The sequence below is a fragment of the Lemur catta genome, chromosome 3 (assembly GCF_020740605.2).
Source record: "Lemur catta isolate mLemCat1 chromosome 3, mLemCat1.pri, whole genome shotgun sequence".
NCBI classification, from domain to species: Eukaryota; Metazoa; Chordata; class Mammalia; order Primates; family Lemuridae; genus Lemur; species Lemur catta.
Genome location: NC_059130.1, coordinates 52084397 through 52372754, shown reverse-complemented (window position 1 = coordinate 52372754; position 288358 = coordinate 52084397). Strand labels below are relative to the sequence as shown.

The 288358-nt window shown below is 43.2% G+C and overlaps 3 protein-coding genes, 2 non-coding genes and 1 pseudogene across 5 annotated transcripts; 2 read left to right on the top strand and 4 right to left on the bottom strand.

Annotated features, from left to right (window-relative positions):
• The first annotated feature begins 39599 nt into the window (after positions 1-39599).
• On the top strand, positions 39600-39684 carry TRNAR-UCU. The gene is given in 2 exon segments: positions 39600-39636; positions 39649-39684. It is a non-coding gene; the product is annotated as a tRNA-Arg (tRNA).
• Positions 39685-46729: 7045 nt separating this feature from the next.
• DNTTIP2 (deoxynucleotidyltransferase terminal interacting protein 2) lies at positions 46730-58410 on the bottom strand. Its single transcript, XM_045547504.1, has 7 exons — positions 58282-58410; positions 55556-57189; positions 53327-53465; positions 51165-51260; positions 49982-50146; positions 48327-48436; positions 46730-47588 (listed from the first exon to the last, which is right to left on the bottom strand). Exons 1-7 carry the CDS (start codon positions 58351-58353, stop codon positions 47495-47497), a joined length of 2310 nt encoding a protein of 769 aa, XP_045403460.1. The 5' UTR covers positions 58354-58410; the 3' UTR covers positions 46730-47494.
• Positions 58411-65323: 6913 nt separating this feature from the next.
• Positions 65324-82177, bottom strand: GCLM (glutamate-cysteine ligase modifier subunit). Its single transcript, XM_045547503.1, has 7 exons — positions 81642-82177; positions 76886-76951; positions 75596-75680; positions 72494-72553; positions 71248-71450; positions 70091-70205; positions 65324-66077 (listed from the first exon to the last, which is right to left on the bottom strand). Exons 1-7 carry the CDS (start codon positions 81765-81767, stop codon positions 65908-65910), a joined length of 825 nt encoding a protein of 274 aa, XP_045403459.1. The 5' UTR covers positions 81768-82177; the 3' UTR covers positions 65324-65907.
• Positions 82178-90250: 8073 nt separating this feature from the next.
• Positions 90251-92543, bottom strand: LOC123634834 (annotated as a pseudogene).
• Positions 92544-122845: 30302 nt separating this feature from the next.
• ABCA4 (ATP binding cassette subfamily A member 4) lies at positions 122846-255439 on the bottom strand. Its single transcript, XM_045547502.1, has 50 exons — positions 255326-255439; positions 247568-247661; positions 246327-246468; positions 243742-243881; positions 238254-238381; positions 233771-233968; positions 216066-216155; positions 212553-212793; positions 211421-211560; positions 210684-210800; positions 209819-210016; positions 194517-194722; positions 193998-194174; positions 191837-192059; positions 188684-188905; positions 186653-186857; positions 183165-183230; positions 180508-180597; positions 178589-178763; positions 176612-176743; positions 175529-175668; positions 174950-175087; positions 173939-174132; positions 172768-172852; positions 169938-170143; positions 169528-169576; positions 167325-167584; positions 166111-166235; positions 165567-165665; positions 164750-164936; positions 160635-160729; positions 159150-159182; positions 157605-157710; positions 157405-157479; positions 157006-157175; positions 154990-155167; positions 151202-151317; positions 150037-150184; positions 146820-146943; positions 146381-146510; positions 144322-144442; positions 143821-143883; positions 143219-143325; positions 134508-134649; positions 130917-131051; positions 129676-129779; positions 129501-129593; positions 127808-128057; positions 126387-126473; positions 122846-123202 (listed from the first exon to the last, which is right to left on the bottom strand). The coding sequence occupies exons 1-50, from the start codon at positions 255389-255391 to the stop codon at positions 123197-123199; spliced, it is 6816 nt and encodes a 2271-aa protein (XP_045403458.1). The 5' UTR covers positions 255392-255439; the 3' UTR covers positions 122846-123196.
• An 806-nt stretch (positions 255440-256245) lies between these two features.
• Positions 256246-256344, top strand: LOC123636320. Its single transcript, XR_006734506.1, has one exon. It is a non-coding gene; the product is annotated as a small nucleolar RNA U13 (small nucleolar RNA).
• Positions 256345-288358: the final 32014 nt, after the last annotated feature.

Sequence of the window (288358 nt, the reverse complement as noted above, 5' to 3'; positions counted from 1 at the left end):
TCTTCTATCTTTCCTTTCGGACTGCAAAAGACTGTTATTTTTTGCTAATGTCTCCTTATCTCACAGGGAAATGAGATGATCATTGCAATCAGGATTATTCCCTTAGAAGCTACTGAGAGGCCTTGAGGAGTCAGGTGGAAGAATATCCAATTTGATGTCTCTCATAAGCCTTGGGACTTTAGGGCATAAAGAAAAGTTAACAGGAAGCCCTTCCTCAGTTGGTCAGGAGAGGAGAGGATGTGTTGAACAAAATGGGCACTAGAAGACTGCCTTTACCTATGTTCAATGGCTAGTAGTTCAAACTAATGAACTAACACAATTTTAGCTGGAGTTCTATTCTTTTGGTGACATTTGCAATTTCTGCAGCATTTATAACATTTGTAACATAGAAATATTAGAGAAATTATCAACAATACAGCAAATAACTGAGAGGTCCATTGAAGTAAAGATAATGAAGAAAGAACAACCCTGAACATAGATTTTGATAGTCTGCAACTAACTGAATAATTTTCCTTCTCCCTTCATTTGTTTGTATTCACACCTTATATCTTTGACTGGATTCATTCAGAACTGTAATTAGCTGATGATTTGTAATATCTAATTGTTCATCCAGCCATTCACATTCTGCTAGGGGTACAACTTAAGGAGAGTTGAGTTCCAATTCCCAAAATATTTGATTATCAATGTCCTCATTACCATAAATGTTATTTTGTCCTAAAGTAACTTTCCTATGAATCCACTATTGCATCACATGGCAGTGCAATTTAAATAAAATATTGTCTGGTTGCAAATAAGATGTAAGATGGTTACAGTCTCATTTTTCTTCCCTTCCCAACAAAAGCATCCCTTTTCCATATACTACATGTTATTTTGAATAGGGGTAGAAATTAAGGGCCATGTTTCTGTGATTTCAGGATTCCAGATGTTTTGGGGACCATTCTCCCTGAATTTGTTTACAATCTAGAATTGAAATTGAATTCCAAGTACTGTTATTTAGTATGGCCCATCAACTGCCCATGGGGAGAACATGGGTATTGTTAAAAATGATCCCTATTCCTACTAGGTGCACTGCATTGTATGCCTGGTTCCCTTATACATGGGACGCTAACACCATAAGAGTGCAACAAATTAGTCTATATATCCTGGTAGTAATTTTCCAGGAAGAAGAGGGCCCATATATTTTTCATAAATGTATACCTGCACTTTTGCATTCAAAATGGTTGGCCATGTTTTAGAGAACACTTCTGCTTCCATTTGGATTAGCATGGACAATAAATCTTGTTGAGTTTGGATGCATGCTCTTTCCCATCACTGGGTTTTGGCATAGCCCCTCATTAGTTGAGCAGTTGGATTTACCCATTTAGCAATAGCGTCATTATCTTTCCATACAGCTTCCCAAGCCTTAATTTCCTCCTGAAAGAGATTTCCTTCTAATTTAATTAGCTTGGTTGGTAAGTATCAATTTTTCTTGTGAATGTCTTTCTTCATTAAATACATTCTCATTTTATATCCCAAGCCCTGCCTCCATCTCATTAAGGTTCTTTTTACCTTAGTTGGCCAGTGCTGTTTTATCCACCAAACATGCTGTTGCCATTGAGCATTTATAGCAGAAGTGCAACTTGGGTACTGGTTATGAACCCAAATATGTTGGATGCTCCAAGTTAAAGTGAGATGGGTAGTATTTGCCCCTAAATATAGTTTAGTTTGAGTACACCATAAGGCTTCCCACATTCTTCCTGGTCGAATTCCCAAGTTATCTTCTGGCAGTGTCCTAGACTACCAAGTAATTTCCATTGTATGATTCCAGGTTTCATTGGAATGTTTCATAGACCTCCAGCCACAAAAACAAAGCCTTTGACCTGTAGGGCAAGAAAGAGATATTGTGATAAGGCATATAAGCTGCAGCTAACTATCTTCCATCTTATCCAGGGACTTTGGATAGTAATTGATCATCTATACTCACAGGAATACAGTGATCTATTTGTAAAGGATTAAAAACTGCCTGACTGGGCCTGGAGTTGGGAAGAACTTCCTGGATGTATTTCCCTAATTTAGGGCCCTGATAGTACAATATACCTGAAAATAAGGTGCCATGGGCTATAGGAACATTGGACTGATTCTAAAAAGTTGATGTCAGGGTTACAATATCCTCTTGATATTGAAAAATAAAGGTTTGTACTACTTTCATATCAATTAGATTAGTAATTTCCCAGTAAGAGGAATGGAGATCAAAGGAGGGGGTGTTACTACATATTCAGTAATCATAACCGCGAAATACAAAAACCAAAAATATATGCCAGAGAAATTCATTGTGAGTACGAGCCTGGTCTGGTATCTTGGGAAATGTTGTCTACTCAGATGTCATCTGCTTCTCATCCTCCAAGGAGTCAGGAATCTTAGAGATCTTTAATTGGACACAGAAGTCCATTCAGATGTTTGAGCTTTGTTTAAATGAGAAATGTGAATCCAGGAATCAACTCCTTCAAATTTAGCTGCACAATGATTAGGTAACAATACATGATAAAGTCCTTTCCCACAAGGTTCAAGCTAGTCCTTTTTTTTTTCCTTTTACCCATGCTGGAGTACAGGGGCACAATCATAGCTCACTGCAGCCTTGAACTCCTGGGCTTAAGTGATCCTCCTGCCTCAGCCTCCTGAGTAGCTAGGACTACAGGCATACACTACCATGCTTGGCTCATGCTAGTCTTCTAATCGATGTCTTTTCCAATAAACATAGTCCCCTGGCTGGAGATTATGATATTTAATATCTTTGTCTCCCAGGAGTATACTGTGAAAAGATTCCTTTTTTAATTTAGTTTTTTGGGAAAGAAATTTAGTTAAGCTTTGACAATAAAGGAGTGTATCTCCTTTCAATGAAGTTGGTTCATATAAATACCATCCAATTTCATAGGATGACCCGTAACTATCTCATAAGATAATTGATATTTTCCAAAAGGAATTGCTCTTAGGTTAAGCAAAACCAATGGAAAAGCATTGGGCCAAGTAATATACTAATAAAAAGCTTCCATTAATTTTGCCAGCTGGGTTTTTAGCATTCTGTTTTTTCATTCAAGCAACTCAGAAAAATGGGGATGGTATGCACAATAAAAATATTGGAAAATGGGCCAGATTTTACAAATTGAACAGGCTATTTCTTTAGTAAAATGAGCTCTCCTATCACTATGTAATTCAGAAGGAATTCTCCAAGGGGGAATTATCTGCTCCACCAAACATTTTCCTATTGCTTGCACCATGGCTCTTTGCAAAGAAATGCTTCAACCCAATGAGAGAACCTAAAAATCATAACCACTAAACATTTGTAACACTGGGCTGGAGGTAATTGGATAAAATCCATTTCCCAAATGTTGAAAGGCTGGGTGAGCAAAGGGAAATATCTTTGAGATCTGTGAAAAGGCTTTTCTGGACTGTGTTTAGAACAAATTGGACATTGAGCATAAACCTTATGAGCTATTGTGGTCAAGGGTTTCCAGTAATAATGTTTTCCCCTGGCAATTATTTTCTCAGGTCCCCAGTGAGTGAGCTCATGGATATGTTGTAACATAGGAATTAAAATCCCAAAGGCAAAATAGGTCTGCCATTGGGTCCATACTATAATTTGCAAGTGGAGAGAAAGTGTCCTCCCTCAGCCATATGTGCTTTTCCCTCTTTGAAGATTTTTTTGAGCCCCTTGGAGTTCCTTTTCAATGGAGCTCACTTTAGATATAGCCACCTCTATCGTTTCACCTTAGTGGTAAAAGTCTTCTTTGCTGCTACATCAGCAAAATAATTTCCTTTACTCTCTAGAGAGTCAAGTTTGGAATGTCCAGAAATCTTAATCATAGACAATTTTTGGTAACTGGATGGCTTCCAGAAGCTCAGGAACTTGAGAGCCCTGTTTAATAGGATGTCCAGAGGAGGTCAAATAGACTATTTCCATAACATTCCAAAGTCATGAGCTATACCAGTAATGGCTGTCAAAGTAAATATTAGCTCTTTGATTTTTGGCCAGTTGACAAGCTCTGGTGAGCATTATTAACTCAGACAACCATGCTGACTTTACTTTAGACAAGGGATTGATCTCTATGATGTCCATGAGAGACACAATGGCATAGTCTGCTTAGAATTTTCCAAATTCATCCTTTAGGTACGATCCATCTGTGAACCAAATAACATTAGTATTTTCCAATGGCGTCTTCTGTAAATCCTGTCTGGCATCAAAAGCTGTTCTGTTAGTAAAATACAATCATGAGGTATCTCATCATTTGCTTTAGGAAATAACATTGTGGGATTAATAATTAATAATTAATATTAATTATTAATAAATTACAGTGAGAAAGGGTAATATGTGGAGCAGAGAGTAAAAGTACTTCATAAGAAGCCAATCTGTTGACAGAAAGGTGTGTGTATCATGTGAATTCAAAAGAACGTCTACAGAATGAGGTACACTTATAGTCAAGGGAGCCTCCATTACAGTCTCCTGAGTGGCCTTAAGGAACACAGCAATGGCTGAAATGGCCCTCAGACAAAGGGATAGCCCAGGTGCTACAGAGGCTAATAATAGCCAATAGGTTTATATTGTCCTCTGTGTTTTTGAGTTAGAACACCCAGGACACTGCCATGGCTTTCATGAACAAAAAGGAAAAAATAGTAGCTGATGATTTGGATGGCCCAAAGCAGGGGCCCTTGCAAGATATTTCTTTATTTCTTGAATAGTCATTTGTCGTTCTGATGTCCAATGTATGGAGTCAGGTTGATCTTCCTTTCTTTTGGATATATATAAAATACTTAGCAGTGGGATTGCTGGGTCATATAGTAGTTCCATTTTTAGGTTTGTGAGGAACCTCCATACTGTTTTCCATAGTGGTTGCACTAATTTACATTCCCGCCAACAGTGTACAAGGGTCCCCTTTCTCCACATCCTCACCGGAATTTGTTTTGCCTTTTTGATAAAATCTATTTTAACTGGGGTGAGATGATATCTCATTGTAGTTTTGATTTGCATTTCTCTGATGACTAACGATGTGGAGCATTTTTTCATACACCTTTTGGTCATTTGTATGTCTTCTTTCAAGAAATGTCTATTCAGATCTTTTGCCCATTTTTAATTGAATTATTTGCTTTTTTCTTATTGAGTTGTTGGAGCTCTTTATATATTCTAGTTATTAATTCCTTGTCAGACGGGTTGTTTGCAAATATTTTCTTGCATTCTGTTGGTTGTCTTTTCATTTTTGTTGATTGTTTCCTTTGCTGTGCAAAAGCTTTTCAGCTTGAAGTGACCCTATCGGTCCAATTTTGCTTTGGTTGCCTGTGCTTTGGGGGTATTACCCAACAAGTCCTTGCCCAGACCAATGTCCTGAAGCATTTACCCAATGTTTTCTTTAAGTAGTTTCATAGTTTCAGGTCTAAGATTTAAGTCTTTAATCCATTTTGATTGGATTTTTGTATATGGTGAGAGATAAAGGTCTAGTTTCATTCTTCTGCATATGGATATCCAGTTTTCCCAGCACCATTTATTGAAGAGACTGTTCTTTCCTCAATGTATGTTCTTGGAATCTTTGTTGAAGATAAGTTCACTATAGATGTGTGGATTTATTTCTGGGTTCTCTATTCTGTTCCATTGTTCTATGTGTCTGTTTTTATGCCAGTACCATGCTGTTTTGGTTATATAACTCTATAGTATAATTTGAATCAGTTACTGTGATTCTTCTAGTTTTGTTCTTTTTGCTCAGGATGGCTTTGGCTATTCTGGATCTTTGTGGTTCCATATAAATTTTAGTACTATTTTTTTCTATCTCTGTGAAGAATATCATTGGTATTTTGATGAGGATTGCATGGAATCTGTAGATTGGTTTGGAAAGTATGGACATTTTCACAATATTGATTCTTCCAGAGTCAGTTTCAAACACAATGGGTTCATGCTGGTACCAAGTGCAGAGTTGAAAAGAATGAGTCCTGGGTGTCCATGGCTCCTTCTTGAATCCTGCCAACTATGCCATCTGTTGACCCAAAAGGTTAAAAAAACAGGTATCACAGGCAATAGCTGGGGAATACCAACCTCAGCACAAATTGAGAATGTGCCCCAAAGTGGGTTAAATGAGGCACAGTATTTATACATTTTGCTACATAGAAAATGAGAAAAGGGCAGTGAAGCAAAAGTGACATTCTTACAATTCTGATTCATGCTTAGTGACATTTTACATAGGATAAAGCAAACATGCAATTGATGTATGTAGGGTAAAATGTTAACGAGTACATAGGTGTCTTAGGGTGTGAAGAGTTATAATTGACTCTGTGCTTTGTGCTGCATCTGATAGCAAAGTTACAATCACTACCTGTCAGTGAAATATTTGACAAACTCCAGCCTCATAGGCAAGAGTTCAGCTACTAGGTCTAGTTTAAATCACCCATATGACCAACCTATAGCCATTTCGGTCCTCTTTAAAATTTTTTTCTTTCAAATTTTCATTTTCCTGGCATAAGTATCATACATACTTATGATAAAGTTCAATTTATAAATTAGGCACAGTAAGAGATTAAAAATAATAACTAATAATAGAACAATTATAACAATATGCCAGCATCACTACTCTTATACTTTGGGGGCATTATTAAGTAAAATAAGGGTTCCTTGAACACACACACTGCACTACTACAACGGCCAATCTGATAACCAAGACAGTTATTAAATGGCTAATGGGTGGATGCACTGGAGAAATAAATGATTTACATCCTGGGCAAGATGTAGTGGGACAGTGTGAAATTTTATCATCCTACTCAGAACAGCATACAATTTAAAGATTGGGAATTGCTTATTTCTGGAATTTTTCATTTAATATTTTCGGACTGTGGTTGACCCCAGGTAACTGAAACTGCAGAAAGTGAAACTGTGGATGGGGGGACTACTGTATCACATTTGTTTATCCATTCATCAGTTGATGGACATTTGAGTTGTTTCCAGTTTTGGGCCATCATGCATAGAATAAAGTTGTTATGAACATTTGTGTACAAGTCTTTGTGTAGAAATATGCTTTCATTTCTCTCGCGTAAATACCTCAGAGTGGAATTGCTGGACCTTAAGGTAAATGTACCTTTAATTTTATTTTAGAAAAATAAGTGCTTCCATTTTGATGCAGCAATTCTTCCCACAATTTATTCTAAATAAAAAATCATGAATGTGTGTAATGATTTAGCTACTAGGATCTTCATCATAGCAATATATATACATTTGCTACAATTTAACATACAACCATGTTATAGAGCATCATATGGCAATTTCTAAAAATTTTTAAGAATAAATTTAATGCCCATCCCATTCACTCCTCAAAACTGCCCATTCTGCTGATATAGTTGTTATAAAAGGTGAGATAATGTAGATGAATCTATGCAAATAAACCAGTGGTAGCAGTCACTTATGATGCCTTGTGCCACATCTCCTCTTTTGCCACGATTTCAGCGCAGCTGTGATGGTCTGTTCCATACACATTGCCACCCTCCCATCTTCAGCAAACCAAAGTGACAGAGTTCTCCAAAACAGTAGAAAGCCACTCAGTGTGAGCACAGGTAGCCAAGAATTTCAAGGGAGTTAATGCCTGTGGGGACAACACTCAAACAATGGGGGATAAAAACCAATAGTTTTATGCTCCAGCCTCTCATCTTCTAAGGCATCTGCAAAATGATTCTTCAAAGGGTCCTCAGTATAATTAAGCCCCCATTCTCCACATTGGAAACCAGCTCAAAAAAATACTTTCATTGACTTTTCTTCCTTCCTTGTCCCACTGTCCTTCCTCAGTCCTGTTTCCTGAAGTAACCTCCAAAATGTACCCAAATCCTTGTTTCAGTGTCTGCTTTGGGGTACCATCAATGCTAAATTTTTTAAGAGGATGTCTTATGAGTGCTGGAACAGAAATATCATCCTGAAAATGAAAAATCAGAAAGTGACACTGAGAATAGATCTCATTTTACAAATGCTCCTCAATTTACGATGTGGTTACATCCTGATAAACCCATTGTAGGCTGAAAATATCGTAAGTCAGAAGTGTTTTCCTTTTTTTTTCTCCTTGCATTTAAAAAAAATTCAATAGTATTTAGGGAGTACAAGTTGAGTTCCATTATGTATACATATTGTATAGTGGTGATGTCTGAGCTTTTGGCATACCTATCACCTGAACAGTGTACATTGTACCCAATAGGTAATTTTTCATCCCTCACTCCCTCCCAACATCCCCTCTTTTAAGTCTCCAGTGTCCATTATACTACTCTGTGTGTCCTTGTGTAGCCATAGCTTAGCTCCCACTTATACGTGAGAACATGCGGCATTTGTTTTTCAGTTCCTGAGTTATTATACTTCACTTAGGATAATGGCCTCCAGCGCCATCCTAGTTGCTGCAAAAGACATTATTTCATTCTTTCTTATGGCCAAGTAGTACTCCATCATATATTATACACCACATTTTCTTTATCCACTCATCAGTTCGTGGGCATTTAGGTTAATTCCATATCTTTGCAGTTGTGAATTGTGCTGTGATAAACATAAGATTGCAGGTGTCTTTTTGATATAATGATTTGTTTCTCTTTGGGTAGATAACCAATAATGGTATTGCTGGATTGAATGGTAGATCTACTTTTAGTTCTTTGAGAAATCTCCATACTGATTTCCATAGAGGTTGTGCTAATTTACATTCCCACATTGTATAAGCATTCCTTTGTCACCATATCCTAGCAACCATCGTTTTTTGAATTTTAATGGTCATTCTAATTGGAGTCAGATGATATCTCACTGGGGTTTTAATTTGCATTTCTCTGATGATTAGTGATGTTGGGCATTTTTTCATATGTTTGTTGGCCATTTATATATATTCTTTTGAAAAATGCCTGCTTATGTCATTTGCCCACTTTTCAATGGAGTTCTTTGGTTTTTTCTTGCTGAAGTATTTGAGTTCCATGTATATTTTAGATATTAGTCCTTTGTTGGATACATAGTTTGAAAATATTTTTCTCCCATTCTGTAGGCTATTTACTTTTTGAGGGGACTGGTGGGAGACAGGGTTGACAGGGAGACAGGGAGACTCTGTTGCCCCGGCTACAGTGCACTGGTGTCATGGTAGCTCACTGCAACCTCAAACTCCTGGGCTCAAGAGATCCCCCTACCTCAGCCTCCTGAATAGCTGGGACTATTGGCATGCATCACTATACCTGGCTAATTTTTCTATTTTTAGGAGAGATGGAATTGCTCTTGCTTAGGCTGGTCTTGAACTCCTGAGCCCAGGCAATCCTTCCACCTCGGCCTCCCAGCATGCTAGGATTACAGGTGTGAGCCACCATGCCCGGCCCCTATTTACTCTCTTGATTATTTCTTTTGCTGTGCAGAAGCTTTTTAGTTTAAGCCCCGTTTGTCTATTTTTCTTTTGTTGCATTTGCTTTTGGGGCCTTAGTCATAAATTCCTTGCCTAGGCCAATGTCCAAAAGAGTTTTTCCTAGGTTTTCTTCTAGAATTTTTATGGTTTTAGGTCCTATATTTAAGTCTTTAATCCATCTTGAGTTAATTTTTGTATAAAGGATGAGAGATGGGGATCCATTTTCATTCTTCTGCATATCACATGGCAATTAAAATGGATATTTCAAGCTTCTAGTTCAGGAATTAAAGTAGTATGAACACTTTAATTAAACAGGAAAGAAATTAAAGAAAACAGGAATCTGTTTTCAGCAGACAGAGATTTCAATAAATTTCTTAGAAACAGAAAGTGTTGGATAAATACTGACTAATACAACAGAGTAGAGTCAGCTGCAGCCAGTGAGGGCTCAAGGTCTCTCCATAGGTGAGGGATGCCTCACCCTGGAAATGACAAGGATCCCAGATAGTGGGAATGGAAAATGGGGCTCAAACCCATTAAGTTCTATCATATATACACAGTAGCTGACAGTCCTGCTCATACAAATTAGACAGGAGTTATCACCTTCTCTAGGTAAAACACTGGAGGGCTTGTCTCTGAAGAAATTGTATAGAATTGTTGGGGAGAATTACGGCAATGAATATGGGATTTCAAAGTCCAGAGTGGAGCCCTGTGCAGCCCTGCTTTTAAGGACCCTCAACAAAAACACTGAGTTCTGCCAACTTTCTCTGGAGAGAAGCCTGAGAGCATATAAGCTCTGCCTATGTTCTTAAAATTTCCTATCAGCCTCCTTATTGCCTCAATCTTAAATAGAAATGAAAAGCCAAGAGTAAACAGACATGAGAGTAAAGTCTGCAATAGCAAAAAGAATAGATAAATCAACCAGCAAATACAATTCTAGAGAAAATAGAAATAATTCATGGGAGAAAAGGATTAAATAAACAAAAACTTCTAAAAACCCCTGGGACTACTAGAGAAAATATGTCATAGTGGCAAAACAAGAAAAGGTTGTTATGGAAAAGAAATAATCAGAGAACAAGAAAGAGTTTTCTGAAATTAAAAATGTTTGCCAAAATAACAACAACAATAGTATGGTTAGAAGATTAAGTTGAAGAACATTCCCAAGTGTAGATTTGAAAAGAAATGCACAATATGATAGAAAAGACAAAACACATAAAGGGATGATACAGAGATTTGAGATCTAAATTACAGGAATTCCAAAAAGATTAAAAAGTTGAAACAAAAGGAGGAAGGCATAGGGTTGAAGCAGAAAAGCTTCCCCTCTGCCCTCTGAAGGTTTGCTGGAATGAACTACCATAGATTAACAGGAGAAAAAGGCATACAAATTCATTTAATGTGCATAAACATAGGAGCTATACACAAAGTATGAGACTCAAAGAGAGGCCAGATGGTTGAGACTGAAATACTCTCTTCATAGGGGAGTGATGTATCGACCCAGGAGGCAAACATTATTTTACAATTAATTCTCTTTGAAAGCTGGATGGGACTGACAAGTTACAAGAATATGAGGGGTGGAACTGCACAAGAACAAAGGTTGTCTTATTATGTATGCAGAGAAAATTTCTTAGGTAATCTCTTAGAGCTGCCCTCAGAAGAATAGATGAAAAGTCTGTCTGGGCAAGGTGACGACTTTTATTTAGTTTCTTCTCTTTTCCAGTGGTTAATCTTTCCTGGTTATTTGAAGAAATTCCTAGGAGGGGATTTTAAGCCAATTGCATTTATTTTAAAATAGAAAAATTAGCCAGCTGTGGTGGCACGTGCCTGTAGTCCCAGCTACTTGGGAGGCTGAGGCAAGAGAATTGCCTGAGCCCAGGAGTTTGAGGTTGCAGTGAGCTACCATGATGCCACTGCACACTACCTGGAGTAACAGAGTGAGACTCTGCCTCAAAAAAAAAAAAAAAAAAAAGGATCCAAAAGCACTGGAAGGGGGCTTTCCTTCTATCTGCCTAAACCAGACTGACTGATCAAAAGATCAAAGGGGCAATTGACTTCCCTTCCTCTCCCTGTTATCTCAATATATTGCAGGAAGAAGGATCAAGAATGCAAGCAGATCTAGCCTAAATCATTTAACTGTAATAACTTCTCTCAGGTTAATTTAATTTGCAAAGAGACTCATTTACAAGTCAATTGTTTTCCCCATCCATTTATCCTCCCTAGCACCATTTGTCACCCCTAAACAGAATTACCTGTACTCCTCATCTTCCCCTCCCTCCAAAAGGCAGGTATAAAAATATCTGAACTTCATTGGGATATTGAGTAATCACTGTGATTCTCCCCATGTTCATGGTAAATAAACCTTTCTCTTATTAATCTGCCTTAATTGTGAGTCAGATCTTTCAGTGAACTTTCGGGGGAAAAGAGGAAGTTTCCCCTCACCCCTACAGAGGCAAGAGCGGGATAGAAGTGACGTGACTTTTCTATTGCAGTAGGAAATCAATAGAAAGCACTAAAGTTGCTAAATTAATAAATAGCATCTTATGTAGACATATGAAGGTAACCACCAAACAAACTCAAAACAAAAATGCTTAGCCTCAGGTGGTCAGGACTGTACGTGGGAAGTGGAAGAGCAAGTGACTCAGGCTTTTCATTATAAGGTCTTTGGTATTATTTGATCTCAAACCTTTTGCATACATTACTAATTAAAGTCTTTAATGAGAAACTCACACAAATTTCTGAGATAAACAGTTTATAAGACCGTATAGAACTTAATGGCATGCAAAAAGTTAGATGGATGTAAATCAAAATGATGTTAGAAGTCATCTCTGGGTCTTTGGGTAACAGATTGTTTCACTTCTTTATATTCATAAATATATACATCTTCCACAATTCATTTTTTACTCTTATAATAAAAAAATAACTTTTGAAGATTACCCCTTTGCCCAAGAAAACTATTTCCTAAGGCGAATACTCAAGGTGGTTGTACCCGACTTGAAATGTCCACCTCTCCCCATTCACCTCTCAAAGACTCAGGCAACTAGCCCAGGTCAGCCCTATCTGATGTCATGTCAGGAACACTAAGGCTCCTTCATGGCTTCAAAAATATTTATGAAAATCTCACATCCCTGCAGCATCAGCTTCTTCCATGCTAAGGCCCACAGTCAGTAGCCTCCACAATCCTAACAAGTTCCAGGACCCTCTACAACGATCAGGCTGGCTGAGGTCTCACCTGTGCCCAGATAGGACTGGCTAGGGAGTTACTTAGCACAGTTCAAATATGAAGGTCTCTGGTCTTTCAAAACAATTCATTTATGACTAATGAAATAGAGTGGGTGTTTCACTATAATATACTCCAATTAGGATAAAGATACTTAGAGGAGCACCTCAGAGCTGGAATTCATTTACATTCATTTAGTTCATCTGTTTATTTTACAGGTGCAAAACTGAGACCCAGAGAGGCGAAGTCACTTGCCCAAGGTCAAAACTCAAATCTGATTCCCAGTTCAGTGTCTTCTGTTTATACCAGAATATCTAAAGAAAGATAATCAGGGTGTCTCAGGTTCTTTGGGTTACAGGTAACAGGATCCCAATTTTAAGCCAAAGGAAAAAATTATCAGAAAAAATACTGGAATCGGCCGGGCGCGGTGGCTCACGCCTGTAATCCTAGCCCTCTGGGAGGCCGAGGCGGGTGGATCGCTCGAGGTCAGAAGTTCGAGACCAGCCTGAGCAAGAGTGAGACCCTGTCTCTACTAAAAATAGAAAGAAATTATCTGGCCAACTAAAAATCTATATAGAAAAAATTAGCCGGGCATGGTGGCGCATGCCTGTAGTCCCAGCTACTTGGGAGGATGAGGCAGTAGGATCGCTTAAGCCCAGGAGTTTGAGGTTGCTGTGAGCTAGGCTGATGCCACGGCACTCACTCTAGCCGGGCAACAGAGTGAGACTCTGTCTCAAAAAAAAAAAAAAAATACTGGAATCCAGGGGCAGGAAATGCAGCTGAAGAGGGTGAGAAAGCCCTCAGGAAGACAGGCAACTTCCTTCCCTTTGCCTCTCTCTCTGCAGCAGACTGGCAGACGTGGCTCCCAGGATCCACCCCTGAAGACATGGGACATCCCTCAGACATACGAGGATGTGTCCCACTGGGCCTGGACCAGCATAAACCTAAGTGGGGAAGGGCAGTGCTGCAGCAGAAGTGAGAGAAAGGAAGGGATGTGGTGAAATTCCAACTTGTGTGAAATGCCTTTTGGGCTTGGAGTCATGCTGGATACACTATTGTATTGTCCTCATTTTTTTTTAAAGGCAAGGGACTGAGGCTCAGTGCAGTTAAGCACATAGCTGCTAAGTATCAGAGATAGAGATATGTGCAAACACCAGGTCTCTTTCCTCTTAGTTTATGATTCTTTCCTTTCCTCTATGCTTCTCCATTATGTGAAATGATTCTCTTGGTTTGGGGGCTCTTTTCTATTCTTTGGGAAGAGCTGCTGTTAAGTAATGCCTAATGCTTGCTGCTCAAAGCCGTCGGGCCTGTGAGCTTGTTCCACATGCAATCCTGGTTCTCTGGGTCCATGGACCAATGCTGAAGTCTACTTATCTTTACCCACTGCTTACCTCAGTGGCTCCAACCATTTCCTGTCATTTGGTCTTCAATCAGGAGTGAGCTAGAATCAGCTCCTACTGTCTCCTAAGAGCCAATTGTTATTTATATATTTCAGAATTTTGCAAGCTGTTTGACATGTGTTATTAGTTTGAGATTGGCCATTGTGGGAGAATTTTATAGCATGGATATATGCTATAAATGTAGCTCAGACAAATGCTACTAATCAGGGCTCTTCTCAATTCCCAGGCTGTTGTTAAACACTTACCAGCACATCATTATCTCCATCTGTCCATTTCCTGCCTAGGAGACTTTTGAAGATATTCATATGAAAGCTCACACTTAATTTTCAGTAATAAGTGTCCTTTAAATATATATAATGATTTTTTAAAAATATCTTTGCAAACTTCAATGCTTCATATCAATTTTGGTGGTAACTCAAGGCCAAAAGTCTAACAGAACAAATGGATTCTTTGTGTAACTTGACTCCCGACTTAGCTATAATGCTTAAACTCTCTTCTTTTCCATGCACACTGTCAACCCCTTTCCTCAGGTCTGTATCTCACACCTATAAGCCTATTGCTGGGACCTCCTCTCTGGTTTCCCCACCTCTTCTGGCCTCTCTCTCCCCCAGTGCACCCTCCATATCTCTACCAGGTCAACCTTTTGAAAGCCCTGCCTCTGGTCATGTCTCCATCAGAGGCTCTGTACTGGCTGCCAAATATGGTCCAAACTCCTGATGTGGTACTCAGGCCCCCAACTGCCTCTCTGTCCATATTTCCCCAGGGAACCCAAACGATAAACTTGGACCTGACTTTCTTCTGGGTCTTTGCTCATGTGCAGTTTCTTTTCCCTGGCAGGCTTTCTTCCATACCCCATCTCCTCTGAAACCCCATTTAAGTGGCATTTCATCCATGATGCTGTCTGTTCCTAATCCCTACTGCCCAGCTAGAGGTGACCCCAGTCACACTCGGACCTCTTAGAATACTTTGGTTGTGGCTGTCAAGTGTTCCTCACAGCCATGACCCCTCTTGGCTGGGCTGGACACAATCATCTGCAACACCACTGCAACTCAAAGTGTGGTCCAGACCAGCAGCACCAGGTAGTTTGTTAGAAATGTACATTCTCAATCCCTACCCCATTCCAGGCCTAAATGAATCAGAATTCTGGGGTGAGTAGGTGGGAGAGGTAGCCCTCCAGGTAATTCTAACAGATACTATTCCACTCTACACCATACCTATGGATTTTTTTCTACTCTATGTTCTTTTTTATGACTGCTCCTCATAGTAGTCTTTTTTTTTCTTTTTCTGAGACATAGTCTCACTCTGTCACCCAGGCTGGAGTGCAGTAGTATCATCATAGCTCACTGCAGCCTTCAACTTCTGGGCTCAAGTGATCCTCCCACTTCAGCCTCCCTAGTAGCAGGGACTACAGGCACTTGCCACCACACCCAGCCAACTTTTTCATTTTTTGTAGAGACAGGGTCTTACTATGTTGCCCAGGCTGGTCTTGAACTTCTGGCCTCAAGAAATCCTCGGTCTCCCAAAGTGATAGGATTATAGGCGTGAGCAACCATGCCAGGCCCCTACCAGTCTTCTTACTGTTAATATTTCCCCTGCTCATTCAGTTTCTAGCATTCTTACCTTCTGGAAGGATTGCCCCAGCAAAGCGGTAGATGGTGGTTCTACCAGCCCTAACTCACTCTCCTTTTCTGTATTTCACAGGCCCTGGGATGTTCCCTTTGTCCCCAGCCCCCATAGCTCCATTCTGCATTCAGCTAGGTCCACTGTTCCTCCTCCATGTATAGGTATGAATTACATTCAGTTCCTCAAAACATTTGCAGCAAAGGCCATCTCCCAGGTCAGGTAACTCTTATCAGGTAAACTTTGTGTGCTGCTCTCTGGCCAGTCCAGGGCAAAGGGCAGAGCTCCACAGTAGGCGAAGCCACAGTCACAAAGAGGCCCCTCCCTATCCCTTACTCCCACCGAGAAAGCTCTCTCTGCCTCTAATCAGGTGTGGCTACCAAAAGGCCCAAATCCTGGAGAACTAGGACAGTCAGTCTCTGCCTGTCTGTCTGTGTTATCGCTTTTAGTTTGGATATAATTCCAAAGTTACAGAAAAATTCCAAGTATAGTATCAGGGACTCCCATGTACCCTTTACCCAGGTTCACCTACTGCTTACATATTGCTCCATTTCTTTTACGGCCTTATCATTATGTGTCTTTTCTTAACCATTTAAAAGCAAGTTGGAGTGGTGGTTCACACCTGTGTTCCTAGCACTCCAGGAGGCTAAGGCAGGAGGATTGCTTGAGCTCAGGAGTTTGAGACCAGCCTGAGCAAGAATGAGACCTCATCTTTACTAAAAATAGAAAAATTAGCTCAGCACGGTGGTGCACACCTGTAGTCCTGGCTACCTGCGAGTCTGAGAAAGCGGGATCACTGGAGCCCAGGAGTTTGAGGTTGCAGTGGGCTACAATGACGCCACTGCTCTCTAGCCCAGGCAACACAGTGAGACCCTGTCTACATTAATAAATAAATAAATAAAGCAAATTGGAGACATTGTGCCCCTTTATCCCTAACTATTTCTGAGATCAAGGTCATTCTCTTATGTAAACATAGTATGATTACCAACTTTAGGAAACTTAGCATTGATACAATACTATTATCTAAACCATGGTCCAAATTCAAATTACATCCATTGTCCCAATAATGTCCTTTACAACTATTGCTTTTTTTTTCTCAGCCCAGGATCCAGTCAAAGATCAATTATTTATAGCATTTAGCTGTCATGTCTCTTTAGGTTCCTTTAACCTGGAACAGTTCCTCTGTCTTTCTTTGACTTTTTGAACCTTGACATTTTGAAGGGTACCAGCCAATTGTTTAGCAGACTATCCCCGATTTTAAGGCTATCTGGTGTTTCAGGAGATATTTAGGTAAGCTTTTTATGACAGGAAAATCATAGAGGTGATGCTGCGTCCTCCTTAGTGTATCTTACCAGGGAGTCCAGGGCCACCGTCTGCCCCAGTACTGGTAGTGTCGGCGTTTTTCTCCGGAGAGGCAGCTCCCAGCCTCTTTGTGAAGGCTGTCCTCTGCCGGCTGTTTCCAACATCGCAGCTGCTATGCCTCTGCTGACGTGATTGACAAGGGGCTAGGGTCCCTGGGGTGCAAACCCTGACAGTCTATTAGTGTGTCACCCTGGGAAAATTATTCAGCCTTATTGAACCTTGACTTCCTCATCTGTAGAATGGGGACGATATTCCCTGCGCTGCTCCCCTCACAGGATGGTTGAGAGCGAAAGGGTCCTACAAAGATGGTCACGTGGCGTTAATCTAAGCTCCTGTCTAAGCCACGACTTCTTTGCGGGCGCAGCCCTGGTGGTCCCTGGAGGGCCACAGCTGCTCTTCGGGACTCGCGTCCACTACCTGCAAAGCCTCCGGGGGGTTGGGCTCTGTGGCCGCCACGGCAGCGCCGCCTCCTTGCCTCAGGCTTCCCCGAACCGCGGGTTCCCGGAGTCGGTGTTGTGAAGAAACTCAGGGCAGCCCCCAGAGGGAAGGAGGCCTGGACTGGCCTTCAGTGTTTATGCCCTGTGGGTCCATCTGGGGGTCACCACTGGTCGGCGCACCCGCTGTTACCCCCACACCCACTGAGGTCACGGCCACCCCGCCACTCCCAGGCTGGCGTCTCCGCCGCGGGACTGAGCGCCGCCCTGCGCAGCAGCCACAGCCGCGCATGCGCACTTTGACGCCCGCGCCCCCGGCGACCGTCTTCTTTACAGGTTTTGCCTGCCCGGCTTTCTCACCTGCGCTGACCTGGGGGTTCTGTTTTCAAAAATGGAGTGCAAGCTCTGTTCTTATCCAGACCTTAGGTTTCTGTCCACATTTTCTTTACGGCCTCAGAAGTTTAGGTGTCCGCAGATACATTTCTTCCTCCCTGCCTGAGGTGCCTGCACGCACGTCTTCCTCCCCGCTTTCTTTCCTACTTTTAATAAATACTTATTGAGCATCAGCGCTACGCCAGGCACCGCGCTGGGGATATATGGAGGGCAGGATGCACAACTTGCCCCACAGAGCTGATAGTTTATTGGGTAGTGGAAACAAGCAGAGCAACAATTACACTACAGGTGAGACCCCTGTGCCTTCTGAGGCCGGCATCCAGGTCCCACTGCGCCTTTTAGCCACGCTCACCACATCCCAGGTGGCCCAGCGCCTCCTCATTATTGCTTTATATTTATTTAGTGCTCTCCCAGGACACCAGAGACATGCATTTTGTAGGCCCGAAGGAGAATTATGAAAAATAAGTAGAGTAAGAAAGAGAGAAGAGACACATCTCTCAAGATGAACATAATTTGTTTTCTTTTCTTACTCAAATTTACTCTTCAGAACAGAGGCATTTATATTAATAGTAGTGACCTTGAGCTATTCTCTGTGGGGACTTCATGTTTGGGGGATCTTGGGATTCTTGAGAATTGGTGACTCAACAAATGGAATCATACGCATGTTCGGAGGAAGAACTGTCACACAGCAGGCGATCAGTATTTGTTACATTACCAAGTGAACCTCACCTTGTAAAGCGGTCGCTGCGGATCAGGCTGTGAGAGGGTGGGGAAGCAGTCCTCATCAAGACAGCGGCTGAGGCCTGCCATCCATCTGTGAGATGCCACTGCCTGATTCCATCTGCTTCACAGGTTTCTTCTGAAAGGAAACTGAAATTGAACATGGGAAAGGGCCATGCACCATTTGTATGGAGATGCCCTATACACCAGCAGATGTATAGATAATATGATTGGGCCATAAATATGAATACAGAGTCATTTTCTAATGTATTTTACAGTGTTTTATTAGGTAGCAACTACGCTTGTCTCCAACTGATTAGGAGGTTAGAACAGAATTCTGATTAAGCAGCCATGATCAGGGCCTGTGTTGGGTATACATGGGTCTGATTCATACCGTCCCTGCTTCCTCACCTATGTACAAACGATGCTGGGGGAAGAACGTGAATGGACCATTCACAAATACATTATTACTTCTCAAAGAACAGGAGTGTGCATAATGAGGCCATTCTGCTATGCAAAGGGCTGACTGCTATTTGGGAAAGTATACTAGAAAATTCCATGAAAGTAAGGACTATGTTATCTTGTTCACCACTGTATACCCAGAATCTAGTGCTATCCCCAGCACATAGTAGGGACACAATATAAATTAGCTACAGTAGAAGCCTACCATGACCTTGTTTATTATATCACTGTAAGATAACTTTCGCTCAGGAATTGACAGGAGAACAGAGTTTTCTGTTTTCTGGTGAGCATATCCTCCAAGCAATACTTTGAAATTATGCTGCAATTTCTATCTTTGCTTTCATTTCTATCTTTGCTTTCAAAACCCTTTAGATATTAAAACGGTTTAAACAAGCAATAGATGGTAATATTGAGAGCATTAAGCTATTGACCACTGAGTTCTTGATTGACGATGTCAAAACAACCATTATAGCTAGGACCAAGATATTTAGGATGTAACAAAAATGAACACAGAATAAAACAAAATCCCCCAAACGAAAACTATCTTAGCTATAATTATAAAAACAGGTGCTAACTTGTATTTTGCTGAAGTCCTGAAACTGCCTTCAGGGGCAGGCGAGCAAACAGTACATTAAAAAAGCAAAAAAGAAAGAAAGAAAAAAAAAAAGCTATAATAATAGAACTAGCTTGTCTATCCTGAGCCTGGGAGAGTAATACCTTCCTGGATTGTTCCACAACATGTACTCCTTGGCCATCTGTTTCCCTGATCCCCCCACATCCTGTTAAACCAACACTGTCCTGGTAACAGGAGTCGCTGCTATTTTATCTTTTCAGCTTCCTGTCGTGTTTCTGCAGGAGTTTGATTTAGCCTTAAATGTGAGTGGGCTGTTAACCACGTGCTGCTTTATGATACTCTTAATACTGACTTTGCTTTTTAGTTTTTCATGTGCTAATACTTTCCACAATTAGATTATAAACTCCTTGAGTGCCAAGCATCTCTTTTTATACTTTGTGATATTTCTCTTAACGCCTAGCTCAGTGCTTTGCACACAAAAGGGGTTCAGAAATATCTGTTGGTTTCTGTGTGATTACATTCATGACAGGCTGATATCAGCACCCTTAGCCAGAATCTAACTAAAGCACAAGTGTCAAAGAGCTGATGTTAATCTTCAGCGCTGATCACCTCCCTCTCAGGCCTTTCTCTTCAAGCTACAAGCTGAATACCTTGATCTATGCCTACCACCCGAGACCCCCCAACTCAGACCTGCCCTAGACTCATAGTGCTGTGCACTCGAGCTGTCCACTGTCATGGTGGTGTGTGTCTCGAGAGCTGAATTGTCTGGGTTTGTATCCCAGTTCTGCCACTTCCTACCTGTGATCTGAGTAAGCTATGTAACCACTCAGGACCTCAGTTTCCTCACCTGTAAAATGGGGGTAAGAGTACTTTCAATCATTCATCAACTATTTATTGAGGGCCAAGCATTTGTTCTATTATATGTCAGGCATTATTCTAGATGCTGTGTATAAAACAAATTCTCACCATCAGGGAGCTTACATTCTAGTGGAGAGACACAGACAAGTAATGAAGTTAACATATAGTATGTCAGAGAGTGGTATGTGCTGTGGAGGAGAATAAGTGGCTGGGTGAGGAACTGGTTTTAAATAGCATGGTAAGGTGACATTGGGATGCAGACCCACAGGATTCCGTAATGATTAAATGAGCAAATGAGTGCAAGCACTTAAAACAGTGCTAGGTACATAGTAAGTGCTTAATAATTGTTAAATGTTAGGTATTATCAATGTGTGTGAGATTATTTTGTAAACAGAAAAGTGCCAATTAAATATTTGTTATAATTATTTTTAGGTAGAAAGGTACCAATCCACATATTGTTTTAATTTATTTTCTGTGGGTTGCCTACCTTAAAATGACTTTGCTAAACAATTTTTTTTATTCTTATTTCAGCATGTTGTGGGGGTACAAAAGTTTAGGTTACGTATATTGCCCTTGCCCCCCGCCAGTCAGAGCTTCAAACGTGTCCATCCCCTAGACAGTGCGCATCACACTCATTATGTATGTATGCACCCAGCCCCTCCCCCACCCACATCTGCCCAACACCCGATCAGTGTTATTCCTAAATGTGCTCTTAGGTGATGATCAGTGAAACCAATCTGATGGTGAGTACATGTGGTGCTTATTTTTCCATTCTTGGGATACTTCACTTAGTAGAATGGGTTCCAGCTCTTTCCAGGAAAATACAAGAGGTGCTATATCACCATTGTTTCTAAAAGCTGAGTAGTACTCCATGGTATACATATACCACATTTTATTAATCCACTCATGTATTGATGGACACCTGGGTTGTTTCCACATCTTCGCAATTGTGAATTGTGCTGCTATAAACATTCAGGTGCAGATTATCTTTGTTATAGAATGTCTTTTGTTATTTTGGATAGATGCCCAATAATGGGATTGCTGGGTCAAATGGTAGGTCTGCTTGTATCTGTTTAAGGTATCTCCGTATTGCTTTCCACAGAGGTTGCACTAAACAATTTGTATTTAAGGAGCACTTCCCTGGTCCCTCCTCCCACTCTGGTACTAAGGCCCACCTGCTTTTAATTATTAATGGGGCTCAGAAAACAGTACCCCAAAATGAAGGCCTCATAAGCAAAAGTTTTTCTCCAACCTTCTCCCGTCCTCCTATTTCTCAGGCCCATTTGTCCCCTGCGGCTAGCTATAGAAAACAGACTCCCTCTTCCCCAAGGGGGGGGGTCATAAAAGCCAGAACCCCTTTTCCCTGAAAGCCAGCCATAAAACCTGAAATTATTCTGTATAAAAACTGACCATGAAGAAATTATCTGACCTACCTTGTTTGACTGTAGGTCATAAGACCCCCATTCCAGAGAGGGCCCTGCCCTATACCCAAAGGGAAGAAATACATGCTCAGGGAGGCCAAGAAGAATCTAGACAGGCCTTTCTGGGTTTCCCCACTCAGTCTATTAACATTAAATCATACTCTTTTTGTCTAGTCATGTTTCTACAAAACTGTCTATATTTTATTGAGCATAAGAAGAAAAAATGGACAATTTCCCCTGTATCCTTTGGGTGTTCTTCTGAAGGCTCCTGCGTACACACATTAAAATAAATTTGTATGCTTTCTCTCCTATTAATCAACCTGCTTCATGTCAGTGAGTTTTCAGCAAACCTTAAGGGTCCAAGAGCCTTGGTCCCTACACTATCAAAATATGGGAGCCTTAGTGAAACAGACATACGTTGCTTGCTTCCTACTTTTAGCTCTTTTCTGGATTTTTTTTTTTTTTTTCAGGAATAAGCTGACTACTTGAGAGTGGATTAAAACCCTAATCCTAAAATATAATCTGTATAACCTGTATTAAATAACGGGCCTTTGCAACTTATAAAGGAAATTCAGGCAGATGCTGAGAAGTTAGTCTTTTGAAACTACTTCCTGCAGCTGGGTACATCTTTTCACCCACCACAAACATTGTGACTTTACCAGGTTTACAAAGAGTCAACTCCAAACCCAGAACACATTCACACAAATACAGTTGAGGATGCTACTGGAATACTCAGAAACAGCAGGACCTCAATTTCTGCAGAAATTGATAAGAATCCCAAAAGAAAAACTCTTTTCTATACTCTCAACACCTCTGACACCAAATGTGTGGGATTTCCACACCATGCAATTCTCCAGTTCTCTGCAGACACCAACTACGTGTACTATAATTTAATTCAATCCTGAAACTACCTGGAATTAATGCAAACCCTACAAGTTAAGGGCTCAGCCCAAGACTGCCCTCCATTTCAGATGCCAATCACAAGTCCCAGGTCTTCCATACTCCTGACTGAACAGCTATAAATTGAGCGTCCCCACAATCCCTTTCTCAGGTTTAATAATTTGCTATAACGCCCCTCATAACTCAGTGAAACACTTTGCTTACTATTACCAGTTTATTATGGAGAATACAATCCAGGAAAAGTCAAATGGAAGAGATGCACAGGGCAAGGCAAGTGGGAAGGAATGTGAAGCTTCCATATTCTCTCTGGGCACTCACCCTTCTGGGAAGTGGATGTGTTCACCAACCAGGAAGCTCTCTGAGTCACATTGTTTAGGGATTTTATGGAAGTTGCATTACATAGGCATGTTTGAATAAATCAGTGGCCATTGGTGACTGAACTCAATCTCCAACATCTCCCCTCTTCTCAGAGGTCAGGGGGTGGGGCTGAAAGTTCCAACTCTCTAATCATATAGTTGGTTCCTCTGGTAACTAGACCCCATCCTGAAGCTACCCACTCCCACCCAACCAAGAGTCACCTCATTAGCTTACAAAAGACACTCTTATCACTCTGGAGATTCCTAGGGTTTAGAAGCTCTTGTATCAGGAACAAAGGACAGAGATCAAATATTATAACAAAAAGTGCTCCTGTCACCCCTATCACTCCGGACATTACAACGGTTTAGGAGCTCTGTGTTAGGAACTGGGGCAGAGTCCAGGTATGTATTTCATATTATATCACAAGTACTTAAGAGCCTGACTGAACCTTCAAATCATCATTTGCTTCTTGGAGGTTTTTCTCCAACACTGAGGGGTCTGGGATGGGTAAATCTGCCATCCCCCCTTGAGACTCCTCAGAGATCTTCCTGACTCAGAATCCATTGCAATTTGGAGACGGGAAGGCATTAATCTCCTGCAGGGGCCAGAAGCAGAACTGTCTCTGCCTTCATCCAGGAGATGGTTGATAAGGGTAGGGCCAGGGAAGAGCTCCGTGAAATCCTGGGCAGGTACCTTTAATAGAGTTCAGAGGTGGTGGTAAAGGAGCCTTCAAAAATGTCTGCAGGACACACCAAGCTGTCTGCCTACACTGATGACCACAGCCCCAATGACCACAGGGGCCTGCCTTTCAATATGCAGTTACTGGGTGGTGAAATGTTAGGACCATTTGAGAAGCGATCAAATGTCTTGGAATCACGTCTGACACTAGGCTGCTCCACTTGTGTCTGTCAACAGATGCCCCTCCATGAGGATGCTAATAATAACCACCACCAAATAGGAAGGATTAGCGTTTACGCAGCATTACTGATGTGCTAGGTATGCGAGGTATTGTGCTAAGCACTTTACATATCTTATAATCCTCATGAAAACCTAATGAGCTAGGTATATTATTAGACCCAATTTTACCATTATTATGCCCATTTTCCAGAAGAAGAATCAATCAGAATGCTCAGAAAGTTAAATATCTTGCCTGAGGTCACCCAGCTAGCAAGCATCAGAACTGAGATTTGTGCTTTGTGAACCACTGTACCCATCTGCTATAAGTGAGTCTCTTGTAAAGCAACAGCTTCTATCCTGGAGGCAGAGGCCAAGGAAGGTTTGGGAAGCTGTGACGTACCTGAGGAGAGTGTTAGTATAGAAAGAGCTGTCTGAGAGGACAAGGCAGCCAGGTTCAGGGACAGTGCGGGCAAAGGCACCGAGGCATTAGGGAACAGAGAGGCTTCAGATAGATGGCAACGCTTTGATATGGTTGGAGAAAGGCAGTTGAGTGTTGTTGACAAAGACAAGGAGCAGGCAGGGACCTGATCATGAAGGGCCTTTGATGTCTTGCTACAGAGTTTGATTTTTTTCTTGAAAGACAAAGTTATCTGGAACAGACACTGGTGGTTGCCTACCCATCAACTAATCACCACTCACCCCCGAATTCTTGATTAACAGAGCCTTTTTTTTTTTTTATCAGGAAATCTACTCCACCCATGCCCCTGTGCTTCTCAGAGACAACCTTTGGAATCTGATTCCCTTCCCAGTGAATTGGGAAGAGGCATCAGCTCAAGTCTGGCCCATGAGTGCTGAAGGCAATCTGCTGTGGGCCCTGGAAAATGTCTCCTCCCTGCTACAGTACACAGGGAGAAAGGGTGTCTCTCCTTCTACTGAGTGCTGCAGTGTCTGGATGCAGTCACCATCATGCAACTCTGAAGGGATCCAGCCTGGGAATGACAGGGCCAAAACAAGGGGAAAACTTGGGCTCCTGGTCATGAAGTCACTGAATTAGCCTACTGGGAGCCACCTTCCCTGCGTTACTTGTTGGATGAGATGATAAGTGTCTTTATGGCTATCCCAGCTGAGTCAGAGCTTCCAAATTCCTGGGAGTCAAAAGCATCCCAACTAATTTATCATCCAAACTTTTAAAGCAGGGAGTCATGTGATGACGTTAGCATGTTATAATCTTCCTCCAGGAGTGTAGGAAGGTGAATTAGAACATGAAGCTGGTGGAAGGTCTACAATTAGGAGGCAGTTGTCTCTTCTTCTGGAGGATCCACCTTCTGAAACCTTCCTTTTCCGTCCCACCTCTGAAGGGATTGTTGATTATTTTGGAAATGGTGAGAGGAAAAAAGTGCATAAAAATGTTGTGCAAGTCAAGCTGGTATTAACAGGCAAAAGTGCTGATTATGTTGCTGTTTTGCACTGTTGCCACCAGAGAAGAGAGGTCCTGAGCAGCCTAGATCTGGTGGGGAAGTGAAGACAACAAACAAGGAGCTTTTTTAACACACTAAAAAAATGTCTTATTGTTTGTCTATTACCTACACTAGAATGCAACCTAGAATGGAAGCTAGTCTCCAAGAGATCAAGGAAATTTCTTGTTTGCTCTATTCCTAGCAGATGTTCCATAACTGCTAAATGAACGAATGAGCCCTGAGCCATCACCCCAGGCCGCCCACACGGCCTGGCCAACTCTACCCCTCCCTCCTACAACTTGTCCGAAGTGCCCCCTGCGCTAGCCACATGAACTGTTTCTGCCAATATGTTTAGGACTCCCCAAAAGAACAAAACAGCAAGGACAGACGCGGCTTCTCTCCACATTTTCCCTCAGAATCCCAGGGGAGCTGCCCTCTCTAACGTGCTGTTGGCAGTTGTACAGTGAGTCAGGGCTGGGAGCAGGAACTCATCCATGGCGGCCAGCAGGTGCAGGCAGACTCCTTCAGCTAAGGGGGCCCATTCTTTCTTCTCCACCTGGGAGGGCTGGGCTGGGCCCCTCCAACATGGAGGCTAGGGGTGATTATAATCAGATGACAAGTCTCAGTGTTGGGGACAAACACTGACGAGGGTCTGGCAGCTCTCCTTGCATCCTTGGCCACCCCGCACCCTGTTCCATGTGCTTAGATGCACCATCTCTCTCCCTTTGTTCTCCCACCTCCTCCTGGCAAAGCTCTCCTCTGTTCTTAGTGGCCCTCTTTCCCTTCTACTCCGTTTCTTGGCTTTATTCCTCCCAAGCTTCCAGTCACACTAACCTCTTTGTCTCCTCTCCCCATTCCTCAAATGACATTATTTTTTCCTGCCCTCTGTAAGTCCAAAGCTGCCTGTCAGGGCCGTTCTTCCTCATTTCTTCTGTCTCATCAAAAAATGCACTTAGTTTGATTTAAACAAGTTTCCCTCTAGGCAGTTGGTCTGTTAGTCTGTATGCCCAGGTAGTCTGGAGGGGCACTCCCTCTCGGGAGAACCGAGCCAGCCTGAGGAAGATTCTGTGGAAAAGGCAGCTTTGTTTGGCTTAGCTGTGAGCCACACACCCGGGTTTTGTTCCAAGCCATACCTTTCTGTGGCTCTCCAGTAATCCATCACAACTCACAAGTACTTATGGAGACCCCTCAGTGGGCTTAGTCAGCTCTAGAATGGATTCTCTGGGTGACTTATAAGCATATGACATTGTCTCCATATCCAAGGTCAAGTTAGGGAGGCAGTACACAGGAAATCCGACTCAATAATACAAGATACTATATCAGAGTGGTGCACCTGTGTCCTCCACTCAACCCTAGGGCTCCAGTCTCATTTCCAGGGCTGTCACCTGTGAGTGTCCACCTAAGCTGGCAGCTCCTCCCAGCACAGGTATCTGCCCTGCAGTGCACTCACCTTGGGCAACCTGGCCTTGAGACCCACCCTACCCACTCTGATTTTCCTTCAGAAGCTACATAGCAGCAGCCTCCCTTGGCATATTCTCCCTCCTACCTGCAGGGAGGTTTTGCAGGTTTGAGCTCCTCCCTGATAGAGAAAAGCAACTAAGGCAGTTAAAAGTTAAAATCTCTTGGCCAGATGTGGTGGCTCATGCCTATAATCCCAGCACTTTGGGAGGCCGAGGTAGGAGGATCACTGGAGTTCAAGAGTTCAAGACCAGCCTGGGCAACATAGTGAGACCCTGTCTCTACAAAAAAACCCAGCACAAACCAAAAAACCCAAAACCAATGAAACAAAAACATTGAGAATGCGTGTCTTCATCTGTGAACGAAGGCAGGAATTTGTCTTATGCATCTTAGTATTTTAAGATGCCTGGCACCTGGTAGATGCTCACTGCTTACTTGAATTGGTGGCTGTAACCTGGGAAGGAGAAACCTCCCAGCTCCTTACAGATGAGCTCTGGGGCCACTCCAAATGCAGAGGGGGTAGTTGGTTAGTCAGAGCCCATTTAGGACCATTACAGTCACATGAGAGGATGGGGACAGAGGCAGTCACAGAAGGTCTCCCTAAGGAAGGGATATTTAAGCTGAATCCTGAAGAATGAGGAAGCCATGGCCAGGGAGAGAGGTATGGGTGTGTGTCCGTGTCCGTGTGTGTACGTGTGGGTAGGGACAAAAGCAGGGGTCCCTGCTCAGGCTGAGCAAGTGCATGTGCAAAAGCTCCACAGGGACAGGGACATGATGACAGGCAGGCAGAACTAAGGCAGAACAATGTCATCAGTGGAGGGAAGCAAGGCTGGAGAGTTAGATAGGAAGAGATTGTGGAATACTAGGAAGGCCAAGGTCAGTGTCAGCTCCAGAAAGGAAGGGACTATGACTTACTCATTTTTGTATTATGGAGCCCCTCAGAGTGCCAGGCCCATCTAGGTACCCAAGAAGTGTTTATTGACCAAATAAAGAAATGAAACCACTTTAACTAAAGAAACAGATTTAGACAGAACATGATGTCTAACAAGAGAAACGAAACCACCTTTCCAGGCCAGCTGTGCAATCACGACGGCCATTTCAACCTTTAGCTGGAAGCCCAGGAAGCACCACATCCATCTGGCTGGCACAAGGATGGGTTTGTAATGAGGCACATATGGCATGATTTGAGTTGGTCATATTTATCAAGACAAGTGTGTCATTTATCCAAAGCAGGCCTATCTGGAGCCAGTGGGGGGAATCTAAGTGACATCTGCCAGGGTGGGACTTTACACAGCAGGGGAATCTAGCAGACAGAGACCCACACAGGGGCTGTCTTGATGCCACTCATCAGAGAGGGGCTTTCTCTGCTACTTTCTTCAGTCTTTGGACTATGCAGGATCAAAGAATTTTGGAACCAGGGAGGACACTAGGGATTACTTAGTCAGCCCCTAATTTTATCAATGAGGACACTGAGGTCCAGAGAGGTTGAGTGACTTACCTAAGTTAGTGACAAGACCAGGCCAGGTTTCTAAGTCTCCTGATTCTGTATCCAGTCCTCTTACAAACACATCTAAAGTGAAGGAGGAAGGGAGCAAGGGAGAAAGGGGAGGAGGGGGAGGAGAGAAGGAGGGAGGAAAGGAGGGAGGAGGGAAAGAAGTGGTGGGTGGTGTTGGGGCTCAGAAAACCATACCCAAAAGTATGATGCTTTGTCATGCTGAGTACTTGGACCTAAAGGAGATTGGAAGCGGTCAGAAGCAGCCTCAGAAGCAAGTTCTCTCTGACCTTCTCCTGCCCTCCCGTCTCTCACTCTTCATTCTCTCCAAAAACAAGTCACAGAAATCATAATTCCTCTTCCCTAAGGCAGGTCAGAGAAACTAGAACCCCTCTCCTCTGAAGCAGTCCATAAAACCTAGAAATATTACTCTAGCCTTCCCCTGCCTTTCTGTGTAGAAGCTGGCCATAAAGAAATTCTCTGACCTACCTTGTCTGATAGTAGGTCATAAGACTCGCTGCACAGGGGCTCTGCCCTGTGCCCAGGAGGAAGGAATGCTACACAGAGAGACAAGAAGAATTTGAATATAAGGGCCTAGCTGGGTTCCTCCTGCCATTAGATCATATCCTTTTTGTTCAATCACAGTTCTACCTGGCTGTACATTCTTCATCAAATCTAAGCATAAAAATGGGCAATTTTCCCTGGGTCTTTGTGTCCTCATTTCTGAAGGCTCCTGTGTCATGTAAAACTTTAATTAAATCAATTTGTTATGCTTTTCTCTTTTGTTTTAAGAGCGTCAGCTGTGACCCTTATGATGAGTGAGAAAAGGTATCACATGTTTCCACCCCTGCAACAGCTAGATGTCTTCTAGACTTTCTTACCTAACACAGAATAAAGTTCTAGCTCATTTACTCCTCTGTTGTTTTGTGTTTTCTGTCACTTACAGTCGAATGTAATTGATATACCTTTCTTCCTCTTGCTCCTCTTTCATTCTTCTCAACTTCAGTGAGCTTCTATACACCCAGCTCTTATTCCTTGTCTCTTCCTTTGTATTAATACTTCTCTGTTGCCCCCAGGTTTTGCCTCCAGATTTATTAGAGAGCTATATTCACCCATTCTCAGTTTGATCTACTTCGAATTCCTATTCCTGCTCCAAGATCCATCCTGCTGCAGCCCTGAGACTGCCAGGTCCCACCCCTTCCAGATTCCCAGCCAAGCAAGCTCTATTTCTTCTCCTTGTAACCAGCCCTAAGGGTGAGCCATATCAGGCTGAGTTCTAAACATTTCTTTGTAACCCAGTTTGCATCGTGGAGCCACGTTCTCACATCCTAGGTACTATCTGTAATGGCTAGGACAGTGTAGCCACCAGCCCAGCAGAGTGGAGGCCTGACCAATGGGAATGGAGCCTGGCTCTTAGTCCATATTGGCACCCATGAACTCAGTATCAGCCCAGTCATATTGTACCTGAAGAATTCACCCATCCATCCATCCATTCATTCAACACCTATATGACTCATGTTTAGGGCTCTAGCATGGAATCTATTAGGAGGAGAAGGTGTTTACATTTATCATTATTGTTTTCTACAGTCTTAAAGATGACAAACCTTTGGCTACCAAGTAGGATCATCCAGAGAAACAGAGGGGAAGGGGTGGTCCCTATGTTTCTCTATTAACACTTCCTGTCTTAGTCCATTTTGGGTTGCTACAAAAGAATACTTGAGACTGGGTAATTTATAAAGAAAAGAGGTTTATTTAGCTCATGGTTCTGCAGACTGAGAAGTTCAAGGGCAAGGCCCTGGCTTCTAGTAAGGGCTTTTGTGCTGTGTCACAACGTAGTAAAGAAGGTCAAAAAGGGAAGCAGGTACCTGTGAAGCAGGAAAAATCTGAGGGGCATCCTGGCTTTATAACAACCCACTCTCGTGGGAACTAATCTGTTCCCATGAGAAGTAATCCGGTCTTGTGACAGTGAGAGCTCACTTACTACCATGAGAACAGCACCAACCCATTCACGAGGGATCCACCCCTGTAACCCAAACAACTCCCTCTAAGTCCCCCCTCTCAACACTGCCACACTGGGGATCAAATGTCAACATGAGTTTTCGTGGGAACAAACAAACTGTATCCAAACCATAGCACCTCCCCATTGCTAGTGTTGAAGAACTCGATACTAACTAGACCTTTTCTTTCTGGGCACTTTACAGTCTGCTACTGGAGAGCTGAGAGAAAGTCTTGGTGACCCCACCACTCTACAGATAATTCACAGTTATACAATCCCATTGTCAGGAATCCAGAAGTGAATGGTTTGTATTCAGCGACAGACCTTCCAGAGCAAGTAGGGAAATTGCTACTAGCTGTGATTGTCTACCTAACATCTTGAAGATACAATAAAATGCATAGAATGGATTATTGCAAGGAAAAAGTGGATGTGGACCAAAGAATGGTGAAAAGAGGAGCAGCCCAGTGGGCCTCCATGTCCTTCAGATGAACTGGGATAAATTCTGAGTCTGGTTCCAAATTTCTTTGTTTCTATACACATATGTATTTCAAACCTTTGTGTTCAAGGGCTGACTTTCAATAGACTGCAGCAAGGGAGCTGCTCTGCTGTGTACAAAACCCCAAGAGTCCCAAGTTTCTGAATCCTGATTGTAAGCCTTATACATGGATAGAAGCTTCCAACTCAGCCAAAATATTAAGTGTGAGAAGAACAGAGCTGAACCACTTCAACTGTCTTACTTTTCAGAGTATTTGTTGGTTGGTGTGGAACAGGGAAGACTGACCGTGGATGCCATGTTAAGAGGGGGCAGGAACTAATGTTATGAGTGCTGTGGAAGCCAACCTCCAAGAGGGACCTTAATATTCCCACTTCCTGGTGTCTGCACCCTGTACAGTGCTCTCCCACACTGTGTCATGGTTGATTTGTGTAACCAAAGGAATATGGTTGAAGTGATGATATGTGACTCCTGAGGCTAGGTCATAAAAGATATCACAACTTCCACCTTACTGTATCTCCTTTAGGTCATTCCCTCCCTCTGGTGGAAGCAACCGTATGGAGAGGTCTATGTGGCAAGGAACTGAGGCCTCCTGCCAACAGCCATGTGAGTGAGTCATCCTGGAAGCAGATCCTCCAGCCCCAGTCAAGCCTTCAGATACTTATGACTCCAGACAGCCTCATGAGCGACCCTGAGCCAGAACTGCTCAGCTCAGATGCTCCCTGACTCACAGAAATTGTGAGAAAATACATTTTTATTATTTTTAGCTTTTGTTAACACAGCAATAGATCACTATTATAGATCCCTTACTGTCATGTCAGAGTATGTCAGCAGCTCAGTTAATCCTCATGACAACTCTGTGAAATAGAAATTATTGTCACTCTCTTGGAGGTATGAACATAGGCTCAGAGAGGTTAAGTAATTTCCCAGGATCACACAACTGTCTCCAAAGGCCACTAAACCATTCTGCACCACTCAGCCATGTTTCTTTGAGACTTTATCCTCCTCTTCCTCTCACTGACCTACAGAGACTAGCCAGGCTGTTCCACTGACAGTTGGTTTCAAGTTTAATGAAGAGATTATATGATCATAGGGTGAGGAGTGGATGAAGTTTTGAAAACTACCAATGCCTATAAAAATTTTACCTTACATACCCTGCAAAGCTATTTCAAGCACTTGGTGGAGATAAGGTGAAGCATGGGCAATGACATTCTAAAGCAAGAGAAAGCTGGATGCAGTGGCATGTACCTGTAGTACCAGCTACTCAGGAGGCTGAGGCAGGAAGATCTCTTGAGCTCAGTTGTTGGAGGCTGCAGTGCATTATGGTCGCGCCTGTGAATAGCCACTGCGCTTCAGCCTGGGTAACATCACAGACTATGTCTCTACAAAAATAAATAAATAAATAAAGCAAGGGCAAATACATGAAAAAACTAAAAAATGAACAATGTTTCTAATTAGATTCAGAAAGCTGACGACAAATAACAAGATCTCGATTGGGACAAGGGATTGTTAGCCTCATTTTTGAGTCTACAACGGAAACAGGAGGAAGGCAGCCTGGAGCTATTCATCTGTCTCTTCCAGGATGGACTAATCCTAGGTTCTGTTGCACATCAGTAGCAACATAACTTCTTCCCCAGTTCCCTCACACAGTGGGAAGTAAAAGGCCATAGTTTCCTCTGAGGTCATTTGTTTTGGCCAATAAATCAGCTTGATTCTGAGCTTTTTGAAGGGCTTTTGAGATCTGCTTATTAAGGACACAAATTAATGCTAATAGCAGAAGCCCAAGTAGAATGAGAGCTTGAATACCTCAGTCCTAAATCAGTGCCTCCCAAATTTAATGCAAATGAATCTCACCTGTGAGAGCTTGTTAAAATGCAGACTTGAATTCAGCAGGTCTGGGCAAAGCCTGAGACCCTGCATTTCTAATCAGCTTCCAGGTAATGCTGATGCTTCTGGTCCACGAGCAGCACTTCAGTAGGAAGGGCGGAATGTACTGGTTTTTAAATTTGGCTGTATATGAGAATCACCTGTGGAGTTTTTAAAAAATAATGATGACAGGGTCCCGCCTCCAGAAATTCTGATTTAATTGGCTTCAGGGTGCATCCTGGGCATCAAGATTCTGGAGTGTGGCAGAGTGTGAGGACCGCTGGTCTAACAAGTCTATTCCCAGTTGCTTGCTCGTTCTCCCCTGATCTCTTTCCTCGCAGAGACAGGTGCAGTGCAGAGTAACTGTGAACTTGGGGATGGGCGCCTGGATTCAATTCTGTCGCTTTCCTTGTGGCTTGCCTTCCCACCTGGGGATGGGGTGATGCCACTCACTATCTCAGAGGGTTGTTACAAGGATTAAGTGAGTTGCCATATACATAGAGAACTTAGAAAAGTGCCTGGCTTAATGTGCTATTACTTCATTATCATTCTCACCTGCTAAACAATTAAGATTAGCTAAGCTTTAATAGATGACTATTTTTTGTGGGGCCAGGAGTGGGGCTTAGAATGCCTTTCCTCCCACATACATTTACCAAAAGGAGTCATTTAGTTGAGAACTTGAAAGGAAGAGATGTGGGTCTAGGGGGAAGGAATCCAAGATCTAAATCCCCCAAACTGGGTCACTGAAAGCAGGAATTAGGGCATTGAAGATCAACTTCTACTTCCACAAAGTCACTCATGCCCACTGTGTACAGGGCATTGTGGTAAGCCTTGGGGAGAATTACAAAAGAACTAGAAAGCAAGGAAGTTTTGCTTTCAAGAGTTTCTGTTCTAAAGCAGAAGATTAAGCTGGGCATGTGCTCAAGTAGCTTCCTTCTTGCCTACAGGATTTGTTTATTTATTCAATGAGTATCCAAAGCAGCTTGCCGTGAGCTAGCCACAATGCTATTAATAGGTTACAAAGATGAAGAAGGAGAAGACATGGTCCCCCTCCCTACCCACCCACCTGAGATGCTTATTGTCTGAGAGAAGACAGAAAACTACACATTAGCCAGGCTCTCCACTAGCCTCTTGGGACGCCGTGGTGAAGAAGACAAACGCTGTCCTTGCTCCCATGTCCCTTGCAATCTTGAGCAAAGTTAAGAAAACAGAGCATGGATGAGTACAGGAAATGGGCTTGACTTGTCAGGAGACACAGCTGATAGAGTCAGGGGGGCAAGGGTCTCGAAGCACTTGGAATAAAAGGCTAAGGAGCCTGAGATCCGGGAGCCCATGTTACCTCCTCCAAGAACTTTCCCAGACATTCTTCTCCAGCCTAGTTTGGTGGTGGTGGGGAGGGACTCTTCTTCTGGGTTCCCAAAGCACTTTTAAAGCTCTATAATTTTCAACAAAGTGATTCATGCCTGATTTTGTCACCAGTGCTCTGAACCCCAGTGACCTACTCCACCAGCACCTGCTGCAACCAAGGCCTAGTGACACCCTTTCAGACACTGTACATTGAACTGCTCAGCCTCTGTCATTTTCCTAGCCTTGTCCTATCTTCTTCCTTACATCCCCTGAGTCTGTTTGCTGCCACCCACCCTGACAATCCTTGCATGTGAGTCTGCCGAAGGTTAGATAGCCCATTTCAAATGCAGCCTCCCTCCCTAATTCCCCCTCTCAGGATGTCATCTCTCTCTTTCCTAAAGTTCCATACCAGCACACCTATACTTCATTAAGAGACCCTTTTACTTTACATCACAGCTGTTTGTGTCCCTGTCATCCTTTCTGTTAGGTTGTAAGCCAAGCACATGTCTTTTTCATGTTTGTATGTCCCCAAGGCCACTACTGTGCCAACCAGACCCTCAATCACTGCTTGCTTGAAGAGATGAAGAAATCATATGAAAACACCAAGTACAAGTTAAATAGGACGTAACAGTCACCCTGATCCAGAGTGTCATTCCATCCAGCCTGCACATCACCCCCTGTATTAATCATTCTAAAGCACAGCCTCTCTCATTCCAAAAGAAACTAGTAACTCCCCATTGCCTATTGCATTAAATGAACATTCCTCATCCTGAATCAAGTCTGCCCTCACCCTTTTTGCCACATCTGGCCTCAACCCTGCCTGCCCAACCTTATCTCCTGACACTTCCTCGCCTCACCGCAAACTGTACTTCCATAAAGACTCATTCCACTGTCTTCTTTTTTTTGTCTTGATGTCCTTCTTCATCCTGAAAATTCTTCCTTCCTTTCCCCTATTCCCATCTTGCCACCTAGTGCAGTTTGATTACTGGCCTGGCTGAAACTCAGTGCTAAGATATTTTAGGATGAAAAAGGCCATTGTTTCAAGGTTGTGAGCAGATTTTATCTGGCAAGAAACAAGTCTTTGTAAGTTCTTTAGGGGTGAACTGTACCCTTCCTAAGGAAACCATGTGGTTGGACAAATGAAAATAACGCACCCAAGGTTCTTGAATAGAGAACTGTGAGGAATCCTTGAAGCTAAAGGTAGATGTTTTCAGTCTGAGAAGCTAAGTGTTCTATTTGGTGACAGACATGATGTGTACAGTTGAGCAGGAGTGGGGCAGGGTGGTACAGAATGTTACTTGGGTTGCAAGAAATTTAGCTGATGCTATAGCTGAGCTTTGGGTTGTTCCTGCAGGATGTGAGATTTCCTTATTGAGAGTTGCTTGCTAATAATAATAGCAAACAGTTGTTACATACTTGCCATGTGCCAGGACTGAGACTGAGAGGATTAACTTCTGTAATTCTTATAACAACTTCATGATTTTTTGGATGACAAAAAGAAGGCTTAGAGAAGTTAAAGATCATGTCCTGCAAACAAAAGGCAGAACCAAGATTTGAACACTAGGAGTCTGACTCCACAGCCTGTACTCTTAACCCTTATCAGAGTTTCTGTTTGTTTGTTAAAAATCTCATCCTTTTAAAATTCCTTTTGAAATACATTTTTTAGTTAGCATAGTAGTGCATGTTTATATTTTGGGGGTGCAAACGCAAAAACATTTTACTAATAGGGATGCCCAATCACATTTTGCCACTTTTCCTATGCTGTCTTGCATTGTTTGCTTATTGCTTCATATTCATAGACTGTATTTCTCCCAGAGAATTTAGAGTGTCTTTGAAGGTAGGGATTACATTTTAAACTTTCACTCTATTTCCTATAGTAGGCCTAACTGTATTGTCCCTAAATACTCATTGAATTGAATTAAACTGCTGCTCCACTGACCTTCTCCCCTCTGTCATGAAGCAAAGAGCTAGTGAAAATATGTACTGTAGAAATACAGATTTCTAGAGCTTCTGGGAAAGTCTGAAATCACTTCTTAGCACTGGAAATGTAATAGAACAACATAGTGATTTAAAAATAATCCTGCTGTGCAAACATGAAAAGCGTTACTGCAGATCCCCAAAGGTGTACACCAAAATGAAGTAGTATTTAATTTAGGGCTTTTCTGTCCAAGGAACTCAAATTGCAGATGGGTGAAGAGCAGCCCGCTTGAGGTGGTTATAACCCATGCTTTGGCTCCCTCTGCTGGCAGAAAGGAAAAGGTTGCTTTTTTACTTGGAGGAATTCTTGGTTCCGCTTGTATTATGGCTGCTGTTTACCACACACACTGCCTAAGAAAATTCAGCTCAGGCTTAGAAAAGGGGAAGACAAAATTCATGGGATCTTTCTCCCCATATGGCAACTAAATACACTTTCCATTCTTCTTACATGCTAATATTGCTGCCTCGTAAGCCAAACTCACTATAAACTGTTTATTGTCAAGAGATCCAACATACATCAGACTTTGTTCTGCTGTGACTTTTCCAGTCTTCTCACTGTTCACAGGGTGCTTCACACAGCCTGTTTTTTCCACATTCTCTGATAGCCCTATATCTTGGTAATATTTTCCACGACAAGGCTGGGTGTGCTGGCTTATGCTTGTAATGCCAGCACTGTGGGAGGCCAAGGCAGGACTACTTGAGACCAGGAGTTTAAGATCAGCCAGGGCAACTTATTGAGACCCTGTCTCTACAAAAAAATGAAAAAAAACTAGCCGGGTGTGGTGGCATGCACCTGTAGTCCCAGCTACTAGGGAGGCTGAGGCAGGAGAATCACTTGAGCCCAGGAGTTCCAGGCTGCAGTGAGCTATGACCGTGCCACTGCACTCCAGCCTGGGTGAAAGAGTGAGACTCTGTCTTAAAAAAAAAAGAAAAAAAAAGAAAGGAAAAAAAGGAAAGAAAGAAAGAAAGAGAGAGAGAGAGAGAGAAAGAAACAAAGAAAGAAAGAAAGAGAGAAAATTCCACGACATAGACAAGGGTTTTTTTTTTGTCTCAACTAGTGAAAGGAGTCAAATATCTAAAATTCTTTGTTTGATTCATTAAATGGAATTAAACACATGTACATCTTTCCTTAGCACATAGTTTCTTTCTCAACCTCCCCTCCCACAACTTTTATATGAGTCTGAATTGTTACTTAATCACGTCAAAGACTCTTCATCATTTGAAATTTAGCTCCCACGCCTCAGGCAGAATTCCTTTGTATGGTTTTCCCACAGGGGCACGGAGCCTATCTTCTACCACTTGTGCTGTGAGTAACTCCAAGGACCAGTGGAAACCCTGAGATGCCACCAGTGCCTGGCACATTGTAGAGTTCAATACAGATTTGTTTAAATAAATATTAACACAATTTAAAGCCATATATTCCATTTTAAGGGCTAATTTTGTTCATGTGAGAATTCCTCCTGCATGCAATGTGAAGACATTTGTTATATATCATTAAGTTTAAAGGGGCATAACATTGTTATATATAAAATTCTTGTTGTCAGAGAACTTTGTTTATATTGGGGTGGAATGAAATAGACAAGCCTGACATCCATCAGGGCTTTGCCACCTATTGTTCAGAGAAACAATTCACCATTAGTGTCCTTGCACGTTCTTGCTGGATGTGCCAAGAATGCAAGACCCTTATCGTTCTTGGGCTATTTCTCAGGGTTGTGTTTGCCCCGAGCAATCTTGAGGGATGAGATAATGTCTCCCTATGGAACAAAGAGCAAGCCTGCTTACTGCTCACTATAACATGGTGGGTTCCCCAGGCTTAGCATTCCTCTTCTGTAATGTAACCCATTTGTGTGCAAGCATGCATCTGAGCCCATCTGCTTCATTCCTGTGAGAACTGGGATCCAAGGACCCAACATAAATGTTGACATTCTGGCTACTGCTTTTGCTGTCATAGTCCTTCATCTCCGACTTAAGAGTCTGGCGTGTTTCGTCAACATCCATGAAACTGTGAAAGCTAACGTGTTAGTATGCAAATAGGATAAAATCTCAGACTCTTCACAGTTCTCAACACTCACTAGCTGGGTGTCCTTAGACGAGTTATTTAACCTCTCTTAGCTGCAGTTTCCCTTCTTTATGAAGGGGATGGCAGTATGAACCTGCCTGAGAGCTTTGTGGTGAGGTGAAGTTAAATAAGAACGTAAAAACCCCTACGGCACTAGACTCTTCCTGGGAGTTCCCTTTCCCTCTTCAGAACAAGGCCAGAGATTTCTTCGCTTTGATGCCTGGTGATGCTGGGCGACGAGGAATGGAGTGAAGCCCGGGTGGGCTGCGCGAATCCCGCCTTGACGCGGAAGTGAGCGGTGGAGCAGCCTGAAGAGCACGCCCAGCGGCCGCTCCGCAATTTCTACGTAGGCGGGGCCGGGAAAGCGGGAAGCTGATTGGAGACGGGAGCCAGGGGGGTTGTCTTGCGGCCGCAGTCGCATAGCAACCACGCCGCTTTTATTTAGATGGTCTATTTCGCTTGGCTTCGGGGTCGTGCCGTTGGGGATTAATAGGGCACTGAAAACGTGGCCCGCTCCAGCCACCCCTCGGATTCGTGGCTACCAAGCCCTCCCGAGCCGAGGCGCCGGGCCTTCTGCGGGTTTCGGCGCCCGCGCCCCCCGGGAAACCCCGCGGCCGCGCGCTCCCGCACACGCATGCTCCCAGCGCTCCCACGCGCGCCGTGGCCCTCTGGGCTGCCGCCCACGCGGGCCCGGGCGGCTGCGCGGCGTCCTCGGAGGCAGCTCCTGGCGCTGGGACCAGCTCTCAGAGTATGCTGCGACGCGGGGCGTGTCGCCCCCCTCAGTCCACCAGAGCCCGGATACCTCAGAAATTCGGCTCTGGGTCTGTGGGGAGCGAAATGCAACCCAAACCCCGATTTTCCGCACCCTGCGCAAATAAGCACGTACAAGCACGCACACAGTCGTCGCTGCGAGCGCGGGCCGGTCCCGGCCGCGGGTCTGCCCGGGCCGCGAGGGAAGAGCACGGGGCCCGAGAGGGTTCGCTGCCTACGCCCCGCAGCCCGAGGGGCCGCCGCTCGCTATCGGTCGCTCAAAGGCGCGACGTCAGTGCCCGGCGTCGCCGGCCCGGCTTAACGGCGCAACGGCCGGCCTGGGCCTAAGCCTGTGGGGCCCGGGTCGGACGGGAGCGGTCGCCGGAGAGACCTGGTAGGCAGGGTCGCTGGGGACAGGAAGGGAGGTGAGGAGGGAAGGGCGTGACCGTGATTTGTACGGCGGTGCCCGGGGCGGGCCGGAGACCGGGCTGCGGCTGCCCTCACGCCGATCGGTCGGTGCCGGCAGACGGCGGCTGTCCTTTGCTCGCGGGCCTCGCCAACCTCGCTGAGACGTGGCTGCCGGGGGAGGCTGGGCGCTTGCGGCCAGCGGCTGAGACAGCGGGCAGTACCCTAAGCGCGGCGGCCGGGCCTCGGCGGCACAGACGGCTGAGGAAACTCTGGGGAGGGCACGGGGCCGCCGCCTCTGGCTTAATATGGCAGATGCGCGAAAACTCCAACAGGTGGCTCCGTGGCGCAATGGATAGCGCATTGGACTTCTAGAGGTTAGAGGCATTCAAAGGTTCCGGGTTCGAGTCCCGGCGGAGTCGTGGTGTTTTTTCACCCTTCTAATTTATTTTCTATCCCCTTCGCTTCTCTCTTTTCTCTCTTTCTCCTAAAGGGTTTATCTCGCCTCCGACTCCTTGCCCCACTACATGCAATTCTCATGCTCCTTTCTCCTGTAATGGCTCGCATGGTCCCGCGTCCCCTCAGCTCCCAGGCCTCGGCGGCTCAGGGCTCGGCTCAGCCGACTTGGGAACCGGTCTGGGTCCCGGGAAGAGCTGCCCAAAGCGGCGGCGGCGCGGTGGAAAAGTAGGCGACAGCGAAGCGAGGCCTCGCGGTTTCGGCCTAAAGGGGAGCGGGAGGAGGCCTGGGTCTCGGGTGACGCCCCCACGCCCGGAGCCAGACGGTGGCTGCGAGGAGGGACGAGAAAACGCGCCTACACCCGACGCGGTGCTGCGCTGCGCTAGACCGTCCCTCCAGCCCGAGCGCCTCAATATTAACACTCAGTGGAATCCCGAGTGGGATCCTGTCAAAAATGTAGATTTCTGGGGTCACTCCGGGACTCTTAATTCTGTCGATCTGGAGTGGGGCCCAGGAATCTGCATTTCTGATAAGACCGCCCCCTCCCCTCCCTTGTGAGTCCGGTGCAAAGAGGTCCTAGGCCCGCTCTGCTGGTCAGCTCCTCGAGGCAGGAATTCCTATCTTGTACCAGTTGTTCTGACCACACTCAGCTTTGCGTAAGGTCCACCTCAGTAAATTCGAATAAATCAAGGAATGAATGGAATTTTAAAAATTCATTGTAACAATGAAACAGGTAATTCACACAAGAGACAAATTACAAAATTGTCAAAGCGCAAGGAAAAGTAAACAACCATGTTATTCCTATATCCTAGTCTTGCAATTCTCTCTACAAGCTATTAGCCATGGTGGTTTCTTGGAAATATTTTCAGATTTATTTTATGTGCATGTCAGCATTTTTTGTATCTATTGTCTCTCTCAGTATCTGTATATTTGTCAATGTCATCAATACATGTGATATGTATCCATTTAAAACACAATTGGGAGTATGCTATACTTGCTTCTTTCACTTATTAATACACGTAGAGCTGCCTTGTTCCGTTGTACATAGAATCAATGATTTAATAGCCCCTAATAGCTGGAAATTTAGGTGTCTAATATTTTATTACAGTGCTCCAGTGAACATCTTGGTTCCTATATTATTGTACACAAGTGCAAGTACAGCTGTAGGATAGATTCCTAGGAAGTGGAATTGCTGGTCCAAAGGTTTGTTTGTGCATTCTTTGATACATATTGGCAAATTGCCCTCATAAGAGATTGTACCTATTTTATTCTCACTATTAATGTGTGAGAATGCCTGTTTCCCCACAACCCACATGTTCTCAAAGAGGGGAAAAATGGTTTCTAGTTGTAGTTTTAATTCATGTCTTTCATTACGAGTGAAGATGAACATCTTTTCATAGAGTACTTTGTATTTATTTTTCTGTGATTTATCTGTTCTCTAGTTGTGCTCATTTTTCTATTGTGTCACTGGTCATTTTCTTATTAGTTTGTAGGAGTTCCTCACACATTAAGGAAAACATCCCTTTGTATTATGTGTTACAATTATTCTTTTCTAGTCTTTCTGTCTTTTGATTTAGTTTATGGTATTTTGTTTATTTTATCGTCTTACAGAAATTTATATATTTGGATTTATTAGTCTTTTATGGCTTCCAGGTTTGGGGTCACACTGCACTCAGATTATTAAGTAATTTCTTAAGTAATGGCTTTATTTTTATGGTTTTATTTATCTTTGTTTCATCTGGAATGTATTTTTGTGTAAGGAGTGGAGTTTTGTCCCAGAATCTATCATGATGATCACTCCTTTTCTTCACTATGAAATTTGAAATTATACTTTTATAATTTTCTAAATTCCCACATGCATTTGGGTTTCTGGATTCTCTGTTCTAGTCCATTGACTTGTCTGCATTAATTTTGATTCACCAGAACTGTGTTATTCCTAATATCTAATAGGGTTAGTCCTCCCTTGTTACTTTTTTTAAAATGATATTTTCCACCTATTCTTGAGTTATTTTTTGTACATAATAATGATAATAGCACTTACTTGATATTTGTTATATGCCAAGTACTGTTAGTGCTTTATGTTATGTGTCTTTTTGTTTGTTTGTTTGAGACAGAGACACTGTTGCCCAGGCTAAAGTGTTGTAGTCAGTCTAACTCACAGCAACCTCAAACTCCTGGGCTCAAGTAATCCTCCTGCCTCAGCCTCCCGAGTAGCTGGGACTACAGGCATGTGCCACCATGCCCTGCTATATATATATATATATATATTTTTTTTTAGTTGTCCATATAATTTGTTTCTATTTTTAGTAGAGACAGGGTCTTGCTCTTGCTCAGGCTGGTCTCGAACTCCTGAGCTCAGATGATCCACCGGCCTCGGCCTCCCAGAGTGCTACGATTACAGGTGTGAGCCACTGCATCTGGCTGGCTTGCTTTATGTGTCTTAAGGCATTTAATCCTCCTAACAATCCTACCAGGTAGATATTATTATCTCCTTTCATTGAAGAAGCATCTGTGACACAGAGAGGTTAAGTAATTTGACACTCAGCAAATAAGCAGCAAGTGGGAATGGGAATGCATGAAGGCTGGGTCTGTGGGTGAAACCGTAATGCTATATTGTCTTTTCACAGGAGTTTTAGGTACAGCTAGTCTGGCTTTAATCTTAGGAGGTATTTTTGTTGGAGTCATGTTATATTTATAGATAAAGATAGGGAGAATTGAACTAATTCATGTTGACTCTTCCTATTTAAGAGCAGCAGGGAGAAAAATGAACAGCTTTGCCTTTTCATTTGTTCAGCCCTCCTTCTGTGCTCTTCAGGAGTGTTAAATGTTCTTCATATAGATTTTGACTTTTTTGTCAACTTTATTCTTATATAGTTTCATCTTTTTTGGAGTCTTTTCTTCTACTATATTTTCTAACTGGTTATTGTTTGTGTATAAGAAGGCTTTTGGTATTTTAAATAATAATTTTATATCCTGTCATCTTATTAAATTATCTCACTATTTGAAATAGTTTTCCAGTTCAAAACCACAATGAGACACCACTTCATATCCACCACGATGGTTTAATAAAAAGGAGAGACAATACAAGTATTGGCAAGGACTGGAACCCTTATACATTGCCTGTGGGGATATAAAATGGTACAGTCTCTTGTGAAAACATTTTGGAAATTCTTCAAAAAGTCATTAGAGTTACTATATGACCCAACAGTTCCACTCCTAGGTATATACCCAAAAGTATTAAAAACATACGTCCACACAAAAACATGTACAAGAATGTCCATAGCAGCATTATTTTTAATAGCCAGAAAGTTGAAACAATCCAAATGTCCATCAGCTGATGAATGGATAAACAAGATACAGTGTTATCTATTCAATGGAATATTATTCAGCCATGAAAAGTAATGAAGTACTGATCCATGTTTATAATAATAATGAATAAACCTTGAAAACATTATGCTAAGTGAAAGAAGCCAGTTATGAAAGACCACATATTGTATGATTCCATTTATATGGTGGTAAGAGATGGAAGGATGGAGATTTGGGGGCTTCTGCAGAGGTCAGAGAAGAAGCTGAAGGAGAGTAAGGACAAGATATTCAAATCAGACAGTATAGAGAAAAGATAAAAGGGCAGGCATTAGGGAAACCAGCAATTTAAGTGGTGGACAGAGTAGAAAATGAATGAAGGAAATAGTCAATAGGGGTAGAAAAGTTGATCTTGCCAAAGCAGAGAGCAACTCAAGCTTCAAGAAGGGGAAGATGGGTCGTGTCAGGTAACATTTCCTGGTCAGAAGAGATGAAGACTGAGAAAAAAAGCATTGACTATGTAGCAGTTAGGATGCATGCAGAAATAGTGTCTCCAGACTGGTGGCGTTATGAGAAGTTAAGGCCGCCTTAGATAGCCTTGGCTGGCTTGGTGAAGGAGGAGATAAGGTAATCTGCTGAGGGTAGGAGTGGAAGTTGGGGGGTTCTGGGAGAATGGAAATACTGTATCCCCTGTGTGCTCTTTGAGTGTAGAGGCCATTAATATATTTAGCTTCACAGCTGTACCTTCTTAAATAATGTAAAAGACTCAATTATTTGTGTTGGCTGACTTGCAGAATGAATGTATGAATTGGTGGAAAGTAATCAAAATTGAATAAAGGGCTTGTGGAGCAACAGTGATAACCCAGGTGAGAGTCAGTAGCTTCATGGTACTTTCCCAAATCTCAATAATCTGGACTGATAAAGAATAGTAGGTGTTTCCCTAATTGACATTAGTAGGTGAGAGTAACAGAAATCAAGAGACTACCAATAATAAGGAAACTAGTGAGATATACAAAGAATTTTTGAAATATATGACCAATTGGGTCCAGATTGGTTAGGGAGAAAGTGTATCCTAATGGTGGAGGATTAAGAGAATACAGAGTGGCTGAAAGGCTTGAGATCATGATTTCACAATGTTTGAGGTTGGGACCCCCAAATGTTGTGGGTGGGAGGTAAAGCCACCTCAGGTAATTCCAAAGTGCAGCCAAGGTTGAGTTAGAGGGAACTGAAAGGAGGACTAACAGGATAAAAGATTAGGATAGTCAAGAGTTCAAAATTCTGACCATTGAACCAGTTTCGAGTAATGGGTCTAAGGCCATGATAATGATTGGCTAAGGGTGAAGTGGAAATGAGGGTAACTAGAATTGATGAACTTGAGGAACTATAGGGCCGTCTTGATTTGAATGTCTGTGGCTAAATATGGCTAGATTTCACTAAAGGAAAAACCAAGAGTCAACCCTAAAGGACTATATTCAGGTGAAATACGTAAACCGGACTAAAGTCATGATCCATCCAGCAATCACCCAAGGCACTGGGCCAGTTTAGTATCATTCCATCTCACTTTGCTTGAAACCCCTTCTCCTGAAGGGAGGGGGTTTCAAGCAGCTGAGATGACCTTCTGTCAACAATTGAAGTTGGGAGAAGCAGCAGATTTGGCTGGAAGGGCAGGTGTGACAGATAACCTAAGTTTTGATGACCTTACATTCCAGAATTAAGCTATGGCTTGTTCTCTGTTCTACTAACTCATTATCTCAGTCATTTTGGGGTGTGTATATATATAAATTTGTATATATATACTTGTGTATGTATATACACATATTACATATATATGAAAACAAGTAAGTCTTACTGATAATACACTAACCTTAAGATTTAGAAAAACTTCTAGTTGACCACAAACAATCGATTTGTTTTGGTGTTAATTTCACCCTGGCTTCATTTAATTTGTTCCGTTGTTTTCCTAGCCCTAATTTCCTAGATTTGTAGGCATTGTTTATAAGCTGTCTTAAAAGCAATTCAGAACAAGATGGGGTATAAATACAGCATTCTTTTATAAATCAGTCTTTCAAGATCTTCTCAGAGTATTTTGAAGACCTTTCTTTCATAGCATACCCTAAGAACCCTTTGTATTCCTTATTTTTCTGGTACCTTTGGTTAGTTACTACTTCTTAAAATTGTTCCAATAGGTGAACTAAGTTTAGTGACACAGGCCAAAGTCACTAAAACTGTTTCTCAATAGAAACTTTGCTTAAAAAGCAAAAGACACATTCATCCATTATTCAAATATCCAGATAATTACAGAAGGCCAGAAGCACAAAGACACTAAAAGGTGTACTTTTTAGATACTATTCTTTACTCTATTTTGAAGATCTAGAATAAATATGTACCTTTTTTTTTTTTTTTTTGAGACAGAGTCTCGCTGTGTTGCCCGGGCCAGAGTGAGTGCCATGGCGTCAGCCTAGCTCACAGCAACCTCAAACTCCTGGGCTTAAGTGATCCTACTGCCTCAGCCTCCCCAGTAGCTGGGACTACAGGCATGTGCCACCATGCCCAGCTAATTTTTTCTATATATATATTTTAGTTGGCCAGATAATTTCTTTCTATTTTTAGTAGAGATGGGGTCTCACTCTTGCTGAGGCTAGTCTCGAACTCCTGACCTCGAGCAATCCACCCTCCTCGGCCTCCCAGAGTGCTAGGATTACAGGCGTGAGCCACAGCGCCCGGCCAAGAATATGTACCTTCTTGAAGTAAATAAAAATTATGAAGATCACATTTGACATGAAAAAGCTGTACATACTAATATTACTGGTTTTAATTTCTTACAGTAGTTAATAGGTAACTTTAAATGATTTTTACTTTTCCAGTTCATTTCACTGAATAAGGTAAATGTTTCACATTTACTAAAAAACTCTATACTTTGTTCCAAGTTATTTAAGTGGCTTATAAAAATACATATAATAAAATTAAAAGTGAATCAATGGAGACCAAAAAAAAGAGCATGAATGTTAAAATGTTAACTAAAAGTAAACACTCAAAACACATATTGTTGTAACTGCAGTTTTGAAGCGTAGAATTCAACCTGCTCCCGTTTTGACAAATCAGAAAGTATCAAGAAAATCATATGGCAGATAGGATGGTCCACACTGTAAGTCTGAGAATAATTGGGTCAGTCCTCAATTGTCTATACAGAGAAACATTATTCTGAATAATCAACTTTAGGTGTTCTTATAGCATAGTAGCATAAGTTGAAGTGTTCTACTAACAACATCTCCTTCTGGTAGAAATGTGAAGGATAAATTAACTCAGTTATACTTTCTTCTTCCTGTTTTGATATTTAATTCTCTCATGCCAGGTCCTTATTTTACTCAACAGAAAGCAAGACAGTATTTCTGAAATACAAGTTTTTATATAAAAGGAAAGAAAACAGACACAGATGCTTCCTTCCCCACCTGCACCTATGAATGTTACGGTCAGTTCTGCTATTACTATGTTGCCTGTGTCTCCAAGCAGTAAATACGAAATTTCATATTTACTGAAATCTTGGGGAAACAATATGCTGGAAAAATAGAGATCTCATAGTGACATAAAGGAAGCCACAGCTCACCAAGCATCAACAGAAATGACCAACACTCCTTGAGTGCCAGAAAGCAGCTTAGCTAGGATGCATACTTGTGTCATTGGAAATGAGATAAACCGGGCCACTTCACCTCCTGGCCAAGTTAAAGTTATATTGTTTAATCCTGTTTCATTTGGAACACAACACTGAATCTGGATTAAAAAAATCACACATTCCTCCCGTTTTAGTTGCCAAGGAAGGAAAACAGCTCTACCTTTACCCCAAATTTTCTAGGTAGTTGTCTTTATCTTTTAAGTCCTGTTTATAGCTTCATGTAGTTCTTTGGTTTAAGGCTAACATACATCTGCTCCAAGAACACTTTTATCATTCCTTTGTTTTCAACCATGACTTTTATAGTGGAAACCAGCAGATCTTTGTATCCCAACTTCACCAACTTTCTAGATCTGAATCTATAGCTGACTGTAGGACACTGCCTATCTACCATCTCTCCTCTACACACACACACACACCTGTGTATTAATTATATTGTTTGTATATCTTTGATCATTTTTAAAGTTCTTTGAACATGTTAGCAAACTTTATACCTAAATATCTTTTAATTAGATTTTCTTTAAATAACCAAGCATTGAAAACTTTATAAAAAACATTAACTATCCTAAAATGGTTGAGGTTCCTTTTTTCCCTTAAAGAGTTTAACCTGGGATGGGGGGGTGTCTTTTGTAGACAAATGTATTTTCCAAGGGACACATGATTCAATCTCCCTCAAATCAACTTTTTCCAAACCAAAATCCCTATATTAACAAGGCCAATATAATTTAGATAATGGGTGTTAGTTTTCAAAACACCTTTAGTAAGTAAAGGGGAGATGTAAAATGTTGTGCTTTGCTTGGTAAATCCTAATTGCGAAATTTCTTCTTCTTTCGGAACTTTTTTCCTGCTGCATTTGCTGCTTTTTCAGCCATGATCTCTGAATACTTCCTTCGGTTATACCTGAAAAGAAAAATCAAACCTTTATGTTCTGAAGTACAACACACCAGACTTAAGAAGTTAGTATAATCTTGGGGAAGGGGCTCCCAAATCTCAAAATTTGTTGCACTTTTACTGTCTATTCATCACATGTGTACTAAGCTGCCACCATGTATTAGTAGCCAAACTAAAAGTTGGAGATAGAACAGTGGGCAAGACAGCTATAATCTCTGCCCTCATAGAGCTTATAATCTAGTGAGGAAAAAATGACAACTGTACTAGGAGGACTTCTGAAAACCTTCAGCCATTAGAGACCCATGTACTATTATCCATTTAACAGGAGATGTCAAATGTTTTGAACATTTTTGTGGGATACAAATGTGAAAATAAGGACATACAGACCAATGGACCTTAAAAAACATATAAGACCAATGGTTTGCAAAGTAAAGTCTGCAGATGAGAGACTCTTGCAAGGGGTCCATTAGGTAAAAACTACTTTCTCCAGAATAATAAGGCATTAATTGCCTTTTTCACCTTTATCCTCCTGTAAGTGCTCACTGTTTTCCAGAGGCCACAAGATGTGTGGTATCTGCAGAAGCAAGTATGAGGCTCTGTCTTTAATTAAGCCAGATAGTAAAGAAATTCACTTAATTATTTTTATTTTGTTATTTTCATGAAAATATATTCATGTTAATATGTAATGGGTTATTTTAAAATGAGTTAAAGTGTACACATTGTAAAATGAAATATAAATTCCTTTACCTTCTAAACTCAGAATCAGCAAGCAATTCTTCCACAATAGTTCTTTTCCTTTGCTTCTTGGGAATTCGTGAATGGTAGAAATCAGCAGGATTGTCAACAATGGTTCCCATCTACGAACAATTGATTGAAATAATTCATGCAATATCTGAACACCAGCTTGCTTTCGTATTTCAGTTTAGCTCCAACAAAGTATATTTACAGAAAGGAATGAAAAACACAGGCTTATGTTATACCAATAGTAAAGTTAGTCTTGCCATTTTTTTTTGAAGCAAAAATAAATCACCGACTCAGCACACTGGTGCTACTGATGATGTTTCTTCATTAGTTTACAGCAGATCCAAAATCTTTACATAATTTAGTGCTAATTTACAGTAAATTCACAACGAACAGTTTAAAGGATAAAAGTGGAACAGATAATAGAAATTTTTTTGTTTTAGGCTTCCCAATTCAATGAATTACACACACAAATTGTTACATACCTATTTGGTCTCATAGGTTATCATAAATGCTGCCAGCTTAGAACCTAGTTAGTGACTATTCTGTATTTGTTCATATGTTCAATTGACTAAAATTTATAAACTGCCTGTGTGCCAGGCACTGTGCTACATGTTAGGGAAACAAAGACAACACCTGGTCCCTGCAGGAAGGAGCCCACCATCTTAAGGATGAGACACAGACAGGTACTTAAAAAATTATAGCATAATACATGCTGAACAAACACTATAGATACTCTGAAGACTAAGTAACCAATCCCACCTAAGGGAGGTAAGGAAGGTTTAACAAAGGATGACATTTTAGCTTGGATTTATATGGGAAAATTTTGCTATGCAAAAAAAAGGAAGAGCCAAGCACATGCAAAGTCAAAGAATGCAAGGACTGGTATGTACATGTTCTGAGAAGACTGAGTAGCTGAGTATGTTAGAGCTTGAGAAGGCTATATTACAAAAGAAGAGCAGATGAACTGCTTTGGGTGCAAATTATTAAGGGCCACATTAAGGGATATAGACTCTACCTATACATCATAAAGAATCACGGAAAGTTTCTGAACAGAGGTGTAATATGAACAGATTTTTTTTTTTTTTTCCAGAATACATGACCAGCTACACTGTGGATGACAGACTAGAAGGGAAAGCAGAAGGCAGAAGACTATTATAGTAATCCAGAGATGAGCGACAAAAATGGCAGTCAAGAATGAAATGAACTTCAGGAGGATCAATCAACTGGACTTTCATTTGAAAACTAAATTTTAAACTATTTTTAGAATTTGCCTGAGGATGCTCTTGTATCTTGAAAAGAGGAAGGGATTGGTACAAATAACTCCTTCTTTCTGCCTCCATCCTGCATGGACTCTTGCTCTTAAGCTAGTACTATTCATACATTTATATGTTGAACCTTATAGGTTCACAAAGTTTTAGAGAGCTGACCTGGAAACTTATCTACCACTTGTAACACCATCTTGCTATATGGGAACCCATTACAAGCTAGTGGCTATCTGAATTGGGTTCTGCCCATTATTACATGGCCTACACAGATAGGTCCACATATTAGGCATGCACATTGTAAATATTCATCTATTTTAAGAGTAAAAAGAAAGATCACTATAGTGCTTTCCAAACTAAAATCCATAGAACACCACTATTCTGTTTGCTTCATACCTGGAAGTACTTGGGGAAGCCATCTCTATCATTTTTCTTATAAAACCTTTTTGGGTCCATGCTTGCTCTCATCTTCAGTGCTTTGAGATCATTTTTCAGTTCATCTGTCATTTCTGGAGCTTTCATACCAAACCAGCCATCCCCTGCTGTTTTCTGTCGTTCTTTCTAAAATTCAGGTTTCAAAAATAAACACTGTAATAGCTAAGAGTATACATTATAATTCATTTCCCCCCAAGTTACACATACATAAAATCTTAGGAATTAAGAACAAATGGTACTGTAAAGTACTAAATGTACTTTACAGAAAACATTTACCTTCAGAATTATCTTTATAAAAGGAAATACAAAAAGTGATTTCTCTGGTAGATTAGGCACAGTATTATCAGTTTCATAAATGAGGGCTCCTTAAAATCTATTTTATATCTCCATAAGTAATTGTCAACTGCTGGGAGAATAGCACACAGCTTCAATTTTTATTGTCTAAAATAGTCTATGTAAGAGACATTTTCATTTTTAGGGCTTATAAGTAAACATTCACGTTTTTATTCAGGCATCCAGGTGTCTCAGAAAGCCACTTCTAAAATAAAACAAAGAATTACTATTCTTTCAAAAACTCCTAGCAAGTTATTTACTTATTTCATTTCATTCATACAACAAATATTTAATGAGTGTCTACCATATGGCAAGGTACTTCATATTAGTTACATTACTAAAGTACCATTCTCAACTTTCCTCCAAGCTCTCCTGATAACTTCTTTATGCTTATTAGTTGAAATGACAGATAGAAGCACTCTCCATTATCCTACAAAAGAAAATAGTTTCTATTCTCTCATTAAATCCCCTACAATAGTCTTCAACAGAGCTACTAGCCTTTGATGAACAGTATGAGCCATGAGGTGTGTGTGCACAGTGACCCTATGTGGTGGCTATCACTGTTTTTAAGGTAGGTTAAAAAAAAAAAAAAGCTATACCTATGTATGCACCACTGTGGCTGCAAAGCTGTGAAAATCCATATAAAATGTGTTTATGGAACCATATTCTATAGCCTTTAGATATCTGTAATAATTTTCTTTGGCTTAATATATATAGATCAACAGATATACAGTTTAATCATACAACCATGTTGTATAACCTGAAAATATACAAACACATCTAAGCATTCTAAATAAGTCACTGTACTTACTCTGCGTTTTTTCTGAAGTTGATACTTTGATTCACTATATGGTGGGACAGAGTAGTTTTTTTCAAAATCAGGTGTAATGATGGCTTTCTGCAGAAGCTATAAACACAAAAAATTGATTCTAAAATAATGTCAGAATGTTATATAGTTTTTTCAGCAGCTTAAACTTATATAAGTTTTTAAAATTTTGTGTAGTCATGTCTGTTAGTATTTCCCAAATGATTTCTGCATTTTTTGTTACCTGCCTGGGATTATTAAATATTCTCATAAACTGTGTGATTAAAAGGAGCCTATGGGTAATTAGTATTTTTCCCAGTACAAGAACCAAATAAGACTGCTCCTTAACTCTCAAAATAGTTCAAAGGAATACAGCTCAAGTATTAATTAATTTGGGATTGACATTTAAAATTATCAATTCAGAAATTACCAGTCACTCAATTGAGGTTCAGGCCTAGAAGTTTTTGGGTGGTATAGCAGCAATCTAGGCTTTCCTATCAAAGAGAGCATGATATTTACTTAACAAATGATTAAGAGTTTGCTGTGTGTCAAGTACCATACAGGCTCTAGGACAGTGGTTCTCAATTGGGAACATTTGGCAATGTCTGGAGACATTTTTGGTGGTGGTGGGGAGAGGGGAGAATGCTACTGGCATGTTGTGGGAAGAAAGCAGGGATGCTGCTAAACATCCCACAATGCATAGGACATCCTCCCACAATAGAGAATTATGCAGCCCCAAACAGTACTGCTGAGGTTGAGAAATCCTGTTTTAGAAATACAAAGATAAAAGACGGTAAATTGACAATTATATCACATGATCAATAATGAATCGGATCTACACTGGTGTTATAGAAGCACAGAGGGGCTGGGGGAAAGACAGAGGGGTCAAAGAATGTTTCCCAAGGGTGGTGGTCTATGATTTTTGCACTGGCCTGGGAAAGAGCAGGTATGTTCAGGGACCCACAACAGTCTTTAATGGCAAGAACAGAGCAGATGATAGTCAGGGATATGGGTAGAGAGGCATCTTGAAGGACTTAAGCAGAAGAATGTCATATCTGTGTTTTTAGAAAGAGAAATTTAGGGCCAGGAGCAGTGGCGGTGGCTCATGCCTGTAATCCCAGCTACTCAGGAGGCTGAGGCAGGAAGACTGCTTGAGGCCAAGAGTTCGAGAACAACCTGGGCAACACAGTGAGACCCCATCTCTAAAAAAATGGGAAAAAAAAAATCTAGCCAGGCATGGCAGTGTGCACTTACAGTTCCAGCTATTCAGGAGACTGAGGTGGGTGGATCTCTTGAGCCTAGGAGTTCAAGGCTACAGGGAACTATGATTATGTCACTGCACTCTGGCCTGGGCAACAGAGTGAGACTGCTGTCTCAAAATGGTTTTTTAAAACAGAAATCTATCAGAAGTATGGAGGATTGCTTGAAGAACACAGAAGATAGAGGCAAGATCAATAAGGAAGCTACTGGAGTAGTCTAGATGAGAAATAAAGGCCTGCACTAGCTGGTGATAGCAGCTTGGAAAAGGAGGGAACAGAGAAGTCGTAACTGCAAAAAGGAAAGATTTTGCTGTCATTACCAAGACGGAGAATACAAAAGGAGTACTCCCAGTTTACACAGGGAAGAGGAGGGGAATTAGTGAGGTGAAGTGCCTGAGTATATCTAAATGAACAAACAGGCACTTGGATTTAAAGATCTGAAGTTAAGAGGCATCAAGACTAGAAAATATAAATTTGGGAGAAAGTAGTGCAAGGTGTTGGCTATAGCGAAGGGTTTGAGTAAGGTTACCCAACAGTAATTTCTTCTGAAACTGTATATATAATTTCATGTCTATATGCACATATGCATTTTTTCCTGGTGGGGGAGGCAGGCACTCACAGCTTTTAGATTCTCAACAGGATCCAGAATAGTTAAGAACTAAAAGTATAGCAAGAGGAATACTGATCCTATATTAATTCATTTTTCAGGCATTATCTTTTATAGATACGACTTTATTTAAAAAAAAAAAAAAGAAATGCCTGTTCTAGAAAGAGGTAAAAAAAAAGGGAACACATTAGGCTGATGGGGTTTCACTGTAGTGTTTTCCAAAGGACTAACTTCTAGAAGTGATTTCTAGAAGTGATTGGTTAGTTCTATGAAAACCTAACAGGACACTTCATGTAATTTACCTCATTTTTCCTTTTCTCCTTGATCTGTGTTAGAATTCTCTTGTTAGACTGCAGTTTGTCTGCATTGAAATTAACATACAAACCACCCAACTGCTTGATGCTCAGGCCAGGGTCTATGCTGCTGCTTGTCAACTTCAGACTGAAAGAGAAATCATTACTTAAAGATCATGTAATTAAATCAAAACAGAAACAAATAAGATTGCATTTTAAAAATCACTTATTTTTCTCTTCCCTTATATTGTCAATGACAAAAAAAAAGCACCTTATTTTTACAATGGGCTTCCTGAAAAACTGAACAAATATATATATTTTAAATCTCGTTAAGTCATTTAGAAGAAATTCTGGATGAATAATGAATTAAACAAAAAAGTGTTTGAGGAACATATCCAAATTTGTTCCCCAGATTATCTTAGAGGATTAAGGCCATATAATACGCCAATAGATTTCATAAAGAAAAGAATTACAGAAAAGGGGAGAAGGGAATATACCTGGCAATTCAGCTCAACTTCAGGTAGTGAATTAATAAATGTACACATCTCTACCTCTAAAACTACAAGACAGATTCTTCTACTCTGAACTTCCACGTTATCAAAACTTAGAATGTTTTCCTGGGTGACTAAGGGTGTTTGGTAGTGTCTCTAAACCAGTGAGTGTAAGACAGCAATGAGCATCCATTCCACAAGAGTGTTTTAAAAAATATGTAAATGTCACACACCAGAGCTACCAAATCAAATCTTCTACAGTTGGCCTGGGTTCCTGCTGCTGTATTTATGTAATGAGAATTCTACTTTAAATTATTATTATTTTTTTAGACTGATTCTTGCTCTACTGTCTTGGGTAGAGTGCAGTGGCATCATCATAGCTCACAGTAACCTCAACTCCTGGGCTCCAGCAATCTTACTGCCTCAGCCTCCCACATAGCTGGGATGACAGGCCCACACCACATGATGCCTGGCTAATTTTTTCTATTTTCAGTAGAGACAGGGTCTTGCTCTTGCTCTTGCTCAGGATGGTCTCCAACTCCTGACCTCAAGCGATCCTCCTGCCTCAGCCTCCCAGAGTGCTAGGATTATACGCATGAGTGACTGCACCTGGTCCCTCTACCTTAAATTATTGAACGGTTCTCTCTTTTTTTTTTTGAGACAGAGTCTCACTCTCTTGCCTGGGCTAGAGTGCTGTGGCATCAGCCTAGCTCACGGCAACCTCAAACTCCTGGGCTCAAGCAATTCTTCTGCCTCAGCCTCCCGAGTAGCTGGGACTACAGGCATGTACCACCATGCCCGGCTAATTTTTTCTATGTATTTTTAGTTGTCCAGCTAATTTCTTTCTATTTTTAGTAGAGATGTGGTCTTGCTCTTGCTCAGGCTGGTCTCGAACTCCTGAGCTCAAATGATCCACCTGCCTCGGCCTTCCAGAGTGCTAGGATTACAGGCGTGAGCCACCACGCTGGGCCTGAAGGGTTCTTTTAATAAACAAGTACATGCAGACTTATAATTATTTTCTTCCCCAATTATTCAGATAAACTGAGTAGCTGAAAGCATAATCAACCTCTCCTGGAAAAGTGAAATCATTCTACTGCAGTGCCTTGGTGGTAATTCTCAACTTTGAATGCACATTACAATTAACACGGGGAGGAGCGTGGCTTTTAAAAATTAAGTATGCCTGTGCCTACTGATACTGATTTCATTGGCTTAGAGTGAAGACTGGGCATCTGTTAATAAAAAGCTCCTTACAAGGCTGCCTATATTTCCAGTGGATACACACTGCCACCAGAGGCCTATGCCTAGGAAAAACAAGTTTATGACAGAGAAAGAGAAAGTAAAAAAATAGCCCCAAACATTAGTGCTTTTCAATGGGTGATGGAAGGGATTATAGGTGATATTTTTCTCATACTTTTGTCGATTTCTCTACAATTAACATAGAGGAAAAAAAACAAGTTACTTTCCTCTCCCTTTTATATTGCTCTTACAATCATGCATAAAAATCTCAACAGATGATTTCTAATGTCACCAAAAGGGGCACTTTTAGCTATCATTGGTGGGAAAAATATTACTAACACAGTTACCCAAAAAGATGAGGGAAATGCTGAATAGAAGAGCTCATCCATAAAGAATCCAAGGCAATCTCAATTCCCATGCTTTCTAATATTTCATATTTTTTATGGTAAATTAACCACTCTAAGTATATATATATATAAAATTTACTTATAACAATAAAGGTAAAACTTACAGTTTAGCCTTTGTGTTATTTAGTAAGTCTTCTTCATCACTAAACTCATCTTCATTTTTCTCATGGTCTGATGGTTCTTCTTCACTCTTTTCATCCTCTTCCTCCTCTTCTTTTTCCTCCTCGATGGCAACCTCACTTGCCTTATCTTCCTCTTCCAAGTAAAAATTTTTATCAGCACTCAGTCCAGGAGTCGTGTCAATTACAAATAACGCATTATCACATGATGCATTTTCTGTGTCTAAACTTAATGACTCTATTTGGCCACTATTTTCAACAAAACACAAAGTGTCCTCTTCATTCTCATTGTCTTCAGACTGCTGGCTTTCATCACTGCTGAGAACTAGTAAAACAGAATCATCTTTATCCTGAGATGTGTTGAACTCAGACATACATAGTTTGGTATCACATTCAAGATCTACATTCTTTTCACTGTTCATATCTTCATTAACACCTATAATTGTGGATTCTTCATCCTCATCATCACTACCAACACAATCATCAAACTTTGTCAGGTCACTTGTTTTTATGGTGCTTATCTTCTTTTCATTCCATCTGTCCACTTCAACAACTGCAAATGTTTGAGTTAGTGATTTCATTATAGCCTCAGAGTTAAGAATTAAGGGCTCTGATGTGGCATTATTTTGGGAGGTTGAATGACTGTGAGAAACTGAGTGCTGAAAGCTAGAGTCCTGAAGTTCAGAAAGATTCTTCAACTGAGATCTTTTCTCATTAATTTCTTTTCCTTCATCTATTATTTCTTTGGTGTCTTCATCCAAATCCTTATAGTTCTGCTTTCTTATTTCTTTAAAAGATGCAACATTGGCCTGTTTTTCCTCTCTTACATTAGAAAGTTGGCATTTTTGCACTATTAGTGTTTTTTCTGAATTTCTGTGGAAGGAATCATTATCAAAGGCATTATTTGAGAAATATGGTTTATTAATCTCAGAAAGAGATCTTGCTTGTATAGGAGAAGTTTGTCTGGCATCTGAATCTTCTGAATTCATAGGTATGTCAATAATTGGCTTCTCATTTCCTGGTACAATCTTACTATCTTTCTTCTTAGTTTGTGCTTGTAATTTCCTCTGGAAATTCCTGGTTCTCCTAGTGGCAATTCCAGAGAATGAAACATCTGAACATGATGTCTCCGCATCAGATATAGCTGCTGCATGTGATTCTTGGCTTGGATCTGGCAGAGATTCAGCCTTACTTCTGGTTCTTGTTATTTCTGTGGAAAACACAATTCTAGAAACACCTGAAGCATGAGATTCTGCTTCAGAGACTATTTCTTCAGTCTGAGACTCATCTGCTGGAGTTATTTTTGAACTTTTCCTAACACTGGATGCTGGAGTGCATGCAATTAAGATTTTTCTTCTCCTAGTTACTCTAAAAATGGGATCCTGGTGCTCAGACACAGAAGAATAATTTGAGTCTGCTTCAGAGATCTCTCCATCAGTTGATGGTTCAGTCACCTCTGGTGGTGAGCCTGTAGTTCTGCTCTTCCTCTTTCTGGTTTTAGGAGTTCTAGGGATTGAACTTTGTTTCCCAGTGGTCTGTGATTCAGCAGTACTTTGGTCATCAGATACAGATTCCTTCCTGCTTTCTGGATGCGTTTGAATCTCTTCAGCAGCATAACTCTGCAAGCCAGAGAAAACACACTTTAATTAGTTAGGGCTGGGACAAGGGTAAAGCCAATGAGGTATAGCCTCCAACAGCAAAATTTAAGAGGGCACTAAAAAAACCCCATGATTATTACAGAAAATAAAAATACAACAAAACCACCAAGCCTATGACCTAAAAAAAAAAAAAAAGTCTCTCTCTCTCTTTTTAAGAGACAGGATTTCCCTGTCTGGCTGGAGGGCAGTGACATGATCACAGCTCAACTGCAGCCTCGAACTCCTGGGTCAAGTGATTCTCCCAACTCACTCCTGAGTAGTTGGGGTTACAGGCAAGAGCCACTGCACCTGGCCCCAAAGTTTAAATACTGGATCCTACTTTGCATTTGCTTCATTGGCCTCACCCTAGTCCTGGATCTGACTTCAGGAAGCAGAACAAACAAATAAAAAGATGATTTTTTTCTACTCAAAGTCAAATATGCTAGGTGGACGTACGTTCTGACCCATATATAGGGAAAGAGGGGAGAAGGGGAACATTAACTGAGCAAAGATATGTTCAGGAACACATCGATGAAATCGGCCGCAGCCCTTGCCTTTACATACTTAAGAGAATTGCCGCCGCTCTGTTGCCTCCAACGCAGAATCAGAATTAGACAGTTGACTAATACCACCGAGAACCACCAGGCGGCGTCACCACAGCCTCCCCACGACATAAGGAGGTGGTGCTGGGCCACCACCAGCCTCTCCACGTGAAAACACCACCTTCCTCTCCAACTCCACTAAATGAAGATTGGACATGGTGGCCTAAATTAAGCTTCCTTGGTAAGACAGTAACAGCAAGGTTAAAAGTTCTGAGCTGTGCATCTGCGTTAAGGACTTGAACGACCCAAAGCAAGTTACCTAACATCTCTTCCACACTAACAATTGTCTTAAAGGACCGTGGTGAGCACTAAACAGTTTAGCGCCGGGCCTGGTATGCCGAAACACGCAGCCAGTTCCAGCCCCCTCCACCGGCCTTCCTCACGCTCTGCCGGCCTTCGAGCCGCCCCCACCTGACTGGGCGCCGCCCTGGGAAGCAGCGAGGAGAAATGGGAGACACTTGGGATTTCCTACCTTCTGCTGGGAGCTTTCAGCCGACGTGGCTTGGATGTTGGCCCGAGCCCGTGCCGATCTGGTGACCACCATCTTCTCGATACCCCAGCAGCCACCGCCGCTTCCCTCTGCTCCAGCGCCCCGGATATGCGTCAAAGAAGTGCGTCGCTCAAGTTTTTCCGTGCAGATCCCGGAACTCGCGAGAATTGGTACCGGCCTTCGTTCAGCTCTAGCGAGAGCTGGCGGGATGAAGCTTTCGAGTTGACGCTGTAGCGGAGAAAGCCTCCTGCTGGGAGAGACCTTCATGAGGGCGGCGAAACCCTCAGAGGGCTTTCCTTCCTGTGGACGCGAACAGATTGGAAAATCGCATCTTCTGCCCTGCTTTCTGTCCGTCATCTCATTTCAGTAAATCCAAAGGTCTTAATGTAGCCATGGGCGTGGCCAAGGGAGACGTTTGACATATTTGTGCCTTTTTGTTTAAACAGTAATGCACTTGTGTATGATTTGTGAAGTTAAATATAAGCAAAATTTAAAGACTTGGTTGGGGCATAAGGGATATATATATATAAGTATCCCCAGAAACTCAGAGACCAGTCAGGAAACTATAATCTAAATGAGATGGTGTCTCGGGATTGGTAATGGCAGAAAAGAAATCTGAAAGAAATTGTAAAGGAGAGCGATAAAAAATTTTTGCAGTTAGAGAAAGAGAACAGCCAGAATCAAGATAAGTTCTTTTGTTTTCTTTCAGGATGATGGGTGGAGAACTAGAATATGTTTGAGGATATAGAAAGGAATGAAGAAATAAGTAAACAAATTGTTGGAGGTGAGAAGGATGAGCGCCTCACCAACTTTATTCCCCTCTACTTCTTTATAATAGAAAAACAATTTTTTCTTAAAGTCACAGAGCACAGATTTTTCGGTGGACACATTGCTTCCCAGCTAAAAATTGCTCCTTTTAAAGTCCTCCTTGCAGCCTTTATGTGGCTAAATGACTAAATTTTGGCCAATTACATAGAAATCAAGTGTTGTGTATTTCTTCCAGGACAGCATCTTAAAAGGGAGAAGGCCCTATCTGACTTCTTAAACTTCATTTTACTTCCTAGAAAGTTGTGTTCGATGGTTTTCAAGCATCAATTTTGTGCCGTAAGGATGTGGACCATGCTTTAGAGATGGGCATAGCAGTGAGAACAACAACAAAAACTCGTGGAGCTGCCGTATCAACCCTCAACAGCCTACTTTTAAATTTCTTTCACCTGAGAGAAACACTTTTTTAAAAAGCCACTGTTACTTAGGGATTTTTCTATTTGCAGCAGAGCCCAATTCCAACTGAAGAATTGAATAAAAAATAGAGATGGAGGGGTTTAACCACAGAAGAATATACCTTCCTTGGAGGCAGGAGGGAAGAATTGATGTTTGAAGCAGAGAGGAGAATGTGAATGCAAGAAAATCAAGTGGAGAGAAGAAAAGAGGAGGGGTTTTGTATAGATAATCTTTTCTTTAAGTAGAAGGTGATTCATCTCAGAAGAATGGAAAAGGTTTACAGCAACTCTTGTGGGGAATGTGGTATGTAGGGCCAAGTAGCAGTTGAGACTATGTAAGACGAACAGAAAACAGGCTAGATTTGAAGAGGAGATAAATGGTGTAGAGGAAGGAAAGTGAACCAACTGGAGGTGGGTAGTGAAGATCAAAGCAGCAGAGAACAACAGCATCAATCATAATAGTTTTGAGCACTTACTATCTGCTGGATACTCTTCTAAGTGTTTTACGTGTATTCACTCGTTTAATCTCTATGACAACTTTAACTTGGGCAAATGCATGAAAATGGAAATGAAGATGACAGAGGTGGGTGTAGAAAATTGGAAAGAATATTAAAAAATTATTCAGTGTCTAATATTCACTTGCAAGCATGGCCCCTTTCAAGTAAAAAAAGAAAAAGAAAAAAACCCAACTCAAACATTTACCATTAAGAAACAAACATAAAATACTAAAATTAAAATGTCAGTACGTAATACAAGAAAACTGAGCTGGTCTAGCAACAGGTCTTCTGACCACAGGCAAAAAAGTGTTTTTGTTTTATGTGGGTTTACCAGGATTGCCCTATTCTTTGCCTCTCTTCTTTACCCCAAGTGGATTTGGGGCAAATATAAGAACATAGTACAGTTGACCCTTGAACACAGGTTTGAACAGCTCGGGTCCATTTATACACAGATTTTTATCTGCCTCGGCCACTCCTGAGTCAGCAAGACCAACCCCTCCTCCTCCTCCTCAGCCTACTCCATATGAAGACTATGAGGATAAAGATTTTTATGATGATCCACTTCCACTTGATAGTAAATGTTTTCCTTATGATTTTCTTAATAACATTCTTTCCTCTAGCATACTTTATTGTAAGAATACAGTGTGTAATACGTACAACATACAAAATATGTGTTAATCATTGTTATCAGTAAAGCTTCTGGTCAAGAGTAGGCTATTAGTAGTTAAGTTTTTGGGGTGTCAAAACTTATCTGCAGATTTTCAACTGCACAGGGGGTCAGCATACCTACCCCCAATGTTGTTCAAGGGTTAATGATACTATTATTCAGGCCCAAAGAGTAACTCTCCCTGGATAGTCTCTATTTTACTAATTAAATTCTTAGACTGAAGTTTCAAATCTCCCTCTGGAATTTTGGGTATTAACCAAAAGATGACCATTTTGGTGCATTAGCCTTTCAAAACTACATACTGCTTGTGGTCATTCTGCATTGACACATATAAAATATTACTTTTAAATTGACCTGTAAGATGGTCCCCAGTGATTCTATCTCCTGGTCTTCAAACCCTTGAACGTGGGCTGGACCTAATGACTTATAATGAAAAGAATATGACAAAAATGATGCATGTCACTTTCAAGATTAGGTTAACAAAAGACTGGCTTCCATCTTGCTCTCTCTCAACCATTCAGTCTGTAGGAAGCTAGTTGCATGTTGTAAGCTGCCGTATGGAGAGGACCTTGTGGCAAGGAAATGAGTCCTGCCAACAACCACATGAGAGGTTGGAAACAAACTGACCCTCTCAATCCAGCCTTCAGGTGGGACTGCAGTCCTGACTTACCTATTGCTGTGTCTGGCTGACTTTTTGTCTCTCCTAAAATTTCATGTAAAAGAAATAATACAGTATGTACTCTTTTGTGTCTAGCTTCTTTCACTCAGCGTATGTCTGCGATTCATCTGTTACTGTGTATACCAGTACTACATTGGTATCTTATTGTATGACTATACAATTGATTTATCCATTCAGCTGTTGATAATTTGGTTTCCAGCTTTCAGCTATTATGAGTATTTGGGCACTTAGTATTTTATAATGTCAAATGATCATTTGAGTGCATAATAAGCTGCAATGGGGGCAGGTGCATGTAATCCCAGCTACTCAGGAGGCTAAAGCAAAAGGATCGCTTGAGCCCAGGAGTTTGAGGCTGTAAGGCACCATGATTGCAACTGTGAATAGCCACTGCACTCCATCCAGCTTGGCAACACGGCAAGACCTCTCTATGAAAAAAAAATTATATATATATATACATACACACACACACACATATATATATATATATATATATGGAGAGAGAGCGCACAAGTGAGCACAAACAGCCTAGAAAGTTTACCCAAAACCCTTAAGAAGGACATATACTTAAGAAGTGAACTTAAAAGGAGCAGTATGCAAGAATCAACAGTGAGCAAAGAAACAGGGAAAAGAGCTGAATCGAAATAAGTAATGCTAACTGTAAAACATGAACCTTAAAATAATGGGCAAATAGACACATCAAAATCTTGTCTGACATTTTACACATTTAGTCATTGCCCAGGAAACACATTAAAGGTTTGACTTCTCTGGAAGCAGAACTATATACGGCCATATTCTAATTAATATTTAGGGGAGTTGGGCAAGTTCAGTCTCTTTTATAAAATGGGACTTTTCCAAACTTACTTACTCTTGTCTCAACGGAAGCCATTCCATTCTGCCTGATAAAAATATGCCTTTAAAGGTGTTTTTATTGAATTTCTGAAGTTTACATATTAAATGCTTCATCATTCAATAAAAACATATTTAAAAACAAGGCAAATAAGGGCCTCTGCCCGGGATGCCCATTGCATCTCGTCCTCTGACCCTACTCTAAAGCTAGTTTCTTCAGGGAAGCCTTTCTTGTCCTTACCCTGCTACCCAGCCCCACTTCCTTCCACATGCCCCCAGTCTTTTCCATCACTTCATCATTAACAGATCCAGCCTTTTATTTCTCTTATTCATATACAGATTTCCCTTTCTCCCCCAAATATACTATATGTTCCTTGAAGACAGGAATTATTTTTCATCTGGGTCTATCAGCACTTTGCACAGTGCCTAGCACATAGAAGGCATCCAATAAATATCTGTTGAATGAATGAATGCATAAATAGCTTTATGCCTTGGGTATTTAGAAGTTACTAATTTATTTTCAAATCATACTCAGTTTGAGTTCAAATAGTTCATAATCAATATAATGCTCCAGGATGCTTCCAACTATTGAAATAACTCAATTTAAAAATATACAACTCACACTTTATTTAAGTTCATAATATAGGTAAAATTAAAAATTATTATATTTAATAATGCTTTATATTTTGCTTTTATTTTATAGTATACCACTACAGACACATAAAAAAGTAGAATTATCTAATTAAAACATTTTCCCTTCCTAAGTATATTACCGATTCTGAAAACTATAAAAATATTAATGAAAGTCATGTTACATATTTTTCAAAAATAAAACTGATATATCCCATTACCAACTTTACAGGAAAAAGAGTTTTAAGTTCTGGTACATTAGAAAGCTGATGAAAAAAATAGGTTCAGAATCATAAGTTAGTGTATTTGACTATGAAAACAAATGACACAAATGGTTTAAATCCTCATTAAAACAGCTTCACATTTCTCTAAATGTACATCTAGCAGAAAGATGAACTGTCAGCCAATATAGCCTAAATATATCAATTACTTACATTCTCAAATATTAAAAATACTGGGTGAAAAATCTAGAAAGAAAATCTTATAGAAAGATACGTAATTAAATAAGCCTTAGACCTTTTATCACTAAAAATTAAGATCATAATCTTAATTACTACTTGGCTCTCATAAAGTGTGAACCATTACTGCAAAACAGAATAACTTTTTTTTTTCCATTTTACACCTACCTGTCCAAATGATCTCGTCAGAGAACTGAAAAATTATTAGCTATTATTTGTGATTCAAGTTCTGGCTATGGCCATCCCTAAATGGATACTCTATTAATGTACTGGGACACAATTATAGTCTTTGGAATTCACACATGAATATATTTTATAAGACATCTTGTTCTTTCTGGTGACTACAGTTTTTTGGATAGGAATTTAAGATAGACTCAGAACAAATTACAAGTTACAGTACACTGTGTTAAAGTAAGGCTCCAAAGTATTTTAGAAATGTAATAAGCTATAGCTTCTTTTTGTATTTACTGGGAAAAAAACCAATTATATAAACTCTTTCTACCTTGGGTCAGTGGATTCGTATCTCCTCAGAAAACATGTATGTTACATAAACTATTGATAACTTAGCATTCAATTTTAAGCAATTATTTGGTAGTATTACCACTCTTTATGGCTTTTAAAACATTAAGTCCTTAAATATTTGAAAAGTATTCACTATATTCTGGTAGTTTAAGAAAAAAGATGTGAACATCAGCTTGGAAAATTATAAAGCTTTAAAAAATCAGTTTTTTAGAAAAGGTTATTCAATAACAGAAGTTCAGAGTACACAGGTGAAACAAAAAAATTCATTAAAAAGTTTCATACATGATCCCCTGCACAAAATGAATCTATAATCTTCCTTCTTTGTGAAGAATTGGGGATGGGAGGAAGGTCACAAAAAAGTTCCTGAAGTTTGGATACATTAGCAACATTTTTTCCCCCACTTTCAAAATAACCCTTCAAACAATCCATTTTTTATAAGTCCAGGGTTTTAAAAAGCAATAAATGTGACACTAAAGTTCCCACTTACAATATCTTGGACAGTTCACTGTATAGATTTAAAATAGAATGAACATTGGTTTAAATATTTGTTACATGAAAAAACGTTATACATTTCCAAATTTGAAAGTTAACTATATATATTTACTAACATTACATAAAAAATGCTAGAAGGCTTAAGTAGCTCAATGTCTAAAAGTTTGAGCAGGTAAATCACCTGTTTTCACATAATTTCAATGATCAAATTATCCAACCAGCAAACCACAAAATCTTACTAAGGAAAAGGGTCTACCGTATTTATTTTGAATATAGAATCATAGTTCTTTTTCCTAAGTTGAGAAAACTTGAGCAAAATTAGTTTTATGTAGACCCGTTGTTTAAAAATATTGAGATACAATAGATTTTTAAAGAACTTTTCAACTCTTTGAGAGTTACAAATTTATAGAATTAAGATCTATAGTATGTGTCAAAGGTCATAGCTTTATTTATTTTCAATTTTCTGATTCTTAGACTAATAAGCAATTATACTAAATTACCTATAGTCTCTTCTAGACCTAAAGTTTTGATTTTATGTTCTGCCTTAAAATAGTTAAGACCGTATCTCAAAGTTGTCTAAACAGACAATATTGGCCCTAAATTAAAGACTTTTTAAAACCCCTTTTCTTGTTTCTAGTTTCTCCTCATCAGTTATTAATGGGAAAAAAATATCACATATTTTACTCAGCTGATTCTTAATCCTGGCTCTGTGCCCTATCCTCTCTCCAGAGCCCATAATGCCAGGCACATGGTTAAGTATTCAATACTTATTGAATATTACTGAATGAGTAGCAATGTACTAAGGATAGATCAAGAATTTAAAGAATCTGAAGGTAACAGTAGTTGCTTTTATAAAACCCTCAAACAATAACTTCAAGGCTTCTAATCTTTTCAGATTTACTTTGGTTTGTCTTTATAAGTCATAAGAACAGAAAATAAAGCACAAGAATACATGGTTAAATCATTATAGCTAAACTACAAGCAAGGACACATAAAAAAGATTTAAGTTTCCATTCATGTATTGAAGAACGAATTTTATTTACACTACGAGTCAATCCTAGCTACTCCAGTTACTCTGAGATATAATTATTTTATCGATGACAGGAAAAATATCTTCCAGTATTGTATTTCAGTTTTAACAAATTGTAATTAAATTGCTTAGTTATTCTGTAGAGTAAGAAGCAATTAATGAATTTTGGGGGAAATAAAAAATATGTATATACATTACCCTGATATCTAGGCCAAAATATATCTAACAACAAATTTCTTGATTTCTATTAGTCATAAAAATAAAGGAAAATATATTGCAAGTATTTTCTTTATAGACAATTTCAATTAGAAAACAATAGTTTAATGAAAACAATATAGTGGTTCATGTGAGTGGACTGGTATGGAAGCAAAAGAAGTATTCAAAACTCGACAGGCAACATACTGTCAAATATAACTAAAGAATATCTGCCTCAAGAAAAAAAAAAAGGAATATCTGCATCTGCCTTAATGACACCATTTACAGGCAGTAACTAGATTTTTACACATTTCATTTCTATCTTATATTCAAGGAAAATACAGGTCAGCAGGTTATGATCCTAAGTCATAGTTAAGAACCCCTTCTTTTAGCTTGTAAAATGTAGCCTTTTGATTTGATAATTCCTCTACTTTTTACGATGACTGAGTATCTCAGTAGCCACAGTGGCACCCACTCGTGTGCTTGAATATCAGGGATGCTTTCCTGAAGAGCTTCTTGGAAACTTGCTTCAGAAAGCAGTTCTAAAACAAACAAGAAACAAAACACCAAAATGTTAAATTCAGAAACAAAATCACTTTACTATGTGGGTAACCATTTAACACAACAAAAGAAACACCTCAAAACTGAATATAAAATATACTTCATGTGTGCTGTAAATCTGAACCAGAATATTAGACGCTCCCAGGAAGTTCTTTAAGTAAAGTATTTACACCTGCATTCCAGCCTATTAAATTCCTGTCTTCTGGTGAGTGGAGGCTGCTAGACATCTGTATTTTCTGAACACCTCCAGGTGATTCTAATGCACATTCAAGGAAAACACAGGAAAGTAAAAAGAAGGAAGAAAAGTCAAAATTCTATCAATCAGAGACAACATACCATTTCCACTGCCATGTATTTCCTTTACAATTTTTTCTGTGTATATATTTATCTCCATATATCGGTATATATCTTATATTCATATATATATCCACATATTACATCTGTATATATCTTATATCCAAATCCTACAAAACTAGAAATCATACTGTAATTACAGCCTAATTTACTGATTTTTTCCACTTAATATTGTGAATATTTTCCCATGTAATTATCCTGTGAAAACATCATTTTTAGTAATCCCTCAAATACTATATTAATAAAGATCATAATTTATACATTTCCTTACTGTTGGTCAAAACATTTAGGTTTTTCCTAATATTTTGCTAATAAGGATAATGATATGATGAATATCCTTAAAATGCATGCCTGGCTATGGAATGAAGGTCCCAAGTAAGTACCAGTCCATTCTTAAGGCTTGACACATAGTATCTGACCAACTGCTTTCCAGAAAGGCTGTACTTTATACTTCCACCAGAGGTTGATAATGTGAGAGTGCCAATCTTATCATGTCCTCATGAGCACCAGCAATCATTAAAAAAATCTTTGCCAGTGGCTATCTTTTAATTTGCACTTTTTTGATGAACTTGTTATTTTTGAATTCCAAGTTTATGTCCAACCCTCTACGACCATTCTGATGCCATAACCTACCACTCCCCTCCTCACTACCTCTTTTCCGGCCACACTGGTCTCCTTGCTATATCCTGAAAACCTCAAGCACATTCACACCTTGGGGCCTCTGAATCAGCTGCTCCCTCTTCCCTGAACTCTCTGCTTCCAGATATCCACATGGCTCACTCCCTTCTTGCAGGTGTCTGATTAACATTACCTTAGCAGACAGGCCTCCCTGACAGTCCCACATGAAACAACTCCTAACCTGGAAGCTCTTTTTGTCCCTCAACCAACTTTTCTCCATAGCATATACTACCACTTATCATATATAACATTTATTTTATTGTCTATCTCCTCCCATTAGAATATAAATTCCATGAGGTTTGACATTTGTCCGACTTGGTCCTTTATCTCTAGTACCCAGAACAATGCCTGGCACATGGTGCTCAAATGTCTGTTGAATGAATCAATCAATATGGAAAGATTCCACTAGGGTCAAAATCAACCTACAGGTAGGGATTACGTGACCATCTACACAGCAGGATTTGGGAGTGTTAAAGGACCTGACTACTCCCAAGTGAACTGTTGTGATACCTGAACAGCATTAACAGTAAACCCTCAGTAAATGATAGCTATTATTATGTGCCAAGCACTTTTCTGAGTACTTTACATGTATTAACTCATTTAATCTACATGTTAACCCTATAAGATAGCTACTATCATTCCACTTATAGGGGGAAACTGAAGCAGAGAGGTTAGGTAACTTGCCCAAGGTCACACAGCTAGTAAATATTAGTTTTCATCAATAGGATGCAAATGTTTCCCGGGAAAAGTAACAATAATATGGATTTACTTATCAGATTATCTAGCAGAGAAGAGAACCCTGAGGGAATGAGGCATAACAAAGATTAGATTTTATGGGAGTGGGGGGAGGGGTAAAGCAAATAAAAAAGAAAAGTTCTAAAGTCAGGATCACCTATTTTATGATTTTACAATGACTGTAGCTAAACTGTTACTACAACTTCTAGGACAAAGGGTAATGGAAAATAAACCCAGCTGAGGAATAAGGGTAATTTCAGAATAGCAGTAGACCTTCAGGGGACTTATAAACAAAATTCCATTTTAGATGACAAGTAGAGTTAAATGTTTTACAATTTGGTTGCTTAAAAATAAAAAGTTTGACACAAAATTAGAGAACTAAGCTATTTAATAACTACATACTTTTAAAATTCAACTATGTTAACTCTTTAGTCAGTAAACACAACAAATTAACTGTAGAATTGCTTCATTATAGATTAAAGTATCTGAAGATTCACTAATGGTATCTGCAGGATCCAAAACGTTTAGAATAAAAATTAAAAGGACAACCAAGTATCAAATTATGTCAGTAATACAAAACCATACAAAAAAGGATTAAATCTCTCTCCTCATATACATATATGCAATATATATTGTCATAACAATGATGTATGAGCACATAATCTAAATGTCAACATTTGGATACATGGAAACAAAATAGTAGACACCTTAGTCTTTTTGTATTTCCTTTCCCACTGGCAAAAGGATAGAGTTTTTCCAATTAGAAGTAGAAGGGGGTACAGGCTGGGATCATTGGCTGTTGTTAACAATTACTGTTAGAAAAGCCTCCCCCAAAGCAAACAGATACATGATAACTGCAAACATATGGAAAGGTAAAATTTAAATGGCTTATATTTTAGAATAAATTAAAGCAATTCTTTGTTAGCTTTTCACTAAAATGACTTTTTTTTTTTTTTAACTTGCTTGTGAAAACTCTACTGAGGAGGCAAAAGTCACCATATCTTATTCTGGTATCATTTAAATGGAAATAGATAAAGGTTTGAGACTGAAATACTACAATACGAATGTTTCAAATCAAAGAGATAGTTCAGCATAGTGGCAAAGGCTCAAGAATCATCCAGGACCTAGGTCTAAGTCACACTTTGCCCTATGTCAGCTGGGTGAACTTGGCTAATTTCTTAAACTCTCAGGCTCTATTTCCTCATCAATAAAATGTCTAGTTTCAGCTGTTGTGAGGATTACAGTTAATCTCTCTGAGGTATCTGGTATGATGGATGGCATTGAAGGAATAATAATTATTAAAACTCTTCCTCCTCAGCCTCCTCCACTTCTGATGAAACAGTTAAAAAATGAGAATGGAGTAGACAGCTAATAAATAGTATAAAGTCTTACTAGGTTATTAATAGCATTCTAAAAATGAGCAAATTGAATCAACCCACCAATCTGTCATATTTTTAGACATAAAAAATACAAGTAAAAACTGAATTTTTTCTCTAAGAATCATCTATGAAATATAATTTCCTTCAATATTAAAACAGAATCTCTATAAAAATGTCATAGAGACTTAAAACTGTCACAAGACTTTCCTCACTTACAACAAAAATAGTCAATACACAGGCTCTCTGAAACATTTATCTTTACAAGTTATTTTAAACATTTTCTTCCTAGCCTATCTAGTTAACTTGTAAAATGTTGATAAAAAATTATTCTACAGAAAGCAGGCAAGCCATTCTCATTAATCAAATAATGTTTCTCATTAACACTAAACATGTATCTTGATAGTAATGATTAAAAATCACCTCATTAATTATCTAACCTAAGACACTTTTTATGTTTTGAATTAAATTGTATGTGCCTCTTTCTAGATATTTATCCTTCAAAATTAAGTGGCCCTTTGGTCCCATCTTTGCTGTACTAGACAAGATTATATGTATTATTATTTAGAATGTCTCAAAAGATCTTTTCTTTGTAGTTTAATATTGTGAACCTCAACAAATATAAAAGCGGTTCAGGAAATGATCCTTTCACTTTTCCCCCCACTCGGTACAAAGATAAAATAAAACTTTCTAAAAATAAAGGCATAAGTGTTTTGAACTAACCGTTAAGAATAATTCTAAATAACACTGTACATTTATCACTGCACACACTTAAAAGTCAATTTCAAAAACTAGCTTTTTGTAAGACAAAAGCTCATGATCAATCTCCATAATGAAAACACCACTCTTACCTTTTGGATCATTATGAGTCAATAGCTGTATGTCAAACTGTTTAGCAAATGCAGTCAAATCAGGTGGCATCACACAGCAGGAGGCAAGATTAACTTGGTTACTATTTGGTTTTACCTAGAAGTAAAGTAAGAAAGCAATAAGCAATAAAAGGACTTATTTTTAGAATATATGAAAAATCACATTCTATGGTTCTTAAAGTTTATAAAATGGACCATTTAACAATCTAATACATCTGCCTAGGAAATAAACGTGATTCTAAGTTTGATGGTTTCAGCTACAGAGGGAATAGCTCTTAAAGGTAGAGGATCAAATACAAGTACATTTAATGTTAAAATATAAAATATGGCTAGTAATCAGACAAATTTTGAAAGGGAAGAGCTGATAAATTCCAACAGCTGGACAGTTAATTTATATATATACATTCTGAATCACCTAAGTCTCTCCAGGAGTTTCTTGGCCACATTCTAGCTATCACTAAGTCAAAGGGAGAAGGGGCAACACTTTCTCTAAGGTCTTTCTGTCCATGAGAAGCTCTGAAAGCTCTAAAGAGAAGGCTGAGGATGAAGGAAAAGGAATAAAGAAAAATACGGAAAGTAAAGGTAAAATATTAGTAATTAACTTCCCAAATAATTTTGTAGGTTATTAGACCAGAGGGTGGGAGTGGTTAATTTATGACACTCACTCCATATCAAGTTGTTTGAACTGAGAGTCTCAGATATCTTTGAATAATAGTTAACAAAATATTTGTTATATATAATATTCCTTTACTTAGGAAATTAGAGCCACAGTCTAATAATACCTAAAGAAAAATGTAGTATTTTCAGCACATAAGTAAAACTGAAGGAAATGGCCTTAATTTAGTTGGCTATAAATGCTTCAACACACATTTCCTAGTGTTTCTGTCACTCATTTTAACTGGGATTAATATTCAGTTCAATTAGACATAAATGAAAAAAAAAAAAAAAAACCCAAACCCTAATGATTTAGATAAAACCTGCCTCAAAACTCCCCCCACAAAAAACCAAAAACCTCCCACATTTGGAAGAGTCACCCCTCAGTGAGGGGTTCTACTATGTGCAGAACACTCAACAATATGCAGCAAAGACTGAAAAGGGCAGGCTCCTCCCCGAATGCTCAGGATCTAGCCATCCTTCACCTGTGCCCACTGATAGAGCTGCTCCAACTGTGTTTTGTCCAGATCGGAGGTACCTATAGCAACAATCTTTTTGCTCTGAACCAGGTTTTCTAATTCTTCCCAGTAAGGCTGTAAATGCTCCAAGGAAAGATTAACTCCATCTTCAATAGGAGGTGAAGCAATGATCACAGAATCTAGCTGTGCTACTCCAAGGACTGAACAGGCTGATGGGAAGGAAAACACAAAGAGGATGTTTGTCTCTTCTTTTTTTTTTATTCACATAGTTATCAATGTGCAAAAAAACAAATATTTCTAATGTCCTCAAAGTATCCCACTGAATTCTGTCCATATTGTTCACTAGTTTTCTAAATAACAGATAATTTCTTAATTTACCTTTCATTTAGACCATTTCCAGCTTTTGAAAACGTGTAAGTGCCCATCCACCTACTTGCTCTGAGGGGAAGATCAAGTGGGATTCTCTGACCTGCATTCTTCCTAGGATGCTCACAACTACTACAAGCTCTTCTTTCTGGGGAACAGGATTCCTTTTTGTTTCCTATGCCCAAGGATTTTTTGTTAGCTTCCTTATCTTCATAAAATTTTCTTCTTCTCCAGTTCTACTTGCTCACTAGTATCTCATATGGATGAAAACAAGAATTTTGACCACATATTCTATAACTGGTAGTCACAGCAAAGAATAAGGCCGAGACTCTGAAAAACTGAATTTATGGTCTTAATCTATATTTATGGAGGTAGATAATTTCTTAATTTCTATAAAACAATTTAAGAGCGTATTTTAAATTATTGGTTATTCTACAGTTATAGTAAAGAACCAATTATTTAAGTTTTCAACATTTATAAATGCTCAAAAAATGATTAAAAAAAAGGATTGAATAACTGTAATACCACAATAACCTAATCAAGTGCTGAAAATAGAGATAAAATACTTGGATTTTGTTGCTGCTGTTGTTTTTGCTATAGTACTAAAAGGGCTAAAAATATGATTAAGGAGAACATCTATCCCTAAACAGATAGTTAACATTTAATTACGTTACATCTTCTACATTCCTCTTATATATCAAAATATGACCCTACATAAGTCAGTATGATTCTAGAGAACCCTTAAGAAATTTGGCTAGAACTTTAAAAGGTAAAATTGGAATGAGCTCATTTTCTTTTTACCTGGACCTGAACACAAGTTATAACTAAAAATACCTACACTAATTTAAAGCCCACTATTAAGATAAAAAATTAAATTTTTGCTTACCCATGTCAACAGCATTTCTAGTTGATGATGAAGAGTTTGATCCTACAATGAACAGTTTTGCTGGTTAACAAAGAAAACAAAACTGATTACTACATTTGGGTATACATTTTACTATATGCTAGCATTAATACTGCCATAATACTAAGATGACAGATAATCCTGAATGAATTTTTCCTTTCCTAGTCACATAATTTTTAAAATTTTCATTTTAAAACATAAAAGTATACTTCCATTGTAATTTTTAAATTATATGCTAGTTGCCAACAAATATGTTTGTCAAAACAAAAAGCAAATATTAATTTCCCATTTATTAGAAGGCAGGTCAGATAAATACAGGGGCTTAAATTTACTGAAAATATATATTTTTATGAATTAAACATTAATGGAGCATATTATGTACTTTTTCCAATAACCAAAATCTATACAAAGACTAAAGGTAAAAGGCTATAATGAGAGGAAAACTGAAAAAAAATCCACAATTCCACCTTCCTAATACAATCATTTTCATTTTTAGACATTACTTCCCAGTTTTTGGTCATATGAAGCAGAGCATAACATTTTTTCTACTTCTATTTGGTTTATATTTATGTAATAAATATTTTTTATATATTTATATGTAGTATTTAGTTATCTTAAAATTTTTTATCATAATAGTCATGTGCTTACTCTAGAAATGAGGAAAACCTATGAAAGTAGAAAGACCAAAAAGAACTGACAACAGTCTCATCACCCAAGGTAATTACTGTTTAGATTTTTGTATATTCTATGTTTTTTTCACTCAAGGGTGGCCTTGAATGTATTGTTTTTAATATATAATTTTACATACTCATTTTAAATGATTGAACATTATTCTGTAATTTTGATAGGATATAATTTACTATATGAGTTCCTGCTTATTGAACATTTAGGTTAGTAAATGTTCTAGTAGTAGTTCCAGTCCTCTGTTATGACACATAATGGTAAAACGAACATCCTGGTAACTTTTTGTTCAACTTTACACTGAATCATTTCCCAAGGATGAACTGTCAGAAATGTGATTATGGGTCAAAAGATATAACTTTTTTGTGTGAGTTGTAATATTTTATTTATCTTCTACTTTATAAAAGATATATGTACCAATTTATCAGACCACCAACAGTTAAGAATCTCTCCTAACAATATAGGATGCTATTATTTAAAAACATTTTTTTTAATTTAGTAGATACAATATATGCCTACCTAGGGCCACATTAATTGACATTTCTTTGGTTACCAGGTATTGTTGAGTAGTTTTCTATATTTACAAGATTGAGGCTTGGGCTTGATTTAAACTCAACTTTGTACGCACATATTTACGTCATGTAAACTCACTGTTCAAAATCTAGATTTACTCAATAAATAAACAGATGGAGTAGCAGGAGAGCAAGAAAAGAAAAAATCAGAAACGGGCATTTAGAGAAATAGGGCTAATTAAATGGCCTTATGTGTACCCTTATGTAAAGTACCTGGCATTCAACATATGCAACACATTTTCTTGTATAATGTTTCTTGTATGTGTCCCTTCCTTTCTACTACTAGATCATCTTTCTAAAAGAAATTGCTTTCCTCATGTTACTCCCCTATTGAAAAGCCATCACAGCTCCCCTACCAGAGAAGAGTCAATATTCACCACTTTGGTCCAACCCTAGCTCCCATTAAACTCTGAAAACCCCACCACTATTCTTCCATCCATGAATTTGTACCCTCTGAAATGGCCTGCTCTCTCTGAGAGATGAGGCATTTTAGGATAGGTGGCTAGAGGAAACCTCTTCATAAGGAGAGAATTTTGAAACCTATCAAAAATCTCAAGCCCTATAGGAACTGAGGACAATTTCTAAGAGCTCTAAGACAGATTTACATTATGATGAATTATAATCAACCAGAGAAAGAATGTTGCTTTTACTTCCTTTCTAACACAAACAGCAATATGAAATTAACAGAAAGAAATCTGTTTTGGAGTCAGGCATACCGGGACAGATTCCTGGTATAACCACTTACTGGCTGTATGACAACTTTCAAGTTATTAAATGTCACTAGTGCAATGAGAAATAGACCTACTTTGTGGGATTGTTTTGAGAATTATATGAGGAAATATAACCATAAAGTACCAAGTACAGTGCCTGGCACAAAGCAAGACTCAATAAATGATAGTTATTATTATTAGAATCAAAAGATAATACCCTATCTGATCTTACATGTAATTTAGGATTACTATCTCAATAATAATAATGATAAAATAGCACAATCACAATAACAACATCGTAATAAATAAATAACAGCTACCTAGCACTTACTTTGTGGCAAGCACTGTGCTAAGTGCTTCTTTTGTTATTTCATCCAATTTACAAAGAAACCTGAGAAACAGATACACCCCCATGTTATAGATGAGAAAACTGAGGCTCAGAGAGATTAAATTCTTTGTTAGCCCAAGATTAGACCAGCCAGTAATTTGCACACCCAAGAATTTCAATCTAGTCAAGCTCAAGCTTTTAATGACTATGCTATGCTGATTGTAAGGTGAGGGCAGGAGCAGTATATCTTTTCATTTATGTATTCTTAGAGCCTAATACAGTTTCTGGAATGCAGTACTCACTCACTATATATGTTGAATGGGAGTTATGTCTTGCCTTTCTCTCCATGCCACCTGTTGCCCAAACTTCTTTCTACACTCCCAGGTGACCTCAATCGCTGCTTACCAGTCCCACCAGAAAGGGAGGGTTTATGCTTGCTTTGGGTAGACACTGCGCCTAAGCCTTCCCTTTACCCTTTCCATTTCCTCCACCTTAATCTTTCTACTGCTCTGAAATCTGACACATAAATTACATGACATGACATGAGAACATCATGAAGAACAGCAAGTTCAAGTTCTATTCTGACTCCACTGAAGTAGCCAGCATCGACCTCCTATAACTCCCTCTTAGAGTTGACAATAAAATTATGTTAAAAAACAATCTGTTTATGTCCCACACTTAGTGTCTGAGTCAAGCACTACCAGAAGCAAAGAAAAGCTTATTCCCATGGCTAATAAAACCTCACTATCACTTCCACTATATAACAAAATGAATTGTAAAGGCTGGACTTTACCAGAAACTTTCATTTCTTCTCTTTCATCAGGATTTATCTTTTCCACTGCATGAGATACAGTGCATTCCAAGACATCTGGAAACTCCTATAAATAAACATGTAATATTTATTGTAAATATAAAAGTACTGTTTCTGATTATAAAATTTTCTACTACCCATAACACCCTTTAGAAACAGAGAACCCTCATACCTGTTCTGTTAGGCTGCGTAAAGAAAAAAAAATGGAAACAGATAACCCATAAGACAACACAGTTCTTTTCCTGAGGTCTGAATAGGCTTCACAAGTATCATACAGAGTAATTTCAGTGCCATAAAAATCCCCTGTGCTCTGCCTATTCATCCCTCCCTCTCTCCCTTTGAAGCCCTGGCAACTGCTACCTTTTTACTGTCTCTATAGTTTTGCTTTTTCCAAAATATCAAATAGTCAGAACTATACAGTATGTAGCCTTTTCAGATTGGCTTCTTTCACTTAGTAATATGCATTTAAGTTTCCACCATGTCTTTTTATGGCTTGATAGCTCATTTCTTTTCAGCATTGAATAATAGTTCTTTGTTTGGAGGTACCACAGTTTATTTATCTATTCACCCACTAAAGGGCATCTTGGTTGCTTCCAAATTTTAGCAATTATGAATAAGGCTGCTATAAACATCTGTGTACAGGTTTTTGTGTGGACATTCAGTTTTTAGCTCCTTTGGGCAGACACCAAAGAGTATGATTGCTGGATCATATGATAATAGTATGGTTAGTTTTGTAATCATAAGCATTTTAAGCCAAAACATTTTTTTTCTGAGTACAACAGAAAAAAGCAAAAGCCATTCCAATGCATTATAATGAATAATTTATGAGGATAATGAATACCTGACATTTTAAAAATGTCTAGTGACTATATTGCTAGGGTGATGGTCTACTAAAGCAATCTACCAATCAAAACTGATAATCATTTTTGGTCTAGTAGAAGAATGATTATCAAACAGTTTTTGTTGGTAGATTGCTTTCAACTACACCAAAAATAAACTGGAATAAAACACTGATGGTGAGGAAACTGTGGTGGAAATTAAGCACAAGAATCCTAGTATCTTGTCTAGTTAAAGAGTTGACTATTGAATCCAGATTTTCCATTTTATGCTTAAGCCTTATGGATCAGACTGACAACTCAGCAATTAACCACAGAGAGTTTTATGGCTAATTGCTTATTTGACTTCCCTCACAAAACTGTGGAAATTAACTTCCTGCTTATTACTTCACTTCCCTTTTGACCTGCACGATTTCTGTAGTCACATTTCACTTACCCTGACCAAATCCGGGCTAATTTGGGAACTCCACTCATTCAAGGTCTTTTGGATACAATCTCGAAGCTGCAAAAGGAATGCATTTTGAAACTGTTAAACTCTATACACTATGTACTTCTACAGTAAGAATGTATAGTTTGATAAGCAGGAAAAAAAGATATCAATACGAAATACCATACAAACCCAATTTTAATTCTACAAGGCTTTTGTTTCCTTCAACACAGATAAATACAGACCTGTTTTTATCCTACTCTTATTTTTCAAATTTTCTTGACCTAAAGCAAGTCTAATTATTTTTAAAATGTTTTTGTACCAATGAAGATTTAAATAAACTTTTGGAACATAAAACCACTCATAAAGAAACAAAACATTTTTTAAAGAATAAGGTTTACAGAGGAACTTGGATTCAAGCCCAGGCCAGCTGACTAGAATTCACATTAACCATTATGCTATATTCCTCAAAGACAAACAGATTAGAGAATTATGATGGCCAGAGGAACTCCTACATCAGATTCACCTGTGCTGTTTTGTTAAAAATTTAGATCCTGAGCCCAATCTTAGATCTGCTGAGTCACTCTCCAAGAGGAGCCAGAACTTTAACAAGCATCCCAAGTAATCACTATGTACTAATTAAAGTCTGAGAACCACCAGGATAGACACCCTGTGTAAGGATAGTCCATAACTCATTTCCTAACACTTAGGCATATGCTTATAACCTGTTTTCAGTGTTTTCTTTTCTTTTCTTTCTTTTTTTTTTTTTTTTGAGACACAGTCTCGCTCTGTTGCCTGGGCTAGAGTGAGTGCCGTGGCGTCAGCCTAGCTCACAGCAACCTCAAACTCCTGGGCTTCAACGATCCTACTGCCTCAGCCTCCCAGGTAGCTGGGACTACAGGCATGCGCCACCATGCCCGGCTAATTTTTGCTATATATATATTTTAGTTGGCCAACTAATTTCTTTCTATTTTTAGTAGAGACGGGGTCTCACTCTTGCTCAGGCTGGTCTCGAACTCTTGAGCTCAAACAATCCACCAGCCTCGGCCTCCCAGAGTGCTAGGATTACAGGCGTGAGCCACCGCGCCCGGCCTGTTTTCAGTGTTTTCTTAAACAAAACTGAACTAACATTATAAAGTATGATGTAAATTCATTAGTTTATTCATCTTTGTATCTCTTATGTCAGTGTATTTCAAACTTATTTGATAGTGGTCCCACGTAAGACATACATTCACATAGTAAGCAAGGGTCTATAGACATAGGATGGGACAAAAAAATTCACAAAACAGTATTTATGCTCACTACATGCCAGTCTTCTTTTTCTTTTTTTTCCAAATATTAAGGCAGTACAAGTGTTTTTGCTACACTGATGAATTGTATAATGCAGAAGTCAGGGCTTTTAGTGTCCAGTCACTGGAGTAGTGTACATTGTACCCAATAGGTACATTTTTATCCCTCATCATCCTCCTCCCATCCTCCCAAAAGGCTTCTATTTTATTAATTAGAAAAAATATACTGCTCCATATTCACTAAACTGATTTATGACCACTAATGGGCCAACACTAGCATTTGAAATCACTGCCTTATCAAGGGCGCAAGGGCCCAATGTTTTGCATTCTGTGAGCAATCAATGAAAAAAAGAAATGATTAACTAGAAGCCAGCTGCTGAATTGTAAAGGCACTTTCCTAACAGCAACAACAGAGACCAAATTGAAAAAAACTGATACAAGCACTTTACTGCTTATATCTCAGTACAGATGATTACAAGGGACTAGTTTATCAACTTAAAGGCACAGAGCCATTTATGTTAAGATTTATAATTCACAACAACTATTTATGTGCTATCCACAATAACCCACTTGGATTCAAGTTATAAGGTCTCTATCTTTCTACAAAGTACATTTATAATCAAATTTAAGTCAGTAGATTAAAATCAGTTGATAATTCTAGACAGAATTACAAGTCAATATTCTCTTAAAAATCAGTAAAAATTGAGGAAGCAGAACCAACTAGAGGTTAACAATTCTATCATAAGTGTTTTGGCTTAAATCACAGCAGAATTCTAAGAAATTTCCCTCTGGAAGGACAGCTTATTTGTATTCTTAAGGCTTTCCTGATAAATTCCTCAATCCAGGAAGGTAAGAATATTTTCAGACTATTCACCCCTTTCTTGAAACCATTTCTTTAATTAATCTTGGATTCTGCAAAATGTCAGGATAAATCATAGAACAGTCTAATGTTATAATTAAATGAGAAATTCATTGACTTTATCACAAACCTGATTTTTAATCTTGTAAATTACATGTTATCTACTGTACACTGACTGAACATTAACTTTGTACTTTTTTGCTCTCTGCTCTTTTCATTCTTATCATACACACATAATATCACCGAAGATAAGTATCACCATAATTTAGTGTATCATTATATCTGGAGTTTTATTAATATAAGAGTTTTAAAAATACCATGATCCAACTGGTCAAACACCCTTATAACAAAGAACTGAGCAAAACAGTCCCACCCACTTAAAAAACTGTGAAACAAAGTATGTGGGCAGAGGTCACACACACAAAAATTAGAACTAGAAGAGACCTTTTAAGAAATTTACCTGAACTCTCTACCTAAGTTGTAAATTTTCTCAATAATGACTGACTTATTCAGTTACTTTAATCTCATCGATGAGGCTGGGACTTTGAGCAGCACATCCCAATTTGGGGCTCTGGTTGTGACAAAGTTCTTTATGCAGAAACAAAACATGCCTCTCCCATTCTAACTAAGCAGTCATAGTTTCTCTATAATATGATGCCATTCCTTCAAGTTTTTCTCAAATGTTTTCTAGTTTCTTTACTTTTGTCCTACTCTTATGAAGCCCCCTAAATAAAAACCAGAATTAGTCCTCTGAACAATGTTTTTCAAAACTGTGGGGTATGACTTAGTGCATTAAGATACTAAATTTTTAAAAATTAAAATAGGATAGAAAAAAATCAGAATACACAGTACATAATAAGGGTTAATATCTTTTCATGAAACCTGTGTTTCAGATACACATATATATATATGTATATATATATATATTTAACCATGAACTGGATTGTAAAAAGCAGTTCTCACTGTGTAGTCAAAAACTCTGAAAGTTAGCATTTTTAGAGGGTGTTCTAGTGAGATAAGAGAGAAAACTTTGCCGATACCAATATACATGCAAAATGCTGTACTGAACAATCATTATCAGTGCTGGAAGAAATTAAGGGTTTACATACCAAATACAGAAATATTTATCTTCGGGAGAAATAGTCAAAGTGGTGGTTTAAACAGAACAAAACACACTGAGCTGGAACCTGAATACTGAATATGGTATGGATTCATATTTGTTAATCAAGCGTTCTCATCTCTTGATGGGCACTGACTCCCAATACCAGGCCTGGGCACAGGTCCAGCCATACTCAGAAGGATGTCATGTGCTGCTGCACAGTCTACCGCCAACATCTCACATAGGAGAGCAGAAACTTCCCAGGAGCACATCTGATAACATCATAATATGACATAGTTTAGGAAAGTTTTTTTCTTTTAATTAAGATTGCCTTTATCTTTCTAATGAAACCAGCTAATAGGGAGATAAATGCCTGTATGGTGAACACTTTCATATATTCTTTTTTTTTTTAATTTTAAAATTTAAAAATTACTAACCAGGCCTGACCCTGCTTAGCTTCCGAGATCAGACGAGATCAGGCACCTTCAGGGTGGTATGGCCGTAGACCATATATTATTTCTTAATTCTCACAACAACCTGATGAAGGTATTATTACCCAACTTTAAAACTATGTAAACAGAGAGGCTAAGTAACTTTTTCAAAGTCACATAGCTCCTAAAAAGGTTTTATTATTTTTTAATTACTAAAAGTGTCCCATACCACCAATATGCACAACTGGCACAGTCAGTGGATGACTATCTGATTAGGAATGGTCAGCAAAAAGTATTTAACTAGTGTAAAATTCCAGATTACTCTCTGCCACCTCCAACTAGTGATTAGTCTTTTTCCCCCAGTTTTTTAAGTTATTTTTTATTGATATATAATGTTTGTACATAGTCATGTGATATTTTGTTACATGCATAGAACGTGTAATGATCAAGTCAGGGTATTTAGGGTATCCATCCCTCGTGTATTTAGTCATTAGTCTTAAGGTGAATAAAATAAGGCAGATCAATTTCCAGCAAAAAAATATATATACCTTACTTCAAAACCAAATTCGAGCGTTTACTCATTTGCCTCATGGCAATAGAGAAACTAATGTCAACATTCTAAAAGTTAAGAATATTACGAATACTACTTCATCTGAATCCACCAAAGGTTAATCTCTGAAATATTCCTTTACCGGGACAAGGTGGGGGAAGGATGAGAGACGGGAAGAGGGACTGGGCTGTGTGCCGGCCCTCTCTGATCCGGTGCCAGGAAGAGGGACCCAATACATTCAAGAGTTACGCTATCGACGGTAAGTAAGCACTGACAGAAGCGTCACTTGGTGCGCAGCTGCCTCGGTTAAGTTTTTAAGGCGCGCTGCCCCCAGCTGCGGGTCTGGACCAGAGGTGGCGCCGGCCAGCCCCAGCATCCTCCCGCGGGCAGAGCCCAGGTGCGCGCCTCCGCGGGCGCCCAGGGCCCTGCCACCCACCGCGGCCCGCCGGCGCTTCCGCCCCCTCGGAGCCGCCTGGCCGGGCCCGCGGCCTGCCCCGGGAGCCCTGCGTCTCCGCAGGCGACGCTCGCCGCGCTCACCTCCTCGCTGTGCGTGGAAGGGCACTTCTTCCGCAGGCGGCCCCAGTTCAGCAGGTTCCCGGTCTGCAGGTGCAGGGTGCTGGCCCGCGCCAGGAGCGCCCCGGCCGCGCGGCTGTCGGTGCCCATGGCAGCGGCCGCCCGAGGGGGCCAAGCGGCTACGGGGCGGGCGGGAAGGCGGCGGCCCCACAGGACTCGGTGCCGAGGCCCGAGGGAGGCCGAGAGGCGAGAGCGAGGCCGCCGACTCCTCGCGCCTGGAGCCCGGCCTGCGCTCGGCCCGAGAGAGGCCGGACGGCCGCGGAGCGGCAGCCGGGGAGGGAGGCGCTGCTGGCTGCGGCTCGGCTCCTGCGGCCGCCGCGGGGGAGCTGACTCCACACTGAGGGAGCTGTTTCCTGGAAGACAATGACTAAGCAGAAATCCGCGGCCGAGAAAGTGCTTCGTAACCGTTATTCGTCCCGCGGCGGGGCAGGGGCGGGGCGCCAGGGGGCTGCGGGATGCCGGCCCGCGGGTGACTGGCCCTCGGCCTGTCGCGGGCGTGGCGGCGGCGGCGGCGGCGGCGGCGGGCTGGCGCGCGGGCCGGCCGAGCGGGGCTGGGCGGGGAAGGCAGCGCGCCCCAGGGCTCCCCCTGGCGGCCAGCGGACTGCTCGCCCGCCGCTGCCGCCTCCGCCTCCGCCTCCGCCTCCGCCTCGGGCGTCTACTGGCCTTTCCGTGTAGCTTCTCAGCCAACATCAGTCACGCTGCCGGTTTTCTCACACACCTCTTTTTTTTTTATTTTTAATTTCAGCATATTACGGGGGTACACATGTCTAGGTTACATATATTGCCTTTGCCCCATCCGAGTCAGAGTTTCAAGCGTGTCCATCCGCCAGACGGTGCGCGCCGCACCCATTAGGTGTGTGTATACCCATCCCCCCCCACCTGCCCGGCACCGGATGGATGTTACTACCTATGTGCACTTAAGTGTTGATCAGTTAATGCCAATTTGATGGTGCGTACATGTGGTGCTTGTTTTTCCATTCTTGTGCTACTTAGTAGAATGGGCTCCAGCTCTTCTATCCAGGATAATACAAGAGGTGCTAGATCACCATTGTCTTTTGTGGCTAAATAGAACTCGATGCTGTAAATACCACATTTTATTAATCCACTCATGTATTGATGGGCACTTGGGTTGTTTCCACATCTTTGCAATTGTGAATTGTCACACACCTCTTTAAAAGGACAGCCGAGGCGGATACCAAAGCTTTGAAATACTAGCTGGTCTTAGTTCTCAGAAGCAGGTGTTAATGCACAAGCGCCCCCTTCTTCTTTTTTCACTTTGCTACCTTCGAGGACCTTCCCCTAATCTGCTCATTTTTCTTCATGTCCCTGAATTAAAGGTCTCTTGATTTACATGATTTGCTGGTAGTGTGTGAAGTCAAAGAATAAGACTTAATCTTTGCCCTTGAGAAGCTTAAACTCTGGTTCCAGAGACAAGGCGCATGAAACATTAAGTAGTAATACAAGAATAGCATAAGGCAAGTTAGTTTCCTGATGAGTTCAGGTTAAAAAAGGACACAAGTCCATGAGATCAGAAAAGGCTTTATCACCTACCCCCTTTGAGGTGGCTGTGATTCTTTACCCCTGTTATATTTCACATGTGGTACACTTGATATGAACATCAAATTGAACATTTATTGAGCTTTCGTCAAGAATCCTTCACTTTTGTTGGAGGGAATCGGAGGTGTTAAAAGGCAAAATGGGACTCTCATTACAAGGGGGACAAAAGCTATTGAAAAGAGAGATGAACTCCAGTTGGTAAATTGGTCAGCATTAGGCGATGGTTGAAAAAGAAGTTCCTTCTAGGAGGTTAAACATTCAGCCTGGTGTTGAGTAAATATTTATTGGCTGAATAAATGATAATAAGAGTTCATTGAAAGAAGAGTAATCCTAGAGGCAAGAACAAACATGGGCTCCTTTAATTAATGTAAACATTTGATTTTAATGCCAAATTTGCTGTGGCATCACTTCTTGACTTTTTGTATATAATCTAATACCATGCAAATAATACTTGATTAAAGCTTAGAGGTTACATCTGCTAAACCATTAGACCTGCCTCTTTCATAGGAATTTGTATAACATATTGGTCAAGAATGTTGGTGCCAACATCAACCAGTATGGCTTACAAACCTGACTCCACCAGGTACTGGCTATTTTATCTTAGACAAGTCTCTCCATATTTCACTTTCTCCAAACCAGGATGATGGTAGTTTGAACCATATAAAACTGCTGATAATTGACCATTTTAAATCTACAGAAATGGAAAGTCCCCATGGTTCCACCTAATATAGTATTTATCACACTGAGTAGGTGTGAGGAGTTGTGAGAGAAGGCATGAAAAGCCCTTAGTATAGTATATAGTCAGTATATAGTGAACGCTTAGTGAGAACTCCTGTTATTAATGCCTCTACTAATTATGAGTTAGCTAGTACAGTTTCTGTCAGGCCCCAGCTGTAAATAGAGAACTAAAGCCTAAGGCCCATAATATAGCTGGAGATCATTTAATGTTACCTCCATGTAGCGTTGCTAGTCAACTAATAACTCCTGTGGGAATAGCAGATTATACTAGCTGTTGTAAAATTCACGGGTGCCAATGTCTATCCCTACTGTAAATATATAGAGGGCTCATACAATAAAGCCTAGGAAAGCCAATTGATATTATGGCTCATACTGTTCGTATATAACTGAATGGTTCTTTTTTCCCAGATTAATAAGTTACAGTATGTGAGATTGAGTAAATATTGGTATAAAATTGGGTCTCCTCCTCCAGGGGGATCAAAAACAGTGATATTAAGGCTACAGTTGGTTAATAGTATGGTAATGTTGGCTGCTAGTACTGGGAAAGACAGTAATAAGAGTAACAGCTGTGATTAATACTGATCAGACAAGTAGTGGTGTCTGGTATTGGGATATTGCTGGAGGTTTTATGTTAATGTTGTTGTAATAAAATTAAGAACTCTTAAAAATGGATGAAACACCTGCTGAGTGTAATGTGAAAACTGTAAGATCTATGGAGACTCCTGCATGTGCTAGATTTCTAGCTAAAGGTGAGTAAACTTCTCGTCCTGTACCAACGCCGGCTTTTCCTATTGAGGAGGCAAGCAGAGGATGATGGGAGAAGTCAGAAGCGTACATTGTTCATTCATGGAAATACTGTATCTGGGGCCCCAAACATTAAGGGGACTAATCAGTTACCGAAACTTTCAATTATAATAGGTATAACGATAAAAAAGATTATCACCAATGTTTAGGCAGTGATTTAATCATCACCTAACAGGGCTTCTGGTTGACCCAATTCAGCCTGAATTAAAAGACTTAGGGCAGTTCCTACTATTCCGGCTCAAGCACCTGAATAGTAAATGCAGTGTGCCAATATCTTTGTGGCCTTTTGAGAATAATAAATGATTAATGAACATAGAAGGATAAAATGGCTGAGTAAGCTTTAGACTGTAAATCTAAAGACAGAGGTTGAACCCTCTTTTTACCAAGTTTCCAGGTGAATATTCAAATTGAATTGCAAATTCAAAGGGGCCACTTTAATTCTGCCAGGGCTGCTCTACTTTCTTTTTCCCTCAAGGCAGTGGGAGAAGTAGATTGAAGCCAGTTCATTAGGGTATTTAGCTATTAACTAAATTTCCCTGGGATCAGACACCACCCAATCTATTAAGGATTTAGCTTAATTAACATGTTTGGTTTGCATTCAATTGATATAAGATAGGGTCTTGTAGTCCTTATTTTTAATGAATTAAGTATTAGGGTACTTACTTGCTTAGGGTTTTGAAGGCTCTTGGTCTGTCTAACCCAAATTCCTAATCCAATGTTGAGAATATTGGTGCAAGTGGGAGGGAAAAGGTTGATAGTATAACAAATGATGAAAGAAAGAATGTTTATATTTTTAAGTTGTCTCTGTCTCTATGTTGTTGGTTATTGAGAATATTGTTAATGATGTAGAATAAATTAATTGTACATAAAATATAAGTTGAACAATGTTATGATAGCTATAAATGTTGGTATAATAATGCTGTTGTTTTTTGATAATTCTTGAATAATGATTCATTTAGGTAAAAATTCTGTAAGTGGGATTGTAACCCTAAAGATAATAGAGTTACAAGGATTGTGGACCTTATTAGTGGTAATTTATTTTATGTATGTGATAATGTTGTGATAGTTATATTTAAATTGAATATTATGAATGCAGTAATTGTTACTATAATATCAAATATTGGATTTGAGATTATTGTAAAAGGGTTGTAGTTAAAGATGGCCATTATTCATTCTATATGTGCAATTGATGAATATAGGCTAAGATTTTTCATAGTTGTGTCTGATTTAATCCTAATCCTCCTATAAGAATTGATATTATAGTGATAATTAATATTATATTTAGGTCAACTGATGCTACTTGAATATGATTGAAATTGGTGCCAGTTTTTGTCATGTTGATAGAATTATGCCTAATATTAGTGGAATTCCTTGTGTTACTTCTGGGACTCAAAAATGAAATGGAAGGAGTCTAAGTTTTATAATTAGTGCCATAGTAATTGTTAGGGATGTTGTTAGGTTGGGGATTTTTATGATTGTTCATTGCTTAGAATATATGTTAATAATGATACCTATTATTAGGAGTGTAGATGCAGTGTCTTGTGTTAAGAAATGTTTAGTAGCTGGTTTTGTGAATCATGGGTTTTTTTTTATTAGTGGGAGGAATGGTTAGTATACTTTCTTTAGTCATCACAAGAAGCAATTCCTCATTTGTTCAAGTTTTATCATGAGATTACAGCAATTCGGTCACATCTTCAGGATCCACTTTTAATTCTAGTTCTCTTGATATTTTCATATCTACAGATACTTCCTCCACTGAAGTCTTGAACCCCTCAAAGTCATCTATGGGGGTTGAAGTCAGCTTCTACCAAACTCCTGTTAATGTTGGTATTTTGACTTTCTGTGAATCACAAATGTTCTTAATGACATCTAGAATGGTGAATCCTTTCCAGAAGGTTTTCAATTTACTTTGCCTTGATTCATCAGAGGAATCACTGTTTATGGTACCTATAGCCATACAATAATAATATTTGAATAATATTATTTGAATAATAATATTTGAAAGTCAAAATGACTCCTTAATCCTTGGGCTGCATAATGAATGTTGTGTTAGTAGGCAGGAAAACAACATTAATTTCTTTGCACAGCTCCATCAGAGCTCTTGGGTAACTAGGTGAATTGTCAATGAACAGTAATATTGAAAGAAATCTTTTTTTCTGAGCAGTAGGTCTCAATAGTAGGCTTAAAATTTTCAGTAAACAATGCTGTAAACAGATGTGCTGTCATCCAGACTTTGTTCTTCCATTTATAGAGCACAGGCAAGGTAGATTTAGCATAATTCTTTAGGGCCCTAGGATTTTCAGAATGGTAAATGAGCAATGGCTTCACCTTAAAGTCACCACCTTACATTAGCCCCTAATGAGAGAATCAGGCTGTCCTTTGAAGTTTTAAAGCTAGGCATTGACTTCTCCTCTCTAGCTATGAAAGTCCTAGATGACATCCTCTTCCAATAAAAGGCAATTTTGTCTACACCGAAAATCTTTTGTTTAGTGTAGCCACCTTCGTCAATTATCTTAGCTAGATCTGGATAACTTGCTGCAGCTTCTACATCAGCACTTGCTGCTTCACCTTGCACTTTTAAGTCATGGGGATGGCTTCTTTCCTTAAGCTTCATGAACCAATCTCTGCTGGCTTCCAACTTTTCTTCCGCAGCTTAATCACTTCTCTCAGCCTTCATAGAATTGGAGAGAGTTAGGGCCTTCTTCTGGATTAGGCTTTCACTCGAGGGAATGTTGTGGCTGATTTGATCTTCTATCCAGGTCACTCAAACTTTCTCCATATCAGCAATAAGGCTGTTTCCCTTTCTCATCATTTGTGTGTTCACTAGAGTCGCACTTTTAATTTCCTTCAAGAATTTTTCCTTTGCATTCACAACTTGGCTAACTGTTTAGTGGAAGAGGCCTAGCTTTTGACCTTTCTTGGCTTTTGATGTGCCTTCCTCATTAAGCTTAATCATTTCCAGATTTTGATATAACGTGAGAGATATGCAACTCTTCCTTTCACTTGAGCACTTAGAGGCCATTGTAGGGTTATTAACTGGCCTTATTTCAATATGATTGTGTCTCAGGTAATAGGAAAGGGAGAGAGACAGGAGAACGGCCAGTCAATGGAGCAGTCAATAAATACACTGTATTTATTGATTAAGTTCACCATCTTATATGGGAACATTTCATGGCATCCCAAAACAAATATAACAGTAATATGAAAGATCACTGATCACTGATCACCATAACAGATGAAATAATAATGAAAAAGTTTGAAGTATTTTGAGAATTACCAAAATGTGACAGAGACATAAAGTGAAGACATGCTACTAAAAAAGTGGTGCCAGGAGACTTCCTTGACACAGGGTTGCCACAAACCTAATCAAAAAGATTTGAAATCCAAAATGCTTCAAAATATGAAACTTTCTGAGCACTGACATGATGCTTAAAGGAAATGCTCATTGGAACATTTTAGATTTCAGATTTTTGGATTAGGGATGCTCAACTGGTAAGTATAATGTAAATATTCTAAAATCTGAAAAAATCTGAAACCCAGAACATGTCTGGATAAGGGATAGTCAATCTGTAGTAGCCACTGTGTGAGCTTGCCTGCCCTATCCCGCTGTGTGTTCAACAGGGTAATCCGCTTCCTCTCGTGCACCATCTACTTTCCAGCAGCCACCCCCTCCACATCAGTAAGTGTACCTTTCATGCCATCTGGCATGCTGCAGTGGAAAGGTCATTGAATTTGGAGTAAGTAGATGTAGGAACTCATCCCGGCTCTGTTGGCAACTAGGTATATGACCTTGGACAAGTCATGTATTGTTTTTCTCAGCCTCAGGTTTTCCATCTGTAAAAGGGAGGGGGAGTTGTTAGACTAAAATTAGTGGTTTTAGATATGCTTTTGTTACCAAAAACTCGGCACTTGTCCATGAGGCCGAAGAAGAACAAGGAGAAGTGGTTTGAGGAGAAAGGAAAGAGAGTTTACTTTGTTGGCAAAGGAGGAAATATGGTAGATCTTCTTGTCTCAAAATCCCAAATTTCCTGAACATTCGCAGAAATACAGAACTTTTAAAGGATGGCTTCTCAGCTTCAGGCAATTACAGTTGATAATTCTGATCCTCCCATCTCCACTGAAGACAGTCTTGTAACCTCTGCCCAGGATTTCCCTTTACCAGGTGCGGCTGAGCCATCTCTTGTAGCACAAATAAACAAAAGACCTACCTGCCCCTCCCAACCACTGGCCTGAGGCAGGGATGCAGGCTTTAGAGACAGAAAATATTTTTGCCATTTTTTCCAGGCCATTCTGTCTGTTACATCTGGGGTTAAGAGGCAACAGGTGGAATTGGGGCCTGGACCTTTCCTTTAACCAGAGCAGTTCTGTCTCTGTGTGTTTCGTTTGTTTACACATCTTGGTAATATTTAGTTTGAACAAAGGGTACCTCAGTTAAAACCTGTTTGAAAATCCCTGGCTGAGATGAATTATAAAATCCTTTTCCTCCTATTATCTCAGGAACCAGTTCCTCATTTGTTAGTAAGAAAAAGGCTGTGCTGGTCTTCTGAAAAGGATTATTACCTGCTGGGAAAATTTCTCTCCCTTTAGTTGTCTTAAAATCGAAGTCTAATCGTAGGTCCAGTTGGTTCTCCACACTGACTTGATGTGTACAATCCTGGCTTGTTTGTATTTTTATTGTCTTTTTAACCTTTGCTCATTCAGCTCATGCTGAGATTTGCTAGCTGATTATAAAACACAGCTCTGGGGGACGTCATCTTGGAGATCAGCTGCTGGTCCAAGAAGTCGGAGGCAGGTCCAAACATGCCTTTTGTAAGTTGAGTGGGAAGAGCAGTGCTGGACATTGGCAGGATTCATTTGAACACTCACCATTTAGAAAGTATTTGTTGAAAAAGAAAATTAGGATGCAAACTAAAATTCAGTGCATTTGAGTATAAAAGAAAAAAAAGCATTTATTGGGTACCTACCACATGTGATGTGCTGCAGTAGGGAGTAAAAAACAAAGACTACACCGTCGTTGTCTTCTCTAGAGTCTGTGGATCAGAAATCTTCTCAGAAACAATTAAATTAGCTTAAAATTTGAAGGTTCCTTAAGTGTTTGGTTCCTATTGAAAATAAAAAGAGAACTTGTGAGCCATTTGACCTTCCTTTTGTAATCTTCAAAGATAAATTTATTTCAGACCTGCTTTTTGTGACCTAACTCTGAATTTTGTACATTAACAGTTCAATGGATAGAAGATACATTGCAAATTCTGTAATAACTGTTATTAGTAATGGATTTGGTATTTTATTTTTTAAAATGAAACAAATTCATTTAGTTTTATTTCTTAAAATGAAACAAACTCTCCAAGAAGCGTGGACCCTTGCCTCTATGCTTTCCCATGTGCTGTTCACTCAATCTGGAACATTCTTCTTTCTGTCCTCATATCCCCTTCTTGTAGTGGTTTTTTTGTTTTTGTTTTATTTTATTTATGTTTTTAGTTAACCAGTGATTTTATTGCTGGGGTACGTAGACAAATTGATGCATCCAGGGCAGAGGCTGTGGATGACTCATACTGCCAATTGGGAGGGAGAACCCGCTTGTCTTATAATATTGAGCCAATCAGTGAGTTTCAGCTTTCTGTCAGAATCAGATGGAATTTAGAATACTTATCCTTCCCGTTCCTTTCAAGATGCTTTCAAACAGCAACTGCTTTCTTCATTAAATGGTAAAGATCCACAGGAAGACCAGGAGCAAGTCCTTTGGACTTAAGGATTCTCAAGATTTTATTGCCTAACACAAAATGTACTTGTGCAACACATGTGAGTCCCTCAGGATCACACTGATTTGTGAAGGAGTTGAGCCCTCTTGGCCGGTTTGTAAATCTGCTCCTTCATGTCATCAGGCATCAACTTCAGCCAAGAGAGGAGGACTTTGTGGTGATAGGGCAGAGCCGACTGGGGTAGGCCCTTTCCAGGAGTGTGTGCACAACCCTTGATGGTGGTGGTCAGGCAGCAAAAAACCCCTTCCTGTGGTAAAGTGATTTTTAAAGTCCCGGTCTAGGGTGCGAATCCTTTGGGAAGCCTTTCCAAGTCTGAGTTATGCACCCCTCTTGTGTTCTCCTAAAACATCTTGTACTTACCCTTGCTATAGGGAACACTTACACTTTATTGCTGCAGTCCCCAACCCCCGGGCCGCAGACCGGTACTGGTCCATGGCCTGTTAAGAACCAGGCCCCACAGCGGGAGGTGAGCAACAGGCCAGCAAGGGAAGCTTCATCTGTGTTTACAGCCACTCCCATCACTTGCATCATGGCCCGAGCTCCACCTCCTATCAGATCAGCAGCGGTATTAGATTCTGCATTATGGTGAGTTGTGTAATTATTTCAGTATATATTACAATGTAATAATAATAGAAATAAAGTGCATGATAAATGTAATGTGCTTGAATCATTCCTGAATGCTCCGCCCCCACCCCCAGTCCATGGAAAAATTTTCTTCCAGGAAACCAGTCCCTGATGCCAAAAAGGTTAGGGACCTTTGTGCTGCTTTATTGTATTGGTCTGTTTCATTATTGAAACAGTCTTTTGTACTAACTGATGCATTAGGATTTACTGAGTACTAACCATAGACACACTTTAAATATATGGATTCACTTAATCTTCTCATCGCTATGACGTAGGTACTGTTATTGTCACCATTATACAGAGGGGAAACCAGGATACACAAAGTTAAGTGACTTGCCTAGGGTCATGTAGCTAGCATGTGGTAGAGCTGGGCTTCTGATCCATGTAGTGTAGCTCCAGGGTGTGTATTCTTAAGTATCCTGCTATTTCCAATACCAGGACAGCCTTGCTGACGGTGTATCCCAGGCTTAACAATTTGTTTGGCACTTGGAAAGCAGTAATGCTTACTTGGAAGAATAGACGAAGCGTGACCCTCACCTCCAAGAACTTTCTGCATGGTGGCTTGGCCACAGAGAACTGATACAAGGTTAGAGGCACAGACTTAGGGCTGAGCACCTGGGAGGAGGGAGAAACTTACACTGTGTGGGAGCTGGGGGCCGACCCCGGTGGGCTCAACATTCCCCACTAAGGAGCTGGTGTCTCAGCCAGACAGTGACCACCCTCTCTGGTTGTGTCAGGACAACCTGGAATGTCTCTTGTTCTGAATCTTGAACAAGATGACCTCAATTTTGAGAGAAATATTACATATTTCATTTGTAGAAGCCTATTAAAAACAAAAACAGAATCTTTCCCTCAATGCCAAAGAGTGAAGAAATTAAACTTGCAATGCCATCTGAACAGTGGAATTTCTGAAGCACAGAGAAAGAGCAACTTATTTTTTAAAAGGATTTTGAGTCTAAAGAGCTTGCGTGGAGGAAGCTTTCACGAGCCGCCGCAGTGCCCTGCCGCAGGCACGCAGACGGACAGGACAGAGTGTCAGCAGAGGTTGGCTGAGGAGAGCTGCAGGGAAGACCCCTGCCTGTCCTGCCGCTGTGTCTTCCAGAGTGCTGGCGATGGATGAGACCTTTATGAGAGCTGCTAGCATTCACAGGTGTCTTCAGCAGCACTCATGCATACATGTTCAGATGGGCTTTCGTGTACAGATTACATACATTTGGCAGGGACGTCAGAGCATTTTGCTGTACCGGAGTCTGTGCTTGGTCTTGCCCTGCTTCCTGAACACGCCAGACTCCTTCCCTGCACACGGGTCCCTTGCCTCTTCCCCTTCCCCTGGACCTTCCAAATCCTTCTCCCTATCCCGTAGAACCTTACTAAGTAACTCCATTGCTCGCTAATCTCCCAATATTTGGAAATGCTACATTTGTAATTTCCACATAAATGGTAAAGGCAGTATTATATGACACCCTCTGACGTTAGATTTTGGGGTTTGAGACCTGCTTCTGGCCGGGCACAGTGGCTCACACCAGTAATCCTAGCACTCTGGGAGGCCGAGGTGGGTGGATCACTCGAGGTTAGGAGTTCGAGACCAGCCTGAGCAAGGGTGAGACCCTGTCTCTACTAAAAATAGAAAGAAATTATCTGGCCAACTAAAAATATATATAGAAAAAATTAGCCGGGCGTGGTGGCACATGCCTGTAGTCCCAGCTACTCGGGAGGCTGAGGCAGTAGGATTGCTTGAGCCCAGGAGTTTGAGGTTGCTGTGAGCTAGGCTGATGCCATGGCACTCACTCTAGCCAGGGCAACAAAGCGACACTCTGTCTCAAAAAAAAAAAAAAAAAAAATCTGCTTCTGCCAATTTCCTGGGCATGACACTTAACCTCTCTGAGCCATCAGTTTCCCATATGTAAAGAGGACACGAATAATAGTTTTTGCTGTATGGGGTTATTATAAGGATTAGCTAAAGAAATACACGTAAATTAGTTGGCACAGTGTCAGGTGCACATGTAGCCCTCATGGGCCAATCCTGTAGAACAGGGCCCCCTATCTCCCCTACCCCCCTTGCTTCTGGGTCCTGGTGGTGTCCCAGTAGTGGCTTTGGAGTAGGAGATGGCCTTGTCACCCACCACATACAGCAGACACAAACACAGTGAAGTTGGACAGGGGGTGAAGTTACTAATCTAGTGTTTATGTCCCTTGGTTATGGGGAGGAGCCTTCTGGGCTACAGAATAGAATGTGCTAGAGCAGCTTAATCACTGGCTTATTTATTAACCAAGTCAGGGAGAGTCTGGCTGAGGACCCTAATTTATCTTTGGGGCATTAACCTTTATTCACCCTATTCCCTGCCTCATCTTGATCCTTAAGTTTTTTTTTTTTTTTTAATTCAAGAGACTGAGGCCAACTCAAACAGAACAGAAAGGTTCATTGGCCCAGAGCTGGCAGGGGCACCTGAGAACCTGCCTATCCATCCAGCTGCCATCTATTCTCATGTGTCCTGAAGGTGCCCCAGCTTGCTGGTACTTACTCCTCCCCAAAGCAGGCCGCAGGAATTATTTTTTTGTGAGATTAAAAAGTAACTATTCCGAAGTTCTCACTATGCGTAAGCAAAATCTCACTGAGGCAGAGATAGCTCAGGCCCAAAGTGAGTCACTGGAGTTTCTGCTGCCTCATCTCCAAGCGTGTGCTGCCAGGGCAGGAAGAATCAGCAGATCTGAGGTGTGGGGATTCTTGGAGGTTGTGTCTGCCACTGTGGTCAGGGGCAGGCCAGTCTTTGCAAGGGGATTTTTGTTTTTACAATTCTGAGTTCTCAGTTGTTTAATCAAAAGTAGCTGGAACAATGGAGTGGCGGGTGGGGTGACATGAAAAGACATAAATTCTGGACTGTGGGATCAGGATTTGGTCTTGCTATAAGCCCCATAACAATGGTTCACGGAGAAATTCTTTAAAAAACATAAGCTCCATGGCTCTGACATTTCCAGGCTGTTAACAGTCGCTAGGCAGGCACTGTGCTGTGTGTTTGACAGGCATTGTTTTGTTCTCATAACAACCCTTGAAGGTGGGCAGATGCGCAGCTGAGCTGCAGAGAGGTTGATAACTGGCCCAGAGTCAAATAATCAGAAAGTGGCAGAGTTAGAACTTGAATGCAGGTCTGATGCCAAAGGCTGTGCATTTAATAGAACAGAGGGAAAATACCAAGAGACCGTCTCCTTTTCCCCTAGTTCAGTGAACTCCGTCGGAATAGATATGCTCCCTTCTTCCTTGTAACACAGCCGGCAGCCTCTCAGCTCCAGCATCTTAGGAAGGGGCCGTGGATTTGCCTCCAGTATGGAAGTCTCTGGGAGGGAGAGTGAGGCCGGTGACACAGCCCAGCACCATGGGGCTGGTTATTGCCTGGTCTTGGCAGAAGTAAGATCCAAGCAACATCTGTACTGTGGGAAACAAGGTGTGGGGAAGCATATGTGCTTCCTGTCAAAGGAAAGTTACCTGCTCAGTCTAGATTTGACTGTAAAAAGCACCAACCACAAGAGCCTTCATGAGATTTTGCCTTGTGACCCAGAATGTGAATGTTTGATGCAAGGAGAGTTTGTTTTAGGCAGGATAATTTGGGCTGGGCTGTCTCCAGGGCTGAGGTCAAGGTTGGGTGTAGCCCAGCCTATGTGCTTTTCAGATAGGCCAGCTTCTCTCCTACTTCTCCTCCCAGGACCTCAGCGAGCACACAACCCAGCCCTTTATTTTACAGGCTCTGAGGAGATTCAGGCCCGAGAGCAGACGGGATTTGCCCAGAGTCACAGTGGTTTGGTGAGGTGTCAGAGCTAGAACTCCCACCCTCTGGTGCACTTTCCCCTGCCGTGCCAGGGCTTGTAACTCCTACTTGTTCCTGGTACATGGACACATTCAGAACTTTGGATGGGGATCTGCAGTCTCAGCGACATTTTAGTAAGCGCAGCTATTTGTTTTGCCACCATCTTGCCCCCAAGAACTGTGTGGAGCTTCCAGGCGAGCCAGTGAGAGCACAGCCTGCAGATGGTCCGTGCCTGACTGGAGGGTGCCTGAAGGTTAGGCCAGGCCAGCAGTTTACTCATTCAGCAAATGTTTATGGAGCCTTTTGCCCAGAACTAGAGGCAACCAGGGTAAATACTGTAGCCTTTGCCAGCAAAAATGCTAACAGTCTGGTGGGGCTATGGACACATAATCAGGCAGCCATTCTTCAAAGTGATACTGCCTCTGCAGATGACCCCAGGGTGTTCCGGAAGCCAAGCTGATGGCATCTAACCCCGGGGGTGCTCAGGGAGGACCTTCGCAGTGGGTAATGCAGCTGGGAAGCAAAGAATGAGCCAAAGGGCCAGTGTGGGTTGAGGGGTTCCAGATTGGAGAGCTGACAGTTTGGGGACCACACCTAGTTTAGTGCCTGCTACAAGAGACAAAAGAGGGATGACATGATGCTGAAGAGGAAGTCAGTGCCAGGACACATAGGTCTCAATGGAAACTTTGGACATTGTCGTGGGAGCAGTGGGGTGTGAGACCTCGGCTCCATCTCTCGCCTGCAACCTAAGCACGTGTGAGAGAGAGACACTTTGTATCCCATGGTGCCTGCCCACAGAGGAAGGTGTTTTTCTCAGAACTCTGTAGGCAGAGCAAGTTCAGGGCCTTTATGCCGGAGATGATAGCGAACACTGGCACTCCATGCTGGCCCACCAAGCCAGCTTTTGCCCTTGGATGTGATTTGGTTCCAGAAATGGAGCTAGGTAAGCTCCCATGCACCTTGCTGCTTTGTGCTTTGTTCCCTGCTACAGGTCTTGACAGGCACTAGATGACATCATTGTGGACTCGTGTCACCAGCCACACTGCAGAGAAGGGCTCTCAGTTCTTGAAAGCTGTTGCTGCATCCTGTGCACTTTTTTTTTGTAATGGGATTATCTTCTTGTAAGTTATTATTATGTAAGTAATATATGTTCCTTATAAAAAAGTGAAACATCCCAGAAGTGTATACTACAGAAAGTGGAATTTCCTGCCTCCCCTCACAATCCCATTCCCTTTCCCCTCAAAACCATTATTCTTCCAGACTTTAAAAGAAATGCACATGTATGTCCAGACATTTCCTGTTGCAGTGTCCTTCACCCAAGTAAAAACAAGCCCTCAAGACCCTCCAGTTCTTTCTGGAAGTTCCCCAAAGGGTGCCTTCTGGGCATCCTTAAGCCTATATGTTGGTTACAGCTTCATATGGCAACTTCTCTGCTTCTCTTCTCCTGTGTCTGCTCCCACTCTATGTGTCTGCTGCTCACGGAAGCTTGGAGAAGTTTGTGGGAGCCAAACACCAAAGTCCCTGCCATAGGTACTGTCTCCAAGTGTCTCCTAGGTCTCCAGTCCTTGGTTGGCAGAGTTGGATGGTGGGTTCCAGCCAGAGGTGGGGAGGGGGCCAGCTGCTCATTGTGTGCAGTGCCCTTTGTCATCTGGGTCCCCCAGTCTGCTCTGCTCAGATCCTGGAGCTCATGAGGTCTCTACTGAGTGGTCCCCATCACCCTCTGCTGCTAACGCATCTTGTAGGCAGCCTCAGAACCTGGGCTCAGGGGCCGGAAGCTGCCCTCCCTCCTCCCGGGGTTCTTTCCCTTCTCTGCTCTGCCCGCTCACACACAGAGGTCTCTTCTCTCCCGTCCTTTGTTGTCAAAGAGTTTAATTTGTAGAAGCTTCTATATATTATGAGCATGAACCTTTTATTTATTTATATTGAAGATACTTGTATCAGTTTATCTTTGACATTGTAGTGGTATTTTTTTGTTCTTAAAAAATTTCAAAATTCTACTTAGTCAAGTCTACCTAATTTTTCGTTTATGACCTCTGTGTTTTGTGCTCTTCATAGAAAGGGCTTTTCTTCCCCAAGATTATAATGATATTCTATTCTAGTAATGTAGGAGTTTTATATTTAAGTTAAACTCTTTCATCTGTATGGAATTTGTTCTTGTGAGTTTCTGTGGTAAGTGGACTTTCTTTAAAATTCCCCGTAGAGTTAGGTGTAGAAGCTAAAAGCCAGAGGAGAGATGGACTTGGGGGCTTATGGCTGCCCCAGGGGTGGGGATGGGGGAAAGCACAGGGGATGGGGGAGCTCCTTGGCTGAAAACACAGATGATGGTGCTCTTGGCCAGCATGGAGGCCCATCTGCTTCCTGCATACAACGACTCTCAAACCTTGTGTTTTTAGAGCCAGCCCTTCCCTTGTGATTTAATTCAGGCTTTGGAGGTTTGGAGAGACGTGTTCAGGGCTGCATTTTGCTGCGTGCGGGCACAGGCTGAAGAATTACTGGGGACCATGAGGGTTGAGTTTCAGAGAGGGCCAGGACTCTCCTGTCCGCAAGGCCCCAGCCCCACCCTGGCAGGGTAGGCAAGGAACCATGCAGTTCTGGGCTGCACTGGGACCCATGGCATCAAGGGCACCTTCCACGGCTCCTGGCTACCACCAGAAATGACAGTACCTCAGTGCCTGGCACCTGTTGGGGCATCAGAAATTGTTATTTACTGAGTTGTTAGAAAATCATTAGGAAGGAAGTGGGAGTGTCCAGAAAGATGATGGCCCAAACAAGAGAACTTTAATGGCAGTCCGTGTCGGGGAGGTGACATCCATTCATTCATTCAGCATATGTTAGTTGAATGCCTACTATGTGCTAGGCACTTTTCTAGGACAATAAGCATGTTGTTTTTCCAATAACAACTAATTTGATTCTCTGACATCAGCTGGGTGTCCTGCAACTCCATTCAATTCTGACACTAACCAGAGTTAATGCAGACCACACAGGTTGAGGGCTCAATCCCACAAAACTGCTCCCCCCACTTCTGATGCCAGCTGTAAATGGGGTCCCCAGGCTATCTGAATTTCTGCCTGGCTGACTAAAAAATCTAGGGTTCCCACAATCCCCTTCCTGCAAGTTGTTGGCTAGAACAACTGACAGAACTCAGGTACTTATTATAAAGGATATAAGTCAACAGCCAGTTGAGGAAGTACACAGGGTGAGGCCCGGTAGAGTCCAGCGGATCAGGGTGCATTCCCAGCATGCGGAAGTGCTAAAAAAAACCTGGAAGCTCCCCAAGTCCTATTGTTTAAGGCTTTTATATGGGGTTTCATTACATAAGCATGTTTAGTTAAATCATTGGCCAATGGTGATTAAACTCAATCCCCAGAGGGTGGGGGTGGGGCTGAACGTTCCTGGCACCTAGCCCTCATCCTGAAGCTGTTTGGGGGCCATCACAAGTCACCTCATTAAATTCAGGTTTGGGCAAAAAGAGGTTTGTTAGGAGTAACAAAAGACACTTCTATCACTAAGGAAATCCCAAGGGTTTTAGGAGCTCTGGACCAGGAACTGGGGACAAATACTAAATATATATATATTTTTATTGTACCACAGTAAGATATTTGCCCTTGTGGAGCTTATAGTCTGGTGGGAGAAAGCACCCAATACAAAGAGTAATAAGTTCTCTGATATGCTGGAAGGTGACAACTGCTATGGGAAAAAAAGTAGAGCAGAGTAAGAGGGTTGGGAGTACAGGTGGGCAGGGTGGCAAATGTATAGCAATTTGAAATTTGTCTCACGTGAGAGCTAATTTAGTTTTAGAAAGAACTCAAGTACAGTCATGTGCCACATAACATTTCAGTCAACAGTGGACCACTTATATGATGGTGGTCCCATAAGATTATAATGGAGCTGAAAAATTGCTATCACCTAGTGACATGGTAGCTGTGTGACGTCATAGCGCAATGCGTTACTCAGGTGTTTGTGGTGATGCTGGTGTAAACAAACCTGCTGGGTCACTAGTATAAAAGTCTAGCACATACAATTATGTACAGTACATAATACTTGATGATAATAAATGACTATATTATTGATTTATGTATTTATTACACTATACTTTTTAACATTATTTTAGAGTGTACTCCTCTACTTATAAAAAAAAGTCAATTAACTATAAAATAGCCTCAGGCAGATCCTTCAGAAGGTATTCCAGAAGAAGGCATTGTTATAGGATATGACAGCTTCATGCATGTTATTTCCCCTGAAGACCTTCCAGTGGGACAGAATGTGGAGGTGGAACACAGTGATATTGATGATCCTGACCCTGTGGAGGCCTAGGCTAGTGTGTGTGTTTGTGTGTGTGTGTGTGTGTGTGTGTGTGTGTGTGTATGTGTGTGTGTCTTAGTTTTTAACAAAAATGTTGAAAAAGAAAAAAAAATTAAAAATAGAAGAAAGCTTATAGAATAAGGATATAAAGAAAGAAAATATTTTTGTACAGCTGTACAATGTATTTGTGTTTTAAGATGTTATTACAAAAGAGTGAAAAAATTTTGAAAAGTAAAGTAAAAAAATGACAGTAAGATAAGGTTAATTTATCACTGGAGGAAGAAAAAATTTAAAAATAAATTTAGAGTAGCTTAAGTATACAATGTTTATAAAGTCTACAGTAGTGTATGGTAATGTCCTAGGCCTTCACATTCACAAATTCACTTACCACTCACTCGCTGACTCCCCCAGAGCAACTTCCAGACCTGCAAGCTCCATTCATGGTAAGTGCCCTATATAAGTGTAACATTTTTTTAAATCTCTTATGCTATATTTGTACTGTACTCTGTCTATGTTCAGATATATTTAGATACACAAATATTAATACTTACCACTGTGTTCCAATTGCCTGCAGTATTCTGCACAGTATCATGATATACAGGTTTGTAACCTAGGAGCAACAGGCTATACTAGCCTAGGTGTGTAGTAGGCTGTACCATCCAGGTTTGTGTGTAAGTACATTCCATGATGTTCCCACAACAATGAAATCACCTAAGGATGCATTTCTCAGAATGTATCCCATTGTTAAGCAATGCACAGCTGTGCTGTGTTTGATGCAGGATAGAATTATTAAAAGAAGAGACATGAAGGCAGGATAAGAAATAAAGCATATAGTTGAAAAAAACTGCCTTGATTCATTATTCCTATTCTAAAAATGAGTTCTATTTTAGTTGTATAGCTTCAGGCAAATACCAGCACTTACTCTGAATTAGGTTTAGAGTTAATTTGAGGCAAGATTAAAATAAAGAACTGAACAAAAATCTGGCACAGTAATATGATGTTTTGGTCATGTCATCTGCTAGGACAAGAAGAACATTAAATAGATGTCTTAGTCTGTTTGGGCTACTATGACAGGATTCCATAGACTGGGTGACATATATAAACAACCCAAATTAATTTCTCACAGTTCTGGAGGTTGGGAAGTACAAGATCAAGGTGCTGCAGATGTGATGTCTGCTGGTTCAAGGACAGCCATCTCCTCACTGAGTCCTCACATGGCAGAATCGGGGAGGGAGCTTTCCAGGGTCTCTGTTATAAGGGCACTAGTCCCAGATTGGCATTCATGACCTAATCACCTACCAAAGGCCCTACTTCCTAAAACCATCACATCGGGGATAAGTTTTCAACATATGAAGTTTTGGGGGAAAGCAAACATTCAGCCCATAACAATAGGTATGGAAGAAGTCCCATTATAAGTGAGATCTGTGAGGCCAACCCTGAAGACCTAGAATGGCAGAATTTATCTTTTCTTCCCTCTTTCACAAAGCTGGGTGTTGACATTGTTCAGACACTGCACTTACTTGTTTCTGTAGGAAAAGCTTCAAACAAACTCTGAAGCTTATCAAAACATGGTACATTCCTCAGATAACTGTGTTAATCTTCTTGAAGTGAATGTTATGACTAGGATCTACAGAGCCTTTGAACTGCGGGTGACTTTAGGAGATATTTGGTCATGTACTTCAACTCCTCATTTTATACGTGAAGGAACTGCCCAAAGCCAGTACACAGGGTTCATGAGAATCAGGTCTCCTGACTTTTTTTTGTTTTTTTTGAGACAGAGTCTCGCTTGGTTGCCCTGCATAGAGTGCAGTGGGGTCATCATAGCTCACTGCAACTCAAACTCCTGGGCCCAAGTGATCCTCCTGCCCCAGTTTCCCAAGTAGCAGGGACTATAGGTGCCCACCACCATGCCCAGCTAATTTTTCTATTTTTTGTAGAGATGGGGTCTTGTTCTTTTCTTTCTTTCTTTCTTTTTTGAGGACAAGGAAAGAGAAGTTTATTAATTTGCCAGCAAATGAGGAGGTTGGCAGATTCCCATCTTAAAGTACCAATGTCCTGCTTCTGAGTAGAAGTGCAGAGCTTTTAAAGGGGCTGGTTCTGATTGATCCCATTTTCACTGAAGACAATCTTGTGGCCTCCACCTGGACAATTCCCTTGAGTCATCTCCTATGGAACAAAAAACAAAGGACACCCCCCCTGCCCCTCCCAACCACTGGCCTGAGGCAGGGAGGTAGGTTTTAGTTCTCAAAAAAGGTAAGGGGGTTCTGAAGAGACAGAAAACATTTCTACTGTTTTTCAGGCTATTTTCTCTGTTACATATTCCCCACTATCAATTTTATCCTTCCATATATGTGGGAGGAGGGGCGACATAGTCATCAACCTACTTCCTGCTGAATTGGGGTGATGTTTTAGATGGGAGGTACAGATTATCAGGTGAAAAAGGACATAAACAATAACTACAACCATGAGAGTTGACAAGGTGAAATGGACTGTCACCTTGCACACAATGTCTGATGCAGGGCTGGGTTAGAAAAGAAACATGGGACCTCTGAGTGCAGAGCTAGTTGTACCCTGTAGGTGATCCAAGAGACCAGGTTCTGCAAATTCAGAAATCTTATATAGAAGTACTCATACCAAACAAGGTTTAAGATAACACACCCAGCAATGAGACAGATCAACAGAAGAGGCAATAGCCTGGGGAAATCATCATTGAGGAGTTGTCTCTATATCTTTGGTGTGATGGGCCCAAGGTTTCACTTCTGACAATTTTAATGAGCTGTGAGTTGTTAGAGGCACTTCATAGGGTCCCTCCCTCTTCTCTGCTTCCAACTGGGGCAGAGACCAAAAGAGGCAAACTCAAGTACAGTGGTTAGCACCTGACCCAACATTTGACATATTGCTTTATTCTATTTTCTGTTACTGTGGTTTTATTACCATATTTGCCATGGGGTGCTAGGAACAGTCTCTCATAAACTATTTTTTTAGGGGGGCTTAAGCCTGCTTCTTAAGGGCTATGCTTATCCAGAGGAGGGAAAGCAGCAATACCTTATCCCACTTTAGATGGGTTTTCTGCATCAATTCCAGGATGCATGTAATATTTATTCTAGGTGTAGGGTTTTGCTTACTTGCTGGGTTACCTCTGCTTCAAGGGAGGATCCATTATCACTCTGTGTGGAGGAAAGGAGATAACCTGCAGGATCATTGAGTCCATTGTGTCCAGCTTCTTGGATAAACAGTTCACTAGGTTCCCATTGAGGGTCCTCTCGAAGAAGTTTATGGGTGCATGCTCCCAATATGTGTATTCATGCAGGTGCAGGGTCTTGCTCTTGCTCAGGCTGGTCTAGAACTCCTGAACTCAGCCTCCTGTCTCAGCCTCCCAAAGCACTGGGATTACAGGCATGCCCCTACACCCAGCACTGCCCTCTTATATGGTGTTTTACTGACCATATTGTACTGTTCATATTATAATCTTATGCTTAGAATTTGGGGTTACCATTATTTTTTGTGACTGAATATTTAGGAATGACTATTTTCCCTTTGCTGAGAATTTTACCTCTCAGGTAAGTCCTGGCAGCCATGTTTCTATCAGATAACCATACTCCCACCATAACTGATTGCATTAGTTGGACCCATTAGATTTTCATTCGGAAAATTTTGACTGAGTCCAGGAGTTGGGAATTGAGTCATGTAAGCTCCTAAGCTGTAGAGGGAAGTTCTTTAAATTCCTTTACTGAGGTCCTACAAGTTGTCTTGACCTATTTCTTGGATGTCATCCTTCTAATAAAACTGTTCTATGGTCGGGTGCAGTGCTCACGCCTGTAATCTCAGTGCTTTGGGAGGCTGAGACGGGAGGATCACTTGAGACCAGGAGTTTGAGACCAGCGTAGGCAACATAGCAAGACCCCATCTGTACAATCAATCAATCAAAACAAACATCAACAAAAAAGGCCCTTCTTTTGTTGGTGCTTACTCTGATTGGTTTCTGTTATTTGCATTCAAGGAAACTTTAACCAAAAACCATAGAAGCCAAAGATAAAGCATATCAGTTGCTTCCAGATCTGAGTTTTTAAAAATAATACATTTTTAAAACTGTGATAAAATACACATAACATTTTACCATCTTAACTATTTTTATTTTATTTTAAAATTTTATTTATTTATTCTTTCAGAGACAGCATCTTGCTATGTTGCCCAAGCTGAACTTGAACCCCTGGGCTCAAGCAATTCTCCCACTTCAGCCTTCTGAGTAGCTGGGACTACAGGCATGCACCACCATGCCTAGCTTTAACCATTTTTAAATGCACAGTGCAGTGGTATTAAGTATATTAATATTGTTGTGCAACCATCACCACTATCCATCTCTAGAACTCTTTTCATATTGCAAAATGAAACTGTATACCCATTAAATAATAACTCACCATTTTCCCCTCCTCATAAGCCCTGGCAACAACCATTCTGCTTTCTGTCTCTATGAATTTGACTGCTCTAGGTACCTCATATAAGTGGAATCGTATAGTATTTGTCTTTTGTGACTGGCTTCTTTATAGCCACACCTGCTCTCTCTTCTGGTTACTATTTGCATGGAATATCCTCTTTCATTCCTTCACTTGTAACCTATTTGTGTCTCTTGATTTAAAGAGAGTCTCTTGTAGATAGCATAGAGTTGTATCTTTTTAAAAAGTCCATTCTGCCAATCTCTGTCTTTTGATTGAAAAGTTAAATCCAATTAAATTAATTCCTTTTTTTTTTTTAATTTCAGCTCATCATGGGGGTACAAAAGCTCAGGTTATATACATTGTTCCATGTCCCGCCTTGTGTCATTTTACTGTTTGTTTTCTATAGTCTTATAGCTTTTTTCTCCCTCATTTCCTGCATTACTTTCTTCTTTTGTGTTTAGTTGATTTTTCTGCTGTGAAATGTTTTAATTTCCTTCACATTTCCTTTGGTGAATATTCTATAACTACTTTCTTTGCACTTAACCTGAGGATTTAACATCCTAATGTTAGAACCTCCATTGATATACCAACTTAACTTCAATAACATACAAAGCCTCTGCTTCTTTATAGCTTTGTCCTCACCACCTTTCAGTTATTGATTTTACAGAATTACATAATTATACACTGTGTGTCCAAAAACATAGACTAATAATTGTTTTTTAATGTATTAATTTCTTAAATTATGTGTAAAACAAAATGTGGAGTTATAAACCAAAGTTACAATAATATTAGTTTTTAAAATAATAATAGTTTTAAAAAAATTTTTAGTCTTTTAAATCATGTGGAATATGAGAAAATGGAGTTACAAACCAAAATTAAAATAGTATTAGCTTTTATAATTGCCCTTGCGTTTACTTTTACTGAGATCTTTATTTCTTCAGATGGCTTCAAGTTACTGTCGCGTATCCTTTTGTTTCAACCTGAAGCACTCATTTTAGCATTTCTTGAAGGGCAAATCTAATGGTAACAAACTCCCTCAGCTTTCTGGAAATGTCTTAATTTCTCCCTCATTTTTGAATGACAGTTTTGCTAAATATAGGATTCTTGTTTGGCAGTTTTATTTCTTTCAGTACTTTGAATATATCAGCTCACTGTCTTTGGGTCTTCAAAGTTTCTGATGAGAAATTGAATAATCTTATTGAGGAGCATTTGTATGTGATGAGTTGCTTCTCTCTTGCTGCTTTCAAGATTTTCTCTTTGTCTTTGGATTTTAACAGTTTGATTACAATGTGTCTCAGTGTGGGTCTTTTTGAGTTTATTCTACTTAGAATTTGTTGAGCTTCTTGGATGTTTACATTAATGTCTTTCATCAAATTTGGGAAGTTTTTGGCCATTATTTCTTTGAATAATCTCTCCACCTCTTTCTCACTGGCTTCTGGAACTCCCACAATGCATATGCTGATTTGCTTGATGGTGTCTCACGGGCCTCATGGGCTCTTTCTCTTTTCTCCGATCTTCTTTCTTTCTGTTCCTCAGACTCAATAATTTCAATTGTCCTATCTTCAAGTTTACTGATTCCTTTTTCTGTCCACTCAAATCTGTTTCTGAATCTCTCTAGTGAATCTTTAATTTCAGTTATTATACTTTTCAATTCTAGAATTACTTCTTGGATTCTTTTTAGGTTTTCTGTCTCTTTATTGATATTTCCATTTTGTTTATACATTGTTTTCTTGACTTTCTCCATGTCTTCTTTTAGTTCTTTGGGCATCTTTAAAATGGTTATTTTAAAGTCTTTGTCTAGCAAGTCTACCATTTGGTCTTTTTCAGGGATGGTTTCTGGGTTTTTTTGTTTTTGTTTTGTTTTTTCCTTTGAATGAGCCATTATTTCCTGTTTCTTTGTGTGTCTTGTGGTTTTTGTTGTTGTTGGCAACTGTTTGAATCTAATATTGTAGTAATTCTGGATATCAGATTCTAACCTTCCCTAGGGTTAACTGGCTTTCCTTTTTGTTTTTTGATTGTTGCAGGCTGTCTCTATGCCAAGGGTCAGGCTGAGATGTAAACTTAAGGTCTTCTCAGGTTGTTGTTAAGCCCGTACCTTTCCCTGGGCATGCATGATCATTATCTAAATTCCCCGGTATATGTGGTTGCTTTTGAAGGAACTAGACTTTAAATGTTTGGCTCCTAAAAGGGGAAAAAGAGAAAAATGAAGGGGGAGTAGAAGGAAGAAAATGGGCACGACATTTTAAATCTCCCCGAAGTTGCTTCAGCTGGAGGGGGAAGGACTTGCAGCAGTAGGGGAAGGGTTGCAATAACAGCTGCTTGCCTGTGTGTCTGCACCTTCAAGGTCAGGAGCAAGACAGGCATCAGAACACAGATCCCCAAATTTTGGAGCTCAAAGTCCTTATTGTCCATCCTGGCTCCACAAGCTGCCAGGAAGCTGCTCCAGAACACTTACCATAGCTGCCTGCCCTGGGTATGGGAGATGGGTAGCAGCAATGAGCTGAAATTAGCCACAGTTTAGTATCCAAACCTTCCCCTGGAAGTTTCAAGCCTTTGAATAGACTCCAGAGTTCCAAAATAGTTACACAAAACAGATTCTGTCAGTTTAATTGTTGTGTAGGTGGGGAGACAGATTCTTGGTGCTTCCTACTCTGCCATCTTCCCTGAAGCCTCTCTTCAGATCTGAATTTTATTTCAGACCTTGATTTAAAAGTCATGGTTCTTTCAAGATAGCTTATTATATCATTACCATATAGGTAACGATTATACCATTAAAACATTAGGGCTCAGGTTTGTCTCTCAACACCCATATATTTTGTTTTATTTTATTATTTCATTTACTACAATTTACTCTTCCTTGCATTATGATGAATGTATTTTCCCTACTTTATAAGCAAAGAAACCTCAGGCAAAGCTGAGGTTGCTTCTGAGAAGAGTTTGCCCTCTGGACACTCAACTCAAGCACTTTTCACATTGTTTTATATAACCATTATTAAAACAAAGTCAAGAATTCTAACAGAACTCAATAGAACATAAGCTCTTGAGGACAAGCCTCTCACAGTGAATGCTCAATCTCTCCATAGTTCCAGGCAGACTGTCTTCTTATTGCTCCCACCCTGACAGAGCCCTCTTGCTCATTTCAGACCTGCTCATTTGGGTAGCTGTGTGGTGCAGAGAGCCAGAAAAAAGAAGGTTTTTTTTTTGTTTCTTGCCCTCTGAGTTTGCAGACTATGAAACAAAATATTTCTTCTGTAACATTGTCCAACTTTGGGAGAGATGAGACTTTTGCTATGGAAGAGGCATGGGACTATGGGACAGGTGGTGGGCCCTGCAGAAACTGGAACTTGGGGTGGGCAGAGGTGGTGAGCAACAAGGTAGGACGAACAGCATCGAGGCCTCTGTGCTATCAGCCAGGGTCAGTCGGCCTGGGTTTCTGAACATGCTTGAAATCACCAGGTTACAAAAAGGCAATTTCTGCAAAAATCCAGCTCAGTGGATTAGACAGGTCCAAGGAATGAGTGGGCAGGCTCTTGTTTGGAATATTATTGTTGTAGCCACCACAGAATATTTATCGATGTATTTATCATTACTGGCTGTAGGGAAGTAGACTACTTTAATCAGGGCGGGTTCAGCTCTCTGAGATAGTATCTTTGGCATTTCGGGGGTGAATGGCTGACATGGCCTGCATCCAAATTCCCCCTGAGCCTTTGTTAGCCAAATGAGCACAGGTCCTGTCCTGTCAGGAGCTCCTGCAGCCCTGACTAGACCAGACACAGATCTGCTCCATGCTCCAGCCCCTGGCAGAGCCTGTGTCCGCCAAAATCCAGAAGCCTCAGTGGACCTGGGACCCCAAGGTCCTCTTTCACAACCTGCACCTCGTCTTGCCCTGGGTCTTGGGCTACAAAAGATCCAAAGCAAAAACAGTCCAATACCACTCAGGAATGTCTTTTGCAGTGTCCTTTCTTCTCAGGAAACTGTCACTTTCAAAACTCTGAACTTTGCAGACCCTGGGCAACAGAAGGTTACAGGCGGATTATGAAAGGATTAGGGGGCTTTGCTGAGTGAGCATGTACTGGGTACTTTCTGCCAGAGTGATTTTTCTGAAACAGATCTGATCATGCCACCCTGCGATGGCTCCGTGTCTCCCACAGCTGTGTTTTGAAAAGTGTCGTCCAACCACCCTCTGCATCAAACTCACCCCAGAAGGGAGGGATCGTTAAAATGCAGATATCTGGGTCCACTCCCTGACCACTGAATATGAATTTTTGTGTGCCGGGTTCAGGAGCCTACACTTAAAAAAACTGCCCTAGTGATTCTGACATTTTACATAAGAATCAAAGTACACCACAGGATGAAGTCCAAACTGCTTAGCATGGAGTGCAAAGCGCCACGGGCTATGGCTTGACCTGTCTCTGTCTTGTCATCTTCCCTGGAAGCACTTACCAAACCCGTGTCTCCCCACTTCTAGCCAAACTGAGGCACTTCACAGGACTTTCTGGGGTCTCTCTCTCACGCCCACACTGTTCCCATTGCTTAGAGCACCACCGCCTCTACCTCCGCCTTTCCTCCCTCCCCCTTGTTGCTCTTTTATTCTTCTTAACAGTTAGCTGTCATCCTGTCCTTTGGATGAGGCACGCCTCCTCGACTTCCCTCTGAGTGACACTGGCAGTGAGTCACACCACTTGCGTATTTGTCTTTCTCCCCGCTGGACTCTCAGCTCCACAGAATGGGAACCATGTCTCGTCCTCGGGTCCCCAGTGCAGACTATGCTTGTTGGCCCTCGGTAGGGGCTCAGAAACAGTTGGGAATGAATAAAGATCCGAAGCGACAGACACCAGAGCTTTGCATCTACTTGGGTTTGGTATGTCTTCTTAACAAAACCTGAACATTGGTGGTTTTAAACTCTGGTCTCTGAAGGATAATAAGGAATTAAAAAAGAAGAAAGAAACCCAGGTTATGAGATTAACCATGTATATTTTACTAGATAGAGATCAAGTTAGGCATAACATATGAAACCGATTACAAATAGAGCTACAATGGATGTGTGGCCCTGTTCTAACTGGGCAAGACCACACTCATGGGGCTAGGGCTGGACTGGCGGAGGTGATGGGTGGGTGGGCTACAGCTGGAAGTGGGGGAACCCAGGGGCTGAAACCGAGATATGTATCTGACCCCAGGACCTCCAAGGAAAAAGGAGCCAGAGGTCTGAGTGAGCATTGGTAAGCTTCCCAAAGGTTGGTGCTCCTGAGATCAAGTAGAACCACACCAGGCAGCAAGTTGGAGGAGGGACCACAAACACCATCTCGGAGGGTCAGGGGCCAGAGGAACACTGGGCCAAGACGGTGAAGAGTTTGGAAAAGGCAGGGCTGGCATTGCTCCCACCAGCCCTGGCACCAACCTGGTGGGCCTCCGTGATGAGGTTTATAATGAAGGCCTCGCTTTGGGCAGTCAGCTAGAGGGGAGTGGTGGGTGCTGGTGGGCATTCCTGACAAGAGACGCCTGCCAGAGGGTGGGCACCTGGGCGTGGTGGGCAGGAACACCCTGATAAAATCTTATCAGCCTCCTCTCTCTGACCTTGCTATCAAGGCTTTTGTGGTTTAAAAAAAGGCCACTACCCTGTTCCCTCCTTCCAGATCTTTGCTGTAATTGTAGAAATACTGTATGGTGTTTTTGAGAAGACAGTCTGACACATATGTACAGTACATGCAGTTTTGGCCTTTGCTCGATACCTATCTGCTTCTTTGCTGTTCTTTTCAATTTATGGGGAGAGAGGTGTGATTGTGGGCTGCAGACAGGGCTGGGCCGTTAAGATTTGAGCCTGATCCTGGCTCTGGCATTGAGTTTCTCTCTGGCCTCAGGTAAGTTCCTAAATCTTTCCTTTTTTTTTTTTTACTGGCTCTAATGAGTAGCTCAGGGTGTTTTTTGTGTTAAATATTGTTGAAAGTGGCTGGTCCTAAGGTAGTGAGCTCTCACTTGATTGTTCACAGTCAGTTATAGATTGAACTCCTTCTTTTACTACTCCCTGCTCCCACTACCGTACTTGACTGGTCTTAAAAAAAAAATTAAAAAAAAATGTTGAAAATATCTTCTAAGCCCTACAGCTGCATCTTTGGCAAATTCCAAATTCCTTTCCGTCCCTCTCTGGTTTTGCAAGCTCCAGGGTCAGGTATCCTGGTTTCCCTCTACCTGAGCACCTTCAGGTAGCTGGCCCATTTTTCATGGAAACAGGAATAGCAGGCGTGGATATTCATTAATTGTAGTTGTTTAAAAAAATGTTTAACTACATTCTACAAGCAAATCCATGTAGAATGTAGTTATGAAAACCAAGGCCTATTGCCAAAGAAAGGTGTGTGTGTGTGTGTGTGTGTGTGTGCGCCCGCCTGCAGTGGGACATGTGCTTGTTATGTAACATCTGATCCTTGATCCCTGGATGGTATCCAGTGAGTAACTGGTTGGATTTGGGGCCTAAAATGCCTTGGGAACTGTTTGTAGCCTTGGTGGGAACTAGATGACTCTATGTTGTCTCAATCCTGCTTTGTAAATAGTCTCGTCCCTGGGTCCGTTTGACAGCGCCCGGCTGATTTTCAGGTCTGGTGATCTTGCTTACCGCGTGTCTCCTAGAGAAAGAGTTCTGAGCGGTCAGTGAGGAGCTTGTAGGACGGGATCCAGGCACCCCTGGGGACACCTGTACTGTACTGTACTGTGAGGTATTTTCAATGCAGGGGGTTCCAGGCTTGCTCTGTTGTATAGTTTAATATCTGAGCAGTTGCGTGAGTTTCTTTGGAGCGACCTGGCAGTGTATCCCACCTGAGCTCAGTTCACTTCCCCTCTAAGCCAAGCCCCTTCCTTGGAGCTGGTCCAGGGCCATTGCCACCACTGCACTGGGACCTACAGGCCAGTTACAGCATTGGCTTAGTCTGGAAGTCATATATTTGAATATTGAGTGAATCAAAAATGATATTTCTATCACATCACTGAAGTCAACCAAGCTGAGATGCTATAACCAGAGACCCTCACTAATGTGGGCCACCTCATGGTCTGGGGGTGTGTCCTGCATTGCTGGGCAGCTCCGCTCCACACACACACTCAACCACCCAGAGTCCTTGCATCCTGTGGCTCTGGTGTCCGGTGTCCTTGAGGCTGTTTCCAGGGCTGAAGCTGAGTTACCATAAATCCACGTTCCAGACTGCAGAGTGGGGGCAGAGAGCATGGAGGGGCACTCCTGCTCAGACTTCACATACATCCTTTCTACTCTGGTCTGCTGGAGAGGATTTAGTGACAAGGCTACACCTTACTACAAGCTTGAGAAATGCAGCCCTTACCTGGGCATCTGTGCACCAAACCATTACCCAGTTATGGGGAAGAAGAGGAGAGTGGGTCTGGTTCATAGCTACCAGCCTCCCCTGTCATTGTAAACCATTCAGATGCCTTGTGAGTTGCAAGTTCAAAGCCAGCCATCAGGGCCGGCTTTGTGGGGCGTGGCCTGTGCAGTCGCACAGGATTCTATCCTCAGAGGCTCTGCATTTGATAAAGTGCTCTGCTACTGGCGTCTCCAAATTCTAAATGACTTTTTAACAAGGTGCCTACATTTCATTTTCAATGGGCCCCACAAATGCCCATTCTGCCTGCTACTTCCCAAATTAACATTTTCATTTCACCCAATTCAGTATTTACTGAAAATCTATTTTGTAGTAAGACACCGTGAAAGATCATGTGAGGAACACAAAGATGCGAAGATGAACAAGATTCAATATCAGGGTCTTACAATCCACAACCCAGTAGGGGGTGACAGAAATGGAGTTAGTTGTCACTCAAGAGTTGCCCACACACTGTTGTGAAAATTCACAGGAATGAAGGCAGCCTCTGATTGCTGGTGGTGTTGGCAGGGGGTGGCTGTTGGTGGTGTAAGCTCTTAGAATATTTTCATGAACCATTTCAAGCATATAAAAATACAGAGAATAATCTTACAAACATTTATGTACCCACCACCTTGTTTTGTTGATTCTTGACATACTTCCATGTTTGCTTCACATATTTTTAAGAATTTAAATATTACAGATACAGTAGAGCCTCCTTTGTGTCTCTCTCTGATTTCATTCCCTTCCTTCCCCACTAGGAGTAATTAGTCACCTCTTGAATTTGTGTTTAAAATCCCAATGCATGTCATAATATGTTTTTACCACATATACATGTATCTATAAATAATCTTTAGTATTTTATGTGTTTTAAACTTTACAGAAATGTCATTATACTTCATTCATTCATTAATTCAGCAAATTCTTCATTGAGTGGCTACTGTGGACAGGCACTGTTTTAGGCATTGGGGATACAGCAGTAAAGAAACTAAACAAAAATTTCTACTTTGTGTTCCAGAGGGGCAGAGAGACAGTAAGCAAGAAAAGTAAGAAAGAACATGCAGTATGTGAGATAATGATAATTGCTAACAATATGAGGAAAAGCAGAGAAGGGGGTATGATGTGAGGGTGGCAATAGGGTAAATTGAAATTTTAGACAGAGTGGCCATGGAAGGCCTTGCTTTACCTTTTCTTCTGCCATCAGATATTTATGTTTTGAGACTTATCGATTTTGAAACATATATTTCTAGTTCATTCATTTCCATCACTATGCAACGTCCATTGCATGAATAGGTCATACTTCATTCATTCTCCTATTGATTAGCATTCAGATTGTTTTTAATATTCTGCTGCTAGAATCAAGGCTACAAGGAACACACCCGGACATATCCCCATGTGCACATGTGCAGTGTCTCTAAGACAGAGTAGTCCTAGGAGGAGGGTTTGGGCCAGTCGCAATCCACATCTTTAACTTTACTAGGTGTTGCCAAATTGCTGTCCAAACTGACTCTATCCATGTACATTCTGCAGAAAAGGGTTAACATAGTAGGCCTGAAGCTACTGTCTTTAGAAGGGCCTGCTTGAATTGGCCAGCATCTGGGAACTTGGATTTCTGGAGTGTTCCCACTGTTCTTTAACTAATAAGGGTGGCTTACTGTGCCTAGACTGTACAAGCAATGTGGTTTGTGCTGGGCCCTTGCATTTTTCCAAAGAGTCTGGAATTTTGGAACATGGTAGTTAAAGTGTGCTTATGTGACACAATAAAAACCTTCAGTGCTGGGTCTCTAATGGGCTTTTCTGGGCAGAAGCATCATATACATGTCGCTGCTGGGGAATGAATGTGCTCTATGTGATCCCGCATGAGAGGAAGAGAGTTTATGGGAGCCAAAGCATGGATCCCACCAGACCCCTTCCATGTCTTTTCCCCTTATGATCTGCCTGGGTATTCTCACTGTGTTGCTGTAATAAATCTTAGCCATGAGTACAACTACATGCTGAATCCTGTAAATCCCTCTAGCATATGAGTGTGAGCTTGGGAACTCCCATCACATACTCCCACCAATAGTGAGAGTTCCCACTGCCCCATAACATTGCTAGATTTTTGCCAACCTGATAGGTGTGAAATAATATCCCATTGTTACTTGGATTTTTATTTCCTTGATTACTAGTAAGGGTGTGCATCTTTTCAAATGTTTAGTGACTATTTGAGTTTCTCCTTCTGTGATGTGCCTATTCATGTGCTTTGCTCATTTATCTTTTGGGTTATTTGTCTTAGTAAATCATAGAAGATTTTTATATCTGGATACTAATTCCTTGTTTGTTATACACATTGAAAAGAACTTCTCCCTTTCTGTGTTTCTTTTCTGTCTGTATTTCTTTTTTTTTTTATTTCAGCTCATTATGGGGGTACAAAAGTTCAGGTTATATATATTGCCCATGCCCCCCCAATCCCCCCCGAGTCTGAGCTTCAAGCGTGTCCATTCCCTAGACAGTGCTCTTCGCACTCATCACGTAGGTATGCACCCATCCCCTCCCTCCATCCCCCCCAGTCAGAACTTCAAGCGTGTCCATTCCCCGGACAGTGCGCATCACACTCATCAAGTAGGTATACACACATCCCTTCCCCCCAGCCCCCACCTCTGTCCGATACCCAATTGGTGTTATTCCCAAATGTGCACTTAGGTGATGATCAGAGAAACCAGTTTGCTGGTGAGTACATGTGGTGCTTATTTTTCCATTCTTGGGATACTTCACTTAATAGAATGGGTTCCAACTCTCTCCATGTCTGTATTTCTTACAGTGTGTTTTGTTTTATGTAAATTTTTCATCTTAATGTACTGAAATTAATGTCTTTTCCCCTATGGAGTGTGTATGTATGTGGGTGTTGGGTGAATATGTGTGTGTGTGTCTTGTTGTGTGTCTTTGGAGAGGTTGTATGGAATAAGAATATAGGCTCTTAGGGCTACTTCCTTTAGAAGATTAAAAAAAAAAAAAAAAAGGCACTGGAGCTAGATTATGTAGGGTTTAAAATCCCAGACCCACCACTTAGGTGCAATTTAGGTCAAGTTACCCTCCTCTCCGGACCTCAGTTCATTCATTTGTAAAATGGAGATAATCACAGTTTCTGCCTATTAAGTGGTTGTAAGGATTATATGATGAAATATTAACATATAAAGAGCTCAGTAAGTGTTAGTAACCAACATTTCTTATCCCAACATGATGAAAACAGTATCTTATGTTTTCTTCCTAAATTTTTCAAGCTTGGCTTTTCAAAAGTGGTCTTTAGTACTCTTCCTTTTCCCTTTCTGTTCCCTTCCTTCTTGAACAAAGCATTCTCAAGGCTGTTAGGTGGGGTAGAAGCAGGTAGGTGCCCACCTGGGGCTGAGGGGGAGCCTCAGTGGCCTCGCCCAGGTGCGGCAAGGAGGGTGTCCATGGAGGAAGGCGGATTAGTGTGGAAGGTCAGACCCCAATCGGGGTGAGGAGGGTATTGATGTGGTGGGGGGGCCCAGGATGGGAGTCAGAGCCTGAGCAGGGAGAGGAAGGTGTGGGTATCAGAGCCCTAGTGATGTGAGGTGGGTCTGTGTGGGGAGGTGGGAGGACGGTGGTAGAGATGGGAGATGGGTTACATCCAGTGGGATTGATTAAATAGGTTAATACGTATATAAATGCATTAAAGATAGTGAGAGCTGTCAGGAAAGGGAGTTAAATATAAGGGAAGGGAGAAGATGAAAGTGAACCCTGTGGTGTTGGGTTAGAATTGGAGGTGTCAGTGTGAATGCATGATTGTTGGTGTATGTACACATTTGATACAGAGAGAAATAAATATAGATGTAAATAGATATCTATCAATTATCTACCTACACATACATACATAAATATATACTCTCTAACTGTCCACTGAGAGAGCCCAGATGTTGGCTTCAAAATAGTATATTCTCTAAAAGGAACCAGAGCCCTTGGGGGAAATGGTTGATTCCAAGTTGGGAAATGGCAAGAAGAACCTGGAACATCTTGTTGTGCCAGAAAGCAAGTAAGTGCTCAAGCAATGGTGTGGAACACGTCAAAATGACACAAGGGCCATCTTGATGGATTTCCACTGGCTAAATCAGGGATAAACTGAGCATTAAAGGAAATAACATAGTAAAGAATGAAATCCCTTGAATACAATAGGCAACCATGAATCCATAAATAAGTAAATGAATATATTAAGCATTCGATAGGGAATATGATCATTTACATAGTATTAAAGTACTTCCTCACAAAATACTTACTAATTACAAAGGGGAAAAGAATAATTTTATGGTGGGGAAGCCTGGCAGACACCTCCATAATCAAGTGATCAAAGTCAACATCATTAGTAATAGGTCAAATCAAAATTTCATGCCGTCTAATAGGATGCAATGGAAAGAAAACAGTAGCACTTCTGAGATATTCCTGCCAAAGATGCATAACCTGAATCTCATTAGGAGGAAATATCAGACAAGCCCACCTTGAAGAACACTACAAAATATAATAATTAGCCCATCACCTTCAAAAGACTGGGGAGCTGTTCCAAACTAAAGAAGATCAAAAAGACATGCCAGCTAAATGCAACATGTGATTCTGAATGGGATCCTTTTGCTATGAAGGGCCTTATTGGGACAGTTGTTGAGACTTGAATGGAGTCTAAGGATTAGGTGGTGATGACGGATCCATGTTAACTTCCTGATGTTGATAGTTGGATTGTGATCATGTAGGAAGATGTACTTGTTTGTAGGAAATATACAAACTATTCAAGGGAAATGAGGCTTCAGGTGGGGAACTTTCTCTCAAATGGCTTAAGATAAAATTCTATTACACTTGCAGCTTTTCTATAAATCTGTGATTGTTTCAAACTTTAAAAGTTATTACATAAAATTACTTTTTATCTTTTAAAAAGAGTGGTTTAATTCACTTAGAATTTATTTGTGTGTATGGTGATATAGAATTTAAAAAATATGTTTCCATGTAAATAACCAGTTGTTAATGCTTAATACAAATTTGAAAAGTGAAATTTAGGGAGAAAGATATTCTAGACAGATGGAAGAGAATGATTAAAGACAGGAAAATGAGGGTCAGATTTTAGGGGTTTGGCTTGGCTAGGTTGTAGCTCATATGTGGACTGACATGGGGTCAAGCTAGAAGGGTAGGTTAGGGCCAAATCATAAAAGGCCTTTAATGCCAAGGTGAGGGTTTTGCATTTAGGTGTATAGGTTATGGGAACCATTGGAAACTTGAGTAAGTGAATGATCCTTTTGGGAAGACTTTCCTATTCCCTCCTACTTCCAGCTAGTCAGGGTTGAGCTCCTGTCATTGATTCATTGATATTCTCTTGATCTCTGTCTCCTTCTCTTTCCCTCTCCCTACTGCATTGCCCCAATGGATTTCTGGGACAACTTTCTGACCAGAGTGGTGCTAGGGCCTTTTTCTTGTACCCTGGTGATTAGCACAGTGCCTGGCTCCTAGTAGGTGTTCAATAGTGGTTCCTGCACAGACCTCAAGAACTGAATTTTAAGAAGCAGAGTGTAGTATCCACGGATATGGGAGAGGACAGCCCGGCCCACGTAGGAGCTGGAACATCAGCCAGGCAGGAGGTAGTAAGGGCTGTATCAGAGAAAGGGCAGTGACACCAGCAAGGCAAGAGGGACAGTTGGGAAGCCGCTTGTGGTGTTGGAAGCAGTAACTTGGCAAATGGCAGAATGTGGGCAGGGGGGAGGGTTGAAGGAGGAGGAAGAGGAGATTCTGAGGTTTTAAACATCTAGGATAGGGAGAAGAGTCATGCCTGTAACCAGAGCAGGAAAATCAATCAGTTCAGAATCTCACAGAGGGAGGACAGAGGACAATTAAAATAACAAAAAGTGTAAAGTTACCTTATAATTGCTTATCATTCTGTAGTTCTCGAAGCTCATCATCTTCATAGTGATAAACACCTCTGAACACTCCAAAACAGAGAAGTCCTCTCCAAAGCAAGGACTAAGAATAAATACACATTTCCTGATTCTTCCCTGATATTTTTGCCCAGGAGCCTAAATTTAAAAATTAATCAACTTACTGACTTTGCTATTTTGTTTCTATAGAACTTCTTAGTCGGCTGGGGGAAGGAGCACAGATGTCTGGAGCCCAGCCCTCAGATGCCTGGTTTAGTGGGAGTTGATGCTGCGCCTATAAGATGTCTTGTCTTCTTGTCGCATGGACGAGGTGGACGGGAGAGGCAGGTGCAAACTCAGGACCAGCCACACCCTCCGCAGGCTGGCTGCTGTCGGCTGTTACTGTTAAGAATTATCTTGTATTCTGGGGCCTCAATCAAGATTGGAGATCTAAAATCATAGTTTCCGAGCATGAAAATCATTCCCATTCTCTGGTCCTTGAATTTACCTTTGAACATCTGCTGTCCCAGATAAACTGGAGTTACCTGAAGTCCTTACTATAAAACAGAGGAAAGGGGACAAGTGGTATTTGGGCTCCCTGAAAGGCACCTGAAGCTGTTTCTGATGTCCCTCAACACTAACCTCTGTTTAGTGGCCAGAGCAGGCGTGGGCACAGTGCGGCCCGTGGGCCAAGCCTGGCCTTGCCCATTCCTTTGTGTACTGTCTGCAGCTGCTTCTGTGCTGTGACAGCACGTTGCGTAGCTGCGACCAAGACTGTATGACCTGCAAAGTTGAAAATATTCACTATCTTGCCCTTTACAGGGAAAATTTGCCACCTCCTGCCTTGGAATGTTAGCGCGACAAGGACAGAGGCTTTTTCTCGCTCATTGCTTCTTTCCCGGAATATGGAACGTGAGTGCTTTGTGTCCTCTTCTGCCCTCGTTTCCTTTCCCCTCTCCCTTCTCCCTTCCTCCTTTGCTTCTCTAGTAGCTGCAAGAGGACTGACTTGGAGGTCAGCATCAGTCAAGACCAAAGACACTGCGGAGCCCTGGTGGAAGATGAGAACAGGTGGCTGAGGCGCGTGCCTGGAATGCCGTCTGACCAGGTGCTGTCTGTGCAGTTGCCCCTGCAACTCACCGTGACTCAGGACTCTGGGATGTGGCTGCCGCAAGCTGTGGTCTCTTCTGACATTTACTAAAGTGTAAAACCAAGAGGAAGGCTCTAGTGTGGGCACATCTGAGCCTTCACATCAGGTGCCTGCTCAGAAAGCTGTGTGTGTCACAGTGAGCTGGGGGAGAGCCCCTGAGAGAGCGCCTTCGAGTACCTTCCTCATACCATTTGTGTCTCAAGTTATAAACCAAGCCAACAAACCGCTAGACAATGACCTAGGTTCAAACATCAGCTTCTTTGGAGTCCCATGCAGGCCCGTGGTGGTGCAGAGCCCAGGGCCTGTGGCTTGTCCCCTTGTCCTCTCTCCCCTGTTTTCCCCGGGGCCTCATGTGCCCTGGGTGGACACTAGCCTGCACAATCCAGGCCACCTTTGACCCAGGAAAGAGGCCTGCTCAGGCCCTGGGAGCAGGCTTTAGGCCATTTGGACAGGGAATTCCAGAGTTCTGGGTCCAGTGGGCATGTCCCCTGGCACCTGTGGACTCTTTACCCTGTGAGAACAAAGCCACAGGAGGACCAGAGTGGGGACTACAGGGCAGGCTGGGTGGGCTGCCAAGCAATTTAATTTTTCTGGGACTTGGTTTCTCTATCGATTAAAACAATGCAAACAAAACAATTACACAAGGGCTTAATTTTTAACATTGAGGTATTTCCTAGATCTATGAGCCCAGGATTCTAGCATGTATTCTTTCCCCAACTTGACAATCAGCTTGGACAAAATGTGGTAGCTATTCTCCCCTGCAATATCATGAGTTGTGATTTGTTAATCTCAAGAGACCTGCTAAGGCACTGAATCTCCACTTTGAGGAAACCAAGCCCCAGATGGACTGGGCCCAGTGGGCTTAGTCCTTCTGGTGCCTGAAACAGCTGTCCCACAAGGGTGACGCGGCCGTATGTCTAGGGGAAAGCTCCCCTTCTCTGTGAGCCCCGTGGGCCTGCTGGTGCAGAACCTCCTCCTCCCCGGCACCGTGCAGGTGCGCAGGCGTCTGGCCCTTCCCTTCCTGTCTTCAGAACTATGGTGGCAGGCACAAATGAGGCTTCCTGTGGGCTTTTTACTCACAGTGAAAGAGATTTCTCTTTTGATCCTAGCTATTGCAGAATCTTGAGGTCCCCAAAGAAGAACTGCGAGCTTAGGAAATCTGGCAGCAAGTCATGTTCCTGGAACATGTCCTGAGTGGTCCTGTTTTCTGAAGTGACTCTCCACTTCCTCCTCCTCTTCTTCATAAATCTCTCTTCTTAAACCTGACTTGGAGATCTTTCAACAGAATAACACATTCTCAGGAGATATGGGCTGACCTTCCAACTTGAACACTCCTCAAACCAAAGCAAACTGTGGTTGTGTCTCCTCCTCCTCGACTTTCCTCCTGCTCGCTTTGGGACTGGTGTTTTTGAAAGCACAGCGTCCCTCTCACTCCACCTGCCCTTTCCTGCTTTTTGCAGGCATCAATTTCTTGGACCTTTCTTTTTTCTGTATTTTTTGCTGGGTTTTTATAGTTTGCTGGGTTTTCGGTTCAGCATGTATTTGTTGAGCATTTTCTGTGTGCCAGGAGTTGCAAAAAGCAGAGAAGAAAAGACACAGACCTTGCCCTTGGAGAGCTCAGGTGTAGTGGAGACAGAAGGTAAACTGACCTTCCTGAGAAGGGGAGCGGGCAGATCTTACCTGTGCCCGATTCTGCCCAGTCCAAGATGCCTTTCTGAAACCCTCAACACCCACCACGAATGACGGCTAATCCCCCCTCCTTGCTTAGTCTTCTTTCCTGTAATATTGTAGTTGCTAATTTAAATTACAAAACCAACCAGGATGCAGCAGTGTGATGTAAGCAGTGTCCTGGGCTTTCTCAGTCTCTATTCTGGCCCTCTTTAAAATGGTTTTGGGCCGGGCGCGGTGGCTCACGCCTGTAATCCTAGCACTCTGGGAGGCCAAGGTGGGTGGATCGCTCGAGGTCAGGAGTTCGAGACCAGCCTGAGCAAGAGCGAGACCCCGTCTCTACTAAAAATAGAAAGAAATTATCTGGCCAACTAAAAATATATATAGAAAAACATTAGCCGGGCATGGTGGCTCATGCCTGTAGTCCCAGCTACTTGGGAGGCTGAGGCAGGAGGATTGCTTAAGCCCAGGAGTTTGAGGTTGCTGTGAGCTAGGCTGATGCCAGGGCACTCACTCTAGCCTGGGCAACAGAGCGAGACTCTGTCTCAAATAAAATAAATAAATAAAAAATAAAATAAAATGGTTTTGTAGTTTTGATCATTGATAGATTTTTAAAAAGTCAAAACCAGATTAAGCTGTGGGGCTCCCAAAGTAGTTCTGTAATCTCTACTGGCAGTTGTTGCCTCGCACCTGTGGGGTGCAAAGCAGCGAGCCAGGCTGTGCAGGACTTAGTATCATGTGGCCCTCTGCCTACCATCTGCCTCTGCAGAAGCATGGGACCCTCTTTGCCAAGGTAAAATTTTACCATTTTATGCTCACTTTCTTCCACGTCCCCTTCTCAGTAGCAGTTAGGGCCTCAGCCTCTCTCTCCTCCCCTCCCTTCCTCTGTCACCCCATGGGGTATAGCCACAGTAGGTGGGCTGAACAGCACTGTTGCAGAAAGTGTTTGCACTATAAAGCCCATCTGTAGGGGAGACTGGTTTGCCAAGGAAGCCCCTTTGTTCTCATCCACAAGTCTTTTGAAAGGTTTGGTTTAAAACTATTTTCTGTAACATGTTCACCCTTCTCAAATCGAGGAGAAACCACTAAGCTCCTTTGCTAAATCTTAAGCCAAACTGCAACGTGTCCACTGAACTGTAACCATTAATAGGCAGGAAATCACGTGACGGGGTGTAGCCATCTTTGTGCTGGGCTTCAAACTAACTCAGCTGTGAGCTAAGGTCCTTTAGTATGGAAAATAATTCATACAGGTGGCAAATGTTAATTATAGAGCATATCTCATTAGGATAGACCTTTGACCTATTAGCAAATTAACAGTAGATTGGATAGAAGTTCTGCTATAATCCAGGCCCATAAAGATTTAAAAGAAAGAAACTATGTTGTAATCTTCTTGGTTTCATCATTTTTTTACATAATAAAATAAGTTCTAGGGTCTACTGAGAAATACCTCTAATTATTGCCTCAGCCATCTTAGGGAAATATAACAATGGCTTCCAACCCTAGCTTTTTCTTAAAGTGTTAGCTCTAAATTGTCCTTTTTTTCTTGAGAATATAAGTCAGTTTTCTTAATTTCCTTCTGATAGGGAAGTGAAATAACTTGTCTCAGAGACTCTCTTAGATTGAAGATTAATAATTACAACAGAATATTCTTGAAGTCATAATAGGATTTGTTCAAAGAGGAGTAACTGGGGTTGCCAGAATTAATAAGGAAAAATACAAGAGGCCAAGTAAAATTTGAATTTTAGGTACAAAACAAATACATTTTGTTGTTTATACAATATGTTAAATATACATATTTTGTGTATATTCCATGCAATATTTGGAACATACTTATATTTGAGACATAATTATGCTAAAATATTTATCAGAAATTCAAATTTAACTGGGATCCTGAATTTTATCTGATAATCCTAGAAACATGTTCAATTCAAAATGTTTCTTGGTGAACAACTAGTGGGAAAAAGTTTAGTGAGTGTGTTGTGCCTCATCTTGGAAGATAAAAGTTCTTAGAAACTTTGGAACAGACCTCAATACCTTTAAGCCTCAGTTCTCCAATTTGAGAAATGGAGGGTGTGAAATCTAAATGCTGCACGGGCCTGCAACGAGAAATTTTAGAAGTAATGATAGTCCAGTTACAAGATAAATGATTTTTTTAAATTCCTTAAACTGCTTAGGTACAAATCGTACTAATTGGTATAATTAATTTACAAGCAAATTAAGTGAACAAAAACTGGTTGTGTTCAGTTCCAATCTTGGACCTCATCATGAACTCTCAGGTGTAGTTTAGCAACTAATAATGAGAAGGCATTTTCTCTTCAGCTTTGGTGTGTTTTCTCTACCAAATAAATCAATTTAAAACTCATCTTGACACTGCTCCACCCCGGTACCCTCACCCCCATCATTTCAATGTGAAAAAAGGAGAGGGATTCAAACCAACTTAGTCCAATTGCCTTCTCAACATACAGACTCCTTAAGTGTTGCCTCAGACTATGTCTGACCTAAAAAAGAAAAATTATTTTCTGAATGTTGGTGAGCTTTTGTATAAACAACTGGATGTCCTGTGAGCCACCCTTCTGATACCACTGCAGAAGACGTACACATCAGCATGGTGGAAGTGGCAGAGCATCGTGTGAATGAGGCCTTAACTTCTTTAAATGGTTACAAAGACACGTTGAGTCTTGTATCCAATTAAGGACCAACACTCACCTCCCCATGCCTCTCTGTTCCCTCTCCTAACTACACCTGTGAGGTAAGCACTCAAATAATCTGGGCAAACGGACATGAAATGTAGATTCAATAATCCCCAACTGACAATGGATGATGTTTACACATATTACCAGTTGGGTGTTTTCTTTAAACCCTATAAAGACTTGACATGGAACGTTAAGACTAGTCCACACCAGTGTTGCAGAATCCTGCCATGCATGACTCGCATTCCTGTGTCGGTAACTCTCACGGCAGTGTGTGACAAGGACAAGGGGCTACACAGCTCCCCAAGGAATGTCTGAAACTATACTAGGTGGTGCACACCAGGGAGATCAGTGAATTAGGATAATTTGAGATGAATCTGTTTGCATTTTATTTCTCCTCAAAAATCACACACACACACACAGAGACAGAGAGAGAGAGAGAGACAGAGACAGAGAGAGAGAGAAGCAGATCCACTTGAAATGTGAGTGATACTGAGGCCAAAGCTACTAGTGGGATGGCCTGGGATTTCTACTTCTGTGGTCTGAAGGAAAAGGGTTTGGTATTTGGCTAGGTCAGTTTCACCACCAGGTGTTCCAGGTGAGCATGTTAGTTTTTGTTTCTGTCCCAAAGAGCCTCCTTTTGAGCTTGCTGTATGCTCCTCATGTTTGTTTCCTGCTGTGGTGGGGTCACTGCGGAGGCCAGCGTGTTTGGATGGCCATGCCAGCTGTAGGGAACGAGCCAGGTGGAAGGAGATCAGGCCTGTGGAAGGAGAGCAGATGGACTCCTGTCATCTTTGTTTTCTGAAAAGATGGTGTGACTATCAGATTTTAAAAGTTAAACAGTTGTCAATCAACCTCTGGAGGAAGCTCAGCCAAGGGGACTGTGATTCTGTGAGATCGCCAAGGGTATGGGCCATCTTTGTTCCTTATCTGCGAAATGGTCAGACCAGAAAATCACTCAGGCCCCCGGTTCTAAGGTCCAGAGGTTTGTTACAAAGACTCACACGTGTAAGACAGTAGGCGTGTGCATACATGTTTACATCTCAGAGAGAAGCTACACCCTCAGTGCTCTTTCCTAAGGCAGCTATGGAGTCTTTTGGTTTGTTCTTTAGCCCAAGAAAGTTACCATGTCTTCAAAGCCAAGAAGTCCTAATTCAGGCCAGCCCAGAGGTGCAGAATTCCCTTCCTAGAGGGGTGGCTCCTGGTAAGCATGAAAATTTGCTAGGGAATGGGAGGATGGGGAAAGATTCGAGCTGGAGTCCAGGATAGCAGGCTCCAGACCAAAGCTCAGGCACTGAGTCCGCGCTCATTGAGAAGAGGACACCAAGGTGACTTTTTTCACTGGAGAGATGCTGAATTCAGTTAAAGTGCAGGAAAAATTCCTGAACCGATACCCAGCTGTGGGGGTGTGGGGCTGGGCAAGGAGGGAGTTGGACATAGGCCTGCCAAGTCTGGGCAAAATGTGGTTTAACCAATTATCTGGTTTTAAAACCACACATCCTCTTAAGAAGATGACTAATATAGTACTTAGGGCTGAGAACATGCTTTGAGGTGGTGCAAGGATTCCAATCACCGCATGGGGGTGGGGGGTACTTCTGAAATCTGAAACTAATTGATAAAGATACAGATTATATAGGGAATCTCTATAACAATGTGTAAGAATAAGGATCAGAAATTAATCTGAGTTGTTCCTGAATAATTATGTGGAAAGTGTCACACAATTATTAACCCATTTAGGATGTTTCTAAGGTGACTAATCTGTCACCTACTCATCTATGAAAACTTTGACCCTCACCTATTTTCCTAAAACATACTATGAGATTGCATAAGACCTTGTGCCAAAAGATGTTTTTGAGGACTGAGCCCTTTGAAGAGTTTTAAAATGTTTTTGATAAGCAGACATACTGATCTCTAGATACCAAAATGTCTGTGTGGTCCTGGCTCACAATCTGCAGCTGTGAAACCATCAGCCTAATGAACTTCCTGAAACTCAGTCCTCATGTTTGTTCAGGAGCAAGTTGTAAATGTCCTCTAGAACTCCTTGTGAGAAACTATCTTTTTCTTATTTGTAGGATATTTTAAGGAAAATTATTTTGAAGTGGCATAATGTAAACAAGAATGAAATTACTGTTTGTTTCATGACAGACTTATTTATACACAATGCTATATTGAAGGATTTTTGGAAACTTTTGTAAAGATAGTATGTCATAAAGTCAGAGTTAGGCCGGACATGGTGGTGCATGCCTGTAACCCTAGCATCTGGGAGGCTGAGGCAGGAGGATCCCTTGAGCCCAGGAGTTTGAGGTTGCAGTGAGCTATGATGACACCACTGCACTCTGGCCCGGGTGACAGAGTGAGACTCTCCAAAAAAAAAAAAAAAAAAAGTCAGAGTTAGGTTTTGAATCAAAAATGTATTACAAACACATACCAATTTAATAAATGTGTTGCAGCAGGTTTTCTAATATTTGTAAGCCAAAATGTGACAAACACAATAGAAAATGATTACATCCAATAAGGGGGAAACGTTTGGAATTATTAATAACTGCTGCAGACCATAGAGGATCAGCACTCCGGGTGTTCTGGCCTGGCCAGAGGTGATCTGGAATTAGCCCTTTAAGAAGGAACATGCCAAATGGGGGCGGGGAGACCACTGATAGTCCTAGGAAACAATTTTGCTATCCAGTTATATATTCTGACTTATAAAAGGGATTCATAACTGCAAGTGGCTTTCAAAGAATAATTTTCAACTTGTGTCAACAGCAACCACAAGATCTACAAATGAGAAATAGTGGCTAGAAAATCTTAGCAAAACTAACCATCTCTGGACAGGAGGCTTTACTTAGACATTTCTGGACCCTCTGGTGGGTGGGTGAGGGAGAAGCGGTGGGAGGACAAAGTCAACCTTGCCAAATAGCCATAGGTCTCTACTGGTCACAAGGAACTGGGAAAACCCATCACAGGAACTGCCTTGGAAAGGAGTGTTTCAATCATTAGCTGTACTTGTTTTTCTTGCAATCAAGAAACCAGTTGGGAGGAATGAGAACTTTATGGGAAATAAGGTTTTGCGTATCTTTGCTTACAGAAAACATGTTGTGATTTGATTTACTTTGCAGGTAAGTCAGGAGAGAGTGGCTGAGTTGATTCGGCCCTTTACAGTCTTGGGCTTAAGCCAAGGCACCGGATGCTGGCACCTCCTCCAGGACTTTCTCTAGCTCTCTCTCTGGGGTCAGTGTGCTCCTTACGGGGGGCACCATGCCAGGTAGGAACCTGGAAGCACCTGTCCCAAGAGTTACCATAGGCCAGGGTACAAAGCTTTTATTGCTTCTTCCTCCATCATTTTGACACTTTTATAAAGAACAAAGAGCCCCCTTCCTACAACAGACACTATTCATTGATCTAACCAAATGTGGCCATTTTCAAAGGAAATTCCCTTCCTTTGAAACTCCAATGTATGACCACACATAGATGTCAAGAATCCCAACAGCCAAAAATGTTCTAATATTCTCTCCTACCTTCCCTGCTTATTTTCAAAACCTAAAGGGTTTTCTTTGCTGTAAGCAAAAAACATGGGAAAGTTCTTTTCAAAAATGGTCTTCTGTATCAGCGGTCTCCAACCTTTTTGGCACCATGGGCTGGTTTCATGGAAGACAGTTTTTCCATGGACAGGAGTGTGGGGTTGGTATGGAGCTCGGCGGCCCAGTCAGTGGCCTGGGGGTTGGGGACCATAGTTCTATAGCATCTCAGTGGTTTCCGGATTATGACAGGAACCCACACACCTACTGACTGAAAAGTCCTTCAGCACAGGACCTGGTGGGGATCCAGTATGGGTGGCGCTTTCTGCGGGAGGCAAGTCTGAGCCTTGGGGCACCTCAGGGCCGTGGCCCGGGTGGGCCTTGAGGCGAGGACCTGCCTCGAGCAGTGGACTGTGAGAGCAGCAGGGGTACCTTGGGTTGTTGGCTGGCTCCCGCAGCTCGAGGGTGCAGAGGGACGTCATAAAGTTCAGTCTGCTGTTTAGCAAAGTTCACAAATACCTGAAGTGAGAGAAGAAGAAGAGTAGGTAGATGTTTCCAGAAAAAGGGCACCTACACCCAGCTACCCACTTTGCTCTCTATGTTCCACAGTTAACATACAGTCCTGCTGGTGTGGCCTGTGTCCTTCCCAGAAGGGCTGGCCCACCCACAAAAGCCAGGCCACCAGTGCTCTGGACAGGGCTAGCTTCTTAGACCTCCAAGGTAAGCCCAGAGAGTCACTGCTGGAGGACTCAAAGGACTTGGGTGTCTGACGGGGTAACCAAGGCAAGGCAGATTCTCCGCTAGCAGAGTCCTTCTGATTCTCTAAAGCAGAAACTAGAAACAAAGGAAGTTGATCTCTTTTCAGCCCGTCACGGAGTGTGCAGTGTGGCCACGACCCCTGCTGTGCCTTCACCTGCTTACGGCTGACAAGAAGGTGCAGGTGAGCCAGCTCCTCAAGGGTGAACTGGAGACTTGCCTGTTTCGGCTGCTTTACCGACTGTCTTTAACAATGCTTATTTAAAACAAATAATAATTAAAAAAAAAAACACAAAACCTAGAAACAACCAAATGTCCGTGAATGAATGAATGGATGGATAAACAAAATGTGGCACATCCATTCAGTGGAGTATTATTCAGCCTTAAAAAGGAAGTAAGTTCTGGCACCTGTTATATCATGGATGGCCCCTTGAGGACAGTCACAAAAGGACAAACACTGTATGATTCCACTTATATGAGGTACCTAGAGGAGTCAGATTCATAGAGACAGAAAACAGAGTAGTGGCTGCCAGGGGCGGGGGTGGGGAGTTATTGTTTAATGGGCAGAGAGTTTCAGTGAGGCAAGATGGGAAGAGTTCTGTGGGGGACAGCGGTGATGATAGCACAACAATGTGAATGTCCTTAATGCCATTGACCTGTACACGTAAAAATGGTTGAAATGGTCAATTTTATGTTATCTATGTTTTACAATAAAAATGTGATTAAATTTGCAAAAAATCACAAAAGCTTATCAAAACTCACAGAACTGTAAACTTAAAATAAGTGTGTTTTATTATATGTAAATTACACATCAATAAAGTTGATTTGAAAAGAAAAAAAGAAGCCACCACCACAAACCAGCAAGAATGAGATAACGTGTCATAGCATAATGGAGAAGGATGAGATAAAAAAAATCAGTGAAGTTTTCAGATGACTAAAATATTGTTAGAAAACAATTTCTGATGTGTCAAGTTTTACCCTAATAGACAGAGGGCAAGAATGTTTTGAAAATTGGGAATGTTGTGCCTCCCTCCTGTGTCAGTTCCACCCGCCTCTGCTCAGTCCCGCTGTGCACCTGGTGCCCGGGGCTGACTTGCCTGGTCCAGCGTGGTCTGTGTGACCGAGTATTCCTCGATGAGCAGGCTGTCCTTGTGGGAGATGAGCAGCTGGAAGATCCTGGCCAGGGAGGAGGAGGAGACCTGGAACTGGAGCATGTTGTAGTGCCTCTCCCGCTGCACGCTGCCGGGGAAGTTCCCCTGGAAGAACTGCTCCACGGGATTCAGGTCGGGAAGCAAGTCATCCTTCGGGGATTTGATTTTCATTGTGACAATATAGCCATCTCCAAACCTAGGGGAGGCACACAGAGTGGTACAGGCCTCTGCTAGTGGTTGGGTCTAAGGCCATCCCAAAATGAGGCGTAGACTCATCAGAAACATTGGGGATTAAAGGCCCATACCATTTCCCTAGTATGCAGATTTAAAACTAGGAGAAAAAAAAAAAAACACTAGTCCTTGGAGAAATCCTTTGATACGAGCTTTTAGATGTCAAAATATCTGTGCAGTGAAGTAGGACAGATGTACCTGCTGAAGTCAAAGGTGGTTGGAGCCAGTGGGGGCATCCCAGTCCCGCCCATAAAGACGTGTGGGCCAGTGCGTGCTAAGGGGTAGCAAAGCTGCCTGGCCCTCCCTGAGGCTGGCCAGGTGGGAGCAAAGGCTGGGGAAGGCAGCACCTCCCTGAGGGAGCTTCCAGAAGCAAATGGAGCGGCCTGGGCCAGGGCCATTGGTGCTTCCCTCCTGCCCTCACCAGGTCTTTTGGTCACCCTTTCGTGGGTGAAGGGTGGCCCACCAGAGAGTGCACGGCCAGCTGGCATCTGTACACAGTGACATCAGGGTATCCCATGTCGGTCATAGCTTACTTCAAAGCTCCCTCCACGGTCTAGGGTTGTTCTCTACAGCAAGAGCCTTTTGCCTTTCAGCTCCAGGAACTGGCCCCTCCACACAGGGAGCACTCCCCTCCCACCACTTCTATCCGGAGCCGTTGAGGAGGTGGAGGGAAAGGAATAGGGGAACATCCATGTCTCCAGACACTGGAAGTTGCTGACACAAACAATTTCTCCAAGGACTAGTGCTGTTTGTTAAATAAATGAGTAATAACTACTAATATTTAATATCATTATGCTCTTTCCTAGGTTATAAAGCATATCAGAATGCAAGGGAGCGTGGCAGTATTACGATAATCTTATTTTAACTGTTATCTTTAGCACACAAACTATTAATAATAAGGAGTTATTTACAACAGTTTACGATTTATGGGTACAGGATAATCCTACTCAAGATTACTGGCATGGTTGGTTTGTTGTATAATGTGGTCATTTTTGAAACCCAAATGCATACAATATTCTAAAAAGGAAAGCTGGTTCTCAAACTGCTTGGTCTCCTAATCATTCGTATGCTGGTCGTGGACTCTTAGTAAATAGGCCATGGGTCTGTTGGGATGAGAGGTGAGATACGGAGGCAGTGGCAGTGGTGCTCCCTCATCCCAGCCAGGCTCTGCATCTGTCCCCACCAGAAGCCCCCGTCCAGAGCCTTCGACCACAGGCAGTGAGGCCAACCCAGAGGAGCTCTTATCAGCACAACAGCCTCCCCCGTCTGCTGCTAGAGAACGAGGCCCAGGCACCACCTGCCCCTGCTGGGGTGGTGACGGGGCAGCAGGACCCCCAAGTGTCAACAGAGACACCCCCATTGGCCCCCATGGAAGGTGACAAAGGGCACGCCCCCGCCACCTGCTTACTTGTACTTGAGGTGCTGAATGGTGCCCATACAGCGGAAGGTGCCCCTCACCATGATGGCCAGCCGGGTACACAGTGCCTCGCACTCTTCCATGCTGTGGGGCAGGACAGAGGAGGTGAGGTGGGGAGGACGCCCCCCCACTCCCCCCCCACCCCCGGGCCCTGGGAATCTCCTGCCTGTGGGACGTGAGGACCACGGCTCTCCCTTCTCGGATGATGCTCACGATGACGTTCCAGAGCAGGCGGCGTGCCTGGGGGTCCATCCCTGTGGTGGGCTCATCCTGTGGGTGGGAGAGAGGGTGGGGAGTGGGCTTGGAGCCGGCCTCCCCTGGTTACCGCTTCCTCGCTGGGCTGCTCGCTCGCAGCAGCCCTGTTCTCTGAGGAGAACGTGCTGACGGGCGACACACGGACTCTCCCCAGCCCGGCAAGCCAGGGGGTGCCCTGCTGCGGGCACAGGGGCAGGAGGCGAACCGCGAGTAAAGAAACACCAGGCTGGGCGCGGTGGCTCACGTCTGTAATCCTAGCCCTCTGGGAAGCCGAAGCGGGTGGATCGCTCGAGGTCAGGAGTTCGAGACCAGCCTGAGCGAGACCCCGTCTCCACTAAAAATAGAAATAAATTATCTGGACAGCTAAAAGTATATATAGAAAAAATTAGCCAGGCATGGTGGCGCATGCCTGTTGTACCAGCTACTCGGGAGGCTGAGGCAGTAGGATCGCTTAAGCCCAGGAGTTTGAGGTTGCTGTGAGCTAGGCTGACACCATGGCACTCACTCCAGCCCGGGCAACAGAGCGAGACTTTGTCTCAAAACAAACAAACAAACAAACAAAAAAAGAAACACCAGGTACACCTCTACACCTGTTTCAGCATGTGAGTGGATTAAGGTTGATTAAGGCGATGATAGAATTATTCTTAAAAAGGAAAAAAGCTACAAATATGTTTATAAGGAGGCAGGGAGATAGCTCGGGTAACGTCTCTGGTTCCAGCCACACCCTGTGCACCTGCCTCATAATCCTCAGACTGCATGGCCGTGGGCCTCAGGCTGGGTCCGGCTCAGGTGACAATCACATGAGCCCCTGATCCAGGTCAGTGCTCCTGTCCCCTTCAGATCCCACACAGGCCCCAGGCAGCAGTAATTTCTGACCAGACACCAGCATTCCACACAGTTTCGAGCCTGTAGCCCCACGACAGACTTCCCAGGAACTCACAGTGAGACTGGGCTATGACTCGTTTCCCCACGACGTGGGGACTAAACACTGGGATGATTTGCTCAAAATGAGCAATATGGGAAGCAGTCCAGCCAAGAAAGAACAAACGGCTGCATTTTCTAAATCTGCTGACCCGGAACCTATCCCCCAACCCAAGAGTTTAGCCCTGGCCCGTGGTTTAAACCCTCGGCGTGGTTTGCGCCCTCAGTTACCAGCAGCACCAGCGGCGGGCAGCCGATGAGCGCGATGGCCGTGGAGAGCTTCCGCTTATTGCCCCCACTGTATGTGCCAGCCAGGCGGTCCGCATAGAAAGACAGGCCCAGGCTCTTAATACTCCAGTTTGCAACCTAGGGAAGAGAAAGAAGTCCCCTTTGGAGAAGACAGACAAGCAAAAACCCTAAACCTCTGCCAATTCCAAGCCTTGGGTTCCCCGATCTCACACTTCCAGAAGACAGACCCAGCTGGGCTGGAACAGGGCCACCTGCTGGCTCCTGTCCTCTAGCACACGCTTCAGGGGCCAGACGGGAGTCCCTTTCCACTCTGTGGCTTGGATCCCTTCCACTCTGCAGCACTGGGTGCAGCCCCCTGGGAAATGGCCTTAAGCTTTACAAAGAGCAAGACAGCATGTCTCACTCAGTGTCCTGGACCGTGGCTAGGTGTGGAAGAGGAAGGCTCTGTTTGAGAATACAGTAAGTCCCAGACCGTTGATTCCAACCCTTGACAGGATCACACCTGAAGTCTTGTGCATCTAGTACATACTTAATGAGCACCTACTATGGACTAGGTACTGGAGAACAATGGTGAACATAGCCATTGCTGCGGTACTCACAGGCGGTGGGGGAATACAAACAAAATAAACAGAATAATGACAGATTGTAAAGTGCTTTGGGGGCACTCAACAGAGAAGTATGATAGAGAGTAACCAGGGTGTGTGCACACGCACGCACAGGAGAACTGGGAAGTCCCTGGAGACAAGCCCACCACACTTCTGCATTCTGTACTCGTTATGCCCTCTGCGTGCAATGTCCTTCCCCTAGATAGCCACAAGGCGCTCTCTCACCTCTAGGTCTTCACTCAGACGTCATCTCCTCTGTGAGGCTTTCCCTGGACCACCCTACCTAAAGCTGCAAACCCCACCCCAACAATTCTTTCCTGCTTCATTTCTCCCCTAAGGACTTTTCACTCTCTAATGTACTGGATATTTACTTACTTATCTACATATTGTCTATCCCTCCTACTAGAATGTAAGCTCCATTTTAAACTTTTTATTTGGAAATAGTTTCAAGCTTACAAAAACAGCTAAGAATAAGAATAGTAGATAGAACACTCATAAACCCTTCTCTTTCCCTCTGTCTCTCACACACACAAACACAAGCACACATACATGATTTTTTTCTGACCCATCTGAGGTTATGTGATACATCACGACCCCCTACTCCTAAACTCATTAGTGCGTATTTCCTAAGAATAGGGATATTCTCTTACATAGGCACAGTACAGTGATCAATGTCAATAAATTTAACGTTGTTATGATACTTTAATCTATCATTCATAGTTCTGTTTTGTCGATTGGCTCAATAATATCCTTCATATCATTTTTTCCTCTTCTGCACAAGATGCAGTCTAGTGTGTATTGTTCAGTCATTATCTCTATTTAGCCTCCTGTGATCAGGAATATTTCCACAGCTCTTTATCTTTTATGACTTTGATATTTTTGAAGAATACAGTCTCTCCTTTTTTTTTTTTAAATGAAATATTCCTCCTTTGGAGCTTGTCTGATGTTTCCCCATGATAAGATTCAGGTTACACATTTCCAGTCAGGATACTACATACATGAAATTGTGTCCTCCTTAGGTATCACCTGGGAGCATGAGACATCCATCTGTCCCTTATACATGACATTAATTGTGATTACCCAGTGAAAGTGTTGTCTAATTTCTCCATTGTAAAATTATGTTTCCCCCTTGTAACCAATAAGCCATCTGTGCAGAGATACTTTTAAACCATACAAATATCTTGCTTCTCATAAAAAATTTCCCCAAGATTTAGCATCCATTGATGATTCTTGTGCAATCCAATCTTTACTATGCTCATTGAGAAATGATTTTCCAGCTCCCAAACTGCTCTGCAATAAAAAGTTGACTCTCAGCATTTGACTCTAAGCAAGTACCTTCCCTTCTCTGCTATTAACATTTATTTATCTATTTAACAATGTAGACTTACAAATTCTTACTTTTCCCCCAATATTTTATAACTTATTATGGTATTTAGTTATTTTGATGCTCAAATTGTCCTATATTTGAATATTGGGAGCCCCTTAAAGATGACTTTTATGTTCTTATGACACATCCCCATTTTTTTTTTAAAGCACTTTCTTACTTTCCGGTGTAAGATATTCTAGGTTCATTTTATATGTGTGCTGTTCCAGCCCTGAAATTTGTCATTTATATGAGGAATCATGATTCCTTTTAGTGGGGAATAGTATTAAGAGCAAAATCTGGGTGCTAAGTGTGCTCATTGCTACTGGGGTATTTTTGCTTCTTGGCCTTCGGAAGACAGATATACACATACACATAGATATGTACCCACATACACATGCATGTGCATATGTGCATTACTCATAAGCATATCTACATGCACACACAAACACAAGTTTATACATATTTCATGAATTCACTGCAATATCTCTAATTCCAGTCCACTCCCCCAGGGTTCTTGATTGCTTTTCCCCTTTCAGTATTTGTAAGTCCTTCTTCCCCAGTGAGAACTCTGGCTCCCAATAACATCAACACATTTATTCATTTACTTATCCTATAACATATCTAAAATTGCTCAGAATTGCTTTGCCCATACCACTATAAAAACAAATAAAGAGCTCAGAAATCATTTGTAGTTCTTTCCCCTAACTCCACTCTGCTCAAGACTGAGGATATGTGGTTAAACATAGTATTCACCAGTTATTTGTATTAGTTCTTCCCCTCCTTTTGTATAAGATATTTATTTAAAATAACATTTGGTTAACTTGTTTCAGGTTGCTTTCAGTGTTAGGTTTTCTTTTTTTTTTTTTTTTCCTATTTTTGCCCCTTCCCATTTTTATTGCTTTTGTTTTTATTTTTTGAATATGTGGAACATTAACATGCCTCCAAAAGTCAAAATTATGCAAAAGATATCCTCAGAAGTGTTACTCCCATTTTCCTTTCATCAAAATTCCCTCTTGTTGATCACCAAATGCATTATTTTCTGATTTATCCTCCCTGTGTTCTATTTGCAAAGGTAAGCAGACATACATTTGCTTTCTTATTTATTCTACTTGCTTACATAAAAAGCCGCATGTTGTATGTTCTCTTTTGCACTTTGATTTTTCATTTAAAAGTATTTATAGGAAATAACTCCATATCAGTTCACAGAGATCTTCCTTCTTTTTTTACAGTTGCATATATCTTTATTGTGTGCATGTATTATAAATTATTCAACCGATCTATGATGTCTGAACATGTAGATAATTTCTAGTATTTTGTAATAATTAAATACAAATGCAATGGATAATTTTGTACTGTGGGAGGTGTATCTTCAGGGTAAATTCCTAGAAGTGTGATTGCTGGGTCTAAGGGTAAATATATACATCATTTTGTTAGCTGTGAGGGCATTCTTTTGTCTGTTTTGTTCATTGTTAAAGTTCTGGTTTGCTGGGATGAATGAATGGGAAGCATGCTTCAGTTTCCCATCTCTAAGTGAATGTATTCTCATGAAACACGCCTATGATTTATCAAACTCCTACGCAGTCACAACAAACTATTTTTTACCCTCTCGATTTCTTCTGCTGGTACTCCTCGAAGCCGGGCATATAGATAAAGATGTTCTCGCCCCGTGAGCAGGTCATCGATTGCATCAAACTGAGGACAGTAGCCCATACTTTGATGAACCTCAGAAATGTTGGTTAAAATACTGCAAAAAGAAAAAGCAATTACTGACTCGGGGGGATGGGCAGGACAAGGACAATGTATATGACCTGAACTTATGTACCCCCATGATGAGCTGAAATAAAAAAAAAAAAAAAAACGAAAGAAAGAAAAAGCAATTAGTGAATTTCCTTCATAGAGGGAGTGACCAGAGAGCTGGGGCTAGAGAAGCTTCTGCCAATGGGATGAGGAAGCTACCTCTTCTATCTTCCTATTTTGCTTCTGAAATGTGCACATTTGTGATTCAAAGCAGGGGCCCTTTGGTTAGAAAGTGAAGAACCTCAAGAGTTCTGAGCTTTAAATCTAGTCAGATCCATCCAAGTTTCTACATCTAAGATTCACTGAATATTAGTTACCCAAAAGTTAGCTTTGGTTTTAGATTGGATCACCTCACATGTGAGTTTAAAAACAAAAGGAAGATCAAATTTAAGAAAATGATTAACAGTTTTTAATTCTTTTCAGATATTTGGGAAGGAGTTAGAAAAGATGGATGCATCCCAATGGAAATAAACTTCTCCATATGTATTTATTGGCAAAAATATATTCAATGAAAGAGGAACCATGCGGGGTGGCATGGCTCATGCCTGTACTCCCAGCACTTTAGGAGGCTCAGGTAAGTGGATCACTTGAGGCCAGGAGTTCAAGACCAGCCTGGGCAACATAGCGAGACCCCTATCTCTACAAAAAATAAGAAAAATTTAGCTGGGCATGGTGGTGCATGCCTCTAGTCTCAGATACTTGGGAGGCTGAGGAAGGAGGATTGCTTGAGCCCAAGAATTTGAGGCTGTAGTGAGCTATGATACTGCCACTGCACTCCAGCCTAGGAAAAAAAAAGAGAGAGAGAAAAGAAACCAATCAGATAATCACCCACAGCAAGAGGCCAGCAGGAAGCAGAGATAAAGTAAATTGGGTTTTATCAACTCCCTTTGACTAATATATTCTCCCCCACTAGAAAATACATTGCTTTGATGAAAAAATAAACTGTACATAGACATCTCATCCTCCTCCTCTTATAGCTTAGGGTCTATGAATACAGGATGGATGCGACATAGGGTCCAAGGTGGTGGACCAGAAGCAGCCTGCATATGCTGCTCTCAAGGAGAGGACTCAAAATGGCCAGCAGATGTTCATTAACCTTCAGAGCGACCATCAGAGAGAGCACTGAGAATCAACAGATAGGTGATGAGAGTCACCAAAGCAAGGGAGGGAAGTGGGGTGACCCACCTGGCAGGATCAGAGGTACCTGGGGAAGGCGCCTGCACATGGGGAAGAGACAGAGGAGAGAACCCTAGGGGCTCCGTACTTCCCCTGCTGACATTGCAATCGTAGCAATGGGAGGGACCTTCCACTACAACAGGCTTCCAGATTGATATTGCGGGCTGACTGGAGATTGTGCAGTGGCATTGCTCCAGAGAGAAGGCAGAGTGGGGTCCTGATAGCTTCTGAACTCTGAGCATTATAGCTGGCGCCATTCTGAGCTTCCAGCCCCAGAGTGCTGCATCTACTTGGGGGTCAGATCCATTGCTGCCACCTCCCCATCACCCCTGCTGGGTTGCGGAGGGAGCGCAGAAGCCGTGTGCTCTCACATGCTATGTGCCCCTGCCACCACTGGGGGACCCAGGCAGAGCAAGCACCCACAGACAGCACCTGCTGCTGCTGCCTAGGTAGCCCCACTCAGCCACAGCTGCCATGGGACCCAGGTAGAGCATGTGCCCACAGCCCCTGGAGCTGTTGCCATCTGGGTAATGCAGGCACCGCACCACCTGGATAGTGCCGCCACTGATGGACCTGGGAGGAGTGAACACCCATGCTGCCATGTGCCCGTTGCACATGCCTGCCTGCCACATGCTACCTGCCCACTCTGCATCCTCATGTGCCCCTGCCTGCTGGCCTGGGCAGAGTGATTGCCCACAGCCCTAGTATGGCCATTTCCTAGGTAACCCCACCTAGCCACCACTGCTGCTGCTGCCGGGGACGCAGGCAGAACAAACCCCCATGGCCACCTGCCTCCACAGAGGGGGGCCCGCCCTGCCCCAACCCGAGGTTTCAGCAGCAGCCTGGTGACCAGCCACCTCTCCACACAAATATCCCCCAGCACCTGCTTGTACTGTGACAACCACAGGGGAATGGGGAGATGCAGGAGAGCATCAATGTTACAGGCTCACAGTGCATCTGCCCATCTCCTGCCTGGTCAATCTTCTGGAATAGGACTGAAGCATGCCATCTAAGGACTTCTCCCTCTCTTCACTGAGCAACAGAGTTACCAGCAGAGGATAATGAGTGTACAGCAAAACTATTTGTTTTGAGCTGAGAAAAGGGGTTCCACATGAGAAGGAACCAGCATAAGAACTCTGTCAACATGAGAAAACAGGCTGTTTTGACATCCCTAAAGGATCACACTAGCTCTCCAGCAATGGACTCTGACCAAAAGGAAATTGTTGAAATGTCAGATATGGAATTCAGAGTATGGATCACAAGTAAGATTGATAGGATTGATGAAAAAGTTGAAAACCAAAACAAGGAAACCAAAAAAATAATTCAAGACATGAATGAAAAATTCATAAAAGAGATAGATAATCTAAAAAAAATATAAGTGAACTTCTGGAAATGAAAGAGTTATTTAGGGAATTTCCAAATACAGTGGAAAGTTTTAACAACAGACTAGACTAAGCAGAAGAAAGAATTTCAGAGCTTGAAGACAAGCTTTTGAATGAACCCAGTCAGCCAAAAATCTAAGAAAAAGAATCAGGAATGAAAAATCTCTCTGGAAATATGGGATTATGTACAATGAACAAATATAAGAATCATGGGTATCCCTGAGGGAGAAGAAAACACAAAAAGCATGGAAAACCTACTTGAGGGAATAATAGAGGAAAACTTTCTTGTTATTGCTAGAGATTTAGACATCCAGATACAACATTGGACAACTGGAAGATTCAAGGCAAATAGGACATCATCAAGGTACATAGTCATCAATCTGGCCAAAGTCAAAGTGAAGGAGAAAATCCTACAAACTGTACAACAAAAGCATCAAGTAATGTACAAAGGAAAACCCATAAGACTAAAGGCAGACTTCTTAGCAGAAACCTTATAAACCAGAAGGGACTGGAGTCCCATTATTAGTCTTCTTAAACAGAATAACTGCCAGCCAAGAATTTTGTATCCTGCAAAACTAAGTTTCATAAATGAAGGAGAAATAAAGTCTTTCTTAGACAAGCAAACACTAAAGGAATTTGTCACCATTAGACTCGTCCTACAGGAAATGCTTAAAAGTACTCTATATGTGCAACAAAACAATTGATACCCACCAGTGTAAAAACTCCCAAAAGTTAAAACTCACAGCTCTTATAAAACAGTAACATAAGGGAGAAAACAAAGCAACTAGGTAACAATCAATATGATGACCAGAATAGTATCTCACATATCATTACTAACATTGAATGTAAATGGTCTTAATGTCCCACTGAAAAGATACAAATTGGCTGAATGAATTAAAAAACACAACCCAACTATCTAGTGTCTCCAAGAAACCCATTTAACTCACAAATATTCTCATAAACTCAAAGTAAAGGGGTGGAAAAAAATATTCCACACAAATGGGAACCAAAAGTGAGCAGCAGTAGCTATTTTCATATCAGATAAAAATAGACTTTAAATCAGCAATGGTAAAAAAGACAAAGATGCTCATTATATAATGATAAAGGGAAAAGTTCAACAAGAAGATACAATAATCCTAAATATATATGTGCCTAATACAGGAGCTCTTAGATTCATAAAACAAGGTCTACTAGATCTAAGGAAAGAAATACACAGCAACATCTTAATAGCCAGGGACTTCAAGACTCCACTAACAAAATTAGACAGATAATCAAGGCATAAAATCAACAAAGAAGCACTGGACTTCAGTAAGACACTAGAACTAATGGACCTAATACACATTTACAAACATTCTACCCCCAAACAGTGGAATATACATTCTTCTAATCAGCATATGGGACATTTTCCAAGACAGATCATATGTTAGCCACAAAACAAGTCTCAACAAATTTAGAAAAATCATAATCATATCATGTATCTTCTGAGACCACAGTAGAATAAAACTAGAAATCAATCCCAAGAGGAACTCTCAAATCTATGCAAATTCATGGAAATTAAACAATCTATGACTGAATGATCCTTGGGTCAATGATGAAATCAATATAGAAATAAAAAAATTTTTTGTATTGAATGATGAAGGTGACACAACCCTCCAAAATCTTTGGAATACAGTAAAAGCAGTGCTAAGAGGGAATTTCATAGCACTACATGCCTGCATCAAAAAGACAGAAAGATCACAAATTAACAACCTAACATTACACCTCAAGGAACTAGAAAAAGAAGCACAAACCAAACTCAAAGCTAGCAGAAGAAAAGAAACAACAAAAATCAGAGCAGAACTAAACAAAATGGAAACAAATAAATAAATAAAAAGAATAAATTAAATAAAAAGTCTGTTCTTTGAAAAGATAAACAAAATCAACAGACCACTAGATTAACCAGAAATAGAAGAGAAAGAATTCATATAAGCTCAATCAGAAAGGAGAAAGGAGATAGTACAATTGATACCACAGAAATATAAGATATCATCTGAGACTACAAGGAAACCCCTATGAAAACAAACTAGAAGAATCTATAGTAAATGAATAAATTTTTGGAAACACACACCTCCCAAGCTTGAATTGAGAAGAAATAGAAATCCTGAACAGACCAATAATGATTGATACAGTAACAAAAAATCTTCCAACATAAAAAAACCCAGGACCAGATGGATTCACAGCTGAATTCTACCAGTCCTACAAAGAACTGGCACCTATCCTACTGAAACTGTTCCATAACATAGAGAAGGAAGGAATACTTCCTAACTCATTCTATGAAGCCCGTATCACCCTGATATCAAAGCCAGGAAAGGACACAACAAAGAAAGAAACCTATACACCAATATCCCTTACAAACATAGATGCAAAAATCCTCAACAAAATACTAGCAAATCAAATCCGATGGGACATCAAAAAGATAATTCACCATGATCAAGTAGGTTTCATCCCATGGATGAAAGGATATTTCAACATAAGCAAATTCATAAATGTGATTCACCACATAAACAGAATTGAAAACAAAACCCATATAATCACCTCAATAGATGCAGAAAAAGCATTCAATAAAATTCAGCACCCCTTCATGATAAAAACCCTCAACAAATGAGGCAAAGAAGGAACATACCTCAAAATAAATAAAATCCATATATGAGAAAGCCACAAGCAACAACATACTGAATGGGGAAAAGTTGAAAGCATTCCCCTTAAGAACTAGAACAAGACAAAGATGCCCACTTTCACCACTTCTATTCAACATAATACTGGAAGTTCTAGGCAGGGCAATCAGGCAAAAGAAATAAAGGGGATACAAATCTGGGAAAGAGGAGGTCAAACTATCCCTGTTTGCTGACCATATGATCTTATATCTAGAAAACCCTAAAGACTCCACCAAAAGACTCCTAGAATTGATAAATTCAGTAAAGTCTCAGGTTACAAAATTAATGTACACAAATCAGTAGCATTTTTATATACTAATAACAGTCAAGTTGAAAGTCAAATCAAGAACTCAATACCATTTATAATAGCTTCAAAGAAAATAAAATACCTAGGAATATAATTAACCAAGGAAGTGAAAGGTCTCTATAAGCAGAATTATAAAATGCTGATGAAAGAAATCACAGATGACACAAACAAATGGAAAAACATCCTGTGCTCACAAATGGGAAGAATCAACATTGTTAAAATGTCCATACTGCTCAAAGTGATTTACAGATTCAATGTAATTCCCACCAAAATACCAATGTCATTTTTCACAGATCTAGAAAAGACAATCCTAAACTTCATATGGAACCAAAAAAGAGCCTGAATAGCCAAAGCAATCCTAAGCAAAAAGAACAAATCTGGAGGCATCACATTACCTAACTTCAAATTATACTACAAGGCTATAATAATGAAACCAGTATGGTACTGCTACAAAGGTAGACACATAGACCTTTGGAACAGAATAGACAACTCAGAAATAAAGCCATATAGCTACAACCAAGTGGTTTTTGACAAAGCAGACAAAGACATACACTGAGGAAAGGATGCACCATTCAATAAATGGTGCTGGAAAAATTGGATAGCCACATGCCGAAGAATGAAACTGGATCCCCATCTCTCACCACATAGATAAATTAACAAGATTGATTAAAGACTTCAATGCAAGACCCAATATCATAAAAATTCTTGAAGAAAATATAGGAAAACTCTTCTGGACATCAGCCTAGGCAAAGAATTTATGACCAAGACCCCAGTAGCAAATACAGTGACAACAAGAATAAATAAATGGGACTTAATTAAACTCAAAATTTCTGCACAGCAAAGGAAATAATCAGTAGAGCAAATAGACAACCTAAAGAATGGGAGCAACTATCTGTAAACTATACAGCCAACAAAGGACTAATATCCAGAATCTACAAAGAACTCAAACAAATCATCAAGAAAAACCAAATAACCCCATCAAAAAGTAGACAAAAGACAGAAAGCAGACAAAAGAAGATAGACAAATGGCCAACATATGAAAATATGCTCCATATCATTAATCATCAGGGAAATGCAAATTAAAACCACAATGAGATACCACTTTACCCCTGTCAGAATGGCTATTATTAAAAAGTCAAAAAACAACAGATGTTGGCACAGATGTGGTGAAAAGGGAACAATTATACACTGCTGGTGGAAATGTAAACTAGTACAACCTCTATGGAAAATAGTAAGGAGATTCCTCAAAGAACTAAAAGTAAACCTACCACTTGACCCAGCAATCCCACCACTGGGTATCTCCCCAAAGGAAAAGAAGCCATTTTATTTAAAAAAAAAAAAAAGATACTTGCACCTTAATGTTTTTCACAGCATAATTCACAATTGCAAAGATATGGAATCAACCTAAGTGCCCATCAATTGATGAGTGGATAAAGAAAATCTGGTGTATATGTATACCACAGAGTACTACTGAGCCATAAAAAAGAATGAAATGATGTCTTTTGCAGCAACTTGGATGGAATAGGAGACCATTATCCTAAGTGAAGTATCCCAGGAATGGAAAAACAAAAACCACATGTTCTTACGTATAAGTGGGAGCTATATGAGGGATATATACAGTCATAAAGTGGTGTAATGGGCATTGGAAACAAGGAAGAGGGCAGGAAGGGGAGTGAGAGATAACAATCTACCTACTGGGTACAATGAACACTATTTTGGTGACAGATGCACTAGAAGCCCTGACTTCAGCATTATACAATTCATCCATGTAACAAAAATCACTCATACCCTCCAAATCTATTGAAATTTTTTTTTAAAAGATGAATGCAATAGGATAGGACAGAAAGAGGACACTGCAATTTCCCACTATGACAAAAGCCACCTGCAGGCTAAGCTACCACTGCAGATGATATAATTCTCAGCCATGACTGAGGTCCACCCCTGCCAGTCCCTTGGCTGTAAACACAACAGAGATGGCCATGGGAGGCTGGGGAATCCAATTCATCTTGTCTGAGCTAGTGAAGTGTGCTCATGACTCCCCCTGCCCACTGGGTACTGGGCCATGTTGGGGATGGCTTTCAGGTGTAGGAAAAGGCTCCCAGTGAAGCAGATGCTTGCCAGATGTCAGCAATACCTGACACCATTTAGAAAGCAGGGCAGAGGCTTCCTCTGGGCACATCTACTATGTGTAAGCTTTGCTGTTCAAGATTTTCCTGCAGCCAGGAAAGAGACAAACAAGTGAGAGCTCATCCTCTCTGTCCTGTCCCGTACAGGACCAGCCTGTTCAAACACACTTTATTAGAGAGAGCAGCAGTCACCCTCCAGAATCCAAGGGCACCTGCCAGCTTTCCCTTTATGCTCCTTGGTCTGGTAAAGCCAAGCATCAGCTCACAAATGGTCAATGCAGAATAAGGCCCCCCAAGGGCCCTTGAATGAGCTCCCACCTAGAAACTCAGCCCAGACAAAAGATGCTTCATCACAGGCATTCTTAACTGGGATCCAGGGGCTCCTGCAGGATCATAAATGTGCTTCATGGCTCAGTAAATTCCCTGAAACTTTTTGCAAAAATGTGTGGAGGGTGGTAATGGAGGCAATCGTGTATTTTTACAGGAAGAGGGTGCAAGTGTTTATCAGATGCTTAAAGGAATTCATGACCACAGAGAGATTAAGAACCACTGACTTAGTGCTTCTCAGAAATTTCCAAGAATCCACACTAATAGAGGAATCTCTTAATAATCACAATTCAATTCAATTTTCCAGGGGGTGTATGTCTTGGACTTTTTGGACCATGCTCTTTGGGAGGCCCCAACAGGCTCCCTCCTCTGCACCTGCACAGATCTTCCAGGGCCTCAGAGCCACCCAGCATCGGGCCTGATGGCCACCCTCCCTGTGCTAGGACAGGGACATGGCCCAGGACCTGTGAGAGACACCCTGAGACAGGAGGGGCAGGGCACTCACCTCTTGCCTACTACAGTGGCATCCCCTGAGGTCACTGTGGTGTCCCCGGTGAGCATCTTGAACGTGGTTGTTTTGCCAGCACCATTCACTCCTAGGAGGCCAAAGCACTAGGAGAAATCACAGAATCAGCCTGGCCCCAGAGACCAAGGAGGTCTGGAATGTCAGGCCTCAGGGCAAGTGTGTGGACTGAGGGAGGCATTTTAGACCCAGGCTGCCATCACAAGGCCACTAGCCACATGTGGCCACTGAGCATCTGAAACACATCTAAGTCCCAATTGACATGGGCCCTAAGTGTCAAAGACATGCTGGATTTGAAGATTTAGAGCAAGAAAATTCAAAATACCTCATTAATAATGTTTCATATTAATTCCATGTAGAAATGATACTCTTTTGATATATCAGGTAAAATAAAAAATAATATTAACATTAATTTCACCTGTTTTCTTTTTACTCTTTCCATGTGGCTACTAAAAAAAATGTAAAATTACAAATATGGCTTGCACTATAGTCCTATCAGATAGCTCTGCCTTAGAGGGGAGAGGAGTCAGGCACAAGAACTGCTTTTCTGCAACCCTTTCTCTTGGGGTCTGCGGAGTACCCACCTCTCCAGGGCGGACTCCGACACACAGCCTGTCCACTGCCGGGCTGGAGGTGCCTGAATAAATCTGCAAGATCCGGAGAAACTGGACTGAGAACCAAGACGGGGTTAGAGCAGGGAGGGGAAGAAGTAACAAAAAGCAAAGGATGATTGAGAAGAAAACTACCAGCACTGGGAGGTTACATATTGACACAAGCACTGAGAAATCTCGAAGCCAACCCGCACCGTGCATAAATGGAACAGAGAAAGCTGAGTGATGCTCCCTTGGAGTGGCTCTTGCGGAGGCCCTGTGTCAGTAGCCGAGATGAATAGCAGGGAAAATGCATTGGATTTAAATGTTCTGAAGACAAGTTATAACACAGAGATGACAACCCTACATAAAATTAGGAAACCAAACTGCTTGCATCAGCATATTGCTTGTTCTACAGAAGGAAAACGCAACATTGTGCCATCTGTGGGTGTAACCAGCACCTCCAAACTAACATGCCTGCACCTATTCGCTTACCTTGGTTAGCTCATTTAGCCTTAAAATATCAGTTTTATTTCCTCCACTAATAATTCTTTGTCTTTCTTCAGCCACATCATCATCTTCATCCACAATGGGCTCCTTAGAGGGCTCTGCAACCCTACAGGAAGGAAAGGGGACAGGATTGGGCTGGGTGTACCTCGTCCTTGGCACCGTCCTTTCCATCTGACCTTTCTTCCTATTCCCTCACCTCGGCTTCCTTTTGGGCTTCCATACCTAAGGCTGAAATTCTAAAAAGGCCAATCCACAGGAGAGACATCAGGCATTAGGTAGAGACATGCTCAAGTCCAGAATCAGCCCTGGGTTCCAGTCATGTCTTTCCCCTGTGTGACCTTGGGCATGTCATTCAACTTCTCTGAACCTTGCCTCCTTTAATCACGTGATGGGGAAGGGGACAGTAATATCTGCCTCGTAGGACTGTGGTGAAGATGAACTCAGCACAGTGCCTGTGCAGAGTATAGACGCAGGGCCTGGGAGCTGCTATCGTTACTAAAACCCTTTCTCTATGCAAGCACTCAGCATAGGTGAGTGACCATCAGCTGAGCTTCCTACTTGGCCTAGTCCACCCCACCAACTCAGCCTCTTCAAAACAGTGCTGTCATTTGGCTGCTTCAATCCTCAAAACCTTCCCTGGTCCTTCATCAGCTGTAGGTTGAAGCCCTCACTTCCTAGCTGGGATGGGAGCTCTGCACTCCAGCCCATCCCCCTTCCCACTCACCCCTGTACCAGCTCCCCCCTCAGCCACTGGGACCTACCCCTGGTCCCAGCCCTGTCGGCTGTTCCCACCTCCGAGCCACTGCAGTGTTTCTAGCCCCTCAAGGTTCTCTTCCTCCTGCCCCTCCCCCCAAATGGAATCTTCCCCTCCCTAAAGACACAGCCTCTTCACTGAAACCCTCCCTGACCTTCTAGAAGCCAGAGACTGTGGTCTGCTTCCCTGGTCCTCTTTAGGCCTGAATGCAGGTAGGACTCACACAGTTGTGTTGCCATCAGTTTGAAGCTAATGAGTCGGTTTTGGCAGCCAACCCTCTGCCCTATTCTCCCCCAATGAAGGCCTCTAGAAGGTGTGACCAAGGCTGCAGAGAGACCCTACAAGGGCTGAGGGTCACCAGGACAATAATTCCTCATGCAACAATTCCTCTCCCTTAACTAGAACCAGTTCCTGACAATGTTTTATTGGAGTGTGTTGACATGCAATATCTCATTCAACCGTCATAACCCTGTGAGTAGGGAGGTAGATTCATTTCCAATAAATCAATGTCCTATGGATCAAGACCTAAAAACAAATTCTTGGAATTTGTATTTACCTGTGACCATATTCAGCCTGAGAGGAGGAAGGTTAAGAAACAGAACACTGCCCAGGATAGCTTGCTAGGGAGGCCGGTGCTGCGCAATTCAGGCCGAGGCTGGTGAAGCTCAGCCTGGGTTGCAGAGGTGCTGCCCTCTGGAAACCCGCCCCCTGCCCCCCTGCTGGTGTGAGGCAGGGGCCAGCAGGCCTGGGGAAGAGCCTGGGAAGAATGGCGCGAGGTCAGCTGACTTGGCAGTTGAGGCGTCCTGGTCAAGAGCAGGGTTGGCAGCCATCACTGCCCTCACCCTCCACGCGGCTCCCGGCTGCATCCTGGTGCACGGCCTGAGCTCTCCCTTGCTTCCCTCTCCTGCCCCCATGCCTAGATCTTTAATTAACAAAGGGGCCCGCTGTGTCTCCTCTCTCATGAATACATAAATCTATTTCCTAGTACTTTGATACCCCTTAACAATTGTCACTTGCAATGCTATCATCCAATTAAAATGAGTATTTAGTAATTAAATGGAAAGAATTAAATATTAGTAATTGAAACTGATAACACTGCATTTTAAATAAAGTTGAGACTCATCACAAACTCTAATGCACCTATTTTAGCCTGTCTCTCCCTGTGTTATGTAAAAACCCATCACGGAGTGGGGCTCCCGAGGAAACAGACGCCCATGCCGTGGGCCGGTGTGAAGTCCAGTCCTGGTGGTGCTGAGCTGCCCCTTGGCCCCGGGGTGGGCGTGGACGTACCACTGGATGAGGAAGAAGTGGTGCTGGACGAGGAGGGTGAGCAGGAAGTACATGACCCCTTCCACCGCCATGGCTGCCAGGTTCTTCCCGATCAGGTCCCACTGGAACGGGTTGGAAGAATGCTCCTCACCTGGGGAATCAACGGGAGTTGAGTCTGCTGGAGCTGCCCTAGCTCTCCCCTACACACTGACCGCAACAGCGGGCCCACCAGAGATTGCACAGGAACTAACCACAGGCTCCTCTGGGCTTCCCAGTCAGCGCAGGGACAGTAAAAGCCTGCCCTCCAGCCCTCCTGCGGCTCCACCCCTTCTGGGTGGCAGGACACTCCCAGACCAACAGGGTGCCCTCCCAGCCCCAGCCCAGGCTGCAGGTCTGGCCTAGGAACTCCCACTACAGCCCTCCCTGGCCCAGCACTCCACGGGCCGCCACTGCCACCCACCAAACCGAGCGTAGACGTCTGTCACGGCCTGGCTCAGTGCCAGGTCAATGAGGCCCCGGCCCAGGCAGAAGTGGGGGAAGATGATGAGCAGCTTCCTCAGCATGACATTGAACCTGAGCAACGTCTGAAACAGAGAAGCAGGACCGTTGGAAGTGGGGGCCGAGCCCACTCCATCCTGAGCAGGTGGGGCCTGGGTGACCTCACACAGCAGGAGGGGGGCGAGGCCTGCAGACAAGGAGTCCTTGCAGCCGGACTGGCCACAGGAGGGATTTGTCGGGCAGAACACAGGGGTTGATCTGGAAGTCCTGAAGTTCTTACAGGAGGGGCCTCGGGACTGGGCCAAGGAACTAATCAATTAATGACCAATCAATGACTGGGGCTCCCTGCAAGTTTCTGGTGGGCAAGAGCTGCTCCTTCATCTAGCCAGACAGCATTTCCTCAACATGTACTATGCCCAGGACTGTGTGGGCACTGAAGCTAACCGTGAGGAATGTCCACGTCCCTTTCCTTAACCCTAGGTGACTCCGGGCAAGGGCAGGAATCTGCAGAGAGCAGCCCCTGGCGTCTGCTGGGGAGCTCTGCCCAGACTCTGAAAGTGCCCGGAGCCCTCTGAGGCGTCTGTTACCAGGGCATGTGGCAGCTGCCGGGAGGTGGCCGGGGTCTCTGCTTAGGTACAGCTGTGAGCCGTTCCTGGGCCTGAGGTTCCTTCCTCAGCTCTGTCTTGGTGCAGCTTGTACCAAAGGGAGCAGCCCTGAGCTGTCCCCGGCTTTGCTTCTCAAATTTGCTCAGAGCAGCTACCACTGTCTGGGGAGAAGGCCCGACTCCTGTTGGGCAGAGCCTCCCCTGTGAAGGCAGAAGGGAAACCAAGGGGACGGGGCAGGTGAAGCTCTGGGCTGGGGCACTGCGCACGCTCCATCTGGCCCATCCCTACCCCAGCCTCTGGGACTCTGCCCAGGTCACCTCATCCTTCCCTCCCTCCCCCCACCCCCCCATCCTTCTCTACCTCCCCCCCCAACTCTTCCTACAATCACTGCGCACTTTTGCCTCTAGGCCTTTGCATTTGCAGTTTCTATTATCTGCTGCTTTTAGCAGGAAAGAATGCTCTTTTCCCCTCTGTTTTCTGACAGATTCCTGCTCTGTAGAAAGCTTGCTCAGGGAGCCCCTTCTCTCACACACCTTCCCAGATCCCCAAGATAAACTCTCCATTCTTCCCTTACAGTGCTAAGCACATTCCTGTGATTAATTTTTTTCTAACCTGCCTACTTTCTCCACTAGTCAGTGGTTCCCTGGAGGGCAGGGACTGGGTCCTAATTATTGTTGTGTCTTTCCTAAATACTTGCACAATGATTAGCTCATAGTAGTCACTTCAATATTTATGAAATGGGCTAATAAAATTCTACTTGTTCCGAGCCAGGTTCAAATTGAATTTCCTCCACTGAGAGTCCCCAGCCCCTGCAGCCCAGCCTTCTGGCCCACTCTGACCTGCAGCGTGTACCTGCCTGACTCCTTTGACGCTCTGTCACATGGAATGTCTTATGGAATGTCATGCTCTGTGACTTGCTAACTTGGTGGCGAGGTCCTTTCCTGATTGGAACGGGACCTCCTGGAGGGCAGGACCAGGGAGTCACCCTGTTTATGTGGGTGCGTCCATCCCACCGTGCTCACCTAGTAAGTACCTCCTGACTGAGCAGGGGCAGCAGCTGCTGGGCCCTGAGCCTCTGGTGGAGTACTGGGCATTTCTGCAGCGTCTGTCTGTCCACTATTGTACGTGAAAGTTACCCGCTTTTAAGGGGGAGTGCTCAGCAAAATGTTAGCTAAACGGGTGCAACTGCAGGAGGGAGAATGTTCGAGTGCTTTAAGCTTGCCGTTTAATTATTCTGAAGTAACACACTCTCTTAAGACCTACTGGTCTGTGAGTCTGTGACAAAAATAGCCTCAAAGAGCAGCAGTTTCCATCCACCAGGGTGGTCTGGCATCAGCTGGGTCTGTGCTCTCATGCAACTCCTTCCGCAATTTCAAAATTTAAAAGGAACAAAGAGGCAGGCAACGAAAAATCTCCCTCCTGCCCCTGTTTCCCATTTGCTCAGTTCCCTTCTCCAGAGGCAACCTCTTATTCGAGTTTCTTAGGTGTCCTGGAGACGTATTAGCAAGTACATACATATTCTTTCCCCCACTTTCTTGTGGAAATTGTAACATTCTAAAATACACTATTCTGTGTGCAAATTAATCCTGAGGACAGGACTGAGAATTCCTGGTGCTAAGTGACTCCCTGTTTTGAGTTATGAAGCCTGGTTGTCCCATGCACACCCTCTGACTTCTCCCTGTCCAGAGAGAGATGACCAGAGTAAATCCTAAAAAAACCCAGCAATGGCTGCTGGGCTATCTTTATTCCACGCTCCCACCCCCTGCCGCTGTGCCTGAGTCCCGGAATGTTGGGGTTCTGTGTCCCCAGGCGCCTCACTAGCCTTTCTTCTCCTCATTGGTCTTCCCAGCTCAGAGGGTGGCACGGGCCAGCGCCCCTGCGGCCCACCTGCCCCCTGGCTCTGGGCCCCACGGGGAGAACACAGGGCAAATCTGTGCAGAGGCCCCATGGCTAACCCCAGTCCTGAGGCCTACTGAGTGTGCCTCTTTCCCAGACCTTGTCAGCTCTCTGTGGTTGCTAAGCAAGAAATGAAGCCCCATCTGTCCTGTGAACGATGAGAAATATGGCATGTCACAGGAAGGCCAGCCTCATGCCTGCAGTGCAGCAGTTATTCAGGGGGTCAGCAGCCCCCTCAGTGTGTGTGTGTGTGTAGCCTAACACCCAAAGTCCCTGAGGGAACATTCTTGAAGAAGTAAGCAAATCTCAAAGCTTATGATTGTGAGAAGTCATTTATGGCTTGCAGAATAAGCTCAGAAAACTGTGACACTCAGAGCACACAAATGAATGAGGAGTTTGAAGGAAGGAAGGAGGGAGGGGAGGGGACAGGAGGGAGGGAAGTAGAGGAGAAAGCAGGAAAGGAAGGAGGGGGGAAGGGAGGGAAGGAGAGCAGGAAGGAAGGAAAGAAGGGGAGAAGGCAGGAGGGGGAGGCAGGCAGGAAGAAAGTGACATTCATCTGTGCACCAAGCTTATGCTAAGCTTCTATATCCACAATGCTCGTTCATGGCTCCACTTGGCCAATACATCCCCTCTATTATCCTACTGATCAAACAAAGAAGCCAAGAAAACTACGCTCACCTGGTTATTCTCAAATAGTTCCAAGACGAAGGTGATGGCACTGCTATTGATGCCGATGAACAGGTTAGCACAAGACAAAGCCACATAGGCTGTGCTGGGGACATCAAACAGGAAGGATGCTGGGTACATCATGGGAATGACCGCCCATCTGTGCGAAATGACACAACTCAGTGGGATGGAATTCCAATTTCCATCCCATCTGCTATATCTCTAGATATAATGCACTCCCCTTATGCATGAGGTGACATGTTTGAACTGGCCAGAGTCCCAGGAGGACCAAAGAGATACTCCATCCCTTGGTCTCTGTGCCTTAACTTTAAATGGAGATAGCAATGCCTGCCCTGACCACCTCATGGGATTTTGTGCAAAGCAAGTGGAACAGGACCTGTGTTTGTACTTTGTAAATTATAAAGCCTTGTTCAACACACAGGGGGGTTCTCTACCCTGCGATGCTTCCCACTCTAGCTGGATCAGCAAAGCAGAGCTGAAGGTCCCAACAAGCTCATCCTCACAGCTCACAGTCACACTGGTTCCTGGATTCTCTATTTCCAAGACCATTGCACTAGCTAGACTCTACCGGCCAACATAGGAGGGCTAAATGTTACAGATGAGAAAACTGAGGCCCAGATGGGTGAATTACTCATCCACAGTTGCACTCGTAGAAAGTGGTGGGGCTGGGTAGAGCTGCATGCTGTGCTCAATATTCTACCGGACATAATCCCTGCGTCACCCGCTGGCCCTGACTTGGGGGCAGCTTTTCAGCTGGACTTTCCTACTGCGTGCAGATAACTCCTGGCCAGTACTGATGGAGACACTGAGATGGACAGTCGGCCACACAGGAATCAGAGTCAGAGCTGGGCGAGGATCTGGGGAGTGACTGATTCCCAGGCTTTGGTCAAGGCCACAGTTTGAGTGGAAGATGATTCAGACATGTGGGACTTTTCTCATTGTCCTTGAATGGACCAGTCCTGCAAAATACCTTCATCGGTGGAGTCAGAAACAGAAGCCAGACACATTCCTGATTGGCAGCCTCAGACCCTAGGTGGGGCTGGGAGCTGCACTTAGATGCCACGGCCACAGGAAAGCCCAGGTTTTCTGTGGGAAGACCATCCCCCTTCCCCTGGCCTCCCTTTGGTGGCATTAGCTAGTGGCCCAAACAGCTTACCCGTACAGCATGAGTAGTGCAACCAGGGCAGGAAGATTTTCTGGGGAAGTGTAGGCTTTCTTCTGAAACCCGATGAAGATGCCCACCACCAGTCCGGCACTCACAGCATAATTCATCTTGAAGAGAGAAGAGGAGCACTGACCCTCTGGGACCTCTGATTCCTGGTCTGCAAAATGAGGGGTGGGACCAGGTTCCTCTGTTCTTAGGGTCTGGGATTCTGGTTCTAGTTGTCCAAGCAGCTCTTGGTTAGCAGACGTGTGTCAAGCTGTCCTTTGTCCTCCTGCCCCACCCCCAGCCCTGACTTCCTGCTCGGGGAACTTTCAGTCTGTATCTTTTGAAAGGATAAATTATAAAATTCCACCTGATGTCTTACTATCTCTAATTGGTCACAAAGTCCTGTTGGTTCTACTCTCTACACATGTCTCTGGAATTCAGAAAAATTTAAAATATGGTTCTTGCCCTCACAAAGCACAAATAGATGTTGATATCCCTTTTAAACAATAAAGCCATTAGTTGCATGTGGAAATGTGCACAGCTACAGTAGGGTCGGGGAGGAGCCACAGTGGTCTCGAGCAGGATGAAAGCCAGAGAAAGGTGAGAGGGTGGCCTGGTGCGGGGTGCTACAGCCCCACTGGGATAAGGAGGATGTCCTTCCAGGGGGTTGAGCTGGTGTGGGGTATCAGCGCCAGAGCAGAATGGGGAGGACCTGCAGGCAGCAGGGGCAGCTGGAACAGGAGAGGAGGGTGCCCACCCAGGGACGGGGTGGCAGAGAGGGGCATTCAGTGTACACAGGTGTAGTGCTCAGGTAGGTAAATGAGTTGGGACTAATAGAAGTCAGTTTCTCACTCTTGGAGAAGGAAGTTACAAATATAGAAAGACAGAAAACTAGGATGAGCCCTGTGATGTTGGATTGGAGTTAGAGGTTTTGGTGAACTCATAGTGCTCAGTGTATTGATAGCTAGACCTAGAAATACAGATGTACGTCTGTGTGTATCTGTGCGTGCACATACGTATCTTCCCTAGCTCTAGCCCATGAGAAAACGTGGGACCAACTCCAGTGGCAATGAACATATCTGGCACCCAGATCTTGGTTTCTAAGGGTCACTTCCCTCTCGAAGAAACCAGGTCCCCAGAGTCGGTGGTGGGTAGGGTGGACGGGGTGCAGGATGGTCCTGGAACATCTTGCTGTGAGAGAGCAAGGGAGTGCTCGAGGAGGATGGGGACACAAGTCAAGAGGATACAGAGGCCAGCTTGTAGGGGCTCCCACTGGCCACACTGGGGAAATCTGAATGTCAAAATAAATGATGATGGTATTGGATTGTAATCTGTTGATTAACACAGGAATTATGACTGCACACAGATATGAATAAATGGATGAATAAATGGAAAGTTGGATAACAAATAGGATATTTGCATTTCTTCAAAGCACCTCTCCCCGCAATTTTTATTAATTATAAAGGAACAAATAGTAACTTTACAGTGGAGAAGCTCAGCAGACACCTTCTTAAGTGACCACAGTGAACATCATCAGTAACAGGACAAATTGAAATCAGAAGCTACTAGATAAGATGCAACGAGAAGAGCACAGCATCTATTCCATGATGCTGCTGCCAAAGATGCTTACCCTCAATCCACTCATGAGGAATCCTCACACAAACTCACACTGAAGGGCATTCTGCAAAGTAATTGGCCTATAATCTTCAAAAGTGTCAAGGCCATGGGTATTAAGGAAAGACTGTGGAACCATTCCAGGCTGAAGGAGACTAAAGAGATAGGACAACTAGATCTCGTGCATGATTCTGAGCTAGATCCCTTTCTATAAAAGACATTATCGGGGCAATGGGTGACACCTGAGTGGGCTCTGAGGACTAGGGGGTGGTGACATATTAGTGCTGGTTTCCTGATGTTGACGGTGTGTTGTGGTTGTATGGAGCGTGTCCTCATTTGTGGGAGGTACACGTTGGAGGTGGTAGGATGTGTGTATGGAAGAAGGGGGCACATCTTGTTGAGAAGTTATTCTCAAATGGCTTGGAAAAAAAAAGTTTTGAACTGTATTTGCAACTTCCCTGTAAATCTGTAATTGTTACAAAATTTATAAGAAAAACAGATGACACACATAAAAAGATAAGAATTTAAAACATCACACATGTACTAAGTAAATGATAAACAAACAATAATTGTTTGTTCATTGATTCAACAATGCCCCCCAAGCATGTGTTGTCTTTTTCCCACTGGCTAATGAGGGTGATAAGTTTCAAAAATCCAGGTCCTAGGGCTCAGATTCCAGGTCAGCTTTAAAATGCTAGATCATCAGGAAGCCTGCTAACAGAGTACCCCCCATCTTCTAACCCTTCATTGGACGGCCAAGTGTCTACCTTGCTAGTGTCACCTCCTACGTCAGACCTACTCTATCCTACCAGCCACATATCTCTCTCTAGGCTCTGAGATCTCTGTCTGTAGCACCTCCCCCTCCACAGGCCAGCCCCTAGTATAAATTCTATTCATCTTTTTAAAAAAGTAAAAGAAAAGACTCAGCACTTCAATAAGTAGCTTTTCCGTGCAGGTGAGCCTAGCCCCTTTCATGTGAAAATCGCAGGGCCAGTGTGGCCCCTGCAAGTGACATCTTGTCCAAAGAAAGCCTTGCAGGTTCTGACCTCCTCCCCATGTGTTTGTATTTTTTCATGTAGACAGAAGAGAGACAAAAGAATTTAGGTGCTACTGATAATTTCTGGTTTTGTATTGTTAAGTGATAGCTGCTTAACAAGTCTAGTGACATCAAAGAAATGTCTTCAGGAATCCTAACATTGGCCGTCATCATTAAAAGCCAAAATGGAGAAGGCAGTTTGTTTTGGTCTCCATCAGTTGACAACTTATCATCACATGAAGTGGAGGCTCACGTTGGTCTTAGAATGTTGAGATAAAAGTAATGATCTCATTACTCACGACACCCAGAATACACCGGGGTGGTGTCCTAATGATCCCGGCTACCTCATAACTCGGCCTTTGCCACCACTCCATTTTGACCCCGTGGCCTGTCATAAGGTACCCTATGCTGACACTCCCCTGTCCCCACCAACCTGGGTTGTCAGAGAGGAGGTGGTAGTCTGCTATGGATTTGATAAATAATTTTTTCTTCATTTTCCCTAAAGCAGTGGCTAATCTAATCTAATAAAGGTCTGGTTACTTTGGGAAAGCAAAATAAGGCCACTGGGTAGGGCTGCCAGATTTAGCAAATAAAAACATAGGATGCCCGGTTAAATTTGAATTTCAGACAATCAGTAGTTTTTTATATAAGTATGTCCCATGCAGTATTTGAAGTGGGATATACTTGTACTAAAAATTGTTCATTGTTTAACTGACATTCAAATTTAACTGGGTGTCCTATATTTATCTGGTGACCTTACCACAGGGGAAGGTTTACCCTTATCCTTTTGAGGGTGGGGCAGGACTTAAGAACGGGATGTGGGGTGAAGGACCCCTTGGTATTACCTTTTCAACTGCAGACTATTCCCAGGAAGGCCAGCCTCATGCCTGCAGTGCAGCAGTTATTCAGGGGGTCAGAAGCCCCCTCAGTGCAGGACACAGAGAGCCTCCACTCAACAAAGTTTTGTGCCTTTCTAAGAAGATGTCAAGGGACAGCAGACATGCAAGGCCCTTGGTCCAGCACCTTCCAGCAGCCCTGGCAGGGTGAGGAACCCCCGCCCACCACTGTGTCCCCTCCTTCAGAGCACACACAGGTGCCACCTTGGCCCATGGAGGTGAGGGAGGTGCCATGAGCTGACACTCACAATGTCCCAGAAGAAGTTGGTCAGCCAGTAGGTGGTGGAGCTCACTCCGCTGACAAACTGGAGGTGCTTGGCTTTGTTCACTCTCTCCTGGATCAAATAAAGGACAAAGCTGGCTGGGACGAAGGACATGGCAAAAATCACGCAGATGGCAACCACAGCGTCCACTGAAGTGGTCAGCCTGCAGCAGGGCCGGAGACACAGGGAGAGAGAGATTAAGGAAGAGCAGATGCAGGAGAAGAGACAAAGCCAGCCTCTGGGAAGCTTGTGGCCTCCTGATTCCCCTTCCCTAGCCTGAAGCTTATCATTCCACTAAACTGCCTTAATCTATCTGGGTCAATGCTAAGTGGGTATTTTTGGGTCGCCTTTCTGTTTCATGTGAATATTTCTAGACAACCATTCTTTTTATTACATTTTCTAACTATTTGTTGTGGTGTATACAAATAGATGTTTATATTAATCTCATATACTACAATGTTCTTTTTAGCTGTAATAATTTGTCTATAGATTCTTTCTCTTGAATTTTCTATGGAAACAGCCAGTCTGTGGAATTTCTTTCTTTCTTTCTCTCTCTTTTTTTTCTTTCTTTCTTTTTTTTTTTTTTTTGAGATAGGGTCTCTTTCTGTCACCCTGGCTAGAGTGCAGTGGTGTCATCATAGCTCACTGGGCTCAGGAAATCCTCCTGCCTCAGCCTTCCAGGTAGCTGAGACTACAGGCACACCACCGCACCTGGCTAATTTTTCTATTTTCTGTAGAGACAGGGTCTCGCTCTTGCTCAAGCTGCTCTCAAACTCCTTGCATCAAGCAATCCTCCCATCTCAACCTTCCAAAGTGCTAGGATTATAGGCATGAGTCACCACACCTGGCCTTATTTCTTTTAACAAAAGAAATAAATTATCTTATTAAATCACATTTTCAAGAAGCACATCATAACATGAGGAAATGTTCATAATGTAAATTTAAGAGAAAAGAAAGCAAGCAAGTTATATAGGGGCTTGGCTCCATTCACCCTTTTCTGGATCAAATAGAAGGCATCTGGCTAAGCGGATAATTGGGGACTAAAATCCAGCCTGAACTTTATGTACTGTGCCCACCTACAGAAAAAAATCACTTTTACTAATCCCCACAAAGGCACCATATATGGCAGTCATTGCTCTGATAAAACTGCAAATAGCATCCTCTATATACTTACAACATCTGTAAACTTAGGACAAATGACTGGAGGAAAACACACAAAAGTGTTTAGAAGAAATAACCTAAACTACACAGGGTTATAGATAATAAGCCATAAATTTTATTTAATGAACATACACTATTTTATAATCACAGAAAGCCTCTGATTTCATACTTCATATTCAAAGGCTTGGCAGAAGGTACAGAAGCTCGGGCTGAGTGGGAATTAACATAGGACTGTCTAGGGCCCTGTGGTTCCCAGAGGAAGGCACCATAGGGCCAAGCTCAAGTCTCAGCAGATGACTCTGGGCACGTTCAGTAGCACTCAGAGTGCACTGGGTAGTAAAATCAGGACCCCACCACCTTCCAGAAGTCTGTGCCAGCAAAGGCACTCCCACCAACCCTTCCTCCATACAGGCCTGGCATACAGCAAACAAAGGACAAAATGTGCAAGGTGGACGTTTGCCCTGCTGGAAGCTGTGCCATAAGAGCATGACCATCCGAGGGGAAGTTACTGGAATCTAAGATAATGACTACTGGGGAGATGAAAGATCTACTGAACTTTGCCAGTTCCTGGCAGTCATTCTGCATGCTGGCAAGGAGAATAATGTGTAGGCTCCAGGAGCAATTTGCTACCAAGAGCCAAAAGGGAATGGAACCAAATATAAGCTGACTTTCCAAATAAATGTGGGGAGATAGAACGGCCAAGCAGTTTGGTCCATGAGGCATTTGAAAGTCATCCATTCATATGTGACTGATTAAACAGCACTGCCATCCAGCCCTGCACTCCATCCAGGAGTGGAGAAGGTGATGAGAAAGCTGTGAGGCTGCAGCCACGTGGCTTACACTGTAATCTCTGAGAGCTGCTCCTTGGTCAGGTTCAGGGGCTGGCTTATGACGGTGATGCCATACTCCTCGGGGTCCCTGTCCTTGTGCAGGCTGGCCCGTAAGATGGCGTTGTGGGCCACATTGAGAAAGCTGACCATGGCATGCCAGCCTTTGTTGTTAAACCACACCTAGAGGGTGGAGATGACACCTGAGATGCTGCACTAACAACAGCTGTTTAAAGAAAAAATTAGCGACAGGAACAAGAATGTGAGAAGGAGGAAGGGTTTGGCAGTGGAAAGACATTCCTCACTAGATTTCAGCAGGGGGAGGGATGGAATTTAATTAAGCTGGGAAAGTAAAAATAAAATAGCCAGCTCGTGAATTTCAGCTCTCAGGCAGATGATGTGGGCCAAGTACCTTAATGTTGTCTTGAGTTTCTAGATGTTTAAGGAAATCAGATACTTCTTTAGAAGCCTCTCTGGTGATAGGACCCTAAAAAAAACCAGATAAACAAGCAAGAGGTTTTTTTAATTTTCTGTAGCACTCATGATAATTTCTAGTTCATAGTAATTAAGCAAACTGAAAATCCTACCCAAATCTCCAGTCTGTTTACATACCCCGCTCACATTCATTATCCGGCCAAGGTTGCTTAAAAAACCAACAAGTACTTCCCCCGTGACAGGGATAACTGGGAGCTTTCCTCCTATGGAAATTCCTCCATACCTGACAAGGCAACAAGAAATCCTTGGATCAGTGCCATGAACGTCACCCCCACCAGTAGCCCTCTCAGTTTCTGTGGGGAAACATCTACTTTTGGGGGAATTATCTGGACTAGCAAGCAACACTGTTCCACTTTGCAAACAGCTTTTAACTCTTCCCCATTGCTGCCTCCAGGATGAAGTCCAGACCTTCTCTTGGCCTACAAGTCTTTTTTAAGTCTGGTCTGCCCCTCTCCAACCTTATCCCTGCTCACACCTTGCCTTGCGGGCATATTCTGGCCATGTGGGATTGTTTGCAGAGCTCCAAGTGGCCGGGGTGGCCTTTATGTCTTTCTGCCTTTGCAGGGCTGCCAGCTTCCCTGGGTGCCTTTCCCTTTCTTGAGCATCTGGCTAACTCCAACTCACCTTGCATACGGCATCTTCTCTTTGACATTTGCCCTGACTGCCCTCCCACCCCAACCAATGGTTCCTTTCCTGTGCCACCTCTGTGGTCTTCAGATATTTTTGGCAGCACTGGATGCACCTTCAGCTAACCAGGACCCGGTCCTGACATTTCCATCTCTCAGGGCTCTCAGCCCCACACCTGTGCAGGCAGGCCCTCCCATCTCCTCCCTGACTCTCGCTCTGAACTGGGATGCTTCACTGCTCTGGATGTCTAAAGGGATTGAGCTAAAACACCAAGCTGAGCATGTCACTCTCTGGCTGAAAAACCTTCAGTGGCAGGACAAAAGCCAAACTCCTCAACAGAACAAAATTAATTTTCTGGTTCGGTAAGGCAGAGGAGGAGATCTTTATTTCTCAGGGCCTCAAATTGTCCCCTCACTCAGACTTCAGCTGGGGCCCCGCAGTTCCCCCTAGGGAGCAATTCTAAAAGCTGGACTTCACATTTATGGTTTCGAATCCACCCAGGAAAGCAAGTCAACATCAGTCTTGCACCCGTTCTGGGGGTCCAGGCCCTGAGGGGGGCTGGGAGGCGGCTCGCTCCTAGCATACCCCTCACAATTCTCTAAACCTCTGGAACCACTTGAGCCTCCAGGATGCCTCAGGAACGGGGTGAGTCTGGGGCTGGGCCAGACCTTCTGAAACTTAAAAGGAATGGGCCAACAAGTGTCCAGGGTTAGGCTACAAGTCCCTCTCATTGGAGTATCACAAACTGTTATATACTTGGAGGTTTTAGAACATCTTTTTGCGGGGAGAACACTGTGGAACTCCTTGTTAGGGAACACAATCTCCCACTTACATCCTCGAAGGAGATATACTACTGAGTTTCTTCTGAGTCCAGGGTGTCCCTAGCCATGTGTCCTTCAGGACATGTCTTGTGAATTCCTGAGCACATGTGGAACAGCCAGCCCATCCATGTGGCTTTGATGTGTGGCTTTTATGTGCAATTATTTTAAGTAGATCAATCTGAGATTTTAATGTCTTATAAAAATAGTTTCTTACCTCTGTTCATTGACCCAGAATTTGCTCTTTAAGCTGAAAGCCAAAATAAAATCATGCAATCAATATAACAAGTACAGCAGTGGTGTTAACTTTCCTTCCCAAACATTCAGTCTTCAGGGACATTTTTTGCATTTCCTGATATCCAAGCAACATGGAAGCTGCCCAGCCTGGGGGTCGAGCCTGAACACACATGCAGAGAAAGGACCGATGTTTTCCACCATTGGCTCTCCTAGTCACATCTCACACACTGGGCTTTCTGAGTGGCCCTGTTGTCAGGTGACGTCAGAGCAGTGTGCCCAACCCAGACCCAGACAACATGGCCAGGCCATGTCTGAGTGGAGTGAAGGATGCAGCCCTCCCCTCTTCCACCCTGCACAGAGGAGACTCTAATAATCACCTGCTCACTCGGGAGGAACTCTGACTTACTCCACAGCCCAAAGTTAAGACACCAGCTTTCAGACAAATTGGGGTAAAATGACAAGGTGGGAAATGAGTGGATGTCAACTCTTGACCCCAGAGTTCAAGCTCATGAACTATCATTGTTATCAGCTATCTAGCACAAATAATGCAAAATACCATACTGCAAATTTGCTGCTGAGAACAAAGTTTGGGATGGTTGCTGTTTATTTCATTATCAAATTTTGGGATTTGGATGGCGTTCTTCGTTTTGCCAACTGCTTTTACCATCTGCAATGTATTGTAGTTAATCAAGTCCATTTATCCCTTCCTCGGGGATCTAGTAGGGAAGCAACTGAAAGTACTGCTAGAGTTACCATAAACTGTGTTTTATTTTAAAGCCCCAGAGCACATGCGTCCTTAGGACCCTCTCCTAGCATGCTCTCCTCAAGCTGCTTGCTCTGATAGGGGCTTCTGAAGCCCTTCCACCCTGGTGAGGCTTGATAAGAACAGCCACAGAGCCGAGAGAACCAGATATTTCTTGAGGAGTTCACTGGCATTTTAAAGGGTGGTGATAACGGGCGATAATTCCCAGAGTACGCCAGCCCCTCCCCGCAGAGGCACTCAGACGCCCGCCACCGCCTCTTTCCTATCTGAGTCTAATTCTTTCCTTCTCTTTTTTGCTGCTTACTTTTCCCTCTTGCTTCTCTCCTTTTCCTCAGTTTCCCCCCCTTTATTCCTCCTCCTCCTTCCAAACTTTGTCTCTTTCTTAACTAGTTAAAATATGTGGCCGCAGTACTGAATAATTTCTATGCTTTTCTGACATTACTTTTAACAGTGTGGGGGTTAAAATTTAAGACAGCTTGCCCTAAACATAAAAACAAAAGCCAGAATTAATCTTAATTTACATTCTACTTGTATATGCATCAATTGCTTTTTCTGCTGAATGAGGCCCTCAAATTAGGAAAAAGAAAAAAATTTCACTGCCTTGATCATAGATAAATCATGAGAGTAAATTATCTTCTGTCCTTCGTTATTATTTTCTCCAGGGAGCCAGGATAAAAAGCATTTTAAAAAGTCTCTTCTTACCTGCTTCTTATAAGAGCAGGATACGTTTTCACCAAGAAGTCGGAGATGTTCCTGTTCGTAAGGTCTTGCAGAATTTCGGTGCTGCGCTGTGTTCTCTGAGGCAATGAGACACCCACGTTAATTACTTTGGAACTAGAGGCCTTACAGTTTGTGAAACTGCTTGCTCTCCAAAAATTATTTATGGACTCAGCTGCTGGGAAAATACTAAATAAAGCACTGGCATCTCGCTAGTTCTCACATCACTGGTGTGAGTCATCTTTGATCCCTCTTTTTCTCTAATCCATTGACAAGACAGGGTGGCTGAACTCCACAATATTATGAACCTCCAATCCGTCTTTGTTTCTCCATCTCCAATACTGCCCCCCTACCCAAGCCACCACCTAGGCCTCTCGAGAAACTCCCAAACTGGTCTCTCTGATCCTACGCTTGGTCCTCCACATCCCATTCTCCACCTGGCAGCCAGACTGAGCTGTAACGATGTATGCCAACCCCCTCAGTCCCTTGCTTACCCTCAACACTCCAATAAACCCTAGGATCAAATCCCAACTCATTGTAAAGGTGACATGGTCCTCCCGTGAGCTCCTCTGGGCTCACCTGCTGCACTCTCCCCACCCTCCCTGCTTCTCAGCAGGCACCTCCCACTCCTGACTAGCCTTGCACTCTGCCTGGAAACTCGACCTGCAGGCCTGCCATGGGCAGCTGTCAGTTCAAATTATTCCCCAGAGCGTATTCTCTGTTCCTAGTCACTCTCTAGCACCACATTCTGCTGTGTTTTCATCACAGCACTCTGAGGTTTTCCTTCTGAGGGATCTGTTTACCTGCTGCCATCTGTTGTATATCCCTGCAGGATACAGTCTTGGTGAGAGCAGGGACTTTGCCTGGCTTGTGGGCTATTGTGTGCCCAGCACCCAGAATAGTACCTGGCATACAGTTGACACAATATATTTGTGACATTAATGAAGGCATTTGAATAGTGCCTTACAATTTACAGATCACTTTCAAAATACATCTACGACTGGAAGCTAGTTCATCAAAAGCTTTTGGAGAATTCAAAAGTGCATGAGTTTGGCCGCCAGATGGCAATATTACTTCAAATTTGAGAACACATTGTGTTTAGTTTCTCATCTTAGCCGATTTCATGGATCAGTCATAAATCTTTTGCAAAAGCATTCACTCTGTCAAGGGTGCTACCCAGGGGTAACTGAGAAGACTTTTGGTGGCATTTAATACTGTTATCACATACCATTCTTTTCACTTCTATACACTTTCTATCTCCTCCGTTTTCCAATTTACTTTCACTCTGCAGTTGACTCCACCTTGCTCCTCTCTCTTCAGCTAAAACGAGAACTGGTGCCTACTAAATGCTCATTGTGTGCCAGACACTACATTAAATGCCCTACACACATGATCTCACTTAATGCTAATACACTCATGAGAGAGGAATTCTTACTTTAATTTAAAGACGGAGAAGCAGATTCAGAAGGGTCAGCTGGCCAGCCCTGGGGCACAGCGCCTGTGTGGTGGCCCGGGAACTGCACCTGCACCTGTGTGAATCCGGCCCTTCCACTCTATCTATCACCTCTTCTCAAGCAGTTCATTGAAGTGTTCGCTGCCACTGTCCCCTGGTGGATTCTAGGCTAGAACAATTGCTGATGCCTGGGACAGTCTGTGATAAATGCTTTTCTCTAAAAATTCTGTCAAATAAAATACTCCTACAAGTCTATCTCCATGTATACCAGAGGTCAGGGACAGAGTGCTCCCACCTCAGGACCCACCACCAGGTAAAGCAGGAAGGGTCCCCAGAGACGACCGCATCTACCAGCCCTATTTTCCAGGTGAGGACAACTGACCCCCTCTGAATCAGGCCACACCCTTGGACTCATTCCAGGCTGGCTGGGGGAGTGTGTTTGAGTGAGTGGGGTGAGTAGATGTGAATAGGGGTGCGTGTGTGTGTGTGTGTGTGTGTGGGAGAGAGAGAGCGAGCACACTCGAGCACAGTTCCTGTACAGATATGTGACGTTCAGTTTTGCTCCAAAAAAAGGCATGAATGCTAGTGAGGAAATGCAGGAGTGAAAGAAAATCATAGGAACTGGTTTGCCTTTTTGCAGGACTTTGGCTGTCGAAGCCTGTTAAATTTTTCCCCAGGGACCAAGGACTAACACTACTGGAGATAAGTTTCCAAGCTGGACAGGCAGTGCTGACGTGAGGACTCATTTAGGGAATGCGTCACCCTGGGGACAGGCTCGGCCTTCCCTCCCTCTCCTGGCCGGGAACTTAACGTGCAATGTCACAGCCTTGGGTCCTGGTCCTGGATGACTCTGAACAGGGGCAGCCACGGGAGCACTCAGCACTTGACCGCAAACCAAACAAGCAAAGCTTCCTCTTGGGGTACAGAGGACTGAGACAAGCTCCTTGTGTCCTTATTTTGGAATCCCTATGATGCTGAGTTGTGATTCAAAGACAGAATATATTGCTCGAGAAATATAAACGTATATGCCTTAGAATATAAAGAAAAAGATTGGGTATTCATTTAACACAGAATCATTGACAAGCCAGCAACTGTGATAGCCATTATGGCAAAATCTAGTCCCCAATTATCTGCTCGTCCCCACTGCCACAGTAGTGGCCTTTTTCACTGGGTACACGACCACCCAGAATAAAGATCACAGTTCCCAGTCTCCCTTGATGCCAGGTTCTGGCCAGTGATATGTAAGTGCAAGTGCTATGTGGTAGCTTCTGGAAATCTTCCTTAAAAACAGCACTTCTGCACACTTTGCCCTCTCTTTTGCTTTGCCCTTTTTCCATTCTGATGCCTGGTAAGTAAACTCTGCCATTTTGGCAGATGAGGCCAAGGCCTAGTTAGCACAGAGGAGGAGCAGGATAAAACATCACAGACCACCCACGTAAACTTTTAGATGAGAGCAAAACAAGTTGTGTCTCGTTTTATCCACTGTTAGTTTGGAGCTGTCATCACTTGAGTTCAAGCTAATTCTAAAAATTCCTTGCCCACATATTTCATCAAATCCTCATCATAATACTATGAGATAAGTGCAGTTATCCCCAATTTGCAGATGAGGAAATTAAGGCTCAGAGAGGTCAGGTAACCCACCCAGGCCTCTCCACCTCCCACACCTGTGCCCTTCCCATGACACCACACTGCCTCTTTGGGAATTGTTCATTCACTGCCAAATCACAGGACAGACTCATCTGAGGCCCAGCGCTGTGCAGTCAGCTGGGAGGCCCATTACCAACCAGAGACAAAGTGAGACTTGCATGGCCCCTCGTACTATCTCTGAAACCCCCAGGAGAGGATCACTGGGATCTATTCTGGAGTTCAGAACTGCCAAGATAGGGAGCTGCACAGAGCCAAGATCATAGATGTCCCTGAAAAAACTGAGTGCTGACCGTGCACGTGTGTATACACATGCATGCACATGCATTAGATACACAGTACATGGCAAGCATAAGACTGTTAATATGTACGTAAGTAAATCTGCATTGGAATGTACATCACAGCATTGTTTATAGCGGAGGAAAATTGAAAACTCAGATGCCCAACAATTGGAGATCAGTTAAATAATTTAAAGTAAGTCCAAATAATAGAATAGTACACAGGTATTAAAAATGATGTAGATATATATTCATTAACATGGATGTATGTTCCTGATATATTATTCAGTAAGAAAGGCAGCTTTCAAGATAATATTTTGAATACAATAATGTTTGGGTGGATGAAAACCAAATGTTATTGGTGCTTAACTCCAAGTGATGATTTTTTTCTTCTTCTGACTTACCTGTGTTTTCTAATTTTTCTATCACGAGCATGCATGATGTGTATGATTTTTTAAATGCTTAAAGACATTTTCTTACTAGCTTGAATTGGAAGCATATGGTGGGAAACGAAGATTTTAGTCAGCAGCTTCCTCCAGGTGGCAGCCACGGGGCCCTTCAGGAAGCCCCCCTGAGAGGACCCAGGGAGCCCAGTTTAGCCCTTGTGCAACTGTCAGTTTGAAATGTGAGTTGGCTAGAGACACAGAAGTTTCTGTGTTGTCCCCAATCCCTGCTGTCGCGGGCAGATTCAGGGGCCCTTGGTTTCCCACGGGGCGTTGGGGTACCTGTGGGGGCGGGAGCCCCCCGGCGCCCTCGGGGCACTCGGGCAGCATGGTGAGCTTCTCTCTGGTGCTGCACCTGCAGGACGGCGAAGGGTCGTCCGGCGTCCATTGCTGCTTCTGCAACAGGTGGGTGACGTTCGGGGACACAGAAGGAGTCTTCCAGGGGGTAGAATTGCCACAGGGGTACTCCCTCAGGGAAGATAAGAAAATATTACATAATCAGTTCCAAAGTTGATAAAAAAAAATCCCTAGAAATGAGAAATTGTACCCAACACTCTCCTTCACCTATCTTCCTCTTCCTCCTCAGATCCATGCACTTTCTCCTTATGCTCTTGGAGGTTAGTTTCTGCTCAAGCAATATCAAGACTAGGATTTTTTGATTGGGTGTGGGGCTGGGGAATAATTATCTAGTGTGTGGACTATTTTATCTCCCATTCTTTTCTTCTAGCAGCTCTAGCTGTTGACAAGTAGAATAAAAGAAGAATTTGAAATTAGTCTATTTTGGTTCTTATCCATACCTTTGAAAAAGATTGGATGAGAGAAGTTAAAAATATATTGAACTTCGAGGATTCCTGGTGTATTTCAACTGCCCTCTACAACTCCCTGGCCAATGACACAGGGCTCCCAGGAGGCAGTGAAAGGCCCTGCACACAAGCGTCGAAGGAGAGGCTGCGTGGGTGCTGGTCGGAGATACGGAAGCCACCCGTGTAATACAGAGCAGGACTGAGAGGGGCCGCTCCAACCCTGCCGTGCTGGAGCCCACCACTGCGGTCTCCCAGCAGAGCTAGCGGTGTCAGGGCAGGGGTGCGCAGGGACTTACGGAAGCCATTCTTCCTTCAGGCAGCGGTTGCCGAAGCCTGGCTTGTTCAGAAGGACATCTGCAAGTGCTGCCAGCCGCTCACTGCCCGGCTCGTCCATGCTAAACAGAGTGAGGCATATGACTGGGACAGAGCAGACAAAAGCAGCCAAAGCCTTAATTGAGTGGCTGCACGTGCCGGGAATGTGTTCAAGGCACTGGACGCAGCCTTGGAATGGTTATAGGTCTCCTGGGAGTGGGGTAGGTTTCCTGAACACACCCAGTATTCTGACAGCTTGATCATCTATGCCTCAGAAAGATGGAGCTTCAATCCACTCGCCCAAGCATTGCGTTCTCCTCCTCCTCCTCCCACGCTGTCCTGCCTGTCCACTTGTGATCACCTTCCCAGGCAGTGATGGGTACATTAACTTCCCTTCTGGGGGCAGCCCGAGGACCCCTTCCATGTTGGTGAAGGTCCCAGGGAAGTGGGAAGGGGCCCTTGCAAGCAGCATGTGACCTGGGAGCCCCACACCCACGGAGGAGGATGGTGGCCCGGGGGTCTGCGCACCTGAAGAAGGTGTACTGCTGCCCGTACATCCAGGGGTGAAGGGTCAGGGCAGGATATTCACCAAAAGGAGGGACAATGATGGAGAGCATCAGAGCCAGAAACACAAAGGTGGCCGGGAGCACTATCTGTGGAGAACAGACGTGGAAACGTGGGCTGCGGCATGTGGGATGTTACACATACGCTCACACTCACACACACTCACATAAACACTCACATACACACTCACACTCACACTCTCACACACACGCTCATTCTTTTAGACACTTATCCCGCAGCCTCTTAATGGGGCCCGGTGGAGAGGAAGGTCAGGCTTCTGGGGAACATCACAGGCAGGGCATGCAAAGGCAAGACTGGAGAGGAAAACAGAATGTTCTGGTAGCCGCTGGGGAATCTGAACGTAGGTCAATGTTTAGCCAGATGGTAAAGGGCAGTTCAAAGAGCAAGTCACATTGCTCACTGCTCTTTGAACCAGAGTTTCTTTTTCTAAATAAAGAAACATTAAAAGGAAAAGAGAGGACGATGACCTTGATACATAGGGTCCAATTGCACAAATGAATGAAAACATGACTTTCCCCTTCATTGTAAAAACAAAAACAACATTAACATATTTACTATTATTCTATTTTCTTTGCTAAGTGAGGCCCAATTTACAAAGAAGGTTTGTGTTACCAGGAATCAAACTAAAGGTTTGGCAAGGAGGAAACAGAGCAGACAGAATCTAAACAGGGTGCCCATAGTTGTGGTTGGTTGGTTTGTCTATTTGCTTGTTTGTTTTTGAGACAGAGTGTTGCTCTGTAGCCGGGGCTAGAGTGAGTGCCATGGCATCAGCCTAGTTCACAGCAACTTCAAACTCCTGGGCTCAAGCAATCCTCCTGCCTCAGCCTCCCAAGTAGCTGGGACTACAGGCATGCACCACCATGCCCGGCTAATTTTTTCTATATATATTTTTAGTTGCCCAGCTAATTTCTTTCAATTTTTAGTAGAGATGGGGCCTCGCTCTTGCTCAGGCTGGTCTCCAGCTCCTGAGCTCAAGCGATCCTCCCACCTCAGCCTCCCAGAGTGCTAGGATTACAGGCGTGAGCCACCGCGCCCGGCCATGGTTGTGTTTGAACCCCTGCACGCAGGAAGATGCAGGACGGGGGAAATGCCAGGAGGGGACACACAGGCCCTGGGACATGCGACTGAGCACAGCCCAAGCCCACTGGCAATGATACCTGGGCCAGGAAGTCCTTGTGGCTGCGGACGGTGTGGTGGAATCTCTTGACCAGCAGCGCCTGCATGTGCTGCAGGACGAGCCAGGCCCCTCTGTTGAGCTGGGCGCCTGGGCCTGCGGGCGGGGAGGGCTGGCCCTCGGGCTGAGCTCCAGGCACTGGGCCATGGACGTTGGAGCCCTGGGGAATCTCTCCAGCCTTCTCTCCAGGGCTCAAGCAGGGGTGTCGGAGGCTGGCGTTTTCCCATTTCTGCTGAGTACCACCTGGGTTGGGAGAGTGAATTAATAATTTGGAAAAACACCCATGAGGTGCGGATAGCTCATGCCACTTTTTCTTACAGCATTGGATTCCCCTTCATTTAAGTCAGCAACAAAATACCAGGCCTGGTAGGTTAATAATCTTTGTAAAAATCTATTTTCCCATATTATTATCTATAGATAGAATCACCTGAAATCACATAAAAATTCTGTTAGCATTCACGAGAACAACATAGCTCTAAACACATTGTCACTGAGAGAGGTCTGAAATATGTAACTCAGCAAAAAAACACTAAGGTGCAGAACAATATGTGTAATAAGATCACATTTACATTAGAAAGTTTACATATCACACACAAAGAGTGCCCAGCACTGTCGACAGAGGTCGTCCCTGGCAGGGCAGAGCTGGACAGGGAAGGGGACGAAGTAGGACGGGGGACTTCAGCCTTTTATGTATTATTGGTTGGATTTTTAAACAAGGTATCTTTCATTATTACCTGTGTACTTAAAGAAATTAATAATCAGAGCCAGCTTGGTTCTTTCTGAAGTCTTAGAGGACACTGAAAAGCGGCAGAGACTAATGAATTAGGAATTAGGGGGCTGGGGTTTGAATCCTGATTCTTACAAGATGTATCAACCTGTCTGAATCTGAGCTTTCTCAACTGTAAAGTGAAAATGAGAACATTTCACAGGATTGTTTTGAAGATGAAATGAGATAACACAGGGGAGCGTACCCTATAAACCACTGTGGCTTTGGGTGAACAGAGAGAATTCAACTTCTGCATCTGCAAAGCTCAAAAGAAAACTTGGGCCTGCAGAGAGCTGCTCCCACCCCTGCCGAGGACTGCTCCCCACCTCACACCCACCCTGCTAGGATAATCACCTCTTTTGAATACCACATGACCTCCCTGGATGGGCCAGAGCTCATTTGGGCTGGTATATTTGACCAGTGGTACTCTTGGGCATGGCTGATAAACATTTGGGATCACTTATGAAACAAGGTGAAAAGCAAATTATCTCAAGAGATAATACCAGAATCCCCATAGGCAGAAGACACTCTTTGCACAGGCAAATGCCAGGATATGCCACACTGGGTGGAAGGAGGCAACTCGTGGCTTAGGTGGTATCAGGAGCCTAAGGAGCAAAGGAGAACTGCTGCACAGCTTTGCCTGTGACCAGAAGGGTTTTACTATATGGGTGGGGGCCTCTTGTTCTATCAGAACTGGTTTGTGCTGTGGCAGGTGACCCCTCCTGCACTTCCATCTCTCCAGCCTCCACCCTCTGTAGTAAAGTCTACTACACTCATGGATGCATAGCTGTGGGTTTGTGTGGTTGTGAGTTTTGGTAAAAAAAAAAAAAAAAAAAAAAATCATGGAAGGGGCAGGTTGGTGCCCAGGCTGACATGTGTAGAAGAGAGATTCCCAGAATCCGCAGGAATGTTGGTCCCCATGGTTTCAAAGTCCACAGGCCCCTAAATGAGGGTTCAGATGATTTTATCTTGATCTCTAAAGGGCCAGGAGACTCTAGCAGCTGGCATCTGGGTTGTGTTTGCTGTCTCCATTATCACTAAGGACTCTGCCAGCTGCCAGTCACACAGATAGAAATGGATCAGAGGCCTGGTGGATATCGGGGGGGGGGGGTGGAGATGAGGATAACCCTGTGGCAGGAACAAGCAACTGGGGATGTGGGGTGAGAAGTTCGGGGATGAAGCTCCCACCCTGACCTCCATAAGAATCCTGATTCATCCAGAGTGTTCCCGCCCAGATCTGACTTGGTCTGTTAGTCCTTCATCATTCAAAGGCAGCAAGAATGCAAAATACCTATTATTTGGGGGTCAGATACTATGGAGGAATATTTGCCAGCTTTGTTGTTTTGTGACTTTTTCCTTAGACTTTCAAGATAGATCTGGGGCAATGGGGTGGGGGGAGCCATGCACTCCAGCACCATACCAGCAAACAGAGTTCTCGAATCAGAATCCTCCGTGACCTTCAGAAAAATCTGTCAAGAAGACACAAAGAGAGAGTTTGGTTTAGGCATTCCCAGTCTCAGAGAAATTTAACCTGAGCTCCATTTTGTCAGGTATTGCTTCATAATGGAAAGAAAATCTATTATGACTGTTTATCTAAGAACATCGTCTTCTATAAATACAAAAGTAAGCACATAATGACCACAATTGCGTAAAATATGTATGCATATGAACAAAGGCAGGAGGAAGTAAGCCAAAAATGAAGATAGGTGCTATGCTTGGGAGGGGAATTATGGCTTTCTGCTTTTACAAAACTTTGCTCTAAGGTTAGACTTTTGCAAAGAACTGCCTCTTCTGGCACCTGACAGAAACCAACTGGAATCTCTGCTTTACCTCTTCCAGGGGAGTGTCAGAAATTCCAAAGCTGCTGAGCCCCAGGTCAGCCAGCGTCTCCTCCAGCTCTCTGAAAAGGCTGGCATACGCTCTCTGCTTGAAGTTCTTATTTGGAAGAAGAAAGATAAGTTCTTGACCAATGCATTCCACCAGCTTTGCCTCTGGAACATGGTGGAGGACCACATCCATCAGCTCATTCACATCCCCTAAGACAAGAAAAAAGACTGATGCCAACTCTATTTTCCAGAACCTGGAAGACTGTGAGATTGCCCAGGTTTCCACTCTCTTCCATCTCTCATTTGAGTAACTGTTACTCAGTAGCGACTCTTTTGGAGGACTGGAACTCCATTAAGTCTGTTTTTCGCAGGTTTGGTCCCATGATGGCCACTGAGAGGTAGAAAGAGATGGCAGCAAGAGGGCTCCCCACTACCTAGCTGTGCACCCTTGGGGGTGCCATTTCCTCCTTTGTTCAATCAAATGTTCTGAACATATTTCTCCTCAGGCTATGTTACAATGGACAGGTCATACCTGGATTTCCTCATCTGTGAAAAGGGGAAAATTATAGTACCCACCTTGTTGTTGTTTGTGAGGATGGGATGAGTTACACACACAAAGCGCTTAGAGTGGAGCCTGGCACATGGCCGTGTGTAGCTGCTATTGTTATCATGAACATCATCTCAGGTAAGAAAGCTCTTTGTCGTTGCTGTGGCTCATTCTCATTCACCGCAAACTTACAGGTTAAGTCAAAGTTGTTTTCATGTTCCTGGCCCAAGCTAGGGAGGACTTGCCCAAGACACTGACCTGGAACTGGTGCCCAAGCTGTGAGAAGTCCCTGTCCTAAATCACACTCCAATGCCTGGTCTAACTTCTCAGAGGACTGCATCATTTCCCTTGGGATTGCACCTGCCTCCTCAAACAAAACAAAACTTGATTCTCAGCTCACAGGAAATGCGGAAGCGGGTTAAGAAGCCATGGAGAGAGGCTGGGGGAAGGGTGGGGGAGCGTATGACGTGTAACAGGGAGCATGAGCACTAACAATGGTTTGCCTGCTACACTTACACGGTCAGGATGGGATTTTATGCACAAGCACGTATTACTTAAAAACTAAAAATCTAACTTAAAAAACTTTGAAGCATGTACTTGAAGAGACAGTTCCCTCATACATTATCGTGAGAGGCAGGCCAGAGGGAAGGGGATTCCGGACACTCAGAACAGAACTCTCTGGAAAGCAGTTCTCTTAGAGAGAGTCAGGGTCACCCGGTCGGCTCTTTTCTTTTTTATTTAAAAAAAATGACCCATGTGGAGAGATTTCAGGGCTCTCAACTAAAATCCTTCTGCTTAGCTGGATTGGAAGGTTTGTTTTATGTCAAATCTGCAAATTGGACTCAATTGTCTTTAGTTGTGGGATGACTTCATACGGAGGCTGGAGAGTTCTTTATGTGAGGAAGCAGCTCTGCCCTAATAGCTCTCTAGGGGTCATGTTCATTGTTCTCTTAGGAAGGAAGTTGAACCCAAAGTCCCTGGATTCCCAGGAATTGTGTCTTAGACGTGTGTCAGCCTTTCCAGAAGTAGCCCTGTAGGTCAGCAGGGCTTTCGGCGTCCGGCAGGGAGGTCTGCGAGTGTGTGTGGCGTGTGGGTGTGCGTGAGTGAAAAGCCTTCCACGGACCTAACTGGGGCTTGAAATGGTCCTCTCTCCCTGGTTTTCAGCAAAACTACTTACTGCACTTCCCGCCATTCACTGTACAAAGAAAACATTCATTTAGAAATAAAGTAATATTAAAAAAAAAAATCACCCAGCCATGAAGGCCTTGTTTCCAACTTTATTTTGGTGAAACAGTAATTCAGCATATTAGTATTAATTTTTTTTAAACATAAATTTCTTGATCAAGATTCCTCCCGGAAGGAATCTTCGGAGAATAGGGAGAGACCCACAGCAAGGCAGGTAGGAAAAAGACACAGAAATGTCATCCTAAACAGATGGTTTCTGTTCCTCACAGGTTCTGTCAGTACACAGAAAGGTGAGACAGTGAGTGCTGACACAACTCTGTGCATTTCCTCTGAAGTTTTATTCACAGAACGTGAATATTGTTGAGTTTTCTTATCCCACCGGATTTCAGTTAGTAAATTCTTCGTATTTAGGAAAAAGTTGTGTAAATAGAAACCTTTTTTTTTTCCTTTGATAAGCAGACACTTTTCCCTGCTTCATTAACCTGGGTTAGTACCTAAGTTTAGTTTGCTCCTGTGTTAAGAATTTGTTTCTATAGGATAGCCTTTCTACCTCAAGGTGGGGGTACCCCTGAGAGCTTCAGTGGACCCTAATTCAAGGGAGAACCACTGGAAAATTGGGAAGCTGAGGGAAGAGTCGGGAGTGTAACAAGGGTGTGTGATATTACCAGACTTGCTGTCTACACATGCTATCTCTGACTCTCTCGAGTCTACTGTAAGAACTGTGCATAACCGTGGTCCCATTAGAGGGCGCCATTGCACACATTTAGTGTCTCTCCAGACACTAAGGTCACCTGGAGCCAGGGCAGGAGGACCCCAGGAATGGAGGCTTAATAAGTGTAAGGACACAGAGGGAACAAAGACTGGATTCCTCATTAAAGGGAGGGGGCCCTTAGGTGCATGATTTTTAAAATCCCTTTAGGAATGGAGGAAGAAGGAAGAGAAAACGCTCAAAGAAAAAGATGAACAATCCATGACCTTGGGTCTAAGAAGTACACAGTGTTCTCTTTGCTCCCATTAAAAAGCATCACAACAGAACGCACCCCATGATACTGGGAGATGGTCACCAGACAAGAACCGAGGTATAGCCTGCCCCAGTCCTTACCGTCCAAGACTTGTTCTGGAGTTACGTCATTGACACAGGCTGGACAACTGATGGAGAGACCCTTAGACGCACAGCTGCAGGTCCCCTACAACAGACGGACAGCAACGACTGACAAGATGCACATCCCTTCACCGACAGCACCTCCCTGATGCTGACTGCTGTCACGCCTGCTTTCTTTGTTTCTCACTGCCAAGTGTGGTCAACACGTTTTTCTCCACTGTTTAATCTGTTAATTCATCTGAGCATTTTGAGGGTGTAGCTGCTTGATTTTATCCTGGAGAGTGTGTGAGTCAGGCACACAGAGAAGCAGTACCTCAAAGGATCCCTTTGACTTGTAATTAATTATGTGGCAGCTGCAGGTTCTGCCTGTATAAGACATTTGCTCCTCCCTCCCTGCGCTGCACACAGGGCTGTGGAAACGTACCCAGGACAGGAAAACCCAGCAGCAGCTGCACACTTAAACTAGAGGCATAAATAATGCTATAATATAAGAATCGTGACATTTCTGAATGTGAGCAATGCCTGTTTGCAAGGAACCCAGAGCGTATTTAGAATACTTTGTCTCATTTATCTTCATATCCCTAAGAAGCAGAAGCAGAGGTCATTAGTTTCATTTTCCACATGGAGAAAAAAGAACAATGAGGAATTAAGTAATTTGCCTAGGTAGGATCACAGTTTGTCCAGTTTGCAGCCCAAACCTAAACCTAGTTCTCTTGACATGCTAAAGTGGTCTCTGCTGGTTGGTATTTTTTGGGTTCATCATTTTTAGGTTATAGTTCCCAAGGAGGCCTTTTCTTAGCTTTAATTTACCACTAGAATTCAGGTTTAGTTAGAAAACATGAACGTTGGAATGAAAAAAAGGAAGCTTCAACAACTACTCTTCTAACAGTCTAACCTTGCAGAATAAGACACTCACTTCTGTGTTGCACCAAACCACGTGTGAAGTCTGAGATACGGGTGTGTAATCCAGTGCGTAATATTTCAGGTCATTTCAAACTGGTTGTTTCATTTTGAGGAAAGCATTTGCAGGAGGAGGGTTCAGAATGTGTTTATTGGAATCTCCTGCAAATGGTCCCAGAAACGAAGAAGCTGATTCTGATGGCTAGAGCTCCACTGGGCGGAAAGGTCCAGAGCCCGATGCTGCGGGCTCCTTCCCTGGGCAGACACATACCTCACAGCCTCTCCTTTGGCTCTGCATGTTTTTCATCTTGCGCACCAAGGTTAAGTAGAAGCCTGTGCCAAAGCAGTTCTTCAGGAAGAGCGGGGTGCCCGAGCAGTAGAGCCTTCCCTGAGAAATGATGGCGATGCGGTCCCCGAGGAGGTCTGCCTCGTCCATGTGGTGAGTGGACATGATAATGGTTCTACCTGCAAGGGCAGGGGTCAGGGAATCACCAGGCAGACCCTAGTTGGTAGAGGATGTACAGCAAGCTCCTGGTCATATGGTTGGAAAAACTGGGAGTTAATAAAAAAAAGGGGGGGAGGATAATTCTGCAGCAAATCCCAGGATATCAGGATAACAATAACAACAACAACTAACATTCCATAGCATCCTACATACTACAAAGCACTGTCACTTACAGTATCTCTTCATCTGGCATAGGATCTGACACAAACAAATCGCTACATACGGGATGCGTTTGCTACTGTTCATTAGCTCTACGGAGTTCCGGATGCACCTTCTCTGGATCATCAGGCTCTGCATTTATAACCTTTGTAAAGCTTGCGCTCACGCCCTCTCTCTCTCTCTCTCTCTCTCTCTCTCTCTCTCACTAACTGGAGACGTCATTAAAAGAAAACAGTACTGAGGATTCCAGGATGGCAAGCCTTTAGGGAGGGCACGGGGAAATACTGTGTGAATAGAATAAGGGGAATCTCTGGTTTGACCACAGGATTGAACCACACTGTCACTTCTGTGGGTACTCAGCTCTGCCTGCTGTGTCTTCTGAATCTGAGCCCTTTGTCTGAAAGATGCTGTCACAGAGAAGGGCAGCCCCACTTGGGGACTCTTCCATCTGCTGCAGTCTCAGGAGGCTTTAACTGGAACACAAGTTCACCCAAGTCACTGATAAAGCCCATCTGAGTGTAGGTTTGGCAGTTACTGTACTCAATTGCCAGGTGTGAGAGAGTAGGGACCACAGGTCCAGCCTCAGGGGGAGCCCAGGCCCTAAGCAGTGGCCATTACCTGAGCGATATTTCAGGAGCAGGTCCCAGATTGAGCGTCTTGAGTAGGGGTCCACCCCAGAGGTGGGCTCATCGAGGACAACCACCTTGGCATCTCCCACAAAGGCAATGGCGACAGACAGCTTCCTCTGCATGCCACCTACAAGCACACGGAGGATGGGGTCATGAGACCATGGAGGGTGGAGAGGAGAAGGGCCCTGGGCTAGTGACATAAGGGGGTATCTTAAATCCAGCAGCAGTTTCATGCTGCCTCCTTACCTGTTTATACAGTATTCAAAGCCCTGGTGGTGTGCAGGCTTTGTAAACACAGAAGAGGCAACCCTTGCCTCCTTGGATGAGACCATTTGAAGACTGTTCTACATGTTAGTTCAAACACATAAACCTCAGAACAAATAAGGCCCAGGCTGCTATAAGACAGTGTTCCACATGGGAAATGACCCAGAGACGGGTGCTCTTAGATTCTCAGAATAACTTCACAGAAGTGTTCCAGCTCTTAGGAGCTCTCCTGTCATACGCCTCCCTGGTGCACTGGTAGCAATGACTGCCCTCTGTGACCCTGTCTCTTTCCAACCCCGAGCACCTGAAAGGTCCTGAGCTTCTTCATTCCTCTTGTGGTGGAGGCCCGTGTCCTCTAACATGGCCTCCATCTCCAGCTGGGCCTCCTCCCACGACCTGCCCTTCAGCTGGGCATAGAACAAGATGTGTTCAGCCACGGTGAGGCTGTGGGGATGGGACAGGGAGAAAAGCGATGAGCTCAGCAGTTCCGCTTCTAGCAATTTATCTTACAGAAGTAATTAAAGATGAGTACAAAGATGTGACAATCAAGATGTTCCTCGTGGTGTTGTTTATGATACAAAAACAGAATAAACGGACCCTGCCTAAACAATTAACAAGAGAGGATGGCTTAAATAGTTCGTTCATACAATGGAATAGTATGTAAACATTTAATGTTATAGAAGATCTGTAATGACATGAAAAGATGTTCATGCTATCTTAGGTCTAAACAGCAATCACATTTTTTAAATGGCAGGTTACAAAATTGTAGGTATAGTTTTATTATCCTTTCTATTTTAAAGTATATATCTCTATCTATACATACATAGGAGAAAGTTCTGAAATATTATATACCAAGGTATTAACAGTGGTTATCTCTGTGTAATAAAATTACAGGTGACTTTTATTTTCTTTTTTTTGTTTATCTATATTTCCTTCTCTCCTCCTTCCCTCTCTCCCTTCCCTTCCTTTCACAATGACTATATATAGTTTCTTAGATAAGAAATAAAATATGTATTAATTAGAAAAAAAGCAACCAAAAAGCCCCCTAAAAAGTTGGTCTTTAGTGCCATGGGGACAGGAACAATGGTTCTCCTCTCTCTGGCCCTGAGAGGAAGGACTTCAGGGCTGAGGAAGCGGCCCAGAGCTGGGCCTCTCTCTCCGAGAGGAGACAGCATCCTTCTGCTGAGGGGGAGACCTCAGCTCCAAGCACCAGCGGCACAGTCCCGTGGTCTGCAAGTAGTACAGAGGACCCAACACGGGGGAACCAAACAAGAGTATCACTGCCTGTGCCCAGGCCTGGCACCCTGAGCTGGGCTCTGGAGAAGCGTGTTGGGGGGCAGAGGTGAGGGTAGGGGATGAGGAGGGTCTCAGTTCCTGTTTTACTTACTGGTGGAACAGGATGTTGTGCTGTGGACACATGCCAAGGCTCTGCCGGATTGCATCCAGGCTGGTTTCAATGTCCTTTCCCCCAATGAGCACAGTCCCGGATGTTGGTGGCAACAGACCTGTCAGGATGGACCTGCCGAACACAGGAGTCAGTGGCCCGTAGGAAGGCGCCTTGGGAGAGCAGCCCCCCCACCAGGGTCAGGGAGGGCAATCTCAGGGATTCCTGCCCATGGCTGTGAATCAAACCCAAGCCATCATCACCTGTAGGGACCAACAGTCTCCCGTACAGGGCTCAGCCCCAGTGTGTACACCCTGGCCCTGATGTGGAGGCCTGCACCAGCCCCCCTTCTCTGCCTCTACTTACTTCCTCATGCTCCCAAGCAGGCACTGAGGGGCCTCTGCGATCCCAGCCTCAGAACATCCCCTTGCAGCCACAGGTGCCCCTACCTGCGCCATCGCACAGCCTGGTGCTAGAGGGACTCAATGCTCTGCCTGCCCGGTGAGCAGACACGGTACTGAAAAGCCAGGTGTCACCGTTGCAAAGCCAGAGTAAGGTTTTGATGGTGGCGAGAAGCCCAAGCACACCCAGGCACTCAATGTGCATTTGTTGACTGACTGATTGAAGCCAAGCGTGAGAACTGCCAACCATATCAGCTTTGGAACCAAGACATAAGAAGCCCAATAGCAGTGTTGGGCTTTTTTTGGTAAAATGGGAAATATGACTCCTACCTCCTCGGGTTACTGTGAGGATCAAATGAGTTGTTACGTGTAATGCACTTAGAACAGTGCCAGCGTAAAGTAAAACTCAAAACTATTATTGCTATTATTATTAAACATTGTGTTTCAACCCCGGGGGGTGGGGGGAAGCTGCGTTCCAGCAGCGGATGACGTTACGCGTTTGCGGTTGTGGAGCCGGGATGCTGGACGGGCTTCAGCTCCCTGACCACATCCCTTAACAGGGACAGAAATCAGAGGGATCTAGGGCACCACACCCAGCTCTGTCCCTGAATTCTGATACAATCTCAGCCTATCTGAACTTGTCCTTAGAAGCTGAAATCTCTGTTGATCAACCACTAGAGGGAAACAGAACCAAATACAATGGCACCAGCCCCACATTCCATTCACACTGAACCACCCTAGAGAACATTCCAGCGCAGGGTGTACACTCTGCTGTTCCTTCCTGGGGCTCTGCAAAAAGCCAAGGACTTGAAGACTGTGTACCACATGGTTCACTGTCCCCTGAGAGGTCTGCATCAGCTGCTCCCTGGGAGAGCTTGGCGGGCCTGTTCTCCTCTCAGCAGATGGCGCTCAGGGCCTTAGAGAAGCACGGGGAGCCGCCCGAGCAGAGAGGTCCGCGTTGTCCCTGACTGTGGCCTTAGGTTGCTGGGCTGTTACCCGACACACCCCTCTAGAGACTGCATCCTTTTCACTTTCTCCAGAAGTACGACCAACACTCATCAGGGGCCCCACGCTGACGTTGAAGACTGATAATTGGTAGGAGAAGGAATGCTCCTTGAGAACAAGGAGTTCTCTGTAGACGCCATGCATGTGATGAGGGTGGCCATGACTTACCACCATGGATGGTAGTGACACTGCAGAGCTTGAGTGTGGGGGAGGGGACTCAAGGGGTTACAAAGAGGCAATTGTGGGGCCTGGCTCTTGCCCCCACGGAACCATTACCACACGGTGTCCTCAGGAGACTCACTTCAACTCTGAATATCCACTTCCCGACACACAAAGTGGGCGATAAACTTACTCCACCTCACTCTTGGGCTTTTTGTGAACATCAAATAAAGCAACATATGTGAGTGAGCTTTGAATACTGTAGTATGCTTTACAAATTCTTGGGGCCACAAATATAGAGCTCATTTTGTCACTAAAATTCAGGGGAAAGAGTAGAACACAGCTAATTGGGAAAGAATAAGCCAGGAAGTGACGGGATCCTGTGGCCATATAGCCTCTCAGCCAGAAGACTCACAAGGTGGTGGTTTTCCCTGCTCCATTGTGACCGAGGAACGCGGTGATCTGGTTCTCGTAGAAGGTAATGTTAAGACGGTCCACGGCCGGCCGGCCGTAGGGCTCAAACATCTTTACCAGGTTCTTCACACATACCCCAGGAACCAACCCTGGAAGCTCACGTTCAAAGAAGGTGTCTCGGAGGAAAAAAATGAACATGATGTAAATACGATGCCTTAATATACATAATCCCCAAGGTTCTTTCCTTAGATAATTGTCTTCTGCCTATACCTTCACCTGCCCTCATGGCTTCAGTTATGACGTTTGTAAGGAAGACTACAGAATAATAATGGTTATAATAATATGTGACATTTATTTAGCATTTACTACGTGCCAGGCACTGTTTCAACTGCTCTACATGAATCACCTCACTACACCCTTATAACAGCCCTATGGGGTAGATATTATTATGCTCATTGCCATAGCAGAGGAAACCTAAGGCACAGAGACAACAAGTATCCTGTCAAGGTCACACAGCTCATGAGTGGCAGGTTGAGATTCGAACCCAGAGCTCATACTTGTCATAGTGCACTTGTGGTCTACAGGGAGAGTTAGCCTGATGCCTCACCCTAGTCCTAGGCCCTTCTTTCCTGCAGTCTGCAAGGCATTTCCTCATGCATCTTTGGGGGCAACTCAGGCTCCTCGTCTTCTTCCCCAAACAACATTTTCTTTCAGACTCTCCCATGTCCTTTCCTGGAACCACCATTCTCCTAGTCACCTTGGCTCGAATCTTTGAGTCCACTTGGACTAAAGCTTCTTGCTCCTCAGAGCTCCAGAGTTTTCCAGTGAGCTGGGCAGGGCAGTCTACTTCTCCTCATCACTGTCCCTCAAACCCACCCCCCTTTTCCTCCCATGCGCCCTCCAGTGCAGACCCTCATCGTGTGGTCTCACCTCTCCCTGACCTCCAGTCTCTCCCTGCTTCAGTTCATCCTGTACGGCACAACTTAATTTGTTGTCTTGACATTGTAGCTCTAAGCATTTTCTCCCCTGGGGGGAAAAATCCCATTGCTGTGCCTCCCAGACTGGCCTGTAACTGAGATGAAACCAGTCCCCAGTCCCTAGTCCCCTGATTTCAGCCTTGTCATCCACTCTGGGAGGAGCGTCTTCCCAGAGGCACCGCTGACTGCGGTCTAACTCTGTGAGGAGCTGCGGGTCTGATCTCAGGCCTGTGAAATGGCACCGGGGCAGGCCGGACCCTCTCATGCAATGTCACACAGAGTCCAGAGGCTGTGCTGCCTCTCTAAACCCAGAGCATTTTAACACCTGCAGAGAAATGTGTACACTTAGGGAATAAAAAACTTTGCGAGAAATACAGAATGGATTCAAGAGAGAAGGTAAGGGCTGCAAAAGCCAGGGAAACAACACCTGTAAACCGAGCCCATCAGTTCAGGAATTATTAGGTAACTTCCACTGCCAGGAAAGGCTTTTGATGGTTGGAATGAATGGGCTTCTACCACAAGTGTAGTGTAGTCCGCTCCACTAGACTCTCTTTCCCCTTGTACACAGAAGCATTTATTTTTGTCTTTCCTTATAGCTCATATCCGCTTTAAGTCCCAGTGACCCAAGTTATTGTTCTTGCTAAATCCTCGGAAGTCAGCACATTTGTGCAACTCACTTGGGATTTGCCTAACAAGGGCACAAATACGCTACATACTTGGGATTTGCTTTCTCCAGGAAATATGCGCTAATGTCTGGGCTGGACCATTCATTCTGCACACGTGCAGCTGGACCCCTGGGAAGGGATCAGGTTTAATACTTGTCAACAGAGAGTCAGTGTCCTGGGCTTCATTTTGCCCTGGTCAGGAGGTGTTTTGCTCTGGCCTTTGCAGCATTCAGAGTCTTTTCCTTGCCTCTGCTACATGTTCTTTTATTGGGTTTTACCACGCATTCCTTCTGGGTATTCTGGATCCTCCATTTCCTCTGTTATGGGTTCAGTCTTTTCCAGGGCTCTTTCTTCTCTGGTCGAACACCCTGAAGGAACCAAAAGCCAGTGTTACTCTTCCGGTGAGAGCTGAGAATCAGTAAAGACAGGAAAGGGTGGGGAGGAGTGGGGGGAGCAAGCGGGTTCCCTGCCACAGCAGGAAGACACAGGTCCCTCAAAAGGCCAGGTCAGCAGTCCCCCGTGAGACCTGTGTCTCTGTGAGGCAAAGTCCCTGACCTGCTGGGGGCTGGGAAGTACTCAAACCTGATTGTGCAATCTTTGCTAAGCCCAGAGGGAGTTTTGTAACAGGCGCTTCATACTTAAGAGAGTTTCACCTCAACCTCTTAACGTGCCAGGAGGTCCCCACAACGTCAGAAATTCTGATTTAAAAAAAAATAAGAAAACCAGGATTGAATTTGAAATGGGTTAATTTTCTTAGCCCACCACTGGTACTTTTCACTCCAGTCCAAAACATGTCAGTGTCATGGTGGGCCTGAGTAGAAGTCCATTCCAGGTGGTGTGACGGGCAGCCAGCTCAGACTACAGCATGGGAAACGGCTCGCCTGAGAAATGCCCCCATGTGGGCATCCACACGTCCCGGGGATTAACACCAGGGCTGAGCCTGGTGGAGTGCAGGCCTGGACAAATTGTGAAGGGTGACACAAATGCAGCACACACACACACACACACACACACACACACACACACACGCACGCACGCACGCACATGCACACGGACATTTTTGTAAGCTTGGCATTTGGTTTAAAAGGACATCAGGACATGCGGGATGGAGAAGGGAAGCAGAAGGGTCAGTCCACCAGAGGGCAGTGGGGGCAGGAGGGAACCACCGTCACCAGCATCCCAGGGCTCTCTGCCTCAAGTGCACATTCATGGGCAGGGCGAGTTTTCTTAATGCAGCAGCCACCCGGGGCCTCTCTGTCCAGTGCCCTCTTATAGATTTGCGGGATATTCAGTGGAACGGCAGGTAATGGGCCTGGTGTCAGGGACGTGCCACCTCCAGTTCTGTACCTCTATTTCTGCTTCCTGAAGGAGTTTGAATCTATTCCCTACAATCCCTTCGATCACTTTGCTTGCTATCAAACTGCAGAGATGTGTAACGACATAGCAAGGGGAAATACCCTGCTAAATAGTTCCATTATTGGAGTGAGTTCCTCCACAGGAAATCTGTGTTTGAGTTCCAAATTTTGTCCCAATGACCAGTGGAAACTTGGGCAAGATACTGAATGTCTCTTGGGCGCCTTTTTTTTTTTTTTTTTTTGATCTGTGAAGGAGGAGGGTTAGGTGAAGAAACTCAGTTCTTTTCCGATTTTAGAGAGTTTTAGGAATCTATTTCAGTCTAGCCTATGAGACGGGTGAAAAATATTTGGCTTCTGCCGGCAAAAATATGTGATTTACTTTTGAAGGAGCATGTTTGTCTTAGGCTTTTTTTGTTTTGTTTTGTTTCTTGAGAAGCACAGTATCTGTTGGCATTATAGAGGGTGAAAAAAATGCCCACAAGCCCTGATATTCATTGACATTAAAAACATTCCAGGGACACATTCTTGTGTTGAAAATTTCCATTTCTGATGGGATTATAACTTTATTATAGTAAAAATTTAGAAGTTTACAGACAGGCGAGATGGACAAACCAATATAATGAAAAAATACTGAGCTATCAAAGTGCTGTTTGTTTGACCTATTAAAAAGAAAGCAAAAGAAAAAACACCAAGAAAACCTGCTCAAGTCTTTTAAAGGTCATTGACTAATCCCCTAGAGAAAACAAACATCTATTTCAGTGCTAAAAGGATAAATCCTGGCCCAGGCCCAATAATACAAAGGAAAGAACAGGTAGGTGAGCAGCAAACAAACTGGGAAGTATTTCCTTTGCTTCCAGAACCTCCCAGCTCTAGGGGAGTCCCCCCCCACCCCCCACCTCCGCTCAGAGGTCTGGACTGTCTCTGCTTTCTCAGACCTCACAAAAGGGGCTGTGCTTTTCCCCACTTCTAGAACTTCCTCTAGGCCTCCTGTTTTGTTCAGTAGGAAAGGTAAATTTTATGCAAGATGCATTGTGGGCAAAGGCCTGTTTAGCCTTCTTCCTCAACCACCAGAAAGATCAATACCAGGAGAGCCTGGGAGTGTTTGTTTTGAAGGTCACAGCTCTGCCTCAGCCTCTGGAGGAGTCCTCATTTTGGGAGAATGAATTAATCTGCATTTTGAAAAGGTGGAGAGAAATAAAAAGGCAGGAAGGAGGCAGCAGAAGAGTAATGTAAACGTTCCTTCATGATTCCCTGGATCTCTCCTTTAAACTAAAAAGTTGCAAACGTCATTTGAACCCTAAAGTGGTTTGGCTTTCTTTTGAGAGGGCAATTTAATTCACTGGGACAAGCTGTACAGGACACAAGGGTTTATCAATTCTCAGCCATTCACTTGGGCGGAGAAATTCATGAAAGGTGGGCTCCTAGAGGCTATGATGCTGTGTTAGGTGGCAGAGCCCCCAAGGAGGTAGCTGACTTATCAGGAATCACACCCTTGATGTAAAGAGCAACCCACACATATCCCGCATATAGGCCAAGAAGCTAGGTTCAAACATCAAGGTTTTTGTTTTAAAATAACTCACCTTCACCGCCAAGCCAATAAGACTCTTGTAGAAGGAAGTACCAAGGAAGTGGGGTTCCATAGTCCCCTAAAAATAGACAAATAAAGAGAGGTTATTTATCTCTTTATCCCGCCTTACTACAGTCCTATAAGATCCAAAATTTACCTATTAGAGCCTTGAATTCAAACTACAGATATGTATAGTTCACAAACCATTACATGGCTACTTGCAGGCTAATATAAAGACTTCTCCTTCCAACACATTTTAATCCAAAAGATCATGTTTTTTGGGTGTTACCAGTAACAGTAAGATGATGATCTTGGTTGACATTAGTTTTCTAAGAAAACATTTCATTAAAGAATTAAATCATGTCCTTTTTCAGGAGTTACCAGATAACAATGATGATAATCACTAACATCTGTTGGATGCTCTTTCTGTGTCAGGCATTGTTATAACTGCTTTCCATGTGCTGAATAATTTCACCCTCATGACAACCCTAGGAGATAGGGAGTAGGAATAGTATTCTTGCAGATAAGGAAACTGAGGCACACTGAGCTTAAGCCATCTGACCTGGTCACAGCTAATTAAATAGAAATGCAGGAATTCCAACACAGGTGATCTGGTTCTAAGACCACTGTTCTTAACCCATCCCTTCCCCCCAATTCTACTGGATCCATCTGGGTTTCAAGGAAAAGATTCCCAAATTTCTCATCCAGTTCTCTTTGCAAGTTTTGCTCCCTGCAAAATATGGATTTTATAACAACACTGTCTTTGCTTTTTTAATAGTTATCACGTGTTTCATGACCTTCGTCATCACTTGCTAATTCCTCAGGCCAGGCCTGGATCTATCTTTCCACCCCTTCATTCCAGGACCTCGCCCTGCTGAGCCTCACACATAGGTGCTGCTCAGTGAAGAGTTGTTGAATAAAGGAAAACTTCAGCTTGGCTAAAGTAAAGCTTTAGAATTATGCACAAATTTCAATTTCAATCCAACTAATTTTCACCTGTTATATCTCTTTCCAAAGGCCTAGTGAGATAGGAAAAACAGACTGAGCAAATTCAAGTGTCTTGATCAAAGTCATCATCATGGGTTGAATTGTGTCTCCCTCCAAAAAGATATAGTGGGGTCTGTGGTATAATACAAAGTATACTTGGTCTTTGTCCCCAGTTTCTGTGCAGGGCATAGATCTCCTAAAACCCTTGGAATTTCCTGAGCGATAGGAATGTCTTTTGTTATTCATAACGAGCCCCTTTCTCCATCACACCTGAGTTAAAGCTGACGTGACTCAGGATGGGGGACAGGTCATCAGAAGGACCAAAGATGTGAAGAGAGGAACTTTCAGCAGCAAACCCCAAGCTTCAAGGAGAGGAGAGGGGTGGAGACTGGGTTATAAAAACTCTTGACCGACAAGATTCAGCGAGCTTCTGGGCTGCTGAGCACTTTCAAGTGCCAGGAGGGTGGTGTGCCTGGAGAGGGTGTGGAAGCTGCAGGCCACTGCCACCTGGTACCTTGTCCTGTGCATCTCTTCCATTTGGCTCTTCCTGACTTGCATCCTTTAACATAAAGCTGTATTTTCAGTAGAGCACTTTGGCAAAAGTGTGGGTAGCCTGGGCACCACGTTTGCAGCTGGCGCCTGAAGCGGGGGCAGTCTTGTGGGACTGAACCTTGTGGAGTCTGTGCTAATTCTGAACAGCTAGTGTCAGAATTGAACTGAATTGTTGGAAACCTGGTTAGTTTTGGAGAATTGGTTGAGGTCAGAAAAAAACATGCATTTGATGTCAGAAGTGGTGTCAGGAAAAAAAAAAAAAAAACAGAGTCCTAACCCCAGGGACCTCAGAATGTGCTGTTGTTTGGAAATAGGGTCATTGCAGATGTGGTTAAGTTGAGATGAGGTCACACTGGAGTAGGGTGGGCCCCTGATCCAATGTGACTACTGTCCTTATAAGAATATGGCCATGTAAGACAGACAGACACAGGGAGAACGCCATGTGAAGACAGCGCATTGGAGCGATGCGCCTATAAGCCAAGGAATACCAGGTCACCAGAAACCACCAGAAGCTAGGATGGAGCCAGGAAGGATCCTTCCCCTTCAGGTCTTAGAGGAGCATGGTCCACCAACACCTTGATTTTGGACGTCCAGTTTCCAGAACTGTGAAATATAAATTTCTGTTTTTTCAAGCCACCCAGTTTGTGGTACTTAGTTAAGGCGGCCCTAGGAAATTGATACACTCATGCAGCTAGGAGCCAAACCTACACCCCATGACTCAGCCTAGAGATGGTTCTCCTGTTCAGGGTTGCTGCCTACTTATTTCTGCCAGCAAAGGCTGCTCTGAGATGACCTGAAAGCTGTGAGTTTGTCCCTCCCTATGGACCAGGCCCAGCCTCACTCTCCCCCGCCTGCTCTTGGCCACAGCATCAAGGGCCAGGCCCGGATGCCATAGCACAGGAGGTTACTGGTTGACTCAGAGATCACTCAAATGAAGATGGGAGCTCTCTAGTTACCAGGAAATGCTAATTTGAAGGAAAATCTGATTTTCTACAAAGTAAACACAAAACTGTGCAAACAGCCAATTTTGATTGAGGAGCTCATTTTCCATGCTGCAGAGTACTTAGGTATTTATTCCGTGTTCACCAAATGTCAGGCACTGTTCTGGGCCCTAGGTCCATCCCAGTGAACAAAACAGACCATGTGCCTGCTCTCATGGACTCATAGTCTGCTAAGGGTAGCAAGTCAATAAATATACACATAGATACATCATGTCAGATGATGATGAGTGTTTCCAAAAATAACACAGGGTAAGGAGACAGGAACCCTGAAGGAATGTTGTTTACATAGCAATAGATATCTAGATATCTTTGGTCTGGAAAGGTCCCAGTGCTAAGGTGACATTTGAACAGAGACCTGAACAGAGCGAGGAAGCGAGCCTGCAGATACGAGGGGTGGGTGGGGGAGAAACATGCTCCTGGCAGGGAGAACCCAGGTGCAGAACCATGAGGAGGAAATGCACTCTGCACTCAGCATCAGTAAGGAGGCTGCCGTGGCTGGAGCAGAGAGACACAGGGAGAAGGGAAGGACGTGAGATGGAGGCCAGATAATGAAGCGTCTTGGAGGCCTGGATTGGGACACTGGGTTTTACTCTAAACAAGAGGAAAAGCCACCAGGGGGATTTAAACAGAGAGGGCTGACAACATTTGACCCGAATTCTGAAAGGCTTTCTCTGATTGCAGTGTGGAGAACAGACTGGTGGGAGGTGATGTTGGATGAAGGAGGCTTGGACTGGGAAGGTGGTGGTGGAGGTGGAGACAAGGGATCCAGTTTTGGCTCTATTTCTAAGGTAGAGCCAACAGGACTTGCTGGTGGATTTCTGACTTCTAGATTTAAATTTCTAATGCTGGTTCTGAGAGTTCAACTTCAGAGAGCTTAGGATGAAATTTAAACTAGATGAATGGGGGAGGGCTGGGACCTGAAGAACTCAATTATCTTTACCCTATGGAGGGGAATGCTTACCTGGAAACACCTGGTCAAGGTACCAAGCAAGCAAGCCATAGAGAGCAGCATCAAGGAGCATCATCTCCATGGACATCAGGAAGCTGAATTCGTCCCCTTCCACAGGACTTTTCCCAATGTTGCTCCACTGCAGCCCCAGGCCTTGTTCTTCAAAGCGAACCAGGTACTCGGTGCCAAACCCAAATGCCACAGGAGACAGCAGGCTCTGCAGTGGGGCAGAGGGGGCACAGAAGATGAGCAGAGTGTCCTAGCCGCCTACAAGCTGGGGAGGAGGGCCAAAGGAGAGGCCACGTTGTGTCTGAGTGTAAGGTCGCCTTGAGGAGGGGTTAAGGCAGTCCTCCCTCAGGAAGGGATTTCTGGGAATGCCTCTCAGGCCTCAGGGACTGCTGCCCAGGACCTACCAGGCCATCTCTTACCTGTTCAATGGGACAGAGTTGACTTGCAGTGTGGTGGGCAAGACAAAGAAATGCCACACAGCCTGATACACAAAAAGACCAGTGGTCTTCATGCTCTCCTTCCTACCTTTTCCCCTTCTTCCTACCTCTTTTTTAAAATCACGCAGTTCTGGGTAGAACAAAGAAGCTAATTTGAGCTGCTTTGTGAGAATCCCACTTGAAGGGGCCACAGAGTTATCAGTTTCGGAGCCAGGCAGGGAATGGTCTCGTGACCTCCCTAGGTCTGTCAGGTCAGAAAAACCCTAGATTTCACTGACCACCATCTTTCCTATCTCCAGTCTGGAGACAATCATTTTCTTGTTCTCTGTGCAGAGAACATGTCAACTGAATCAGGACTGGAAAAGGAAGTCTGAAGAGGAAGTTCCCTGGCCAGGTCCCCATGGGTGGTCCCTGACATGGCAGAAAGCACCTAAGCACATGCAGAGGACTTTGCTGTTCCCATTTCCTCTGCTCAGAGGTCTCCCTGCAGTTCGCAGGACCCTGGGTGGAGTTCAGGGTGTCTCTTTGCAAAAGAGCTTCTCTAGCTAAATGTTCACAAAAAACATTTTAAAACTCTCAGCCCTCCTGGTGGATCCACGCACCCAAGAAGCTAGCTGTGGCCTCGAAGTACCGAGTGTCTACCCGGTGATTACCAAAATAGCTCATCTCTGCCCACAGGCTGAGTCATAAGGATTTCTTGCTACTAACCCATTGTGATTATTTTAGAAAATTGGGTGCTATAAATGGCAGCAATTAATGTCTTATTTAACATACGAAATAAATGGCAGATGCCCTGGCAGTTCTGAAGCCAAATAAGTTTGAGTCATGAGAACAAGTTAGACTTTAGATCTTTCCTCAAGGAGAGTCCATTCCTGACTTTACAGTATGGGGACTGGGAGATTCTGGAGGACGGGACAACTGGACCCTCCAGGGCTTGAGGCTGATTAGCTTCACAGAGGGTGCAAATGGTCCATTTGAAAACAAACAGAGAAAAGACAGTGCTGTTTGCTTGGGTTGGGGAACTGTGAACTAAGAAGTTCCTTAGGCAATCAAAATCCAGTTTCTGGAGTCCTCTCCTGGCTAGAGAACCGACTGCGACGGACAGGCTCATTTCTGCAACCCTTTCTGTGTGCACTGGTTGGTAGAGCATGTTAGAGGCACGTGTGGAACAATTTCAACTTAAGTTCTTTTGTAGTGAAGCAAAAACTTTTAATGGCAGCGTCTTTCTGGACAGACAGAGGCAAGCTCCCTCCCTTCTGATGGGCTCAAATTGTAGGAAAAGAAAACTAGTGAAGTGGCCTGCTGGCTCTTCTCTCTGGGTAAACAAAGGGACCTGTGAGTTGAACTGGTGTTTAATCATTTCCTAGGGCAGATTAATCCAGCAGGTTTGGTGAGGAGTTACTGCTAGGCCACTCAGGGTGAGGGCCGCTCCCACTTTTGCCGCTGTAGCTTTTAACTTTACGTTAACCTTTTAATCTTTCGTCCCCTTGAGCCAAAAGGCAAAGTGGACCTCTTCAGAAGGGCAGGCGGGGCTCCCGGATGGCTAAGACCTTGCGGGGAACATAAATGAGGCAGGGCTGAGCCCAAGGCCCCTCACCACAGCCTTCTTCAGATCTGCCGTGAGCCGGTCCTGCCAGGCGAAGCACAGGATGTGCGGCAGGTACAGCGTGAAGTAGGTGACGCCGCTGCAGGCTGCTGCCAGGCTGGCCTTGGAGAAGAAGGTGCTGAGCAGGAAGCACTGCATGATCGTGGCGGTGGCGAAAGCCAAGAGGAACAGGAAGAGGATGAACGGATCACTGTAATGTAGGATTCTTCCGTGCTGAAACCAAAGAGGCCACGTGTCAGTAATTCCCACCCATGACCAGGGCACCGTCCCACGCAGGGGGTGACGTCTGTGCAGTGATTCCAGGGGTTCCAGCGCCCTCTACCCAGAGGGATCTCTCCCACCAGCCCATTGTTAGTGCCTAGACTTCCACAAGGCCCAATCAATGCATTGAGTTCCTTTAACCCTACGAATGCCATGTTCTCTGGGAGGGGTCTAGGTTAGTCATTAGTAATGTTAAAAAATTTAATTGAGAGACCGTTAGGCTGACCATTAGGCTCCAGCGTTCTGGGTTCCCATGGAAGCAAACCAAAACCCAACTCAGAGTGACTTAGCCAATCAGAAACTGCCAGCCAGCCCCTCACCGAGGCCTTTCCACTTTAACCAATCAAATATTTTCTTTGTCTTTGTCTTGCTTCCCAGCCCCCTCAGTGGAACCCCAAACTGTTTGTGGTCTGGAGCTGCCCCTGAATTGCTGCTGTTTGCTCAAATAAACACTTTAAAATTTTCATGTGCCTAAAAAAAAATTCATGTGCTCATGTGTATCTTTTAACAGTAATAACCATGTATTAAGTAAGCAAATCCTTGTTGGGAAGGAGGGTAGTGTGGAGAAATCTGCCTAGAGCAGGGGAGGAGGCCTAGTGGGTCTTGGAGCAAAAGAGGGCAGTGGGAGACCACCCTAGACAAGCTTTGCCATCATGCCTGGGGCCCGGCCTGCTGAACCCATCTTTTGTATTTGTATTCTGAGCTCTGCCACCCACACAGATGAAATTAGCAGTAATTAATCCAAATTACTCGGAAGTGGATTGATTCTCTCTCATCCAAGAATATCATACAAATACATTTCATAGACCTTGCTGGCGAAACTTAGTGTCTTTTACATTAACTAATGAGTCAATCACTTTGGCTATGGTGAAAATAGGACCAAACCAGCAACTTTCACTAAGTGAACTGCTGCCCAATTACACTATACGGTAAAGTGAGATTTTCAAATGTATTAGACCTTGGTTATCTTGTGCCATGGGCATCCTATGAGGAGTTGTTTGCCCCTATTAAGCATGTCAGTGGGTACATATGAATGGGTTCTGACCAATTGGTAGTGGTTCCCTGAGGGACCGAGTTCCTTTCAGTGGAAAAGAGAGACCGTAGCAATATCTGGCATGGGCGCATGAGAGCTAAATGGAACAAATGTGCCATTTGTCTGCTTTGGCCACTATTTCTCCTTCCTGCTCCCATGCCTGCTGGGCACTGACAGAACAGATTGAGAAGTGGAATCAAACAAATAGCAAAGGGGTAGGAGACAGTGGAAGAGACTCATGTTTAACTAGAACCAAAGTCTGAGGAAATCTAAATAAAAGTCAAAATACAAATTAGGACTTAGAGCTCCTGATTTTGTTTGTCAAAGAGCGCTCCATATCACCCTGGAAAGCCCCACACCTTTCCCTTAAGCAAGGATATGGCTGAACATATGGCTTTGGACTAGAAGAACTTTAAGGTACTTGTTGCTATTCTCAGAAGAATTAAATCAATTTTTTATCCTTCCTCAAAACAAAGTCCTACAAACTTCTAGAACTGTATCAGTTCTCACTGACTTAAGCCAGAGATGTAAGTCTCAGTTTCACTGGCTGTGGCTTTCTCTAATGACCACTTTTCTTTTTGTTCCGAATAGCTTGATTAACACTGAAACCTTCCCATTGTCCTTGCTTCCAGTTTCTTTCTGCATAGCTGAGGTGGGGAGGAAGGGAAAAGGGAAAGATGGGAGAGTGGATCAAAGGAAAACCCTATTTTGGTGTGGAATGCTTTGTTTCCGTCATCACTGGAACAATGTTCTGGTTCCCACAAGGAGAAATCCCTTTGTGCAAGAAACTCTCAGTGAACATTCTTTACCTCACATCCTAAAAGCTTTGAAGTCCTAATGGCCCATTCTTAGGAAAGGCAGATCTTAATGGGGCTTATCAGCAACCAGTCAGGCAAAGTCTCATGGCCATTGCAAGTTTATGCATTTTGACTCCTTTAACTCTGAGGATATAAAATATCTTGATACTGGGAAAAAGAGCAGACCGAGGGATAGGAAAGAATAAGGGACCCTACAGGAAGACAAGGGGTCTTTCCCTGCATCTCTGGAGAGCTTTGGTGCCCTTGCAAACTTAAAGCTGCATCCAGGTGGGGTCAGGTTGTTTGTACAGAATGCCCTCTACCCCAGCATTTGGTTTTTTTTTTTTTGTCCCTGCCCACCTGCCCCTGCCAGTCTTCAGCATTTATTTTAATAAGACTATAGCACAGGGTTTGGCTAAGGACTGTAAACTAAAATAAAATCCTAAGCCTCTTGCTGACTGAATGGACCTGCTCTTGGCCAAGGGGATCCCAGAGAAACCTTAAAACTGAGTTCCCAGCCACGGCGGTATGGGAGCTCAGATATACAGAATGTTTTTTGGTGAGGCCATGAATGGTGTGATCAAAATAGTGATGAATAAATGGTCCAGGTTTCCTCCCCTAACGCCACTGAAAAGGCTTTCCACATTTCAACTCTAGCCAGTTGTTGGAATGGTATTCCCAGGCAAATACTGCCTGAACTCATTTCCTCTGTGTTTAAAAAGAGAAGACCCCTTGGAACACACAATCAGCTTGTGCTGGGCTCTGCTAACGGCAGCTTCTCCAGATAGTCATGGAATGAGGCTGGAAAGTCTCTGCAGACAGTGGCTCCCTGGGCAGGAAGTGCAAAAGGCAAAGCTGCTATGATCCAGGGGCTCCTTGGGGGCAACTTTGTCTCTCTGAGTGTCTTCCACCTTGAATGAAAGGGCTGGCAAGCTAGATGTCATGCTCTCCTCGGTGGCCAGATGACTAATCCAGGTACAAGTTTGTTAAAAGAAGGAAAGGTGGAAGGAATAAAACTATTCAGGATTTTCTGGGCATCCCCACGTGGCTTACCATGATGAATATTGTCAGGAGGAAGATGCTCATTGACATGATAGAGAAGCTGTCCAGGAACCAGGTGCACCAGATCACTGCATTGGACACTCCCTGATTTTTCAAGGTCTCCTTCAGTCTCAACTCCTTCTCCAGGACAATGCCCTTTACAGTCATGGAGACAGAGTAGATCCACGCCAGCACCATGAAGATGGGGAAACAGCGGTTCAGGATGATCATAAAACTAAGGGAAGAGGATAGAGAAGCAGAATACTAGAGTTCCCCATACTTGACAGACTGCAGTCTTCAAAAAAGGTACAATAAATGTGAGTTGAATGAATGTGTTAAGAACAAAACCCAGGTGGTGGGAAAGGAAAGCAGAGAAATCTCCACTGGGCGTTCAATGGGCTGGAATCCTTTAATACATTCCATGTTTGCCCTGAACCATTACTTTTTCTTTAGAGCAAGATGGTAGCTTTCTGGTTAGGTCAGATGAATGCTATGTAAGTAAACTGCGTAAATAAAATCAGACCATCTATGTCACACAGTATGGACCCTCCTTGTAAGGCCCTGTAAGGAAAAGACTGCAGAACTGATGAGGTGGATGCAATTGGAATAGGTAGCTACATGCTGACACTGAGGTCCCAAAGGGTGGAACACAAACAAAGAGACCTGGTGGCAGTGAGATCAATAACTGGACTTCCCAAAGGGGTCAGCCAGCCCAGCACCGTCTGCCCTGGAAGGTCAAACCCTAGTTAGGCAGGAAGAGGCACAAGATAACTAATCAATATGGCACTTTCAGAAACACATGATCCATCAATAAATCAGTGATCCAATAGTCACTGACTCTGCCAGCCATGCCCAGGTGGAGTAGACCCTGGGATATCCACTGCAGCAAGCAGGATAGATTTGATATACTGGAATTCTTTTGTCGTGAACTTTACACATGTTTTCCCTGTGCTTGATGTGCAGTAAAGCCCTTGGGATTGTTATCTATGGAAAACTGTTGGGTGTTGTCACAGGAAAGGCCCAATTCCAGTGTGGGAGGGTTTCACTCAAGATGGCCCTAGGGAGAGATCATACTTCATAAAGCACGCACTTCTGGGCCTGGCCAGCAGGGGACTCTCCCACACTGGATGACTTTAGTCCCTACTGCCTCACACCCACCCCACTTCTCTGCAAGCCACTCTCATTCTGATCCTAAAAGCGGACCTGGGCTTTTGCGCCTGGCTCCATTTCCCATCTCTGCCTATTGTCCAAACCCAAACTAACTGCAGAACAGCCACTGTTATCTCTTTAGCCTTCTGGAGAACTGAGGCTGGAGAACCAACTGGACAGCTGTTAAGAGAGGGTTTCCTATGTCCATACTGGGTTTTATGTTACTGTTCCTCCAGCTGGCAATTTGACCCTTCCCTTCCTAGGCTGTGTATGTTTCTCTCCTCCCTGAACCCCACAGACATATATATGTACACTATGGTGAACTTTCTGGGTTTTCTTTCTTTCTTTCTTTTTTTTAGGAACTGAATTCCTAAGCCAATTGTCAGTCTGTCCTAGGGGTTTCTTATCACATCTGCTATGGCAAATGAGCCCTCCCAGCTCCCTCTCCCTCTCTGTTCCTCTCTCTACCACCCCTTAAACCCATGTTCAACGAAACAGTAGGCTGCTTGCTTGGCTTGCTACTGGCCAACAGCTGTCCAGGCCTGGGGCTTGGGTGGTCAGGGAGGCAGAGCCTGGGCGCATCCAGCACATTCCTCCACCTTTTCATTAAGCATGCATCACGGGAATGTTAATTAGGGAAGGAGCTGCATTATTCTGAGGCTCCTAGGAACCAGACCTACTTGCCATGCAGAGTCCAAATTTGCTGATTTGGCAATCATTGGGCAAACACTCTGACCAGAACCCTTCCACATACCAAACATACTGCGTAGTGGGAAATTTACACAGCCTTTGTCACCTCCCCCAAGCTCACTTCCCTTGCTTTAATTTTCCCCTTCCCTTTTCCACCTACAACACCAACTCTTCTTTCTCGCTGCTACTGCACTGGCTCATGTTCCCCAGTCTGGCCCCAGTCCCTGGGACTCTCTCCAAAGACACTGAAGCCCCAGGAGCACCCCAGCCCACCCTACCCCACCTAGTGCCCCATTAGCTTATCAGGGAGCAGGATCAGGATCCCTGGACTCACGAGTCATCCACGAAGCAGGGGTAAGGCATCTGCTGGAGGTAGACTCCAACCGGAGCCTCAGCCCCGGCCTGACTCCTCGTGATCCCCTGTTCAACCATGTCCTGCAGATAGGCAAAGCCGCCCCAGATGTATCGGAAGTCTTCCACAGGATCAGCTCTGGGACCAGAATCCCAGTACCTAAGAAGACACAGGAGAGAGGAACAAAGGATGGGAATGGGAATGGCCACAGGGCAACTTGGAGCTCACTCTCTTCACCTTTCTCCTAAATGTTTCCAAACTATCCAATTCTGTTTTCTAGTTCACAGCATACTCTGAGTTTTGAATATTAGCCACAATGTGACTTCGTAATTGCTTTCATTCAGGACTCTATGTTGAGCTATATAAAATATCTTATTTCCTTTTATGTAACTTAATTTTATTGACTTATAGGCTGAGTTCAGTCTCAATCCCTTACTCTCTACCAAACGTAATTTCTGACTGCCTTTGGAGAAACCCAACGAGCCCTGTCTGAAACATCACCTGTCTTTGATCTTATTGGTTTTCTCCACCACATCTATGTCCATCCGGATCTTGTACTTCACGTGGGGTGGCAGGGCGCTGGTCCAGGGATACATGTCAGGGAACACCACACCAGCCCAGAACCTGTTTTCCTCCAGCAGAGACAGAGCACGATGGGTGAGCTGAATTTCATCATCGTAGCTTTCAAACTTATCCAGGATCAAACACTGTAGGTAATCACAAAGGTTGAGAGAGTTTTAGGAGCACCAACCACAAAGACTCAGCTGAGCCAAAAAAAAGGCAGAGGACAAGGGCTGCTGCCCCAGGGGATGGGTCAAATGCAAGGAGACCTCTAAACTTAATGTTTGCTTAACTCCAGAGTCTGGTGTTAATTTTTCAATGTGTCTAGATGTAGGGGTACAAGGGGGCTTGGAAGTGCTGACTTGCTCTTATCCCTGCAGAGTTAGTGAGGACCACACTTTGCAGCTGTCCAAGGCTGTCCAAATATGCAAGTCCTCAAAATGACAAAAATACTCACGGCTCTCACTCCCCAGCATGGGGAGGCAAGGGAGTGGGGTCATATTGGCTACAGGCTGCTTTGAAGATCAGAAAGCCTGATGATAAAAGAGTTTTAAAGGGAGAGAGAAACATTCCTAGCGTTGAACCTTCTTGGCTCTCTCCAAACACACAGGGTGGCCAGCTGAGGGAGGAACAAGGAGGAAAGAAAATAACAGACAGCCAAAATGATTTAGTCTGAGAAATTCCAATTATGATTTTATGACAAGTAATGCTGGTAGAGGAGGAATTTCCCTAACATGTCTCTTTTCTCCTCCTGGAAGAGGAAAAAAAACCTTTGCCTACAAAAAAGGAAAACTAAGAATTTTTAAAAATTTGAATATGAGGGTTGTCCACTTGTATAGATTTGTTAAAGCATTTATATTATACTTGCATCTGCCTTTTTTCCTTAACCTCTTGCTCCCATAATCACTAAGGGTATTTGCATCGATGCTTCTTTCTTTCTAATGTAACTCACAAGAGGTCAGATGGCCCTGTCTCGATTAATTTGTTCACCGAATACTTACTGAGAGTCTGCAATATGCCAGAGCCTGGTGGGCTCCAGGGATACAAGGAGGAAAGATAAGATCTCTTCCTGAAAGAAACTCAAGAGCTAATGAGGGAGAGGACTGGAGTAAACCAACAGTCATAATGTGGAAGGATCAGGTTCTGATGAAAGCAAGGCCAGGGCACTCCAGCAGCCCAGTGGAGGATGCAGCTAAATCTTCCTGGAGGGTCAGGGAAGGCTGCTTGGAGGAAGAGACTCCTGAGTAGGAGAAGGACAGCAGGAATTTGCTTTGCAAAGGAATGCGGGGTGGGGAGGAGGAGATCACCTCAGGCACAGGGAACAGTGTATGGGGTGTCCAGGGACTTGCAGGATAGACCAGTGGTTCCCATCCGTGGCTGAGCTTTAGAACCACTGGGGGGCTTTAAAGATACCCACACCAGGCCCCACTCAAACAAATCAGAATCTCAAGAGACAGGGCCAGGGCACCCTGTTTTTTAAAAAGCACCCAGGTATTTGCAAGGCACAGAGGCAAGTGAGCTAGCTAGGGAGCTAGCATAGGGTGAACAGGGCGAGTGTGAGAGATGAGAGACAAGCCCTAAGAGAGGGATGGAACCATACTGTTGCCCCGAGTGTGACCAACCGAGGGGCTTCCAGGACACAGGCCTTTCAGTGCTGAGACCAGGGGAGTTCTGGGCCAACCCTAAAGAGCAGTAGGAGCCACTGCAGGGCTTTAAGTGGGGTGTGATATATAGGATCAGACTATGTTTCCTAAAGATCACTGGTAGGGGACAAAGGCATAAGGAAGCAGGTACACTGGGCCACTGTGGACCTCAGGCTTTAAGGAACAGATTAATTCCCACAAAGAGCCCAGGAGTTGCCTGGAATCTTCATTTTACTGAAGAGGAAACTGAACTCCAGGAGACCCGCCTGAGGTCACCCAGGTAGGGTTCCTTCCCTGCTTTCCAGCTGCAGGCCCAGGGTTCTTCCTGCCACACCAGGAGCTGCAGCGAGAGCCTGGCCACAGTCTGCACCAGGGCTCACAGCGTCTTGCAAAGCAGGCAGAGCAGCCAGGATTATTTATCCTTACTTTGCAGCCCCGGAAACTTAGGCTCAAGGAGGCTGAGAAATGTTCCCAAGGTATAGAGTAAATATCAAACCCCAGTTCATTTGGTTACACAGCTATCACCAGGAGAAATAAAGAAATGAGAAAGGTGGCAGATTGTAAAGACCTGACCAGAGAACCAGGCTCTGCTGCACTGTGAAGAAGCAGGCAACCCAACTCGCTCACCGGAAACTCTCCAGTTCCTCACTCAAATCCCACCCCGGTGTCAGAGCGCAAGCCAGAAGACTTTGAATATTGAGGGGTTGTATTTGAACAACAAGGTGTTGCAAACCCACCCTCTTTGGGTCGCCGGAACTAAACTGTGCCCCCTCAGGCACCATGCAATGTTCTCAGTCTTGTCGATACAAAGAAAGAAAACCAAGGAAACCCTTCGCTTTCTAGCTGACATGGGCAGAGGAACACAGGTACATGGGAAAAATCCAGAGGGCCAAGGCTTAAGTGACACCATACTAAAGAGGTAATTATTTTAAAAAGAAATGGAATTAGTATTTCTTTAACAAATACCAATAAGTATAGTTATATATCAAAGAGTTAAGGGAAATGGAGAACTTTCTTTAATCAGCTATTCTCTCGCAAACAGGCATTGCCCAGCCTAACACTGACCAGTCCTTAAATAAGATGAAATACCAAGTAGGTCATGCCCCAAAGGTTCTCAATAAATGTATGTTTTTTTCTGAAAAGAAATAATGTAAGGTTTGCTATTTTATAAATAGTTTGTGTGTGGTGGCCAGGCGTGGGGGTGGGGATCTAATATGTAGACTCTCACCACCCAAGGGCCTGGCACCCAGTGTTTGTCAGTATTTAACCCAATAACACTGCTATGGTGACAGTCTGCTGCTTGGCAAGGAGGCTTCAGAATTGAACTGCTGGAGTACATTAAAAAATACACATTTAAGTTTGCTTTAGGGAGACACTGATGTTCTACAAAAATGAGTAATAATGTAATTTCATGTAATCAGTTTGTCAAGTGTAGAACTATATACATATATATATATATATACACATATATATATATATATATTAGCTTGGTGCAAAAGTAATTGCAGTCTTATATTGTTGAAATCTGCCATTTGATATTGGAATACATTCTTAAATGTGGTTATGTCATACATCATTTTAATGTGCATTTCTTGCTTTATGTTTTTTTGCTAATGACTTATTACTTACTGCTTATTTTATATTTATTTTAGACTATGGAAATGATATTAGACAAAAAGCAAATTAGGGAGATTTTCTTATTCAAGTTCAAAATGGGTGGTAAAGCAGCAGAGACAACTCGCAACATCAAAAACGCATTTGGCCCAGGAACTGCTAAGGAACATACAGTCAGTGGTGGCTCAAGAAGTTTTGCAAAGGAGAGCCTTGAAGATGAGGAGGAGCACAGTGGCCAGCCACTGGAAGCTGACAACACTCAATTGAGAGCAATCATCGAAGCTGATCCTCTTACAACTGCACAAGAAGTTGCCGAAGAACTCAACAGCGACCATTCTATGTTTGCTCAGCATTTGAGCAAATTGGAAAGGTGAAAAAGCTCATAAGTGGATGCCTCATGAACTGACCAAAAAATCAAAACAATTGTCATTTTGAAGTGTCGTCTTCTCTTCTTGTATGCAACAACAAACCATTTCTGGATCAGATTGTGACATGTGATGAAAAGTCAATTTTATACAGCAACTGGCCATGACCAGCTCAGTGGTTGGGAAGCTTAAGCACTTCCCAAAGCCAAACTTGCACCAAGAAGAGGTCACGGTCACTGTTTGGTGGTCTGCTGCCAATCTGATCCTCTATAGCTTTCTGAATCCTGGCAAAACCATTACATCTGAGAAGTATGCTCAGCAAATCAATGAGATGCACCCAAAACTGCAATGCCTGCAGCAGGCATTGGTCAAGAGAAAGGGCCCAATTCTTCTCCACGACAACGCCTGACTGCACAACCAATGCTTCAAAAGTTGAACCAATTGGGCTACGGAGTTTTGCCTCATCTGCCATATTCACCTGACCTCTTGCCAAGCGACTACCACTTCTTTAAGTATCTACCACTTCTTCAAGCATCTCGACAACTTTTTGCAGGGAAAACGCTTCCACAACCAGCAGGATGGGGAAAATGCTTTTCAAGAGTTCGTTGAATCCGGAAGCACGAATTTTTACGCTACAGGAATAAACAAACTTATTTCTCATTGGCAAAAAATGTATTGATTGTAATGTTTCCTATTTTGATTAATAAAAATGTGTTTGAGCCTAGTTATAATGATTTAAAATTCATGGCCCGAAACTGCAATTCCTTTTGCACCAACCTAATAGAATTTTAGAATTGGCAATTAGAGTGAATCTGAAATTCAATTTCTAAAATGAAAAACAAAATTATTTGGGGGGATGAAACATCTTCTTTGTACTTCCTGTTGTGACACATACATAGAATGTTCTCCCAATTCGCTCAGAGCCACAGGGCATTTGGATAGAGTCTTAGTGGTCTTGTGGTCTGATGTTCTTGCTTTGCTGATGAAGAAACTGGGATCCGAGGAACTAAGGGCCTTGCCCAGGGTCAATACAGGTCAGAGGCAAGCTCTGCATCCATGTCTTCAGTGCAGAGCCTGTAGCGTGGTGCTGCTCCCTGCCCACTACCCTGACAGAAAGCCATATTCCAACCACAAAGTCTGGCACAACATTCCTGAACAAGAAGATCTCTGGCCCAGAGCAGCACTCTCCAGTAGAGCTTTCTGCAAGGATGGAATTAATTTACATTTAAATAGCCACATGTGGCTGCTGGTTATTGTATTGGTCAGCACAGCTCTAGACACAGTAAGTTCCTTGAGGTCAGGGCCATGTCTTGTTCATTGTGGTCTCTGAAATAGGAATTTCTCATGACGGAGCTTCAATACTGAGTTGAATTGCTTCATATGTTTTGAACATAACCCTGTATACCCCAGAGTCACATGATAAACTAGGAGAAATTCATAAAAAGTGAATTTTTGCTATGATGCTAACAAGTGTATAACTCTTAAAACAAAAAAGCTAGTAAAAACAAATACGTTTCAATAATGTAGCTTTCAGAGCTATCTAGCCCATTCCCTTTGAACTCTCCTTTCATGTCTTTTAAGGAAGACATGTGGGAATGAGTGGCTGATCTTTTCAGTGTCGTTATTGGCTCCTGTGATGACGTGGGCTCCATCCTGGCTGGTTTGCCAGGCAGCTGATTCATAGTCGTGTTTCCTGAAGCGTCCCCCTAGATTGGTACCCTGATAGTCTCTGGGAAAAAAAATACTTAAAAGGTTCTCAAACACTCATTTCTACCCTGAAACATCTGACCCGTTTTCAAAGTTGCTTTGCCTTCCTCATCTTGGAAAGTGGTGTAGTGTCGTGTTTAAGAGTCCAGCAGATGTGAATGCCATCCCCACTTGCTGTTTCCCAATTTTGTGGCTTCTGTTTCCCCACCTGTAAAACTGAGACAGGCCTTACCCCATAGGTTTGTTCTAAGGATCACAGGAGATGGGGCTTGCAGAGGGCTTAACAAGTGCCTCACTGTAAGAATAAAAGCTGATGCTGACTGAAGACTTACTATGTGGCCAAAAATGGTCCAAAGATTTTACACATATTAACTCATTTCATCCTCAGAACAACCTTATGAGGTCAGTTACTATTGTCACTCCAAGTTCATGTATGAGGCACAAGGTAAACCTCCTCTGGATAGAGTTTGTGTGTTTAACCACTATAGTACACTAAACTGTCTCAAATAATGAGGACTCAATAAATACCATCTTTATTGCTGTTTTTGCAAAATATCTTGAAAGTCAACCAAGTCAAGTGACTTTTAAGCCCTTGCCAGGTTACCTTTTATACATGACAGCTGTTTATCAGAGGAGGAAGGGACTTATTTTCTTTAAATAATATATCTGGGAACACACTCCATCCTGAGCTGCTCCACAGCACCTTATCTGGTAGAACAATGTTATGGACAGAAGCCAAAGCCCATGTCCCACCTGGGCAATAGAGGGAGGGGGTGGGTCCTAATCCACTGGAGTTTACTAGCTGCTCATTGGCCATTAGGTAAAAGTCAGAAAACTCTGCCCAGAGGAAAGTCTTATAAAGTCAATCCAGAATGTCATCCTCCCCAAATCTCTATGAGGTCAAGGCAGAGCAATTGTGGAAGCTGCTTTGGATATGAGTCAGAAGTCCTGGGTCATCCTCTGGGGTGTGACTCATGACATAGCCTTGCATTCTCATGGGGAAGCCACCTGCCTCACAGCAAGTGACCTCATTCCCTATTGGTACTTGCTCTGATCCCTGAAGTTAAAATCTTGGCCAATTCGCATGCATATTAGTGCAAGAGTGTGCATGAGTATGTTTGGGAGACAGAGATGAATGAGTAAACCCTCAGTAGAAGTTCTTGATTTCGATATATTTGATCTGGCCTGATTAGCTTGTAAGTTAGAACATAACCTGAATTCAAAGGGCATATTCACTGAATAAATAGACAATGTCTTATGGCCTCAGAAGCAGATTCTGGGCAAAGGTTGCAGCCAGAGTTTAGAATCTCAATGAGAACCATTGTAATGCTGTATAACAGCCAAGGGCAATAAAGCAAGAAAGAGGTTACCTCCTTCCCTTCAGTTCCCAACTGCTGTAGCCGAACCCAGGTGGCAGGATCACCACCATTTGAAGTCCACGCAAGTCCTATGGCTCTTTGTTGGTTGTTTTGCTGGGACTCACCAGGAAGCAGAGTTCACCCTAGCGGAAGAGGTTAGAGCTGTCCAGAGCAGGCAGCTGTGTTCAAGACCTCTGGAGAATGCAGTCATTTGTTTACACAGCTAAATCAAACACCACCTTGGGAGGACAAGCCGCAGTAGCAGCAGGCTTCCTTTTTCAACTGTGACCTCTCTGTCTCTAATTCAAACACATTAAGTAATAGATACATTAAATTATCTGTTAGATGGGAAACAATGCCTAGTGGAGGCAAAGAAAGAAAGAAAATCTCTCTTTCTATTTGAACTTGGTCATCAAAGGGGGCTGGGCCCCATACTGGCTCTGTGGCATAAGCCGCCATATTTTGACTGATAGACCTGGGACGTGCCAGGGTTGAGGTCTTCAGGGAGCTGCTGTGCCCTGAGAGACGTTGGCTCTATAATCCTGCCTCTCACATCTTTAACTCCTGAGCTCAGGCTGAGAACAAAGCCGCTGGTGAATGCCAACGGAGGGCTCAAGTGGCCCTGCTGGTGTCAATGTAGACACCTGGGGTTCTTTTTGAAAAATGCCAATGGATGTGGGCAAATATCCCAGAATGAATTTCCTGGCAGATCTAAACAGTAACATTCAAGATTTATTTCCCCCTACATGGAAAAAGCCACAGGACAAAATAGCTTTGGGCTATTTGAGTTGGTTGGGATGGTGAATCAGAGGCCAAAGGCACTGCAATAAATTTTACTTTGTACACTAGGCACCTCAAACGGACATCTGAAACGTTCACCCACAGAGTGTGAGGAAACACACCACGACTGGGAAACAAAGGGACAGGAAATGCACAGTTGTTAAAAAATGTCTGTTTCTAAAATAAATTAAATGCAATAATGACACAATTTGGAACACAAAGACTCACACTGAGGCAAAGCCACCAAATAATGCTCGCTGTCTAGCTGGGTCCAAAGATAAACCACCTATGTGGGTCCCCATAATCACCTGGCTGACAACTACACTTTCGCACTCAAAGAACCTTGCTGAATCATTCCAACAACTCGGGGAGCTGGGTGCTACTATATTCAAAACATTTGATAAAACAGAGCTGGCACTGATCCATCTGACCACATTCTGGTCACAAACACCCGAATCAGCCACACCTGTGAATGTCACCTGAACTGCATACCAAGTTACGATCCTCATTTTTCAGGCAGTGAAACAGCAATGTTGCTCCCAATCATAAAGCCCCTAAGTAGGTGCTAGAGATGATGCCCTGTCACCCACAGGATGACGCTTTCACAGGCCATGCTGGCTGACTCCAGACACTATGGCTTCTCCCCGGCGCTGCAGCGACACCTCTGCACTTTGCTGTGCTCTTCCTTCTGCCCGAAAGTTGTCTTTCTGCCTTGTTTAGCAAGCAAATTCAAACTTTAAGGCTCAGGGCAGCATTTACGGGCATCTACTTTATGCCACTGTGCTCTACTTGGGTAAGTTAGGAAGTCAAAAAGGTAATACAATTTCAGCCTTTGAAGTTTTCAGGCTAGGAAGGTGGGGAGGCGTATGAACAAATAGTGATCAAGGGCTTCGACGGACAGAATGGCACATGGGAGAAGGCCTGAAACACAGGATCTGAGTCCTGAGGCATGGATGTGGCTGCTGACCAGGAAGCCGAGGGCAGCAAGGAGGAAAAGGCTCAGGCTTGCATGGCAGGAGGCCTGGGGAAGTTCCATAAAACAGGGAAGAGTCATTAAGGAAGGCCTTCCCCTTTACAGCAATGAGAGTCACTGCAGAGCTGGAGGCAAACAGCTGGGAGAGACAGCGCAGGTCTCTGCAGAGGCCCCACATGAAGAGGGAGAAGAAGTGGGCATTTCGGAGAGAATCGGGGGAAGAATTGGCAATGCTTGGAGGATCTGTGACATTTTGAATTTGTATTTGTGCAACTTGTTTCTACCCCATCAGACTGAATTATGTTCTACCAGTTCTTTGCAATACCACTACTATGGTACTATTTGATGACTTGCTTCTCTCACTAGATAGAATGTGAGCTTCTAGGGGGTAAGGGATTCACAGCACTTATTCAGATGTAGGTAGTTTAATACATGCAAATGTATGAATGACTGAATGAATTCCAATCTTTTTGGTTGACTACTGTAATCTGATTATTTTCAAATAGAAAATACCCAATCATAAAAGTGCCTGTTATCTTATATATTACAAAATAGTTGCTTCTCTCATTGGACTCATTATATAATTTATCCAAACAATACTTGCTGAGGACCCTATTAATGTGCCCTGCATATTATAGGGGAAAGAACTTCCTCATCAGAGCCAGATAGATTTGGATTGGAATTCTGGGTCCTCTATTTACCCGTTGTGGTATGTTAGGCAGTCAACCCCTTTGAGGCTCTTTTAAAATTCTATAAAATGACACCACTGTGCCTATTAGGCAGGTAGGTAGGAGTGTTGCCCGAGATGACATGTGAATAGGTCAACATGTGGCTGGCTCATAGCAGGTTCAATATAAGTCCCTTCCCCCCACCTACAAGCCCACCAACCCCCACCTGCATTTTCCTTCCTCAGCCCAGTTCTATGTTTCTGAGAGACTGAAGAGGTCTACAATAAGGTCATTGTCAGTTGCTTACGATCTAGTTCATGGCCCTTGAAACAACATTGCTCGCATGGCGTAGGCTTCTGTGCTCTTCCTAATTCTCCCTCAATTTCTTACTGGCCTCCCAGTGCATATCTGGAGTCAATAAATTAACAGAGGAAAGAAAGCAATAGGACAATTTGCAAATTCTATACATCTGAGTCTAAGGTACATTACATGATCAGCAGCTCTATTTTCCTAATCCTATTTTTTTCTTAGGCTAGCCTGAAAAATACATTCCCTGAGTACATTCTGGTTAAGTGATGGTGGCATGTGGCCAGGAGCATGCAAGGTACAGAGGAAAAATAGTCCAAAAAATCCAGCTACTGATAGGTCATCAATAAGATAATCACCATGTAGATAATAAAGTTATTCACATATACTGACTGTGGACAGCAGAGGAAAAAAACAGTTAATAAACACATGTTTTTTTCAAGGCTTAGAGAAAGGTAGTTGTTACTGGTTAAAGTACAATTCTATGCCTTGACCAGCGGTATTTTCATATTAAAGTTTGGCTGAATTCAGCTTCCCAATGAGAAATTCAAGACCTGAAATTCAAATATACTATGAAATCAAAATACTGTGAGCTCTAAATATATCTTTTGTGCCAGGCTTAACCTTTTTCTAAACAAAGAAATCCAAGGGGAAGGGTGTGTATGTTTGTTTTAACTAAAGGGTAATCAGAGGAATATTTTATTAATTTTTCTAATTGTGCTTTTCTCCAGAAGCAAAATATATGTGAATAGAGACACATAAATGAATATATATGTGTCTTACTACATGTGTAATACAAATGTATACACATACCAGTTTAAGACAGTTATCTATATGAGGACTCATTTGCCCGCACTCTCCTTGGATTTGGAGGAGAAGGTGATCAGAAACCAATCTCTCCCATGTGAGCCGTGAGGCTCCCAAAATGGCACCATTGTCCCTTTTCGGAATCCACTGCCCACCTTCTAACCAGGGGGTCTTTCTATGCCCCTCCCCACCCACCGCTAAGGGTAGGGGTAGCAGAGGAAAAAGAGAACATAGTTGGGACGAATGAGATTACAGAAGCCCTTATCGAGGAGGTGGTCTGAGGATGAGAAAAGTTCCAGAGCCACAGGGCCATCGTCCATAAAAGTGCCAGAATGGTGCTGGAGCCACCCTCCTGGGCCGTTAGGAGTGGTCTGACACTTCTTGATCCTACACCAATTCACCAAGCCTGATATGAAGAGCAGCTTTACAGTCCCTGGATAATGTTTGCACAAGGCTTTTGAATCTGAGAAAAAGGTACACGTCTCGCTTGGCCCATGGCTTTTCAGGGTAGACATCCACGTGGTTCACAGCGACAGCTGCCACGTACCAAATGTCTCCACTGCGAGTCCAGCACTCTCATCTCATCACAGCCACCCATTGCCACCCCCACCTGGCAGAGGAGGAGCCACGCCTGGCTAATAATGACGTGGATGTGCTAAATGCCCTGCCACTGGGCTCATTTTGTCCTCAGCAACAACCCTAACCCTAGGTCCATTGTATTAGTATTTGGATTTTTGCAGATAAAAAAATAGAGGCTTGAAGGGGTAAAGTGACTTTCTCATAGTGGCAGAGCTGATAAGAAGCAGAAATCTTGGTCCATTGTCTTCACAGGACAGGTGGGAAGGTCCCATAAGCAGTAGCCTAAGTCAGTGCCTGCAAGTGACCAGCCAAGCAGATTCAGGGGAGTGGGACACCCTCCAAGTTGCCTCCCCCTGAGCAGGAAGGAAGGGGTTTTAGCCCTTCTAGTAATTGAACCTACTGAATCACTCCCATTTCCTATAATGACAAAAGACTTAAAGGTTTGCTCTCAGTTTTCAGAGTTTCTATTATTCTTCAGTATCACAGTTGAGTTCCACATTGACCTGGGTAGACATAATTTTCATTTTAAAGAGTGTTTTTGCTTAATTGTCCTTAAATGATTTTGGGAGGATAGGCAGGGAAGCAGGCATGGACCCTGGGCAAGGAGGAAAGTTTCAAACCTTTAGTACAAGTCCTATTATTGAAAAAGAGAGCCCCAGGCCACCTTACATGCTTGCTTTCCTGTCCTGGAGAGAGCTCTAGAGCCATCAGCAAAGGTTTTCATGTCCTGTGTGCTACTGAGCAATCCTCAGGGTGGGGTTGGGGGGATTTTCAAGACTCCTCCCGCCTTCCCAAAACACAAGAACAAAAGCAGAAAAATCCAAGACGAATTGCAGTGATTTGTTTCTTCCTTCACTGCACATCTCCTTCCTACCACCTCCTCCTCTCAGTTCCTTACTCCGCTGTCCCCAGGGCAGGAAGATGAGAAACCCATCAACATACCTACTGGGCTTCTGCCACATGAAAACCCCTCTTAGGAATCCCTATGCCACGGTGGCCTTTGCTTCAAGACCCTTAGAATTCAGGGGGCTGAGGCGGGATGTGGGCAGCAGCTTCATGATCCCAGAGGAGGAGGCTGGGCCTGATTTACAAGAGCCACTAATTCCTCCTCCTAAGCAATATTTTTTTTGTTTATGTTCTATTTAAAACTTAATATTTATTAAGTGCTTATTATATGTCAGTGCTTTGCATATATTAGCTCATTTACGTCTCATAACAAGCCTATTAGGTAACTACTATTAATTTCCTCATTTTACAGATGTAGAAGCTGAGGCAAAAATAGTAGGGGATTTAAACCCAGGTAATCTGGGTCCAGAGACCAAATTCATAATCATTTGAGCAATTAATGTATATTAAGTATATGTTGGGTGTCTGGTGCTGCATTAAGCACAAGCTACATGGGAAATATAATCCTTCAAGAAAAAAAGACATTCATGTCATGATACAAATGTCAAGTCAAACAAAAGACAAGAAGTATTATTCTTTGTAGTACCTCACAAAACAGTGTGAAAACCACTGAACTCAATTCTGCAAGAATAAAGGACTAGAGCCCCTCTCCTCCAACTACGCGCCGTGAATGGGGCTGCCTATGTTGTAAGCACACTGGACAGGTGGTGGCCTGGCCAGGGATATGTGCTCGGCACGTAGAGCCCCACAAGAGGAGGGTGATGTCAAGTGAGTAATTGTACAAGGGAATTCCAAGACCCCACAAATCTAATAGGTCTGTAAACATACAGATCACTAGGCCTCTTCCCTGGAAATTCTGAGTCAGCCCATCTGGGTTGATGTCCAGGAATCTGTTTTGTAGAAAGCACTCAAGTCCAGGCATGGTGGCTCACGCCTATAATTCCAGCACTCTAGGAGGCCGAGGTAGGTAGATCGCCTGAGGTCAAGAGTTTGAGACTCGCCTGAGCAAGAGCGAGACCCCCTCTCTGCTAAAAATAGAAAAAATTAGCCGGGCATGGTGGTGCATGCCTGTAGTCCCAGGTATTCAGGAGGCTAAGGCAGGAGGATCGTTTGAGCCCAGGAGTTTGAGGTTGCTGTGAGCTAGGCTGACTCCATGGCGCTCTAGCCTGGGCAGCAGAGCAACACTCTGTCTCAAAAAAAATAAAGGACTCAAGGTCATTCTTGCCTTCAGACAAGCTTAGCAATTACCTGAACTTTGGTGCTGCTGCTTCTGAAAGGCCACCTGGGGAGCCTGGGCTGCCACTTCCAGTGTTCCAGAGAGGAAGAGTCACATACCCTGGGGAAATTCTGGTGGTGCAGGGCAGCAGGGAGTCCTCAAGAGCACCTGGTGCAGGCAGAGCCAGGCATTTCCTCACTAGTTATCCTCAGGACATCCGAGTCTGGGATAGGAGCGCTCTGAGCTTAACTCTCCTATTGGTCAGAGCACCTTCTACCTTCTAATGGTTCTAGATGACTTGAGGCCCAGACCTGGCCCACAGGTGAGTGTGACTGGCCCTTACACAGAGATATTTCCTGGGGGTGTGGGGCTGAGAATTTGAAAATGACTAAGACATGCTCCCTGAGGCTGGGTCACTCCAGTCTAGCAGTTCAGCCAGGGATGGACACATCACCACCTAACTCTAATCTAACTTGCTCAGGGGTCTAAAAGAGGTGTAGACAGAGGGCCAGGAAACATGGAGGACTGAATGACTAAACCTGTGTAGAAGCAGAAATGACATTTGAGAGCTGAGTCTCAAACAGAATGAGTAGAAGCTCAACAGATGGGGAAACGGACAGTCATTCAGGCTCTGGTGGACAAACAATTTTCTACCTTGCGTTTCTTCTTTTGGAAAAACCCTCCCCCACCTTACAGTAATCCTGCTCATAGGAATGCTGCCCCCCCCCACGCCCTTCCGTGGCGGGCAGATGGCCCTGGCCTCCCCAGCAGAGCACACAATCCCCTGAGAGGCTCAGGGCGGGATGCAGGGGCCAGGCCCGGGGGGAACTCCCTGGGAGTATTGCTTCTGCTGTGGGAAAGCCACTCCCTCTTTCTGCAGAATTTTTGGTGTACAGAGGACCACTGGGGGCCGTGAGCAGCTGAGGCACCACCGACAGAGAGGGCCTGGCCAAGGACGCAGATGGGTAGGGGCAAGCTGAAGCCTGAGATGGAGGACATGGGGTCTCACAGTGGCACTCAGCTCCTAGACACCCCCGAACTTCAAGCTTATGTCAGCCATGAATTCTCTTTTTGTTCAACTAAAAGCTTGTGACCAAAAGAGTTCTAATAAATGGGCAAAGAAAATGGCATTTGCAGAGGGTGGAACCCGGGAGTGACAGAATGCCTGAGGGTGTGAAAGGGCCGATGTAGCAGAGCCCAGGGTGTGCAGAGAGCTCTGGGCAGGTGGGGTGGGGCAGATTTGGAAGGGACTTGTGTTCTTTGGGGATTGAGTCATTAAGACTGTGAATGGGAGAACGATGCAAGCAGGTATGTGATTGGAATGGAACTCTGGTGTCAGCGTGGAGGAATGCCTGGGCCAACAGAGGCTGGACCTGGAGTCCAGGGAAGAAGCCTTTAGAAAAGGCTAGCACAGAGATGACAAGGCCTCTAGTCCTCAGAGAGCCTGGAAAGCAAGAGGCAGAGTTGAAAGGTATTTCAGAGGTAGAGGAGTCAGAACTCCAGGAGGGAGCTCAGAAGGGCAGGCTCTGAATTCGGGCACACCCAGGTCTGTATTCTGTTCGCTACTCCTAACAGCTGTGACCCGGAATCTTATTTACCTCCTTAAGCCTCACTTTCTGCAGCTGTAAATTGGAAGTGATAACAGTTTGCATTTCAGAGTTGTGAGGATTAAAGACAGCCAATGTATGTAAAAGCACTTAGCACAGCCTTTGGCACAAAGTAACACTCAATAAACGATAGCTGTTGTGTGGAGGGTGAAGAAGAAAGAAAATTAAGGATGACCCTAAAATCCCATCCCTAGCTTGAGAATTTGGGCAAATGCTGATGATATTATCAGGATAGGAAATGCAGGAGGAGGATAGGTTTTATGAGGAGGGAGAACATAAATTTGATTTTTGGACATGTTGAGTCTGATGTGCTTGCAGAACCTGGGAGCAGAGTGTCCAGCAAGCAGTGGGACCTTGGAACTCGAGGTTTAGTGGACACACACTGGCCACACGTTGTCACTGAAGCAATGGCAGACAGGAGACAGTTGAAGACAGACATGGATGCTTTCAGGACTACAAGGGAGGAGGAACCAGCTGAGGAGGAGTGAGGGAGCAGTTAGGAGGTAGGAGATGTGGAGACAGAACTGCTCTAATTGTGGTAAGTCGTTAGAGGACAGGATCTGTTTGGAGCTATGGGAATTCTTGTTTCTTCAGTGGAGAAAATGAAAGCTTAAACCCAAGACCACTTGACTTGCTGAGGGATCTCTGGCCCCACCCAGGGGGCTGTCTTCAAGGGGCCCACGGTGGCCTTCAGGTGGCTTTCTGCCTCTTACCTCCAGGTATTGATTACCCAGGCGCAGGGTGCGATCTGTGATGTTAAATATGTCCCTCCAGTCGAAGTTGGCCATGTCGTCACCTCGGCTCTCTGGAGAACCCGTATAGAGGAAGTTTAGAATGGCTTCGGCAGTGATACCTTCTTCACCAAGCTCCCTACTCAAAAAGGCTTTTACTGCTGGGTTCGCCAGTGTGTCCTTGGGAAGAAAAAATATAGTCACAGCTTAGAAATTCCACAGGATCTTCAGTCTTGTTCTTAGGCCATTTTTATTTTTAATGGTTAAGGATAGAGATTCTATGACTTCCTAAAAAGCTAGTGGGTTTTCTTCCACTCTAAGGCAGATCTATCTATATCCCATTTTCCCCAATAGAGGGAAGATGTATATGGGGCAGGGGAGTGGGAGGGGGGCCACGAAAATGGTATATAAGAAGCTTTCTTTTTCTTATGGATTTTTGGTTCTCTTTTGATTATTCTTGCTATATAGGACTCTTGTATTGGCTTTCTGAAGCTGGAAATGAGACCTTCAACCATCTTTGCAGTTACAGAGCTAGCCCCTTGGGAAGATGCCCCATTGAATCTGAGGACCTCAAGTTAATTCATAAAAGCAAGAAACTCCAGGAAGCCACTGTTCTTGTGGCAGTTTTTAGATTTTCCCCCTAAAATTCAAGAAACATATTTTTGATCCAAAGTTAGTGCTTCCACTTGGTGACAGCTTCTGGAACCAAGACCTTTGGGCTCTGTTTGTTGTATTTTTATCTAACTCCAGTGGTGATTAGCTTTTTCGTGGGAAAAGGAAACAAATGGAACTCTCCCGGCCCTTTTCCTCCCCTCCTCTCCCCATCTATCCTCTAACCCATTCGTACTCTGATCATGGTCATCTGTGTGCTCTTGTCAAAGAAGTACCAGATCTGGGGCCCCACTTCTTCCCAGGCTTTGAGCAACTTCCTAACACGCTCCAGTTCTTCAAAAGTTGAGTTGGCCTAAAACCAGAGAGAGAGAGAGAGAGAGAGAGACAAGAACAGAGAGAAAGAAGTGAGAGAGAACCTTTGGTTGTATCTTTCCTGCCCCGGACCCTTAATGTTAGGGAAAAGCTTTTCAAGGAAGTGTTTTTATTTTCTCAGTCTCACTGACATTTCCCAGAACAGTCTGCCATTTCCCAACCTCCTGGATGGACAAAACCTAGTTTCTTAGCATCTCAGAGTACATGTAATATTGATGATGTTATTGTCTCAGAACCTCATTGAAGCTAGATTTGAACGCCCTATGAGCAAATACTCTTCCTCCCTCCCTCCCTATCTTTGTCTGTTCCCAGTAGCCAGGATTCAGAGAATTGTGAACCCTTCCATTAGGGATATAACTCAAGCAGTGGGAAAGAAAACCTCACTGTCGGCTGCAATGGAGAGGGAGGCCCCAGGCAGGGGCACTGGAGCAAAGCATTCCAATGATGACTGCGGATGGGGGAGGAAACCCGAGAGTCCACTTAGCAAAAACAACATGAGACTTGCTGCCAGGAGGGCACATTAAAAAATACACATGCACACACACAAGCATTCTTCTGGGAGGTCCAAGGTCCAAGGGGCAAGACCAGCTGGGATCTTACATTCTTCAGTATCCTTCGGGCTGCAGGGGAATCAGGAGTGAAGAGGATTTTTCCCATCAACAAAGGCTTTGCTGCCCTCCAGGCTATTTTGGTTAAAGGGTTTGACTCCAGGCTCTGGATCAACGCGTTACAAAAGGACGCTGCCAGGAAAGAAGGGACAGATTTTATAGAAACTCCCTGTTGCCCATAACTAAACATAGTCATTAGTGTATCCACATCACATGTCTTGTTCAACTCCATGCTGGAGGATTTGACGAATAACCTAAATTAATAGGCTGTACCCCACCAATAACAATCTCATCATTAGTAACAAAATGCCACAGTGCCTCTCGATAATGGCCTCATCGGAGAAACAAAGGACAAGGCTTGCCCTGTGGCTTATTCTGCTTTAGAAGGAGGCTGAGAAGCCTGCTTGTGATTACTGCAAGGAACAGAGGCTATTCTCAGATGAAAGGGACAGAGAGGCCAAACAAGGCTCCCCCTGGAATCTCAGTTTGAGCCTCAATAACTTCCCTTCAATTAGCTGCTTAACTTCTTTGTTGTGCATAGCTATCTTAGGGCCCAACTACTTTTGGTGTGTCCCACGTTGTCTCTTTTCAGTTTTTAACTAGAGGGTCACCCAGTTGCATTTCTTCCCCATCCCATCCTCCTTTACCCCACAGGAGCCCCCCAAAATAGTGAAAGGTAGGGAAAATTACCCGACAGGGCCTTGCCATTTGGAACGTAATTCAGTATCACACACACAGGTTTTCACTGCACTGTTTTTGTAAAAACATCCCACCTCTGTGTTTACTTACCAGGGCCTTTCTGACCTGAGTTTTGCCTGCAACTCTGGGTTGCTTCCTCATTTATCATGCTTCTCTTCCTCTACGACTTAACCCTAGTTCAATTACATCAGTGGGAAATGTCCTCTCTGTTCCGCTTCCAAGTAGGCCTCAGTTCTTTCTATGGCTCATGTCCAGAATTCTTTATGAGCACTGCCCTGTTTCTACAAGGGGAAATGGACTTTCTGGGAGAAAGTTCTTTGCCCAGGCCACTCAATAAGACCAAGGTTGGTTTCACCTAGAAGTGTTAAACCATCAGCTTAACCAACATCACAGGCCAATTTGCATGTGAGATTCAGAAAACTTACTTGTTCTTTTGTCATAAGAATAGATAGGATCCTTCCTTGTGGCGTCAATCCCCAGGAAGGCCTTGTAGTTATTGTCTTCATACCAGTTGAAGGAGAACACCCGAGAGCCACCTCCCTCTGGGTACCCACAGAAGAGGTCCGACAGGATGCCCATCAGCTGAATAAAGGTTTCTGAGCCACCATTCTGCATGAGGGGTCTGGTAGCCCACAGCAAGTCTTGAACACTCGACCGGTGGATAAACTAAGCAAGGCAAACATATCAGGTGATTTTAAGGAAGTCAAGAATCATAATCTACTGTGAAGACAAAGCTCCAAAGGTTAGGGAGGCTTCCACATATACGTTTGACCTCAACATTTAAAAGAAAACAGTCATGTTCTCAGCAATCGTTAATCCAGCTGTGAAAAACAAAAAACAAAACCTATTGCCATCTACTCAGAAACTAGGATGAGCCTTAAACAAAATTAAAGAGTCAACCCCAAAGCATTCTCATATCGCTGCTCTTCTAGTTCCCTTTATTGGATTTCCTTGGGAATGTGTCCTCAGGGAAATGCAGAATATTTTACTGCAAACCAGTTCTGTGATCCCACCAAGATGGGGGATACTGGAAAAAAATTGGGAAATGAAAGGGGAATGGCTCTGTTCTAGAAAAGAACGGTCAAAATACATTTCTTTGGCCAAATAGTTTAGAATTTAGTTTCTTATATTTGGAAAATTATCTTCTTTTTTTTTTTTCATTTCAGCTCTTCATGGGGGTACGAAAGCTCAGGTTATATACATTGTCTGTGTCCCACCCATCCCCCTGAGTCAGAGCCTCAAGCATGTTCATTCTCCAGACAGTGTGCCTGGCACTCACCATGTAGTCATACCTCCATCCCCTCCCCCCACCCCCCACCTCCCCGAGTCAGCACCTTCAAGCATGACCATTCCCCAGACAGTGCGCAACGCACTCATCATGTAGGCATACACCCATTCCCCTCCCCCCACCCCCCGTCTCAATCTGATATCCAATTGGTATCCTTCCCCGATGTGCATTTAGGTGATGATCAGGGAAACCAATTTTCTGGTGAGTACATGTGATGCTTGTTTTTCCATTCTTTGGATACTTCACTTAACATAATGAGTTCCAACTCTCTTCAGGAGAACCAAAGAGATGTCGTATCACCGTTATTTCTTATAGCTGAGTAATACTCCATGGTATACATATACCACAATTTACTAATCCATTTGTGGATTGATGGGCACTTGGGTTGTTTCCACATCTTTGCGATTATGAATTGTGCTGCTATAAACATTCGGGTACAGGTGTCTTTGTTATAGAATGACTTTTTATACTACACATCAGATAAAAGACTGATAACAAGAATCTATTTAGAACTCAGGAAAATCAGCAAGAAAAAATCAAACAACCCTATCAAAAAGTGGGCAAATGACATGAATAGAAATTTTTCAAAAGAAGATATAAGAATGGCTAACAAACATATGAAAAAATGCTCAACATCCCTAATCATCAGGGAAATGCAAATCAAAACCACAATGAGATACCACTTAACTCCGGTGAGAATGGCCTTTATCAAAAAATCCCAAAACAACACATGTTGGCGTGGATGGGGAGAGACAGGAACACTCATACACTGCTGGTGGGACTGCAAACTAGTGCAACCCCTGTGGAAAGCATTATGGAGATACCTTAAACAGATTCAAGTAGACCTACCATTCGATCCAAAATTATCTTCTTATTAGCTTAATTTTACCAAATGTGAATTCTGCCATTTCCCTGAAATGTGTGGTTTATGGTTTCCCTGTGTGTGTGTGTTTTAAAATTCTAGCAAATATAGAACAGATGAGGTCTCCATTCTTGGAAAAACATGCTTTAAGTTCTGTGCCAACTAAGAAGAGGCTGGTGGCCTTGTCCTGTCCATGTGGGTACCCACGCCACTCACTGGCCTCGTCCTTTCAAGGTAGATCTGTAATGCCGAGAACAGAGGTGAGGGCTGCTGGAGTTGCCAGCCTCTTGGCTCCTATAATGCCATTTGGCTTTGCTTTAGGGGAAAATGCAAAATAAAAATAATACTGCTTTTATTCCCCAACACACCTTATTACTCACTTTCAAAATCACTTGAGAATTTATAAAACCATTAGGATTCAATCAGGTGAGACCGAAAACAGTTCTCCCACTGCGGTAAGCGATGTTTACCTGTCATCCCTCTCTTTGTCCACATGCCAACACTTGCCCTCTGAAACTGACGAGCGCCAGGTAGAATCTACACAATGAGTCATGCCTATAATCACAGTCTACACTTCAATAAAAAAGTCAGAATCTCAAATTGCTTCAACAACAGTGAGTCTTATGACAGTCTTGTAAGGGGTTATTACCATTATTATGTTGCTCATTTAGTCAAAGCACTCGGAGATGAAGGGGGGTGTTCCAGGGTCAAATGATCTAATATCAATTAATATAAACTGGGCCATCTGCTTCAACCTAGTTCACAAATGATTAGACTTGCTATCTAGTCAGGCAAGAAACCTGGAACTCCCACTCAGAACTAAGAGTGTTGATATGCTTTGGAGATTTTTTTGCATTCTCTGTCAACTTCAACCCTATTATACTGATATGAATTTTTTAAATGCTATGAAGAAAGAATGTTAAACAGAGACTCCCACTGCAGCAGGTGGTCGCCAGTACAACGGGCCCTTCTTTAACTTTCGGGCACAGCACTGTGCATACTCTGCCAAAGTTTAGATCAGTTTTATAAAGACAGATTCCAACCATGAAGTTTCCTGGGACGGTTGAACCCAAGTCAGCTGGGAATACTGAAGGGGAAAAGAGCTTGGGGAAAATTACGTTTCACCTCTTGCCTCCCATTCATAATACTCATCACACTTGAAGAGAATTGCTTTTCTAACCTCTCTCTTTCCCACTGGGGAGTGACCAGATCTACCTGTTCAACATTATATGCCCAGCACCTCTCATCTATTGAGTGGAAGAATCAATTTCTATATGGCAAAAGACTTATGCAACCAGATGTTAATTAAAGTGAGCACGTCTTTTACAAAACAACACAAAAAGTCAATTATTTTCCTTATGAGGAAATGAGTCAATGTAGTTAAAGCACTTAGAATGGTGCCTGTAAGCACTAAAGGTGTATGCTGTTATTACTAGCGGTATATGTTTATGTAGATTTTAAGACCATAATACAATAATGGACCCCTCAAGGACTTAGATTCAACTGCAAGTCCTCTGGTATTCGTGCCACACCAGGTTAGTCACTTACTGCAAGTAGCATTTCTTCCTTGGTGTGAAATCAGAAGGGCGGTTCTCTTTCTTCTTGCCTCCTGCCCAGGAGCACAGATAATTTAGGATATGAACAGGTGCTTTGGAATCGCTACATGGAAAAGTCAAATGTGTTTCTCCTTGAACAGGTTTGAGGTACAATTAAATTATTTGACATAATAAGCATGGTAAATAGTGGAAAGACATAACGAAATTATAATAAGTACATCAGACTGCTCACCTCTTGAATTCTTGGCAACATATCAGATAATATTCTTCCCCAGGATCTCAGATTAATACCTTGAGAACTGCTGTCCAGGAGTGTGGGAAGCTGAAATTGATAGGAAAAAGTATTTAAAATATACATATATGTTTGTGGTTATATATATAGACAGACACTAGCTGATCTCCTGTATGCTTGAAAACATCCCCTCCCTTCTTTTTCTGATCGTGGGGTCTTTTCTGTGGGGTTGCTTTCAGAAACAAAATTATCTAATTGAGAAAAATCAAAGGTTTGTCAATCACAAATAAATTCATGGTTACATTAAATATGCCAAAGTGATTCTGACTGCTGGTTTAGTGGCACCGAACTAGACTCCTGGAGGAAGGAAAACAGCACAGCCGCCAGAGCGTGAAGGAAGGCTGCGTGCCCCGAGTGCCCGTCTGTTGACCTCAGAGCTTTGTAGTCATTGCCGAGCTTCCTCGTCCTTATTCATGTCTTCTTCCTTTTGTGTCATTTTTGGACTGTTCGTGTCTCGTCTTCTGTTCCACACTACTCTCTCATGAACGATTCAGCCAGCTGCATCACCTTTGTTTTAAAGTTGCAGCTGGCAGGAGTCAGAGAGAAGTTTCCTTGTAGATTCTCCAACTGACAGCATTGTTCTGATAACCCCAGCCCATGGGCAGCTCAAAATCGTTCATGCATTTTCCACCTAGGCAGGGAATGTGGAAGCCCACAAGTTTGCTGCCTCCACCCCCAGAGCCAGATGTGAACACTTTGCTTTCTGGAAACCAAGTTCAACTCCTGCTTAACTTCATTCTTCATGTTTCAAAGCTGATTGAATCACTGATCTTATAAGAGTCTTTAAGGACTGAGTTCTAAGCTTTAAGACAGTGGTTTTCAAACTCCAGTGTCCCTCTTTAGTAGGTTTAGAGTGAGTCCTGGGCATCTGTATTTTAATAAGCTCTGTTTGGACAACAAGCCTCGGCTCTCTACGTGCCAGTGTGGTTGTCCTAAATGGCCAAGGAAAGGCTTTGTTATGTGTGAGAGATGCAAAGCAGACGGGGAAAACTTTCCAGCGGAAAGATCAGCGAAACTACTATTGAAACCACCCCACTGTGAAGTGTCTAGGCCTAGGCATCAGTCTTGCCAGGACTTCTTTTCAGACTTCTTGGAAATAACTTCCACGTGCACCGGCAAAGCACTGCACTTCCTGTTTTTCCCATAGAGGGGTGGGACTGAGCAGAGTGGGCGGGAAGGGAGGAAGCAAGCAGGTGAACATGTGTGCCCAGGGCAAGTCACCACCGAGTCCTGCTGGCTCTCCTCCTGACCACCTCGCTGAGATTACTAGAGATGAAAAGAGACCCAAGACACATACCAATAAGATGCTGTGTGTAGATTTTGATTTTCATCTGAGGAAACCCGCTGTAACAACTGGGGGGAAGTGGACAGAGACTGGGTATTAGGTAGCGTTAAGGAATTATAGCTACTTTTGTTGGGTTTGATCACAGCATTGTGATTTTGTTAAAACGAAGTTCTCAGGTGTTAGAGATCCATAGGGAAGTATGTAAGGTGAAATGATAGGTTGTCTGTCATTTGCTTCAATAAACTTTAGAAAAAAGTATGGAGAACAGATCAAACAAGTATAGCCAGATACTGATAATAGTTGAAGCTGGGAGTTCATGATATTATTCACTCTACCTTTATACTCATTTCTATAATAAAAAGTTTTAATAACAAAAAAGTTTGTGTGTGTGCACAAAAATAAATTGTTGAATGAATGAATACTAAGAAATACTCTCCCTAGTGTTTGTTTTTCTTCTCCACTAGGATTGCCTTTGTTCACTTCTCTCCAGGAATATTTCATCCGAATAGCCTTCTGGCAGGTCCCCTTGCCTACATGCCCCTGCCTTTCAATGGGCCCCTCACTGTGGCCTGAGTTGCCCAACAGGCCAGTCCAGTCATGCCACTTCCCCTGCTCAAACATCTTCCCTGGCTCCCTGCTGTCTCCAGAGAAGGTCAGTACAGGGCTGGACACACATGGCCTCCCCTGCGCTGGCGCATGGCTCCCTCTCTAGCCTTCTGCATCTCCTCCACCACGCGGGCCTCTTTCTACCTCCCTCACACACCTGTCTCTCTCATGCCCCCTGGCTCTGCTCTCCCTCCACCCCACCCTTCTCTGCCTGGCAAACTTCTATTCATCCCTCAAGTCTTGTTCCTAACACAACCACCTATGTGAAAGATGGTTGTCCCCCAGGGAGACCCAGATGCTCGTTTTCTATGACTCTTGCTTGCTCTTTCCCTGTTACGCTCTCTTAAGGAACCCTATTTCCTTCCGTGCCTTCCTCATCATTAGGAATTATTCTGTTGTTTACTTGTCATCTGTCTCTTTTGTTAGACTCTCAGCCCCATGTGGACAGAGACCATATCTGCGTGCTGGGCATAGGGTGGACACTCAGTATTTGATGAATGAGTAAATGCTCTTATTAGAGCAATAAGCAGATTGATTATAATTGTTTATATACCTGATACTCCATAAATGGTATATTCATTAAGGACACGGACTCTATCTTTTTATCTTCGTATTGCCCACACTTTTTTTTTTCACTTTTTCCAGGCCCATTTATCCAGCTGAACCCACACTTCTTATCCATTGCATCTTCTGTAGTTGCTCAAGAAATATTTGTGAATCATAAACTCCACGAGCTGGGAGGTGGCATGAAGGTTGCCTTAGAGGCTATGATACACTCATCAATGTCCAATTAAAGAAGGCTCTGCATAACAAGTCTGCTTTTAAGTTGTCTTTTCTAAAAAGAGTAAATAAATTTTGATCTTTTCATCTTTTTTTCTTTTTATTTTTTTTTATTTTAATTTTTTTATTTCAGCATATTACGGGGGTACGAATGTTTAAGTTACATATATTGCCTTTGCCCCACCGAAGTCAGAGCTTCAAGCATGTCCATCCCCCAGATGGTGCGCACCGCACCCATTAGATGTGACTATACCCATCCCCTCTTTTCCCCTCCCACCCGCTGGACACCTGATGAATGTTACTACTATATGTGCACTTAAGTGTTGATTAGTTGGTGAGTACATGTGTGGTGCTTGTTTTTCCATTCTTGTGATACTTCACTTAGTAGAATGGGCTCCAGCTCTATCCAGGATAATACAAGAGGTGCTAGATCACCATTGCTTTTTGTGGCTGAGTAGAACTCCATGGTATACATACACTACATTTTATTAATCCATTCATGTATTGATGGGCACTTGGGTTGTTACCACATCTTTGCAATTGTGAATTGTGCTGCTATAAATATTCTAGTGCAGATGTCTTTTCTATAGAACATCTTTTGTTCCTTTGGATAGATGCCCAGTAATGGGATGCTGGATCAAATGGTAGTTCTACTTGTAGCTCTTTGAGGTATCTCCATATTACTTTCCACAGAGGTTGTACTAGTTTACAGTCCCACCAGCAGTGTATGAGTGTTCCTATCTCAATGTACAGAAATCAGTAGCATTCCTATATGGCAACGTTTATTGTTTTGGGACTTTTTGATAAAAGCCATTCTCACTGGAGTTAAGTGATATCTCACTGTGGTTTTGATTTGCATTTCCTGATGATTAGAGATGTTGAGCATTTTTTTCATACGTTTGTTGGCCATTAGTCTGTCTTCTTTTGAAAAATTTCTGTTCATGTCCTTTGCCCACTTTTTAATGGGGTTGTTTGATTTTTTCTTGCTGATTTTCCTGAGTTCTATATAGATTCTAGTTATCAGCCCTTTATCAGATGTGTAGCATGTGAATATTTTCTGTCATTCTGTAGGTTATCTGTTTGCTCTCATGATAGTTTCCTTGGCTGTGCAGAAGCTTTTTAATTTGACCAGGTCCCATTTATTTATTTTTGTTGTTGCTGTGATTGCCTTTGGGGGTCTTCTTCACAAATTCTTTCCTTAGGCCAATGTCTGTAAGAGTTTTTCCAACATTTTCTTCTAGAATTCTTATAGTTTCATGCCTTAGGTTTAAGTCTGTTATCCACTGTGAGTTGATTTTTGTGAGAGGTGAGAGGTGCAGATCCTGTTTCAGTCTCCTACATGTGTCTATCCAATTTTCCTAGCACCATTTATTGAATAAGGATTTTTTTCCCCAGTGTATGCTTTTGTCTGCTTTGTCAAAAATTAGATGGCTATATGAGGATGGTTTTATATCTGGGTTCTCAGTTCTGTTCCATTGGTCTATGTCTCTGTTCTTATGACAGTACCACGCTATTGTAGTTACCACAGCCTTATAGTATAGCTTGAAGTCTGATAAATTGATGCCTCCCAATTTGTTCTTTCTGCTTAAGATTGCTTTTGCTATATGGGGTCTTCTCTGGTTTCATACAAAGCATAGAATTATTTTTTCTAGATCTGCAAAAAATGATGTTGGTATTTTAATAGGGATTACATTGAATCTGTAGATCACTTTGGGTAGTATAGACATTTTAACAATGTTGATTCTGCTGACCCATAAGCACGGTACGGTTTTCTACCTGTTTACTTCCTCTGCTATTTCCTTCCTCAGTGTTCCATAGTTCTCCCTGTAGAGGTCTTTCACCTTCTTGGTTAAATATATTCCTAGATATTTTATTTTCTTTGTTGCTATTGTGAAGGATATTGAGTCATTGATTTGGTTCTCAGTTTGACTGTGGTTGGCATATAGGAATGCTACTGATTTCTGTACATTGATTTTGTAACCTGAGACTTTGCTGAATTTGTTTATCAATTCCAATAGTCTCATGGCAGAATCTTTGGGGTTTTCTAGATATAAGATCATATCATCAGCAAAGAGTGATAGTTTGACCTCTTCTGCCCCCATTTGGATGCCCTTGATTTCCTTCTCTTGTCTGATTGCTCTGGCTAGGACTTCCAGAACTAGGTTGAATAGAAGTGGTGACAGAGGGCAACCTTGTACGGTTCCAGTTCTAAAGGGCAATGCTTTCGATTTTTCCCCATTTGGTATGATGCTGGCTGTGGTTTTGTCATATATGGCTTTTATCATTGTTAGGTAAGTCCCATCTATGCTTATTTTGTTAAGCGTTCTTATAAAAGGGTGCTGAATTTTGTCGAATGCTTTTTCTGCCTCTATTGAGAGGATCATATGGTCTTTATTTTTACTTCTATTTATGTGTTGAATTACATTTATTGATTTACATATGTTGAACCATTCCTGCATCTCTGGGATGAAGTCCACTTGGTCGTGATGGATTATTTGTTGATAAGCACCTGAATTTGGTTTGCTAGGATTTTGTTGAGAATTTTTGCATCTATATTCATAAGGGATATTGGTCTATAGTTTTTTTTGTTGTTGTTGCATCCTTTCCTGGTTTTGGTATCAGGGCGACGTTGGCCTCATAAAACGTGTTCGAGAGGATTCCTTCCTTCTTGATGTGGAATAATTTCTGCAGGATAGGCAGCAGTTCTTTGTAGGTCTGGTAAAATTCAGGTGTGAAACCATCTGATCTGGGGGACTTTTCTTTTTAGGAAGGTTTTTTATTGTTGCTTCAATTTTGGTACTTGAAACTGGTCTCAACAAATTTTAAAAAAATAGAAATTATACCATGCATCTTTCCAGACCAGAGTGGAATAAAGTTAGAAATCAACCCCAACAGAAGCTCATCTCTACACAAAGTCATGGAAACTAAATAACATTCTGATGAATAATTATTGGGTTAAGGAGGAAATTAAGATGGAATTCAAAAGATTTTTGAACTAAACAATAAAGCAGGCACAAGTTATCAAAATCTGTGGGACACAGCTAAAGCAGTCCTGAGAGGAAAATTTATATCCATAAATGCCTACATCCAAAAAACAGAAAGATCACAAATCAACAATCTAATGAATCATCTCAAAGAACTGAAAAAGGATAAGCAAACCCACCCCAAACCCAGCAAAAGAGAAGAAATAACAAAGATCAGAGTAGAACTAAATGAAATTGATAATAAAAAATATATGGAAGATTAAGAAAACAAAAAGTTGGTTCTTTGAAAAAATAAACAAAATTTACAGGCCTCTTGCTAGATTACGAGAAGCAGAAAAGAAAGTACCCTAATAAGCTCAATCAAGAATGAAAAATAAGAAATTACAACTAATACCATGGAAATATAAAATATCATCTATCAATACTATAAAAACCTCTATGCACATAAACTTGAAAATGTGGAGGAAGTGGACTAATTTTTAGAAACACACAGCCTCCCTAGGCTGTATCTGGAAGAAATAGAATTCCTGAACAGATCTTTTCATCTTGAAGTAAAATTCCCCCATATTGAAGTGGATATAATGAAGTGGTAAATTAATGACTTCAGGAAAATCTGTACTCATTCAATTTTATTGCCCTAGTAGTTCTGCATCAGATATAGAACACCTAGGCTTTCTTTTTTTTAAGATAAAAAAAGTAATAATTGTGTACTTATATTAAATACAGGGTAAAGCTCTACCTGCAATCTGCCCCATCCCTCTATCCAAGGGTAATTCCTATTAACAATTTGGTGTGTATTCTTCCAGAAGCACTATGATTTTAACTTTATTTTTGCATCTTTTCCCTGGTTGACGATTCCACAGGCCTCCACATTTTGACCATAGTTTTTAGTTCAACCACATCAGCTTATATGACAGGGCTTGTAGAACAGCCCATCCCAGATGGTATTTTTCTTTCCCTATGAGGTTCACTCCAAGAATATGAGATCAGTACTCTCTTAGTCCATTCTGGCCACTGTAACTGTGTTATAGCTACACATAAACTGTATAGTTTATAAACAACAGAAACTTATTTCTCACAGTTCTGGAGGCTCGGAAATCCAACATCAAGGCCATGGCAGGTTTGGCATATGGTGAGGGCCCATTTCCTCATTCACAGATGGCACCTTCTTGCTGTGTCTTCACATGGCAGAAGAAGCAAGCTAGCTCTCTGGGGTCTCTTTCATAAGGGCACTGATCCCAGTCATGACCTAATAACCTCCCAAAGGCCCAGCTCCTAATACCATCACCTTGGGGATGAGGATTTCAACATATGAGTTTTCAGACAACATTCAGACCATAGCAACCCCTTCCAGCATTTTTGTCACCTTGTTGCCTAAGAGTCCTAGTAAATCAATAACATGAAGCATAAGAAAGACCACAAGAATAAAGCACTCACTGATCCATTCCATAGGCACTGCCTAGCACTGAGTGACTAGGCTCTGTCACTGTGACTAAACTTGATGTTTATCTACCCAATTTTGCTAAACGTGATTATGCCTGGCTGAAAAATTACATGCCTTATATATGGTCTGGTCATGTGACACAATTCTGACCAGAAAGATATCAGCAGAAGTCATAGGGTGAGGCTTCTGGAAATGATCTTTTGAAGGAGGGCCTTCTTCTCTTCACCTCCCCCTGCCTGGAATATTGACTTTGCTTGGGGAGGAAAATGAAACTCACTGTTTTTCTGTCTTTTGTTACTCACAGACAATTGCAGTTTCTCAATGTTATAATCACACATTTGACAAATCTGTACTGAGGTCTGCTATGTGCCAGGTGTTGGGGACACAGCAGTGAATGAAACAAAGTCCTCCCTTCATGGAGTTTACCTTCAAAAATCTCCCTGAGATATCCTCAGCCTTCCCATCGCTATTATCATGTAGTACATATATGTGCACAAGATTCTCATGCAGGGAAGAGAGAATCTACTGCTGATCCCTTGTCCCTCTGTAGCTACAGTCTAACTTCTCTCCTTCACCCTTCATTGTCATACGTCTTGGAGGCACAGTCCATATTCAGTGATTTTACTTCCTCACCAACACCTCCCTGTCTTCCACATTTGCCATCCTACTAAGATGCTGCAACTAGAATCCCCTCAATTTCTTCCTGGTTTTTACTCCTAATGGACATTTTTGATTCTTGTCTTTTCACATCTCTCTGCTTTTCTGGACACTTCTGATCATCTCCTTTTCCTACCTTGCCGTCTGTGATGCTGCTTTTGCCTGGGTTGCTTTGTTACTTCCCCACCTTTCCCTTCAGCTACTCTGCCTCTAACTTTCATCGCTCCTCTCAGTCTGCACACTCTGCCTGGGTAGTCTTATTCCCTTTATCATTTAATTTACTACCTTTCTGGTGATGACTTCTAAATCTGTGCCTCCAACCCATACTTCTCCCCAGAGCTTCAGACTTACAGATCCAGCTGTCTGTTGAACATTTGCCAGGATGCAACATGCCCTAAACGGATCACATTATCTTCCCCGAAACCAGCTTCTGTTCCTGTGTGCCCTTCTTCATTTGGTGGCACCACCTTCTGCCTGAGAGTTATCACGGGTTCTCATCCCATTCTCATCGCATTATAGATTTAGGAACTGGTGCTGGGTATGAGCCCTCAGATTGCAGAGAGGGTAGCCAAGGGCCATCTGAAGGGCTGTTTGGAAGCAAGCTGGGATCAAGAACTGGAATCCAAAGAAGTTGTGCAGATCAAAAAGAACAAAGTCCTAGATTATGGGGAGGCACCTGAGAGGAGTTAGGAGCTCAGAAGCACAGAAACTAAGAAATTATCACACTTATGTGTCCACACAGGCTTGATGCCAGGTGTATCAGTCATAAGTTCCTATTACCTTTAATCGTGTCTTCTTTTTTCTGAGTTTGTTGTCTGCCTTTCTCGCTTGACTGTGAGCTGGAGATGGTCCATGGCTGTGTGTTGCGTAAGTGGACATCTTCCCTCCATCCCCTTTTTTACCTCCATAGGCTCTAGCACACTCTGATTTGAGACGCCACCCCACATCAGATGAATACAGTGGAAAGCACCTACGTCTGCATTCATACCTTTATATATGTCCATGTCTATACAGATACACATTTTTAAGGCCCTTAATTTTACTTTTGAAACTATTTGGCTTTGAGTAGCTCATTTAATGAATGATCTGGTATGATTTCTCAGCAATCATTGTGAATACTTAAGAATGTTTTAAAAGTGAGAAAACCTAAACTGTAACCTGGGTTTTGAATTTCACATTTTATGAATACAGTCACTTAATGCTGTTGATAGGTTCTTGGAAACTGAGACTTTAAGCAAAACTATGTAAAACAAAACCAATTATACCATAGGCTAATTGATATAAACGAGTTAAGTTCTACAGCATATTTTTGGTCACAAAAACATCACCAATTTCCAAAATAGAGACCAAAACACTTCGAATATTAAACAGTGAAATAAATGTGAGCTATACATGCATTTAAGAAAGAATAACATAAACAAGTGAGATAATTATTTACTCAACTATTCCAGTTCAGGGTTGTGGGTGGCTAGAGCCTACCTAGCAGCTCAGGGCTTAAGGCAGGAACCACCCCAGACAGGACACCACTCACCGCACACTCAGTTGCACACCTACACTCGCTCACATTGTCCTCACGTAGACACACTGATTCACCTAATGTGCACGTCTTTGGGATGTGGGAGGGAATCAGAGCACCCAGAGAAAACCCACATAGATAAGGGGAAAACTCTACACAAACTGTGGTCCTGGCCAGGAATTGATAGTTTTTTTCTCATCAATGTTATAACAAAACCATGTTGAACAAAATGATGCTATTCTGGGACCTGTGTACTAAATTTAGCAAAGAAGTTGAATAACATTATCTTCCTTAAACATTCAATTTAATATTTATTAATTAAAATTCTAAGGCTTTTTCTTTGTATTTTAGAGCCCCCAATTTTTAAACGTCATGTCTCAAATATTCTTGTAGGCTTCTGCAAAGCTTGTGGCCCTCAGACACTATGTCTATCACTTTGGAGACTAATGGATAAAACAACCTACCCACGCTGTGCCACCGCACCTTCACGCCACCCCTGCTGGCTGGAGTCAACGTGTTGAAACTACCTCACCCTCTCCAGAAAACCTTCTTCCCTCATCACGATGCTCTTCCTGCCCTCCTTCCCCATAGCCTAGGTGCCCCTCCTAGCTGCTCTTATAATTCTTTGTGCATTGATTTATCACTTTTATTTTGGTTTGCTAGTATTTTTTTTTAATATATCTGTCTCTCCACTAGACTGTAAAATCATTAAGCATAAGGATACGCTTGATTTTATGTTTATCTCTTCAGGGCATGGTACACAGTGGGTGTTCAATAGTATGTGTTTAATAATTAATGAGCAAATAAACTATAATCTAGTAGAAAAGAAACAGAGTCTGTTGTGGTTTTGGGTTCCATGACAGACATCTCTGTTTGGCATAATAGTGACTTACAGGGAGGGAGCAGTCAGTTCCACCTGGGGACAGGGAAGGTGACAGTTGAGCAGATGTTTGTGGGGAGAAAAGCTGATGATTGCAAGGGTGAGGGCAGTGTCTGTGGACTGAAGGGGAGGGCCAGGAATTCCAGGTGGAGAGAGGCACGTGAGGAGGGTCAGCAGGTGAGAGTGACTAGAAAGATAGCCAGATAAGAACACATCAGGAATTTGGGGGAGAGGCAACAGGAGAAACAACAGTTTGAGATGTATTTTTGTGTCTGGTTAACACTTTCTTTTTCAGTCTTGTTAATAAATTAATAACATTCATTAATGAAATATTCACTAAGCTCCAGCAATGTGCCTGGCAGTAGAGCTGCAATTCCCTGACAGCTCACACCTCCGTTTTCAATACCACTTGCATCTCTGAGCAGTGCCTGGCCCCTATGGAGCCCTCCGCATGTACCTGCTCACACTTGTCTGACTGACATTGCCATAAATTATAAAATAACTTTCCCAAGGGTCTCCTCTTCCTTTGGTTCCCTCCCTCATTATCTATTCAAATTCACATGAATTGTTCATGCCAAAAGGACCTGAGGAACACTGTAAGTTTATTTGAATGGAAATGTGAAAACATTTCTGGAAAAAAGGTCACAGACCAAAATGGCAAGTATCATATCTCTCTCTCTCTCTGTGTCACACACACACACACACACACACACTGCTTCCTATGCCAAACAAGTTGTCTTAATTTCCTAAGTAACAAATAACCCTTTGATGTCACAGCTGGGCTTAGCGCAGCCAGCCCAAGTTCAAGGTCTGATTAGACCTCTTAAGGAAGACGGGATGTACAAATAGGGCTGTGGATGGGGTATGTCTCTATCAACCGAGGTTGGTCTGAGGGGTCCCTGGGCTTTGGCCCTGTACTTAAGAAATTGATACAAGGTCCCAGCCAGCAGCCAAGAAGATTCTGGCTCTAAGAAGCCTCTATTTGGGTTCTCAGGGATCAAAAACATGTCCCTCCTTTGGGACTATGTAATATTTTTTCTTAAGGCAGAACAAAGCATAGCATCTCGTAGAAAGTCTTGTTTGAATAGTATTTGCTGATGCTTTGGATCCAATGGGTTAATCAAACAGATGCCACTCTTCTTGTGAAACACACAAAACTTCACAGCACATGAAATGTTTTATGAGCTGCATTTTTTGTTTGTTTTACTTTCTGTGATTCAAAGAGGACAATCCGAAAGCAGTGTTAATTTCTAAGTTGCGGATATACCTAACACAAAGGTAAGTAGGTTAAACGTGTCTTTATGAGGAAGATAGGTTTCTGGAAGCCAGTAGAAGGTTTGGAAGTGAGGGATGAGCTGCAGTCTTGAAAGCACTTGGAGCAGAGGTGAAAAGCAGTGGAAGTGGTGGACAGACAGTGCCCGCCACTGTGCTCAGTCCTGGGCTGAGCTACAGGAAACCCACATTTATCCCGGAGGGAAGTTGTTGCTAGGCAACTGGGAGAATGTGGATTTGAAGCATGTTTGTTGCAACCTGACAGTTGTTAAGCATCAGATGAAAAGAGAGGAAGCCAGCTTCAGTGGTGAGGGGGCAACCAGGAGGGGACACCCCGTGTGCTAGGAAATGCGTCATGAGTGGAGAATTCAGACTCAATCCCTGGGTGGGGGTGGGGGGACATGCCAAACTGTCTCTACCGGGAGGTCACAGAGACGTGCTGTCTCCCAGGACTGGAGGGAGCTGAGCGTCTGAGCTAGAGGGTAGGCTCTGGGGTATGTGAACAGACAAGTTATGGGACTCTCTGGCTGAACAGAAACTAGGCCTTTTTCTCTCTGTCCCAGTATCTGTGGTTAATGAAAGCAAAACTGAGCTTGGAATCTAGGGGCAGTCAAAAGATCACTCTTTGAGTCAGCCCTCTTCCTAGTCTGAGGGGTCTAAGGAAGCAGGGTGTGGGGGAGCAAAGGGGCCCTGGAAAAGCGGTTGTGTTCTTGCTCTGGTAAGAGTGAAATGCTTTTTGTTTCAAAGCATTTTTCCATCTCTTCTCTAATGGGAGTTTTACTACAATTCCATGAGATATGTAGGACGGGTCCTCTTAGCTTGATTTAGGTGCCCATGCAGAGCCAGGACCCAGTCTCTTGAGCACCAGGAGACGCCTGTGTGCCCCTGGGGCTGCCCAGGCTTCTAGTCCTCTCACCATTGGGTCCACACATGGGGAGATGCTGATTACTTCATAAAGAGAGTTGAGGAAGAATCTGTGGCTATATCGAGAACTTTTAGAAAAGGATGCATTTTAGTGGCAGGTAAAAAGAAATTTTAATGCAAAAGCTCTTAACCTGGCATCTGGCTTCAGTGGCTCCATGGGCTGCCCCCTGCTCCCGCCCCCATGTGTCTGTGCAAAATTGCATTTCTCTAGAGAAAAGGTTAACACTGTAGTCAGATTCTCAAAGGTAATCCTAATCCATAAAAAGGCTAAGGGCTACTTTCTGTAGAGATGAAAAATATTAGAAGCCAAAATCCTTCTTAAAACCAATTTACTCTGGAGAGAACCTGATGCCTAACACATTGGTGCACGTTGTAGGTGCTCAGTCTGTGTTTACTGAATAAAGGCCAGGACCTCAGGACCCATTATCCTAACTAGCAGCCTTCCCAGGGGCCTGCTTGTGTCCTGTGTGACTTAAGTTTTGAACTCTCAGTATTTCTTTCTTTTTAAATCCATAAAAACAACATCTGATCTGTTCTGTCCATACTGCATGTCTGGAGCCTAAAGGAAATCAAGGCAGGCAAATGATAAATCAGGCCAGCAGGCCTAAGGTATATGAAAGGGTCGCTCTTCTATTTATTTATTTCTTCTTTATTGAAATCCAGGGGACATTTTGATTGTAATAGGCACAGATTTTTATAGATGGAGGCAGAACAAATACTAATGCTGTATGTCAAATATCCTTGCTGTGGCTTAAAAATTTTCAAAAAATCCAAAAAACCTATTTTCTGACTTCAGTTTTGCTTCCTCCCAACAGCTCTGCTGCTGTCAGGTGCTGCTGGCACTCAGGCATCATCTCCCCTCCCAAAACCCTCACGCAGAACAGGGAGAAAGTTGACAGTCCAACAGTTAGAAATGGGAAGAGAGAGGAAATCATGAAGTTATTAATGGGACCTCATTGTAAGATCCTGGAGATGTGGGGGCTTTCCCAGAGACTTTTAACACGGCAATATCCATCCGTAAATTGAAACACAGAGGTGAAATTCAACAAACTGCAATGAATGACCCCAGAGAGTGAGAACCATGGCTGGCTGTCACTGGGCAGGGACAGTCCACCCACACATATCCCCAGCGACTCAGGAATTCAGGAAGCAGAGCCAAGAACGACGACGTTGACGTTGCAGGACACTGATAGGAACATGGAGTCAGGACCCCAGGACTGGGTCTTTCCTTCCCTGGAACTCAATGTTCAGCGCCCCGCAGTCAGACATGGGTAAAATGAAGTCAGGAAAGTAAAAACCTCAACGGAGTAGTAGTTAAGGGAAAGGAAAGAAAGCTGAATCATGCCACACTGGAAGCATTCGCAAAGGGGAAAACTGTGAGCCAAAATGCTGGGGAGGCCAAATTTCCTCTATCAACATCCTCTGGGAAGGGGGAAGGGAGGGAAACTCAGATTTCCCAGCAGTATGGCAGGTCTTGGCACCCGCCCTCAGTTCCCCTGCCGAACTTCCACAAATAAACATTCAAAGCAGAAGGGACAGATTTGCTTCTCAGCAAGATTTCAAAGCTGTGCACCAGAGTTGGAGAGAAAACAGGAAGGATCGCAGAGGGGAGAGGGGGAGGGGGGAGGAGGAAGAGAGGCAGGAGGGGCATGCATGCCTTGGGCCAAATCAGATGGGAAACCTCCCAACCCCTCACCCGAAACTGACACGCCATTTTTTATGAGGTGCAAAACATTTCAGATGGTGTTGGCACTAATGATACCTTGGGCCCAGGGCTGAGCTTCTGGGTTTCAAGCTGGGGGTGTTAAACCTGAAAAGGCTACAGGCGAAGACAAGCTTCTCAAGCTGTCTCAACCGAGGCGAAACCAAGAGGAGCTAAATTCCACTGGAGAAAATCCAATCACCTGGCTTCTTGTTTCCTTCTCAGCCCACTGAGGTCACTGATTTGTGTGTGTGCGCACTTGCAAGTAAGCATGTGCGATGGCGTGCAAATGAGTGTGAGCGTGCGTGGGTGTACGTGTGGGGATAGGTGGGATGGGGTGAGGCCGCGGGTTCTGCATGTGGATTATTTGAGGATGACAACACTCACTTCTGATCTCCAAGGAACCGAGGAAAAACACAGCTGGTCTCAGTTGGTGCTAACCTCACATCCCCCTCTCCGATTCTCTGGGCTCTGCAGGTTCCCAGTCTCAGAGGTTGCACCCACGCCCCCAGCTCCTTACACCACAGGGGCAGGTGACATCACAGTGGTTTACTGAGATTTTCCCTCTTTATTTGTTAATGAGAACTGATTTGGTATTTAGTAAAACCTTATTTATATACTGGCTTACGTGCGTATGAGAAACAGCCCAGAACAGAAGGCGCAGCATTCCGGCACTGAAGCTCAGCGTGGCTGCCGGCCAACCAGCTGCAATAACAGCCACATCCCAGAGGGGCCCCTTCCCCAGCCTCGGAGCAGCCTCTGCCCAGCCAAGGCTCCACTCAGGGGGGTAGACGGTCTTCCCTGAGCCTTTCCGTGACCGCTGCAGGCTTGGTTTATCTAAAACTGCTAATACGATGGGTACAGGAGCAATAAATGCAAAGCCCCATCTTAATGCCTGCAATTTCTTTTAGGTTTCTTTATTAGTGAATCTTTTTTAGACATAATCCATTTGTAAAAGGACATTTCAAGGGCACCCAAAGATTAGACAGGGTGTTTGTCTTCCTTGCTTGGGGCCCATGTGTCCTGCTTCGGTTGGGTCGTTTGCCACAGAGATGGAAGTGAGCGTAGTTCTTGGAAGCTCACTGGGCCTGTCTCCGCTGGGGCTTCCCCCCCAGGTGGTCTCTGGGGCCACTGAGGCTCTGCAGCTCATCAGCTTTGTCACACACACAGGAAGGAGGATGCATCTCCACAAGACCCTGGTCTTAGGGGATCAAATCACAGTTCTTTGAAGCCTCAGAGGCATTTGGGGTACTGTTATTGTTTCATCTACAGAAATTGGAATTATAAACCAAACTCCTATGTCCTAGGTCAGGGATTCTCAACCCTGGCAAGACACTGGAACATTCTGGGAAGCTTTTAAAAATAGTGAAGTCCAGCCCCAGGCCCATGGACTCAGAACTCTGGGGGTGGGGGCCAGGCATGTGTAGTTTCTAAAAGCTCCCCAGGTGATCCAATGTGCAGCCAAGCCTGGGAACCCCTGCTGTAGGGGACAAATGTTGCTGGTGTTGGCCTCGCCACGCTGCATTGCTATGAAATGGCCTGTCTGCTTGTCTCTGGTCTAACCGTGAGTGCAGCGGGGGTGGAGGGTTCAAGGCTGGAGCCTTGGCCTCGGCACAGCGCCTGGCCTCTCGCAGGTGCACGATGCAGGTTGAGTGCCTGGACACACACACAGAGGCAGCAGACGAGCACCCGGGACCCATCTGAGGTTAGCAAGGGCGAACGGTCAGTCAGCCCATGGTTTCTGAACTCTAGCACTTGCCAAGCCAGTGTGTAAGGCAGAAGGAAAGACTTTCTGGTCTTTATTGTCTAATAAATAAACATTCTGAAGCCAGTGGCCTGAGTTTGGGGTCCAGTCACTAATGGGAAGTTTTGCCCAGGTGCCCGTTTATCCTGCTATATCCAGGACCATCCTCCAGAATTGACAGTCATGTACCAGAAAGTAAATTTACCTATACCAGTGGCCATGGTGCTTCAAGAAGAGAAAGAAGACCCTGCTCGCATCATAGTGACAAGAGGATTGCACAATCCTGGGTGCCCAGGTAGCCTGGGCCCTGCCGGCAAAGCCTAGGTACAGACATGGTTCATTCTGCCCATTGTGCAGGGTGTGCAGGCCCTGGTGTCCCTGACAGGCCTCCACGGCTCTGCAAGCACAGGCACTGGCCTCCTAGCCGTGCTTCAGCTGCTCAGAGTAAGGAATCTTTGTCGCCTTACTCACTCTCCTGTTCAATTCTGAAAGCAAACCAAGGAGTGTGTCTAAAATAGGGTTCCTTTTGAAATTTTGGATAGCGACCTTTGGACCACATGGCTTTTTATTCTCCCTGCAGCACGGGGAGCTGAGACACCTTGTCTGGGGTCCTGGGCTCTCAGTGATGGTGGCATCCCTAGGTCCCGATGCCTCTTGCCCACGTTGGCGGCCCACCCTGATGGGGGCTGGGAAAATTACAGACTAACTTTCCAAGGAAAAGTCACACTTTGAAAGGGATAAAGTGTGAACCCTGCCAGGAACTGTGGGGTCTGGCTTTATTTTGTTTCATTTTTAAAAGCCTTCAGCTTGCTTTTTCAGACAAGCTGAGAGTCGGTTTTCTGGGATTTGAGAGAATGTCCACAAAAAAGGGCAAAATTCAAATTTCTCAATCAAGTTCTTAGTGACTGACATTCCTTACAACACAGTTCCAGAAATTAAAATGTAGGCAGTATAAAGAACACAATTCAGTGCAAGAAATACTATATATGTTACCTTCTTTGAAGGTTACAATTTTGAATGTTTTTGAAAGTGTGGCCTACAATGACCCTCATCAGAATCACCTGGGCCCAGCCCCGGTTCCTGATAGAGTCTCTGGGGCAGGAATTTACAACCTGCACCTTTTACAACTTCTCTGACGAGTTGCATGTACTGTGCACTTTGAGAATCTCCCCTCTACACACCCTTATATAATTCCTTCTTACTTTATCCTTCCAGCAAAGGAGGAGATACTATCGGGTCCCAAGCAGTCTGTCTGAGTTTAGGGTTTAGCTAGATCAGGGATTTCCAAATTTTGAGACTATGAAACTTTCTCTGTCATTTTTTCTATCTAAAAGCAGTAACCTTTGAGTCTGAGACCAGTCCCAGAGGAAGGAGCACTCAGCCCTCACTTACTGAAACTTATTAAGTGCTTGGCATATATTTTTTCCCATATCTTTTCCTACCATTCTATAAAGTATTATATTTGTTGTATAGATGAGTAATGGGCCCAGGAAAGGTTAAACATCTTGCTAACAATCACCCAGCTAGGAAATGGGAGGGCAGGGAGTCAAGCCAGGCCTCCTTCCTTCACCACACTGGCAGAGGAGTTGAAGAGGGCTTATTCCACGTTTGGAGTGGACACAAACATGCGACAACCACAGAGCGAATAGTGAACCTAATAGCGATTTTCAGGTCCCTAGACCACTGTTCTAGAAATACTATCAGTCAAGATTTCTTGAGCTCCAGGAGCCAGGAGCTTTGTCAAAGATTGTCCTGAACACCAGGCTCACACCCTCCCCAAGGTCAACTCATGAGGCCCAGCTGCCCCAGGGACCACCTGCCAACGAGCGAGCAGCTAAACCCCTCTCTTACCACGTGGAAGAGCTTGAAGAAGTCCACGTTGGCATACAGGGCATCTTCTATCCACTGTAGGGTGCCCTGGGAGAGGGGGCACATGGCATGGTACACTGTCTGTGCCCCACGTCGCTGGCTGAAGATGATGAAGCGCTCCAAGAGGGCCTCACTGCAGGCAATGTCCTTCAGCGCCAGGTCTGGCACTCCATGAGCAAACTGCAGGGAGGAGAGGGCAACACTGGTAGGGAAAGAGATGTCCACGTCCTAACCCACAGAACCTGTGAATATATCATATCACATGGCACTGGGGATAAAGATTGCAGATGGGATTAAGGTTGCTAATGAACTGATTTTAAAATAAGGAGATTATTTTGGATATTTTGAGTGAGCCCAATGTAACCACAAGGATCCTTTAAATGTGGAAGACGGAGGCAGAAGAAACAATGGCAGAGTAATGTAACATGAGAAAGACTTGCTAGGCCCGCAAGAGCCCTGGAGATGGACAGGGGCCACTAGCCAAGGAGTGTGGACAGTCTCTAGAGGCTGGAAAAGGCAGGAAAATGGATTTTCCTCTAGACACCCCCCACGCCCCGAATCCCCAGGAAGGAATGCAACCCTACTGACACCTGACTTTCAGACTTCTGATCTCTGGAACCGTAAGATAATAAATTTGTGTAGTTTTAAGCCACTAAGTTTGTGGTAATTTGTTATAGCAGCAATAGGAAACTGACACACTCCCCAAGCCTCACTTTTCCAGAGAGCTATTTAAAATTTGAGAGATCTCTTCTTAGCGCACGTTGCTAAAGTGCCTTCAAGACCTTCTCCCTGAAGCCGAGGTGGAGGAGTTGCTAAAACGCATTTGTAGTGATGACAACTCTTTCTCTCCTCTCTCAACAGATTTCCAAATAAAAATACCAGATGCCCAGTTACACGTGAATTTTAGATAAACAATGAATAATTTTTAGTACAAATATGTCCCAAATAGGGTCCAAATAGGACAAATTTGTGCTAAAAATTATTTGTTGTTTATCTAAAATTCACATGTAACTAGGTATTCTGTATGTATTTTATCAGGAGACCCTAAGCCCTGGGTAGCCTACATCCTACTGCTCTTAGGGAGCTCACGGGCAGTGGCTCTTGAGGCACCACCCCCACCATGGCCTCTGGAGGTTAGGGTGGGAAGGGAGGGCCGGCAGCCCTGGCCAGGGACCCTTGGATACCCAGCACAGTGACTGGCATCCTGGAGTCCTGATGCCCAGCAGTGGACAAGACCCTGAGTACCATGAGTATCATGCCATGAGCAGAGTCATGGGGCTCCCTGGGCACCACAGTCTCCCCATGATTCCAATTACACAGCTGCCTGGGCTGGAGAGCGAACAGGCCCAGGCTCTCTATCCTCTGCATGGAAACTATCCAGACCACACATGGAAGCCTGGGCCCCACACGAGGCACAGGTCACAGCTGACCATGGTTTGATGTGGACACTTCAATTTCAGGGACCTATAACCAGGTGCATGTTCCAACAGAGCCTTTCCATTTTGTCCATACCTCACTTCTTATCCCAGGCAAAAACGCACCCTCATCTCTAATCCCAGAGTCTAAAACATTTTGAGGTGAAGGGAATCAACTGGCCCATTTTGCCCAAGCCCCTCATATTCCAGAGGAGAGGTGTGGTGGAGGGGCCAGGTGACTTGAGAAAGCTACACAGTGGCTAGTGGGGGAAGCTGGGACACCACGGAAGCCCCTGGCTTGTTCCCTCAGTCACTCATGTATTCAGCACCCACTCACTGACTTCCTATTCTGCAGGGACTTGGACAGTGACTAGGGACACAAAGATGAATCAGGCAAGCTCCCTGCCCTCCAGGGAGCTCATCAGCTAGCTGGAAATGCAGGCATTGAAGTAGTGGTAAGTGCCAGAATGAACATGGTGAAACTAGAACACAGAACAGGGAATGTTAAGAACCTCTAGTGGCCGGGGCACGGTGGCTCATGCCTGTAATCCTAGCACTCTGGGAGGCCGAGGTGGGAGAATTGCTTGAGGTCAGGAGTTCGAGGTTGCTGTGAGCTAGGCTGATCCCATGGCATCCTAGCCTGGGCAACAGAGGAGCAAGACTCTGTCTCAAAAAAAAAAAAAAAAGGAAACTCTAGTAAAAGCAGCTAGCTAGCATTTATTGTTTACTATGTGTCAGGCACCGTTCTAAGTGTTTCATATATATTAATTCTTTTAACCCTCACAGCCATCATGGATGGTAGATACTTTTATTATTTCCATTTTATAAATGAAGAAACACAGGCACAGAACAGTTCATTAACTTGCCACAGTTAAGTGTGTGGCCTTGCTGATATTTGAACCCAGAGCTTAACCACAACCTGTGAGCTCTTTGCCAATAGGGAAGAGGGAGAGAGCAGGGCAAAGAAAGGAGGGTTTGTGAATGATTTCACCAAGAAGGCAATACTTGAGCTGGCCTTGAAGTATGTCCAGGAGTTTACAGAGCTGGGGGTGGGACCGGGGATGAACTAGAGAAGCTACCACTCTCATCTTCTAATGATTCCCTAGATGGAGGCGAATGACTCAATTCCTTCAGAGCTGTGCTCAGACACAAAGCAGAAAGGACCAGGAGGGGAATCCAGTCCTGATGGTAAAGGACAAAAATTCCACAGCTAACAAGGATGATTGCTGCATAGCCACAAGCCCAGGGGGCGCAGAGGGAGCCAGCGGGCAGGACCGGCCTGGCAGGCGCAGGGGCTCGGGCTTGCTGGTGGGGGAGCCTCAGCGGCTCAGAGCCAGCACTGGTGACCGGGCCTTGTCCTCCCACGTGAAAGGCCTCAGCCCTGACGCCACAGGCACAGCACTAGAGACCCAAACCTCACGTCAGCAAGGAAGAGGAAAGAAATTTCCCCTAAATTCCTGCCCTTATCTCCATCTCCATTTTATTACCAACTGGAAATCCTCACAGGCATTGCCAGGACTTGAGTTTTATGAGCTGAAGAGAAAGCAAAGGGGAAAATGAGCAATCAGCGCTGCCAACAGAGCCCCTCGGTGGGCGCGGGAGGGGAAGTGGGCAGGGCAGGGCAGCTGGGCAGCCTCAAGGGCCCAAAGCCACACCGCCACCAGGGCCTGGGCACCGCGGGCGCCAGGCTCATGCCGGCTCTGGGCTGACTCTCAGTTCCCCTTGTCTAGTCTCGGGAAAAACCTCTGGGCCTGTGAAGCCAGAAAAGCAGGCATGGGCTCCTGCACTGTGCAGAGAACCAGCGTGAAACCCCCTTCCAGGAGCCAGTCCTGCCCAGCTGGGGTGGGGGCCCCCTTCCTCTGGGCTCAGATTACCTCAGGACCCCCACAGGCCCTGACATTGTGTGCACATCTCCGTCTCCCCCGAGTCGCGAGGACAGTGAGGGGGTGTCTGGGCTGTGGGCCGCTGCCCGCCTTGCGTTCTCATTGTGTTCATCGCACTGGGGACCTCACTAGGGAGGCTGGGCGGGGGGCCCAGGAGGGCAGCAGAGCCACCCGGAGAGCGAGTACGAACAGATTGCTGGGCCCCATCCCAGAGCTTGGGACTCAGTCGGTCTGGGGTGGGGCCTGAGAATCTGCATTCCTGACGAGCTCTCTGGACTGCGAGAACAACTGAACTACAGTAAGAAACACTGGATTAGGATTGAGAAGACCTGAACTCTACTCTGGCTCTGACCATTTCTAGCCCTACAGCTGTGCACAAACCACCCCACCATAGGACGCCCAAGTCTCCCGATCTGTTTGACCCATTTCAGGGTCATTGTGAAGAACAAAGCAGCTAACAGACCTGAAAGTCATGTGTCAGTGGTAAAAACGCTCTGTATAAATACAGGAGATTATTAAAAGGGATGGAAAACACTTTGGGGGGTATAGGTCAGAAAGGCACCGGCGGGTAGAAGGAGTTTGCCAGGCCCTGAGGAGACAGTGGTCCAGGAGAGTAGCATAATCATGTTCTAGAACCTCGGGAGGTCACGTCAGCACGTGCAGGGCCTGCGCTGCCAGTTTCTCAGCCCAGAACGCTCCTGTCAGTTTGCACGGCTGCCTTCTCTCCAGTCGACTCTGCTCAAATGCCACCTCAGGACGGCCTTCCCTGGCCATCCTGTTGGGACTGCCCCATCCCACGCTGCTGCCGTCCTTCTCTCACTCCTGACCCTGCTGGGTTGTCCTCCCAGCACCTATCACAACCGGAGACACATGGCAGATCTTCTACTCATGTGACTGTCGCCCCGGGTTGGGGCTTCGCCTGCCTTGTTCCTAACTACTGGCTGAGTAAATGCATAGCCCTTGGTTTCCTCAGCTCTAAGAGGGGGTCCAGCCACGTGCTCCCTAAGGTTCCTTCCAGTGATAAAAACCTGAGAGGCTTTAAGTGTTGCCAGGATGTGTGCGGCTTCAGAATCCTGTGATGAGAGCGTGCACTATCTCAGGTGACCCCCTGGTGTTCTTCTAAATACAGGCTCTGAGTGTGGCTCCCCGCCAGTGACAGCCACCTACCTGCTCCGGACGGACTTGGGAGTTGACCAGAAGGTAGACAACGGAGTCAGGCAGGCCAATGTTTTTTATGAGAAATAGTGTCAGTGTTTCTTCATCTTTTAGGATATCCCTTATTCGTACTCCTCTTCCTGTACGTGAATGAAAGAACGGTGTTGAAGGGGAGATAGGTCAAAAAGGGAAAACAGCCAGAAGTGATTGGAAACATTTCTAACTTGACTCTCAGAAGAAGGCTCAGCTCTTGGGCTCCCTGGGAGCACCTGGGGAGGGGGGGAGCTCTTGCCCGTAGGCTGTCACCAACACAGCATTTACTGCTGAGGCAGCTGGGCACAATTCCATAAGTCACAGAAGGTAGAAAAAGGGAGCTGGGTGGGGGTGGGGGTGGCAGTTGCTCTGTGGGGTTGGTCTAGGACAGGGCTTCTCAAGGGGGGAGTGGGGAGCCAGAGCAGGGCTATTTTGCTCCCCTGGGAATATTTGGCAATATCCAAAGACATTTCTGGTTGTCACAGCCGGGGAGTTGCTGGTGGGTAGAGACCAGGGATGCTGCTAAACATTCTGCAATGCATGGGACAACTCTTTCTCCCCCATACAAAGCATTACCTGGCCCCAAATGTCAATACTGCCAAACCCTAAACCCTGGTCTAGGACTGCAGGAGGTATATGCTTTGCCTACACTGCAGTTGTCATGGGATAGAGTACCCTTCTTAGCATTTCTGCCATCTCAGCTCAGGCTGAGATGCTCAGGTTATTACCATGGACTGAGAGAGATGGGGCTGTTGAGAGCAAGAACTTCACGTGGAAAGAGGAGATGGTCCATCACGAGGGCTTGCCTCATGAGCCCTCACACGCTCTCCAGCTCCTCTCAAAACCCACGGGAAGCAGGAGTTTCTTTATAAGGAGGCATAAAGGACTGCTAACAGTTAAGGTGACCTTTTGGCAGGTGAGTAGCCTCTTCTGTCCGCACTTTCTGCATCTACCTCACAAGATTGTCGTAGAAGTGACATGGGGTAAGGAATGTGGAGTGCTTAGCTCCCAGGCCTGAAGATCATCAGTACTCAATAAATGCTTGTTCTGACACATTAATATTATGCTTACCCCTCCCAGGCAATTCACACCAGCACCCCCCTCCTCCGCCTGCTTCCCCCAGGGCCAGTGCTCAGCTTCAAGCCAACCACTGCTGCAATTCGTGGGGCACTGGCCAGAGAAGAGCCCGACAGGCCCAGATCTCTGCGAAGCCATTTCAACATGAAGGGAAAGCACTGGGTTGCAAGAAAATGCTAATCTCTGCACCCCAAGGTCTCCAGGGGCCTGCTTGACTGCTTACCTCCTAGTTCTTCTCTGACTAGCTCTAATCATCACACGCCCCACTGCTTCCTGCTCCCAACTCCACGGCATCCCATTCTCTCCCTCTCCAAATTCTCCCCTCCTCAAGCAGCCTGCCCCCCAGTGCCTGACAGCCATCCTTTCCATTTGCAGGTTCTGTCTTCCCCTGTACAGATTGACATTGCTGATAATTTCCTCTCGGAAGGTCTTGGGTCAGCACCACAGGCCTGCCCACACAGCTGGGGCAGGGGCAACCAGTCCTGGGGGCCCACCACATGGTGGCCTCTCTTGCCCCGGTGGGTGCTCCTGAGAGCCATGCCAACGGGTAGCCCCCGCCACTCCCCTTTGCACAGGAAAAGTCCCAGGGCTTTGGGAGGACCCGAACACAGGGATGGAAGGGAGGAGGAGGGCTCTGGGAGGCGCTGCTCTCTTTTATTCTTGTCTTCCCTCCTTTTCCATCACATAAATCCTGCTACCTTCAAACCCAGCTCCCCCTGCTTTTCTTCCTTCCCCTGAGGCGCAGCTCAATTACTGTTCTCCCAGTCACTCATGTCCATCAGCCTTGCGTGCTCTCATTCCAGCAACACCATCCCCAGCACGCACGCGCACACCCCACACGCACGCACGCGCACACCCCACACGCACGCACGCGCACACCCCACACGCACGCACGCACGCACACCAAGGCCTCTTGAGAGTTGGGGGCTATGGATCCTGCTTTTACTACACACATTGCACCTAGCAGTGCTGGGGACACAAATGTAAGCCCTTGAGGTCACCTCTCTCTGACACTCAGCAATAGAGCCTGACATCGAATCAGGGTTTCAATAAATGTCAACTGAATGACAAGAGGCACTCAGTAAATACTTGTCTTGACCTGAAAGTCAGGACCCCATTTGACTGTTTATCTCTTAGTTATTCTTTAACTCACTCACCTGACCTTACATACAAATATCTTGCTGGGAAAGGGGCAAAACAAGGGAAACTGGGCCGGATTTTGTCAGGCATTGCACAATAGACCACCCAGGTGACTGGGCGGTGGTGGCCCTGGGAGCCGGGAGGAGCGTGCTGGCTCACCCTGCACCTGAGGAGGGCTGGGGCCACCCTGCGGGGAGAGCTGGGCCCCAGCGCAAGAGGTGGCTGATACCAGACAGAGCTTTGCTAGACTCCTGGGGGCGAAATTCGAACTGAGGGCCTGAGGAAAGAAAAATAAATTTAGTTTAAAATGTGGTTCTTCTTGTTCTCTTCCCTGGGAGGATTAGGGGCTGGGGGTGGGGGCTGCTGAGGCCCACTGAGCTCAGGGGAGCCGAGGGCTGGGCGGGAGGGAATGTGTGGGGCTCACACGAAGAAGGTGTTTTAAAGATGATTGAGAGACCACAGAACTTGCTTGGGGGTGAGAAGGGAGGGGGCTTCACGTCTGGTCTTTTACCGTTAATCCTCCCCTGCTGAGAATGTAGTACTACAGGTTTGCTAAGAAAGGAAAATGCTGCCCGGGTCAGCCACTGGCATACTTTCCCAGGTGACCAGGGAACTGACAGGCAAAAGCACACCCCAGTGTCACACGCCCACCTCACTTTCAAAGGCTTGGCTTTGGGCTGAGGATGCCACGTTCACAGTGAGCACCGTCCCCAGATGACTCTCCAAAAGACTCTGAAATAGTCTGTGGTCCCAACAGTGGGCTTCAGTCCCTGGCCTGGAATTCCTTCAGAGACCATGTTCCTTACTTGGGGATGGACCCTTGGCCCCTCTCACGGCCACTAAGGTCAGGGATTCTGGAGCCTCTATTCCCAGCCTTTGGGGAGCCTTGGCCGGCCTTCCTGAGCCCTTATCCTGGACCTACTTTCTGTTAGGAAATTCTACCCATGGCCCAGGCCTGCAGAAGGGCCCACTCTAATGTCAATTCAAAATCAGTCCTGCTTTGGGGTTAAGAAGTAGTGATTTTGGTTCTTATATACACATTGTAAAAACCACAGAGAAATTGTGGTTTGAAATTACTTCCTTTACGCTTCCTTCCAGCAAGGCTCAAGTGATGATCAGACACTTAAGTGAAATGTCTGCCTCATCATCACCCCACTGGAAGCAGGAGCTGTACAGTCATGCCAAGAGTTGGACAGCCCACTTCCTCATCTGCTTGTTTAAACCTGGAAACAAACACTTTCTGGTTGGTGATGGGGGGGGATAGAAGGGGGCTAGTTTCTGACTCTTAAAATGCTAATTGTACTCATACCTTATAAGGGTCTTCAAACTTGAGCTCACTAAAATAAAATCCTACCCAGAGCAGCAAAGAATGTAGTGTTTGTAATGTGGTTTGTAGAAAATAACCACATAAAGTCTATGCTTTACTATTTTTGGAACAATTAGAATATAATTAAGCAATCTTAACGCACCAATCTGAACATACTCCTGTCCTTTCTTGCTCTCACAGAGAGAGAAGGCAGAAGGGGGCCGGATGGGAGGAGGAGCCGATTCTCTTTGGAGCAGTTTCTCCTGCTGACTCCCCAGGGCCCTTGAAGTCCCCCACTTCCCTCCACCAGGCCCCCCCACATGCTGTGGTCATTGTCTGCTCACTTGTCTCTTTCCATTTCTGCTCTGTGAGCCCTCTGTGGGCGGGCACTGGGCCTGACTCATCTCTCCACCCCCAGAGAGGAGCCCCCCGGTTCCTGGCTCACAGGAGGTGCCTAATGTCTGCTATATGTTGAAGAAGCTGCACTGCGTGGGGGAGGAGTCCCGGGGGCTGATTTAGACCATTCTCCCACCTGTGTTGTTTGGTACTCAGAGCAGAAGCTGTTCTGTCCAGCACCTCCCATCACCTTCTTCATCCCTGTCAACCTCCAAGGTCATCCTTAGAGTCACCCCCCACCCCCATCCTAGAAGCATACGTCTCCCAGAAGCTCCAAACTGCTATCTTCCAGCCTCTGAGCCCTGTCCCTTGAGCAATCTTCCCCCTCTTAGCAGTCTTTTCCTGAAGGGCTCTCTCCACCCACCAGGCTGCAGTAATCCCTGGATTCCCGGAGTTCTCAATTCCTCTCAGTCACTCATTTATGCCCCTCTTGGGAAGGGGTTCCAGCTGCCATGTCCTGTCCCCCTAGCTGTCCTCAGAGGAGCCTACTACAGACGTGATACCACACAACATCCACTTAGACTTTTAAACAGACATGTTGATGTTGCTACTGCTGTTGGATTTGTGTGTTCCTTGACTTTCCCCTGGGGAGGAGAGACAAACTCCTCCATCTCTCCTCCTCACTGCTCTCTACCCAGGTGTCTGGCTCCTGCCATCTTCCTGCACGACCACAGTAGTGTCCATGTAGGTGCCAGCAGCCTGGCCCCTCCTTCCTGTGCCTCTCCATCACCTGACCCTGACCCTCACGCCGTTTCACCATGACCACACTCAGGGGCCTGTTCCCACCCTTCCTACCTGCCCTCAAAATCCTTAATGCACATATTTCTCTTTCTGACTTGAGTTTTTTACACAGGGCCGTGGAGCCCAGGAGACCTCTACTCCCTGGACTGTCCATTCACCCCACCAGTCTCAGTCCCTCTGGCTTCTTGTCCCTCCTCGTGCAGCCTGGACGTGATGCCTGTGGGCCAGTCACTGCCCTCAGCTCCGCGCCCACTTGGCCTTGTGTGGTGCCTCCCTCCACATCCGAGCCCTGCATCTCCCCCTCTCCACCTGCTCTGCCTCAGGGCCTGGGTGCTAAATATTACCGGGAGAAATAGTACAATGACACATCTGTATGTCAAGATAACATGAGGTCTCTGACCTCCCTGGCTCCTTGCTGATACGTAGCATTGCTTCTACATGTTCCAGGTTAGCTGTCTCTCTAGGCCTCTGTGAAACGGTTGCACACCTCTGCCAAACTCTGCAAACCCCTCTCCCCGTGCTTCTGGGCCTTCACCTAGCCACATACTCCCCAGAGTGCCATCTCCCTTCACGTTCTTCTTTCTGCCTCTAGACTTACCTGGGATGAGACCTTTCCTGCCCTCCTTCCCTACTTCCTGCCTTCTCCCTTCCTGGCGTGAAAGAAGAGGCATCTTCTCCAAGGCGATCCTCATGCTGCCTCTAGAGCCCGTCCCTTCCCTCTTCCTTTAGTATTTTTTTTTTTACCAAACCTTCCCACTCTTTCCTGTATCTTCAGTCTCCTCACTGAGTGAGGCAAGCCCAGCTTACCTGCAATTCTCTCAGGATGGGTCCGGAGGGTGTCCATGAATTGGGACAAGGTTCGGAGCTCTGTCCAAACGTGGCCAAGGTGCTGGCTCTCTGGTGCATCCATGAGGAGTTCTTGAAAATCTCGATACACCCTTGCTAAGCTGGATGAAGGACAAATATATTTCATCAATAAAGAAATATCTGTCTTTTTTTATAATAATAACACCTTGTGCTATTTTTCAAGATACCATGTGCTTGACCTAGCTACTACCTTAAGTACCTTTATAACACTGCCAAGGCAGAAGGAGAAAGACATATTATTTTTACTTCCTCATACATATAGGCCAACAGACAGGAGTGGTGAGCGATTGGTTCAGGCTTGCAGTTTTGGCAGGGCCAGATCACCTCTCAGACCCATGCTCTGTGTGTCTCTTGTCCAGAGAAGCCTTAAACAGGATGCTGTTGGTACGTATCATAGGAGGGTCTTCCCAGCCTTTACCACTTCTCTGAGACCTCCCGTCCACCCAGTCATGGGGGCAGGATCTGACAGCCATGCTTGATCCTCCCTGCACACACACATGCATACACGTGCACACACGTGCACGCATGCACCTCTGCCAAGGCCGATTGGACAGGGAGAATGAAGCTGGGCCAAACAGACTGGTTTCCAAGAATTGGAACAGTATTCAGGGTGCTCTTCTGATTGCCCAAGCTGGGGTGCTATGGACTGGGTGACCAGTAGCTGCCTGGGCATTGAGGAACAGGGGAAACTGGTCCATGGAGAGAGGTGACCAGAGTGGATGAACCGAGAGACAGAGAGGCTGGACCTTGCAGGCCCAGACGGCAGAGAGCAGAGGAAGCAGCTCCTGACGGCTCTCCAGTTCTTGGCCTGCCTCTCCGGAGCCCTGCCTTGCTGCCCTTGGCTGTGTGAGAAGGTCTAGCTAGCATCTAAATCATACATTTCCTTCTGGGGCTTGAGCTTGTTTGAATGAGTTTCTGTGCCTTGCAAGCAGAAGAACCTTGAATAAGCTAATATTTCCCCCACAATATGTGTATGAAATGTGAAACCCAGCTTTCTAGGTTCAAATGCCAAGTGCAGCTGCAGTCTGGAGCCCCCTTCCCCAGCTCCCACCCTCAGTCTTCCCCAGTAGCATCTATAAACACTGCCAGGGCCAGTCCCACCAGAGCTCCGCACAAGCCTCCCTGATCCCACCATGGGACCCCATGGGTCTCTAGATGGGCAGGCATTTCTTTTCAGGAACCTCAGGGTGTCTAAGTGAAAGTGAAGCCTGTAAACTAAAACTTCAAGGCAGCACTGGGAGCCCAGCTAAACTATCACCTCCCTCACTTTTTTAGGAAGAAAGGTGTTCCTTGTTCTCTCTTCCCATAATCTAGAGTCAGCAAACAGATAAATATTATACGCTTGTAAACCATACTGTTTCTGTCACAACTACTCAACCCTGCCATTATGGGGCACAAGCTGCCATAGTTTGTTCCCCATGGAGAGGGCCACCTCCAAGCTCAGGCTGACCTAACGAATGTTCTTTTTTTTTAAAGTCTAAATGCAGGCTTGTCCTGGAGGAATTATACTGAGCTCCTCTAAGGATAAAACTGAAGTAACCGTATATCTCAGTTGACCCCGACCTGGTGTTTACACAAGTAGGGTAAAGCTTGGTCCCCAACAAGCCCTTGCTGGTGACCTTCAGGTATAACCTTCACAAAGTGTGGCTCAAGGTCTGCAGAGCAGGTAAGGATGGCCCTGTGCACATCCACGAGCCTCTGTCTATAGGACATGCTCGCACCATGTATTCCCAAAGCTCTGAAAGGGACTTCCAAAGGTAGACTCTCTTCCTATGGGATTTGACTTAAAATTCGACCCCAGGCCAGAGGTTATTAACCTGGAGTCCACAAGTTCCAGTTCCCTGAAATCACATGTACGACCTACTGTTTGGTGTGTGTGTCCATTTTTCTTTGGAGAGGGGCCATCAGCTTTCATCAGCTCTTAGAATGCTCACCAGCCCCACAGGTTAATAATCACTGCTCTTGAGCCATGTCCCAAGACTCCTCACCATGCAAGGGTGCGGACGGCAGTCACAACAAAGGATTTGGAATTGGTCTTTTTCTCCCAGAAAGCAAGCTTCATATCGTAAATCTGATTTCATTTACCCTTTCAATGCTCCTTGACGTTTTCTTAGCCCTTAGATGTCCAAGAAAGCTTTTAAAGAAACAGTGATGTGTTGATCTGTCGGGGTTGATGGGGTGAGGGGAACTGAGTGTTTCTGACTCCACCCTAGTCATCCGTCTAGGAGCCAGTGACACAGCTCAGTAGGGGGCTGCCATCAAACTCCAGGTCACATCTTAGGGATCCAAGGACCAAAAATTTGTGTTCATGTGGTCTTAGTTTGGTGCTTTCTCCCCAAGTGTCCTGATATTAATAGAATGTTCCAGAGAGGAAACCTGCTCTGCTCCTCAGAGATTAGGGGACTCAGCAAGCCACGAAAACACTTCCAGTGCTGCATGCTCTGTGTGTGCATGCACTTCGGTGCAGGGCAAGAATGAAGGGGTGTGCAAGTTCCTCCCGGCATGGTGGGTATCTCAACACTTACATGGAGTTATTATAGTTTGACACAATTCCAGGAGATTCTCCTGGGGTGGTGCTTCGAAAACAAGGATTGTTCACATTGCAGAAAATCCCCTGGAGCCATGGCAACATTCCTGCTGAGGGCATCGCCTTGTTGGGAAAATGGCCTTTAAAACAGGAAATGAAGACAAGAAGTGAGCCATGGAGACCAAGCTGGACACAGCTCTAGGAGACAGGGCCTCTTTGGGAAGGAGCCCTGGTGCTCTCCTTCATTCACCGACAAGTAAGAAGCAGGGGCATCTTATACACGCTGGGTGCTAAAGACAAGGCCTCCTCTCTCAAGCTCCTGGTGTAGTGGGGAGACAGAAAAATGTTCTAGCAAAGACATGGATGGAAGCGCAGAAGGGGAAGGAAGGCGGGACAAATCATTTTGTGGTGGGAGGGGCCGGGGATGTTAGCTCAGGAAGTCTCCACCTCCACGAGCTGCTGACGCTAGAGAAGAGTTTCATCTATCCCTTGGACAATCGACAGTGTGTTCTCAGCAGGAGTACCCACCCCCAAGCAAGCTGCAGGCTACAGGTTAGAAGCTCCGGGGGTGGGGGTGGGGGTGAGGTAAAGAAGCAAGAGTGTGATGGACAGGAGGTAGATTCACAGCTTGAGCCCTGCCACTCACGAACCAGGGGGTGAAGGAAGACCCAGCAGCTTTGCACAACTGTGGAGGCCTTCACATCAGCTGCCCAAAGGGAGATGTCATTCCGGCCAGAAACTAGAGGAAATCGCTCCCAGAATGGTAGAGCATAAAAGAGTCTTTCACTAGGTTCATCCTAGGTCCTCGAACACCTCAGAGGTCCAAGAAATAATGTTTTATTAAGTATAATCTTATAGAACCCCTTCTCCTCATTTTTCTCTAGCACCGTGAATAAGAAATCCCCTAAATTGGTCTCTGAAATATTTTAGAGAACTCATCTATAATCTTATAATCTGTTCTCTTTAAAACAAATGAGAGTTTAGATATGAAAAAAATAAACCAACAAAAACAAAACAAACAAAAAAATTACACAATCCTTAAGTAACCACATGTAAGTATTTGCTTAGAATGCAATGCGTAGGATTAAACATTTGTGTAACGCTGATGAATCTGTTTTATGCATGTAGACATGGAATGATGATAAGCAGACCCAATCCCTGCACCTCCACCCCCAAGACCTTTCTAGACAAAGGGACCAGACTGGTGTCTCTTTGAGGCCCAGGCCCTGCTATGCTTACATTCATGCTGGCTGTAGAGTGGGTTGGCATTCCTTAACCAGATCAAGACCAGAAACAAAGATAAAGGCCACACGAGTTCCACGACAAACCGAATCTGGAAAAACAAAACAAAAAGAGAGAAAGGCCAGTGGTGCTAAGAGTATAGATAGGAAACTGCCAGAGCAGACATACTTCACCTTGGCGCCTGTCCATGCAGTAGGACTTTGGTTCTGGTATACTTACGTAAAGAGCTTCCTTCTTTTATGCCCCCTCCTATAATGCCTCTACCTGATTTATTATACCAACCATATTTTGTGTCCATCTGGGCTCTACTCTGCCTCTGTTTTAGGAAACTGCATCAGCACAAGACTTTCATAAAGGAGCCTCAAGATCATGGGCTTTGGGGCACTTTAAATGTCGCTGTGCTGGTGAGTGCAGACTCTGACTCACTGGGGTCTGCCCAGAGCTGCATTTCTCACAAGCTCCCAGGTAACCCTGATGCTGCAGGTAGTGACTCTGCAGATGAGGAAAGAGGCCCAGAGAGGGCAAGTGACCTGGGCAGTGTCCCATCAGCAGTGACAGCATCAGAACCAAAGACCCATCTCCTGTCTCCAGGGCCAGTGCTCTCTCTGCCTGCCCTGCTACCTTGCCTTCTAGCACAAAGCAGACCTTGCAAATGTGGTCACTGAATGAATGAATGAGCAAATGAGCAAATGACTGTGAAGTACTATGATCCATAGCAAAGTCAACAAAAATCTGGTTTACCAATATTTTTCCTTCAACAATGTCTGTTGCTTAAAGAAAAAAAGCAGGGCATATGGTTGAAAGTCGATATTTAAATTTAGGTTTATTGTAGAGCTTAAGGACTCTTGACTCCAAAAGAAGAAGAGCCAGTTGACTGTTGCAGGCCCTACGCTATGGCATTGCACACGGTGTGGAGGCTGGAGCTGGGGCACTATGGAGGGGAGGAGGGAGAGGGAGTGTGAATTGGGGCTGTGAGGGTTCTCCTACCCACCCCCTGCTCCAGAAACCTTAGGAAGGAAACTCATAAGAGCTAAAGGAGATTTTAAGCAGCTGGCTGGGAATAAACACTTGGATGCGTATAGATCGGTGAGGGGCTGTTCACATGGTCTTTAATGTAACCCTTTGCTGTTTTCCTCTCAAAGAAATGCAAATAGGATCTTAGCAAAATGGGGGAGCCCATAGCAGGTGCTCAAAAAAGTGTTTGTTCCTTTCATGCCAGTAGGGACAAATCATGTTCTGCTTTTTAAAAAATGGTCTCCTAGCAACTGAATTACAACAAATTAGAAAATAAATTGGTAGGAAAAGTGATCATGCATTGAAGAAAAAGCAAAAACTGTCTAGGGCAGATGGTGATTATGCAGTTATAACTTTTTATAAAATGTTTTATTCAAAATATGTGTAGGGAGGATATGGTAGGGAGGATATGTTAGGGAAGCACACGCACACACACACACACACATACATGGGAAGAAGAGAGAATAGATTTTCTTTAGTACACTCATTTTTCAGAGCTCCTGCTACACTTTTTCCCACAAGATGGCAAAACAATATTGGGCAATCCCCACCTAGTGTCGAGGGGACTGACCCCAAGCACACTTGCTAGTATCAGAATGTTGGCAGCTCCCCCCAGGGCATTCAGGTCAAGGTTGGCCAGGCTGGGCCTCTGCCTCAGCCGGCCCCATCTCACTGCTGGCATCCCAGTCCCTGACCACACACAACTCTCCTCCAGCTGCCGAGACTGCCCTACTTATCACTCATCACACTTCAGGCTCATTACTCCTGCAAGGCTGTGGAGCCCTCATGGGCTGGAAGCCTCCTGAGAGCAGTGACCACATCTGTCCTCATCACTACTGTGATTCCAGCACTCCACAAGGGGTGGGATTCACAATAGGTGCTCAATAAATATCTGTGAAATGAGGGAGCCTTTGTCAAGACTGGTCTAGGAGGCCCCACCGGGAAAGCTGGAGGTGACACAGGGGCTTGCGTCACCAACAGTCTGCAGATTTGACAAACGGCACACCCCAGAGGCATGTACACTGGCCTCTGCCTTTATGTGGGATCCTCCCGTCAATGGGTAAGTTCTGGGAGCAAGTTTGACAGGTATGTGCAAGTGATGAAACCGGAAGATGTTCCTGGTGTCTTCACCAGGGAAATGAGACAGCCTGTCCAGATTCCACACATTTGACTCCTCCTTAAGACAATGGCATGCAATGTTGGCTTTCTCCAAGTACATCAGCTGCCTTCCACGTAGCAACGGCAATCTGGGAGCAGGCTGGTGTGCTGAACATTGATGCTGATTTGAGAGTGGTGGGAAGATCTGGGTTAATAGCCCCTTTTGGGTTTGCTCAACCCCTGAGTCTCAGTTTTCTCATCTATGAAATAGGACTGCTACTTTTTCCTACAGTGTACACTGAGGGTTAAGAGCACATCCTTCTGGGACCAAGTACTGGGGTTCCTAGCCAGCCTGCTCCATCTTAGCTATATGACCATTCAACTCCTCTGTACCAAAGGGTCTCATCTGCAAAATGGGGGCGATACCAGGACCTCCCTCCCAGAGCAGTTGGAGAATAAAATGAGTTAACCATGTCAAACGTGGACAGCAGCAGCTGGCACAAGGTAACACTCAGTAAACACAGCCACTTATTACTGCCTCGTGGGACTGTCACAGGGGTCACAGTGACACTGTAGATGATGTGCAGTGTATCTGTCACTGTAGGTGACACTGCACATTAAAGAAATAGCATTAAAATTATCTTCGAGCTCTTAGGCCTGCCCTCCTCTTACAGGCATGTCTCCTCCCTTTCTGGATTCAGAACGGCTCAGTTGCCAGTTTGGAAACACGGGGCTTCCTGAGAAACAAGCCCCACACCGTCCCTTGCTCCTTACAGAAACAGCAGCTTGCACCAGGAAGGGATCCGCCAGCCTTGCCTACCTGTCCCCTGGATAAAATTTCTTAAGCCCAAACTAGCGAATCTCATCCTTTCTTGAAATGCTAGCGACACACTCTCTCATCCACTCACTCACTCACTCATTCATTCTTGTATTTTTAAAGCACCTGCTCTCTGCAAGGCATTGCAACTTAAAGTCCTCCCATCAGTGGGCGGCAGGATCAGCATCTCCTTCCTTCCTTCCGTGTCTGGCCCTAGGACTGGGACCACTTTGCCTGTATTCCTCGTCACAACTCTGGATTAGGGCTGCTGTTTTCTGTCTATCATCCCTGCCCTCCACTGCCTGAGGTCAGCGCTTCCCTGTGGCTGTGTGCCAGGACCACGTGGGGGTCCCAGGACATGCCCCAGGTCAGTGACATCAGAATCTTTGGGCATGAGACATGAGGATTTTTTTAAAGAACACTTTTCAAGTAATTCCAATGTGCAGCCAAGGCTGAGAACCGCTGGTCTAGGTGGTGGTGGGTAACCTTTGAAAAACATTTGTTGAGAGATCAGTGTTACTGTTCTAATTCTGTGAGCATGTGTTTTGGGGGGGCTGCATCTCACACTTCACTCCTTGTACAAAGACCAGCAGCCTGACAGGTCTGGCCTCACAACAGCCCCTCCTCCTGCCCCTCCCGAGTCATGCTCAGCCCCCCACCCCAGAGCCGCATCCTTGTCCTTGGTGCTCAACTGCGCGCAGGCATACCCCAGGGAGAAATTCCACAGCATAATTAAAGACATGTTTCTGGGCAGCTCGGACTCCCCCACCCCTTCCCTTTAAACATGTCTGTAACTTTAATTAAGCCCAGCCGAGGCTCAGAAGGGGCTGGTGGAAAATTTTTTTTTCCCAAACTGGTATTTCCTCTCTCTCTCAGTCTTTCTCTTTCTCTCTTTCTTCCCCACACTTTACCATTCAATCTACATGGGGAGGAGGGGTTTCTAGCAAGGGCAGAGTTGTGCTTGTTGTTTTAGAACTTAGCCAGTTAGATTTCTTTCCCTCACTCTGTGTTTTCGATTTTGAAGAGGGTAGCCGAGGCTTGAAAGAAGCCACGTAATTCTCCCTCCCGCACTGAGAACCAGACAGGATGCTTAGCCTGGACGAATGTGACCTGGAACCTGGGCACACAGAGCTGGCTGCCCCACTGCCCTGCACCTGCCACGTCCTCTCACCCAATGCTGGGCCCAGGACAAAGGCCACAGCTGTCTCAGGTGCCCAGGTCTGGGGGGCAGGAAATGATGAGTCCCCTGCTCTCAGGAGTCCTCAAGCCTCCCCCAAATATCCTGTCCTAGCCTGGAGCAGAAGGTAACACTGAGGGGCCCCACATAGTGAGCTCTCAGGGACAAAGGCCCTGCCTCGTGACCTTCATACACCCTCCCCAGCACAGCGCCTGGTCCACAGCCAGTAGGGCTGGGCGTGTATTTGTCTCGAGCAGTCAGGGAGTACTCATCATTTGGAACACAGGGGTAGGGACAGACTCCTTGGGAAGGCTTCTCTCACCCTCGCCAACCCTGGCGTCCCTTCTGAGCTCCCGAGCGCATCCTCGGCCCCACACCATGCTTCCTTCTACTCCATGTCGCACACCTCATGCTGCCACCTGGCCCTGAATACCAGGAGGGCAGTGGATGTGTCTGGCTCACCTTGGTAGAGGGCAACACGCATCCCAGTTTGCCAAGCCTGGTAGTTTACAGTTATTGTCCTGGTGCAATTATCAATAGTGTTCCCTTTCACTCTCAAAACTGCCCCGGTTTGGATGGTAAGTTACATGGTCACTCCATCTTGGTGACATAATGGCCAGCCTATTAGATGGGGCTTGATCCCTGGGGGCAGTGTGGTATATCGGCCAAGTCCGCCTGTCCTGGAGTCACACGGCAAGGGTTTGAATCCCAGGTCCAACCCCACTAACCCTTCTCTGGAGCCTCAGTTACCTCATCAGTGCCGTGGGGATAATAGAGGTCTCTCTCACAGAGTCACTGGGAGGGTTAAATGAAGTAATACACTTAGCACTGTGCCAGGCACTTAGTAATACTTGACAAATGTTAACAGAGGAACAAAAAAAGGAGGGAGGAATGCAGAGATCTGAAGATTTTCATCTTATGCCCTTAAGGATTGGAGAGAAGGAATGAGGAAATTTGGTATCTGTTTTTATTCTTGCTCCTATCACAGGAGTAAACACCCCAAATTGTGGATGTTTGAGGAATTAAAAACCCTGGAGCCAAGTTATGGGCTTGGTGAGTTGCACTTTTCTTAGAAGTACCATTTTCTAGAGGCAGAAGTTTCCGGAAGAACCAAAAGCTTAGAAAGGAGCCACAGACCCCTCTCAGAGCTCCTGAGAGGTAATGGGGGATACCTCCAACTTACCCAGACATTCTAGAAGCTCTCAGAATGTGGTAGCAGTGGGACAGCCATCTGGGGCACACCAGACAGAGACCTCAATTTCCAGGCTATCAGGACGGCATCCAGTGAGCCCTGCCCCAGACCACGCCCGGCTCTGGGAGATGCACCAGCCAAGGTCCTCAGCCTGATGCTCCATCCCCCTGAGGAGAGGGCAGAGCCCCTGAGCAAGGGGACAGCCACCAACACCAGGGAAGGGAGCAGACTGTGAGGGCACATGAACCAAACCTGTCTTTGAAAACAGAGTTATTCTCTGTAACAGCAACATGCTTGCCACAGGAGTGGAATCATTTCAGGCCACCAGTGACAGGCCTCAGGTATGTTTTTTGAGAACCACAAAGAGCAAAACAAGAGTAAAATGAACTGAGAATCTTAATTTCTTATGCGGGAGGGAGGGAAAGTGAGAGAGAGAGAACAAGGGCACATTGGATTTTCCTTGGCCATCCACAGACTACACGCATCATGTAGGCAGGAACTGTGAGGAATGTCTTATTTGCCATTGTATACCCAAGAGCCTGGTTCAGTGCCTGGAAATTATTAAGTATTTGTGGATTGAAGGAACAAATGAATACATGAGTAAATGTAATAATGAGTCTTGTTCAAGTTTTGTCAGTATTTTCACGCAAGAAGGGAAACTCCTGGCAAAAAAGGGCTGAGTCTCTGATTCCTGTGAGCACTTGGTTCCTGGGGGCAACAAATAACTGTAATGCTACCGTGGAAATGACACCAGCTTTGAAAGAGGGAAGCAGCCAGAGGACCGTGGTGTTCCCAGACAAGCCAGCTCTGACTTGGCTTCCCCCTCCAGGCTCCTTGTACCCTGTCCCAGTCACACGTAGGCTTTGGACATCCGTGTGCACGGCTGGGCTGTGTCCCTTGCTGCTTGCTTTTGTGTTGGTTATGGAGCCGTCATTCCTCAGCCCCACACCCGCCGGCCACCCAGGGCTCCCGCCTCATGTCTGGGCCTGAGACCAGGCTCAGAGACCCAGCAGTCCCCCTGTGGCACCCCCTCCTCACAAGTCCTACTTTCAGCTCCACAGACCTCCCGTCTATGATCCCAAGTCTTAATAATTCCTCTTCCTTCCCTTGGTTCTCTCAGCCCTAGAGAGTAGCTGTGTCCTGCAGTTGCTAGCCCTATGATACCTCAGAGTTCTCTTTCACCCCCCCAGTTACTGGCTTCATACTTAGCTAACACTTTGTCACACAAATCTTCTCTGCCTAGCCCCTCACTGAGACCCTCACTCATAGGTCTTCAGATGTTCCACCTCTTGGCCCTATTTCTTCCCTAATATTCCTTCCCATGCTCAGGACAACCCTGGCCCAGCTACTTAAACCCATTCTGAATCAAGGTTTGGAACAAATGCATCTCTTCTTCCCTCTGGTGGGTGTCTCTCCCTGTCCCCTCCCCAGCTCCTCCGTGGCTTGCCGCTCCCATCTTTCTAATCCCAGCCCTACCCAGCCCTCATCCCTCGCCCCTCCCTTCCCTCTCTTCGCAGTTCCTTGAATCAATTGGCCTTTGCACAAGGCTGCAAGGCTGCAACAAAGTGCGTTATTTCTTTATAGTTATATGTGCACGCCTTATCCCTTCCCAGAAATAAGGTACAAAAGCCAGTTGGCATTTCCATGTACACCCTCGGGGTTCTCTGACCTCCTGTCGCTCTTGCCTGCATTCTCATGGGATATGTGGCCTATGCTACTTTGTATTGCTCTTAGTCTCAAGCATACTTCAGATTTTCCCAGCCTGCACAGAAGCCAATCCAAGGTAGACTCTGTGTCTTATGCTTTAGGTCCCTAGCCTAACCCAGCCCCGCTTCTGCTCACCAAAAGGGCTCAGGAAATGTCTGTGGGTTAATAATGTGTTGCATCTCACTGAATCTAGGACGCAATCAACTCTAAGATGCACTGTCATTTTTCTGCACCACTGAGAAAGAAAAAAATGTGTCCAGTTAAACTGTGACTTGGTCGTGAGCTGTAACCCAATTTCAGAAATGTTAAAACGTGAAAAAACAATGTGCCTTGTAGATGCAATGAAATAAGCTGTCCCTGAGCTGGGAGGCTACTTGAGTGGTTGGGCATTCTTGTTTCCTTTGAGCCAGCTTTTCAGGGACTGGGGTTCCTCCCACCACCCCGTGTGGGTGCTCAAGAGTGTGGTGGGCTGGGTTGGCAGGTTTAAGACCTGAGGTGGGGGGAGGGATGGGCAGGCAACGGCTTCATATGCAGGGTGGGCAAAAGATTTTCATGTGGCTGAGGACGGAGAAGCATGTCCTCCTGCAAAGGGCACTCGTCAGAGGCTCACAGGCGGCTCAACACTGCTTTGGTGCTGAATGGCAGCAAGCCCTGACCCTCACTGCCGATCCCCAGCCCACCCCAGCCTATGCTTTCACCCTGTTGATTTGCTTCACGCCTCACTTTGAAATCGCAGATGGTGACTGTTACCTTTTGCCTTTTCCTCAGGGTCCAGTTCTTCCAGAGCAAAAGCTGTATCTGTCTCGCGAAGCCCATGCTGGGGACCACAGGAGGACCAGGACTCAGGGCCCGGGCTCAGAGTGCCTCCGGTTCAGGCTGCTGTGTCCTTCTCCTGGTGATTAAAGGCTACTTTTCCCCTTCAAAGCATAATCCCTTTTAATTACATGTAAGCCCTTTGTCGGAGAAAAGAGGCAGGCACTGTGTAGGCTCCTTTTTAGGAAGACAAAGAGAGACCTAAAGGCACAAGCGGCTGGGCACTAAGGGAATTGAGGTGGGGGCATTTCATGGGAAACCAAGACCCTCAGGTGTCCCCTCCACCAGAGGGGTTTCTGGGGTTCCTGAGGGGATGTCTTTGGATAACTCTGATCCTTCAGTTTGGGACAAAATCTCTGTGCATAAATGTAGGTTGGGCATTTGTCCTCCGCAATGGCCCACCATGAGCTGGCATCCAGGGTGTGACTGCCCCTTTACGTCCAGTCAACTCACCTGGCAGATCTGAAGTGATCTCTCCTCTTTTGAGCCCTTTCTCTTGCCCTACAGTGCTGTGGGCCAGCCATTTGGGGCTCTCTGAGCTTAGCGAATGATAAATGATGTTTATGTCTTGTGCTAACATTGACCAACTTGTTCTGGCTGCCTGGAGCAGGGTTGAACCCCAAGGTTCGGCAGGACAGAGCCTGTGATTGCTTTGCAATGTGTGGCACAGGCTGGGGTGTAGGAGCGGTAGCGGGAGAGCCAGTTACTGTCACCCCAGCTGGACAGACTCATCATCAGGCGATGGACCTGTGACCCCGAGGGCCACCCACATAGAAGCTTCCCTCGTTCTTTACCACAGGACTTTTTGTCTCTACCTCCTCAAATCTCAAAAGTTGTTTCTCATTGAAAGACTCTAGATCATTTGATAGTTCATGAGTGTGATGATTGGGTGTTTCCTCACTTGTGAAATGTACCTCCCTCAAACCTTGTGATGTCAGCACATTCCCCATCTGATGTGAAAGAAAAAAAAGAAAGAAAGACTCTAGACCCTTGAGACCTTAGGGGTGGAGGGAGAACCGTAGGGTAGGAATGGATGCTGACTTCATGGAGTTGGTGGGGTCTGGTTAGAGACACGGGACATGGACTTGGATGACTCAAGGAGGGTGTGACAGGCCTATAGGCTGTGCATGGTGGGGCTTCCAAGAAGAGAGAGAGAGCTTCTGCTGAGAATGTCAAAAAGGCTCCTTATAGGTAGTGGCATTTATTGAACAGATAGGCTTTGATGAATCACAAAATGATATTTTTGTTTGTGATTTACAAACTGTGTTTGCATGTTATTTCATTTTATACTCACTACAATTTTGTGAGGTAGATATTTGCTCTATTTTACAGATGAGGAAACTGAAGCCTAGTGAGATTAAGTACTTTGCTCAGGGTCTCACATGACAATGCTGGGTTCTTGAACAAGTAAGCCATTTAAACTGTACGCAAAGACAGGGAGGCAGGAATAGCTTATCCTGCCCAGGAAAACCACAAGAAGTGAAGCATGACTGGAGTGAAGGGTATGGGTGGAGGATGCCGGAAGAAGAGGCTAGAAAAGGAAACAGAGGCCAGACTGAAAAATTGATGACAATGATTGATTCAATTGAGGTTTACTGAGCACCTATGAAGTGGTCTGCCCGCCACCCCCAAGTGCAGGCATTGCCAAACAGAAGCAAGCTCTGTGCAGAATCATTAAGACCCTGCTGAATGCTAAAGAGCATGGGTTTCATCAGGAGGGAGGCCATGACAGATTTTACTCCAGTGGCCGCCAAGAGTAGTCCGTTCACACTGGCAGCAGCGTGAGGGTAGATTAGAAGACAGCAGAGACCATGAGCAATGGCAGTGACAGCCATGATGGAGAGAAGGGGAGGGACTGGAGAAATAGGAAGGAAGGAGACGCAGCGGTACTGGGTGATTTGTTGGAAATGGGTGGTGAAGGGGACAGAGAAGTCAGCTAGAACTATCAGGGTTTGGGGGCTGGCTGGGAGGATAGTGAGATGTTTACAACTGAGAAGGGGATGCCTGAGGAAGTCCATGGGCAGTAGAGGAAGTGGGGGAGAAGAGGGGTTTGCATTTGTTATATTAAAGTTGAATATTATATTAAAGTTGAATGTTATATTAAAGTTGAATTAAAGTTGTTATATTAAAGTTGCATTTGTTATATTAAAGTTATATTAAAGTTGAAGTCCCTATGACAACATCTGAGTGCAGATATGCAGCAAGCACTGGATACTTGGGTCTAGAGTCAAGAATGAGCTTCTAGGATGGAAACATAGATTTGTGAATTATCAACCTATAGGTGGAAGATTAAGCCCTAGGAATGACTAAGCAGATTACCCCAGAAAGATAAACTTGGAGAGCAAGTGACATTGCTCTAGGGGAGCTACAGCTGGTGAAGGAATATACCTCCTTCCGAATTCTCAAGGGGAAAAAAAAAGTGTAGCTATCAGATATTAGTTATGTAAATAGTGTTCTGGGATAGTTTTTAGGAGAAAGTTAAACTATGAACACTTTGTTATATTCAGTTGATGATACTCTAATTGCATTATCATCTAATTGCATCTCTAATTGCATGTTCTAACTGGTGTTCTTTCCTGAACAAATCTGTTTGTTGGTGTTGATGTATATATAAAATTTACCATTTTAACTATTTTTAAGTGTAGAGTTCAATAGTGTTAAGTGCATTCATATTGTTGTGCAGCCATCATCACCATCAATTCCAGAACTTTTCATTTTGCAAAACTGAAACTCTGTACTCAATAAACAATAATTTCCAAGTTCTCTCTCCCCCTAGTCCCTGGCAATCACTGTTCTACTTTCTGTCTCAATGAATTTGACTACTGTAGGTACCTCATAGAAGTGGAATTATATTTGTACTTTTATGTCTGGCTTATTGCATTAAACATATTCTTTAAGTTTCATCCATGTAGCCTGCTGTCTTAATCCATTCAAGCTACTATATAACAAAATACCATAAACTAGGTGGCTTATAAACAACAGAAATTTATTTCTCACAGTTTTGGAGGCTGTGAAATCCAAGATCAAGATGACAGTAGATTCTATGTCTGGGGAGGGCCTATTTCCTGATTCATAAATGGCATCTTCTTGCTGTGTCCTCATGTTTACCCCAGTAGTAGTAGAGGGGTAAGGGGTCTCTCTTGGGCCTCTTTTTATAAGGGCACTAATCCCATTCACGAGGGCTGTATCCTCATGACCTAGTCACCTCCAAAGGGCCCACCTCCTAACACCGTCACCTTGGGGTTTAGGATTTCAATTCACGAATTTTGGAGGGACACATACATTTAGACCAGAGCACATGAGGCAGAATTTATTTCCATTCATCTATCCATGGTCATTTGGGTTGTTTCCATCTTTTGGATACTGTGAATAATGCTGCCATGAATATGGATATGAAAATATTTGAGTCTCCACTTTCAATTCTCTTGGGAATATATCCAGAAGTGGAATTGCTGGATCAAATGGTGTTTCTATGTTTAATTTTTAAGAGAACTATTGTATTTTTTTTTTCCATACCAGCTGCACCATTTTATGTTCTGACCAGCAGTGCACAATGGTTCCAATTTCTCCATATTCTGGCCAACATTTGTTATGTTTTGTTTTGTTTTTTTAATATCTATCCTAATGGGTCTGAGATAGTAATTTCATCATGGTTTTCAGTTGTATTTCCCTAATGATTACTGATGTTGAGGACATTTAACTCTTTTTCACTCTTTCAATTTTATACTTATATTTAGGTATGAATTTGCTTCCTTAGGTAACTACAGTTGTTTAAAAATTATGTCAAAATAAAAGCTGTATTCTCAGTTTTCTCAAATATTTCTGAGAATATGCCTAGTCAGTCAAGAATAGTACTGATAATTACTGCTTGTTTCATTCTCATAATAATCACCATTAACATAAATTGATTGGGGTAAACGTGAAATTGATGGAAACTCAGAGAAAGCAGTAGTTTCAAGCGAGGACCCTGCACATGGATTGAGAGTTGTGAAGTCAAGTGATGAACCAAACTAACTTATATTTGTCTTCAGAATTATAAAGAAGTCAAGGCAAATGGTGAAGTTTTAAAGATCTTGTCATTTCTATTAATATTTCTGAGGGTTGAAAATGTAGTATTATAAAGGAAGAGGTATTCTGTTAATTATGCCAATTATTCTGCCAACTAAAATTCAGAGTGGAGAGAAGTAATTTATAAGTTTTAAAAGTTCCATTTGGAAAAAAGCTCTGGAGAAATATATAAGCAAAATGAGTTTGAAATTACTGTAATTTTGGAGTGTAGATAAATTTGATAATGGAACTAATACTAATAGAGCACCATCCATTCACTTGAAATAAGCTGAGGAAAATGGACTGCCCCAAAACACATCAATGAACGTATATTTCTTTGAAAACAGTGATTTACAGGTGGGATGAGACGGCATTATGAATCTATGTCATAAGGATAAAGGCAGTTTAGGGATATCATAATGTAAGATAAAGAAAAATATCTTGATTTCTAAGTTTGAGTTTAGTTCTACCAAATTCAAAACTAAGTCATTGGGCAATTAAAACCTGAATCTCCTTCATTTATCATGAATAGCATACAAATTTCTTCAGTTTATTCAATAATATTTAATGAGATAATAGTGCAATAAATAAATACTAGTTTATGAAAGTTATGCATAGAAAAAACTCCTAGGCTGGGTGGCAGCCACCAGCAGGTTGGCTGCCTGGCTCACAGATTTGTTCTTTCCTGGGAGTGTCACCCCATTGCCAAGGGAGCAAAGTCTACAGTGAACATTTTAATGCCATAGGTCCCTGCACCCTGACCCTGGTAGATTGGTGAGGTATAGTCACGTGACTGTTAGCTGGACCAATCAGAGCCTATTCACAGAATTTGAGGCCGTGGGTCTGAGAGGAGCGAGTTTATCCTTATAGAAGTACAGAAGCTCTGAGGAATTAGAAGCCATGCTGAGTCACTAGGTTCAGTTTGTGCACCGTGCAAAGGCCACCCAGTGAAGAATGGGGGCTGGACTCTCACTTGCTTTTGCTGACCAAGCCTTGGACCCTGGTACAGGGCTGCCTCTAAGGAAAGGGAGTTCCTTTTTCTTTTCACAAAAGTGTCTTCTGCTTGCCAAACTGTGAGGCTGCCTCCTTCCAGAGGAGCACCTTTTCTAATAAAACACAGGCTGGCGAAGGCCCTGAGGCTGTGTTCCCGCCACCAGGAGAAATCTGATCTGCAGTAACAAAGAATGAAGGGAATGTGCAGAGAGGCTGAGGTGGAGAGCGTGGGTCCCAGCGTTTGCTGAGTCCCTGGTTCCAGCTGTCCTTGGGACACAGCTATCCCCCTGCTTTTCAGGCAGTTTAGCTGTAAGACATTCCCCTCCTTCCAACAAAACCTATTTGGCTTCTATCGCTTGTAACCAAAAGATACCTGACTTATGTGCACTATCTTACTCAACGAGAGGATATGACCTGGTCTCGAACTCCTGACCTCGAGCGATCCACCCGGCTCGGCCTCCCAGAGTGCTAGGATTACAGGTGTGAGCCACCGCGCCCGGCGAGAGGATATGACCTGGACCAACTGACATGGGGTAAAAACACTGGAGTCTATTGGAATGTATCTGATTAAAATTCCTGGGTAGGTCAATGATCATAATACTAATATAAGTATTAATATAATAATAATACAGCTCAATGGAGTTGCAGCAAAGTTTAAAGGAGAAGAGCTCTACTGTCATGAATATCTTTCAAAAAAGTAAAAGAACTCCAAGATGCTCAATACCGTCAATTCCTGCATCTATAAAGAAAAGGTTCACAATTTTTCAAAACTCGCTAAGCACTGTCAAGGCATAACAAGTAAGAAGATGTGCAGCAGGTTCAAAACACATCAACCATCATATGTTATTATCTGGGACTGAAGCACTTTCATAGTTTATCAAAACACTAAAAATTATATCAACTTATTCTCAAACACTTTGGTGGCCAGTGAATCAAGTGGGATATTTATTTCCAAATTTGAACCAATCTTTTGTTTAAAATGTATTTATCATTCACTAAGTGTCACCAGAATTCTTTCTAAAGAGCCTCAAAATGAAACTCTAAACACATTTTTCTCTTTGTTTTCAAAAGTAGAAGTAATACCACATAGCTTATCATCAGAGGAAATGATGATTATTTCAAAACCATTTGGCATACAGTAGAGGAATTTTTCTAGAAAAGTAATCTCTAAAAGTCCCATGTTTAAAAATATCTTTGGAGGAGCAAAAAATTTAAAATCATGAGAATTTGGGTAAAGCATTTTCACCTACTTCCTCAGAACAGAATAAAATTAGTATCTATTACTATGGATTACTAACTATATTATTAGATTAAATTTATACTTTTTTCTGAGAATGATTATATCAAAATAAAAATAATTTCTGAATTATTGAATAAAACAATAACAAAACACATAAAACAATTCTTTACAGACTTGATGGAAATGTCATCTCAGAACTTAGCTTTTACCTAAAATACCTATGGTTCAATTTTATCTATTAATCAATCTTGACTACTCTCTTACTTGACATGGTATTATTGGTAAGGCTTGTGGCTTGGAGCTATTTGCCTGTTGGTTTGATTTGGCCGGTCATTGCAGCAAGAATGGCATACCCATTTTCTACTTTGCTTTGCTAGGAGCATTTACACAGTAAAAGAGGACCAGGCTCCATCACTAATTATTGTGGAGCAGAAATTAATGGCCAAAGCAATAGAACTTAAGGATTCAGTGGTATTATGGAATAATTGGCCTCATAAGCTGAGAAATAAATTATATTTTACTAATTGAATCTCTCCTAATAGAATCTTGCACATCTGCTGGCATTAATTTAATCTTGTCTGTAAGAATTTTGGACTTCAGGTTGTTGCTATTATTGGGTTAACATGCAGATATTGAATTTTAGCTTATGAAAACAGTACTATTTGAAAAACTATTCACCTGAACATTTCCACAAGCTTCTTTCTTGTTTAATGAGAAGAGACACTTACTGCTCTAAGCAATCTTTACTCAAAAGCACCTCTAAATATTGCAGAGCCACTCTAGGGGACTGGAGGAAGAAGTCTAGGATGGAAATCTAGGGAACTTATTGTTTTAAAGGATGCTACACGAGTGTTCATCACAACACTGCTTCTAATAGCAAAACCTGGAAATTTACCAAATACCAATCACAGAAAAATGGATAAATGAACTGTGGTATAGTCTATCAAATCTCTTATAGAAATAAGCATGAACAAACTACACCTAGAAAACTATGAATAATTCTCCCATAATCAGTGCTGAGCAAAAGAAGCTCAACACAAAGCAGTCATAGCCTTCATTCACATAAAGTTCAAGCATAGGCAAAACTCATCTCTGATGTCTGAAGACAGAATGGTGGTTACTCTTGTGGGAAGGATGGTAGCCAGAGAAGGTACACGGGGCATTTTTTGTTTTTTAATTGAAATCTTTTGGAGACAGAGTCTCACTCTGTTGCCCTAAGTAGAGTGCAGTGGCATCATCGTATCTCACTGCAACCTCAAACTCCTGGGCTGAAGTGATTCTCCTGCCTCAGCCTCCCAAGTAGCTGGGACTACAGGCATGCGCCACCATGCCTGGCTAATTTTTCTATTTTTAGTAGAGACAGGGTCTCACTCTTGCTCAGGCTGGTCTCGAACTCCTGAGCTCAAGTGACCTCCAGCCTCGGCCTCCCAGAGTGCTAGGATTACAGGCGTGAGCCACCACGCCCGGCCTGCAAGGGGCATCTCTGAGGGTGCTGGAAACATTCTGTCTTTTGATCTGGGTGCTAGTTACATGGGTGTGCTCAGTTTGTGAAAAGTATCAACCTGTAAACTTATGATTTGTGCACTTCTCTGTATGTATGTTATACCTCGATAATAATAGTTTAAAAAAAAAAAAAAGCAGGTGAAGGAAGAGAACCCAATGAAAGAACCTGAGCAGAATGAGCTAGAGATGATGAGGGAAATTCTGGAAACAGGGGTGCCCTGGGAGCCACACAAGGAGGAATTAGTGTGGACTACCAAAGTGGCTCAAGACAGGTCAAGCCGGATGAAGACTGAAAGTTTCCCACAGGATTTGACAACTGACCTCTGAGAGAACAGCTTGAATGGGAGGCAGGACCAGACAGCAGAGGGTTGAAGAGTGAGACACAGAGATGGAGGGAGAGAGAGTGATGCAGACAGCCACTGGAGGGAACATCAGCCCAGGAGGTCTTCATTTCCCTGAAGACAGGAGAGATGTGACCACGTCAAGGTGTGGGAAAGAGCCAGTTGAAAGAGAAATATTCAAGTTTCTGGGGGATGATTGATGGGGTTCCCAAGGAAGGGGAGGAGGTGGAATTAGCCTTGGGCAGGGGAAGGGGCACCTTACATTCCAGGCACACTGCAGGAGAGCGGGCCAGGAAGTGCAGGTGCAGCTCAGAGAGGGAGAGGGGGCCTGGGCTGAGGGAGCTCTTCCTGGTGGCTCCTGTCTTAAATGTGGTGGAGAGGCCCACAGGGCAGTAAGTAAGATAATGTGAAAACACTTTGTGAATTAGAATTTGGTAACAGATTGCAGATTTATTATCTTATCTTTCCTTTGCAAGCAAAGTACCTGTGTAGTTGGCCATCTACAATGAGAGATTCATTTATAGACTGTGTAGAGAGCTCAAGGGGGGAAAATTATTCATAGACAATCCTCTTCCTCCCCACCCAGACACACACGCCCCCACCATTACATTCGTCTAATTCACTGGCAAATTATAGGTAAAAAGTCTTGTTATTTAGTTCAGCTTGACAGTTTAACCCAATAATCAGCACCAACAAAAATGTTTTCTGGAAATTGTTTCCCCAGGTTCAGCTACTTCTGATCCAGCAGGGCTGGACCCTTTCAGAGTCTCCTGTCCCCAGGGAGAGCAAGGTCTACTTTTGGTCCTGGAGTTAGTCCACCTTTTTTTTCATTCTTCAGGCTGCTTTGGCAGTTCAGCCGGCACCCTTACCTCCATTAAAGGCTGAGAAATTGGGGAAAATTGTATGTATGGAAATTAAAGATCTGGAAGCGCATTCATGTAAACTATCTTGGCCTGGTACCTTTGGAATGTCTTCATGGACTTCAGGAGGCGATGGTGTGGAGTCCACATACCCCCATGTGAAGAGCTCTGCTTTAAGCAGAATAAAGCTAAATTAAGTTATCAAAAATGAGAGGCAGGTTGTTATTTCAAGCACATGTTATGTACTCACTTCCAAAGCTCTTTAGAGCTTTGCTGACTTGACATTCAGAAAACCACAAGAGCCTAGAAATTTTACATTTTCTGGGTATTAAGTGCAGAATACTTGCCAGATAGCAGAGTTTTAGGGGGATGCTGAGCAGTGTTTCATGGCAGACCATTCGTCTGGGCTGTTATCACATGAGCCTTGATGACATGCCGGCTGAGCAGAGTCTGATGACACATGTAACTTCACTCCTGGGGCCTGCCCTGTCACTCTGAATCTCGGGACATCCTGAGCTCACTGTGATTATGTATCAAGAGTCACACATTCCAAAAGGCTCCAACCAAAAGCAAGCAACAAAACCAAGTGACAAACTTAAAACAGAGAGGGAGAGATACTCCAGTGTCAAAAATAATTCTTCAGAATCATGGACCTAGACCAATTCAAAACAGCTTCTTTGCAGTGATCCATTTCATAGAAATAAGATAAATAATAGTAGTAATTTGAGTATCTGTGTGGAAGGGGCGTGCTTCCTTACAATGCGAAGGAAGGAAGACTTGGTCCCTGTCCTGGGGAATCTGCGATCAGGAGGTTGGAAAGTGACATCTCCACAGACCTGGAAGCTGCACTGCCTGGTGACTCGCAAGGCTGGCCGCAGAATTCGCCTCCTGGTGCAACCTCGCAACAAGCACGATGGGGAGGGGCTGTCTTCCACTTACCCACTAAGTGGCAAAACCAAACAATGCCCACGATGATGTCAGTTTGTCAGTTGCCATCTGACCGGGAGCATGGGCAACGCAGAAGGAAGATGGAAACTGCTTAGGCAGCATTTTGTGAGGAGGTGGAAGCAGCGTGGGAAAATATTTCACATGGTTCTTGCCTACTCAGCCTGACAAAGAAAGCTTGTGGTTTGTTGTCAGATTCCTTCAACTGAGCGTGTCAAAAGGAGAAAAACCTCTCTTGAGTGAGAGGACTCTCTTCAAACAGCTCCCTATCGCCTCCCTTCCCCATGACTCACACTGTCTGCCCTCTGTCTTCTCCCCTCCTCCCACCTTCTGGGGCCAGGGAGGGGAGTAGAGAAGAGGTCTGTGCATAGCGACAAACTGTACGTCAGGCTTCACTCCTGCCAGGGACTCATTTCGGACTCCCCCCACTAGGAATGCTGCATGGTCATTTTAGCAAACGCAAAAATAGTCGTGGAAGCCATGGGGCCCGAGCAGACCCCCCAGTGGTCATCCCAGCATCCCCCATGAATGGTGTGCTAGCAGCTTCCATCCCTATAGGTTAATCAAATTTTGATTTCCTTTACTCCTTTATGAAATTAAATTATTTTAAAAAGTGCTATTCTTTCATATCCCTTAATCAAGAAAGATTTGAGTGTGAGTACTGTGGTATTGTGGAATATCATGGTCTTTGGAACTGGACACAACTGGGTTCCAATCTCAGATCTGCCACTTAGCTATGTGACTTTTAAACCTCTCTAGGTTTTACAGTTAGGATGTTGTGATTAAAATGATGAGAGAAAACAAATGATGAGAGAAAATGTTTGCATTAAACCAGAAACTGCTCAAAAAAATATATGAGGACCTTTTTCTTAATAATAATTAATAATAATTTTCCTTAATAATTGATGCTTCTTAATTTTTCTCTCAAGTGCTATTTCAATTGCTAGATAATATTTGGAAAAATATTAGACACGGTCCGTAGAAGTCCCTTAACACAGAAGGCTACACGGCATTTTTAGAGGTCACAACAGGTCAACACTGGTTTCTCAACAATGCCTGGAGAGACTGTCTGAAGTGAAAGCCCTGTCATCAAAGGCAAGACAAACCTTGCTGTAAAATAGTTATCACTGGCTTTCAACCTTTAGCAGCCAAGCTGCAGCTAGGGAATGGCAAACACAGGGGCCTGTGCTGAGGAATTAATCCCAGCAGGGCTGTTACAAACCTTTTTCAGAGCACTTAGGTTTGCCCTCTGAAAGACGCCGCATAAGGACTTTTAAGAAATTCTTACTTTTCAAAGTAGAGACTCACACCCTGTGTAGAAGGTGCGTCCGTGGTTTGGAGCCTCTATGCCATACGGGGTGAGCCCTTTGGCTCCCATTGCCTTCCTCATAGAGTTGGCATGTTCAACAAGGGCAGGGGGCGGGGGCCCGGGTGGGCCTTGGGCAGAATGTCAACAGACCTCTTGACCATTATTACTGTCGCTGAAGACACGAGAGATCAATACAGATCAGTCAGAGAGCTCTATTGGCAAACTCCTCTGGGTAAGTGTTTGCTTTCAAACAGAGCAAGCTTTTGTCAGTGCTTCCTAAAATCGTTTGCCTTCCACTTTTACCATGTTTGCCATGTCCATGGAGCACCCGTACTTTAATATGTTTAACTGATTTTAAATTGACTCATTTTTTACTCTTAGCTGAATCCTAAGGAATAATCTGGGAAAATCACAGGTTAATTATATTTTTCTAGAACACTTTAGAGCACAGACTATTAAAATACATTTTTCACGTACCTCTTAAAATCATCTTGTTGCACCAGTAGGCAAGCCATACTTTAGAAGACGCTTCTTTAGATGATCAAATATATCACGAAAAAAGTTACTGCTACAAGTAGGGGATTAACAATTAATGGTTATTTTTCTTTTCCTATATTATTTACCAAACCTTCTCCCAACCCCTTTCTAGTTGAAAAAACTTTTTTTTTTTTTTTTTTGTGAGAGGAGTCTCACTCTGTCACTCAGGCTGGAGTACAGTGGCACAACCATAGCTCATGGCAGCCTCGAACTCCTGGGCTCAGGTGATCCTCTTGCCTCAGCCTCCCAAGTAGCCGGGACTACAGGCATATGACACATTGCCCAGCTAATTTTTATTTTTTAATTTTATTTTGTAGACAGAGTCTTGCTATGTTTCCCAGGCTGGTCTTGAATTCTTGGCCTCAAGTGATCCTCCTGCCTGAGCCTCCCAAGGTGCTGGGATTACAGGCATGAGCCACTACTCCCAGCCTGAAGAAACTCTTAATAAAGTTCTCCCTTTCTTTGGTATCTAAAAATACTTTTCATATGCACCGTCTCACTAGAGCCTCACAACTACCTGCGAGACGAGCTGGACAAACATTATGATCCTCCACTCAGAGGAAATTAAGGCTCAAAGTTTACATTATTAATACTTACCCAAAGACACATAGTTCATCAGTAATAGTGTGGGAGTAAGAACCTAAGCCCTGACTCCTCATCAGTTACATCCCACTTCTCCTTCCTTGCATGCTCTTGGGTGACAGGGACCAGGTGTGAGTGGTATGTGCATGTATTTAAGCTACTCTCATCATCATGTATCAATTTCAAAAACAGGAACTTACGTCAAGGGCAACTTGTCACAGTGACTGGATTTCTGTCCCGATTAGAGAATGCATGTCTTCCACTCTCTTTAAGATTTTGATGATTGAGAACATAAGCTTTGGAGTCAGACCCCTGGGGTTTGAAACCCTATTCCACTGTTTATTAGGTGTATGACCCTGGGAAATGTTTTTAAATTTTCATTTTGATTAGTTTCATCAGCTGTAAAGTGGGAATAATAATATCTGTTGCATAGAGTTGTCGATAGTGGCTGTTGAGAACACTGACATCACAGGGCTATGATTAAATGAGGTGATAGGAAATGAACAGCCTATAATTGTGCTCATTCTAAAGGAAGCGTTAAATGATAGTTATTATTACTTGGATGGGAAATGTCTACTGTTGATGCATTTGCTACTTAATGTCTTGAAATCAATGATAACAAGATTGAGCTTTTAAAATAGAGGTCCATCTTCATACATATAAAAATATCCCTGTAATAACAGGATGTCCACTCAAACATTTGCATTTCCCCTCTAAATGCAAGAAAAGTACACTATCCTCTCTCTGGCCTCATTTCTGTGACTGAGTAACCATTGTCATCCCTGCAAATACCTTCACAGAAGCGAAGATACTTCACATTTTTATAGGCTTAAAATGTGCATTCATTCAGGTAACTAACTCAACCATTCTTTACAACTGCCCTGTGCTGCATGCAGTATTATTCTCATTTCACAGATGAGGAAACTCTCAAAAAGGTTGGATGACCTGCCAAGGTCAAATAGTGTGTAAATAGAAAAGTTGAGGCAGAAACACAGGCTTTCTCATTCTTTCCCACCACGGGAGTTTCTGGCAAAACAGGAAATACACGCATGGTTGAATCCTCCTTTGTCTTATATCTCCCCTTTCTGGTACATAATGTCATAAGCTTCCACAAAAAGTTACCCAACACATCAAGTGGGGAGTGTCCCACCTTCCACTGACACTAGTGCAGGAATAGTTAATTCTCCATTCGACACTACCATGGGGCAGCCGTAATTTCATCCCTTATATTTAAACGGGGAAAACAAGCAGCTGGAATGGAGCATTCTCTATAAAGGAAAACTGAGTCATTTGTTTTTTGCTGATTTCCATTCTAGCCTCCCCCTGTGCTGATAGATGGCAAATAGCGCCCAGACTCTTTGGTGACTCATCCACATGTTGGCAGTTTGTCTGGGGTTCCAGCTCAGTTCCAGGCGTACTGATTTCCTATTTCCTCCCCGTTTCAGAAAGTATCACAATAGGCTTTAATTACCACAGTGAGTATCCAAAGGGAGGAAAAGATCGGGTTGGTTTTAGAAACTGTTACACTCTTTCAATCCTGAAAATGGGAATTCCGACCTGGAGCTTGCAGGTGAATACATCACCCAGCCATCTTTATAAAAGGTCAAATGACCACCTCACGGGGCTCTGGGTCCCAGATTTCACTCTCACTTCTGAGAAAAAGGAAGGAGAAAAGAGAATGGAGAGGAAGGGAAAAGTTAAAGGCAGACACAAGGTGGCCACTACTGGGGCGCCTTTCCTCAGAGCAGGGAATCCGGCGGTGGGGCAGCTTCCGCCTTCCCGCCCCGCCCCCCGCTCCCCGCCCCGCCCCGCTCGCTCCCCGCCCCGCCCCTCCCGGGCTGCCATTTTAACTGAGCACATTTGCAACATTAGGCGGTGACGGGCTGCCCCACTATAGAAAACTCGGTTAATACTAAGTATTAATCTCTCGTGATGAGATGGTGAATTCCATTTGAAATTGTTTCAGTGGAGTCTGTATCCTATTTTTATTCAGATTAAAAGGTAGGGTTTGTGAAAACATTCCCCAAAACTTTGGTAAAACAGTTTAATTCACTGGATTTGAAAAAGCTGGCTCCAAGACTGAATTTCAGCCAGGAATAAATGTCTCGAAGGGGCATATGTTCTTTGGTGTATAAGTATCCTTGTTAAAAAAAAAAAAAGGTTTCGATAAAACAGTTATGCCTGGCATGAGAAAACTCCCAGGGTCGCCTAGGTTGTTCCACCCTCGCATAGGTTTCCTTCAGCTAATGGAAGTGAGAAAAGGCAAAGCACACCCCAGAGCAATCCTGCAGGTGTCACACTTCCTGCGTGGGAATCAACTGGAATGGGCGCTAAACGTACAGATTCGCAGGCTCCATGATCAAGCTGCTCAATGAGAACCTCTGCGAGTGAGGCCCAGGAATCTGTATACTTAACAAGCTTTCCAGGAGGCTCTGACGCACCCAGCATTTGGGAAGCACCCCAGAGGAGGGCAGAAAGGCCGGTCTTCCACTGGCGTGCGTGGCAGGGTTTGCCTTCGGCCTCTCTCATCCAAGTCCAGTGAATTCTCACTGCTTTGGGATTGCTACAAACCAATTACTGCTGGAGGAAAAGTGGAATTGGTTTATACTAAAGAAATATAGCACTGACTTCTATTACATCACCAAACACAACACACCAAAACCAAACACGCAAATTTTGCGGAATTTCCGCTTACTGAATCATGTAACTCAGCTCTGAAATCTTTCATGTGAAGCTCTTATTTGACTACACGTTATGTATCTATTTGTAATTCAAAGACAAAGACTCCATAAATATAAAGAATGTTTCATGACCACAAAGGCATATTCTTTCTGCAATCTTAGATTGTTAGCAACTAGAATCTCCTTACAAAACAGATTTTTAAAAAAATTACAAAAGAGGTTGGGCCTGTCCGGGTTAAATCAATAATTTGATCAGCTCAAATGACACAACTCAAGCAAGTGCAGCTGTGGTTTTGGTAGCATTTTATTTACTCAGAATCGTTGGATTTACCTGATGTAATAACAGACAGTGGTGGCTCAGGTGAAGGAATACGTCGCATAAAGCCTGATCTCAAACCAGTTCACCAAGTATGTAAACAATTTTGGAGGCTTGTCTATGTGCCAGGAAATTTTGCTGGTCACTATGGATAAAATTAGGCATTAAATTAAAAGAATGCCTCTCAACTCTTAGCTGTGTGTCAGAATTACCTGTAGAGCTTTTTAAAAACATTAATATTGAAGTATGCACCTCACCACACACCTGCTGAATTGGAACCTTCAGGGGCAGCATCCAGGCAGGCAACTGAAGTTATAAAATCTCTCCAGGTGCTCTTAATGCAGAGCCAAGATTAAAAACCACTGTGTTAAATCCTACAAACAGCCTTCCCCTTCTGAGAATTTTTAGCCTACAATAGAAAATACTGATGCAAATTTGCCTGTAATAGGACATGTATTAAGAACACATTTTAGACAGAACACCATAAGGTTAGATAATATCACTTGGACGTAAAAACAAATGTATAGACAGAAAAATAAATACACAATTGACAGAGGTTATGGAAAACAAGGAGATATTTCTTGGTAGATTCTATTGCATCTGGTTGGTGGAAGAAATAGTAGACTCTGCTGTTCAGTTTTTTGGAATTTCAAATTAAAGGCTTATACTCAGAAAAACTGGTTCTCATTTAAAAGACACTGCTTTAACTTTCTCATAATTCTGATGTAAGTATTTGAAACCATATAAAGATTCTACAAAGAAATTATCTAAAGTGTATACAATTTGTATTAAAACTATACAATTTTTTATTTGTATTTTAGGGTAGAGCTACAAATAACTAAGTCCTGCATAAGACTGTGTATGTTGTCCAGGAGAAATGAAAGGTTAAACAAATATGCTGTGAACATGTATGAACATATACTAGATGTGTGTTTAGATGAATTCCAGGCAGTCGTATATCATGTAAAAAGAAATATAAAGTTTACAGTCTGGCTAATGAAAGGGTCTCTGAAGGGCATTCTCTGGAATGCATTTCTCCTGGCAGTTGCTGTAGTGGACTGAATTCAATTCTAAGCAGATTTCTTTAATCCTTGCCTCTAACTGGGTCAGTGCCATCTGATTTTAAGTATTATTGCAGGAGACATATTCACAATGATTATTGAAAGATCTACAACAACCTCTCCCTGGAAAGTTACTTTTCCTTTGATAATGCTTGAAGACCTAATTCACATAAGTTGAAAAGTCTCAGGATGGACCGCCACTGTCATAGGGGAGGGACAAGCGGAGTATAGCTGGTGGCCTTAGATAATAAACATACCAAAAATTCCATTGAGTTTTTTTTTTTTAATAGGCTCCTTAAGAAAAATGCTTAATTAGCTTACTATATTCTTTATGTTGGTTCAAGAAGATTCTGTTGGGTAATTTGAAGACATGGTCTTGAAATTTTTCAGAGTTGGGAGGATAAACATATCATTTTAAAATCAGAAAATCTAAACAAAACAGTTGATTGTGTGGTCACCTCGCACCACAGACAATTATCAAGAGTTGGGCCAGTGATAATATTTCAAGATAGTTGTTAGGGGGTACTCATTAACTTAGGATCCTTTGTGTATTTCCCAGCATCAAACAATAAGAATTCTTTTATTGTTTGTAGTTTGTCAGTGATTCTCTTCGGGGTTTTAGGTTTATAGATAGGGATCATTTTATCTCCTCCTTTCCAAGATTCTTTCTCTTGTTTAATTGTGCTGTCCAATATTTCTAGTACAGTGTTAAATAGTAGGAGTAGTAGTAAATAGGGATTGTGGTCATGTTTCGCTCTATCAAGATGTCCCCAGTGTTCTTTGCCCATTAAGTATGATGCAGACTTTTTAGGTTGCATCCATTCCATCCCCAGATAAAATTAAATGAATAGATTTTATGTTACAGGACCATCCATGCATTCCTGGAATAAACTCCAGAGATTACAAATGTAAGTGGCACGAGGCTGGCTGGGCCTAAGGAAGCTATAGTACCATTTCTCAAGTGAACAAACTAAGGAAGAAAGGATCTTATTCCATTTGCTTTTGAGATTTCTAGACTGAAAATTCACCACAGGAAATATAAGTTATCCATCTATGTATCTGCAAATACTCATTGCCCAAATGTGTACTGTAAGAAACATTTTCAAATGCCCTCTGTCTTCGTAACTGAGTCTTTAAATCATAGAGCCAGACTCCCTAGAGATCTCCAAACCCTGAGACACTGTCTCTCACAACCCCCACGGTATACCAGCCACGAAGACTTCTGGCAGCCACTGGCTCCTAGGAGCTCAGAGCTATGGCCCTTTGCCATCAGTCAGGTCTCTCTGCCCGTTTGCAGCCAGTCGCCTTCCAGACTAGTGATTTCTACAGTGGGGACAGTAGCATCTTTTCTTGTTTACTGGACTTTAGAAACTGAAGTGTCTGCAGGCTGAGGCTTGTAAATAGGATGAGGTGCCAGAGACCTCACAGGCAGGATTTCCCCCCCACCTCACAATATGCAGGTTGGAGGGTGTTGAGGAATGGGAAGGAGAGACTAGGCAGGCAGGAAGGAATGACAGCAAGGAATGATACCTCCACTGAGGTTTGCCAGCGAGGGGAAACGAAGATGTCGGTTTACCAGGTAATAATGTAAGATTCTCTGGCTTGGTTGTCTTAATGTGTGTTAAAATTTATCAGCAGTCCCCCACCTTTTGGGCACCAGAGACCATTTTCGTGGAAGACAATTTTTCCACGGACCGGGGTGAGTCGAGGGTGCAGAGATTGGTTTCGAGATGATTCAAGCGCATTACATTTACTGTGCACTTTATTTCTATTACTATTACATTGTAATATGTAATGAAATAATTACACAACTCAGCATAGGTTGAGGACCCTCGTTTAAAAGACATATGAAGGTTTTTTTTATAATTTATAATTGTATACATTTATGGGACACAGTAATGTTATGATTTATGAATACAATGTGGAATAATTAAAGCAAGCTAATTAACATATTTATCACTTCATGTGAAGGTATTTTAAAGTTTATAAATACTAACACCTATTATTTAATAGTGAGATAGTGATTAAGAGCCCTGACTTTGTAATCTGACAACTCTATATGTGAGCCCTGGCTCTGTCAGTTACTGATTGTGTGCTCTTAGACAAGTGTCTTAAACCTTAGTTTTCTCATTTGTAAAGCAGAAATAATACACCAAACTGTTTCTTAAGCTTGTTATGTGGATGAAATGAGAGAATATAGGTTGAATATATAGCACTATGGAAGTTCAATAAATGTTAGCTACCATGATTTTCTCTTTAGGTTTCTATAAATAATATGATTCTTTTATATTTCATATAGTGAGGGCTAAAAAATAGGCCTCAGGGCTAAGAGGGAAGCTGTTCATATCCCTCTAGTTCTTAATGCCATTTAGAACTATAACACAACATCCCATAACATGTACTTCATCTCACAGCCAAGGGAAGTATGATTCAGAAGGTTGAAAACCAAGTGTTTGCCTCATAGACCTGATAAAGTACAAGAGACCACAATTTCAAAGGAGCCATGAGTCCTTGAAATGGGTTGCAAAAATTGGGTATGTATATAATAATAGCTATAACATGGTCATACAATGCAACATTTAATATAAAGTGAATATAATGCACATATACTAATGTGGACATTTAGACTATTTTTGGCTCACTTATATTCTATTTTAGACACATTAGTCAAAACCCAACAGTGGCAATTCCTGTACGTAAAACAGACACTTATACCAAGTGAAATATTTAGCTCACAGTATGACTCATTCATCAGATTCAAGATTCAGCAAACTTTTTTTCTGTAAAGAGACAGATAGTGTATATTTTAGGCTTTGCAGGCTGTTGGGTCTCTGTCCCAATTACTTAACTCTGATGTTGTAGCAAGAAAGCAATCATAAATAACATATAAACAAATGGGCATGATTGTGTTCCAATAAAATTTTATTTACAAAAACTGGTGGCTGGGCCGGGCACGGTGGCTCACGCCTGTAATCCTAGCTCTGGGAGGCCGAGGCGGGTGGATCATTTGAGCTCAGGAGTTCGAGACCAGCCTGAGCAAGAGCGAGACCCCCGTCTCTACTAAAAATAGAAAGAAATTATATGGACAACTAAAAAAAAAAAAATATATATATATATATATATATATATAAAGTTAGCCGGGCATGGTGGCGCATGCCTGTAGTCCCAGCTACTCAGCAGGCTGAGGCAGAAGGATCGCTTGAGCCCAGGAGTTTGAGGTTGCTGTGAGCTAGGCTGATGCCATGACACTCTAGCCCGGGCAACAGAGTGAGACTCTGTCTCAAAAAAACAAACAAACAAAAAAAACAACTGGTGGCTAGGTCAATTTGGTCTGTGGGCCATAGCTTGCCGACCCCTGCTCTAAACCATATATCATACTCTAAATAACATGGCTTACAGAACTATTCAGAAACAAGCTTAAGTAAATCTGATCTCTGTACTATTTAACAATTGATGTACTGTCCACAAATGAAGATACTTAATTATATATATGTATACTTATGTGTGTTATATATAATTGACATATTATATTTAATACATGTTAAATGTTTTATATAGTCACAAAAAAGCTTAAAACTGTATTGCATTAATTTGTATGCCTATATTTTCAGTTGTTGACAGTTTCATATTGTGTCCTTTTTACAATGAAAGAAATATAATTAAGCTGGTTTTTGAACTGTGAGGTTCGAAGAAGTCATATTACTTGGAATATGGTTTGATGATTTTAAAACAGGAATAGTTCATATTTTTTCTAGTATATCTGCTTGTTGTATGTACACTTTAATATTTTAATCTGCAATTCAGTTCTGAGCTTCTTTCAATATTACATAAAATATTCAAGTTATCAGCATTAAATTTGATTAGAAATTTATAATTTACATATATCAAAGCTCAAGTCCTGAAAGATAAACTACTGACATATTTTGAGATTTAACGAAGTCACATGATTCAGAAGAGGCTTAAGGCATCTTCTTTGTGCAATCCAGATGATAGTCACTGGTAAAAACAAAAATCCTGGTATGAAAATATATAAATATAGTTGGTAGCCTTTAGTTATTACAGAAAATATTAGAAAATAAAGCTGGCAGTTGTCATTTGGAAAATAAAAATTTATGATTAGCAGAGGGCAACTGTTAGATAAAATCTGTCAGCTCTTTTTAGAACTATATAATTCATATTGGAGATTTTTTTTTTTGACCATTATAGTCAGAAACACTATTTCTGTACTTAGTTCCATCCTAGAAAGTGCTTCTTGCTGATTCCACATATCAGCTTGACAATTACACTTTATTCAAGATAGACTAAAAGAGGCCATTTTATGGGAGCAAAAAAATCAATAGAACTTTTACAATTTTAAATTAGCATTTTGTATTTGTAAGTTCCAAAATGTAAAATGTAATGGTGTGTGTATTGCTCAGATGGGGCTCAGGAGGCTTATAAAATGCCATTGCATGTTTGGGCTGCAACGTTCTTAGCACATTGAAAGCAGTTCAAGAATTTGGAGCTGAGCAAGATCTAGATGTTTACTAGATTGGTTTTTTTTTTTTTTTTTGAGCCATCTTGGTCCAAGGCCAAAAACCTGATTGATGTTTTCTGAAAAAAGGATGAATGTCAATTAATTTTTTATAAACAAACGTGAAGAACATTTAATTAATAGCCAAGGTGACTGAGTTTATAGATACATAACCTTGTAAATCAATAGAGAGCTCACTAAAGTCTGAGTGAGAGATAGATGCAAAGTGCTTACAACGGTACCAGGTCCTTCCCCACATTTATAGACCATTTTCAGGGAGATGACTCTTGCAGCTGGACTATAAGCACTAAAGTATATTCTTAAAGTTCCGATGGGAAACCTTATAGCACAGAGGACAGCGCGGACTCTGAAGCCCTCGCTCAGCCCTACCTACCACTTCTGCACTGGGCAGGGTGATCCCACTGCCCTATGTGTCTTCCTCTGTCAGAAAAGACTCATAAGGGTGACTGTGTTGTTGTGTGGTCTAAATGATCTAATCAGAAATGTGTGTAGAATTATCTTGTATACAATAAGTACTGGAAAATGCCGTTTGTTAGTATTACTATTCCTTTTTGGGAGCCCTAGATTTTGGGATAGTGAAAGAAGCACAGAAGTAGGAATCCGACTGGGTTCAAAGCCTGACTGGACAATTTATTAGGGGCATGATTTGGGGCATATTATTAACCTAAGCTCAGCCTGTTGGACTGTGTGTTGAATGGGGCTAATACTACCTGTTTTATATCACAGTTATATAAAGGAAGTAAGATAAACGGAATGAAGTACCTTGCGCAATACATATTAGTAGGAAGTTTACTGATTTTTGGTTGCCGGTTTTTAGACCCTGTGATTATTGATACTATCAAGATTGTAGGCCGGGCGTGGTGGCTCACACCTGTAATCCTAGCACTCTGGGAGGCCGAGGCAGGTGGAGTGCTCGAGGTCAGGAGTTCGTGACCAGCCTCAGCAAGAGCAAGACCCCGTCTCTACTAAAAAAAAAAAAAAAAATAGAAAGAAATTATCTGGCCAACTAAAATATATATACAGAAAAAATTAGGCGGGCATGGTGGTGCATACTTGTAGTCCCAGCTACTGGGGAGGCTGAGGCAGTAGGATCGCTTAAGCCCAGGAGTTTGAGGTTGCTGTGAGCTAGGCTGATGCCACGGCACTCACTCTAGCCCAGGCAGCAGAGCGAGACTCTGTCTCAAAAAAAAAAAGAGTGTAGATCAAAGTTAACCTATAGGGCTCTATTTTTTAATGTAAATTGGAATTTAGCTCTACTAGAGAAATTGCAGTGTAGGCTTTTTCATTAGCATGTATGAACTCCTGCAACTAGAAAAATTATCATGCAGGAAAAAACAGTGAATAAAATGGTTACAGTTAAAGAAGTAAAAACCACACATACACGTTGTGTGCATAAGGAACTAAAGACAGGCCATAGTCAAAAATGAATTTCAAAAAAAAAATCCATGAATTTCAGAAGTCTAGTTTGACCCCATTTGAGCAGTTAGAACAAGGTATTTAGCTGTAGAAGCAGAGGTTCTAAGTATTTTCACTTCATACAACACATCCTTTACGTGGCTTTGCTTCATGGTGGAATTTCCAGTCTGTTATTTTAGCACAGTGCCAATGCATATTAGATAAATTATTTTTGCTGGTTATTCTTATATTTGTAACATTTGATTAATACATTATCAACCCACATTTATACCCAACTGTCGGGATATTTTGAAGTCATTATGATGTCTTTTGTGTAGACACAGCAAAGTGGTCGGTCATTAAATTACGCTATCTTCCTAACATCATGACATGCTACCGATTCACCTGGTTTAGTGAGAAAGTCATCTTCTGGTTTAAGAATGTCCTCTTCTATTTACAATTTGCTAAGAGATTTTATCATGAATGGGCATTAAACTTCATCAAAGACTTTTTATTTATTTATTAACATATCTACAGTACCAGCTCTGGATGTGATTGTCCCTCTTTCAATCAGCGCTGTCCACCAGAACTTCCCGTCATGATGGAAATGTTCCATAGCTGCACTGCCAAATACAGCAGCCGCCAGCCACCTGTGGCTTTGGAACACCTGAAATATCACCAGTGCAACTGAGGAACTAAATTTTATATTTTATATAATTTTAACTAATTTAAACTTAAATAGCCACATGAGCCTTCCGGCAGCTGTATTGGACAGCTCAGATCTAGATCAGCAGCAGAAGACATATTTTATTATAGATGGAGTTCATCGCAGTTTTCATTAAAGTCTCCTAAAAGAAAATTGTGGATGCAACCATCCTGATTATTCATTGCAGAACTTGAGAAGTGGGGAATGACAACATTTTTGTAATAATACAAGTCATACCATTTTAGCTTCAGTTTAAAATTTGCTTCTATTCTAGGACTTTGTATACAGGGAAATTCTGCTGTTCGCTGCTGGAGAAAAGTGGTATTTAACCAAAGCTAACTTTTCCAAATAAATCTGAAAATAGAACTCACTGAGAGCTAACTGCCAACTTCTGACAGTATTAGGTTGAAAGTGCCACAAAGATAGAAAGTGTTTTTTATTTGCTGTTTGTCTCTATTACCTGGTATAGTGATGGTACATGATAAGTTGTCATCAAATGTTTGTTGAATTGAGTTATAAATAAATGTATATATTTATGTTCCTAGTAAGACAGGGCACTGGGAACCAGGAACAACAGCCCAGTGATCCCTTGCAGGGAGTGGAGACCACAGGATTCGAGCTATGTCCACAAAGGACACTGCCATGTGTATCAAAGCATGTTTGGAAGCAGCTGGACTGGGAGAGGTTTGTTTATTTATTCCCTGCTGATATTACACCCAGGCCTATATCTAAGTGAAAGAATTCAGTTCACTTTAATTCAAGGCCTTAACAGTTTTAGGCTCAGAGTTAGAAAGGCTTTTCACAAATGATTTAAACTACCATCCTTTCCCCAAAAGGATTTCTTTTCATAGTATGCTTAAAGGTGGTTGCTATGGTCTGAATGTGGCCCTCCCCATAGTGTTAAGAGGTGGAGCCTTTAGGAGGTGACAGGTCATGAGGGCTTCATCCTCGTGAATGGGATTAATGCCCTTATAACAGATGCTTCACACAGCAATTGGCCCCTTCTGCCCTACTGCCTTCCACCATGTGAGGACACAATGACAAGGCGCCATCTTGGAAGCAGAGAGCAAGCTCTCACCAGACGCTGAATCTGCCAGAAACTTTATCTTGGACTTCCCAGCCTCCATAACTGTTAGAAATAAATTTCTGTTGTTTATAAATTACCCAGTCTGTGATATTTTGTTATAGCAGCAGGAACAGACTAAGACAGTGGTCATCTAGTTTTTCTTTGTTTCCCCAGTGACTGAGAAATCACAAGGTCACATGTTCCATTTAGAACTATTCTAATTATAAATGGCTTCCTTTTATGAAGCATAAATCTGCCTCCCTGTTAATGTCAGCCTTTGGTCATATTTTTCCCCAAAGGAGCAAACAAGCCCTCTCACCTTAATCCATTTTCACTTCTAGTATTTGAGAACAGCTCTCACGTCCCGGTTTTCCTCTTTTCCAGGTGAGGCATCCCCAGGTCTTTGCCCATTGTTGGGCAACCTGGGTTCCAGATCCTGGCCCTTCTCTACCTTGTCCACTCCAGCCTCACCTTTCCCAATTGCACATTCACATCGGGTTGCTAAAATACTGTCAATTATACTTCCTCAACATTTCTTCAATAAGTTTTTAGTGCTCCATCACCTCTGCCAACAGGTGTATGGCTACATTCTTCTTAAATTATACATTTAATTGTTCCACATTATACTTCAAATGCAATCTAATCAGTGATGACTTCAATGTGATTTCAAAAGAACCTGGAAACACTGGAGAAACTCTGAATAGCACTGGACACGTTATTTTATGAGGATTCTTATCAAATAAAAGCTTAACCCAAATAAGATTATGCGCTTTAGAAAAATCCCTCTTTAGCATCAAACTTAACTTAAAAGAGAGGGAAGTTGTGAGGAAAGAAAAGATCTTTTCAATGGAGAACCAAAAGAATTTGTGACTAACACAACCCACCCAACTCCCTCCCCAGAAAACTTTTGTCTTTATCACATGAAGTCTTACAGAATCCCAGAGTAGTTTAGGGCTTTCCCTAGATTGGATGTCAATTTCTGGAGCTGGCTGGGATTGCTCACTTTGTTTTTGCAATGCTAATTATAAATATTCAGTTAAATGTTTAGGCTCACATCTCCAGGCTGCCCCTTGAACAGTGCTAGTTTTAAAGCAGGTCACAAAGTAATTGCTGACAGTCTACAAACCCCAGTGCTACATGAAAAAATTTTTCTAACTTTAAATTCAATTTTTATTTCATTTTATTTAAATGAATAAAACTTACATAATATGTAGCAAGCATATAAAAAAAAAAAGACTTGGAGTTTGAGGTGAGTTAAATCCTATATTTCCCAAAGGCTGAGGTTCTAGGAGGAAGGAATGTAGTTGGGAAGAATCGAACTCTTTGGTGTAAGAGTGGAGAAGAAAGAATGACAAACTAAGAAATAATTTATAACAAAGAGATATGGTTCAAGTGGTACCTTTTCCCAGTAGCTGTATAACCTATGGGGAATCTTTGAAGCCACTAGTTCAAAATACCTGTAGACAGTCTGTACCATAGTACCTTGAAGCATTTTGTAAAAAAAATTAACAACAATAAAGAAGACTGGGTTGAATGTATACATCACTTTAGGAGAGAATTGCTATGTTTATAATATTGAATCTTTCAATCTACAAAAATGGTATATTCTTCCATTTATTTAGTTCTTATTTAATTGTATTAAAAATATTTTGTGTATTTCAGTGTAGAAATTCACATCTCTCTTTAAATTTGCTAGCTTTTTGATGTTATTTTAAATGACATTATTTCATAAATAAATTCCACTTTCTATTTGTTTGGTCTTATATAAGTATAAGCAACTTCTGAATGCTGAATTTTAAGCAGTTTCTTTCTTCGTTTTTTTTTTTTTTTGCTAAATTCACCTATAAATTCTAATAGTTCACAAATTCTTTTGGATTTTCTATATACATAATTATATCACTTGCAAACAATGACTATTTTGTTTCTTCCTTTCCAATCTTTATGCATTTTCATTTCTTTTTTCTTGCCTTATTTTATGGCACATCTTCATTATCATTTGGTTTAAAATATTTTCTAATGTCTGTTATTTCTTCTTTGATCCATGGATTATTTAGAAGTGTGTTCTGTTTAATCTCCAGGCAGTTGAGGATTTTCTAGTTATCTTTTGTTACTGATTTCTAGTATACTAATTTCTCTGAGATCAAAGGGCATATTTTGAATTATTTCAATTTTCTGAAATGTTTCAAGGCTTTCTTTATGGCCTGCTTATAATCAGTTTTGGTAAAATTTAAATATGAGCTTAAATGAAGTATGAATTTTGTCATTGACAGTGTTCTCTATATGTCAATTAGATCAAGTTTAACTGTGATCTTCATATCTATAGTTTTACTTTTTTGTCCTTCAGAGGTAGGTTAAAGCAACCCTTTCATTTTTCCTTTGTCTATTTTTGCCTTATATATTTTGAAATGATCTTATCTAGAATTATGAAATCTTCCTGGTGGACTGACTTCTTTATCATTATGGAATATCCCTCTTTATCTCTGGTAATGCTTCTTGACTTAAAATCTGTGTTATCTGACATTAGCATAGCTACACTAGTTTTTCATTAGTAGTTGCAAGGTATATTTTTCCATCCTTGTACTTTCTGTGCTTCTTTATTTAAATTATGTCTCTTGTAAATAGGATGTACATAGGTTTAGGGTTTTTTTCCTCTTAGTCCATCAACATTAATTTATTACTTGGAGTAGTCAACTTTCATTTAATGTAGTTACTGATTTAGGTGGGTTTATATCTACCATCCTATTATTTATTTCCTATTTGACCCACTGTTTGATTTACCTTTTTACTTCAATCTTGCCTTCCTTTGGATTACCCAAGTATTGTATTTTCTCTTCTTTTAATTTATTCTTTTTGATATTACAACACACATCTTGATTAAATTTAATGCAAATTATTACTTTTACCACTTCCATGATAATGCTAGAAATTTATAATACTTTCACTCCAATTTTTTTTTGCCTTTTCCATTATGGTTGTCATGTATTTTAATTCTACATAAATTTTACATTTCACATTACTATTAATAATATTGTTTTGTAACAGTCAATGTTCATTTATATTTACCTTTTCTAGAAGTCTCATTCTTACCTGCATTTCTAAATTTCCTTCTGGGATTATTTTCCTTCTGCCTAATGACTGCCCTTCAGAATTTCCATCAATGTAGTCCTGTCAGTGACTAATTCTCTTTCTTTGTCTGAAAACATCTATGTTTCACTTTCATTTCTGAAAGATATTTTTACTCTATATAGAGTTTTGGGTTGACAGTTATGTTTTTTCCTCCAGCACTCTAAAAATGTCTCCCAGGTAATGAGGTTTAAATGCTTCCTTGCTGACATCAATAACAGAGACATAATGAAAATACTGAAATTGCTTCATGTGGCAACTTCAGGATTTCCAGCACATAGAAACATCTCTTTCTCTTTAAATTCAAAGTCATAGAATCTTAGGATCAGAGCTTGAAATAACTGTACAGACCATCTAGTCTAATTTCCTATCTAATAATAATCCTAGTAGATAGATAATTTTTGACTTGAACACTTTCCCAGTTTAGGGGAATTCAACAAATTACAAGATAATGCATTTAAACAGTCCTAATCATACATGGTTTCCTTACAGAGCACTAAGATGAAATCTGCCAACCTTTAACTCCTGGTCCCAGGACCTCCTTCTGCTCAAGGAGCAAGCAAGACACGAATGCTTTGCTTTCACCTATGCTATCTGAAGAGAGCTGTTGTGGCCCCCGGCTTCCAGGTCAAGCATCCCTTTCTCTACCCTGCCCTCTCCACATTCACAGTGGGTCACTAATCCCTGCCAATTATGTTCCTAAAAATAAACTGGAATTTAGGTCATCATCCAGTCAGATGGTGGTTCAACGCAGGCCCTAGTTCTCGCCTGCATTGCTGACCCTTTTCCTGAGTAGGAGTAGACGCTAAGTGATCTTCAGGAGCTGCTCTCTTCACGCTGAAGTCTTCAACAGCTCTCTATCACAGCATTGTTTTCCAAACTGTTCCCCTGGGACAGACGGTGGAGGGGTGGACTTGTTAATTCTGTCATCTGCTGTGTTGTTCTCTCATTACCAGCGAAGTTTAGCCTACACAACGCACTGCAACCCAGAAAAATTTCAGCAATTTTAGATGCAAAGGTTTTAACCAAATGCATAAACTTTTTAGCATACACACATTAAAAATGACTTTGGAGTTGGGATGTGATAACACTAAACTTCGGTATCCTAACAACTAGTAAGAAAAAATATAGCCTGAAAGTATATTATTTATGGCAGCCTCTGGCTTAAAAATGAAGATGAAAGAATTTATAATAAAGACACCTGAGTTCAAGTCCTATTGCCTTTTCTGATTAGCTATCTAACATACAGTAAGTTAGTTAACTTCTTTGAAGTCTATTTGCTTGTCTGAAAAAGGAGCTTAAAAGAATACTTGCTTTGGTAAGACTAAATGAGATGATAACCATAAAACAGATTTGTTTAAAAAAGAAAGATAGGAAAAAAGTAACTTTTCAACATAGCATTGTTCATAGTGGCAAAAAAACTGGGAGCAACCTCAACTCCAGCAACAGTGGGATGAATAATATATTGTAGTATGTTTATCCAAAGGAATACTTTATAGTTTTTTTAAAAGGAAAAATAAACTACAATTATAATTAAACAGTATATAGGTAGCCAATTTAAAAAAAAAGCCCAAAGAATGATTAACATAAAATTCAAGATAGTGGCTACACCTGGTGGCAACAGAGACAGGCAGGTGATCCTGTAAAGGGAATTGGGGGGCAAATGAAGTTCATTTTATTTATAATTATTCTTCAAATGATACATACACATTTGTACACTTCTGCATGTATGATCCAGTTTTAAAACAAAAAAATTATTTAAAACTCTCATTGAATCTTAATTATTAATTTATGTATCTGTACTTGTAGATGGAGAACACATAGACCTTGATTCACTGTCCTTGTCTCCCACATTGAAGCACAATATATTCTACTGATTTGTTTGGTAACTGATTAGATGAACTCTTAAAACTTTGAGGAGAATAACTGGATACAGAAAAGTTTTGATTTTGCTGAGAATAAATCTCAAAAAGCAAATTTCTGATATAAAATGAAATGACAGAGAATTAATAATTTGGCAGACAGCAACTATTATATATACATCAGGCTCTGCACCGACAATTGTAAATAAGTTGTTTTTTTTTTTTTGAGACATAGTCTTGCTGTGTCTACAAACTGGCCTATACTCCTCAAAAATGTCAAGGTCATGAAAGGAAAGACTGAAAAACTGTTCTGGATTGAAGGAAACAAGAGGTAGGACAACTAAATGCACGATGCGATTCTGGATTGGGATGCTGGACCAGACAGGAACATTATTGGGGCAATCAGAAAACTCACTGTGATCTGTGGATTAGATGTCATTAAGACAGGTAAATCTCCTGAGTTTGATGGTTGCACTATGGTTATGTACCTCCATTTATTTATAGATTCAATGTAATCCCAGCCAAAATATTTTTCAAACCATTTGAAATTGCAGATATGATACTCCTTTACCTCTAATTACTTTAGTGCGTATTTCCTACAAGAACACCCCCAATAACCACAGGACATCCATCAAACTCAGGAGATTAGCATTGACATTGGAGCACTCCATATATTTAAGATCTCCTTAAATGTCCCTTGATATGGTCTAAAATGTTCTCCATGAAGATGTACATTTTTTTATTAGATTTATTCTTAGGAATAGTATTTTTATTTATGTTATTTTATTTATTTATTTATTTTTTGAGACAGAGTCTCGCTTTGTTGCCTGGGCTAGAGTGAGTGCCGTGGCGTCAGCCTAGCTCACAGCAACCTCAAACTGCTGGGCTTCAGCGATCCTACTGCCTCAGCCTCCCGGGTAGTTGGGACTACAGGCATGTGCCACCACGCCCGGCTAATTTTTTCTATATATATTTTAGTTGGCCAGATAATTTCTTTCTATTTTTTTAGTAGAGACGGGGTCTCGCTCTTGCTCACGCTGGTCTTGAACTCCTGACCTTGAGCGATCCACCCGCCTCAGCCTCCCAGAGTGCTAGGATTACAGGCGTGAGCCACCGCGCCCGGCCTATTTATGTTATTTTTGAAGTTTTTTTTCTAAAAACTTTCATTTCTCTTAGTTGCTGATGTCCAGGAATACAACTGACTTCTGCACACTGTGAAAGTAGCAACTTTGTTAAGCTCTAGATATTAACAGAACTGTCTACATATATAATCATATCAACACATCAAAATAATTTCCTGCCTTTAGGAAAGAAAAACCCAGAGAAGTACATTGACTATAACTTATTTAAAAATATGCAATGGTTGTCACTTAAAGAGATGTTTATAGTTGTGCAAATATTGTGAGTAGCACAATGATGGCTGGGAATAGTGTAGCCAGAGTACCATCTTTAAATCACCCAAGGATGTGAGATGCAGTTCTATTTGCTTATGAGAACACTAGGCAGGCAAAAAGTACTTCACAGGGATGATATTGTCTTCATCTCTATGTCAACAGAAATACACTGCCTAAGGTACACTAAAAGTAATTTAAAATGCTGTACTTGTAAGTTCTAATTAAATTCTTAGCATGTCTTATTTCTTAGTTCATGTCTATCTATGGACGTTACAATCAACCCTTCACAAACCGATTCTCAGAAACTTGAACAATATGCTTTCCACCAAGCTTTCTGATGGTCTGGCAGCTCTAGAAAGACTCCTCACTACTGTCCTTTCCTTGTGCTCACACCTCTTTCCATGTGTCATGAAACAACTTCCTGACGAGTGATTTCCACCACACTACTGGGAAGCAGTATACAGTACATCCAGTGGGTACTTTAGAAATAGCAACCTCTTTTCAGGAGATAATTGCCTAATGGCCCCAGGAAACTAGAAAGCATCTCTAGGCTGCTGGCCCAAAGCTGGACAAAATGCCAAGGAGCCATAAAGGCGGAAAGGATTCAAAAGCCTAACTCTCACTTGTGAGATTTAAGTGATGGGACACAGAGAAGCCAGTTTATTACACGATATATTCTTTGACTAAGTTGTCTCCACATATTAAAAGAAAAACGAAGAAGTTTAAAAATCACATTTTTTGAGTTTTAGTATGGGATGATGAAAAAGTTCTGGAGATGGATAGTTGAATATTGTTTGCCAACAATGGCAATATACTTAATGCCACTGAACTATATACTTAAAAATGGTTGAAATGGTAAATTTTATGTTATGTATAAAATTTTAAATAAAAATTTTAAAGGTACATTTTCTATTGCTAGGAAGTACTTGGTATTATTTAGTAATCATATAGTCATTAAGAGCACTAAACATCAAACTTTGACAGCCCTGTGTTTGAGATTTGACTCCAGCTGTTACACCGGTAGAATTTAGAAGCACATCATTTAACTAAGCCTTAGTTTCCTTACCCGTAACACAGAAATGATAAAATGCTCACCTACCCATTATAGGTTGCTATGAACTTGAAAAATTTATATAGGAGCTTAGCAAAGTTCCTGGCACACCGTGAGGACTCAATAAATGTTGGCTCTAACTTCTTTTTTAGGTTTTCATAGCAATATGATTCTTTTAGATTTGGTACAATGAGGATTAACATATTAACTGCCATGTGAGTTGTATTTAATTCATACTACTTTTGAGCCTGGGGCCTCATGAAGCATATGTAACTCACACGTCTCTACCTTGGGAGCTGTGTGAACTATTTTTCAAGTTGCATATAATTCACACACAGAAAAAAAGTAACACATTTTTCATCAAATTAGAAAGGATCATTTTGTTTTTGAAGTTTTTGGTCTAGTTTTGTAGTAAAACACCACGGCTCCAAGGAAAAAAATTTTTTTTTCCTGGTGTGGCAGTCAATGTGTTAAAAACAAGGCTTCAGCACAAAAGGGCTGATTATTCATTTCTCCCTGGTCCCTAATGTCACACAGAACTATAGAACCACTTCCCATAAAATGCATTCCATGTTGTAGTCAAGGGATGTATGAGTGACCACTAAGCCAGTGGTTACTAACCTTAAAGTCTCATACCTCAAGAGGCAACAATTTCAGAGAAGCCACAAGAACTTGAAATAATTTAACAAGTTAATATATATATTTTTTATCAAGTATAACATGTTCATACAAAAACATTTAGTAGAAATATAATTCACACATACAAAAAGAGGCTATTTTTTGTCCCTTTTATATCCTATTTTAGACAAAATGATGAAACCCAGAAAATAACAGAAATGCACTAGTTCTAAAAACTGGGAATTTTATAAATGAAACAGATCCAATCATCTATACCTTCTCTCAAATTCCAAACAATTAGGTTTACTGACCTGTACTCTCAGAATCAACTTAAATAAATCTTTGCTTGATTTGGATGGAATATACATTTTCAATGATTGACAGTCTAGGCAGAATAAGTACATAAAATGATCCATAAGACAAAACATTTCATACAAAAGGAATGATGTTAACAAAACCCAGACAATTGTATCAAAAGGAAATGCAATGAATTTAAAAACTTCTGAAATAGGCATTTTTGGGGACCATTTATAAAATACCAAAAAGTTCCAAACTGCTGAAAAAGTTTATGTAGAACAAAGCCAAGGGGTGAAAAACTATCAAATGTATTAAAACCATCTAAAGCCAAACAAGATGTAACTGATCTATATAATTTAGAAATAGGTTTAAGTGCATTTTCTTTGTATAATTGACTATCACATGTAAAAACTGGCAATGAATTAAAATGTAATTAAGTACAGATTTGCAAGTCTTTTGGCCATTCTGTAAATATTTAAAAATTAAGTGAATTGCCAACTGAAAAATGA

Bases quoted from the DNA above. Each gene is read 5' to 3' on its own strand.
- DNTTIP2 (XM_045547504.1), bottom strand. From the start codon at position 58,353: ATGGTGGTCACCAGATCGGCACGGGCTCGGGCCAACATCCAAGCCACG. The intron at 50,147-51,164 runs GTAAGTACAGTG...CCTGAATTTTAG, and splicing joins AACTTCAGAAAAAACGCAGA to AAAGAACGACAGAAAACAGC. The intron at 48,437-49,981 runs GTATGAAGCAAA...AATTGTTCGTAG, and splicing joins GCTTCCCCAAGTACTTCCAG to ATGGGAACCATTGTTGACAA.
- GCLM (XM_045547503.1), bottom strand. From the start codon at position 81,767: ATGGGCACCGACAGCCGCGCGGCCGGGGCGCTCCTGGCGCGGGCCAGC. The intron at 76,952-81,641 runs GTGAGCGCGGCG...TTCCTTTTGCAG, and splicing joins CTTCCACGCACAGCGAGGAG to CTTCGAGATTGTATCCAAAA. The intron at 72,554-75,595 runs GTAAAGTCCAGC...TTTGTTAACCAG, and splicing joins AGAAGAAATGAAAGTTTCTG to CAAAACTGTTCATTGTAGGA.
- ABCA4 (XM_045547502.1), bottom strand. From the start codon at position 255,391: ATGGGCTTCGCGAGACAGATACAGCTTTTGCTCTGGAAGAACTGGACC. The intron at 210,801-211,420 runs GTAAGATCCCAG...CTCTGGTTTTAG, and splicing joins CCCGAAGGATACTGAAGAAT to GCCAACTCAACTTTTGAAGA. The intron at 129,594-129,675 runs GCAGGAGATTCC...CCTGCCCCACAG, and splicing joins GTGGTCCTCACGTCCCACAG to CATGGAAGAGTGCGAGGCAC.